At 41.6% G+C, this 288,358-nt stretch overlaps 8 protein-coding genes, 1 non-coding gene and 2 pseudogenes across 12 annotated transcripts; 4 read left to right on the top strand and 7 right to left on the bottom strand.

Annotated features, from left to right (window-relative positions):
• Positions 1 to 38,225: 38,225 nt before the first annotated feature.
• Positions 38,226 to 38,354, bottom strand: LOC131910178 (small nucleolar RNA SNORA11). The gene has a single exon (XR_009379037.1). It is a non-coding gene; the product is annotated as a small nucleolar RNA SNORA11 (small nucleolar RNA).
• A 19,711-nt stretch (positions 38,355 to 58,065) lies between these two features.
• Chrm5 (cholinergic receptor muscarinic 5) lies at positions 58,066 to 60,053 on the top strand. Its single transcript, XM_059259514.1, has one exon. The coding sequence runs from the start codon at positions 58,066 to 58,068 to the stop codon at positions 59,662 to 59,664; it is 1,599 nt and encodes a 532-aa protein (XP_059115497.1). The 3' UTR covers positions 59,665 to 60,053.
• Positions 60,054 to 73,020: 12,967 nt separating this feature from the next.
• On the bottom strand, positions 73,021 to 83,815 carry Emc7 (ER membrane protein complex subunit 7). Its single transcript, XM_059261094.1, has 5 exons — positions 83,496 to 83,815; positions 79,021 to 79,140; positions 75,735 to 75,873; positions 74,201 to 74,281; positions 73,021 to 73,484 (listed from the first exon to the last, which is right to left on the bottom strand). Exons 1-5 carry the CDS (start codon positions 83,726 to 83,728, stop codon positions 73,332 to 73,334), a joined length of 726 nt encoding a protein of 241 aa, XP_059117077.1. The 5' UTR covers positions 83,729 to 83,815; the 3' UTR covers positions 73,021 to 73,331.
• A 26,653-nt stretch (positions 83,816 to 110,468) lies between these two features.
• On the bottom strand, positions 110,469 to 146,382 carry Katnbl1 (katanin regulatory subunit B1 like 1). The gene is made up of 10 exons (XM_059261093.1): positions 146,241 to 146,382; positions 121,328 to 121,458; positions 120,801 to 120,841; positions 119,182 to 119,461; positions 117,832 to 117,950; positions 117,090 to 117,140; positions 116,911 to 117,000; positions 116,305 to 116,394; positions 115,040 to 115,133; positions 110,469 to 112,330 (listed from the first exon to the last, which is right to left on the bottom strand). Exons 2-10 carry the CDS (start codon positions 121,442 to 121,444, stop codon positions 112,298 to 112,300), a joined length of 915 nt encoding a protein of 304 aa, XP_059117076.1. The 5' UTR covers positions 121,445 to 121,458; positions 146,241 to 146,382; the 3' UTR covers positions 110,469 to 112,297.
• A 9,272-nt stretch (positions 146,383 to 155,654) lies between these two features.
• LOC131908471 (elongin-B-like) lies at positions 155,655 to 156,003 on the bottom strand (annotated as a pseudogene).
• A 1,949-nt stretch (positions 156,004 to 157,952) lies between these two features.
• Emc4 (ER membrane protein complex subunit 4) lies at positions 157,953 to 163,710 on the top strand. 3 transcript variants are annotated; one of them, XM_059261089.1, is made up of 5 exons: positions 157,960 to 158,175; positions 158,483 to 158,597; positions 162,166 to 162,319; positions 162,574 to 162,734; positions 163,325 to 163,474. In XM_059261089.1, exons 1-5 carry the CDS (start codon positions 158,090 to 158,092, stop codon positions 163,358 to 163,360), a joined length of 552 nt encoding a protein of 183 aa, XP_059117072.1. In that variant the 5' UTR covers positions 157,960 to 158,089; the 3' UTR covers positions 163,361 to 163,474. The 3 variants fall into 3 exon arrangements, with proteins under 3 accessions (XP_059117073.1, XP_059117074.1, XP_059117072.1); XM_059261090.1 differs by lacking the exon at positions 163,325 to 163,474 and having other exon boundaries at positions 157,953 to 158,175; positions 158,483 to 158,605; positions 162,236 to 162,319; positions 162,574 to 162,724; XM_059261091.1 differs by lacking the exon at positions 162,574 to 162,734 and having other exon boundaries at positions 157,955 to 158,175; positions 163,325 to 163,710.
• Slc12a6 (solute carrier family 12 member 6) lies at positions 163,572 to 254,800 on the bottom strand. Its single transcript, XM_059261092.1, has 26 exons — positions 253,508 to 254,800; positions 208,806 to 208,850; positions 195,429 to 195,523; positions 194,407 to 194,538; positions 193,236 to 193,382; positions 192,061 to 192,115; positions 191,481 to 191,611; positions 190,163 to 190,404; positions 187,484 to 187,698; positions 185,406 to 185,564; positions 185,155 to 185,253; positions 184,839 to 184,896; positions 180,665 to 180,839; positions 180,299 to 180,417; positions 178,096 to 178,194; positions 176,615 to 176,734; positions 175,633 to 175,737; positions 175,103 to 175,271; positions 172,530 to 172,725; positions 171,836 to 172,005; positions 170,652 to 170,783; positions 169,544 to 169,651; positions 169,282 to 169,466; positions 168,622 to 168,755; positions 166,096 to 166,341; positions 163,572 to 165,621 (listed from the first exon to the last, which is right to left on the bottom strand). Exons 1-25 carry the CDS (start codon positions 253,776 to 253,778, stop codon positions 166,250 to 166,252), a joined length of 3,453 nt encoding a protein of 1,150 aa, XP_059117075.1. The 5' UTR covers positions 253,779 to 254,800; the 3' UTR covers positions 163,572 to 165,621; positions 166,096 to 166,249.
• On the top strand, positions 200,746 to 201,925 carry LOC131909452 (nucleophosmin-like; annotated as a pseudogene).
• Positions 254,801 to 259,335: 4,535 nt separating the features above from the next.
• Positions 259,336 to 260,377, bottom strand: Nop10 (NOP10 ribonucleoprotein). The gene is made up of 2 exons (XM_059259512.1): positions 260,229 to 260,377; positions 259,336 to 259,975 (listed from the first exon to the last, which is right to left on the bottom strand). Exons 1-2 carry the CDS (start codon positions 260,280 to 260,282, stop codon positions 259,835 to 259,837), a joined length of 195 nt encoding a protein of 64 aa, XP_059115495.1. The 5' UTR covers positions 260,283 to 260,377; the 3' UTR covers positions 259,336 to 259,834.
• A 2,800-nt stretch (positions 260,378 to 263,177) lies between these two features.
• Positions 263,178 to 274,214, top strand: Nutm1 (NUT midline carcinoma family member 1). 2 transcript variants are annotated; one of them, XM_059261086.1, is made up of 7 exons: positions 263,178 to 263,321; positions 265,794 to 266,502; positions 268,416 to 268,544; positions 270,308 to 270,444; positions 270,870 to 271,144; positions 271,585 to 271,701; positions 272,042 to 274,214. In XM_059261086.1, exons 1-7 carry the CDS (start codon positions 263,303 to 263,305, stop codon positions 273,950 to 273,952), a joined length of 3,297 nt encoding a protein of 1,098 aa, XP_059117069.1. In that variant the 5' UTR covers positions 263,178 to 263,302; the 3' UTR covers positions 273,953 to 274,214. The 2 variants fall into 2 exon arrangements, with proteins under 2 accessions (XP_059117069.1, XP_059117070.1); XM_059261087.1 differs by lacking the exon at positions 268,416 to 268,544.
• Positions 274,215 to 275,110: 896 nt separating this feature from the next.
• Positions 275,111 to 282,546, bottom strand: Lpcat4 (lysophosphatidylcholine acyltransferase 4). Its single transcript, XM_059261085.1, has 14 exons — positions 282,251 to 282,546; positions 280,874 to 281,016; positions 280,366 to 280,586; positions 279,936 to 280,048; positions 279,745 to 279,805; positions 279,456 to 279,514; positions 279,267 to 279,301; positions 278,694 to 278,748; positions 278,494 to 278,576; positions 278,124 to 278,249; positions 277,767 to 277,899; positions 276,151 to 276,249; positions 275,644 to 275,800; positions 275,111 to 275,422 (listed from the first exon to the last, which is right to left on the bottom strand). The coding sequence occupies exons 1-14, from the start codon at positions 282,362 to 282,364 to the stop codon at positions 275,247 to 275,249; spliced, it is 1,575 nt and encodes a 524-aa protein (XP_059117068.1). The 5' UTR covers positions 282,365 to 282,546; the 3' UTR covers positions 275,111 to 275,246.
• Between the last annotated feature and the right edge of the window lie 5,812 nt (positions 282,547 to 288,358).

Genomic DNA, 288,358 nt, shown 5'->3' with positions numbered 1-288,358 from the left:
TAATTTTTTGAAACAATTTTTTTAATGTAGTATAGTGGTACATGCAGTGTTCTGCTTAATTCAATGGGTATTTCAGTAGGACTTCAGCAGGATTGTGTGTTGTGGTTCATTTTCTTTAAGAAGTGACTGAGTTTGAATAAAGATGTAACTCATCATGGACATTCTCCTCCTCTCCAGCTTGTTCCTGCTGGGAGAGAATGATCTTTGGTTTGTGACATCATGGTCTATGACTGGGGAATTGGCTGATATCAAATATGATTATACCCTTTCAGAGGGGCTAGATGCAGAAGAGCTGCAAGCATGCTCATTTCAAGTCACACCATTGAGACACCAGAAAGATCTGTGGCAAGAGCTGGATTAGGAAAGAAAAATGCTTTCACAGCACCTCTCACTTTCCAGCATCAACTACAAAGGATAAAAGTACCACTTTACGGCTTACCTCACTAATCATTTGAAACATCGTGGGGGATGAAAACATCATGTTACTTAATTTCACAGATGAGGAAAAAACAAGATAGAAGAAAATTCCATTAAGTAAGCAAGAGACATTAGTAGAGCAAGAAAAGGAGTGAGAAAAGAAAGGTCTCAGGTGCAAGACTGCCCCCAGTACAAAGGGGGACATCAATGCTCAAAACAACTTGAGAAAAGCTGTCAGTACACCTCAAATGGGAAAGACAGGGCCTCTCACTGAGAGAGTCCCAAGTATACATTCTCATGTGGAGCCCAGGGTAACTAGTGTGTGATATTCAAACTAGTGTGGTAGCCTGGGAGTGAGAAGGGCCCAGTTAACACCCTTCTAAGAAAACAAGACCTTGTTAAGAGAGAATCTCCTTCATTAGTAAAAATACTGTGTTCCATAACATCCTTCAACATGAATTTGCAAAGAAAATATAAAAAGAATTCAGGAATTATAAGTCAGAGCTCAACACAGGAAGTGAAGCCAGATGCCCCTCTTAACAACGCATGTACACATAGAAACCACATTCCCTCTTGTCATCAGCTTTGTCTGAACAGTTAGCTTCCAATGACAGTGGCAGACAGACAGTCTTCCACAAACACAGGTGTAGTTTCCCTTTAGACTAATAGCAATTGTCCCAGCTCAAAACCCTAGTCATCTGTGATGGCCTCCTAGGTATAGAACATACACAAATATTACATACAAAGCAAAACATCTCTACACATGATTACAAGCCAACCTCATTATTTATGGTAACCCCTTTTGCTTGAAATGACAGAATGTGACAAGACTGTAAAAGCACTTATCTGCTTCTATGTGCTGATAAATTGCACTGTATTATTGAACAGTTGGACAATCCTGACATCCTCTATGTTTCACATAACATAAAATATTAGGGGCTGGAGAGATGGCTCAGAGGTTAAGAGCACTGGCTGCTCTTCCAGAGGTCCTGAGTTCAATTCCCAGCAACCACGTGGTGACACAACCATCTATAATTCGATCTGGCGCCCTCTTCTGGCATGTAGGCAGAACACTGTATACATAATAAAACTTTTAAAAATATTAGTCAAATAGCTCAAGTATCCAGATCAATCAGAAAATGCTTTTATAGTTCTCATGTGCAATGTCATGTTGCTATTGTCATCAGAGCACACGATCCTTCCTACTTATCACCATAGAAACACAGTATCAAATACTGAGCTCTTTAAACAACCAAGCAAGAGACAATGTCCAGTTCAGTTACTCTAATAAAAACCTTGAACTTTCTGGAACAATAATCCAAAGAAGCTGGCTGGTGTACATTGGTTTGTATCAGGGCACTCCTCTAGTACTTAATCTCTTAGCTCTCACATACTGTTATAAGGATAGTCTTCTACGGGTGGTCATTTCTGGGGACTTGTAACACCTACAGAAAAGCCATTCATGGCTAGAAATTGCCTTAGCACTTTGATACTGCTTCTTCTCTAATACTTTGTCAGGTTACCACTGAAAATGTATGTTTGTCTTGTCTAGGAAACTCTGCATTACTTATGGGGGAGAGCCATAAGAATAATGATCATACCCATTGTCTATTTTCAAGTATGTTCAGAAACAGTTAATCAGTGGGTGTGCTCAATAAGTATGAAGATATATATTCTAGTAGTACATTCAAGAACAGTCTCAAATAAGCAGAAAAACAGGGGTCCTAAGTAAACTCCAGTTCCCTCACTGGAGGAGAGCAAGTAGTTTACTCGGTGTCATGGCCTTCTAGAGCACTTGTACTGAAATAAAAGCCAAGTAGAAACCATACCCATTAAGAAAACTATGGTATTAGCAAATGAGCAAATATAATATAGCATATTTATCACTTATATTTCTGCTCTACTTGAAATATGGAAATCACATTTTCCACACTATGTTGAGATCCAGGAAATCAATAGTCTCAAAGGATTTCAATTGGTTTTGCTGTTAAAAGGTGATTACAGGAAACTGTGGGCAAACATTTTGCAAAGAAACTGAAGAGATAGGGCCTGGGGAGAAGGCTCCAGAGTGCTGCTCTTTCAGAGGACCAGGGTTCCATACCCAGCACCCCCATGGTAGATTGCATCTCCAGATCCAGGGGATGCGATGCCCTCTCCTGGCCTCCTAGGTCACCAGGTACACATGTAGTGCACAGACACATGCAGACAAATACTCATACACAGAAAATAAATGAAAAAAATAAAACACAGAAACTGAAGAGATAGTGACATCAGCTATCGGATGGTGAGAGCAGAGAAAATTACACCCTCAAAATCTTACATTTATTTTCCTTTTCCCTTCAGCCGTTATACTGTGCTCAAATATCTCAGACAAATCTTCCTGAGTTTGTGAGTCAGCCTCACCAGAACCTCAGGATTTCCCATCAGTTAAATCTATGCCCAACAGTCGTGGTTTCTGTACGAGCAGGGGCAGTGGCAAAAGCCTGTGCTGTGATGGAAATGAAGGCAAGCATAGCTGGTATTGCTTTAGAACTCATCCTGGGTGCTACGGTCGAGTTAACTGCCATAAAGAAATGATTAGATGTATGGTCTTCACCACGTCTAGAGTTCGATGTTTGTGTGCACAGCTTAAGATCTGGAGTTTCGTCATCCCATATTTTAGCAGTTACAGTCCTTCAGGAAAGATCTTGGCTAAACTGTCACTAGGGCATGCACAGAAACCAGATCTTCTCTGAGACAGAAAGGCCTGGCGGTTCCCTGCTTTTGCCGTCCCTCCCATGCTCTTCCGGGACACTTCCTGAAGTCTACACATGGTCATTGTTCTGCCACCTACAGGATTCACAAAGGCACGCTCCATATTACACGGTTTTGAGTCCAAACAGATACTGCCAAGGACCAATCCACAATTCCTCGTGTGATTCATGTGAATCAATAGTATTTTCTAGCTAAGAGGATACAGGCTGCAAACCAGCATTGCCCAGCCATATAGAAGGCCACACGGTTATTGCATTGCCTCAACAATGATCAAGCAACCAAGACCTAGGATTCAAATAGATTTCAAGTTTATTTTAAACATCTATAATTTGGGTTGGGTGAAATATGCTGGAAGTAAATAAAATGAACAAGATCTCAGTAAATTATATCATGTGTAATCAGGAAGTCAAGCATAGAAACTAAACAGTGAAATTTTGCCATAAAATGTTTCAGAATGAAGTGTGAGAAACCAAAAGAATGGTTAGAAATACCAATAAGAAGGAACCTTTCAAATACTCCTTCCTTAACATTTTGCCAATCATTTTATCATCCTTAGCTGATTCCAGGCTATGGGCTCAGTAACTTAACTGACAATGAAAGCAAGAGAGAGCCTGAGTACTTAAACCTGAGCTTCAATGTAACTGAGTATCGTATTCACTTTAAAAGGGGGGAATAAGTAATTCCAGAATGTGGGAAGCAGAGTCAGCCAGAGCTACATAGTGAGTGAGTGCTTGCCTATGCACAGTACCCTGCATTTGGTCCCCAGTACCTGTCACTACCACATCAGCAAGGCATGGTGGCCCACACCTGTAACCCCAGCACTAGGGACATACAAATCGAAGGATATGAAGTTCAAGGTCACCCTCAGCTGTAAAGCAAGCTCTAGGCCCCTGAGCTATATGCAATACTGTCTCAAAAAAAAAAAAAGTAGAAATCTGGTCTCCTATGCAAAAGGAAATTTTGATTATTATATTTGACATATCAGTTATATGACAGTTTACTCATTTCTGCTCAGGAGCCTTCTCCAGGTCAACTCCGTTCACTGAGGAGTTGTCATAAGTGGTATCAAATGAATCCTATTTTAAAACTAGTTACCTGGCTGGGGAGACGGTTCAGTCAGTAAAGTGCTTGCAGCCAAAATTTAAGTCAATCCCTACATTCACATTAAAAAAAAAAAAAAAATGCCTGAAATGGTGGCGCACACTTGTAAGCCACTGAGGAGGCAGCAGAGGATGGTCCTTGGGGCTTACTGGCTAGACAACCTAGCTTAATCAGTGAGCTCCAGGCCATTAAGAGACCCTGTATCAAAATTAAGCAGACCATGCCCAAGTAACACCACCCAGGGCTGTCCTCTGGCCTCCACATGCAAGCACACAACGTGCACCTTAACATGTACATGAACACACTTTGGTTACAAAGTGACCAATTTTTCTCCACTTCCCAAAAGATGTGTTTTAATATATGTTCTTGAGATTCTGCCGTATTTTATTTCGAACTATTCCAAACCAGCCAATGCCTGTGCGGTTACTACACAGCTTTAACTGTCACGTTGCACTCCTCTGAGATCATATGCTTTTGTGGGACAGCCATAAATAGACAAGAGGAGAAAAGCTCCAGTGGCCAGCACACCTTCATTTTGTAAGGTCCTCTAAAACTACATTACAAATTCCTTATAATTTTATACTCATAAAGGTTTTTAAGAATCAGACTGACCTGTTACAGCTGTAAATGTACAACCATTTGCATTACCAACAAAGTTAAGTACCAGGAAAAAGTGAGAACTTCTTAAATAAACTTATCTTTTCTGTCTCAGATTGCCAACTGAACTTTTGAGGCAAATGTCCTAGACAGTGGAATCATGGGTTACTTTCTTTTGTATGCTCTCCCTGCCCACTTCTGAGCAAGGCTCTGGTGGCATCATCTACTATGGACAGGAATAAAATAATCAATGTTACAGGATCTCTTGAGAGGGAAAGCAACTCCCCACAGCCATTTCTTATACAAAAAGGAGATGCCTAAACTGACCCAAGTGATGAGAGAAAGTGATTGCTGAGTGCTCAGCCTTAGGGGACACCTATATCACCCCCTCCAAGGCTCAGGGGACATCAGGGAAGAGAGGGCAGGAGAATGTAATGAAGGAAGGGGTGGAATATGGAACACTGTCTTTCAGACATGCCATGGCTGTTTCATCTATAAACTCACAGCAGTTGTGATCACCTGCACAAATCCTGCAAAGCATGTACCCATCAACAAGCTGTCACAGAGAGGGGAGGTACTCAAGAGGCCTCACCCTTCCCTGAAAATTTAGGTGCTTGTGAGTGTAGCTTAGTGGGTAGAGAGCCAGTTTAGCATACCAGATGTCCTGGGCTTCATCTCCAGCACCACCCAACATGAGGTGCTAGAGGCAGACACATCTGGAATCCCAGACAATCCAGAGGTGGAAGCTGGAGGATAAGGACATGCAGCTCATACTAGATCTTAAGCAGCTAACAGCCCACCCTGCCTATATTAGACCCTTCTCAAAATAACAAAAGAAAGGTCAGAGACGTCTCTGAATATTTATAAGTAGTTAATGGTAGCTAGTGGGGAGGGGGCTCATGAGGCCACATTCTTCCCTGAGTTTCTATAGGTAGTGATTGCTGGGTGAGGGAAAAACATTTTCAACCCTAATTAAACCCATTAGGTCACACACACATGCACACATACACAAGAAAAAGGAAAAAAAGAAATGAAGGCAGGGAGGGAAGGAGAGAAGGAAGGAGGGAGGGAGATAAGGAAAAAGAAAAAGAAAACTGACGAAAGTATAAGGAAGAGTAATTAACAAAAGCAATCGGTGAGGGGGAGTCGACAGGAGAGGGAGGACACTGGGGTGGTGAATGTGATCAAAATACATTTAAATGGATGTATGAAATGCCAATGAAATCCATGATTATATAGAATTAATATATGTTCATAAAAATATGTTCGTGGTCACAACATAAACTGCTTATGACACGGTTAATACTCTGTACAGAAAAAATAACTGTAGGCTCAAGTGGGTTCTCAGGAGAATAAAGTGGAAAGTATCCATCTCTTCCCTCTTGACTACCATCTACCCTTCTTAGAAACAACTTGAACAAAGACCTCCACTGCTTCAATTCAAGGAAACACAAAAGGCTTGACTACTGCCATGAGACTAGGAGGCTCCAGCTCTGCTGAAAGGATCCTGAAAGGTGATTTTCATGAATTGCTACCACTGAAAGCCCATCTGATCAACACTTCAAAAATGTGAGGATAAAACAGCCTGAAACAAATCCTCTGCTGCTCACTACCTCCTCCCTTAGACACCACGCATCACAACCCATGCTAACGTGTGCGCATGCTCATTCTCTGTTAGAGGGCTAGGTCAACATGCTTAGCTTTCAAGCTGCTCATCCCAGCTCAGTGGCCACAAGGAGCAGAGCTGGCACCCTCTCTCTCCTTTGGGACACTTTGAAAGCAAGGGTGGTCCATGCTTACTTGTCTTCTCAAAGAAGCTGTATATCCATGTCTGGAAAACTGAGCTTTGAAAGTCTTTGACAATGTCTGCAAATAGAGAATCATATATTCTCTTACATACTTGTGTTTTCTGTGATGGAATCTTGATGCAACTTTGTCTTCTCTGTAACACATCCAAGTTCATATTAGAAAGGACGATTTCACAATTCACTATTCCTATTTAAAACTATAAAGAGGCCCAAGGCTGGCCATCATGAATAAGTAACATCCACGTACTAGCAGTATTTCCTGAGCTCGCTCGGAGCAGATTCCCCCGTACTGCACTAGGATACATCTAAAACATAAGCACAGGACTTGCAGTGGATTTAAAAAAAAAAAAAAAAAAAAACACACACACACACACACACAAAAGAAGTACATTTTTAAAGTAAAAAAATGATGAAACCTATACTGGACAAATTGGTCCCTAATTGGTCTGAGAAAAATGGAACTCTGGAAGAAAAAAAAAAAAAAAAAAACATAGCTGTTCATACCAGCAATACCAACATTTAAGAACCCAAGGCAAATGGATTACTTCAAGTTCAAGTCTAGCCAGGACTACATAGTGAATTCCTGGATATCCTGGGCTACAGAGTAAAACTGTCTCAAAACAAACAAACAAACAAAAACCTATGTAATTATATGTGTATATATGCTCATTGCGTTTTTATAGCTCACTGCAAAGGACAAAACACAAAGGACTCAATTCCTAAACCCCATTCCAAAAGAAAACATTAAAATTCAAATGGGTGTGTACTGCCATGATTTAGCTATAGTCTATGCAACTACAAAAAAGAAAAAGGAAGGAAGGAAGGAAGGAAGGAAGGAAGGAAGGAAGGAAGGAAGGAAGGAAAAAATCTTCGAGCATCTTACCTCCCACAGACACCTACATGGCCCTAGGTTAAACTGCAACCCCTATGCATTTCAGTTCTCCAATCTAAACACGTGAACATTTTGGCCAAAAGATGGCTGAGATTGTGCATGAGATAAGCACTCTGTGACTCTTTGAAGAATGAGGGAAAGAATGCCAGTGGTTCAAAGCACATGGACGTCACACAACACAGCAGTGTGACAACCTCAGCAATCTAAAGGGCACATGCAGGAAGGAACAGGTACTCAGTGGTCAAGAGAAAAACAACTATGTACTTGCACATCTTTCCTCTAGCAATTCCTTCTACCTACTTTAACAGAAGAGCAGATCAATACAAGAGGCCTGATTGCTATCAAAAGAATCCGTTCAGAACAACAGCTTCTCTAACCATGAATTCACCATGTAATGATGCTTCTTAACTGTCTATTCTCTAGCATTCAAAATGAAATTCAACTCACTTTTTCACTATGATCTCAAACTCCAAATGAAAACAAGTGTAAGAATGAAAATGGAGATTTAGACTTCCTAACTATATCAATGCTGCTTTTCAAAATGATACCACAGTAAACTAGTGTGGCTCACAGCAACCAGGGGAGCAAAGACGAGGTACACCACAATCAAACATGTTCAGCTAAAGATGCCTTTAAGCTAAGCAGCAGCAAATTCTTTAGAAGCTATAGTAGTTAGCTGACAGGCACACACACTCCCACACAGACTGGATTTCAGACTGTTCTGTTAACAGCATACCTTCCAAGATCATTCCATTGGGAATGACTTAACTTGACAATTCTGAGCTGACACAGCTTGCTAAAGTGGTTTCCTTATCCCTGTGCTTTCACCTACATAAGGATGTTCTGATGTGGCTCCACGCACCAACACTCCCAATGCATTAACTCTCAGGCAACAATCTCTGGCCACAGGCATTAGGAACACACACTGAATATTTAACATACATAGAAGAGTTCCTACGAGAGGTACCCTGAGAGTAAACAAAGAACAAACAAACATAGGAAACTTCATATGTCACAACAGGTAGTCAGAAACTATGGGCTAGATGGATGGATAGCTCAGCAGTTAAGAGCACCACTGCTCTTCCAGAGAACCCAGGTACAATTCCTAGCTCCCATGTAGAAGTTTACAACCATCTATAACTCTAGTTCCAAGGAATCTGAAGCCCTCTTCTGGCCTCCGTGGACAGTAGGCATACATGTAGTACACAGAAACACATGCAGACAAAACCACCATACACATAAAAGAAATAAATTTACATAAATAGAAATAAGAATAATTTTTAAAACCTAAATAAAAAAGGGAAATTGTTTTTAAGAAGAGGGCAGGCTCTGAAGACAAACTTGCCTCCCAATTTGGCCCACTTATCATTGCCCACAAAGCAGAAAATTACTTCCTGCTCTAAGAGGAGTACAGAAAAGTATGTGTCCCCAAATCCTATTTACACTATATGCAAAGAAAACATAAAGAAGATCAAGAAAATTACCAGCCATCTGGACTTCAAAATATAGGGGGAGAGCATAGTTCTCTCATAGCCAATATCATAGCTTACCTAAAAATGATTTCATGAGAACCTCCAGTTAAAAGGATTCCAACAACTTAGAATTCAGAAATGTTTTGAAATAAGTACCTTCTCATCTTAAAAAAGGAACCAGGCATGGTGGAGCACACCTTTAATCCCAGCACACAGGGGGCAGAGCAGGCGGATCTCTGTGACTTGAGACATCAGCTTCGTCTACAAAGCAAGTTCCAGGACAGCCAGAGCTACACAGAGAGGCTCTGTCTCAAAAAATATCAAGAGGAGGGGGAAGAAAAGAAAAGCCATCAAGTCGGAAGCTACTGTGGCCACCTGGAGTCACACTGAGCTTAGGTGCGGCTGTACAATCACCACTTTGTCAGACCTCAGCAGCAACTCCTCTTGATCATCTCTCAAAATTGCCAGGGGGGCATAATTGAATATGAAAGCTAAGAAATAGTGTGAAAAATAGTAAGAAAAGTGGTATCTTATCAATTTTCCTAAAAAAAAAAAAAAAAAAAATAGGAAGCAGATGAATTTGCTTGACTTTTAGCATGCATTACTTATAACACATAATTATCTTTTTGCTTGAGTTAATCATTCTCAGCAGTCAAGGAAAACTCATTTTGTGTTGGAGCTCCTGAGTGTCTCTGTCATAATAATCCAAGTCAAGGCTGAAATAAATCCACATTTCCCAGGTTTTTTGGTTTAAATGAAGCGAGTAACAATAATGTTTTCGGGCTGGTGAGATGGCTCGGTGTTTACATAAAGAACTTAATCTTTACAAAAATTTGCAATGAAACATGACAATATCAATAATGCTGCATAACAAATTAACTGCACAGAATTCCAAATCGCTACACTGTGGAGTTTTTCTCCATGGTGGGAATACTATGGACGTCAGGTCTGTGAGAACATCGGCACCTAGACTTCTGGGCCGGCTGCTGTTCAGAGAATTGTAGAGACTGGTTTAGGAAGCAAAGGCTCCCCAGTACAACTGATTCCCTGGGTATTTCTTGAGTTCCTATTACTGAACATTTCCTGGAAATTCAGAGTGCCCGGCCCTTTCTTTTCTCAAAAGGTTATTTAGTGTTTTCAAATGCTACTTACTATTGTAAGTTGATTTTGCATGCACCTGCCCCACATTTGCTCACTAGTTACTATGGGGTTTGTTTGTCTGTCTGTTAAGCATGAAAATGACAAAACTGGTAAAGCTTTACTATAGGTTTTCAATGAACCTTTAGTGTTTTCTCCCATAAAATCACGTCATCTGCAGAGACTACTTCACTCCATCCTTTCCCTTTGGGTTTCTCTCTTTCTTTCTCTTTTTTCTTTTTCCTTGCCTGATCACTCTGGTGTGGAACAGAAGGCCCATCCTTGTCTTATCTCTCATCTTATGAGGAAATCCTTAAACATTTCACTGTTGGATGTGGGTTTATCGTATACAGCCTTAATTTTTTTAGGGAGACATTCCTTCTACACTGAATTTGTTGAAAGTTCTCACAGTGAGAGGATTTTCTCAAATGTCTCTTCTGTATCTACAGGATGATCATGTTTGTCCATCCTATGAATATGATGAATCCCATTCGCTAAGTTACATGCCCCAGGGAAAAAATCTTACTTGATCATGGTGAATGATCTTTAACATAAATTCACTTTTCCCGACCTGACATCCTGCAAAATACCAATGCACATGATATAAAATAAATTTTAAAAAAATAAGTAAATATAAAAAAAGAAAAGCAGATAAGCAAATGAGAAATAGGAAAGCATTAAACACTACAAAATCTAAAAAATGGCAGGAATTAATATATACCTTTCTATACTAATTCTGAACATTTAACAATCTCAACTCCCTAATCAAAAAGCATAGACCAACATATGAGATTAAAAAATAGGATCCAATAAGTGAGACAGTTGATTAGCTTGATCTGTTTGGGAGGCATCCAGGCAGTGGAACTGAGTCCTGTACTCAGTGCATGAGCTGGCTGTTTGAAACCTGGGGCTTATACAGGGACTCTTGGCTCAGCCTGGGAGGAGGGGACTGGACCTGCCTGGACTGAATCTACCAGGTTGAACTCAATCCTCAGGGGAGTCTTTGCCCTGGAGGAGATGGGAATGGGGGGTGGGCTGGAGGGAAGGTGGGGGGGGGGGGAACAAGGGAATCCGTGGCTGATATGTAAAATTAAATTAAATTATAAAATTTAAAAAAAAAAAATAGGATCCATCTATCTATTGCCTCCGCACCTCAACCTCACAAACAAGCACAACTTTATAATAAAGGGAAAGCAAAAGGTACTGCGAGAAAATCAAACTAGGAAACCAAGAGGTGCTATTCACTATCTGACAAAATAGATCAATGCGAAGCCAGGCAGAAGAGTCTACAGGGTTTCCATTTGCTCAGAAAACTTTTTCTGTCCTTAGTTTTCAGTCTCTGTGAGTCTTCTAAGGTGCAGAGTCACGTATTTGGGTCTTGTCTATTTATCTAATTAACCACTCCTGAGGGGAATGGAACACTTACATTCAAAGTCATTGTTGATGGGTAAAGACTAACTGGTATGAGTTGTTGTTTGACTGTGTTGTAGCTAAAGCTTGGCCTCAACACACAGAGAGATAACAAAATCCACCATAGTTGGTTAACATTAAGGTTTAAAGAACCAGAAGAGCCTTATATACTTCATATGGAGTCTGCACTTGATAGATGTTGAAGAAATGGCATCATTTATCACCTCATTCGCTTAAAGTGTCTTATTATCACTAGGTCATATATTACCATATGCACATACCTCTCCTTATTGGCCATAATCCTAAAATTGCTAAGAACTCTTATGTTTGACGTTCTTGGTTTGAAGATGCTATAGAACTATTAAAGATTCAAAGAAGTCAGGAAAACAGAATTTATTTGCCTACACAGTGGAAAGGACCACAGTTGAACTCATGGCAATCAAATGTACTCTAAAAGAGTCCCAGTGACACTCATGGGTGAGATGCACACAGACACTCACGCAACTCCCAGCATTTTAGTTATGCACATTTGATTGGCTGTCTTTATGTCTTGAAATATATATGACATTATGGTTAAATCACCGCTCAACTTCTTTTGCTTAGCATGATAAACCTTCCACCACAGATTCTGTCCTTCTCATGCTAAACCTTTGAGGTTCCTTATGTCACACTCATAGTTGCAAAGCTTCAACATCAGTAAACTTCCCCACCCCACCCCTGCCCTGACCTTATATATAAAATGAGTTAATGACCTTATATATAAATGGCCATTGTTTCTGTATTCTGATTAGACAGCACCACACTGTATATTCTGACACACCTGTTTTAATGATCTGATGTCAGAAGTTAGACTCTACTTCTACCCTTCACAGTGTGTCTTCCTTACATGACAGCGTTTTTTAAATAATTCCACACGATCCTCACAAACTAGACTAGATTAAAATAAAGCTGTTTCTAACTCAGTTGTCTGTTGAAAGATGTGGCCATGAGTTCCCCTCTCAGTCTGTACAGAACTCCGATCACCTGACAACTCTCGGTCACATCCCTTCCATTCATCCTTCACAACCATCCTCCACTGCAGCTGTCTACTGAAAGACACGACTCCGTACTGGCAAGGTTATTAGCTGCCTTTCCCTAACCTTTGAATTCACTCATTTTGTACTCTTTAGAAAAGAGATTCTACACCAATCTTTACTAGAGACTTTGCCAAAAAACACACTTGCTTTTTTTTCTCTCTCTCCCAAGAAGAAGAGAACAAATCAACCCCAATTTCATTATGGCAAGACCATAGCATGTATTTCCTGCCATTATTCCACTAAACATAATGACTATTTGTGTGTATAACACACATATGTGTGCAAGTGTGTCTATACAAGTGTGTACATGTGCATGGAGGCAGAGGTCAACTTCAGGTGCTGATCCTCCTGTGTCGTGTATCTTGTTTCTTGGGACAGAGCTTCTCACTGTCATGGAGCTTACTAATAGGCTAAAATGGCTTGCCCCCAAGCCCTGCCATTCTCCTAGCTCCACTTTCCCGGTTCTGGGATTACAGATGTACACCAACACACAGCTTCTCATGTGGATGCTGGGGATCCAGACTCAGGTTCTCATGCTTGTGTCAAGCACTACTCCTACTGAGTCATTTCCTCAGCCCCCATGGTGGTCTTTTTAATGGGAATAAGAGCAGTGTGGTGTTTTGAATGAGATTGGCCCCTACAGACTCATATATTTACATGCTTAGTCCCCAGTTGATTTTTGCTGAGCTGTCAGGGAAGAACTAGGAGGTGTGGCCTTATCAAAGGAGGTGTGTCATTAGGGGTGGGCTTTGAGGTTTCAAAAGCTCATGCCAATATTTCTTCTCCCTCTCCTTCTTCCTCTCTCCCGCCTCCTACTTGCTGCATGAGGAGCATGATGTAAAGCTCTCAGCTACTTCTCCAGTACCATGCCTACCTGCATGCTACCATGTTTCCTGCCATAATGATAATAGACTAGCCCTCTGAAAGTGTAGACAGGCCCCAATTAAATGCTTTCCTTTTATAAGAGTTGCCTTGGCCATGGTGTCTCTTCACAGCAATAGACAAGCAGAAAGGAGGCAAGAGCAGTTGAAAAGAATGTCCTGCAGCTGTTAGCATATAACACCCAGATTTGATATTGCTAAGTAGACATTTGTCAACCTGAAGAGTATCTGTAATATAAGTCAAACCCAAAAAAGACTTGTTAATTTTCTCTTACTAGAAATAAGAATAATCTAAATTATCTAATTATCTAAATAAGCCAACACTCAACTGGAAAATGAAATTAAAGACTGCAGCCGGGCGGTGGTGGCGCACGCCTTTAATCCCAGCACTCAGGAGGCAGAGGCAGGCGGATCTCTGTGAGTTCAAGGCCAGCCTGGTCTCCAAAGCGAGTTCCAGGAAAGGCGCAAAGCTACACAGAGAAACCCTGTCTTGAAAAACCAAAAAAAAAAAGAAAGAAATTAAAGACTGCAGTCACAGCCAGGGATCCTGTGACATTGGCTCTGGGCACTGGGACAAGAAAAAAGCACAATTGCCAAAAATGGTGATAGTGTGGACAGTGGACAGAACAAAATTTACCAAGTATTATTTTGGTGACTTTAATTTACCAGGGCACAATCTACTTAAGGGAATAGATCAAAATGAGTAAAAGCTGAGTACCTCAGGATATAATGATAAAATACAGGAGTTTAGGGCTGGCAAGACAGTAAGTAAAGGTTCTTTACTGTCAAGCCTGAAGGCCTGAGTTTAATCCTGGGGCCCAGATGGTGTAAGGATAAAACCAACTCCAAGCTGTTCTCTGGCCTCCTCATGCTCATGGTATGTATATCCCATCAGCACACAAAGAAATAAACAGATGTCATAAAAACATTTTTGAAGCTGGTGACATGGTTCAGTGGTTAAGAGCACTGGCTGCTCTAGCAAAGGACCTGGGTTCAATTCCCAGCATCTACATGGATGCTCACAACCATCTAGAAGTCCAGTTCCAGGGCATCTAATACCCTCTTCTGACCTACGCAGGCACTTCATGCATGTGGTACACATGTACACATGCAGGCAAAACACCAATACATATAAAATAAAAATAAATAAATTTTAAGTCTATATTATCATATTAAGTCTTTAATATAGCAGCAGCAGTGTTGAGCAAACCAGACAATACTTTTGGAAATAAATGAAGATAAAACTAAAAAACAAGCCTCTCTGTTGAGTACAAACTATCAGACCATTAAGGACCACGAGGAATAAGATGCAAACAGATCCAACTGGTGCAACTTTGGTAACACAGGAAATACTAGAAGATAAGGTTGAGCACAAGGTATTCAGATTAGGTCGCTACTCACGGTGTTTCAGGTACTGAATCTGCTAACAATTTTATACAGGCCTTACTCCTAGCCCAGACCCTCTGATGTAAAGATACAAACCTCCTAATATTTTTCAAGGAAGATTACTTTCAAAAGGGGGAGGTGGGGAGGACTAAGAAAAGCAAAACAAAGCAAAAGATAAATAACTGTAAGCAAAGGCAGAAAGACCAGAAGTGCTAAGGAGCTGAACAGGAGTCTGTAGACTGGCCATTTGGTAAAACCACTGGGTGGCTTAAAATGACAAGCCATACCAAGACCCACAAAGATCCACACATACTTTCATGAAAGCATGGAGAAATTAAAAAGGACATACTTTAGCAGAAGAGCAAAAGAGACAATAATTTTATTTAATATAAAAAAAAATTCAAGGAGCACTAAATAAAACAGAAAAGACCCATAACAGTAACTTAAGAGGAGCAAAGAACTGATGTGGGAAATGCTGGGAGCAAAGGCCCTAAAGGAAGCATTAGAGAAACTCACAGACATCTACAGGATCCCTAAGCAAACAGGAGCCAAAAGGTCACAAACACAAAAGGAGAGAAACGGAAATAAGGCTCCCAGGCCGAGGCCTCTAAGCAGTTTCAGGGTAAGAAAAGGGAAGCTGATTGTGATGGAGCAAAGGATGCGGCTGGACCAGCAAACACTCAAAGAGCCTGCATCACAGCAACAGAAAACCAGACTCTGAAAACAAATTTAAGTCTTCAGCTGCTCTTACCTTTTTGAGATTTTAAAAGAAAAAATCAGATTTGACCCACTTCTATATTCCAGTGTAAGGAAGACTATTTTATCATTGAGCTACTTTTTTAGGTTAAATGTCTAGTTCTGTGTTTTGTTTTGAGATTATCCACATACCAACGGGAGGTTCCCTTACTAAGTTGCCTTTCCCAGATCAAACTATTTTAATACAAGCTATATACTATGTAAAAAGGTAAGGGTGGGGAAGATCAGTGTACTGAATCAATGAAACTGCTTCCCCCACCCCCACCCCCACCCCCACCCCCCACCCCCGCTAGATATAAAGAGTGGTTCAAGGTTTAGAAGCACAGGCTACCAGTGTGTTATCTTCTTTTCCCTTTCGGTCAAAATTGATGACGCAAGAACACATTCAAATACTATTAAAACTAAAGTCTGCCCCACAAAGTAACTTTTCACAGTTAAATTGAGGAAGATATGTAAGGGCTTTATATGAAAATACGCATATCAATAATGTTGATCCCAAAGATGGGGGAGGAGAAAAACTACTGACCCAAATCATCATGGCCAGATTAATGAAAGCAAGCTGTCTTAGTTAGGGTTTTACTGCTGTGAAGAGACACCATGACCACAGCAACTCTTAACATGGCAGCGTGCAGGCACATGGTGCTGCAGAAGGTCCACAGGCATCAGGAAAAGACAGTGACACCCTGGCCAGGCTTGACCTTCTGAGATCTCAAAGCCCACCCCCTAGTGGCACACTTTCTCTAACAAAGCCACACCTACTCCAATAAGGCCACACCCCTTAGTAGTATCACTCCCTATGGGCCTATAGGGACTATTTTCTTTCAAACCACCACAAAAGCAATTAATTAAAGCAAGCTTTTTTATTCATGTACATGGGCTGCCTCCCCCTAAGATGGGGTTTGAGAGGTCAGCATTGGATGTGAGGAAGACAAGGTTATTGCAGCTCAGGGGTAGGGGGATTTCCAAATGGGGCAGGCAAAACAGGTCGGATTATAGCAGCAGAACAAACAAGTTAGTCCTAACGACCTCTTAAAACAAAGACATGGCTGCAAGGTGAGCATAACAAGGGAGTCATCCTCATAACAAGGGAGTCATCGTCATAACAAGGTCATCATAGGTGGCCATCTAACCTTTTGAAACAAAGGTAGAGTTGCAAGATGGTTATAAACAACTTTTTGAAACAAAGACATGGTTGCCATTCCTGGAACAAGCAGTACAGAAAGAACCATTTGTAGTTAAGGTTACAGGTGGGGCAGAGTCCAATCCTTGAGAAACAGATTTAATCATAAACAAGAATGAACCTAGTTTGTCTTTACTATAAGATGGCTGTTAAGCCTAAGATGGAGGCAGACTGGTTCAATAACTCTATGACCAAACTTATCTAATCATGTCATTTTCATATTTTCACTAAAAATTAAACAAAGCTGTACACTTACACCTAATTTTTTTTCTTCCTCGTTTATCTTCAATTTTATCCTGGTCTTGTGCTCACAATGTGAACACTTTGGAACTCTAGTAATCAGTGGCATCTTGAGAAGACTAGACAGGCACACGGCATGAACTCAGTGACTGACTATTGGGGTGGGAGATAACAAGAAAGAAAAAACTGCTTCAAGACTTACTATTTACACCTGTTTATACCTGAGGATAAATGAGGGCAGGCTACCACTTCCAAACTTTGCTGTTGTTGTTTTTGGTTTTGTTGTTGTTGTTGTTTGTTTGCTTGTTTTGTTTTTTGAGACAGGATCTCTCTATGTAGTCCTGGCTGTCCTGGAACTCACCAGATAGATCTTCCTCAAACTCACAGAGATCCTCCTGCCTCTGCCTCCAGAGTGCTGGGATTAAAGGCATGCATCACCACAACTAGCCTCACTTTCAAACTTTATTTTAAATTTATTTATTTTATGTGTCTGAATGTTTTGCCTGCATCTTTGTGTGTGTACCACATGCATGACCGTTTCCTGCAGACACTAGAAGAGTGCACTGGATCACCTGGAACTGGAGTTACAGATGGTTGTGAACAACCATATGGGTTCTTGTACCATGAATCTTAAAAGGTCTTATTAATAAAAAACAAACCCAGAGCCAGGTATTGGGGTGAACACTGAAAGATCAGAGACAGAACAGGCCACAGCCACCTCACCTTGCCAGTTCCTCAGCTGGTCCTGTTTCCTCAGACTGGAAGTTTCTGAGTCCTCATCCAAATGGATCTCAGCTGAGCTGCTGATCAAAAGCCTAAAAGCTTAACCAGGCTAGTTCCTGATCCTCACACCTTATACACCTTCCTGCTTCCTGCCATCACTTCCTGAGATTAAAGGCATGAGTCACCATGCCTGGTTGTTTCCAGTGTGGCTTTGAACTCACAGAGATCCGGATGGATCCCTGCCTTCGGAATGCTAGGATTAAAGGGGTGTGTGCCACCATTCTGGCCTCTGTATCTAGTGGCTGTTCTGTTCTCTGACCCCAGATAAGTTCATTAGGGTGCACAATATTTTGGGGAACACAATATCACCACAGGTGCTGGGAACAGGATTCTTGTCCTCTGCAAGTGCTCTTAACCACTGAGCCATCTCTCCAGCCCCCAATTCTTAAAATATACCTGAGGATTATAAGAATATTATTTAGAAACAAAAGCTAGTAGCCTAGTTATCTGGTTCAGAGGCTTACAGAAAGAGCAGACAGCTGCAAAGTCCCAGTCCTACCAGAATGAGTATGACCTAGAACAAACTATATGCCTTCCCATGTCCTCCAGAAATAAAGATGTAGATGCTGCCAGCCATGGCTAGAGACTCAAGGCAGGCGGTGCATGTCTGTACAAGTTGATGAGTTCTACAAAGGAGTGTCTTTTATAGGGAGAGTTATAAAATTTAAAAATGGACAATACAACCAGGTGTGGTGGCGCAAGCCTTTAATCCCAGCACTCAAGAGGCAGAGGTAGGCAGACTTCTATGAGTTCAAGGCCAGCCTGATCTATAGAGTGAGTTCCAGGATAGCTAGAGCTATTACACAAAGAAACTCTGTCTTGAACTTCCCTCCCCAAAAAATAAGAGAATACATATGAACAATTTAACGAATAACTATTAATCCAAGGTAGCCATCATCCAAGCAAACAGAATACTACCAGTGTCACAGGAATTTCCAGGCCTACACACCTGATGTATACCCCTCCCTAACCATTACCCCTCTTCGCCCTCCTAAATAACACAGGTAACTTTTTCTTGCATTGGTTCCTTTAAGATATAGTCTCACTGTGTAGCCTAGTTAGGTGACCCTCCTACCTCAGCCTTCCAGGCACTGGATCACAAGTGAACACCAGCACGCCTGGGTCCCGTGTTTAAACAGAACTACACGGAGGTCTCCTACAGGTGCGCGATGTTTCTTTTGCTACACATAATGTCTGAGAGACTCGCTCATATCTCTGTGCACTCTACTAGTAGATACATGAGTTGCTTCCATTTGAGAGTCTCCTGAGCAGTTCATCTATGAACATTCATGCACATATACTAGAATTCTGTAGGGATTCATCAAGGGTAGAAGTGATGGATCCTTGAGGGCACTGGCAAACAGCAAACAACCCTTCAGAGTGAATCTACCAACATAAGCGAACATCAAATGGGTAAGACAGAAAGTTATTCCTAATTACCACTCCTCAAAAGTTAACTGTTATTCATGGAAATCCTACACAGAGATCATTCATAAGCATTCCTCCCTCAAAGCCTTTGAGCTTGCTGTCTTTGCCTGGAATACTCTTCTATATATATCCACAATGCTTCTTCCCTCCCCTTCCCCAAGACTTTAGCCAAATGTTATCTTCTCAGTAAGAACTCCTCTGGCCACCCTACAATACTGCAATAGCCCTTCCCCACTGATTCCTACCCCAAGCAATTGCCAAGATTTAATGAATTAATTTATATAAAAAAACAGTATGAAAAATCAGAATCACTCTAAGGAGCAGGGAATGTGTATCGGAGGATACTCTTCAAATTTTATGACCACAGAATGAAATCTAACTCAGCAGGAGACCAAGACATGCATGTCCTGCAACATGCATGAAAAGACAGGGCAGTTCTTCTCAGCATCGTGCTGCAGCAAACAGCCAATAAACCAGCAGCAGAGTGGAGCAGAAACGGAAGAACACAGCAAAGACATGTCAACAGCAATCTCCCAAGACAGAGATAATCAAACCTCAAAGAAATCAGTAAGCAAACTACGAAAAAATAACAGAGGATTCAACTATGTGCCTTGCTTTAAATTATGTAAATAAAATGCTAAAAGAAATAACCAAAATCATAAGCCAATGAACATGCCTGCTGGGCTAGACTAGAATTTTAATTGAATTCAAACATTTATGCAGTATCTCTTATTGCCAGATACTCTTCAAATAATTAACTCTAAAACTGATTGCATTAAACCCACATGTGGAATAGAAGTTAATTTAATTGCATTATTTCAGTTTTATCCTCCAAGATCCTTTAGCCAAATAGCTGATAAGAATTAACTAGCCAGCTACATTTTACCTCTGTTTCCTCCCTCCTCCCTTGAATAAAAGGTGTTCATATATTATAGTTGGCCAAAGTGCAGGTGACAAGAAGAAAGCACTCGGTTGACCAGTTGAATTACTCAGGGTTTGAGCTCTTGACTAGTCAGAGTGGAATGCATTTGCAAATCCTCATCTAAAGGGGCTGTGCTATGAGCAGCATCAGTTCACAGCACCAGAGTGAATCTTGTGCTTCTGGCTCACAATTTAACACCCTCACAATTTGTCCTACTCAGAATTATTATTCTTAGTCTAGCTCAGGCATTCAAAATTATAGGCACGGGCCAGCAAGAGAACTCAGCATGTAAGGGTGCTTGCTGCCAAGCCAGACAACTAAGTTCTGTCCCTAAGACCCACATGGTAGAATGAGAAAACCAGTTCCTGCAGGTTGTCCTCTGACCTCCACATGCATATCCTGGCACAGCCATCTACACACTGACACATACACTATGACATTTGTAACGCAATTTCAAAAGTAACGGATGTCTACGCAATCTTCCCAGCACCGAGCAGCAAGCACACAACTGGAACCCATACCTGCAGAGCTCAGGAGAACACTGAAGTCTGTCCCCCGCTGTGATTCTCCACTTTCATCATTGACTTCTTTTTCAGTATCTTGATATCGATCCCAGTTAGAGACAATCTTTCTTCTAGAAAAATGTCCTTGCTCATCATTTTCTTCTCCATGGGTCTCTGAATCACTATCATCTTCCACCTGCAATCATTAGAAACAAATCAATAGTCAGGCAGTGCAATCCTGACGCTGGGAGTCTTCACAGTAAAATAACAGGACATCGGTGTAACACTAAAAACTGAATTTGTAAACGAGGCTGGGACCCTAAGCAATATTTCCAAAGAACCTCACTGTACCAGAGCACTATCTCAGGGTAACTTTCTAATGAGTATGTAAGGAAATCGGTACATTCTGCCTGAACCTACCCCCACATATAGTGGCTGTACATCTACATAAAATCACCGAGGCTATAGGATTGTTAAGACTTTAGGACCAGAGCCTGGCAAGACGACTCAGGGGCTAATGGCACTTGAGGCACAAGCCTGATTGCCTGAGTTCCATCCCTGAAACCCACATAAAGATGAAAGGAGAGATTAACTCAATAAAGCTGTCCTCTGACCTCTGCATGTGTACTATGCACAACACATGGTGCACATCACACACACACACACACACACACACACACACACACACTAAATGATTTTAATACTTTAGAATGGAAATCAGCTCTCTCTGGAAATTTACAGATATTTGCAAACGTACCTCACAAATGTGTCTTAATGCGAACTGAACTCGGAGGCATTCTTGAGCATTTCTAGACTTGAGCATTAAAAGAAAGCATGCATTAAAAGAAAGCATGCAGAGAACAGTAGATTGTGAGAAATCCTACAGTATACTTAGAAATGGTGATTTAATTGTATTAAGAAATAGACTGCAGCCAGGCGGTGGTGGCGCACGCCTTTAATCCCAGCACTCGGGAGGCAGAGCCAGGCGGATCTCTGTGAGTTCGAGGCCAGCCTGGTCTCCAAAGCGAGTTCCAGGAAAGGCGCAAAGCTACACAGAGAAACCCTGTCTCGAAAAACCAAAAAAAAAAAAAAAAGAAATAGACTGCAAGCCATCGAGAAAGATCAGTGGGTAAAAGTTTTAACCACACAGCCTAGGGACCTGAGTTCGATCCCCAAAACCCACAGTGGAAGGAGAGAATCAACCCTGACTGCAACATATGTGCCCACATTCGCCAACACACACACACACACACACACACACACACACACACACACACACACACACACAAATAATAATAATAAATGTAATGGGTTTGGAGAGATTGCTCAGTGGTTAAGATTGCTCTTCTAGAGAAAGTAGGAAGTAGTCTTGAACGCATTGGCATAGGAGACCACTTCCTAAATAGAACACCAGTAGCACAGACACTGAGAGAAACAATCAATCAATGGGACCTCTTGAAACTGAGAAGCTTTTGTAGAGCAAAGGATACGGTCAACAAGGCAAAGCGACAGCCTACAGAATGGGAAAAGATCTTCACCAACCCCACATCTGACAGAGGACTAATATCCAGAATATATAAGGAACTCAAGAAATTAGACATCAAAATGCCCAACAGTCCAATTAAGAAATGGGCTATAGAACTAAACAGAGAATTCTCAACAGAGGAAACTCAAATGGCTCAAAGACATTTAAGGAATTGCTCAACATCCCTAATCATCAGGGAAATGCAAATCAAAACAACTCTGAGATACCACCTTACGCCTGTCAGAATGGCTAAGATCAAAAACACTGAAGACACCTTATGCTGGAGAGGATGTGGAGCTAGGGGAACTCTCCTCCACTGCTGGTGGGAATGCAAGCTTGTACAACCACTTTGGAAATCAATATGGCGCTTTCTTAGAAAATTGGGAATCCATCTCCCCCAAGATCCAGCTATACCACTCTTGGGCATATACCCAAGGAATGCTCAACCACACCACAAGAGCACTTGTTCAGCTATGTTCATATCAGCATTGTTTGTAATAGCCAGAACATGGAAACAACCTAGATGCCCTTCAACTGAAGAATGGATAAACAAAATGTGGTACATATACACAATGGAATACTACTCAGCAGAGAAAAACAATGACATCATGAGGTTTGCAGACAAATGGATGGATCTAGAAAAAATCATCCTGAGTGAGGTAACCCAGACTCAGAAAGACAAACATGGTATGTACTCACTCATAGCAGGATACCAGATGTAGAACAAGGATGACTGGACTGCTACTCACATCACCAGGGAGGCTACCTGGAAAACAGGACCCCAAGAAAGACACGGGGATCGCCCAATGACAGAGATATGGAATGAGATCTACATGAACAGCCTGGACATGAGTGGGGGTAGTGAAGGGCAAGGGTTGAGGGAAAGAGAGCTTGGGGGAGCGGGAGATCCCAGCTGGATCAACAACAGAGAGGGAGAACAAGGAATAGGAGACCATGGTAAATGAAGACCACATGAGAATAGGAAGAAGCAAAGTGCTAGAGAGGCCCACAGAAATCCACAAAGATACCCCCACAACAGACTGCTGGCAATGGTCTAGATACAGCCCGAACTGACCTACTCTGGTGATGGGATGGCCAAACACCCTAATTGTCGTGCTAGAAACCTCATCCAACTACTGAGGGATCTGGATGCAGAGATCCATGGCTAGGCCCCGGGTGGATCTCTGGGAGTCCAATTAGTGAGAATGAGGAGGGTTTATATGAGCGAGAATTGTTGAGACCAAGGTTGGATAAAGCACAGGGACAAATAGCCAAACAAATGGAAACACATGAACTATGAACCAATGGCTGAGGGGTCACCAACTGGATCAGGCCCTCTGAATGGGTGAGACAGTTGATTGGCTTGATCTGTTTGGGAGGCATCCAGGCAGTGGGACCGGGTCCTGTGCTCATTGCATGAGTCGGCTGTTTGAAACCTGGGGCCTATGCAGGATCGCTTGGCTCGGCCTGGGAGGAGGGGACTGGACCTACCTGGACTGAGTCTACCAGGTTGATCTCAGTCCGCGGGGAAGGCTTTGCCCTGGAGGAGATGGGAATGGGGGGCGGGCTGGTGGGAAGGGGAGGGGGGGCGGGAGGGGGGAGAACAAGGGAATCCATGGCTGATATGTAGAACTGAATTGTATTGCAAAATAAAAATAAATATATATATAAAAGATTGCTCTTCTAGACACTTGGTTTAACTCCCAACACCCACAAAGTAGCTCATAATCATCTGTATGTAATTCCAGTTCCAAGAGATCCAACACCCTCTTCTGGCCTCTGTAGGCACTGAATGCATATGGTGCCCAAAAATACATGCAGCCAATTTTTTGTAGGAAATAAAGAAACTGCAAAAGAAAAAATGGTGGCATAATAGAGAACAGATTAAACAAACTTAATGGACTGGGGTGGGTGTCAGTGGCAGAAGAACTGGTTGATGAGCTGGAGTGAGTATCAGTGTCAGAAGGTCTTGCTTGATGAGCTGAGTAGCTGTCAAGAGCAGAAGGTCCCAGGTTCCATCCCTAGCACATCACACACAGCCCAATGGATTCACAATGTAAGATTGGGAACTTATCTATTATTGTAATCTGAAAGACCTGCTCTCAAGGCTACATCCAGGGTCCAAGGAGAAAGCCATAGTGTAGCAAAACTTAACATAGGACTTTTTTTATCTGAGGGGTAAAGTCTCATATACATGATATGAAAGCATGTTCTTTATTCTTCTGTTATAGCTCTAATTCTCTCTACAGCTCTAATTCTTCCTAAATTCTGATTCCTTCTAGTTTCTAATTTCTTCCCATTCTCCTTTGTACTACAAAGCTATATACATATTTTTAGGAGGCTTTTTTCAATAGAGAGAAGCTACCTCTGAAGGTCATAGCACATTCCTTTAGTAAACAGTAAGGGGCAGAGCCATTTACCATGGCAACGCAAGGTTTCAAGGTTCCTGGTGTAAGACTGTGACCAGAGGCCAGGGGCACAGTGCCCAGTGAGACAAGCTGCTGAGGGATAGGTCTTTATCAGCCAGACTCAGCAAGTAAAGAATTAGCATGATTTTTTTAAATAATTTCTTTAACTTTATTTTATGTGCTGTATCAGTTCCCCTGGAACTGGAGTTAACACACAGTTGTGAGCTGCCAAGGGGGTGCTGGGAATTGAACTTGGATCCTCTGAAAGAACAACAACCAGTGCTCTTAACCACTGAGCCATCTCTCCAGCCCCTTGGCATGATTTTTTTAGGTTGCTTTGTATTAGTAACCTTGGCTAGACATCTGTGACTTTGTCCTTGTACATATCTGTAGAGCTTTTAACTTATGATCTGTTTACAGAAACATTCAGTCTAGTTTTAACTTGCTCTGAGGTAAAAGTGAGCTACTTGTGTGTAGTTTGTCTAGACTGGGGAGAAATTGTTGCTTCCTATGTTAGTTTGAGTTAAAGGAACAAAGTAGGCTTTTAAATGTCTTATAGTCCTCATGAGACAATAGATCTAGTTATGAAGCATATTCTAGTATATTTTCTATATATTAAAATTATACAGCTTAATGAGAAGTCATCTTTCTGACCATCTATAAATATATGTGCCCATAAGATTGAGATGCAATCTTAAGATTACATATGCATGTCACGTGAAATTAATGCAGGTATTGGGGAGATACCACAGCTGATTCTGTACATGTGAAATTACAGACAAGAGCAATAGTTTCCAGAGTTGGTGGTCCCACAAGCCTTGCCTGGACAGCATTCTCCTCCATCAGAAAATCATTCCTCTGGTGGGCTGACATCTGATTTATCATTTGCTATAAGCTGTATTTGAATCATGGCCCACAATAGCTCATGACAATCTATACTCTGATTCAAATAGTCTAACCAGGGGAAATAGTCATCATGAGAACAACTGAGAAATGTAAACAGTGACCAGACATTTGACCATATTAAGAATGAGCTAGTAATACTATTTACTGCTGATTCATAACAATGTTATGAATTTTTAGTGTTCTCATGCATTAGGTGCAAATATTCAACCATATGTGAAAAGATAAGGCATCTGGGAGCTGGTTCAAATAGCGTATGGAGAAGAATAGTGGCCAGAAATAAACTACTTACATGACCACTGCTGAGACAGGGTGGTGAGTAATGGAAATTCATTATACAGTTAGCCTATGTGTTGTTATAGATTTGAAATTTTCCACAATAAAGTAATATTTTTTAAGGTGAGATGCATATAGAAACTAAACACATAGTTCAAAGGAGAGTCCAAAAGATTATAATATCCTTATCAAGAAAGTAAAACTAGTGAAATATATTCAAGTCAACCATTTATATACAACAGTTAAATATTAATTAAAAAACTCCAACTAGGGTTGGGAATTTAGCTCAGTGGTAGAGTGCTTGCCTAGCAAGTGCAAGGCCCTGGGTTCGATCCTCAGCTCCAAAAGAAAATAAATAAATAAATAAATAAATAAATAAATAAATAAATAAATAAATAATAAATAATAAAACCTCCAACTAGGGGGCTAGAGAGATGGCTCAGTGGTTAAGAGCACCAGCTACTCTTCCAGAGGTCCTGAGTTCAATGTCCAGCAACCATATAGTGGCTTATAACCATCTATAATAGGATTTAATGCCCTCTTCTGGCATGCAAGTATATACACAGAGCACTCATACATAAAATATAAATAAATTTAAAACTTAAAAACTCCAATTAGCTAGGTGTGGTGGCACATATTGATAATTCCAACATCATCATGAATTAGAGGTAGCCTAGGCTACAGAGTAAGACCTATGGGTAGGTGATGGCTTCGCGGGAATACAGTCAGTTTTCTTTAAGGGTGTGGTTTCTGGTAGGCCCCCATGCTCCACTGGGTGGTCCCACTACCAGGAGTAAACGGGCAGCACAATTGGACTCAATGGATTACTGGAAAGTACTTTTTTAAAAACCAACACTTTACTAACACAGAAACAGGACATTTGCCTTATAGAAAATGATGAAGATAAAAACTAAGATACATTTTAAAACCCACATTTGGGTTATTGAGGTACCATACACAAGGCCCTCCATTCAAATCCCCAGTATTACCTGGAGAAGAAAACCTACTTCTCATCCCTGAGAGAGTTCCATAACACACATATTCCCAGTTCTTTCTTCCATTATACTTACTTTTGGCAACCATTTCATTAAGTAAGCATGTTCTACCTCTCCATTTCAATCGATTTCATTTTCTATAACACACACACTATCAGAAGGGTTGGTTCGGTTCTGTTTCTGAAAGAATCTCACTGTGTAGCCCCGGTTCTTCTCAGATTCGGATGCTTCGTGCTTCAGCCTCCTGAGTGTTGCTGAGGCCACAGGCAGGTGCCGCCACACCCAGGCCAGCCTCCTGAGTGTTGCTGGGGTCACAGGCAGGTGCCGCCACACCCAGGCCAGCCTCTCAAGTGCTGGGGTCACAGGCAGGTGCCGCCACACCCAGGCCAGCCTCCTGAGTGTTGCTGAGGTCACAGGCAGGTGCCACCACACCCAGGCCAGCCTCCTGAGTGCTGGGGTCACAGGCAGGTGCCGCCACACCCAGGCCACACAGAGTACGTCTAGCCCCACCCTCCAAAACAAATCCCTGTACTGCTTGTCTCTTCCAGTAAGCCTCCACTGCTTCCTGCTCACTACCCTACATCACTGGAAGCCAGCACAAGCTCTCTTTGTAGTGTGTCAGTTTACTGACGAGGCCATCGTCTGTCCGGATTCTTCTCTGTTTTTCTTAAATTACTTGTAAATTTGTTTTTAATTTCCAGTGTTACCTAAATGCTCAGTCAAATATGTCTTGTCTTGACAACAGTGCCCCACACACAATCCTTGGCCAGTGTTATACACAGTCAAATGTGTCTTGGCTACAATGTGCCATACACAGTCCCTGAACATGTTACATCACCTCGGCTGACAGACAAAGAGAAAGCCCAGCACAGCTAACAAGATGACTGCAGAAGGGCTGATGACAGGCCTAACCCACTCATGGTGTAGCTTTGTCCCCATTTCTATCTAGAACGTTGCTTTAGCGTCACTACGGTCCTCTGTAAATCTGCAGTTTCCCGTCAACCATTCACCCAACAAATTTCACGTTAACACTTCTCACCTAAATGAAACTGCAAAAGTTTCCTAAAAGGACGGACTAAATCAACCTTTCAACATCTCTTTCAGCCCTGAAATACCGTAAGCTTCACTGCAAAAGAAAATGGTCATTTATATTAAAATCTAGAAGTTACCAAATGTAACCTGAAGCCTGGAGGCTGCCATCTCTGTAAAATTCTGAAGATCCAAAGATGCTATGATTAAAGTTATTATTTAGTGGGTGAAATCTGCTACAGAAGTCAACTAATACCTGGGACTCATGAGAATTTGGGGGCTGGAACTAGAACCAAAGGTGTTAGCAGTCTTCCATATGGGAAAACCCAATATTCTCTTGTTGTCCCCCTGAGTGAAGCTCAGAGAAGCTTCTCCAGTTAGCCTGAAATCTCTAAGCAGCTAAAGCACATGGTAAACTGTGAGCCTGGGCAAGATAACGATGCTGATGTAAAACGCAACTGTGACTGGAAACACCTGAGAGAATGCTTCAGCAGGAAAACAAACACTGAAATGAAAGGCAGGAGACTGGAGAGAACCCAGAGTCCTGAAATTATCATCATTCAATCGTCACCGAGTGTTCGGAGCCGCTGGCCTCCTGCAGATAAACGACGCCCTGATCTCCAATTAGAAGTGTCACCACACTAGGATCTCATTGCTCCTACCCAAATGTAAGGGTCAGAGGAGCGAGCCCCCATCAGAGGAGAGCAGAAAGAAGAAATAAAGCATAGAAGACATTTGCTTCGTTATACAAACATGGACACAGCAAGTGGGAATACTCAAGTGTTGTTTTTATGTTGACATCATTTCAAAGCCACACTGGTAATTTTCACAGCAATACTTTATACCTGGAAGCCCATCCTTGGTGGCAGTGTTCATAAAGTAACAGAAACCCAATTAGGTTACTTATGATCAAAGTACTGCCGGGCTATTATCCGGCCCAGTGGTAACACAAACTACACAAAAAATCCATTTGGAACACACAGAGGGCCTCAGCTGAAATGAGAACTGTTTTACTTCTGATGGGCAAGAGTCAATTTGACTTGACCTTCTACAGAAAGAAGAGGAAGAAAATCCTTCAGTGGACAACTACTCAGGGTGGACAATCTAAAATTCTCCATCAGCTGGGTGTGGTGGCGCATGCTTTTAATCCTGGCAACTCAGGAACAAAAAAGACTAATCAATTTTCCACTAACAAGGAATGGCATGGTAACACTTTTATTCTCAGGACAGTAGATTCAGCAACTCTTTGTACACTAACACACAAACACCAACAGGAGACCGGGATTTAGCCAAGGTCTCCGCCACTTTAGAACAAAGCTCACACTCCCCGATGTCTGCTAACATAACCCTCTTTTCTATCTGAGATCTACCCTGAATTACCTTTAGGGTTCACATTTCCCATGACAGTCTCAAGACAATTCAGACCCCTAACATGCGTCCCCAAATTTCTCCAGCCATCACCCATTACCTAGTCCAGTGGCCACTTCTATTTTTTTTAAGATAATTGTTGCAGCAGCACCCCACTTCCTGAAATAAAAATCTGTTTGGAGAGTCTGGAGAGATTGCTCGGCAGTTAAGAGCACTTGCTGCTCTTCCAGAGGATCTGGGCTTGGTTCCTAGGACCCAGGTTTGGCCCCTAGTACTCCAAAGCACCTCACTACCACCAGTAAACTCCAGTTCCAAGGAATTCAAGCTCCTCCTGTGGCCTCTGTGAGAAGTTGCACATGTGTATCATGCATGCACTCCAGCATACACACATATTCATAAAACAATATATACTTAAAAAGAAAATCCACTTGGAGCCAAGCCAAACAGCTGTGGTGCATGTCTGTAACAGCAGTGCTTGAAAGGATGAGCTAGTCAGCCTTGGATACAGAGCAAGAAACCTTGCAAAAACAAACAGAAACAGCAGGGCTTAGTGGTAGGCTCCTGTAATGTATCTCAAAATTAAAAGGAAAAAGAGCTTAAAGTGTAGCTCAGTGACAGAGCATTTACCTAGCATGTGAGAGACCCAGATATAATACCAGAACCAGGAAAAAAGAAAGGGGGAGGGGGAGATGGGGGAGGGAGGGAGGGAGGAAAGGAGAAAATGGTATGGATTACCCAGGGTCTGGGGATTTCGCTACGTCCGGCATAGGGTATCTGAGGGGAAAAAATCTACGTACACTATGCTCTTATGTCTGTTAACTTTATTCCTCTAATACAAAACTTTATCTACTCAGCTACAGCTCCATCAGACATTCAGGACAAGAATAAACCTAGATACACCAAGCTCTTTATCCGTCTACTTTATTTCTCTGGGATAAAATCCTGTCTCCATAGCTTCAGTTCCTCTTTGTCCTCTCTCTTACTGTTCCCTCAAAGTCCTGCCAACAACAAAGCTCTTAGGCTTTCCACCTCATCTTTGTCTTCTGTTTCTTCCCCCTCCATCTCTACTGGCTTTCTACTCCACTAATAGCTCTCTACTCCTGGCTCAAGAGTTCTGCCTTACCATCTACATTACCTCTGTGTTCTTATCTTCTCCCTGGTCATGCCATTCTCTCTGTCTTTACAGAAAATGCCTGTCTTTCTTTCCCTGGCCACTCAGTTCTCTGCCTCCTCAGGGATGTTGTTCTACCTTCCACCTTGATATGTAAAAACCTCTTTTGTTCTCAGTCAATTGCTCTGGAGAGCCACTAGGCCTCCTCAAGCAAGAGGATGGTCTGAGCTTCATTAGCCCAAGAAACAAGGCTAAGTGTCTCCAGCCAGCTTATCTCCTAGGCTCAGGGAGGGTGTTAGTTACCTAGAAGTTCAGCAGGTCTGAGGAGCTGAACTGTTTGCCAATTGGTCTGGGACTATTTGGGTACGTAAGAATTTCATAGCAGAAGACAGATGAAATATTAAAGGCTGGATAACACCAAATATTCATAATAAATGGCTTGCCTTTTGACAGACCCTTGGCCGGTCAAAGTATAGCTTTAATACACAGCTGAATCTCTATAATATATTCCTGTGGCTCAAAATGGAAATGAAGTCTATTTGTCTCCAGAACTTCTATAACAAAGTCTCACAAACTAGGGGCTTAAAAGAGAATTGTTTACCCACAGTTCTGTGGAGTAGGCATCTGAAAGGCAGGTGCTGGCAGGACTCTGAGAGGTTCTGGGGGAGCAGTGACTCCATGCCCCTTTCCTTCCCTCTGCCACTTGCCTACAACCCCTGGCCTTCTTTGGATTACAGACATACCACTGTGGTCTCTTTCTCTACTTCATGGAGCTTTCTCTCTCTCTGTCTCTCTCTCTGTCTCTCTCTCTGTCTCTCTGTCTCTGTCTCTGTCTCTCTCTCTCTCTCCCCCCCACCCCCATTTTTTGTATTACCTCATTTCCTCTTGATACATGTATAAAAAACCTATTTTAAAACAAAGTCACACACTCACATAGCCACTAGCCATAAAAATCATGTAACACTAGTCAATGAGACAGTCTCCAACAGGCACCTATGTCCTGTTGTCAAGCATCTCCTTCCTGCTACTAGATTTTTTTGGCATGTGCAGTCTCTATAGCAGTGGTTCTCAACCTGTGGGTCATGACCCCTTTAACAAACCTCTATCTCCAAAAAATGTTTACATTATGATTCATAACAATAACAAAATTACAGTTATGAAGTAGCAATGAAAATAATTTTCTGGTTGAGGGCTGCCACAACATGAGGAAATGTACTAAAGGGTTGTAGTATTAGGAAGGTTGAGAACCATTGCTCTAGACTTACAAGTTCCACCTTTCCCTTTCACACACTTCAATCAAAAGTATCTCCATGGTATTTATGGCTGTGCTACAAAGTGTAACGTGAATCTTGTATAAAATATTTCTAACAGAGGTTTTTGATCCAGTCAACAAACTTCATGAAACCTGTGACCCTGTTTGCTAAACACTAGTGTCTTTGTGGGCTTGTATGGGTGTACATCGGGGATGAAGCATGTAATAAACATTTAGAATTCTTCCTCCAATAACTGTCAGTTCCCTTTTAAAACAGTATCAGTGTCTTGCAAAAGAAGGAAGGGTTTGTTCTTAAACTGGCGTGGCGTGGCGGTACGCACTTACACTCAGGAGACCAGAGCAAGAGAAGTGCTTGAGTCCAAGAGTTCAAGACCAACCTAGACAACATGGTAAAACTTACATCTCAATAATAATAATAATTAATAAAGTTTGGGTTCTTTTTTTCACATTCAGAATTCTAAACCACTGCTTTTCTAGTCTTCTCCTATCAAGGTATTGGCCTCCTTAACTAAATCCACCTCCTTCCCAAATCCACCACCCAATCCACCTGTTAACAATTCACCAGCAGCCTTAAAGGAGTGCACAAGTCTCTCCAGAGAGATGAAACAAAGCAAAGCAGCCCTGCCATATGCCAATCACCCATCCTGATCCAATAAAGCTGAGCAGCTCCCCCAAAGGAAGTGTCATTTCATCAGCTGCTCTGAAGGGTCTATCACTTAAGAGTCTTCCAAGATTGTCCCTGTTGCCATGTAGCCGTCAGTTCTGATAAGATGCCAATTACCAAGATAAATGGCTTCAGGAAGCCTAAATTTCTAAAACCTTTAAAAACCTGGTTCCCTGGCAACACTTGCAAAATAAGAATCATGATGTCTTCTCGCAGTTCTTGTCTGTGCTGATACATTTCAGTCAATGCATAAAACAGCTTCAGCTGAGTCTTTATAATCTCGACAGGGCCTCACTAGATAACTCAGACTGACCTCACACTCGAGATCCTCCCACCCCAGGCTTTCCAAGTGCTGGGATTATACACAAACACTGCCATGCAAGGTTTGGATTCTTGATTTTTTTTGTTTTTTGTTTGTTTGTTTTTAACAGAACTGGGTTGAGCCTAAGGCCTCTCTCTTGCTAGCTACATACTCTAACACTGAGCTGTACCTACCACCTTTGTTAGTGTTTCTTTTGAGGCAGGCAGGGTCTCACTAAGATGCCCACAAAAGCCTTGAACTTGTGATTCTCTGGCCTAAGCCCCCTGAGTAGTTAGGATTACCAGCCTGCATAACCAGGTTTAGCTGGATTAATTTTTTTCAATGCATCTGATTGGAGCTTTACTACTGGGTAATGTTGGGGGAGGGGGTTGTTTGAGACAGGTTGCTGTGTAGCCTAGGCTGGCCTCAAACTTAACAATTCTCCTGAGAGGTGGGATTATAAGTATATGCCACCACAACCAGCTTCCTTTTCCATTTTTTTGTTTTTTCGAGACAGGGTTTCTCTGTGTAGTTTTAGTGCCTGTCCTGGATCTCGCTCTGTAGACCAGGCTCCATTTTTAAGGGAGACTTTTCTACTGGTGGCTTTACAAGTTTCCTCCACAATATAAATCCAAGGAGGCAAAATGGAAATTAGGCTGAAAATATATTGTTTTTCAGTGGAGACCTACAGAGGCTTCCTAGTGAGAACTTACTCAGGGTACGAGCAGCTGAGCTTGCTTTACCCAGCAGGGATGCATAATGAATGATTTGACCACGGGGCGTGGTTACCAGGTGTTTGGAAGGGTCTGTACTTGGCTGTGCGGTATGTTTTGATCTAGCAAGGGGGAGGTCTTTTGCCCTGCCCCTTGGCATTGTTATAAAAAGACCTTTTGAAGAGACAGAAGGGGCTGGTGGATTTTGATCCAGGTCCTCCCGAAGCTATCTTTGTTTCTGTCTGTCTGTCTCCTCTCCGCTATCTTTCTATCTAAAAGTGTCTTACTCCTCTCTCCTCATAGGAACCCTCTAAAAGATGGGAACTGGCCTCTTACATTTCTATTAGAACAGCCATATTCCATTGAATTCTCTGGGCTTTAGAAATGAAATAAGGTTAGGGGGTGAGGCTTGTTCAAAGTCTTATAGGCAGAAGCAGAATGAAAATATCTTGAAATGCAAATCTCTCTTCACTGAGCAAAACATTAGTGTGAAAAAAATAATTTTCTCTACATGTGGTCACCCATGCCTATAATTCCAACACTCAAAACACTAAAGAGAAACACTTCAAGGTCAAGTTGGGCTGCACAGTAAGTTCAAGGCTAACCTGGGGCTATAGAATAAAACCATCTAAAATGAAAAAAAAAAAAAAAGAAAGGAAAATATCTTAGTGTCTAAAGGCCTTGTGAAAGTTCTCTCAACTACCGATGGAGAAGAGGGAGACTAACTGGCTGGACTCAGAAACTGAACAGTGCTGGAGACTGAACTCAAGGCCTGATGCACGCTTGCCAAGCTACATCCCCAAATCATACATCTTTCCAAACTTATTTTCATTCAATGATCTTATTTAATTTTAGTGAAGCGCTACACAGTAGACAGGATCTTACACCTAATCAATTATATAATACAGATAAAGTCTATTTGAAATCAATCATGTCCCCACTCCAAACTTACCAACCACACAAGTGAACAGATCCTGGACCCAAAAACTTACTCATTGAAACTCATCCTAAAAAAATCACTGAAACAGCCAAGACTCAAGTCCCAGAAAAATCATCAAAAAATACCCCACAACAAACTAAAACAGAAGTCAACTGCTGACAAACTATGGAAGGGAGAGAAGGAAGGAGGAGCGAGGTGAGCAGACAGACAGACGTAGGCTACAGCTCACTCTCCCTATTCTTGCTAAGGTTTAATTCCACCTTGTGCTAAGGTCCCCTCTCCTCACTCCACCTAAGGGCTCAGAGTGAGCTCCAGTTCTTGCTGCCCTTCCCTGACACCTGAGTGTCTTCATGACTGGTCCCACCACATCATTCAGACCCTTGATCAAATTATAATCATATTCTCCTTGTGGCAAGTCTTCAAGTGTAACTACTATATTGAATTTCACAAAACTCAAATACAGTATCTACATAACATTTTCTCCTCCTTTTGCTAAGGATTAACCTGCTGGCCTTGCACATGCCAGCTATTACTGAGCTCTGCTACACAACCCTGAAGCTGTCTTCTTAGACAAAGGTCAAACCCAATCTAACCAGCAAAGACTGTTTGACTTGCCAGTTCACACAAAAGTAAAACAGATCTGCCAGAATTCTCGTCTTCAAGGGTGGCGGTCACACATACACACTGACCAAATGAGGAAGAACAAGCCACTATAACGATCATGTAAAAAAAATCTCTGTGGAAGGGTTCTGGCTTCCCAGCAAGTGAAGCTCCTCTTGAATTTCTCCTCCTCTTCGTTCTCCTTTGGTGGCTGGTGTAGAAAATGCACGTCTGCTCTGCTTTGAGAGTGGGCTGCATTTGTTTCATGTTAAAATCATTTCTTCATGGCATTAATGAGAGGAGAAAAGCAAATGCTCACAGAACTCTCAGGAGTGGTTCCCAAAGCCCACAGAAACTGCTGTACAAGTTAGGCAGAGAGGTCAATCACAAGTCCTTTGTAAGCAGAAGGAAAGGCATGATTCTTCAAATCTCCTTTTGCTGCAGAGTGCATGGCATTTGGAAGATGCTTGCCCGACACACCCCTCTGATTGAACTGATCCTTAACTGCATGGCACCATGGCAACACATTAGAAAACCTCCTTCCCCTTCCTGTCCTTACTGGAGTCAAAATAAAAAATAAAATAAGAAAAGGCACTTTTCTGTGAATTTCAGGAGACCGTTTCTCCTACAACAGGACAGAGTCCTGCGGTCTACATCTCCCTTCTGCAGTTCTTTCCAAGTGTGACCTTTAGGAAGCTCTTCCAACATTAGGAAGGGAAATCTTTTAATTAAAAGAAAGGGCAGCAAAGACGCCCGAGGAAAGGAGGAAGCTTTCACCTTGCTTTAGAGAAAGGTGGATTTTCTCAAAGCTCCTGATCCAGCAGGACAAAATGCAAATCCCAGGATCAGTGTGGTGGGTAGGTGAGGTGGACCAAATGCCTGGAAGCTGAGCCACAGTACAGTACGCCTTGGTACCCGAGTGTGGGAGTTAGCGGTGCCAGCCAGCACTGTGTGGCCTTATTTTGAGCAGATTATTGACCTCTGCTTCACAGAAATCCAAAGTAACATTTAATTCCACATTCCCCAGATCCCCACTGAAAATATCCAAATACTCTTTGGGGGAAAAGTACAAATTAAATTCTAGTGTTGCTTTCTCTAACTGTGAGGCCACTGGACTTAAATTGTATCCCAAACTCTCAAGAGGAAGGCCCTTGTTTGCTAACTATTGCTACGATAAAGACCTGACCAAAAGCAACTAGAGGCGGCAAGGGCTTGCTTGGCTTACACATCGGGACCACAGCCCATCCCTGAAGGAAGCTAAAGCGGGCACTCAAGCAGAGCAGGAACCAGAGAAACCATGGAGGAACCCTACTGACGGACCTGCTTGCAGCTTGCTTTCTTATACAATCCAGGACCACCTGCCTAGAGTGGCACCACTCCCACGTCAATCATTAATTTTGGCAAAACAAAAACTAATGATTCTCCTGCATCAGCCTTCCAGAGTGCTAGGGTTACAGGCATGTCCCACCCACCACACCTGGATAAACTTGTTCTTAACATAAATATAGGATTGGAGAGATAGCTCAGGGTAAAGAGGGTTAAGAGCGTGCAATGCTTTTATAGAAGACCTGAGTTTGGCTCCTGGCACACAAATCAGGCAGCTCACATCTGCCTGTAACTCTAGCCCTAGGGGATCCGATACCCTCTTCTAGCCCCCATGAGCATTAGCACACACTTGGCATATACGCCTTTAATCCCAGCACTCGAGAGGCAGAGCCAGGTGGATCTCTGTGAGTTGGAGGCCAGCCTGGGCTACAGAGCGAGATCCAGGACAGGCACCAAAACTACACGGAGAAACCCTGTCTCGAAAAACAAACAAATAAAAAATTAAATAAAAATAATGATGAAATAAACGTGTTTTTAAGGGTATGATAGTTGGGTGAAATGGGAGTCACAGGCGGCAGTGGCACCTAAACGTCATTACACATGTAAGTTCTCTGTCCACCATCCAGAAAACAAGAGCGTACACCAAATAAAAATCAACATATCAGAAGATGCTAAAAACCCAAAAGAAATTAACAGCTCCCAAAGCTTGCTACTTCACGTGGTGTATTCTGTGGATATGTTCTGCTTTGATTCTGAGACCCAATATACATTAATAAGTAAAATTATACCAACATTCAGAAACATGGTAACACTCCAGGCCTGGAGTTTACCCTACAAGTCAGTTCCAAGAAAGATTTCCATCTGGAAATGCCACATTAAGGATAAAATACCCTGGTTACATGAAACATACAGTTATCATGGCCCAGGCATGCATGCTGTTGATCAGGCAGGGAAAACATCTCACATCTCCCAAAAGTAAAACACTCTACCATCAAGAGAGTTTCCTCCGCAAGGATGGATAAAGCAAATCTGATTTCTATACTCAACAGAGTTCTTTCAACCACAGAGGAGGAGAAAGTCACAGCACATGCAAGAAAATGGGCACAACTGGGGTTAATGAGAGCAAATCCAGCCAATCTCAGAAAAAAATCATGTTTTCTCTCATTTGTGGGTCCTAGATTTTACAGACATATAAAGTCATGTGTCTGTGAAACTGTGTGGAAGAAGGGAAACTGAGGAAGAAAGGGAACTAACCAGAGTGGGAAACAGGGAGAAGGGGTTGGGGGAAGCTCAGCATTTATGTACTTTTGGGAAAAAGTAACATAGACCATGAACAAATAATACACACAATGGAGACTCTTTTGAAATGGAAGTTTCTCTGTAAAAAAAAAAAAGGGGGGGGGGGAGGAGAAAACAACGAAGAGCATGATGAAGAGAGTGTATTATTTCTCAGACCTTCCCAGCGGGTTGGGGCAGCAAGGTTTCGGGAAGCGGTACACTGAGTAGTAAATACCCAGCCAATGAGGAGCTTTCCCTGCTGCTGCAAGCCGGGCATGTTGGCTCCGTGAATGTGCCACTTGCCCCACCTTCTGTTCACAGCTAAAACTGTGCTCTGACTCCAGTTCCACCCAGCGAGAGCAAGCAAGGCTCCAGGCGGGGGGGGGGGGGGGGGGGGGGGGGGGGGGGGGGGGGGGGGCGGGTACCTGGGACTGGCAGGAATGTCTTCCCCATGCGGAGGATAGGACCTAGGCCCTGTTCAGACCTAGGCACATGTTCTCACACCTAGCTACACCTCTTGCCCTGGGCCTCATGTTCTCTGTTCATTGTTTTGGAGCTGGAAAGGGGCTTCAGAGGTGGAGTTAACACAACTTGGTTTTGTTTTGTTTTTTTTTTTTTCCGAGACAGGGTTTCTCTGTGTTTTGGTGCCTGTCCTGGATCTCTCTCTGTAGACCAGGCTGGCCTGGAACTCAGAGAGATCTGCCTGGCTCTGCCTCCTGAGTGCTGGGATTAAAAACATGAGCCACCACCGCCTGGCTTATTTTGTTTTTTAATGTGTAGGGCATTTGCTCAGCGGAAAGCAATGCATTCTGTAACCCTCCTCACACAATGACCAGATTTCTATTGGGTGTGTTATAAACAGAGGAGCCATCCTTCAGGCACCCTGCTCTGAGCACACCCCAATTTACAGATTTACTTTCAACTCTGGTATTTGTTTCTTGGGGGGAGTGGTGTCCTGCTAGATCTGATGGCACATGCCTATAATTCCAGCACTTAAGGCAAGAGGACCAAGAGCTCAAGGCCATCTCAAGCTATAATATCATGTTCCAGGACAGCCTGGGCTGTAGAACAAGAGACCTCGCCTCATACAATCGAAGAGAAAAAAGAAAAAGAAAATCCTTTAAGGAGAACTTGTGTTGATGAAAGAAGTTACTTACTTCTAAGTAAGCCACACTCCAGAGCGTGGAAAGGACAGACTGAATCTAATCACACAAAGAACACAAGGTTAAATGAACAGACATTAAACCATAACAGCACAATTCCAGATGTCCAGGAATTCCAAACACACATACATGAAAGTCATACAGCACATTTTCAGTATTTACTAGCTGAACAGTTTTAATTGCGCCTGTCACAAATGATAATGATCCTATTCACATTGGAGAACATATAGGTATCTATACATAGTGACTTTCTCACAAAATACACATCAATTAACAGTCTCTCGGTATTAGTAACTCGATTTCATAAATACAAAAATAAGACTATTATAGAACTGATGATCTAAAACAATATATGAATTTGATGGAGAATCAGAAGTTCAAGGCCAGTCTGCCCTATGTGAGACCCTGTCTCAAAACAAAAAACAAAATAAAACAAAAATTATTACATAGAAAATGAAAGGCAGCTACTAAACAATTTTCTAGCATAAAATATATTGCCCCAAATAAAGTTATGAGTAAAATGTGGGGAGAAAATGAGTTTAAAAATATAAGGAACAGTTGAAACATCTCTTTATTGATGTGATTTTTAAATGTATGAAGCCAGTATCAAGTTGCTACAGTATTTAAGACCATTCAACCATAAAAACAGTGTGACTTATTTTAAATGCTTCTATGGCTGTTGTTGAGACAGGGACACATGTAGCCCACACTGGCCTCTAACTACTCTGTAAGTTCTGAAAGTCTGCCTCCCGTTCTGAGTTCTGTAAGGTGTACAACACCGTACCCAGGGTTTATGTGGTGCTGGGAACCAAACCCAGGGCTGTATGCACGCTAGCCAAACACTATCAACGGAGCTGCATCCTCAGCCCTTAAAATGCTTTCCTGCTCCATGTTTTAATTAACAAATGCACAGAATATGCTGGGAATTGCATATTTTAAAAGTATCTGAACCGTTTGATTTTAAAATATATTAGCTGTAAACTTATAGACACGGCATTATGCATGGTTTCTTCAGAGTAGGTAAAATGGTTTGAGGATGAATTATCTGTGTAGATTATGGAAATATGTGGGTGAAATAACAGCCAGTGGAAAAACAGCACACTGCTACCAAGAAGAGCTACAAAGGACACTTGATGCCTACGCAATGGCTCGCAGTGACAAGAAAGAATGCCAAGTACCTTTTCCTCACAATGTAGCCCAGATTGTCCTGGAAGTCACCATGTAAGCTGGCTCCAAAATGTAATCCTAAAGCAAATTTCTGTTCAGGCAGATTCAGCTTCTAGCTAAGCCGGCTTCAGTCTTTTGGGAAAGTGAAACGCACTCTTGGAAGCTGTTGTTAGAGTCTGAGTTTAATAAGTTTACAGGCACTACTGGCTGTCATGATGCCAGCAACCCCCTTCAGTCTCAGGGACAGAACAAGCCTTAGACACCTGCCAAGACCTGATGTGACACCAACCAGGTTCTAAGGCCTTTTACAACGTGTAAGAATCTCAGCAATGGCTAGTGTTTACTACTCAGGCCAGGGAGTAGTTACAAAGCAAAAAAAAAAAAAAAAGGTAAAATATAAACAAATCAATATGTCAATATGCCTTCAAAGTTCTACTTTCCTTAGTGCAGTAATTAACAGCTTTCTTGCTTTCTATTGGATATAACTAAAAAGTCACCAGACTAGAAACGGTAGCACAGATAAAGGCCAGCCTGGGCTACATAGTGAGATTTTTGCTTCACTCCTTTTTTTAGTGAATACAGACATATACATCTGCCATATAAATATGGATAAGGAACACATAGGTCTGCTAACATTCAAAGAACTAAATGCTTTACCAGTATCACTATACAGCCTTACAATTATATTTAAACATGAGGGGGGAGAGATGTGAAAACCTCACAACAGTTCGTTCTCTCTCTCTCTCTCTCTCTCTCTCTCTCTCTCTCTCTCTCTCTCTCTCGACGCCTCTCCCCCCCCCCGCCCCCCCCCAGCCCCGCGCATGTGGTGTACCTGTGTATTCAAGCCTTCAGGTATGCTCGAGAAAGTCAGAAGACATTGGGTATCTTCCTCCATTGCCTTCTGCCTTATTGACTTCAGACACTGTCTCACTGAACCTGAAGCTCAGCCAGGCGGGCAGCCAGCAAGCCCTAACAATCCTGCTGTCTCTGCCCTAACCACACAGTGCTGGGGTTACAGGTGCAAGCTGCAACGCCCAGCTTTTTACATGGTGTTGGGAATCTGAACTCAGATCCTCACACTTGTGCAGCAAGAGTTCTGACCACTGAGCCACCTCTTTTCAAACTGTACCAGAAGCTCAGGGAAGTAATAAAAAGAGCGAGCTCTGGAGTCAACAGACCCAGGTTGAATCCAGGCTCAGTGAGCTCTGGTTTAATTGTGACTTAGTAATTTAACCATGACTGTGAGTGACTTAGCTGTGCCTCAATGTGCAAGTCTCATAACTAAGTGTTCAATAAATGTTCACTACTTACTATTATCTGCAGGAAAAAGGGTGGGGGAATCCCAAGAAATGCTAACAGTCCTTAATTTCCCCCCTGTTAACAACTCATCAAAACAATAATCATGTCAGGTGGTGGTGGTGCACATCTTTGGTCCCAGCACTCAGGAGGCAGAGGCAGGTGGATCTCTGTGAGTTTGAGGCCAGCTTGGTTGATATAGTGAGTTCCAGGCCACCCAGGGTTACATAGTACAATCTTGTCTCCAAAAGTCTCAGCCATTGTAGAACACAAAAGAAGGGCATCCAAACAGAAAAAGAGGGAGTTAAGTAATCCCTACTCACAGATGACATTAATTATGTATATTTATATAATTTATATAAATACATATATATAAAACAATGCTAACAAAAACATTAAAACTGATAAATTCAGAAAGGTTACAGAATACAAAATTAACATACAAAATGTAGTTGCTTTTTTTTTTCACCAACAGTATTGGTGAAAGTGGGAAAAAAATCGAGAAACCAATACCAGCAAAAACTTTAAATAAAATACATATGACTAAATGTAGTCAAAGAAGTGACTGACATCTGCAATGATGATTATAAAACATCAATGAAAATAACTGAAGACACTAAATTACGAGATTTCACAGAGCCTTCCCGAGTTCATAGATGGAAAAACTACTACTGTTCAAATGCCCGTAATTGTTGTTGGGGTTTTTGCTCTTTTGTTGGGGGCCCGCCACCCAGCTCCCAAATAAATCACACTTGGAGGCTTATTCTTAATTATGAATGCCCAGCCTTAGCTTGGCTTAGCTTCCAGGCAGCTTTCCTTAAGTTAACCCATCTATCTTTTTGCCTCTGGGCTTTTCCTTTTCTATTCCTGTATACCTTTCTTTGTTTCTTACTCCGTGGCTTGCTGTGTAGCTGGGAGGCTGGGTGGCTGGCCCCCGGAGTCCTCCTTCCTTCTCTGGCTCCTTCCTTCCTCACAGATTTCTCCTTCCATATATTCTCTCTTCCTGCCAGCCCCGCCTATCCTTTCTCCTGCCTTGCTATTGGCCAGTTCTTTATTAGACCATCAGGTGTTTTAGACAGGCACAGTAACACAGCTTCACAGAGTTAAACAAATGCAACATAAACAAAAGTAACACACCTTAAAATAATTTTCTACTACACGTAATACCCAAAGTGATCTACAGATTTGGTGCGATGCCCCCGAGACACCCAGACATTCTGCACAGAAACAGAACAACCACTCGTAAAATTTGGATGAAACTGTAAAAGACCCTGAATATCTTGAGCAGAGGAACAAAAGTTAAGCATTACAATGTCAGACCTTAAAACACACTACAAAGGCAACAGGCTAAGCTGTGTGGTCCTGGTACAAAGACAGCTGGTGGTTGAAATGTGGTTAATAGCATGCACTCCATCCCAAGTTCAGTTCCACCACCAAAAAGGGAGTGAGGAGCCAATGAAACAGAACAGAAAACCCCAGCGATACATGTACATATCCATACCCAAGAGACATAAACTATATACAAAACCAACTCAAAGTAAATCAGAATTAAATATAAAACCTGAAACTGCGAAACTGTCAGGAAAGACATCTCAGAACATTGCTCTGGGCAAAGTTTTCTTTGGATATGACCTCAAAAGCCCAAACAACAGAAGCAACCTTGACAAATAGGATCACATCAAAAGAGCTATTGCACATCAAAGGAAACAACCAAGAGTATGAGAACAGCCTACAGGAGAGGAAATGTTTACAAACTGTTTACCCAGCAAAAGAGGACTGTGTAAATTATATAACGACTTCAAACTGTTCAATGCACAAAATCATGAGAACAAACTATTTGCCTAGGAGTATCTAGAAATTTTTCAATAAAAGCAAAAACAAAAAGCAACAACAAAAAAAAACTACTGTGAGAGATCACCTTCAATCCCACCCAGCACTCTGGAGGCAGAAGCAGGCAGATCTCTGAGTTCAAGGCCTGCATGGTCTACATAGTGAGTTCCAGGCCAGCCAAGTCTACATAGTGAGACCCTGTATGCAAAAAACAAACAAACAAACAAAAAAGCTGTTAAAATAAAACAGGGGCACTCCTGTGATGCCACCAACTGAGAACCAGATGCAGGCTGAGCTACATGGTAAGATTATGTCTCAACAAACAAACAAACAGTTAAATAAAGAAAGCCAGATGTGGTGAAGTGCCTGTGTAATCCCATACCTTAGAGTACAGGCAGAAGATCCTGAGTTGAGGCCAGCATGGGCTACAGAGTAAGATCCAGTCTAGAAGAGGAAGAAGAGGAGGAGAAGGAATTTGGAAAATAACAAGGACTAAGGAAGATGCAGAGACATGAACTCTCTTATGCTGTGGGAACATCAATTAGTACAGCATTACAGAAAGCGGTATGGATGTTCTAAAAAAAAAAAAAAAGCAGGTATTCCACAATCCTACTGCTAGGTACATATCCAATAGAACTGGAGTCACTATGCATAAGAAACATTGGCATTCTCATGTTTTTTTTTTTATTTACATGTTTGTGTGTGTGCATGTAAGCATACGCCATGTGTGCAGGTGCCCTCAGAGGCAGTTAGTTAAGAGCATTTGTCTGGAGGACACAACTGTCTTTAACTAGGGCTCCAAGGATCTGATGCCCTCTTCTGGTCTCTGCTAGCACTGCACTTATGTGCACAAAAACATACATATATAATTTTTTTAAAGGGGGGGAGGCTTTTTTCAAAAGGAGAGAATATATAGACACAAAGGATTATTCAGCCAGCCTTCAGAACATTAGAATGAAATGGTCACTAGAAGAAAAATGGATGGAACTAAAGGGTATTATGTCAAGTTAAATAAGCTGGGTGCACAAAGACAAATACTGTATTTTCTCATTTATATGTGGAAACTAAAAAGCTGATCTTAAAGAAATATGGAATAGTGGTTATGAGAGACTAGGAAAGGTGTGGGGAAGGAGGGATGAAGAAGATGGTTAATGAGTACAGGAGTACACTCGGATAGAAGGAATCACTTCTAAAGATCAAAAGCAAAGTATGATAACTATGGTTGAAAAAAATAATTATTAGACAACAGCTAGCCTGGAGGATTTTTAATATTGCCAACTGTCTTAGGGTTTCTATTGCTGTGATGAAACACCATTACCAAAGCAACTTGGGGAGGAAAGGGTTTATTCGGTTCACTACCAAAGGAAGTCAGGACAGGAACTCAAGCAGGGCAGGAACCCGGAGGCAGGAGCCAATACAGAGGCCATGGGGGGGGGGGGGGTGCTGCTTACTGGCTTGCTCAGCCTGCTTTCTTGTAGAATCCAGGACCACCAGCCTAGGGATGGAACCACTCACAATGGGCTGGGCCTTACCCCATCAATCACTAATTAAGAAAATGCCTAACAGCTGGATCTTTTAGAATCATTTTCACAATTGAAGTTCCCTCTTTTCAGATAACTCTAGCTTGTATGTCACGTTGACATAAGACTAGTCAGCACACCAACACAAAGAAGTAATATATTTCTAACATGATAGGTATATCAAATTCTTCTGATCTCATCATTACACACACTGTATCCATGTTTTGAAATGCTACTTGACACCCCATAAATGTATAGTTACTATGTGTCATTTAAATTTAAATATATATTTTGGGGCCAGTAAGATACCTCAATAGCTTGTTGTACAAGCCTAATGACCAGGGTTCTATCCTGGTAACCCATGGTGCAAAGAGAGAATAGACTCCAGAAGGTTGTCCTCTGACCTCCACACATGTGCACCCCTACACCACACACACACACACACACACACACACACACACACACACACTAATATATTTCTAAAATATAAATACTAAACAAAGTCTCGCATTTTATGAAGTTAATGACTGAATCAAGGATAGTGTCATGTTTTAGCTAGGTACTCAGTGAAGATGACTGGCCTGAGGATTTGGTTATCAAAGTTAGTAAGCTCAGGGCTCATACCACCCATCCTAAGAAGGAAGGGTTTCAGAGCCTCTTGGTTCCCAAATAAGTTACTTTGGAGTAGTGCATATCTAGAAGTTGTTTCCATTTGCAGTCTAGTCATCCAGAGGCAAAGCAAAGGATGTACACCGTGTGGGATCCCTGCACAGCCGGCCAAAACTCTATTGATTGTTTAGCTTTCAGAGCTCTGCAGTTAATCCTGATTTAAGGCACCAATGTGCCCACCATAAGATAATGAGAACAGAGAGGCCTCAGGAAGGTTGGTCAGTCTTTAGGTACCCCTAACAGTATTCTTAGCAAGACGAAACATGAATCTGAAGAGTGGAAGGGATCTTAGAGATCACCAATCCAAACCATAATCTTCCACACGTCCCTTCATCCAGATGTAGATGACCACAGAGACTGTCACCTAGGCAATGTTGGGATGGGATAAAGGAAACACTGGATAGAGGAACACCTCTCTGAGTAAATCTGTTTGGGTTCATGCACCCAGGGAGAAACCTCTCCCGGCCCGCGCCGCAGCGGGGAGGGGGGCTAATTTCAGTGACAGCGCGCGGTAGCCGGGACACCCTCAGACTCCGGGAACCCGGCGCCAGCAAAACCCGTCGGTCGCCCAGTCTTTGGACCGCCGGCAGCCGGGGGGGCCTGCGCGTGCACCGTCCACGCGCGCCCCCCGGCTCCGTCCCGCGCAGGCGCCGTGGCTCGCGCGCGCGTCCTGCACGCCGGCTGGCTGCCGCAGCCATCGGCACCCCTTACCCGCGTGCCAGCTCCGCCGCCTCGGCCTCCAGGCTCCCGGCGGCCGCCTCGCGGGGCGCCGCCTCCTCGGCCTCCGCGGAAGCCCCGGCCTCGACCCCGCCGGCCGCCTCCGTCCCCGCCGCCTCCTCTCGCCAGCGCCGCCGCGGCTCCGGCCCGCTCTCGGTCCCCTCCGGGCCGGTCCCGACCGCCCCGCCGCCCGCGGCCACCCCGAGCCCCGCGCTCAGCCTGCATGAGGCCGCCGGGCGAGATGAGCGCGCGAGCCGCCGCCCAGAGCGCAGGCCCCACCGGAAGCGGCCGAGCACGGGCCCCGGGGATCCCGGTGCGGGCCCGGCCGGGGCGGGGACCGCAGGAGTGGTCTGCAGCGAAAGGACGCTATAGAGTCACTTAGGGTGATCGCTCTTAATTCATACGAGTATTTTTGCATAACTCCAAGCCCGAGATGTACAGTGAGGTTTTTGGTTGGTTGGTTGGTTAACTTCCTAATTGAAAGAGGATATGTCATTTTAAAATCAGGATTTAGGAAGGAGGTATGGGTCTCGGGTGAGTCCCACGTGGCAGGTGTGGACAGCAGCTCAAGTGGAGAGAGAAGAGGATAGGAAAGTGGAAAGGTGCTTGAAAATCTTGAAAAAGAACTAGTAAACGTAATTGCTGTAACTCACATTTATTGAGTGCTTGATTCTCATAGGTACTCATGATACCTTCGTTTTGCAGTGAGGTAACAGCCCTAGAGAGGTTAACTCACCTAGCAGGACTTGGCTAGACAGGGTAGCAGGAAAGTTTTAGAAAGGCCTGAGAGAGCTGGGAATGTAGCTCAGTGGTACGTACAGCTACATCCGTCTTTGGCACGGGTGAAAAAAAAAAAAAAAACACAGACGCCAAGGTTAATTCTGTCTTAGGGAAGCTACATGAAATAATGAAAGCAAACTGGTGGTGGCACGTGTGCCTTTAATCCCAACACTCGGGAGTCAAGGCAGGTGGATCCCTGAGTTCAAGACCAGTCTGGTCTACAGAATGAGTTCCAGGACTACACAGAAACCCTGTCCCAAAAGATCAAAAAATAAAAAAAAATAGTGAAAGCAAAGGATGAAAATCAACCTGGTAAAAGAAGTGTCACCTTCATCCCCAGTCTTTCATGACCCTTCCTAATAGCCATATATTGTTTCTAATTGCGCACAGAACTATACACAGACAGAACTACATCCAGAATTTAAAAGAGATTGGCCCCACCCTAAAGTCCTGAACTCACAAAGATAATTATATAAACATGATTTCTGCTACAGTAAGCTGAATGCAGTAAGAGTTTCAAGACAAAAGCCAGAAGTAGGCTTTTCATGAGAAGTAGACACCCAGCTACAGCCTGCTGACTGAACAGGAGCTGGCCCTGCTAATAGGTGGGAGGGAGCGGGAGAACCTACGAAGATGAGGGAACCCCTGAAGGTTTGTCAACTTGAGAGATACACAGTCTTTAAAATGGCTGTCCCTTGCAGATCACTTAAAGCTCACCAGTCACCGTACACTGTAGATCCCTTCATCAGAACTCAGCAGGCCTACGATGTGAACTACTGCACTTGGGTGTGGAACCCAGATTGAAAACACAAAGGTTAGGATGGAGAAATAGCTCAGTTGGGAAAGTGCTGAGCTCAAATCCTCAGCACCAACATGAAAAGCCTGACTGTGTGCCCCGAGGTGAGGACAGGCAGATACCTGGTGCTCATTGGCCAGCCACACTAGCCAAATCTAGGAGCTCCAGGTTCTGTGGCTGTCCCTCTTAGTTTCTTGTTGCTGTCATAAACACCATGAGCAAAAGCAACTTGGGAAGGAAAGAGTTTCTTTCATCTTCCAATTTACAGTCCATCATTACAGGAAGCCACGGAAGGAACTCAAGGCAGGAGTTTGCAGTAGAAACCACGGAGAAATGCTGCTTTCTGATTCGTTTCCAGGCTCAATTTCAGAGGCTTTATACAAACTATTTTATTGGCCGGGTGGTGGTGACTTGCGCCTTTAATCCCAGCACTCAAGAGGCAGAAGGATCTCTGTGAGTTCAAGGCCAGCCTGGTCTACAGAGCGAGTTCCAGGACAGGCTCCAAAGCTACACAGAGAAACCCTGTCATGGGGAGAAAAAAAAAAAAGTTTTATGTGTATGAGTGTTTTGCCTGCATGTATTATGTGCACCACGTGAGTCCCTGGTACCCACAGTCACTCACCAGAAGACTGCTTTGGAGTCCCTGGAACTGTAGTCATGTGAGTCATTGAGTCACCAGGTGGGTGCTGATAACCAGACGTTGGTCGGCTGCAAGAGCAACCACTGAGCCATCTCTCCAGCCCCTCAGGTACATTCTATTTCCTATGCAGCCCAGCCCCACATGCCTGAGAATTGTACTGCTCACAGTGGGCTGGGCTTGGCCTCCCACATCCACCAGCAATCTAGAAAATGCCCCCACAGACAGGCCCTAAGGCCAGTCTGATGAAGGCCATTCTTGAGTTCAGGGTCCCTTGCCATGGTGTGATAACAACCAAGATTAGCCATCACAGTGAGAGACCCTGTCTGAAAACCATGAACAAAATGATCTTCTATAATTGCTTAATACCTAAGCATTCTGGATAAATATCTGAGACAAAAGAACAAAATGAGTTCAGGTCAAGTGTCTTTGTAACATACATATAAGATTTCCTATATATGCAAATAAGTTTGTAATCATTTCTTTACAATATTTTTTTCAAAATGTTCTTTCAAAAAACAAAAAGGTGGAGCATGATGAGTGATTGAGGAAGACCCCCCAAAATAAACTGCTGGCCTCCATACTTACCCCCACATAAACATTCACACTCAAACATACATAGACTGCACCACACACACAACAGAAAACACAAACATTAAATAATTTTATGGTCATACAGCTAGTAATTAATGGCGTGGTTCAAACCCAGGGTTGTCTGGCTTCAAAGTCTGCATATGCTCTTGAGAAATCAGTCTGTAAAAGAGACTGAAGTTCCAGTCAGAGACATTAAATCACTGGAAAGTTCAGGCCATACTTGTCAGGGTGTGAATAGAGATGAGAGCCAAGAAGACAGCTGGGAAATGGGAAATTTAGAATCTTACATCCAAATGTAAATGGGGAAGTCAGGATCTGAGAAGTAGTGGTGATGCCCACATTTATTGCTTGAATGGACAGTTAGTTAACTGTGCCATTAATAAAGAGAGAATCAAGAGTTGGGGAGAAGGATGCATCATGGTAGGCCCACCCAAATCACAGCATTTTAACATATATAAAAAACTTCACCCTCATTACCCTCTCATGTACCCTAGTAATAATAGTATTTTTAACATTTAATTCTGTATTTTTGTTATCTCTTTGCCATAACAGTTAACATTTTGTGAGTTAGTGTAAAGGTATAAATAACACTATTATTTCTGACATGATGCGTTTTCTTTTTTAAAAAAATCATTTCTATGTTTTCCTTTTATTTATGTGTAGCTGACATTTTCCTGAGTCCCAGCCTGCCAGTGGTCAGGACAAATCTCTCTCACCTGCCAGTCCCACAGCCGCTTGGACCCAAGTAAACACACAGAGGCTTATATTATTTACAAACTGTATGGCCATTTGCTCAAGCTTATTACTGACTAGCTCTTACACTTAAATTAACCCATAATTCTTATTTATGTTTAGCCACATGGCTTTTCCCAGTTCTGCCTTCACATCTTGCTTCTCATGGTGGCAGCTGGCAGCATCTCCTGACTCAAGTCTTCCACTTCCCAGAATTCTCCTCTCTGCTTGTCCCGCCTATACTTCCTGCCTGGCTACTGGCCAATCAGCATTTTATTTATCAACCAATCTGAGCAACACATTCACAGCATACAAAACATATCCACAGCATTTATGCACACTATATTTTTATCCTTTCTATTTAGTAAGATAGATGATAGATAGATAGATAGATAGATAGATAGATAGATAGATAGATAATGGATAGATAGATAAATAGATAGATAATAGATAGTAGATGGATGGAGAGAGAGAATAGATAGATAGATAGATAGATAGATAGATAATGGATAGATAGATAATAGATAGTAGATGGATGGAGAGAGAGAAAGAGAATAGATAGATAGATAGATAGATAGATAGATAGATAGATAGATAGATAGATAGATGGATAGATAGGATAGAGATTGAGATAGATACTTTGTATCTACTTGTGAAATTTAGAATGCCAGTGGCACTCAGGATTAATGTATTCTTCCCTATTCTGAGCTCTCAAATTCAGCAGTCCCATCGCTCCAAAAACACCAAGCACAGAACGATAACAATAGGAAGGAAAGTCATATTCTTTTCTCTACACACCATAAAGGAACCACCAAGACTTAGACAGATATAAAAGCCATTTTTAAGAACACATTGAACAGGCTAGACTCCATTCTCTGGGTGACCAGATCAATAAAGATTTGGTACAATATCTCTTTAAAATTCTGTGTTCAATGAGAAAGCTTGTAGCTTGAAATAAGGCATTGTCTTAATTAGGGTGTCTATTGCTGTGAAGAGACACCATGGCCATGGCAACTCTTTTTTTTTTTTTTTTTTTTTTTTTTTTTTTTTTTTTTTTTTTTTTGGTTTTTCGAGACAGGGTTTCTCTGTGTAGCTTTGCGCCTTTTTCCTGGAACTCACTTGGTAGCCCAGGCTGGCCTCGAACTCACAGAGATCCGCCTGGCTCTGCCTCCCGAGTGCTGGGATTAAAGGCGTGCGCCACCACCGCCCGGCTAATGGCAACTCTTAATAAGGAAAACACTTAATTGGGGCTGGCTTACAGTTTCAGAGGTTTAGTCCATATCATCCTGGTGGGACATGGCGGCAAACACAGTGCTGGAGAAGGAGCTGAGAGTTCTACATTTTGATCAGCAGGCAGCAGAGGAGTCTGTGTGCCACACACCGAGAGTAGCTTAAGCATAGGAGACCTCAAAACCCGCCCCCACAGTGACCCACCTCCTCCAATAAGGGCACACCTACTCCAACAAAGCCACACCTTCTAATAGCACCACTCCCTATGGGGGCCATTTTCTTTCAAACTACTGCAAGCATTATGCAGATTTTTACTCACTAGAAATTGGCAAATTTCTTCAAAGCAAGGCTTATACACAGGGGGAGTGAGCAATCTGAGTTCTTTTGGCCTACTATAGCAAAATACCATGAACTGGGGAGCTCACAAACAAATCTGTTCCTCACGGTTCTGAAGCTGTCAAGTCCAAGAACAGGGTATGGGCCAATTTCTGTCTGATGAGGGTCCATGCGTCTGCCCACAACACTTCTTGTCTCCTCTCGTAGCGGAGGACAGTAATTTGTTGTGTGTTTTCCTCCCTCTCTCTCACTCTCGCTCTCTCTAAAATTCTGGTTTTATACTCTGATTTGTTGTTGTTGTTGTTATTGTTACTGTTTTCATTTTTCATCAATGAGAGCTGATGTCAGTAAATTACAAATAAGCAAATACTTTTGATTCCTGCCTCCAGCTAACAAAAACACATAGTGTAGCATTTTTATTAGATAAGACTTGATTTTTACATTTCAACAAGCATGCCATAGAACACCTGAACAAAACATCCTAACAAAAACCATTACTAGAGGAAGTATAATAAGTACCTTTTATTTACATAAATGCTTCAGTAAGAAATGGAGAATTCCTTGCTTTTACTTATTTTTTTAAATATACATGAAATGCCTTCATAATATTCACAGCCTTTAATCAAGTAAATATACTTCTAGGAATTTCCCTTAAGAAAATGAGCAAGAATGTATATAAAGGTTTATCTTAAAATAGTCACTGTGGCCTTACATTTTTTAACTCAAAGTACTCTAAATATGCATTTTCCCCTTTTATTGAAAACAGATTTTTTTTTTCTTATATACTATATCCTCCCTCTATTCCACCCAGTTCCTCCCACCACCCCTCCCATCTGGATCTACCCCCTTCCTGTCTCATTAGAAAACAGGCATCTAAGGGATAATAATATCAGATAGAACAAAAATTAACACATCAAGATAGGAACAAAACAGACAAACAGAAAGAAAGGAGTCTAAGAAAAGGCACAAGAAATGGACACAGTGACCCACTCATTTGCACACCCAGGGATACCATAAAAACACTAATCTGGAAGCCATAATGCAAAGGACTTAATGGGTAAAAAAGAAGAGAAAAAAAAATTAAAAATAAATATAAATAAAATAAAAATAAAAGTAAGATAATAATTTTTAAAAACATGACATTATCAGACAAAGAACCTCCAAAGATGCCATTGAGTCCATTTTCTGTTGGCCATCTACGGCTGGGCATGGGGCCTGCACTTAAGACTAATTTGTTTCCCTTGGAAGAAACTAAACTTTCATTTGCAAGTGCCATCAATTGGAGATAGCTTCTGGGTTAGGAATGGGGGTATGTGTCCACTTCTCCTTTCAGCTCTCGGACCCCATCTGGTGCAGACTCGTGCATGCCCTCTGCATGCTGCCTCAGTCTCTGGGAGTTCATATGTCATCAATCCTGTTGATTTAGAGGTCTTGATTCCTTAGTGTCTTCATCCCCTCTGGCTCTTACACTCTTCCCGGACCTCTTCTGCCCCGAGGGGAGGAATTTGATGGCAACATTCCATTTATGGCTTAGTGTTTAAGGTCTCTCACTCCCAGCATATTGTCTGGCTGTGGGTCTCTAAATGGGATACAGATTTAAACAGAGAATTCTCAAAAGAAGAAACTCAAATGGCTGAGAAACACTTAAAGAAAGCTTAACATCCTTAGCCATTAGGGAAATGCAAATCAAAAGTACTTTGAGATTTCATCCTGCATCCATCAGAATGACTAAGATCAGTAAAACAAATGACAGCTCATGCTGGCAAAGAGTAAGGGAAACATGCATCTATTGCTGGTGGGACTTGAAAATCATACAGCCACGATGGGAATCAGAGTGGTTCCTTGGGAAGATAAGAATCAATCTACTTCAAAATCCAGCTATATAACTCTTGGACATATACCCAAACAATGCTTCATCCCAACAGAGACACTTGCTCAACCATGTTCATTGCTGCCCTTTTTTTTTTTATTTTGTTTTGTTTTTCAAGACAGGGTTTCTCTGTGTAGGCTTGAGTGCTCTGTAACTTACTCTATAATTCAGGCTGGCCTCAAACTCACAGAGATCTGCCTGCTTCTGCCTCCAGGGAGTGCTGGAATTAAAGATGTGCACAACCACTGCCTGAACATTGTCCTATGTATAATAGCCAGAAACTGGAAACAACCTACATGTCCCTCAACAGATGAATGGATAAATAAAATGTGTTACATTTACACAATGGAATATTACTAAGCCGTTAAAAAATGAAATCACAAAATTCACAGAAATGGACAGAAATAGAAAAAAACCCATCCTGAGTGAGGTAAGGTATACCACAGAGGGTAGGTATAAAGTAAGGGATTGGAGCTGGGGAGGACAGATAGATCTACCTAGGAAAGGGAAGTAGAATAGATAGCTATGGATGGATTGGTGTGGGAGGGGCTAGAATGGGAGGATCAAGTAGGGAGGAGGAGAGGAGGAGGGGTGAGGAGGATGAGGAAGGAATGTGAAAAGAGACAGCTAAAATTCCGGGCCATTTGAATGGTAGTATGGAAAACTAATTCAGTAGAAACTTCCTAAACTATATACATATATGAAAGCAATCTGAATGGATTTGCCAAATAATGGGGCAGACAGAACCCCAGCCAGACATCTTTTATTACTAAATGAAGCTTCCAGTATCTGGAATGGGTTGTACCTAATTGAATTGTTGGACAAAGGGGTTCCATGAAAACCCCCCAAACAACCTAAACTATTGCCAAGACAATAGGTTGCTCTCCACAAACTGATGACAAGGTCCTATTGCTGAGGACAACACCTACACAACTCATTGAACACGGAGGAGTCGAGCTGGTGTGTACATAGAGACCTCACCCCTGCACGCCAGTGTCTTTGGTACAAGCAGGTACTCTGCATGCTACCAAAGGAAAAATGTAGACACCAACCCAGCCACAACCTTTGATCTACAATGTGTCCTGCCTGCAAGATATGCTAGTGCAATGGTGGCACAAGGCCTCTGGGAGTAACCAACCAACATCTGATTTGACTGAAGGCCTATTCCACAAGATGGAACCTGTAACTGACACTATTTTGATGACCGAGAACCAGAGACTACTATGGTAAAAACCAAATACTACAGTTCTGTTAAAATAACATAGAAATAAAATGACTCCTAATACCATTCTGTTGTACCATAGATCAATACTTTGTTCAGCCATCATTAGAGAAGCTGCCTGCTCACAGCCTTTACTTTAAAGAGTTATCTGTCATTTTTTTTTTCTTTTAGTTTTTCGAGACAAGGTTTCTCTGTGTAGCTTTGTGCCTTTCCTGGAACTCACTTGGTAGCCCAGGCTGGTCTCGAACTCACAGAGATCCACTTGGCTCTGCCTCCCGAGTGCTGGGATTAAAGGCGTGCACCGCCACCACCCGGCTGTCAAATTTGTATACACAACTCAACCACATTTCTTTATTGGAAACATCAGTATTCCCACGTCACAGAGGATTGCTACAAGTTCTAAGCCAACCTAGTCTTCATAATGAGTTCCAGGACAACCAGGATCAGAGTGAGACCTTAAGGTTTTTTTCTTTAAGTGTGTACGGGCATTTGGCCTTCGTGCATTGCCTGAAGGGGCCAGAAGAGGGCAACAGCTCCCCTGGAACCGGAGTTACAGGTGGTTTTCAGCCACCATGTGGGTACTGGGAATCCAATCCAGATCCACACACCCCTCTGGCTCTTAGACTCTTTCTACCCCTCCCAGTCCTATTTTTATAAAAGGAAATCAATTAATTATGTAGTCATTTTTTTCCAAGCTGAGGACCAAACCCAGGGCCTTGTGCTTGCTAGGCAAGCCCTCTACCACTGAGCTAAATCCCCAACCTGTAGTCATTTTCAAAAGGTGGAGTAGTAACATAGTGTCACTTGTTGAGATGCAAACTCCTAAGCCTCCCGGCAGCCAGAAGTGTAAGAGTGAGGCCCAGTGGTCTGTGAAAGTAAGCTTGCTGGTGACTGTGAGGCGTATTCGTGTCAGAAAATCACTGTCATCAGGTCATATTGGAGCTTTCATTTAAACCTCACAGGAAGGCTTCATAAGTCCTGCCCAAGACCACGGAGCTTACAGCTTCTCTACACTTGGAAAAGAAAATACTATTATAGTTCTTTCTTTCTTTCTTCCTTCCTTTCTTTAATTTAAATGGAGCTCCCTATATAGACCAGGCTAGCCTTGACCTTACCGAGAGCCTCCTGCCTCTGCATCCCAAGTGCTGGGATTAAAGTATTGTGTATGATGATAAATATAAAGGAAGGCAAAGTGGGTACCTTTCGGCAGGCCCTGCCAAGGTATGACACTAAGCAAGCACTCCACGTGCACAGACTTAGTGCAAGAGGTTTACTGGGCGGCAGGGGGCAGCTGTGTTGAAGTTGGGACATGAGAGAGGCAGCCTTCCCTCGGGATACTCTTGCGGGGCCTCTGCTCTAGTCCTAAGGGATTTGACTCCCTCTTCCGGCCTTCAATTGGCATTGCATACAGGCATGAATGTGGTCCACAGACAAGCATGCAGACATAGTCAGTAGCACAGTTTCCTCCCACTTTTCTCCTCCTTGTCCCTCTTTCGCGTGTTTCACAATGCCTTCCGACCACCACAGCCCCGAACAGCTTGCCAAGATGCATTTTTATCTCCTTGGAACTAAACCCAGGCTCATGTGTCAGTCCTAATCTTACCAGATTTATCAGCTTTGCCTGACGCAGTGTGTCACTGCCTCCTTAAGACATTTTCTTCCTGTTGCCTACAGAAAAAGATGCTTTCGTTAGGACCGCAAAGATAAATACATAACCCATGCTTTTACGTCCATTGGGAAGAGTTCGCTAACTGCCAAGGAATTCTTCTGGGCTTTCAGATTTTCCCATAAACCTAATTGCAGCAGTACTTCCAAGGCTTTTTAATGACATGGCACACATAGAAAAATGATATATTCCCCAAAGTCTGTGAATACTACACAAGACAGAAGGGAAGGGAATCCCCACTCCCACCCCAGGACTGGCAGACAAGCTTCACACAGGAATCCAGTGGCTCAGGTTTGATCCTCAAGCATACACTGTCTCACCAGCTTTCCTGCCCTACAGCAACAGGGTGATCATTTAATATCCTCGGGAATAGACCTTTCTGTCCCAAGAATTTGGCCCAAAGAAGGCTCAGCTTTCTTCCTGGATGCTCTTGAAAGCTGAACAAGATTAAGTCTCTCAATACATGCATTCTTTGATGCTCCAAGGCATCTAGCATACTGGCAAACAGTATTTTTAAAGCGTTGGTTAAAAGCCTGCTGCAGATAATATTATCACTTCAGAGACAACAAGAAGCAGTCTCTTTTGTTTCCTCCTGATTTTTAAAAATTAATTAATTAATTATTTTTCCCAGCCCGTCACAGTTTCTCCTCCCTCCTTCCTCTCCTTCCAGGCCCCCTCTCCATCCCTTCCCACCCTCCTCCACTCTGAGAAGCCATGTCTTAATTGAAATGAGCTTTTGAATTGAAACAGTACTTCTTCTCTATGAATCAAAAGAAGTTAGGCCGGGCAGTGGTGGCACACGCCTTTAGTCCCAGCACTTGGGAGGCAGAGCCAGGCGGATCTCTGTGAGTTCAAGGTTAGCCTGGTCTACAGAGCGAGCTCCAGGACAGGCACCAAAACTACACAGAGAAACCCTGTCTCAACAACAACAACAAAGTTAGATGTGTGTTACTTTAAAAGAGCCATCTTTTTAAAAAAGACATGTCAAAACTTTGTTTCTTCACACATTCCTTCAATAGTTCTCCTTGACTTTTTTTTTTTTTAAATTTTTATTTTGCAATACAATTAAGTTCTCCCCCCTCCCGCCCCCCTCACCTTCCCCCCAGCCCGCCCCCCATTCCAATCTCCTCCAGGGCAAAGCCTTCCCCACAGACTGAGATCAACCTGGTGGACTCAGTCCAGGTAGGTCCAGTCCCCTCCTCCCAGGCCGAGCCAAGCGACCCTGCATAGGCCCCAGGTTTCAAACAGCCGACTCATGCAATGAGCATGTGAGCAGGTGTGTTTTAAGCCTGCCGCCTCTGGGCTCTACCTCCAATGTTCATTTCAGGTTTCTATCCTCTGCATTGAAGCCTATCAAACCCACACCCCACCTCTACCCTATCCCCCCCAATCCCACCCCCAGCCCCACCCTTCATCCCTCCCCTACCATCCCTCACTCCCACCCTCCACCCTCCCCCTCCCAGCCTTTTAAGCAGTTCTATCCTTTTCTTTCTCTTCTCTCTTCTCAACCCCGCTTTAAAAAAATGGCCACAAGAGGGCAGCAGTTTCACACACATGCATGATACTCAGGCAGTGAGGCTCACTAAAACGCAAATAGCAATACGCTAAAAAAATAAGAGGACACAAAGTTGGGTGGGTAGGGAAGAGGAATAGATAGATCCAGAAGGGGTTGTGGGAGGGAGTGAATATGATCAAAACACATCATATGAAATTCTCAAAGAACTAATACATTTTTAAAAGAATGTACCATGCCCTGATAAAACTGTTACTGAAGGTCTAGAGATTTCTGTGGAAGAAGAATAATTTCAGTAGGAGGAGAGGAGTGAGAGAGGGCATTGGGGCATGAAGATGACCAAACATTTTTTACATGTATAAAAATGTCAGAAAATTTTTCATTGAAAGATATTAATTGAAAATTTTTATAACTAAAACCCAATACTTGTTCATTAGGCAGAAGAATTTTACAATGATAAAAACATATACATCTATTACTATATTGTTATCCATTGCAATGATGTGTACACACACACACACACACACACACACACACACACACACACACATACATATATAGTTGTCCAAAATTTATTTTGCCTTTTACCTTATACTTAACTATTTCAACACTATCAATAGTAACAATAGTTTGATAATATATTAAGTCATTTTCTAAGAAAAAAAAAGGTTCAACAATCCAGCATCTTGCTCTGCATATAATTCATATTCTGTTAGCAATGATGAACCCCTAATGGAAAGGGAAATCATGCAGAAGTGTGAGGAGTGGGGCTGACCTGTTGATGTCTCTTCCAGGTACTGGCCGAGAAGAGGGGAGGCAGGACAGAGCAGCTCCAAACCTCTGACTAAATCCCAATGCAACTCCTTGAACCAGGATGGAGGGGGAATCTTACCACAATGAAAGCACAGTCAACGACACCCCAGTAGATCACCAGGCTTTGGAACGCCATGGGCTGTGGGAAGTCATCACTATTGCAGCTGTGACAGCTGTGGCCAGCCTGATGACCATCGTGGGCAATGTCTTGGTCATGATCTCCTTCAAAGTCAACAGTCAGCTCAAGACAGTTAACAACTATTACCTGCTCAGCTTGGCCTGTGCAGACCTCATCATTGGAATCTTCTCCATGAACCTCTACACGACCTACATCCTCATGGGACGCTGGGTTCTCGGGAGTCTGGCTTGTGACCTTTGGCTTGCGTTAGACTATGTCGCCAGCAACGCTTCGGTCATGAACCTTCTGGTGATTAGCTTTGACCGTTACTTTTCCATCACAAGACCACTGACATACCGGGCCAAGCGTACCCCAAAGAGGGCTGGCATCATGATTGGCTTGGCCTGGCTGATCTCCTTCATCCTCTGGGCACCAGCAATTCTTTGCTGGCAGTACTTGGTTGGGAAGCGGACAGTACCACCTGATGAGTGCCAGATCCAATTCCTCTCCGAGCCCACCATTACTTTCGGCACGGCCATCGCCGCCTTCTACATCCCTGTCTCTGTCATGACCATACTCTACTGCCGGATCTACCGGGAAACAGAGAAGCGAACCAAGGACCTGGCTGACCTCCAGGGTTCTGATTCTGTGGCAGAAGCCAAGAAGAGAAAGCCGGATCACAGGACCCTGCTCAGATCTTTCTTTGGCTGCCCGAGACCCAGCCTGGCCCAGAGGGAAAGGAATCAGGCCTGCTGGTCATCTTCCCGCAGAAGAACCTCAACAACAGGAAAGCCAGATCAGGCCACTGGCCTAAGTGTTGACTGGGACAAGACTGAACAAGTCACTACCTGTAGCAGCTACCCCTCCTCAGAGGATGAGGCCAAGCCCGCCACTGACCCTGTCTTTCAAGTGGTCTACAAGAATCAGGCTAAGGAAAGCCCGAGGAAGGAATTCAGCACTGAAGAGACAAAGGAAACTTTTGTGACCTCTCAGACTGCAAACAATGACTATGACACTCCCAAATTCTTCTTGTCTCCGGCTGCTGCTCACAGACTCAAGAGTCAGAAGTGTGTTGCCTATAAGTTCCAATTGGTGGTAAAAGCTGACGGGACCCAGGAGACTAACAACGGCTGTCGCAAGGTGAAAATCATGCCCTGTACCTTCCCGGTATCCAAGGACCCTTCAACAAGAGGCCTGGATCCCAACCTCAGCCATCAAATGACCAAACGAAAGAGGATGGTCCTAGTCAAAGAGAGAAAAGCAGCCCAGACCTTGAGTGCCATTCTCCTGGCCTTCATCATCACGTGGACCCCTTATAACATCATGGTCCTGGTTTCCACCTTCTGTGACAAGTGTGTCCCTGTCACCTTGTGGCACTTGGGTTACTGGCTGTGCTATGTCAACAGCACCATCAACCCCATCTGCTACGCTCTCTGCAACAGAACCTTCAGGAAGACCTTTAAGATGCTGCTCCTCTGCCGGTGGAAAAAGAAAAAGGCGGAAGAGAAATTGTATTGGCAAGGGAACAGCAAGCTACCCTGAAAAGTCAGTAACTTCCCTGGAAAGAATAATGGCCACAGTCCGGTTTGCTTGTTTTGAAGAACATCATCTGCCATTCCGAGTCCCCAAAGACTTGTCCAGGCTCAAGGTCTGTTGTCAAAATGAAGAGTCACACACATGGCCACTGCTGCCATGTGAAGTGAGTCTTGGCTATTACCAAGGCCACCTAATGCCACTAGCGTTTGCTGGTGAAGCAGAAAGACAGACTCAGGGTCCTTCTCTGGAAATGCACTTGAGTCATCTCGGACAATGACTTTGGGAACTGATCTGTGAAGAATAGTCGGGACCAGACTGGAAATCTTCCCCTGGGGCATTCTGTCATAGAGCATTGTGCAATATGTATGTGTCTATATGAAACTGTCGTAGACCAGTGAAAAATCAAGGAGAATGTAAGCCCCTGTCACCTCTGGATAAGAGTGGTATTCAAATGGCTTCTAAAAATATCACCCTTTGTAATTTAATCAGCAGTTATTTATGCAGCTATCATGTGCTTGGTACTGTGGCGTGTTTTTCTGTTCATATGCCGAATGATGTTCTTACTCTCCCTTTCCTAACTATGACCACTCCCATGCCCAGTGAAACCATGGTGATTCCCACAGACCATCAGTCTCTCAGAACCCCGAGTCAAGAAAAGTGCTGACGTTAGCACACTTGCATGCTTGGTTTCCTAGAGGGCTTCTGTTCTGCTACTCATGATGATCGAGTTTCCAGACAGTTATTTTCGTGTTTTACCAATGAGGTAACTCTTTCTCTAAACAAATATTGTGTATCATTTTTGGTGCCCCATTTGGAGTCATTTATGAAATATGCTGTGTTCCCAGCAGAAACTGATTGTATAACAGCCCTATCCAGTAAGTGTTCTCTCCAGGATATTGAACGTTGGGTCTTTTATGTTGTTTTCAGGAGAATTGCTTTCTAATCTCCTCTCAGGACAAATCAGACACAAAACGTGGAAAACAAATATGGTTCCCACCATGCTTTCAGTTTTCCTTAAGAGTCTTTGAAGTTCCCGATCTCCCTCATCCAGACCCAGACACGTGCAGATCACTGTCCTGTGTAGGGAAAGAAGTGCTGCTTGGACAAAAGGAGGAGAATATTCTTCCTTCCTTCCTTCCTTCCTTCTTTCCTTCCTCCCTTCCTCCCTCCCTTCTTTCCTTTCTTCTTTCCTTCCTCTCTCTTTTCCTTCCTTTCTTCTTTCCTTCCTTCCTTCCTTCCTTCCTTCCTCCCTCCTTCCCTCCCCCCCCTCTCTCTCCTCTCTCTCTCTTTCTTTCTTTCCTTCTTTCTTATAGGTCTTTCACATTTGAAAGAAATTACTTCCTTGCTCTGTCTATCCCAATGAACCCAGAAGTGAGAAGCTCAGAAATGCTCAGTTGAGGGTAGAGTGCAGCTGGTTATGCCCTTAAACATGAACACTTTGGCTAGGAGGAGTCCAGTGATACATGCACGAAGCACTAGATTCCTCCCTCAGCACCAAAGCAAACATTGTTTAAATGTAAGTTTCATCTTAAAAATAAAGAGTGAAAGCTGGGCAGCGTTGGCGCATGCCTTTAATCCCAGCATTCGGGAGGCAGAGGCAGGCAGATCTCTGTGAGTTTGAGGCCAGCCTAGTCTACAGAGTGAGATCCAGAAAAACCAAAACCAAAAACCAAAAACGAAAAACCAACCAAACAAAAACAAAACAAAACAAAACAAAAAACTAAATGTAAGGTATAGTGACATAAAAACAAAAAAGTATGCATATGTACACTGGAATTATTTAAAAGCAGAGTTTAACTGAACTATTTAACTGAAGTATTTTTTGTTTTGTTTTGTTTTGTTTTGTTTTTCTGAGACAGGGTTTCTCTGTGTAGTTTTGGTGCCTATCCTGGATCTCACTTTGTAGACCAGGCTGGCCTCGAACTCACAGAGATTCTAACTGAAGTATTTTTATATAAACAAACTGGAAGTGGAGTGATGCTCAGTAGAGAGTGCTTGCCCAGCATGCTCCAAGCCCTGGGTTTGAGCTTTAGAACCAGGAGGGGGAAAAACTGAACCTAAGATGCTTCTTCGATGATTCTAAAAATAAATACATGCACAAGAAATTAAAGGTGTGAAATAAGTTAAATTAATAAAAGATCCACAATAAAAGCTGTGCAGTGCTACATGGAGAGCTGGCAGGTGGAAAGTCCTGTCAGGAACTTTCTAGTCGAATTTGCTATCATTTGACGCTGTGTTAAAGAAATTCTCTACACTTCAGCTGGCTGTGGTAAAACATACCTGTAATCCCAGCACGTGGGCAGTGGAGGCAGCTTTGTCTATAGTAAGATCCTATTTCTTTTTTTTTTTTTTTTTTTTTTTTTTTTTTTGGTTTTTCGAGACAGGGTTTCTCTGTGTAGCTTTGCGCCTTTCCTGGAACTCACTTGGTAGTCCAGGCTGGCCTCGAACTCACAGAGATCCGCCTGGCTCTGCCTCCCGAGTGCTGGGATTAAAGGCGTGCGCCACCACCGCCCGGCAAGATCCTATTTCAAAAAGAAAAAAAAAATCTGGATTTCATTTCACTCAGTAGAAGCCAGCTCTCTTTTAACCTCATTTTCTAAGAGGATGGAAAGAAGAAGAAGAAGAAGAAGAGGAGGAGGAGGAGGAGGAGGAGGAGGAGGAGGAGGAGGAGGAGGAGGAAGGGGAGGAGGAGGAGGGGGAGAAGGAGGAGGAGGAGGAGGAGGAGGAGGAGGAGGAGGAGGAGGAATTGGCCTGGTTTCCTGGGAATTAGATGTGTACCTGAGTTCTCCCTCCAACACTGGAAGAACAGAGTTACATGCCAAGGAGCCTTTGGGATGGGGGACTCTTGGACAGGACAAGGCTAATCCACCCAGGCCTCTATTCTAGCCCTGCAGAGACCTGATGTTGAGATGGAGCACGTTTGGTGTGCCATAGTTGTGGAGCCTTTGTGAAGGGCAAGTTGACACCTGCCAAGAATTTAGTAGAAAATACTAATTGGCTCAAATCTCTGAGACAGAAGTTCCCAGGCCTACGTGATACCAGGAGGGTGTGACTTTATTAAAAAACCTGCTCTACCACCTCTAGACGTACTTGGTTCTTTTCCTTTAAGGCCTTGGCTGCTGGCAGAATTGGAAATCTTTCTATGAAAATGGCATTTTAATCCTCTATTGGGTATTCATCACTCACAATAGAGGGATACCCCCGTTAAAGCAAAGGGACCCAGAACTGAAGTGGAGAGAATATTGCTCCCTGGTCACACAGAATTAGCCTTTTTAATTTATCTTTTGTGAAACTGATCCTTATTGACTTTGAAAAGTAGCCGGGTTTACAGGGCTACTCATGCCCATTAACATAGACAAAGCATACCCCCAAACCGTTAGAGGAAACCAAAGTGTCCTAGAGTCAGGACCTTGAGTGGGGCCTTCAGAGTGCAAAGATTCTGTTGTAAGCTGCAGGTACTGGCTAAGTGTGTGGAGCATGAGCTGACCTGATCCTAGTCTCCTGAGTTCTGTCTGTGAGAAACTACGTTCAGCTTTAACTGGTTATCTATAGGATGATATATGTTGCTAATAATGGGATTTGTTTCTCTTTTGGGCTGTGAATTTGGTGACACGTCCCGGTTTTCCGTTCATGTTGTCAACCTTCCTCCTTTACTCTTCTGGTGAGTGTCCTCTGAGGATGACGCTGCTGGTTCTTTGTGACTGTGAAATCTGTACCTAAACCCCTGGGTGGGGGCTTACAGCTGTCTACTATAAATATCTGAATCACAGCAAAGCATATTGTACTCATGTTGTTCTGGACATTAAAGAAACTTAACCACACAGTGATTCCATGAAAAGTGTTAAAACTGGAGAATGTTCTCTGGTTAGCATGACGGACCCAATCTGTATCAGGGTCTTCCTCAGCTCTGCATGGCCTTCCCTTTTAAGATAGGGTACACAATATGGAATACACGTCCCTGTTGCTACTTTCTGTGATTTGCCGTTCCAGCTACCAATGATCAAATTAAGATTAAACAACGATGATAAAAAGTCTGTGGCTAAAATGCTTCCTTTCTCCTGTAGGACAAGGGTGAGGGACAGACCTGGAAGCCCAGCTCTTCTCAGACAGAGGCCCTGTGCCAAAGAGAACAAACAGCCTCACTTCCTCCCCTCTCATTTCATTACCATTTTGTGATTGTAATGTTCATCTCCTCCGTCTCATCTCATCAGTAAAGTTCAAGATTACGCAAGCTCTTCACTAATTTAAGGAAGTCTAGACAGGGAGTAGATAAACGTGTTGGAAAGGAGCCAGAAGCACATTTTAAAAAGAACACATTCTTTTGAATTTTGAACTTATCTAAAAGCTGAAGAAATACTACCAACAACTCTTTACCCTTCATCTATTATATTTATAATTCTGTTTTATAAACCCATTACCGTTTTGCCCTGTTAGCGGGCACCCTCTCAGTGTGCTGTGTGTGCTGGCACGCGGATTTTTTTTTTTCTCAGCTGTGGTAGAGCAGGCTGTCTCCATGTGTCTATTCACCTTGGAATGTCTCAGCGTGTGCTTCTCAAGAACAAGGTTACTTTATGTAACCTCTGCACAAATAACAGAAATCAAGAAAATTGACATTGCTACAACGTTGCCCTCTGGTCTCCAGACTACTCAAGTTTCACGATGTGTACAAATGCTGTCCGTTATATGCACTTCTTTTCCAGTTCGGGATCTAATCTAGGACCAAACAGAGCACTCTGCCATAGCCTGCCACGGCCCGTTTAGAACCCTTTAATCCGGAGGAGGGTCTCAGCTTTTCTTCGTCTTTCATTGTGTGTGCATTTTCAGGCCTTCTGCAGGCTAAGCAAGCACTCTTCTGTTATCTGCAGCTTCAGTCCATGATGGTCTTGCACATTCTTTCCCCTTCCGTTGAGACAGAGTCTGGCTGTTTTGGTACTCAGGATTCTCGTCTTAGCTTCCTGAGGGCTGGGACTTTAGACATTAGCCGCTCCCCATCCCAATTGGATTTCTTTTTTTTTTTTTTTTTTTTTTTTTGGTTTTTCGAGACAGGGTTTCTCTGTGTAGCTTTGCGCCTTTCCTGGAACTCACTTGGTAGTCCAGGCTGGCCTCGAACTCACAGAGATCCGCCTGGCTCTGCCTCCCGAGTGCTGGGATTAAAGGCGTGCGCCACCACCGCCCGGCTGGATTTCTTTTTAATAAGTAAAATATTAATGTTTGTAAAAGTCAAAACTACAAACAGGTTTACTCGGAGAAGTGTCCCTCTGTCCTCTATTTCTTTTATCCCATTCCATTATTGTTTAGATAATAATCTCTGGTTTTCCCCCTTTGTTTTGTTAACAAAACAAACAACAAAGGCCAGGAGATGGCTCAACAGATACAGTTGCTTGCCTCCAAACCTGAGTTTGATCCCTGGGACCCATGTGGAAGAAGGAGAGAACCAGTTTCTGCAAACTGTCCTCTGATGGCACACAAACAAAGTAGATAAGTGTAAAAAGCTTTTAAAAATTCTTATAGCCATTTTTCAGTGTTTGCATTCATTTTTAAAAATCCTGCATATTTTGATGTTTTAAGAAAATATCGCCGGGCGATGGTGGTGCATGCCTTTAATCCCAGCACTCAGGAGGCAGAGTCAGAAGGATCTCTGTGAGTTCAAGGCCAACCTGATCTACAAAGCGAGTTCCAGGAAAGGCACAAAGCTACACAGAGAAACCCTGTCTCGAAAAACCAAAAAAAAAAAAAAAAAAAAAAGAGAGAGAGAGAGAGAGAAAAAAAAAGAAAAAATCTACCACTTTTCTCTTTCTGTGAAAAATAAAGTTCTAACTTTTCCATAGTGATTACTTCCCAAATACCCATCCCTAGGGCCCTCAGTTTACAAGAGCTGTGTGGACATGAGTGTCTCTATGAAGCAATTCTTTGTTGGGTACTAGGTTCTAGAGTTCTCCATAAAGCTAAACATACGGGTTCTAGAGAAGAAGACACATATGTCCCCTCCTGTAGCAGCTATTATTACTGAAAGTTATGAAGACATCCATTAGAACAAGTTGAGTTACATGTGTCGTGTCCCGTCCCATCCCCCCCCACCCCCAACCCAGGGCCTTGTACTTGCTAGGCAAGCACTCAACCACTGAGCTAAATCCCAAAAACCATGAGTTACGTCTTTTTATATTTTGTTTTTTGGGTGTTTTGTTGGTGTTGTTGTTTGTTTTTGTTTTTTCAAAACAGGGTTTCTCTGTGTATCTCTACCCGCCCTGGAACTCGCTCTGTAGACCAGGCTGACCTCGAATTCACAGATCCACCTGCCTCTGCCTCCTGAGTGCTGAGATTAAAGGCATGTGCCACCACCGCCTGGTGATTAGTTAGGGTTTTTTATTGCTGTGAAGAGACACCATGATCATGGCAACTCTTATAAATAAAAACATTTAATTGCCGGGCGGTGGTGGCGCACGCCTTTAATCCCAGCACTCGGGAGGCAGAGCCAGGCGGATCTCTGTGAGTTCGAGGCCAGCCTGGGCTACCAAGTGAGTTCCAGGAAAGGCGCAAAGCTACACAGAGAAACCCTGTCTCAAAAAACCAAAAAAAAAAAAAAACATTTAATTGAGGTGGCTTACAGTTTCAGAGGTTCAGTCCATTATCATCAGGATGGGGAGCATGTCAGCATGCAGGCAGATGTGGCACTGGAGCTGAGAGTCCTACATCTTGACTCGGAGGCAACAGGAAGTCGACTGACTGTCACACTGAGTGAAGCTTGAGAAAAGAGATCTCAAAGCCCGCCCCCACAGTAACACACTTCTTCCAACAAGACTGCACCTACTCCAATAAGGCCACACCTCCTAATAGTGCCACTCCCTTTGGGGGGCATTTTCTTTCAAACCACCACAAGTTACTATAGAGACAGTAATTGAGCCAGGCGGTGGTGGTGGTGGTGGTGGTGGTGGTGGTGGTGGTGGTGGTGGCGGCGGCGGCGGCGGCGCACGTGTTTAATCCCAGCAATCAGGAGGCAGAGACAGGTGGATCTCTGTGAGTTCGAGGCCAGCCTGGGCTACAGAGTGAGTTCCAGGAAAGGCGCAAAGCAACACAGAGAAACCCTGTCTCGAAAAACAAAAACAAAACAAAAAAACAAAAAGAAACAGTAATTGATAACAGACAAAAGATCAACTGATATGTTCATGTTAAACTCAGAGAGGCCACAGTCATTATTATTCTCCAAGCCACTGCACTCACCTCACTTTGTAATTCATGAGTTAATGTGTGGGGGGTAGGAATACAACCTTAAATTCATCAGTGCTCAAAAATTAGGCAAAGAAAGACAAAGCAAAATGAACCTGGATTTTGCTCTTTGTGTCCAACAATCATCTATACTTATTTAATATCAGTATGCTTCATGGCAATCTATCTGCCAAAAAATCCCAATGCCTTTTTTATATGGATCCTAAACAAGTCTCAAACTACTAGATACCCACAAGGATGTTCTTATGTTCCTTCTAAGAACAGCTGTCCCAAGAGCGTCATTTTCCCAGTCCTTGACTGTGCTTTTAGGAGCATGATCATCTTGTATAAATGCATCTGCACTGACATCCTAATAGAAGGAAAAGGCATCTTTACCTCTAACACAGAATGATGCAAATACATTCACTTATTCCAAATATCACAAGATGGGGATTGGTACTTATATTTAGCAGTCCTCATGTATCCAAAGATGGACAAAGTTACCTTTGGTCAAAATCCACAAAGCTATTGATGATGATATACTAACAATAGGCCAGATTCCCATCTCAGCAGTTCAGTAGATTGCTGTAGAAAACACCACATGCTGAAAGACAGCAGCGGGAAAGACAGATCAGACTTCCTCTGGTATTTTGAGTACAACTCTCCTCCCTGGAAACCCAGTCTTCTGTGGATGGACAGTCCTCATATGGGACCTTTGACACCCAGGAGATAGGGCCTATTGGGGAGACTAAGAGAAGATGAATTCTTTACCTAAAGCAAACAAACAAAAAACGATACTACATGGCTGGAGAGATGTCTTAGCCATTAAGAGCACTAGCTACTCTTACAGTGGATCCAGGTTCAATTCCTAGCACCTACCAGGTGGCTTACAACTATCTGTAAATACAGTTCCAGGAGATCTAGTGCTCTCTTCTGGCCTCTTCTAGGCACACAAGCGGTGCACAAACGTACATGCAGGCAAAACACCCATGGGAAAAAAAAAAAAAAACAACAACAAACAAAAACAACCTAGAGGACCAGGCAAGGTGCGCTTGGTGAAGTTCTGAGAACCTGAATTTAGATCCCCAGCATCCGCTTAAAAGGCAGTGTGCACTTATAACCCCAGAACTGGGGAGAGGAAAACAAGCGCATTCCCAGGACTCGTTGGCCAGCCAGTCTAGCCAAACTGGCAAGCTCCAAATTCGGTGAGAACCCCTATCTCAAAAAACAAGGTGAGAGCGATTGAGAAAGAAGGTCTGTGTCAATCTCTGGCCTGAACATGCACATACACACACATACATGAACACACATACACAAAATTATATTCAGTTTTGTTTTATATTCACTATACTTTATAAGACAATGGTTAATATAGCAATACGTACTGTCTTAGAAAACCAACAAATGAAAAATTACCAGGAATTCTGCCAGCTGGAGATGGCTGCGAAATATCTTAGCATCTACCCTTGAAATCTCATTGTGTACAAAGACATACCTTAAAATTATTATCATATTTTAACTGTATAAAGCAATGTTTATTGTGATATTTTTATAGAAGCATATAATATACTTTAATCGTACCCACTCCAGTAGCCTCTCTTGTCCCCCTCCTTTTGGTGCCTTTTCACCTGTCAAATAGTCCTTTTACCTTCACTATCTTTTTTTATTTTAATATTAGATTCTGTACATGAGAGAAGACACGAGCGTTTTGTTTTTCTGAGTCTGCTGTATTTTTGCTTAACATGATAATCCCTAGTTTGATCCATTCTCCTGCCTGCCACATGGTTTTGTTCGTCTTCATGGCTGATTAAACGCCATTGTGACTAGCTAGCACATTTTCTTTATCCATCCATCCACTGATAGACACATCGACTGCTTCTAACACTTGGCTACATGAACAGTGCTGCAATACACCTGGGGGTGCAGGTATCTCTAGTGTGTGCGCTTTGACCCCTTCCGTTATGTGCATAGAAGGGGCTGACTCATACGCTGGCTTTATTTGTTGTCTCTTGAGGAACATCCACACTGACTTGCACAGTGCCTGAATTAATTTACACTCCCATTAGCAGTGTAAAAAGTTTGGTTTCCCCTGCACCCGCACCAGCATCTACAAACATGTTTCATTTGAACTCACAGTGCTAGTAAGTACCATTTGGCCGTCCTTGAACAGAAAGCATCTGGCCACTTAGACTCTTCAAAGAAGAAATCATAAGGCTTCAAGTGACACAGAAAGCTCCCACTCCTAACTAAATATAGATCAGAAAGAGGCTGCACCTGTCAGTTTCTAGCTCTGTCATATGCAATAGTACAGCTTAGAGGATAAGAAGAACACTGTCCTGGAGAATTCAAATTTCTCTCACCATGCTTTTAGATCCAAGAGTCCTCATCCAGGCAACCTGATTATCCTATGTTCAACAAATAATTATCAATCTATGCAATGAGCTTTGGAGTGCAGATGGGAATGGATACTGTTGCCCACCCTCCAGGGATGCAGACAAACAGAAAGATGAATGGAACAAGCAGTAGTACAAAGAAAATCATCACTCCAGTGGCGGCTGGGTGCTCTGCTCCTCCCCAAATACAAATATTTCCCTTCTCTAAGCCTCTTTTCTGCTGTTCTTGTTTTTGTTTTTGTTTTTTTTTGGGTTTTTTGAGACAGGGTTTCTCTGTGTAGCTTTGCGCCTTTCCTGGAACTCACTTGGTAGCCCAGGCTGGCCTCGAACTCACAGAGATCCACCTGGCTCTGCCTCCCGAGTGCTGGGATTAAAGGCGTGCGCCACCACCGCCCGGCTTTTCTGCTGTTCTTAGGCACAGAAAGAAAACAATCAACAGAGTCCGGGCCTGTAGGCAAAGGCTGGAAGAAAGGGTGAGCGAGAGTGACGAGATGCATGTGGACTGCAATATTCTCCAAGTTCTCATCCACAGCCTGACAAATACAACAAAGAACTAGCTCAGAGTAGCCTCGAACTCTCTGTGTAGCTGAGGGTGACTTTGAACATCTGATCCTCCTGCCCCCTCCCCCACTGGTTGAATTACTTATGCTCATCACCACACTCATTTTTATGTGGTGCCAAGGATTGAACCCAGACAGTGTTTTGTGCTTGCCACACAAGCACTCTACCAACTGAGCTCCTTCCCCAGCCCGAGAGCAGTCTTTTCTTTCCCCACATTTGGTTCCTAGTTCACATGCTACATGTCAAGACGTGTTGAAAGACTGCTATTTTTTAAATATACCTGGTCTGTTTATTTGATAACCAGATTCTGTTGGGAGCTCAAAGGCCCTTCTGCTCACAGATAGCACTAAGGAAACCAGGAATGTTAAATACATAAGGTTGCTTTTTCAAGGGAAAAGATGTATAATCTGTTTTCTGCCCAGAAGGCTGGGAATGGAGGTGGCTAATAGCGTAGGTAACCCCTGTGCTGTCTATAGGTCCAGGCTAGATCTGGCTCCCCTAAGCAGGGCCTGATGTAGCTAATAGTCTAGATGACCTTTGCCTTATCTGTATGGAAAGGGGGTCCTCCAAGCTCCCACAACTAGGACCAGACATGGCTAATTTGTGCTATCTGTGTGACTGATAACACATCAGATCCTCTCCTACGTCTTGAAGAGAACACATGTAGCCTATCTCTAGACTCAATCTTCGTGGACAAAGTGACATGTACTTTGACACGAGTTTCGGTGTAATTATGGCTTCTGGTGTACATAGGGTTGTTATGCTAAGAAACTTTTAAGTCGTATTGTACTTAAATGTCTAAAATAAACTGCCTGGTGTCAGACTCTAGAAGTTTGTACCAACACCGGCTACTGAGTTGTGTTGAACCAGATTTCTTTCTTGTCTCACGAGGAGTGACACTTTGCTGGCCCTGGTGTCTGCAGAGACACCACACAACTCCTCGCAGAAGTCAGGTAGCATTACAGAGATGAAGAGCTGCCTGCAGAATTCAGCCAACAGACCCTCCAAAGCAAATGCATAGTCACATATGCCTTTATAGGCATAAACGTTGAAGCAATGAGAACAGAAAAGCATGTCAAGGCGGGAGCAGCTGTGCCAGGGTAGTAGGGCTAACCATCTACCCAGAACAAGGAACTTCTAGGAGGCCTTGCACACGGGCAGCTATGTTCTTTCCCACCAGTTCCAAAGAGCATGCAGATAAAGAAAAGCTGTCTCTATGCTACTGGCCCCTGCTGGACCTCATCAAAGATTCGAAGCTGGTCCTATAGCTATACCACCCCGAAAGCTCCTGACTTCTTTTGATCTCGGAAGCTACACAGGGTCTGGCCTGGTTAGCTTTGAGTCTGAGCCAGAGGTGGGCGAGGAGTAAGACAAGCAGGAAGGGGAGGCCTATGTTCTTCCAATTAACATTATCTTGCAGGTTTTTTTTTTTTCTTTTTGGGCACTGAAGCCTGAGACTATGGCCTGGCACATGCTAGAGATGTGCTCTACCACTGAGCTTCAGTCACTGTTTCAAACACAGGTTGGCCTGACTTCAGTCTGTGTTCAGTTCCACTTCTTCCTCAAGCATGCCAGAGCTTGATATACATGCTGACTCACTCACTCTCCCTCCCTCCAGTATTGGGGCTTGAATCCAGGACCTCTCACATGCTAGTCAAGCATTCTACCACTGAACTACATCCCTAGCTTTTTTAAATGTTTCAAGACAGGCTCTCATTAAGATGTCCAATCCAGCCTTGCCCTCACTGTGATCCTCAGTGTAGCCTAGGAAGGCCTTGAACTTGTGATCAGCCTCCTTAGTAGCTGGATTACTGACCCACACTACCAGGTCCAACCCAGGGTACTCCTTTATGATTTTGCTACAAAGACAAGGTACCCTCCAGAAGACAAAGTAATTTCAGGCTTGCCGTGCATCCAGGCAGCAATCTTTATAGTTAGCAGCCCCAGTTCTGGGAGTACTTTCTTTTAGCTATCCTTGTTCAGTTCCTCCATAAGTCACCCCACTCCCTACTACACACACACACACCCCTCAACTCAGGAGTTAGCCACTCTCATCCCTTCTCAGCTTCAATCTACTTAATCGCTATAGTCTTTCAACCTTACCTGGCATGGCACTTTTTCCTAAACTGTACTCTAGCTACCAAGGCAGGTCCCCACTTAATTAGGACTTAGCCTCTTCCTTAAGCATTCATAATGGCACATGTTTGGAATCCCAGCATTTGGAAGCCTGAGGCAGGATTATCACATATTTGAGGCAAGCCTGGGCTATATAATGAGTTCCAGGTTAGACTGGGGTTCAAAATAGGACTTGGTCTCAAAAACAAAAAAGCAAAAGAGTTTGGAACCAACCCTTTTGTGTGTTTTCTGATGAATGTTAAGAAAACAATACAGATTCCTTTATCCCAAGAGAGAAGGGAAGCACTCTACTTGTCCAATACTGTGGCTTAAGAGCTTCTTTTTAATTAAAATAACCCATAAGGAAAAGTTGTAAAAACTTTTGTGACTTACTGAAGTCAATTTAGATCTCCAAACTAAAACACTGTGCTGTTGTCCTGCTTTAACACTCTAAAAAGAACTCTAAGACTGTAAAGAAGAGCAATTCCCTATGACACTGAGGTTGGTTTTCCATCCTTGGGCCGGGAGGCGTTGCTTCTGGCTTGGCTGCTTTCCCCTGGCCACTCTTTGTTAGGATCTGTCTCCCTCTGAGATAGGTGCTGGGATATTATCCATCTCTGTATTCTACTACAGACCACAGCACACAGCTGATAGATAACTTACTATGAAATGAACACAGGGATGAAACTAGAACTTAGTGGTAGGCTCTATACTGACCCACATGTCCACACTCTAAATAATAAAATGATAACTGCATCAGAAACATGCATGCTATTTCACAATCAGGGAATGTTCACTGTGAGTGCAGGTTTCGGGATTTTTACTTTTGAAAAAGTCTTACTCTGTAGCCCAGGCTGGCCTCAATCTCAAGGCCACCCTCCTGTATCAGCCATTTCAGTGCTAGGATTCCAAGTGTGAGCCACCACACCTGTCTTAGGGTGGAAATTTTGAAACCTATGGCCCCATACATAAAAAACACAGTGTATGTGCTCTTAAAGGACCAAGCACTTCTTTTTAAAAGCAGAGCTCAGATAAGGAAAGGATAAAACTGCCCAGAAAAAGGAAAGTAGTAAAGAATGACAGAAGATAATTTTATCTCTGGATTAAGACTTCTTTAATATACATAATGTATAGTACTTCATATAATTTATTAATGTCATTTTCTATAGGACACTGTAATTAATTCAGTGACATTAACATTGACCTCATACAGACAAAGGATGAGAGCTGGGTTTTCTTGTGTACCAAGTACAAAACATGTGTTAAGAAATCAACGTAGACAACAGTTGTACGAGATCAACTTTCCGATGACTCAGTTTACAGTAGTCGCTTCACACGGTTCCCATCAAGACTTGGATGCACTGGGGTAGCCAAGCTTGTGCGATGGCGGCTGTGGCCTAACTACCTCCTTTTGCCAGCCCCACTTTTGCCTGTTTTACTGCTGCCGCTACTGGATTTGCCAGAGGATTTTGAAGAGAAGAGTCTTGTCATGAACTCTGAGACGTCAGGCAATTCATGGTTGGAATTCAACATGTTCATTGACTGCTCCATCTCCTGCAGGAAGAGAAAGCACCAGGTATGAGAGGCATCCCCTCTGGCTCTACCTGAATCACTTGTATGTGTGAACACATAAATGAGTGTGTACTCTCAAGAGAGTGTTACTAAGCAAAAGTAGATTAAAGGATCAGAATATCTGGATTAGGCATATCAAGGTTATTATGCATTTCAACTGTGTAACAAGCAAGGCACACAAAAAGACTGAGATCAGCACAAAGCTTTAACTCTATGAAAAGACACTTGCATTCTCTAACCGAGTTTATCTTATCCAATGGAAAGAGCTAGCGGAACACAGGGAAACAAATACTGCATTATACAAACTCTTAGAAGAACGTGCCATGGGAACTAGGACAAGGTGACAATACTCGAGCTACACAGCTGCAGTGAACAAGCACCAGAACATGCCCAGATGACAGCATGGGAAGCTGAGGCAGAAGGACTGACAGTTCAAGGCCAGCCTGGGTAACTTACTGAGAGTCTACCTCAAACTAGATTTAAAAACAGGCACTAGGAATGCTGCTCTGTGTCAGTGGTAGAGCACTTGGAGAATGCACAAGGCCATGGGTTTACTCTCCAGTGCCTGTGGGAGTGCACGAGTGTGTAAGAGCACACACACCCCACACGAGTATACATATACACAATTAATTTCAAAGTGCTATTTAAAAAAAAAACATAGCATGACTCAAAAGACCATAGCTGGGCAGGCAGCTTACCCGTCTCATGTCAGGATCACTTGTGTTGACCACTTTAGGCAGAAGCACAAATATCAATAATGGAAGAACCATCATCATAACCTGCAGAATATTTAAAATAAAATCAGAAACCTTTTCTTCCACTTTAGCTTGTGAAACAAGACCTGTTTAATAACCAGTGACAAGATCCAAGTGAGTATATAGAATAGAATGTATCAGAATTGCCTCCAGAGTACTGAGCAGCTTGGGTGGTGGGGTGCTATGTGACTGCTACGGGGCATCTGAGACTGAAGGAGTCTTGCTCAAGTATGCCTGGGCTTTACCGACACCAAACTTCTACATGCCTCCTCCTATCTTGTAAAGACTTTAGGTTTAACACAAATAATTTCCAAGTGGAACTGTCTGCTCCTCTTTCTCTCCCAGTGCAAGCTGTCACTGGTGATTCCAATGGCCAGAGGGGCTGCTCCTTACAGACAACTGTGCTGCTTCCTGAGTGCTGTGTTACCGCTCTTATTAACTACATCCCCTAGAGCCTGCAGCATAGTGGAAGCCAACTATTTGAGCACATTCATTCTGAAGATGGCCTAGAGTCCTCCAGCACTTGACACACTTCTGTGCAGCTTCGGAAATGAGAACACCAGAGATGAAAATGGTACGGTCTCATGCTGATGTTTCTCTTCTCAGCTGCTCTCCTGCCCTTTTATCTCTGGGAATAAACCCCTGGTACTAATTTACCCTTCACTAGATGTATAGCCCCCAAACAGTACTGTTTATGATCTAAACAGTTATCACTAAGGAATCGAATCCAAATTTAGCGAATCTTAAGATAATACAAAGATTTTACAAAGGTCAATTTGTTTCTGAAGAATTTTTTTAGTATTTCACTATTAAGATCACACCATGAATTGTAGACTATTGTTTCAGGATTAATACCAACTACTTAAAATACTCCAAGATAACTTCTCTGTCTATTACACATTTTAAAAAGGAGAAAGCAAGCCCTACTAGAGGGGCTGGCGATATAGTTTGGTAGAGTGCTTGCTTAGCATTCAGGAGGCCCTGGCTTTGATTCCCCAGCACTACATACAATAACTAGGGATGGTAGTGTACCCTGTAATACTAGTACTTGAGAAGTAGGGGCAGGAGAATCTGAAGTTCATTGTCATCCTCAGCTACATAGCAAACTCAAGGCCAGCCTGGGATCCCTAAGACCCTGTCTCAAACAAGAATAATAAAACATTACATGTGCCATCAACATGGGCTGGTTAATAAATGAGCGCACACTTATCAATGGGCAGATAAGTAGAATGGACAGGTTAACTCTATATGCAACTTAGTAATACTCTCATTCTATCCGATATCTCATGAAATCGGGCATCATCCTCACATTTATTTCAGTTGCACATTTATTATAAAATACACAGCACAATTCTCCTATTCCTTTCACTATCTGTTTCCAACACTACTTTCCCAATCTCACCCTTCCCTCTCACAGGAGCTTAACGTTTCAACTGCTAGAAGTAAACCAGGGATTAGTACAATGCTCTACACATACCATTGGGTTCATCAGAAAGTCTGTCCAGCCCCATGATTCCCTCTTAATGAAGTAAGAAGGTGGACCTGAAGATTTCATTTGGAGAGGATAGGGTAATCTGACCACTTCTGATGTTTTGATGTAATTCACATATCTTGCTCTAAGGAAACAGGAGAAAATGAATTCTATGAAAAACATGACATTTGTCTAGCATGTGCAAGGTCCTAGGTTGGATCCCAAGCTACTGCAAAAGAAAGCATACACATAAACAAAGCAAAACAAACAAAAAACAAAGTTAAGAATTGCTTATGTTAGCAATGCCTTATGCTTACCTTCAGCTTTTCCAAAGCACTTTAGCATCTAAACTTTTTTTTTAAAAAAAATCTTTTTAAAATTACTTATTTATTTCTATGTTATAGGTGTTTTTGACTTCCTATATGTATATGCAGTGTCCAAGCATGCTAGAAGAATGCTTAGATAACCTAGAACTGGAGTTAGAGATGGTTGTGAGCTGCCATGTGGGTGCTGGGAATTGAAGTCAGGTCCTCTGCAAGAGCAGCCAGGGTTCTTAACTGCTTAGCCATCTCTCCAGCTCCACATCTAAACTTTAGATCTTGAAAGTCCCATCAAAGTCTCTGTCTAAAGCACTCATCAAAGGACACAGGAACTAGATTTGGGGCCTTCTAGCTCTATCACTTCCTACATTTGCAGGTCCATGTAACTCCTTACCTTCTTTTCATATCAAAAGTTATTTTAAATCTGGGTGTGGTATCAAATCTTTGTAATCCTAGGACTGGAAAGCAGAAGCAGAAGGATCAGGAGTTCAAGGCCAAATTCAGCTACATAGGGAGCTGGAAGCTTGCCTGGGCTTCTGGGTTTCATGAGACTTTGTCTCAAAAGAAAAAAAGAACCCCCCCCTCTCTGGGCAGTGGTGGCACATGCCTTTAATCCCAGCATTCGGGAGGCAGAGCCAGGTGGATCTCTGTGAGTTGGAGGCCAGCCTGGTCTACAGAGTGAGTTCCAGGAAAGGCTCCAAAGCTACACAGAAAAACTCTGTCTCGAAAAAACAAAACAAAACAAAAAGAACCCCACCTCAAAGTTCTTTTAGAATCTTTCCCATTTTAAAGTCCATTCATTACATGTAGTAATGAATTTACTTATTTATTTGTTTGTTGGTTGATTGGTTTTTCGAGACAGAGAGTTTCTGTGTGTGTCCCTGGCTGTCCTGGAACTCACTCTGTAGACCAGGCTGGCTTTGAACTCAGATATCTACCTGCCTCTGCCTCCCATGCTGGGATTAAAGGTGTGTGCCACCAGGTTGGGTGAATTTATTTTACTATAGACATGCAAAAGTATTGGCTTACATATTTTTGATGGTCTAAGACATACACTACTGGACACATTCAATTTTTAAGGCTATTTTACAGGGAAAATATATGATTCAAGAAAGTCATAGAAAACACATTGATAATATCTCATTTTTACCAGAGATGTATTAAAAGAAAAATCAAAATTCTCAGCTGGGAGTGGTGACACATGCCTTCAATCCCAGCACTCTTGACTCCAGTGGAACCAGAAGCAGCTGGATCTACATGAGCTTGAGGACAGCTGGTCTACACAGTAAGTTCCATGCCAGTCAGGGCTACATTGTAAGATACTGCCCTAAAATTAAAATAAAAATCCTTACCTATAAATCATTCATGCATAATCTACTTTACTTTTGAAATTTTCTATTCTCTAATTGTTCGCTTTTTAAATTTCAAATTATGCATTTGTTTTGTTTATTTATTTCAGTGATGGTGTTGGTACTAGGCTCAAACCCAGGACCTTGAGTATGGAGGCAAGTACTCTATCACTGAGCTATATCCCCAGTGCTTATTTATTTTTGTATTGCTATCATAGTTCGTTTCTTTTTTGTTTGTTTTTGTTTGTTTGTTTTTTGAGACAGGGTTTCTCTGTGCAACAGCTCTGACTGTCCTGAAACTTGCTTTGTAGACCAGGCTGGACTCGAACTCACAGAGATCCACCTGCCTCTACCTCCTGAGCTGCAATCAAAGGCATGCACCACCACTGCCCGGCTATTGTTCATCAGATTATCTCTTCAGTTGCTTTACACATCCATTTCCATCTCAATGCCTGTATTTACTGTAATAGTCCTATCTTATTTTTTTTTTCAAATATCTATTATCTACATTGATATACCATTTATCTTAACAGGAATATTCTATTTCTTTTTTTTAATACTATAAAGACTAACATTTTAATTAAAACAAAGTTATAAATTTGTGTGTAGTAACTTTTACAATTAGAACAGATATCAAGTCTTTCTTTTCTTTAATCACTTTAAATACACTTTTAAACTATTTAGCCCATATCTAGTATCTATACAATCTTAACTTCCTAGAGGTCTGTTTCATGGGCTGGCTCAATATACACTGTTTCCTTGGGTGTTTTGTAAGAAAAGTAGACTTTATTTACTCTGAATTTAAACACATAACAGGGCATCACCTTCCAGAAGTTAAGCATTTATATGTATTTCTGTTATACTAACCAAGGATCACCTTCGATCTTCAGCTTGGAAGGTCCTAAATTTGTGAGACATAATAAATTTATACCCCAGGTTACACACTTCTTATTTATTTAGTGTGTGTCTGAATGTATTTGGGCACAAAGGTGCCACAGTGTACTTGTGGAGGTTAGAGGACAACTTGCAGGGGCTGGTTCTCTCCTTCCATCATGTGGGTCCCAGAGATCAAACTCTGGTCATCAGGCTTCCTGGCACGTACTTTTACCCACTGTGCCACCTCACGGGCCCTTCTTTCCATTTTATCAAGATTTTCACTTTCATATACACACCACAACTACATCTGACAATTCCTTTACTGAAATTTGTAGTGTATAAAGGAGAAGCTATAGAAACTTCTAGAACAACTTTGTAGTAAATAGAGGGATTTATCAAAATATTTCAATGAAAAGTCAGGAGTAGTATTTCAAATTCAAAAAAAAATAATTGTCAATTTTAAAAGTCAAATTTCAATTATAATTTCCACAGTACTTCTCCCCTACAGTAAATAATCTTACCTTTACTCTATACAATTATAGAAGAGGTTTATCATATTAGGAGCACTCATCCAGAGGCAAAAAAATTCAACTTCATTGTCTCAATGCTCCAACAAAGGTAAATTAAACATTATAAGAAGTAACTGTGGTTTAAATAAGAAACTCTCAATCTTCACTGTAAATTCCAAAAGTAATGCATAACAACAAGTAGACTAGACTTTAATAAAAAGAAATCATGTATCTTCACCTCATTTTTCCTTTTGAAGTGATATCGACTCGGACAGGATCAAACTTGTAAGCTGGAGAAATAACTTCCACCACATATGAGCCAGAGGGAATATCATGAACCACAAAGCTCCCATCTGTCCTGGAAAAAGGAAAATCATACTTAGTTACTTCTCACCAGTACCTTAGTTTTTCCCTGTTTGAAAGCACTAGTTTATTTCCCAAACAGTTCTCAAAAAATATCAGAAGAAAACCAGATTCCAGTACCCAGGAGGCCTAAGCAGGAGGATCACCACGGGTTCAAGGCCAGCCTGAGCTATATAGTATAGTAAGTTTCAAGATAGCCTGAACTATAGTGGGAAATCCTGTCATAAACAAACAAAGACATGAACAATTAGAAGCAGCTAACCAAAACAGAAAATGCGGGTATAAGGACTTATTCCTCTAATCATAAAACTCAGGAGACTGAAGCGGGAGGATCACTGCCAGTTTGAAGCCAGCCTCAACTACCTAATGAATTCATGGCCAGCTTGGGCTACATAGTTTCTGCCCCTCTTCCCAAATAAACTAAAAAATGTCAAAAGTTGGTCTTACATTTTATGTTGCAGAATTTTAACAGTTCTGAAAATAGATGAGCCTAAGCCAGAGTAACAGAGCTTCCTGCTGCAGATACAGATGACAGTGACAAAGAGCAGCTCCTACTGTGAGGTCCTGTCTTCACTGAAGAAAAATTATCAATGTATATTATTACAATAGAAGGGTCCCAATTTTATTAAATTCCTTCAATACATTCTTATTAGTTAAAAAAGTGTTCTATTCTAGTTTTAATTTGTATTTTGTTGACCTTCTTTTCCATACAAACATATTTCAATAACAATTGTTCCATTTATTATACACAGACCCATTTACTTTAGTTACTTTTGGCTGGTTATATAGAAACCTACAATTTAGTAGTTAAAGCCATCCATCTTTTCTTTCTATATTTCCTCTAATTCTACTAGGTTAAAAAAAAATCATCCAACCAAAAGCTGGTAATTTCTTCTTGCAAGTCAAAATTAACCTGTCTAGAAATGAAAAACTGCTATTTCAAGGAAAAAAGACATAAAAAAATACGATGAAAAGTGTTTCTTGTCATTGAAAGCATATACTAAGGTAAAGCAGAACTGAAATATAAGCATTAAAATGCCTTATTCTTCAGCTGGACGCCTGTTTATGCCCCAGGACCCAATCTCAAATGTACCTTGAGAGGTTTTTTGGTGGTTCTAGCAGCTTCAGGAGGGATGCATGTGGTTAGGAGACATTTGTCTAGCCAAATCAACCCTGATAATCAATGAGATGACAGATGTCACAGCCATATCCCCCTCACATGCCCCAGACCCACTCTCTACCTTTCTCTTCATGTCTACGGGAAGGGAAGAAAATTACTTTAGTATATTTCCCACAGCTTTATCACTGACAGGCTGTCTCTAACTGGCTCTGCTCAGGACCATGGCTACATACAAGCCGCCTCACCCCATGCACACTTCCAGGTCTCCAGGAGCCTTTCCCCTCCTCCTCCCTCCAGCTCAGAGGTGGCAACAGTTTCCTTGTTTTGCTTTCACATATTACTGGATAAGCAGTGTTGAGGCTGTAAGCTCCAGGTGCTGCACTCTGACTGTTCCTCTATACCTTGACGGTTACACTGTTTGAGTCCTTAGATTAAACTTGTGTAAACGATTCTAATTTCAGTGCATATTCTGCTCTTTTGGTTTTGGAGACAAAGTCTTGCTATACAACTCAGGATGGCCTCAGATTCACGATGCTACTGCCCCACCCTCTCAAGAGCTACACCTAAGTGTGTGCATCACATCCAGTCATCTGCTTCTTGATGGACTCTGACAAAATCAATTTCAAAACATTTTTTTCTGAGCAACAGGAAAAAAAGAAAGTGATGACTATTTGACACAAACAGTATCAGAATCACCCAAAGAAAAAGCAAAGCTAGGCATGATAGCAGACACCTGGAATCAGGTAGTGAACCCGGGAGGACATGAGTGTTAAGGTAGTATGAACCACAGTGAAACTACACATTCAAAACAATCAAAATTAAGTAGTATACAACCTTGTGATATCAAAACAAAACAAAACCAAAAAACTGACAACTCCCTAATTGTCCAAAGCTAGAAGACTGGATAAGTGAGTTGTGGTTTATATACACATTATGACATTATATATATATATATATATATATATATATATATATATATATATATATATATATAAAAGGCTTGTGTATTCTTCAACCCAAGTCCTCTCATCTTCATTAGCAAAGTCCCAAGCCACCTCCCCACAAGACAAAAATATAGTTAAACTTGTACGCTGGCTGTTCAAAACAGCTATAAGACAAATTACTTATCCTACTTACAACAAGACTATTACCATAAAAGTCACACAAATTCTCAATCAACCCTTCTATATGAATATAAGAACATAAAATAGAAGCCAGGTGGTGGTGGTACACTCCTTTAATCCCAGCACTTGGGAGGCAGAGGCATTTGGATCTCTGAGTTTGAGGCCAGCCTGGTCTACAGAGTAAATTTTAAGGCAGCCAGGGCTACACTGAGAAATCATGTCTCAAAAAACTGAAAGAAAAAAAAATCAAAGTAGTATAAAAATTTTTCATAAGTCTTAAATGAGAATTACAGTCTCATGTGCTTTACTCTTAAAGACAATTCATATAAAACACTAAGGGTTGCTATCTTTCAGTTGCAACATTTTAAAAGAAAACATCTTGTTTCTATTTTCCTCAAACATTTATTTATTTATACTTGGGAGTGACCCAGTGCCACCACAAAACTGTATCACTAGCTTTTTTTTTTGGAGACAGTGTCTCAACTAAGTTGCTCATAATGTCCTTTAACTTATAATCCTTCTGCTTCTACTTCATGAGTAGCTGAGATAATAGGCATGTGTCACCATGCAAGAATAATATATAACAATATATAATATATTAATTTTAAAAATAATTTTAAAGTAAAAATAAGTAGTTTTCAAAAGTGCTATATACTGCAGAAGTTAAATTCTCAATTAAGCCTTATCTTCCAAACCTTAATGGGATTTTATTATTACTATTATTATTTTTGGGTTTTTTTTTTTTTTTTCTGAGACAGGGTTTCTTTATGTAGCCTTGGCTGTCCTGGAATGCACAGAGATACGCCTGCCTGTGCCTCCCGAATGCTGGGATTAAAGGTGTGCACCATCACCACCCGGAGGGATTTCATTATTAACACATCATTAATTAGGATAAACTCTTTTTTTTTTTTTTTTTTTGGTTTTTCGAGACAGGGTTTCTCTGTGTAGCTTTGCGCCTTTCCTGGAACTCACTTGGTAGCCCAGGCTGGCCTCGAACTCACAGAGATCCGCCTGGCTCTGCCTCCCGAGTGCTGGGATTAAAGGCGTGCGCCACCACCGCCTGGCAGGATAAACTCTTAAACAATACTCCAGTTCCAGATAACATTAAAATATTGGTTGTCAGTTTGTTGTTATTTATTAATCTGAGGTTGAATTTCCCATGAGGGAACCTCAACAATCTGCAGAAATCTTCAATTCAAACTTAAATGTCCGCACTTAAGACGTATGGTTTTCAGATATCACGAGTTGGTTTACAAAACCAGCAAAAAAAATATTTTCTTTCAATCATAGTTTCAACTCCAAATACTGATGGCAAAATTTAAAACATCATATTCATGCTTAAAAGGGTGAAAACAGATTGCTGACAAACCAAAGCACTAATACAATCACCCCACCTTCCAATATAAACAACAATTCTGTTTCTCCTAGGAACAAGATCAGACATGTGTAAGGAATCTTGAGAAACCCTAGTCTAACATAAAGGACGACTGCGATATCACAAATCCCTCGACGAATTCAAGTGTAAAAAGAACAATACTCACAATCTTGGGCCAAAGGGCGGGGGAGGGATTAAAAAAAGCTCTTTGATTAGGGACTTTTGGGCCTATTAATTTTAGAAGCAGGAACATCAGCCTTCCAGTCTGTGTCACCACTGGGAGTCCTTTGGGCTTTGACAATTCCCACTTGTTTAGCATCTTTCTACACAACACCAAGCTACCAGAAGACTGACATGTAGAACGCAACTAGGTTCCAGAGAAACCAGGCAAGACGCAAAGGGGCAAAATATCCAACAAACAAACGAGGGTCCACCAGTCCCCTGGGTCCAAGTGTCATCCGCCGCACAGGGGACAAAATGGACCCACACCGGGGGACAACATGGGAATACAAATAAATGACCCCAATCTTTCGGGCCTGGGACCACTGTCCTCCAGCCTGGCTGCTGAAGTATCTGACTGCCTCTCTAACGTCTCCCAGCAAAGACCGTTAGTGGCGCCGGCGCCTTCAGTTTGTGACAGCTACACTGTCGGTCCTGACACTGTGCTGTCCTAGCTGGGTACCCTTCCAGCGTCCACCCAACCGCTCTCCTGCTGCCCTCAGGATGCTCACTTAAGGAAGCCGACGTGCTCTTCTCCGTCGACCAGCACTCGGGCCGCGGAGATCCAGTCCTGAGGTTTCACCCCGGGAACAACCGCACGTCCCTCGATCTTGAAGCGATCTCCCAGGCCGACCCCACCACCTCCCGGGCCCTCGGCAGCAGCCCCAGGCACCTCCGAGCCGTGGGCATCTCCTGATAGTAACAGCAGCAGGATGGAAAAGCAGCCCCACCGCGCACCCGCCATGACAGCAGCGCTGAGGAGTCAGGCCCACGGCCCGGAAGCCCTCCCCAGCCGTACGGCCTCTGCGGCGGCCGCCGCCGGCGCTGAACGATGTCGTCATCACCGCGAGCCGGATCCAGCCCCGAGCTGTGCACGCCCCCGGAGAGAAGAAGTTAGGACAGCTCACCAATCAGAAGGGACGCAGAGCGACGCTGGGCACGCTCAGGTGCTCCGACTCCCGAGGAGCATCTGCAGGGCCCCAGGTTGTAAAGGTGGAGGAGTGTACGTTGTAGTGGCACCTGAAGATGCATGACACCTCACGGGAGTAAAGGAGGATGAGACTGAGAGGGACGAAGATCTCAAGTGTTGAGTCCTGGGTCTGTCGCTAACATGTCAGACGTCTGCTGTCATTTTCTTGAAGTTCTTTCTAGCTCCAAATATTCTTTCTACCACAGATCTCTGTAAAGGGTTATTTAGGGCAAGGTGTGCTTTTTCCCTGTGCACTCAGCTGCCACAGAACAGTTACAGAAATTGAAACACGTGCAAAAGCTGTAAGCTCCCGAGGGAGAGTGGAAATGCAGAAATTTGGGCTGAAAAGAAAAAAAAAATACTTGTTATATACAAAGGAATTGGTGGTCTACGTTTAAGAAGTACGTGGAGAATGTTTATTTTCATTCTATTTTAAATTCTGCTTTTTTTTTTTTTTTTAACATACACAGGTTGACGAACGAGAAAGTGAGGCACTCACTAAAATCGGTCTGTGATGTTCCTAATACGCATACAGGGCAAATGGCAAGACCATCAGAAACAATGTTTCCCTAAGTCCTTGTGGTATCTAGCGACCTTCTTTTTTCCAGTCCTTAATGTTTATTTAACGTGAGTGCCCAGTACTGCTTTGTTTCTCATTGTCTCCTGAGTGAATTGCTAACATTCTTTTCACTGTTGATGCTTACCTCCCCTTAAACACCCCAGTCATTGAGCAGAACCCTAAATACTGTAAAAATCCATCCATAGTCTCTTTTACTAATTCACTCAGTTTCTTTGGTATGGAGTTTTTCCTAGTTTTGCTTGCCTACATGCATGTTCCTAAGGTCTCTATCTGTTGAACATTATCAAATAGTGCAATATTCAAAAGTTTCAAGTATGCAGAATAGATTCCTGTCTACTTCTGTCTCTCTGTTGTTATTTCCATAACTATTTGACCAGAGATAATCTACAAGCAAATACATAGGTTAAAAATGCACATAGGGAGATGGGTTAGCAGTTAAAAGCACTTGCTACTCTTGCAGAAAACCTAGGTTCAGTTTCCAGAACCCACACCATGGCTTTGTAACTTCAGTTCCAGGTGATCTGATGCCCTCAACTTCCACAGGCACTGGCTTGGACCACATAGCAACCACTGCTGCTTGATGAAGTTCCAGCATTTCACCATTGCAGACCACACTTCTACAGCACCTTTTTACTTTCATATTTAATGATTCTCAATATCAGTGCCTTTCCTTTGGGGTAATTTGTGCAGGCTTTGCTAAAGGATAAAAATGTGTACGATGGTAGCCTCTCTAAACAAAATAATTCTTTGGAAAAAAAATCTCCGCCACTTTGGAACCAGGAATTCCATTGTGCCCTCCTAATTACACCAAGAACAAGAAAGTTAGAGATTTTACCAGATATACCTGGCCCCCAGGATGAAAAGCCTTCAATTCAGATCCAGAGCCTAAGGCCATTAAGGGCAAGAGTTCAGTTAATAAATATAGAGAAACCAGAATGGCAGTATAATGGGAAAAGAGTAAGACATCAGGACCTTCCCTTTTGGGAACGTTATGAGGGGAACAGGCCCATATAGTAAGACTAAGAAATGGTAGTATAGAGTCTGAAGTCCCCAGAAGAGGAGAAGACCCTATGCTAGATGTACTTTGCTTGCCTAGACAGATTAGCTCTCCTGCTTTACATCCTGGAAGGCTGACTCTTCAAGGATTGCAAAAACTCTGTTCTCTTTTCTTCTGTCTTCCAGTTGGTTTAGCCAAAGGCATGTATCAGACCTGCTCTTTCAATTTCCTTTAACAGTGCCACAGAAAATTTAATGATGGTGTAATTGACAATCACTCCTTCCCAGCTTTCCACGTATTTCCTGCCAAAATCCCAAACCACGGAGATCAGGTAGGCCTGCTTACCATGGTTATTAGTGCTGATGTAAAAGTGAGAGGTGATCAGTTCATCACCCAGGCCTCCTCCCTTCCCGTCTTCCCTTCTCTCCCTTGTTCCTTTTCTACCAGGGGCCCTCAGCCTCTTCTTGTCATAGCCACCAGGGGGAGAACAGGAATAGGGAAAAAACAAAACTTGACATCCAAGATTTAGTAATTTTTTAGGAATGTTGGATTACACCATCAGAAGTTATTTCTGATTTATAGGCGTTCTGTTTTGTAAAAGCATTCTTTGTGTTTCTGATACTTTAGCACATTTTATAGTTAAAAGATTTTAACTGAAGAAACTGAAATACCTAACATATATATATGTTTCAGATTTTCAGAATAAATTTCAGAATTTACATGAAACTCTTAAAGTTTGATTCAGCCCCTCTCCAAAACCACTTACCCTCCCTTGCTTGAGTTTTCCTGATCTCTTAGTGACATATTTGGGGATGGGATGGCGGCCATCCCCCTTTGTTTCACTGTTCTGCTTGTTAGTATCTCTGTGTTGTCATTGTGATTTGCAAGCCACTTTCACACACTGGCTCTCTACATAGAAGAGATGTCAGGTTGTAAGGGAAGTCAGCGCTTTCTCTTTTAATAGAGCAACCACTAGAATTCCTAAGAAACTTCAGCTATGCTAATCCCCAAGCACTCTGCTTTTGTTTGGGGATGGTTTTTGCCTTCTTGGGTGTTCAAATCTCATTTACTTCGAATAGTTAAGCTAATCTCTTTCACTCAAATAGACTGTAGTCAATTCTCTTAGTATTTTTAATGTCTGTTGCCCAGTAGGACTCCAGGGTTAACTCTCAAAAGCTATCTCTAAAGTCCTCTCCAATGAAACCAGTCATCTGTCTTTCATGCAGGGAAGTCAGCACACCTCCCTGTCGTGCAGAAATAAATTGGAAAGAAAATGTTTCACTTTATTCATTTGACTTGCAGTTCTTATCCCTTCCATCAAATTCTGTGAAAAATAAAACAAATTGAAGAAGTATGAAGTACAGTAAATAACTTACAAATAAGATGAGGAACCCATCATGTTGGGGAATTATACGATATTCTAAGTCTCCTGGCATGTTCTAGACTTTAGAATGTAAATATAGGTACTGTGAGTAAGAGTGGCTGAGAGGCCAAGGTCTTAGGTGGAGGGGGTTATGGCACACTATCTTGTGCTTTAAGCTCTTACCGTTTGAGTGGACACAGCTTTTCATTGGCTTGGGCTGCAGTGTAGGGATGTTCATGACACCGTAGGATTAGCTCAGAGAGCAACCACAGAACTTGCCAAGAACAGCACAGTAGTGGGACTTGAGCTTCATACAGGAAGCCTGAGCCTTTGGTCAGTGCCTAGGGTCTGTCTTTCACATGCCAGCCCTTATAAAGCACTGGGCCTCTGTTTATATCTGTGTAAGTTAATCGTTGTATTCCATCATGCCCCCTTTTTTTTTTACATTCAAGATATTAATTACACTCATGGTATTCATTAACTATACTCATGACATTAATTACATTTGTGGTATTCATTGATTAAATTCACAGTATTCATTCAGTAACTATATTTATGATATTCATTAATTACATTAATTGTATTGATTTATTACATTCATGATATTATGTCCTGATACTACTGTCCGTTTGTGGGGTTTGTTCCATCACACAAAACAGAAATTTTGTACTTAGGAAATTGTTGCTCTGTATTCTTTTCTTCTCCATCTTGAGATAACATCTAATCTTTCTGTCTCTATGAATTTGTGTATTCTATATATTTCATGTGATACAATTCTATAGTATTTGTCCTTTTTCCATCATGTCTTAATTTGAGTCTGACCTTTATAAAAATTGTTGTGAAATACACATCCAATTTATTGTCACAACCATTTGAAGTTCACATTTAGTAGTCTTAAGTGTATACACAGGGTTGAACAAGACTCCATCCAGACCCTTTTATCTTAGAAAACTGTAAGTACATCCATTAAAAAAAACAAAAAACACAAAATCTTCATCTTCCTGTCTTGCCTACCCTTTGACAGCCACTACCATTCTGTTTCTGTGAATTAGATGGCTCATGTAAGTGGACTCACAGTAGGTGTCTTTTCATGAGTAGCTTATCTCACTTAGCACAACATCCTCAAGTTTCATTCATGTTGGAGGACATGTCAGTTTTCTTTCTTTTAACACTGGGTAATGCTCCATTGAATGTGTATGATATGTTTTATCCATCCCTTCCACTGCCATTAGTCATTTTGGTTGCTTCCACTTTTGCTACTGTGGGTATTATTGTTATGAAGAGGGGCATACACACATCTGTGAGTTCTTGTTTCCACTTCCTTTGGGTCATACAGCAATTTTCTCTTCAGTTTTGGTGGAGGTATTGTGCTGTTTTCTGGGAGAACAGCACCATTTAACTTTCCCACCAACAGAGTAGTGTTCTAAGTGTTAGGCCTTGTTATTTTATGTTTTCCTCTTATTTCTTTGGGTTGGTGTGTGTGTGTGTGTGTGTGTGTGTGTGTGTGTGTGTGTGTTGATTTGAATAGCAGCCATGGAAGTGGGTGTGAAGAGCTAGCTCCCTGTGGCCTTGATCTGTATTTTCTCTATGCCCATTCATAGATTTTTCAGGCTATTTGCTTGTTTTTGTTGTATTTCTTTTGAACTTGTTGGCTTTTTTGTGTATCTTCTTTGAAGAAATGTCTCTTCAACCCCTTTTCTTGCCTTTTTTTAACCTGCATCTTTCTCTTTTAAAATCTTTTTTTTTTTTTTTTTTTTTTTTTGGTTTTTCGAGACAGGGTTTCTCTGTGTAGCTTTGCGCCTTTCCTGGAACTCACTCGGTAGCCCAGGCTAGCCTCAAACTCACAAAGATCCACCTGGCTCTACCTCCCAAGTGCTGGGATTAAAGGCATGGGCCACCACCGCCCAGCCTCTTTTAAAATCTTAACTGAGAAAGATATAAAATTTGTACATATCAGTAAGGTACCATGAAATGTTTATACATGCATATATTACATGTTTAAATAAGATTAATCATATTTATCTCCTCAAACATTTGTGATTTCTTTGTAGTGAAGAATTTCCAAAGGCTTTTTCTAGGTGTCCCTGAGCTCCTTGTTCCTGTCTAGGCATAAATTAGTGCCCATTCATAAACTTTCCCCTTCCCTCCTTCTCTTCTTTTTTCTTTGTGTGTGCATGACAGAGAGAGGCAGAGACAAGAGTCTCGAATTGTAGTGTAGCCCAGGCTAGCCTAATTCTCATTATGTAGCTCAAGCTGACATTGAACTTCGAGCAATCCTGTTTCAGCCTCTTGAGTATCAGGATAATATATGTGAGCCACCATAGCTGGTTCTCCTCTCTGCTCTTACCAGCCTCCTCTCGTCACCACCATTCTACTCTCAACTTCTGTGAGCTCAGCTGTTTCAGATTTCACATGAGCAAGATCCTGTGATTCTCATCTGACTTGTTTCACTTAACATAATGATTTCCAGTTCTATTCATGGAATTGCAAATGGCATAGTGTCGTTCTCTTTATAGCTATACAGTATTACATTGTGTGTGTATACCACACGTTATCCATTCATCAATTGATGAATACTTCAGCTGTTTCTAGTTCTTCATGACTGTGAATGTGTCTTTGACATACTGATTTAATTTCCTTTGGGCAAATACCCTGTAGTGGTATTGCTGTGTCATATCATAGTTGTATTTTTAATTTCTTTTAAAGAACCCCCATACTGTTTTCCATACTGGCTTTACTATTTTTTCACCAACAGTGGATAGTGGTTCCCTTTTGCTATATTCTTGATTGACAACACTGTAAATATTCCATCATCACTCTAAGGCCTTCTTTGATCTTTTTGGAAAGATTCTGCATTTATTTATTTGTGTGTGTGCACACACATCACACCCAGAGTACATGTATGAAGGTCAGAGTACAACTTGCAGGAGTTGGTTCTCTTCTAACATCTGAGGTCCAGCGATTGAACTCAGGTCATCAAGCTTAGCAGCAAGCTCCTTTACCCACTAAGACATTTTGTCAGGCCCTCTCTGGTCTTCTTGATAATACTGACTAGGATGAGATGATACTTCAAATGGTTTTGATTTGCATTTTCCTGATAATTAGTGATGTTCCATATTTTTCATACATATGTTAGCTATTTGTATGTCTTTTTAAAAATGCCCATGTAGAGTTACTGCCCATTTTTTAAAATGCTAGTATTTTATTTTTAAATATAATTTAAATTTAAATACAATTACATCATTTCCTTTTCTTTCTTCCAGCCTCTCCTATGTTCCCTTCCTTCAACCCCTACTTTGTCCCCTCATTCTCAAATGGTAGCTTCTTTCTCTTTGATTATTATTGTTACATGTGTGCCCACCCACACACATGTGTGTGCCTGAATACATACACAAATATATGCATACAACCTGCAGAGACTGTTTGTTGTTTGTGTGTAAATGATTTCAAGGCTATTATGGCAGGAAGCCTAGAAGCAGGTAGGTAGGTACACACTTCTTCCAACAAGGCCACACCTCCTAAACCTTCCCAAAGCAGAACCACCAACTAGGGAATAAGCGTTCAAGTATGTGAGCCTTTGAGAACCATTCCTAGGGAAACCACCACAAAGGCCATTAAAATTTTCTCTCCATGACTTCTACTACCTAGAGTTTATCACAGACTACCCTAAGATTTGGAGGCTCCGTTTCCTTAACCAAAAAACCCCAAACATTGTAGTTCATGCATTAGTATAAAGACACATAATACAGGCAGATTCATCATTTTATATTTCATTTTATTTACTTACTTGATAAGAAGAATGACATTCTGTGGCCTTTTAAGTGTGTCATAAGCCTAGGCATGTACTTACTATGCTTAACAATCAGTTGGCTGTGGTTTATTGAGGACTAACTCAGAATTCCACCAGTGGACTGGCAGCCATACAATGCCTGGCAGGTTGTTAAGCTCCCACAATTAATGAGCAGAAGCAGATAGTTAGAATTCTTCCAGTGCTCAGACAGGGTGCTGTCTAAACACAGCACCAGCAGTGTGCAGTGATTTGCTCATCATTTTTAATAATTGTTTTCCTGCTTTCAAATTATAAAATACTGTTGGTATATTTTATCTGCAGTTACCATGGGATTAAACATAGAAAGCTTAATGATATGATTAGATATATATTTATCCATATTACAATTATCATATTTTAAGACAGATACTACTGAAGTTCAAATGTCAACCATTCAGCCCCTTATTAATAAAGCATATACATTTAAAGCATTTCTATATGGATAGATAGATAGATAGATAGATAGATAGATAGATAGATAGATATATTCCTCCATGGGCTTAAATTTTGGTTGTCAGAGAATGAATATCATAGTTCACAGTCTTTTATAAAGTAAACACAGATGACTCATATATTTCTTTGCTGCACTTTTTTGAAATCTGAAGAGTTAATTTGAATGTTAAAGATGTCATTACTGCTGGTAGGAGACTAATTAGAACCAGGGGTGAAGGAGGTGTGGGAAAATACCTTGATAGACTGCTTATGAGAGGAGAGAGAGAGAGAGAGAGAGAGAGAGAGAGAGAGAGAGAGAGAGAGAGATTGAGATTACGTTGTGCCTTTGGAAGAGAATATCCATGACTAAGAAAAAATTTGGAAGCCTCAGAGGAAATAGAGTTGAATGTTGACCCCTCATTCAACCCCAGGAAAAAGTACATATCAGAAGGGACTATTTCCTACATTATAACCAAACTTGACCATAACTTACAATGGATGCCAGTTACCTTTTATGCCAGGATATAATACTGTTTTTTTTCTGTGATTAGTATATTATATATTGCCCTGGCTGGTCTACCTGAATGATCACACTAATAACAAATGTTGAAATGTGACATTTAGATGATAAATGCAAAAGTATCTATGTCAAGAAAGACTTACCAAGAAAATGTCTCTATTTGATATTAACCCAATTTGTTTGGGTAGTTGTTGCCTTCATTTTAATCTAATTGGATCCAGATCTTTGAAAGTTCACATTGGTAGAAGTTGGCTCAACACTAGCTCCTGATGTCTTAGGCATCATCCTGGGCCACTGGTCAAGTTCTAGTCTACGAGACGGATGTTTACAGGGAAGTTCTTAGGTAGCAGGGGCACACATATTTAAGTGGAACCTGTCATATGGCATGTTTTTCATTTAGAAGAGAACTATTTACCACTCCATTGGGCTGAGGTTCTGAATAACTCACAGAGAAAGCAAAACCGCTTCTTTAATTTAAATATGGTTACTAAACTCAACGTATCAAGCTAATGATGTTAATACAGTTAAGCATTTAACAAAATTATAGTTCAACAAAATTATGATCACATTCCTTTTTCTGCCATTCTGCCCTGCCATATTTAAATGCTCCACAATAAATCTTTGTGTGGGATTATAAAAGCTTATAAATAAAATATAAGAATCCTTAATTTAATGGTACAGAAACTTTATTTCATCTGCCATGGAATAAGCACAAATTGCATCAGATAGTGAGGCATCCTGTCAGCTTGCAGAAACTGCAACTAAAGAGTCACTCAAAGGTTGTGGTTGATTTGAGTGAGAAGTTTGGATGAGTTTGGGAAAAGGACTAATACATGGAAGACCAGAGATTCATTTCTACAAGGATGAACTTTCTTTTTAAAATTACATGTAGTGTGTGTGTGTGTGTGTGTGTGTGTGTGTGTGTGTGTGCATGCACATACTTGCACCACACTTTATGTGGTGCAACTTGCAGGAGTTGCTTCTTTATTTCTGTCATGGTTCTGGGATCCAGACTGGGGTTGTCAGGTTTGATGACAAGTGCTGTTATTCCGTTAAGCCATCTCGTTGGCCCAAAGAGGAATTTTGTAAGTTAAATAGAAGAAATTGTACACAAAGAATGAATGGCTATCTAACAGGAAGAGAATATTTAGCCACTTGGTAAAGAGGCTATAAAAATTTCAAGTAGCATGCAGCTGGACATTCTGACTTTAATCTTGGGACTTTGTGATTCTTTATTTGGAATATTAACAGCTGTTGTTTCACCTGCTCCAGATTTATTAATAGTGGTTACTGGAAAAGCAACCATCATTTTTTCACATGCCAAGTGAAAAGGATGAAAAGCAAATGTGAGCTATTGTTAATACACAAATTCCAACAGAAAAATGAAAATTAGATGACAATACATTCCATTACAGTAAGTCATGCCACAGATTTGCCAACTGACAGTTGTAGTGCAGGCAATATGATGATTCAGAATTATGAGTTATAATGAAGCCATTCCCAAGCTTCCTGTGAAGTGCCAAGTAAATATGCATCCCTCAGAATTATCATTCCTAAAAGGAAGCCTTCCCATGCACAGAGAGATGGTAGTGGTTTTCAGACTTGTGTGAGCATCAGAGCCACCTGTGAGGTCATTCAGCATCAGCTGCCTCCCATCCACAGGAGACTCAGTCTGGCTGGGGCCTGTTGTGTTCACTTCCCTATTTATAAGATCCTCCCACCGGTGATTCTGATGGGCTTCAAGTTTGAGAGCTGGTGATCTCTCTTAGAAGAACAGTATTTGCATTACATAAGTAATATAGTAAAAATATTCATAGAAAACTACATATACATGTTGAACTTTAGTTTTATTTTTGGACATTTGTTTTCTGTATGTAGGCGTTTTGCTTGCTTGCATGTCTGGGCATCACCTTTGTGTCGAGTACCCACAGAGAACAGAAAAGGGTGTTGTATGCCCTGAAAATATCGTTACAGATGACTGTGAGCCTCCACGTGAGTGCTGGGAATGGAATGTGGATCCTTGGGAAGAACAGCCACAGCTCTTAACCACTGAGACATCTCTCCAAGCCCCAAGCTTTATTTTTAGACACAATGTTTCCTTTGCGTTATCGGTCAGTAGCAAAGTTTCAATGGCAGAACTGTAGAAGTAGAAATGGTGTTCATTATGAAGGTAATAACAAATTTCTGTCCAACTGTGACTCAATTTAAAACAATGTACTGGTTTAGAGCGTGTGCGCGCGCGCGCGCACACACACACACACACACACACACACACACACACACACACACACACACACACACGGGCTTTGGGGTCAAATGGACGCGATGAGAAATTGCAGCTGGGTTGATTACTAACAATGGCATCTTGACGAAGGGGCTTGGCTTTGCTAACCCTCAGTTTCCTCATTTGCAAAGGGAATTGGACTGCTTATTTATGCCACAGGGGTCACTGTGATCATTAAATGAGATGCTGTAAAGGAGGCAGCAGGCAGAAAATAATGGAAGTACTGTTACCATTGTGGTGACCAGTCACGAGCAATGGTTTCAGTGTGACACAAGATTACAAATAGGATTGATTTAATGAGCTTTAATGTGACCATATATTTATCCCAGGGATAAGTGGAACATCCAAGTTCTCCATTATGCACACTACTAATAGATTTCTCATCTATTGCATCCAGGAAATAATCTGTTCATTTGTTTATTCCATTCAGAAATGAACTCTCTTCTCATCACAGAGTTCATTTTGAAGAAAAAATAATTGCAGGGTCATCCTCCTCTATTATACAGTAAAGTCAAGCATCGCTGGGCTACATGAGTTCCTGTCTCAAATTTTTAAAAATTCCTTCAGTGGTTAGATATCTCGGTCATAATTGAGAAGACATAGTAGTCATAAGAGAGCCTAAAGTTTAGTAGACCAAATTTCACCCTCTAGACCAGATTGTTGGGGATGGAGAGATTGCCTAGTGGTTAAAAGCATGTGACACACAGCCATGAGAACCTAAGCTTGGGTCCCAGGATTCATATAATAAGCTGGGCGTGGTCTTATGAGGGTCTGTCACCCCAACATTATTGGGATCAGACAAGAGGATGCCTAGCTCCCCTCCCCCCCAAAAAGCTGTAGAAATAGGCAGAGAATGAGAGCTATAACCTACCTTTGGTCTCTGTGTGTGCACACAGGAGACCCCCTCCTCCATACACACACATACACAGGGAGAGAGACAGAGACAGAGAGAGAGATTTCTAAAATACTGAGGAACCCCAGAGATGGCTCAACAATAAAAACTGCACAGGCCTGACAACCTGAGTCCAACTGTTGGAATTCACTTAAAAACTGGATGCAGTGGCACCCAGGTGTAATCCCCACATGCCTACTGAGAAATGGGAGGTAGAGACAGGAGAATCAGGCAGAAGCTTACAGCTCAGCTAGCACAGTAACAGAAACAAGAGAGATACTGCCTCAAAACAAAATGGAAGGAGAGAGCCAACTCTCCAAAAGTTGTCCTCTGACCTCCATCCATCCACCCCCACCAATGTGCACACACACACACATACGTTTTTTATTTTATTTTCGGAGCTGAGGACTGAACCCAAGGCCTTGCGCTTGCTAAGTAAGCACTCTACCACTGAGCTAAATCCCCAACCCCCAAGTGAAGCACAACACATACTTTAAATAAGCAATTTCATGGTGGTGAAGGGCATGTCCTAATATCAGACAGAAAGAGCAATAGCAGTCATCAGTAACCAGCCTCAGTCAGTTCTTTATAGCTAGAACCCAACACTTTAAATAAAAAGAATTTTTTAGGAAATCTTTAGAAATGATCTCCAATAGAGAAATTTACTGTTTCTATCCCAGATTTACTCAACTGTCTCAAAGGTCTCAAAAGAACAACTTTCTCTTTCACACTTCATGATTTCTAGTAGATAAGTAAGAGTGGGGTGAGCTGAGGACAGAAAAGTTCTGAAGAGTAAAGTCTCTGAAAGAGGTGGACAGTGCAGAAGACAGAGTTATCCAGATCCCTACTCCTGTCCTTCTGGACTCTGGTCACTCAATTGGTGGGGATCCTGATGAGCTACTGCAGGTTCCCTGGATGCTATTGTAATTATCGACACACATGTATCAAATGATGGACTATAAAAGGTATGCTGGGTACCAATAGTAACCAATTATCTAACATTGATTCTGCAACAAAATATGAAGTCTTATAATTAATGACCTGTGTATAATTAGTGAATCCTAGTAACAGTAAAGGACTTGCAGATTCCTCATTGATGGTGTGCACAGTCTTGTTAAAGGAGCTCTTCTCTTGACAGAAAAATGGGTGCTAGTTGGTAGCAGCAGCTAAAAAGTATATGTGGCTGATAAGAACAGGCACTTGGTTCTTATGTAAACATTTTTAGTAAAAACACCCAGTAGCTCTTTGTCCTGCAGTCCAATTATTCAACAATTTTGTATTTTTTTTTTTTTTAGAGTTCTGAGGATACTAGTCAAGTGTTCCATCTCTACATTGCACACCAATTCCTTTTTATTTGTCTTATTTCTATTTCAAGATAGGGTTTCACTGTGTAATTCAGGTTGTCCTTTAACTTGCAATCAAATTGCCTTAGCCTTGTGAGAAGCTGGGATCACAAGTGTGTGCTACCACATCCAGCTTGAGCATTTCTTCAGTTTGCACAGGCCTAAGAGCTGGAGATAATTAAGTGGCTACTTGTCTTAGTTCTTTTCTATTACCGTGAAAACACCATAACCAGGGCAACTTTAGAGAAGAGTTTATTTAGGGCTTACAGTTTCAGATGATGAGTCCATGACCATCATGGTGGGGAGCATGGCAGGCATGGCATTGGAGCAGCAGCTACAAGCAGGAGGCAAAGAAAGCTAACTGGGAAAAGCCTACCCCTACTGATACACATCCTGATCCTTTCCAAACAGTTCCAACTGGGGCCCAAGTATTCAAATATATGAGCCTACGGAGCTATTCTTAATCAAACCATGACACTACTCACAATTCAAATCTAGCTGCTTACACTGTACCATGGTCAAGGGAGTACACAGAAGTGTTCTACACAAAAATTGTGAGAGAAAAATGAAGTAAGATCTGAAGCTCAAAGAGAGTATTTGGGGAGGAGGTAGGGTGAAAGACAACAGAGGAGGGAACAATGTTCTCAACAGTGAACTTGAAAGCTAGGAATGAAGTTGCATAGTGGGTCACGGGGATTGCCTGAAGAGGGCTCTGGTACTGTGGGGGTGGGGAGGTGGTGTGCACGTGTGTGCGCGATGTTGAGGAGTCTGGAGAGAAAATACAAACCATGACAGTAAGGGTAAGTACTTTAAACTTTATCCTGAAGCCTGAGGTGATATAAATGTCCCCCTCATTGGAAGGATCCTTTCAGCTGGTCACAAAGGATGAGTAAGAAGGCACTCCTGCTCAAAGACAGCTTGTGAAATGGGATCATAAGATTTCATCATCACGGGCTGGAGAGATGGCTCAGGGGTTAAGAGCACTGACTGCTCTTCCAGAGGTCCCAAGTTCAATTCCCAGCAACCACATGGTGGCTCACAACCATCTGTAATGAGATCTGGTGCCCTCTTCTGGCCTGCAGGGATACATGCAGGCAGAACACTGTATATGTAATAAATAAATCTTAAAAAAAAAAAAAAAAAAAAAAAGATTTCATCATCACAATAGTTATTTTCTCAACTTACTAAAGCCTTATTAAAGCACCAAGAAGCTCTAGTTATGTCACCAGCACCAGTGAGCAGAGGTCATAAACTCTGAACAGATCCAGGGCCAAGTGAAGTGAGTCCGACTCCGGTTTCTACCATAGGGAATGATTCGGTCATTCCTTTCTCTGTAGGGTCTAACTACAAATTATGAGGCACACAGTGGTTTTGTTAACATCAATAAGGAAATTGGAAGCTTATAGTTACTCGTCTGGATGAATTTTATATTTAATATGTTAATGGATAGTGCCATGCAGAAACCATGTTTTCACCCACCCTTCAGACTGAAGCAATCAACCCTAACCTGCTGTACCTACCCAAAAGACACCTTAGAAACCACAGATACACGGCCACATCTTCCATTCACTTGCTTTTAAGGCATTGAAATAGTAATAAATTCTAATCAAATAAACAGAAAGGATTTGTCAAGTTGGTGTCATTGCAGGGTTGCAAAGTTGGTTCAACATACACAAATGAGAAAGTGTAACTGGGCACAGAACGACTTAAGGACAGAAGCCACACGATCATCTAAACGTATGTAGAAAAAGTTAAATGTCACTACATAATAAAGCCCTGAGTGGGGAAACTAGGACTAGAAGGAACACACCTCATGTAATAAAGGCTACAGGTGACAGACCTACAGCAAACATAATTCTAAATAGGGAAGAAGTGAGAGCATTTCCCTAAAATATGGAATGAGTCAAGAGTGCCCACTTTTTTTCATATTCAATTTCATGCCCAAAGTGTTAGTTAGAACAATAAGACAAATTAAAAGAATATAAACAGGAAAGGAAATCAATTTATCCCTACTTTCAGAGGACATAATCTTGTTGCTTAAAAGGCTTCAAAGATTCTACTAGAAAACCTAAAACTAAGAAACACTTTCAATAAAGTAAGCAGGATACAAAATCAACACAAAATCAGCAATTTTGAGGTACTCCAACAACAATTTTCTGAGGGAGAAAATTCCATTCATGAATACTCCAAAAAATTTAAATGCTGGCCTGGGGAGATGGCTCCGTCAGTAAGGCACTTGACACACAGCATGATGGACTGAGTTTAGATGTCACAAACCCACGTTAAAGCTGTACATGGTGGCACATGCCTCTAATACCAGTACTAAAGGTAGAGATAGGTGGATAGTCTAGCTCAGTCAGCAAGCTCCATGTTTGGTAGAAATCCCAAAAATTAAGGTGAGGAGCAGTAGAGGAAGACATCCACCATACATCTCTATACACTAAACATGGTCATAGGAAATGAATGGCAACAATGTTTAGTGACAAAATGTTTGACAATGCCATGATGAAACCTATTTCTTTTTTTTTTTTTTTTGGTTTTTCGAGACAGGGTTTCTCTGTGTAGCTTTGCGCCTTTTCCTGGAACTCACTTGGTAGCCCAGGCTGGCCTCGAACTCACAGAGATCCACCTGGCTCTGCCTCCCGAGTGCTGGGATTAAAGGCGTGCGCCACCACCGCCCGGCGAAACCTATTTCTTTACTCTAATAGTAAAAAGAATGAAAAGACGAGGCCCGAAATATCCAGAGATAATAAAACCAAGAGGTTTGGAAAGGACTTACCTTCACAGGCTAGGCTTCTTCTTCTTGACTATGCCACGATGAAAGGAAGCAGCCTCCTATGACTCTAGAAACGTGCCCAACAACAGACTTCCTAGGAAAATTAGTTTTATGCTCTTTTAAAGATATTGAGAAGGGGGTTGTAGGCCTCCAAATTTAAATAATTATAGTTAGGAAGAAAGCCAGAATTATCTCTTTACACTCAAATTAGGAGTCTCATTTTCAATGTGTGATTCTTACTACAAAATGCCATATTTACAAATAAAGGAAGGGATTTTTGTATTACTTTTCTTACAAACTTCCTGCTTAAGCTGGGCAGTGGTCGTTTGTGCCTTTAATCCCAGCACTTGGGAGGCAGAGGTAGGAGATCTCTGAGTTCGAGGATAGTCTAATCTACAGAGCAAGTTCTAGGACAGCCAGGGCTACACAGAGAAACCCTGTCTTGAAAACAAAACAATACAAAAAAAAAAACCCAAACAAATAAAAAACAATTTAACTAAAAAGCAGAAAATTTAGGAAGTACCTTCTTCATTATCACAGGATTTATAAAATGTTTAAACAATATAGGATTTATACATGTGACATATTATGTAACACACACACACACACACACACACACACACACACACACACGCCTGCCTGATGACAATACTGGGAACCAAACTTAAGTCCTCCTGAAGAGCAGAAAGTGTTAACATCTGATCTATCCCTCTAGGCCCGTGGGTGTTTTCTGAGACAATGTCTTGCTATATAGTTCAGTTTGCCTTGAACTTACTATGCAGACAACATTGGCCTTGAATGCACAGCTTTCTTCCTCCTGCCTCAGTTCTCAAGTACTGGGATTACAAGTGTGTGCCACTATGCCTGCTAAACCTTTAGATGAAAAAGAAAATCTCCTCTATTAAGGAGAAATCAGAGAGAAAACCCTCAATAACTTACTAAATTTGTCAAAACAAAATTTAAATAATACTTCTAATTTTCCTACTTTACCTAAAAGGATAGTACTATGGACATAAATCTATTTGGAGCTGTAGTAGCAAAGATAAATGGCTGAAACCATGAACACAGCATGTGCAAACATCTAAGATATATTTAGATTGCTATCAGAACACTGGGAACATCACAAAAGCTGGTCAAAATTTTCATGTAAGATTTAATGTTTGTACAGAAACATGCATTAGACACATATCCTGAGCAGCACATTCTTTGAAAAAAAATCATAAAATGTACATACTTAAGGGGTAATAGGAATGCCTATTTTATTAAATATGTACTCAAAGGCTATCTTCTTTACTCAGCTGCTGTCACTATTTTGGATAAGCACTACCATGAAACGGTGATGATCACGGCTGTGACGCGGACTGGCTGCCTGCTTCCTACTTCCTAGCTGTGGAGCAGCAGGCAGATGAGTTCCCTCCCTGTGCTTTCATTTCTTCCCACAAACAGCCACAGTGCCAATGGCACTGGTGCCAAGGGAGGAAGAGCTGACACTGAGTGGTGAGCTTTTGCAATCTACAAGAACCTCTTTTTTCTGCTGGGCCCTGAATTTCATCTAAGGCTTTCTTTTTAAAAGAAAACGTGAGGCATCTGTGTTCTTCAGTTGTGTCTTTGATATGCAGTAGTATATGTACATTATCAAGAAGCCAGAGAATTAGAAAAATGTTTATTAATGTAAATATAATCACTGTTAACTGTTGGGAGAAAAATAAAGAGAAAATAGTTACAATGAGTCTGACTTAAGCACATTGCTAGAATGTTGGAAGGGCTCATGTACAAACACAGCTCTGCTGTGCTTCACACGACTAGTTCTCCAAGTGCTGAACCAATCGATCACAAACTGCAAGCGACTCGGCAAAATCTGCTAGAAGACAATGGATTCGCTGAATACTAGTCCAAATAAAGGGATTTGATGTTCCTCTGAACACAGAAATTCAAAGCAAATAATCAACTAATACTATATATGTATGGCAACCTTCAAGATCTTGAGTATACAAAAAGGTCAAATCAGGACAAGGGGAAGGCGCTTAAGCATATTACAGATTAAGGATTTACTTCAGCTTCTGGTCTTCAGGAATGCAAAACTTTCAGTGTGAAAGTTTCATGTAAGATTTAATGTTTGTACAGAAACATGCAGTGTGACATAAAATGTTGACTAAATATGTCAAGGCACATTAGGCAAAGGTTTATCAGGATCACTTTTCCACTGTGGTATTTAAGAAGTTGTTCAGTGTTCTGAGGATTTAGTATCATGGATTAGAGCTGGCAATTATTTGGGGATACTGAAATGAAGTTAGATTCATATCTCATAACCTATGTAAATAAAACCCACTTCACCTGATAAATCTTTCTGTACCTCAATTTGGAGTATTTAAATCTCAGGTCTCCAGGTCCTAGACCAGTGTCTCCTCTAGTCATCACCTGTGACTCTGTTTGTACTATGGAACACTTCCTCCTGAGTCCTTAAAAGGAAAACTCAGCGTTTAGAGTATGAGATCAGTATGTGAAACCCCGCATTAAACCACCAGCACATAAAACCAAGCAAACAACAAACCCAACCCTCAACTGCCTAACTGCATAAGCAACTCTAGAGCTGAAAGTTCCTGAATTTCCTATGAGCTAGTTCAGGGAATTTATTTCTTCTCAGCTAACCACACCCCTACAAAGGGAGTGCTTTTGGCATATGGCTCATGTTAGAAATGCATTCTGCAGTCACTGTGCAACCTCTGTACAGTGCCAATGTCATTAATAATATTTTTAGTTTAAAAAGTCACGAAGATGGGGAAGGTATATTTGAAGACTGGTTTTATGTAATTAATACAAGCCCCTGCCCCCCATAAATGATGACATCAAAAACAAAGACGTTGGCTAGAGAGATGGCTCTGGTTAAAATCATGTACTGTGCTTGCAGAGGACCTGAGTTCAGTTCCCAGCACCCATGTTTGGTAGCTCACTAGCCTGTAACTTCAGCTCCAGGTGCTCTAATACCCTCCTCTGGCCTCCACAGGCATATGTACTCATGTGCACATTTTACAGACACACTCATACACGTATTTGCTGTGGGATGTTCTGTATGGCAAATGTGTTGCTCTGATTGGTTGGTAAATAAATCACTGATTGGCCAGTAGTCAGGCAGGAGGAAGTATAGGCGGGACAAGGAGGAGAAAAAAGCTGGGAAATGGAAGGCTGAGTCAGAGACACTGCCAGCCGCCATGATGACAAACAGCATGTAAAGATGTCGGTAAGCCAGGAGCCACGTGGCAAGGTATAAATTTATAGAAATGGATTAATTTAAGATATAACAACAGTTAGCAAGAAGCCTGCCATGGCCATACAGTTTGTAAGCAATATAAGTCTCTGTGTTGGGTCTGAGCGGCTGTGGGACTAGCAGGTGAGAGAGATTTGTCCTGACTGTGGGCCAGGCAGGAAAACTCTAGCTACACATAATAAAAAATAAACTTTTAAAAACAGCTCTATAGTGTTTTTGCCATTTATAAATATAAATGTCGCCCCCCCCCCAACAAAGGGCCAAAAACAGCAATTAGGAAATGTTACTTCCACAATTTAGGAAAGAAAAAGTGGGAGAAAAATAAATCAATACTTAGAATTTACCAAGTAGTCATTTACTTAGGATTCAAGGTGTGTAGTCTAGCAGGCTTATTACTACGTATATTAAACAGGACAATGACTTTATATATAATGTGGAACAAAATTTAAAAGGAGGAACCACAAAGGAGAAGAAACAACTTTAAAAATTTTTTTAGCAGTTTCTCTCCTGAAATGGCTAAATAAATCTTTATTCAGTATAATTAATAATGGCATACCAAAGAACATCAGCACTAGTAAGTTTTGAAATCCTTAGCTCAAACAAGAAAAGATAATCTGGGAATGATGTACTAAAAATGTGGATGAAGTTCTCACCAGGAAACCTTCCCAGGAACTCCCACTCTACAAATATGCTGATTATAAAAGGCTCAAGGTACCTACTGATACAAAGGCAAACAACTTCCCTCTCCTGGTCTGAAGAAAAAGCTGAGCTGGGTGTGGTGGCCCATGACTCTAATCATCTAATCATGACCCAGCATCCCAGCTGCTGGGACAAGAAGCTCGAAAATTTGAGCCTGGGCTACATATGAAACCCTGCCTACAAAACCCCAAACAAAGAAAAACAAGAAGATAAAGAGGGACACACATGGACTGCCCTGGGAAGGGGAAAGGGTTAAGATTTCCTGGGTAAACTGAGATGGGGGGGGGGGGGGATAGAGTGGAGGGGATGGGAGGTGGGAACATGGGGGAGAGATGGGGAATGAGAGCAATGAAAGAGACATCTTGATAGAGTGTACCATGAAGGGGATGGGAAGAAAGCTGCAGCTAGAGAAAACCCCAAGAACTCACAAGATTTTCCCCAGCTAAGACTCATAGCAATGGTAGAGAGGGTGCTTGACCTAGCCTTCCCCTGCACTCAGATTGGTGTCTACCCTAATTGTCATCATAGAACCTACATCCAGTAACTGAAGGAAGCAGATGCAGAGACCCACAGCCAAGCACTTGGCCGAGATCCTGGAGTTCAGTTGACAAGAGGGAGAAGGGGTTGTAAGAGCAGGGGGATGGAAAAAAAAACACAGAAATACAGAAATAGCTGCCCCAAGCTATTGGAAGCTCATGGACAGCTGGGGAGCCTGCATGAGACCGAACTAGGCCCTCTCAATGTGGGTGAAAGTTGTGTGGCTTGATGTGTTTGTGGGTCCCCGGCAATGGGACTAGGACTTACCCAGGTACACGAACTGGCCTTTTAGAGCCCATTCCCTATGGTGCAATGCCTTACTCAGCCTTGATGCAGGGGGGAGGGGCTAGGTCCCTCCCCAACATGGTATAATAGCCTGTGTTGACTACCCAAGGGAGGCCTTACCCTCTATGAGGAGGGGATGGGAGTGGGATGGGAGTAGGTGGGGGGGGTGAGGAGCGGGAGAAGGGGAGGCTGGGGGAACAGGGGTTGGTACGTAAAAGAAAAGATCTTTTAAATAAAAAATTATATAAAAAAAATAAAAAGAAGAAAAACCAAACCAAACCCTGGTTGTAATGCAGTATACTACTTTTACATTTGAGTATGAAACTGCTTAGTTTTGGAATTTCCAAGAGTGAAGGTTAACATGTAAGACTTCCAAAGTATGACTTTAGAACCATGGTGCACTCACAACTTTTTGAGGTAGAGAACAATTTACCCTTTGTGCTCTATGTCAAAACACAGCAAGGAATTTGCAGCTTATGGACAGCCTCACCTTCATCCAACTGGTACCTGACAACCTGGCAGTTCAATGCTTGTGCTGAATACCCACAGGCAATGGCACATGCAGAATGTTAACATACCCTTGCAACATGTTAGCTTGAATGAGGGTGCAAAACTATCTTAATTCTCCAATAAAAGTCTGGGGAAACCTGAAGTATGCCTTTAGAGAACAGAATCAGAATGAATGAAAAAGAGGTTTGTATTAGTTCAACTGGAAAAAAAAATCTAGAGTCTATTTGGATTCTGAGACTCTATTCTTGTACTGAACTTACTGTGTGATAAACCAAGCATTTCACTGCTATCGTTGGCATATGGATATTCATAAGCTTAGTTCTAAAGCTCTCAGATCACTGCTAATAAACATTACTGCAATGGTCTGAGGAAGTTTTCTCTTACCCTGCAGTCAGCTGTGGCTTTTATTCTCAGAAGGTGGCACAGGAGATTGTTTTAAGAGATAGTAAGTATCAACTAGAAACTTAAGCCACACATGATATGACAAATGGGAGTACCAGCTGCTGCAGAAGCTCATGGAAACTGTATATTTTATAAATACCCTTTAATTAAAGTATTTGATTTCAAAGATATATCACAGTTTGTCAGATCACACTAGACAACAGCTGCATTAGCTTTTAAAGAAAGGCACCATGCTGCAAGTCAAACATGAAATCTGTAATTCCCATATCAACCTATATTTTCAAAGAATTATTGAGTTCTATTACCTCCCTAGCTCTACCTCCCTATTGCTAAGATTAGAGGCAAGCACCACCACAGACAGCAGCTATTACATGGGAGTTGGTGATCAGAACTCAGGTCTTCAAGCTTGCATAGCAAGCAATTTAATGAGCCATTATCCCAACCTCTTATGTATTATTAAAAGCCTAACAAATTAGTTTGTTTCAATTGCTGTATGTGTATGTAGTTACTTTTAACAAGAAAATTTTATCTTTAAAAAGCTCTTCATAAATGAAAAACTGAAAATATAAACTATTTTAAAAGTATAAGATACTAATACATTTCTGCCTGTGTTTTGCTATTTGTTGGCTTATGTGTTAAGTCAGAAACCCTGAATCTAGAAGCCAGAGAGATTGTTCAGTGGGCAAAGGTACTTGCTGTCTGATACTGTAAGCCTTCCAACTTGAGTTTGATCTCAGGAGCCCATGGGAAAGTAGAAGAAAAACAACTCCACAGAGTTGTTCTCTGACTGCCACATACATGCCATGACATTCATGCCTACACACATCACATACACAAAGTGAATTAAAAAAAATAAGTCTTTACTAAAAATAATAATAAAAAAAATCACAAATCTATTGGATCTTTCTGTTGCTTACTGAAGCAGGGTCTCCGAAACTCCAGCTGGCTTTGAACTTGAGCTTCTCAAAAACCAGTATTAGATAGATGCATGCCAATATTGTGCTAAAAACTTGAATCTGTACTAGGTTAAGATGACCAGTAACTTTATGAATAATATGCAGAATTATATTGCTAATTCTTTAAAACATTTAAATGCATCTTTAAAAAAACAAGCTAATATAAAAGGTGATTTCAGAGTTGACAAAGGCTCAAAAATTCTACCTATGTAATAGTATACAAACCTTAATAAGCCAACGACAACAGTGCTAAGTCAACAGTACATCTGTCTACTAGAAAATCCCACTCCTTTGCTCCCCATGAGAATACAATAACCTTATTGGCTGGCTGTAGTAACTATGTATGCACAGGGTAACTTTAAGATTTTTGTTGTTGCTGCTATTCTCAACAGGCTCTCAATGTTTATTGTTTGTGGCCTGAACTTGCTATGAATACAAGGCTGGGTTTAAACTTCTCACTCTCCTGCTTCGGTTTCCTGAATGTGGGGATTTCAGGCATGAGCCACTGTGCCTTGTTACCTTAGTTCTTATTAACTGATCTTAGTCCTGATTATTAACTTTTATCTATTTCTAGACAAAAGTCAGTTATCCCCCAAGACAGAGTACAACGATTACTGTTAAACTAAGACCATAGACTACGTTATTGTTCATTGGTAGAGTATTTGCTAGCATGCAAAAGGCCCTGAATTTGATTCCTAATACCACCAAAAGAACAATATTTAGGCAGAAATGAAAACTGTCCTATTAGAAGCACTTTATTAAACTCTTGGTAGAAAATATTTTGAGAGTACTGATATCAGGAATTGATCTTTTGGATCTTCAGAGTCAACTCTTAATTCTACACTGACTGAATAGTTATAGATTGTTTCATACTTAAAGAGAATGGGCTACTGCTTAGAAAACTGTTTCCTGGCTTGAGAAAACGTATCAGGGTGAAAACTGAAATTCTAGATGGCTTAAACAAACGTTAACTGGGGGTGATCTCACACCTCTGTGACTGTAGCACTCAGGAGGCTGAGGCAGGAGAATCTAGACTTTAAGAGGAGTCTAGACTATACAAGACACTATCTTAAAAATAAAAGTAGTGGCATGACAAATCACATTTGTTCCCATTGATTTAGTTATTTAGTGTATGCATGCATGTATGTGCCAAGGTCCACATATGTGGATCAGAGGACAGCTTCTGACAGTTGGTTCTCTTTTTCCACTATTTGGGTTCCAGGGATGGAGCTCGAGTCAACAGGCTTGGCAGCCAAGTGCCTTTAACTACTAAACCATCTCACTAGGCCTGTATGGTTTCTCATTATAAGACAACTTTCTGACATGAAAAAAAAAGCTGACAAGCAATGGTCAAAACAGCAGAATCACATACTAAGACTGCTTTCAAGGTAATTCTTTAGCTGGACATAGTGACACAAATTTATAATCCCTGGATCTAGGAGGCTAAAGCAGGATTATCAAAGCCCGTCTGGGCTACATAGTAAGAGACTGTCTTAAAACAAATAAACCAAACCAAACAGCAAAAACCCCAAACAAACCCAATTTTTTTGCCTCTTTTAAAGAAGTTAATAGTAATTGCTCAGAATATAAACAGTTCTGATAAACAACCACCATGTTTATCAGCATGGTGGCAGGGCATACCTATAATGCCAAGGACTTGGGAGACAGAGGCAGAACTAATTTCCTGCTTGCACACTACACAGTGAATTCCAGGCTTGCAACACACAGTGGAACCTTTCACCCCAAATCCCTGCAAATAAGGAAAAAAGGCTTTCCAGTTACCTTCATTCTTCTTCAGTAATGAAAGCAGGAAACCACATATCAAATGTCAGTAGGTAGAGTATAAATTAACTTGGATTAAAAATAGAAATTCAGCTGGACGTGGTGGCACATGCCTTTAATCCCAGCACTTTCGAGGCAAAGGCAGATAAATTTCCAAGTTTGAGGCCAGCCTTATCTACACTGTAAGTTCTAGGATAGCCAGAGCTACACAGAAAAACCCTGTCTCAAAAAATCAAAGCCAAGCGCGCGCACACACACACACACACACACACACACACACACACACACAGAGAGAGAGAGAGACAAAGAAGAGACAAAAAGACAGGGGAGTGCATGAATGTACCCATACATACAGGAATGCATATATGTACACATAGAAGAAGAAAATCTGTAAGAACAGGACCAAGTGGTTCACCATGGGGTAGATTAATACATGTTTAATTTTGGGGGGACTATTTTCAGAAATCAGTATGTATCTTTTGTGACTTTAAAAATGAATTTAAAATCACTCTAATGATGCTCAATTATTTTTAGATGAAAGTGGAAAACCCAGGGAACACTCTTCAATTCTGAGAATTTACATATTTCATACATTATATGAAAATACCCATTGCATTTTCTAAGCAGTCTTCATTTGTACAGCTTTTACGTGGGATACAGTGACCATACAGCAGAGAAAACAAATGTAACAGCCTTTGTGCTATGTGCTATATGCTTCCAGCTCTGGTGGTTCAGCATATTCTGGGACTAGTGTCTCTTTCTTATCTGGAAAAAAAACATCAACTCTTCCAAGAGCTTTGGTATAAATAAAAAATTCACCCAATTCTTGAATAAAACCACAATATTTTAAAGTTTAAGGATCAGAACTGGGTGGTAGTGGCACAAGCCTTTAGTTCCAGCACTCAGGATGCAGAGGTAGGCAGATCTCTATGAGTCTGAGGCCAGCCTGGTCTGGTCTACAGAGCAAGTTCCAGGAGAGCCAGAGCTATACAGAGAGACCCTGTCTAGGGAGAAAAGAAAAGAAACCACAAGTACTTGAGCAAGTCTATCTGGGGGCTGAATCCTTATCTGGACCTTGGAAGTTCTCATCTGAAAACAGTCCAGAGAATAAAAAATTCTGCAATATCAAAGCAATATTTGATGACAGATTTTGAAAAAAAAAATCTGTCAGTGGCTGTGGTGTTACTTTTACTGGAACTACAGGTAAACAGCAGCTATATCATTTTGTCTTGTGCTAATTACTGTCTTCAAGGGAGAACATGATTTAATGTTCCATGAATGGTTGTACATACTTTTTACTAAAGTTTGGTTTTTAGAAGATATCGTTAGCTTAATGCCTTGACTCAGGGAAAATTATGAAGACAGTATTTTAATATACTGACTTTTAAACTATTTCAAATTCAGTACTGGAAAATGTACCCAGTATACTGGATACACAATGTACAACATTCTTTTCTATTGCTCTAGTGTTGTTAGTGACTCAATACAGATATAAATTAGAAATATAATATTTAGGGATAATTTTTGTTTGTTTGCTTTCTTTTTGAGACAGAAGTCTCACTCTGTGAGACTCTGTGGCCCTTGCTGGCCTGAACTTGCTATGTAGATCAGGCTGGCTTCAAACCCTCAGAAGTCACTTGCCTCTGACTTCCAGTGATGGGAGTATAGGCCTGTGCCACCATGGCAGACTTAGGAATGAACTTTTTTACTGTATACTACAGTCGCAAAATAAAAGGGGGAAGAGGAGACTATTGGAAAGAATTTTTACAATTTTATAGCTAGAAAAATTAAAGAACAACACATATCAGCAAACACCTATCAATACATGATACTACTTCCATCTGAAAGAATCCAGAAAGTAACTCTGTGCTAGAAGTCATAATAAGTTCACTACAGATGAGTCAGATTTGTGGTTCTTACTCTTTTCGTCTTTCTATGGACAAAGGCCTACTGATAGACCATTTCATTAAGTAGGAAGATAACCAGGAGTACCTAATGAAATATTAGCTTAAATAATACTTTTTCAAACTCCTTCACTAATGTAAGTAACCAGAAACTTAAATATGATTTCTATTATTAGTATTCTATAGCCAAGAATCCTTTCAATTAATTATAGCTAATGTTAATCATATCAATTTCAGAGAACTACCGACTTAATGACTAGAAATACAGCAAGGGAGGCAGACAACCATGATGAGGGTTCTGACATGGCATGTATCGAGCATGTTTAGAGTCATTAGCATTTAACTCCTTAGTAGACCTTAGAATTAGTTCTAGTATTGTAACTCCTCAGATACATCCAAATTCCCACATTTCAGGATTTATACATAAAACTGATGCCAATTATTTAAATTGCTGCCAAAAATTATTTTAAAAAGCTATCTGCTAATACTTGCTTCCCAATTTTAAGCCTTATTCTGACCATGACATATTACAAAAATCAATTTATCTGTAGTGGGTGCAAATTATTTGATATTGATCCTCTATCACCTCAATAATCTAGCTGTAATATTTGCAAGGTAAGGCTTCTCCTTTTTTTTTTTCCTCTCCAGGTTTATTTATTTACTATATATACAGTGTTCTGCCAGCATACATGCCTGCATGCCAGAGGAGGGCACCAGATTTCATTAGAGATGGTTGTGAGCCACTATGTGGTTGCTGGGAATTGAACTCAGACCTCTGGAAGAGCAGCCAGTGCTGCTAACTGCTGAGCCATCTCTCCAGCCCATAAGGCTGCTTCTTACATTGTTCCAAGCATACAAAATAGAGCATGCCATTTTACTCCATGTCAGCAAACACATTTAGGCATAAGCATTCTGTTAAAGCAATAGCACTGTTTCTTATTCAATTTTTATTGATACTTCATTTAATTGAACTTCGATTTTTTTTCAAAGACACTGGTTAGTCAATAATCTCATCCACATTATTTGATACTGTGCAACTAAAAATTATAAGGTATATTAGATCTTATTTTGAATATGTTCCACTCAAAACTGGAAATCTATACTATTATACAAATCAATCATTCTATTTCTCTTTGAGAAGTAAACTATGCACACCACATTCTTTGTGATCACATACTGAATTTATTAGATGGATACCGAAGGGAAAGTGCAATCTGAAGCCATGGAATGACTTCGTGCATGTGAAAAGTTAATGAACTTAAAAGGATCAGAGACTCAAATCCTTAGTCTCATTAGTATCACACTCCACCCATGTTAACCTGTCCAAACGGTTCCATAAGACCATGAAAACTAAAGAACTAAGAAAGAAAGGCTGTATTTCCCATCTTCAGGTTTCAGAGATGATGCAGGTTTATGAAATTCTCACATCCTGAAAAATGATTTCTTACATACCTCACCTCTTAACCACAAATTACAGTCATCTGGAATGACTCTAATCTGAGGACATGATAATCAATTACTACAACCAATGTTCATTCTGTGGAGTACATAGCTATCTGGAATGATAGCTATACAAAAACAGAATTCGGTGAAAAGTAACACTTTAAATATTTTCATAGCAAGAAAAGATGCTGGGGAGGCTTATTAGTAGTCACCGTTTATGTGTTAAAATGTTAAAGACGTACATTGGAATATGAAGAGAAAGTTGATTTATCTTTTCTGGAAGTTTGCAAGCCTTATTCAAGAAAGATGATGGATGGACCAGGAGAATTCAACTGCAATTCTAAGACGGGTACAATCGGAACTGTTAAGGTATTCCAGAATTGAGTACACTAATGCTAAAAGTGATTATAAAAAAAAACAGAACAAAACAAAAAATGCTCGCATACAGTTTGGTGGGATTTCATACTAACCATTAGAGGAGGTAGTGATACAATGTGTTGGAACTTAAAGTACAATGTCAGCATAAACTGTAAACAATTCTGAAATATGTATGTAACCTTTCAGAACACATGTAGTGAAAAAGAATTAGATTTCATATAAAATTAGAATTGAAAAAAGCAAAAAAATAGAAATATTTAGTAAATTTACTCAAATGAAGTTTAAATGTTACAGAAATGAAAAATATTAGAAATCCATATACAATAAAAAGTGAATATAAATTAGCCAACTCCAAGAACATTTTCAGTTAAACATTCAAATACATATTCACCTTTTTCTTTATATAAGGATAACACATACATACAAACATAACATGAAGATTCTGGCAAAAAAAAAAAATCAGAGATGCTAAAAATTTCTCAAGTTTAAAAAATGGTGTAGAATATATTTCAACAACAACATTCTACATGAATGTAAACCCCTGATTTAATTCCATGATTTTATCATGCCAGAGCATGGTTGCTTTTAATTTTTAAAAAGAGATATTGGTATTATAACACATTGGCTTATCAATAATTAAGGCATTTGTACACGGTATCAGCGTGGACAAAAAAATTTAATATTACTTACTATGATGTTTTAAACTTTCGAAGTCTTTTCAACAGAAGAAAATAGCTGCACACATTTAAGTGTTTCTTCATAAAACACAATAAAATTAATGATTGGTCTTTATAGTTCCTGGTAAGAAGTCCTGTCTTGCTTTCATATACTATAAATGATATTCTTATGCAGGATTGAGATAAGACCCAGCAGTTCTTAGGCAACACTACCAAACGGCCATAGAGATCTGTGTGCAGCAAAGGCGAACAGTCTTCATAGTGCACTTTCACCTCATTGAAGTTGAAGCTGCTCCTTCCGGATATTTCCACTTCAATGTGAAGTAGATTGTTAGGATTTCATTAGTGGTTTTATTATGTGGCTTTTTAAAAGAAAAAAATTGGTTTTATTTCTTCCACAGTTCACAGTTCTCAGGAGAGACCTACTTCTGAAAATCATATAATCCAGCACTGTTTGAATAGCCAAATACTCTTTAGAAGATGAAATCTCTCAATGCAACTGTAATAAATAAGCATCTACGTCCTTAAAGGATAAAACAGAAACATCCCATTAGTTAATAAAGCAAATACAAACATACACAACCTCTTTCTTTTCTGCTTTGTTTCTTAATTTGCCCTAGTTCCCTTTGTAACCTTTAAAAAGAAGGAAGAAATCTTATTCAAAAATTTTATCTGCATTTGTTTATTGCAGGGCCTGGAACATAGTACATATTCAATAATGTTGATTAAATACTAAGTGAATGTTTTTGATTCCTGTGCTCAAACAACTCCACTTTGTAGTTAACATTTGCAGGAATTCTGTAAGTGCTGTATAAATCAAAGCCTGAAGCATAGTTTCATTTTTAAAAACGAATTGTTTTTATGTGTATGAGTGTTTGCATGCTTGTATGTATGTGCACCACATGTACACATAGTACCAGAAGAAGCCAGAAGAGGACATGGAATCCCTTGGACCTGAAGTTACAGAAAGCTTTGAGCTGCAAAGTACATGGGTACTAGAAAGAGAACCCATGTTCTCTGTAAAAACAACACATGCTCCTAACCACTGAGCCAGTCACCTCTCCATATCCACTCCCCTACCCTACAGTCATCTGCTCGGATTTTTAACCTGAAAAAAAAAAAAAAAAAAAAAAAAAAACATAGTGGAACAGTCAAGGACTACCGTGGGAGAGGAAGCCACTGTCTTCAGTGATGCCTGAGAGGACAGCTCAGAAACGAAACCAAAAGCAAGGTAAAAAGATAGAAAAGTGGAATGGGGACTTAGGAGAGTAGGGTGACTGGAGGTTGTGGGAGGATATGATCAGTACCAGACTGTATTATACACATGTATGAAACTGTCAAAGAAAACATTAATTTTTAAAATGACATATTGGGGGCTGATACTGTAATAAAGACTTTATTATAGACCTTACACTGAAATTAATTGACAATTTTCAGTATTATCATAGTATCTTAAGGCCATGTTTATAAGAAAACTTTTCCTTTTTAATAAAAAGAGAATTTAAGATAGCCAGGCTTGGCAGATTCCTCTGGTCCCAGCACGTAAAGAGCTGCAGCAAGAAGATGGTAATCTCAACACCAGTGTGGGCTTCACAGTGAGTTAAGGACAGCCCTACCTACACAGACCTTGTCTCAATAACCATAACTTAAAAAAAAAAAAAAAGCAAAACTCTAAGAAAACATGCTTCTCAGCTCTACTAAGGTCTTCATAGTTATGTGTTATGTATACTTTAAAAACACGAAACAAAAGGTGGGCAGTGGTGGTACATGTCTTTAATCCCAGCACTCGGGAGGCAGAGCCAGGTAGATCTCTGTGAGTTTGAGGCCAGCCTGGTCTACAGAGCGAAATCCAGGAAAGGCGCAAAGCTACACAGAGTAACCCTGTCTCGAAAAACCAAATAAATAAATAAATAAATAAATAAATAAATAAATAAATAAATAAATAAATAAATAAAAACAACCCCCCCCCACACACACACAAAACAATAAACAACTTCAACTTCAGGGAAACAGAGTTCTGTTTATAAGACTTTCATCATTAAAGATTCTGAACGATATTAAGAGAAGATGAGCCGGGCGGTGGTGGCGCACGCCTTTAATCCCAGCACTCGGGAGGCAGAGGCAGGCGGATCTCTGTGAGTTCGAGGCTAGCCTGGGATACCAAGTGAGTTCCAGGAAAGGCGCAAAGCTACACAGAGAAACCCTGTCTCGAAAAACCAAAAAAAAAAAAAACAAAACAAAACAAGAGAAGATGAATTTGAACAAAGCATGATTATACACTAAACATTAAAGAAAATCACATTAAGTCAATAATCAGAGTAAAAGTAGTGAATTAAAAAGGAATTCTTAGCCAGGTATGGTGGCACAAGCCTTTAATCCCAGAACTTGGGAGGCAGAGGCAGGAGGATCTCTGAGTTTGTGGTCATTCTGGTCTACAGAGTGAGTTCCAGGACAGTCATGGCTACACAGAGAAACTCTGTCTCAAAAAACAAACAAGCCGGGCGGTGGTGGTGCACACTTTTAATCCCAGTACTCAGGAGGCAGAGCCAGGCGGATCTCTGTGAGTTCAAGGCCAGCCTGGGCTACAGACTTAGTTCCAGGACAGGTTCCAAAGCTACACAGAGAAACTCTGTCTCGAAAAAAACCCAAAAAACAAAACAAAACAACCAACCAAACAAAAGGATTCTTGCCAGGCATGGTAATACACACTTTAGTCATAGCATTTGGAAGGCAGAGGCAGGCAGGCTTATGTGACTTTGAGGCCATCCTGGTCTACATAGCAAGTTTCAGGCCAGCCAGGGCTACATAGTGAAACCCTGTCTCAACAAAAACAAAGACAGACAGACAGGTGAGGCAGAGAGGGATAAAAGGGATTAGGGAATCTTTTGAGTACCATCATATATAGGTACACATTTAATGCCTGATGTCATTTGTTCCTTTTTATATAGGTATCCAAGGAACATTTCATGAGCCAATGATAAAAAGATTTCCTTAATCCATACAATGCTTTTATTTCCTGGTAAATAACTACTCATGATAGCAAATACCCAGCAGTAGGCAGAAATCTTTTTTACCACTAATTCTTTCTGCAATTATAACTATCAATGTCTTCTTGGAGTTTAAATATTAAAATTTAAACTAGCAATGTACCTTTTTCCTGTAAGAGACAAGCATATCAATATAGATAACTATTAAATTCATGTCTAACTTTTAAATTACAAATATAGATTACCTTAGCTATATTACCAGTATATCCTGGAACCAAAGTAAGATGGTTTTCCTGTTCCCATAATCCATTCAACTGCTGCTTTAAAATCTTAATATTTCTGAGAGGAAAAAAAAGAAAGAAAACTGAGAAAGCAAATACTAAGATATGGACTTTTTTTTTTTTTTTTTTTTTTTTTTTTTTTGGTTTTTTCGAGACAGGGTTTCTCTGTGTAGCTTTGCGCCTTTCCTGGAACTCACTTGGTAGCCCCAGGCTGGCCTCGAACTCACAGAGATCCGCCTGCCTCTGCCTCCCGAGTGCTGGGATTAAAGGCGTGCGCCACCACCGCCCGGCGGACTTGTTTTTAATTTATATCAGTAAAAAAAAATACACTAAAGTCAAGCAACTTCTTAAAGTAGTACTAGCCAGGCACAGAAATTCAAGGATATTTAGTTACAAAAGTAGATGAGACAACAAACAGGTATTTGTAGCATGTGAATATCTTGAGTATGACACAGAAAATTCTGAGTTTACAAAGATTATAGAGTTAAGAGGCCATTAGGGAAGAGAAAGTATGTTTTCAAGACTGTCTGGCTTTTTGGTTCTTTGTTCCTCCTCCTATTTTTTTTTATTTTTATTTTTATTTTATTTTACTATGCAGCCTAGGCTAGCCTCAAACCTGTGGTCTTCCAGCCTTAGCCTTCCCAGTGTTGGAATTATAGGTGTGTTCCACCATGCCTGGCTTAGAGTCCAGCTCATCTGTGTAGAATCCTATTTTCAAGCTAAGGCAATATTCAAATCATGATGACTGTAACGTTTTTGTTTTTGTTTTCATAGAGATCAGCAGGATACTTCCATTTCCTACTGCACCAAGGGCAACTCCTTCCTTTTCTCTTTCTGTACAGTGCATATGAAGGTTAAACCACTGCTGTGGTTTTCATTCTTGAGGGAAGGGCTGAGATAAGTGTGCTGTCTTACACTCTGCACTGAGGAAGTTGGGGCTGAAGACTGCTGAGTTTGAAGATAAGTCTTGGCTACACAATGAGACTGTCACAAAATAAAACAAACAACAATATAAAATAAAAGGTAGGGTTCTGGCAGAAGAGATACAGGGAGTTAAGGGGCTCTGTGTGGTTCTTCATAAATAAAAAGCACCCCAGTTTAAGATTTCTCTGAAAATGTTGAGAATAAAATTACACAATGATGATCATGGGATAAACTCACTACTTTGTTTAGTTAAGACACTTTTCCATAGAAATTTCAGCATGAATTATCTTTAAAGCTATACATACCCATCACTTGTAATTTCTGATTTAGATGAGAGTTCTGACCACCACCTTTTTATTACTGCTTGAAGCCAGTTTAAGCCAACTATTACATATCTGAAATGAAATATTTTGACAGAATTTGTTTCCATATAACAAGCCTTTAGAAAAGATGATACTCCCCCACCTAAAAGCCCCCATATATACACCTATCTCTCCCTTAAGAAAAAGGTATTTCACTACTTTTATGATCTTCTTTATAAAACCATAGTTTACACAGCTATTCTTAGATGCTTTTTGTCACTATCCTTTATTGTTTACATTTCTTTCCTTATCATACTAGAAACTCCTTGGAAATAGAAACAATAAGGCTGGAGAGAGGGCTCAGTGGACAAAGGCACCTGACACCAAACCTGACAGTCCAGTTAATCTCTGGAATTAAATGGTGGAAGAGAGAACCAACTCCTACAAGTTGTTCTGACCCCCTCTGTCACAATAAATAAAATGTAGCTCAGATTTTTTTAAATTAAAAAACCAAGTATCATATACATCCCATGCAGCCCAGTCTCCTACCATGTACTCACAAACATAGAATGTTCAAAGAGAAAAAGGGAGATTTAGATTAGTACTTACTCTTCAAATTTGCTTTGAAGTAGAGATTTTACTAGAGGCAGTAAGTCTACACAGCAGCCAAGTGAAATATATTGCTTTTCTTCCTGTAAACTAAAGGAAATTCTAAGTTACAAAATATGAACTAATTACAATGTTTTTCTTTAAAGCTTACTTTTTTTCTGAAAAAATACTGTTTTTACCTATTGGTTAGAACAGGAAGGCAATCTACCACAACTCCAAGGTCTTCTATCCTGTGAGTACAAGACAGATACCAATGCTTAGAGAGCCAAGGTCCTTACTTGCATTCATATTACAATTTCCATCCTCCTTTGGAGGCATTCAATACTTACTAAAAAACAACTTCAGTATTTATCTTGAGTCAAGTACTGAGACATAAAGGGGAAAACAGAGACAGGGCTTGCTTTCCAAGGCCTGAGTGGCTGTAGAAGGTGACAGTTATTCAAAGAGAGACAAACAAGGAAAATACACAGAGCAGGGTGCTAACAGTAAAGCTACAGAGGAAGAGAAAACAGAAAGAGATGGAAAGAGATGAATGACATCTTTTTAAAGTAAGTACTCAATGAGGCATCAATTAGGTATCAGTAAAGGAGTATTTGAGAGACTTAAATAAAATGAGGTCATGCTTAAAATTCCCAAAGGGTTTCTTTTTTTCAAATGCTAAGTTTCCCACATTTAGTTTTATAGATAAGAAAAGAATGATAATCAGAAAAAGTAACAGCTTTGTTCTATCTGATAAAACAGTTTTCTGTATCCTCATTACACTTAAATTGGTGATGAATGTAATTTAAACAATACTTATTCTCTGGATGCTAAATACAATAGTTTAAATTTTTAACCAATAAGAGCTTTTTTAAAAGAGTCACTTTTCATATCTCATTAAAAACTATTCATGTTAAATAAAGATCAAAAAGTCACACTCACCTCACTAAATAAGCTACAAGTTCACTTATACTTCTCTTTCTCCAGAAAGTCAAAGCTACATTCAATCTCAAATTCCTGCTGAACAGAACTTGGGCCATTGTCTCATGGTCCTGAGAAACCTGAAAGGCAATCATCTAATGTGTTAAAACCACACTGAAACATGACACAGACTTTTTTCTTTTTCTTTTTTAATGAAAACAGTCTGGTAGACACAGCTTTAAATTATACAAAGGCAACGCCTTATACTGGCCCTCAGAAAGGAATACTACAGTTTGCAGTTGAATACAACGAATGAATGATGTGAACAAATTTAGGACCGTTTCTCTCCTCCCCCTTGCTACCAATTTTCAAAACTCCCAGTAATTTATAAAGTAAGTTATTTCTAGCGGACCCAATTTTATGCATGTGAATACAGGAAAAGGTAAGCATATAGGCTAGTAATCATCAAATGAGCAGCACGAGGGAAGAAGGGGTGTGAACCTGAGTTCTGTCCTGTTAGAAATGTTACAAATGCACCATCTAAATGTATTTTTAAATAAGGTAACACATGGTATGAAAACTTTAGCTCAAAATTATTTAAAACAAAAGTGAATATTCTACTGGCGAAAGTGTCTGACATCATTCTCCAGAAACAGAGCTACTAAATTGGAATGTGTCTTCCAAATTATGCTTTAGACAATGACAAATAGGTACATCCAAAAGTTAAAAATAACATTTTTAAAAACTTTTCTTTTTGCCTACACATAAACATATGAATCTATGAACATTTTCAATGCTAAAATACATATTGACTTCATTTATCAAAAATCAATAGCATATTTTTAGTCTTTACATATCACCATTTAGGAATATCTCTGGTTTTTCTATTTAAACTGTTTCTGTGAATGTCATGATGTGTGTAAATATATGCATTTGTATAATTACTTTCCTTAAGAGTTAAGTTTACAGTTACAGGAGGAGGTAGTAGCAGGTGTGTGGACACAGGTCTCCACTAGGCAGTTCTAAGAACCCAGCATATGCTCTGGATAGCAGACTTCAGGGATCTGCCTTTTAAGGCAAAACGTCCTTCCCCCTTTCTTTAAGTTTCTCCTTGCCAACCTGTCATTTTGGGTATTTATGGTAGCCTGTCAGGCATTTCATCCTATTTTAGAAGTTAATTTAGAGACGGGGGAGGGGTGGGGTGTTAATCTATACAACTGTCTTAGGGAATTATCATCATGCAAATATGTATTTAATGGCTGACTATCTGCTAAGAGAATAACACAAGGGGGAAAAAAACCAAGAAACCAAAACCAAACCAAAGTAACCCAGGAGTACAATATGAATAAAGTTAAGCTAAAAATGACTTACCTCAGAAAAGAAACCACTATATTTTGACGATGGGCTTTCTGTCTGTGAAGACCCAGAATCACTGGCATTAACTACAAATGTTCGACTATCATGGCGCAAATTTTCGGGCAGATGGCCTGCACAAGCCAGTTCATTTTCTTTATTTGCCATGTCACAGCCCCCACTTTTAGGGGACTGCTTAGTTCTGTAACAAGGATTTGGAAAGGGATGACGAACTAACTTTTTGTGATAGAGCACCTTGCGCAGTTTATCTGGGCTTTTCACAGCTTGTCCAACTGTTCTGTAAAAAGAATTTATTTTCTTAAGTGAAATGAAGAAAAGTTTTTAAATGAAGGTTTAATTGGCTACATTTTGCAACTGTAACCCACTAAAATTAGAAGATAATAATTTAAAAAGTCAATACTTATTTTGAAGAGGAAAATAAAAGTTACAAATTATCTGGAAGGCAATGAACAGAATGTGGCAAGTTGTATGACATGAAAACAAAAAAGGATAATAGCTGCTGTTTTTACAATAAAATATTAAAGGCCATTATGGGAACAGGAAACGAGGAACACTTTTGAGACAGCTAAGGTTTTTCTAAACAACTAAAACTTATTTTCTAATAAGTGAAAAAGTATTTACATTTGAATATTTTAAATTTATTTGTTTTAAGCTGAAGCATACTGAATTTTGTGCATGAAAAGAACACAAAAGAGAAAATCTCATAGAGTACAACAGTTTCCAGATCCTTTGGGACTATTTATTATTTTGTCTTTTTTGCTTCCTTACCATGACAGACTGCCTCAACACAGACCCAAAGGCAACAAGTCCTAAACTGAAGTTCTGAAGCCAGGAGCCAAAAGCAATTGTTTCCCTGAAACAGGGTCTTTTCCTATGTGGCTCAGGCAAAGTGTGCATTCCTAATTCTGCTGCCTCAGCCTCCCAAGTGCTAGGAATCTAAGCATGCAGGACCACAATGGCCCCAAAATGTTTCTTCCCTATAAAAAGTCACAGTACTGGGAAGCTAACTAACAAACATACTATCATAGAATATTTTATCAAAAGAAATATGGTTTTCAGAACAAACAGAAAAATTATGAAAATAGCTGTTTCACAATTTTATCAATTTTTGAGTCCCAGATTAACAGAAGACGACTGTATTTTCATTTCTTGTCTCTATTTGGTCTCTTGTTATTTAATTTTATGCTATTTCTGAACAACTTATACTGTACACTTGTGAAAGAGTAGAAATGGACAAGGTGAACAAGGGCTTCAAAAACTCTCTGTAAGGGTCTCAGGGATTCCCGGGTCCTCAGATCACACCTTGGATACATGTAGTTTAGAAAGCTGCCATCTTGGGAACTCTGGGAATGCAGGCCGTTTTTACTACTTTCTGGCTATATGATCCTGAGCAAATCACTTATTCCCTCTGACTATTAGTATTCTCTTCACTGTATAGGAATAATGGCATCTACATAAGGAACAGATAATACTGATGAAGTAGTACACAGCCTGGCACAGAGAACTGTTTGACAACAAGTTAACTACAATTATAATAAAAAGAATACTTATTTGTTTTATGTCTTCATCTCTAACCACTTCCAATATTTTCCAACAAACTTTAAAGAAGCTCTTACCTACTTATGTAAGCAGCCAACTGTTTTGGAGATTTCTTAACCTGAAAAATCAAAGTAAATAGTGGTATCATGTTCTTTAGTAGAGTTATGAAAACTTTATGACTGATGTCAACAATGCAGCTTAAAATTCAACAGGATATTTTTTCAGGTCAGTGTTTTCTCTGTCCTAATACCATGGTTTCAACCACTAGGTACACTACTGTATTTTGGTATGTTTGGGAAAGCAACATATCTACCTGTCCCTTTTCACAATATTTGTAATATACTGAACTTAAAGGGTGCTTAATAAATCAGTTCAAGTTTAATGTGGTTTAAAGCAAATTATTTCAGTGTTAATTAACCTTTCAATGAACAAAAGGCATCTCTCAGTTCCTTGTCAACTAAAACATTTATACTACAGCTTATAAAAATAACTTACCTGCCAAAATTGCCTTATAACTTTAGGAATATAGTAATAGTTATGCTTCATTAATTCTACTTAATCTAAGAGATTAAACAGATCTGATAGTTTAAAGTGTCTTACTTACCTCCTTCATGTTCTTACTAGTGAAATTAGAGATCCTCTTTCTAGGAAGATCAATGGGATGATCTTCAATACTATTAGAGAAGTTTCGTTTTTTAACATGGTGGGTGTCAGATGCCATAATCTCTTAAGTGCCTAAGAAAATAAAAATAATAAATAGAAAATTTAAAAAAAATTTGAAGAATCTGATCTTTTATAGCATGTACATACACATACATCAACAGCTCTGTGCTGTGCAAATGAGGCTCAACAGTAAAAAAGGACATACTTGTGTGTGTGTGTGTGTGTGTGTGTGTGTACATCAAATCTACAATATACAGAGATTATGGTTTTCCTGAGAAGCAATCCAGGCTGACCTGAAACTCAATGTTCCAACTTTGTCATTGCTTCCTAAATTCTACAAATGCAAGTATGAGCCTTGTTTTAAATATTTCTGAAACCTGAAACATAGAAGCACAACATACAGTATCCCAGGAAATTTAAGGGTCTCTACCTTCTCATGGTTTAGTCTGGAGGCTGTCTTGCTGTAGAGTGCGAAACAAGGCAAGACAAAACCACAGAAGCTAGACTATAAAAGGGTCTCTAAATATAAACCTCATTTTTAAAAAAAGCACAAAGAAGGCCCTCAGTTAGAGACAATGGACTAAACATTTGCAACTACTTCTGTCCTTCTGAAACTTCATTAAAATGAGAAGTAGAGTTTTTAAAGGCATAATATTATCATTATGGAAAAAAAGAAGAGATAAGAGCAACAATTTAGAAACCACAAAGCCAAAGTGGTAACTGACTTAGAAGGTTTTTTTCAGTGTAACACACACACACACACACACACACACACACACACCTCTGTATTTCATAAAACACACACAACGAAATTCTAAATCAGCAAAGAAATGTGAAAAACAGAATCAAAGTTCAGAAACTGGCACTATCAAGGACATCAAGAAGGTCAGGATAAAGGAAATCCAGAAAACAAGTACACTGACTGAGTATCATCAATGCACTGTTAGATCAATAAACCCCCTTCCCCAGCCCAGTCAAAGATCAAAGTGGTTTTTATTGTTTGCTTGCTTCCTTTTGACAAAATGCCTGATTTGTACCCCAGGCTGGCTTTATATTCCAGATTCTCCTACCTGGGCATCCTGATGGATGAAGTTAGTATGTGCCAGGACTACAATTTTATTCTATGAAAAATGTAAACCCAAGTTCTTAGAATAATATCAGGCACAAACACAGTTGAAAGAACATATTCTAAAAATCAAGAAACAAATAAGAGTTTACATGCTAACTTTTGAATCCCTTTACCTTCTTTCTTCCACTTGGCTTATGAAGGCTTGCAATCAAGCTCATATACTCCAACAAGAGTATAAAAGATGGTTCTTTGGAACACTGACCAGCCCCACAGTAAATCATACATACACATAAACCTATGGATACATACACATACACACATCCCTTAAAAATATGGATATAATGGTAGTAAAAGTTGCCAAAGAAGTTTCTGTATCTAGTTCACACACACACACACACGAGTCTTAATCATCTAAGAGTGGTGGCTTATGCCTGGAATCATACATTTGCGGGTAGAGACAGAAGGATCTCCATAGGTATAATGACAATCAGAGGTGTATAAAGTGAGACCCAGTTTCAAAAAACAAAGCAATTAAAATATTGTTAGAAATTTTAAAATAGGATATATTAAGACTGAAACAAACATGCAAACAAACAATAAGAAAAAACATCAAATAGATGTAGAGATGGCTCAGCAATTTAGAGCACTGGCTGCTCTTCCAGATGACCTGGATTCAATTTCCAGCACCCACATGGTAGCTCACATGGTCTGCAATTCCAGTTACAGGGGATCTGACATTCTCTTCCTGCCTCAGTGGGCACTGAATGCATGTGGTGCACAGACATACATGCAAGCAAAACACCCACCCATATTTTAAAAAAATTAAAAAACAAACCAAAAACCTCAACAAAAACTGAAATGAGAATTTTCAGGGCATCTTCCAGAACATACAGGCAAATGATAAAAAGAATAAGAAGATGGGCTTAGAGGGAACCAACATCCAAACAAAAAGAAGTACAAGAAGAATAAAGAGAGACCAATTAGAAATCATTGAGGAAATTTAAGAAAACTATACAAAACTGAAGGTCACAAATTTCTAGATGAAAACAGCTCCACCTGAGTCACCATAATGAAAGAAAACAGACCTAGAAGGTACATCTCCAAATTTCAGAGAATTAAACAAACAAACAAAAAAAAAAAAACCAAAAATCTAGAGAAGGAAGCATGATTCAGTGATTTAAGAACGTTGCTTAAGAAAAAGTGGCCCGGCATGGTAGCATACACTTTTAATCCCAAGACCTGGAAAGCAGAGGCAGGAGATTTCTGTGAGTTAAGAGGCCAGCTTGGTCTACACAGCAAGTTCCAGGCCAGCCAGCACTATAGAAAGATCCTATTATAAAACAAAACAAAACAAAAGTCTCAAATTCAGGCAACTTACAGCTTCCTATTTAGTCAAATATGAGGATAGCAATCACTCAAAGTTCAAAAAAAACTCCTTTCCAGTAGCAAGAATAACAAGACAAATGGATTCTAACATGGAGTCTAACATTTTAACAGTGTAGATTTTTCTGATCTACACTGGAACAGGCTATAAAGCTTAGAAGAAATGTATCCACAGAAATGAAATAGGTTCAAAATAAAAGCTGGGCCAGGCGTGGTGGTGCATCATAGCACTTTAGTCATAGCACTCAGGAAACAGAGGCAGGTGGATCTCTTAAGTTTGAGACCAGCCTCGTCTACAGAGTGAGTTTAAGACAGCCAAGGCGACACAGAGAAACACTGCTTGAAAAAACCATAAATAAATAAATGAAATAAATACTGGATACCCATTAAAGGAAAGGGGGGAGGATAGAAAGGGAGAGGGGAGAGAATACTATCTAAGAGCCAGAAGGAAATGGCATACTTTAAAGTGCTCCCTGCCAACCTAGACTTCTATAATCAGAAACAATATTCATCATGAATGAAGGGGGAACACTGATATTCTCATATGAAAGAAAATTAAGATAATTCATTCCAGCCTACAAGAATGGCAAAGGGGCTGGAGGAGTAGCTAGTGGTTAAAAGCACACACTGCTCTTGCAGAGGACCTGAGCTTGGTTCCCCGCATCCATGTCACGTGGCTCAGAGCCACCTCTAATTCTGGTTCCAGGGGATTTGATGTTGACACCCTCAGGCATCTTTACTCATGTGCACAAACACATACACTCACATAATTTTAAAAGATTTTTAAAAAATTAAGTGGGCATTTGTTCTCGAGTTTTCAAAATTATTTTTGGTAGCTGAAGCATTTTATAACACTATATGAACACTGTTCAAAATATACATAAAGGGAGAGTATTTATGGTAACTCTAAGTGGTAGAAGGTAAAGGGAAATTAAGAGGTAAGGTTTCTACATAACTTCATTCAAACTGATAAACTGCCAACATCAGTAAATGGCTGTGTGTGTGATACCAACATCAATAAAAGGCTATATTAAGAATTATACTTAAAAAACTGTAGATAAACTAGAGTAACAATATTTAAGTAACTAATAGAAAAGCAAGATAAAGAAAAGAAAAAAGAACAAAAACCAAAAATGACTGACCTAAGCCTAATACACAGCAATTGACCTTATACTTATTTAAAATTTATTATTATTATTATTATTATTATTATTATTATTATTATTATTAGTGCGTGTGCATGTAAGCCACAGTGTACCTGTGGAAGTCTGAGGACAATTGTTTCTCTCCTTCTCCCATGACATGAGTTCTAAGGATTAAACTCAGGTTCTGAGGCTTGTGCAGTAAGTACTTGACCTAGCCAGCAGTCTGGATGGCTCTTACGTTATTTAAATGGTGTATACACACTAGTTAAAACAGAAATTGGCAGAGCAGATTAAGAAACATGACCTACCTATATGCTGTCTATTTTATATTGTCTAGTTTTTGTTTTTTTAGACAGGATTCCACTACATAACCCTGGCTGGCTTCAAACTCAGAGATCCACTTGCCTCTGCCTCCCAAGTACTGGGATTAAAGATATATGCCACCTTGACCAGTTATATATATGGTGCTGAGTATCATACATGTTAGTCAAACACTTTCCCAAATGAGCTACATCCCAACCACTCACGTAGCATTTTTAAAATGAAAGACACTAATCATTAGGAAAACAAAATCAAAACCACATGAGGTACTATTTCACACCCACTAGATGGCTACGCAATGAAGACAAAAATAAGTGCTGAGAAAGGTGTGGAGAACCTAGGACCTCCAGGTATCACTGTGTAGAGTAACACAACACTGTCTCCCTCCCTTTGTCAGTACTGGGGATGAACATATAGGATGACATGTACGCAAGGCAAGTGCTCTCCCAGTGAGCTAAAACCCCAGCCCCTGCAAGTTTCTTAATGTTAAATACAAATTTACCGCAAGAATCAGCAATTCCACACTTTCTTATTTACTGAAGGGGAAGGAAAACGTTTACAAAAAATTTGTATGCAAATAATGAGCATAGTTGGAAGACAAACATTTAGAATGTTTATCAACTGGTTAGCAAATAAAATGTGGCATATCTATACAGAACACTACTCATCAGCAAAAACGAGTTAAGTACTCATAAATCTGTGTATGCATGAGCAGTACAGTAAGTAAAAGAGGCCATGAAAGGCACATCATGTGACAGAATTCCATTTATATGAAATGTTCATAAAAGTAAACTGTATAGACAGAAAACAGATTGTTGGCTGCTTCAGCTGGAGTAGGAATGGAAGTAACTGCACAAGGGCACAAAGATTTTCCCAGTGACAGAAATGCTCTAAAGATCTATTGGGACTGGAGAATGTTCCATTCTGTACTTAACAATCAGTAAATCACACATTTAAAGCAGGTGAGTGTCATGGTGTATACTTTGCATCACAATAAAGCTTTATAAAGGGAACTACCAAAATTGTAAGGCAAAGACTTTTAAAGGCTTTGTAAGCTACACATTCTGTTTTACCCATGTCTCATACATTTAATAGCATCTTTCCTGGGCCATAATACAGAATTGTACTTCTCCCCTAAAGGCACTTAACAATGCTACTGAAACTAATTTCAAGTTCTCTATGTGTTTTTGAAGTTCTATTGGATAAGACACAAAAAGAGAAGAATCTGAAATAATACAAAGAGTATTTCTGTTTAACGAGCAAAGAACAAACAAAATAAGTAAGGGCCCTAAAAGAACAAAAGCAAAGAGTAAGAGATCGAGAAAGGAACAATATTCTAACATTACTTACAACTTTTAAACGTCAGAAGAAGCATACATTTTCTTACAATAACACAATGCTTACAATCAGTAGCTTGTTCGAGAAAAACAACTGCATAATAAATAATAGGCTCATGGGATGATTTCTCTCTACATAGTAGCTATCTCCTACCAGAAAGATAAAAGGGATCTATTCATATACTCTACTACAGTTCCTGCGTAATCAAGCAATTAAACAGCTCAAAGTGTTCAGATACTCTCTGTCTCCTCACAACAAGGAAAACTCATTATACAGGAATGAAACATGTCTAGACAGTTCAAGACCAAGTTAGCTTTCTCTTTACATTAATGTACTACACTCTATTGGCTATCCATATTTTATTTAACTTTGTAATTCCACTTGGCAATTTCTCTACAAAAACAAAACATGGCTGCTGAGAAAAGACATTCTTCTCCTTACTATAAGAATTCCTTCTATATGTGGTTATCTTCTAAGAGTCATGAGGATGAAAACATGGTTTGTAGCCATGATCTCTTTCCTTCTACCTTTCCTCCTCCCTTTCTCCCTCCTGGATGAATTTTAGTTGGAACTTAAAAAAATAATCACCACCTTATAATAATAAAATACATAAATAAGAAATAAATTCAGCAGTGCAATACCTTAACCACTTGGTCACTTGGTCATATAATCCCAGTACTCAGGAGGCAGAAGGGTCCATCCTTTGCTACACAGAGAGACCCTCTCTCACAAAAACCAGACAAAACCAAATCACTTCCAGAGAATGTCCTGAAAAGTGGACTTTTAAAATTGGCATTTTAAAGCACAAGGTATTGGAGGGTATACATCAGTGATAATGTGCTTGCCAAGCATGCACAGGCCCCTGGGTTTGACTCTCTAGACCCATAACACTTAATAATTAAAGAAAAACCCAAGCCTATTAAAACGGGATAGAAAACAATGTACTGTATAATCCTGGTGTGATGGTTAATCTTAGCTGTCAGGTTGACTATATCTGTAATCAATTAAAACCCAAATAGCTGGACATGCCTGTTGAGGGATTTTCTTGATTGCATCAATGAGTGGAGATCCACCCTAAATCTGGGTCATACTTTCAGGTGGCAGCCTATATAAAATGACATAGAGAAAGAAAAGAAGCTTTTGCCTGGTTGCCTTCATTCTAACTGGCAAGTTCCTCTATCCTGTACCTGAGACATCCTTTCGCTGGTATTAGAACCTATTTCTCAGGTATTCCAAGAGAGACTGAAGACTGGCAGCCTCTAGGACTCCAGCACCAGACTGGGACTGCTGAGAAATCCAGTCTCGGGGACTGAACAGCACCTGGATCCCTTGCCTTTCCTTCTGGAGACATCCATAGTTGGATTACTTAGACTACAGCCTGTAAGCCACTCTAATAAATCCTTTATTGTATTCATTCTATCAGTGCTGTTCCTTCAGAGAACCCTGACTAGATACCTGTTCTTTAAAGATTCTATTAATCCCCCCCAAAGGACACAAGAACAGAAAAGGCAAATAAGATCACATCAAATTAAAAAGCTTCTGCACAAAAGAAGCATTCATCAGAGAGAAAACCTAAGAATGGGAGAAAATATTTGCAAATTATATAATCTGACAGGGAGCTAATATTCTGCAAAACTCTGAAAAACTGAAACAGCAAAAGAAAGAAAAGAAAAATCAAGCAGCTCGATTAAAAATGGGTAATAAACTTTATTACAGTTTGGATCTGGAATGTCCCTGAAAGTCTCCTGATTTTGAGGAGGTAAGGCCTAGTGTGGAGTCTGGGGGAAGTAGGTCACTGGCAGCATACTTCTTATCTTTTAGCTCCTAGTCCCTCCCCTGTCTTCTTTCTTCTTGGCCACAGTGAAATAAGCAGCTTTGCTCTACAAAGCTCTACAGACCGTAATTTCCTGTCTTGTCCACAGGACCATAGCAATAGGGGGGCCAAATGAACTACAACCTCTGAAACTGTGAGCAAAAATAAATCTTTGCTCTTTTCAAGTAGTTTTCTCAGATACTGTCACATCAGTGGTAAGCTAACATAACCCAAACAGACATTTCTCAAAGATAAATAGTCCATGGGAGTATAAAAAACTGTTACTAATCATCAGGGAAATGCAAATCAAATCACACTGAATTATTATCCTATTCCATTAGGAATGCCTATTATCAGAAGTACAGAGAACAAGTGCTGGCAAGGACATACAGAACAGGGGACCCCTTGGGCTGGTGAGATGGCTAAGTTGACCTCTGACCTATGCATGCACACCATGGCACACATGTACTGTATCCACATCCCTTCTCAAATCATACAAACACACATTAAAAAGTTTACAAACAAAAAGAGATTCCTATACACCAATGATGTGTATTAGTATAGCCATTATAGAAAACAGTATAGAAATTCTTAAAAAAAAAAGAAAAGAAAGAAAGAAGCTATCAGATGATTCTGCAATTCCACTATTGAATATTTATCCAAAAGAAATAATTCAGTTTGCCGTAGATAACTGTACTTCTGTGTTTACTATAATACTATTCACAATAGGCAGGAAAAAGAAATAGTCTGTTTACTAGTGAATGAATGGATAAAGAAAATGTGGTAAATGTAAACAACAGAATACTACAGAGGATAAAATCCTACAATTTGTGATCCTGTCTGGAAATGGAGATTGTGGTAAATGAAATAAACCAGGAACAAAAAGACAAGTAACTCATAATCTCCTATGTGGACTCTAACACCGCTGATCATGCAGAAGTTGAGAACAGAAGGAAGACCTAGGTTGGTCAACAGGCTGCTCTAAGTTATAGGTAGATATGAGTAAGGAGTTCTGGGACGTTAAAGCACAGCCGAGTGACTGCAGGTAACAATTATGTACTGTGTATCTCAAAAGTCCAGCAGGAGGAATTTAGAATATTGTCACAACAAGGGAATGGTTAAGTGTTGGAGGAGATAAATATGTGTAGCCCCATTTCAACAACACAAAATGTATACATGCATCAAAATACCACATGTACCCTATGGATTTTTATGTTACAAATCTGTTTAGAAGTACACTTAATTAAAAACCTAAAAAAGAAACTACCAAACTTTAGTTGGGGATAGGGACATAGCTCAGTGGCAGAGTGCTTGCCTAGCATGCTTGAGGTCCTAGTTCAATCCCAAGCGCTATAAAACAACAAAACAAAACTTCAATTAAAGTTAGTGCTGAAGGGATTGTGGTCATTTTCTCAATCACATCCAGGTTTTTCTATTTTCTAAAAATATAAATATTTTTATTTAAAGAGATCAGTCTTTTTAACTTTTCCAAAATTAGGACAACCTAATCTAATTGTCTTCCTTCTGCCCACTTGCTTCAGCCTTTTCCTTTGATTCTTCCCTTTGAACTGATTCCTCCCTGTCTGCTTTCAAACATGCTCCAGTTTCCCCTATCAACTCCTATACTCTTTCTGTTTTCCTTTCCTGCCAAATTTCTACAATGAGTGCTTTTTAGCTTCCAACTGGTCTTTAACCCTTTACAATTTTACCTTATTCTGTCCACTCATGTGAAAAAGTCTACCAATGTGATTGCCTGTCACTTAAAACTATGTGGGAGCCAGGCATGGTGACAGTCTGTACTGCAGCACTCTGGAAGCTAAAGCAAGAGGCTGTAAATTCAAAGCCAGTCTGGACTACAGAATGAGACTTTGGCTCAAAAGGCAAGAAACTTAAAAAGAAATGAAAGACAGAAAAGGAAAAAGAAAAACAAATAACCTTTCCGTACCCCACTAAAGAAAACAAAAACCCCTTCCAGGAACCTTTTAGCACTTGATGCTCACGGAGAGCACCCTGGCCAATGGTAAACGCTGGTAAGCCTTCTTCACCACTGGTCAGCTGTTACTTCATCATTTCATGGTCCGTCTCCATTTTGACACAACTATCCTGACTTTCCTTGTTCACTTCCCTTCTCTGGTTACTTCTCCTTTAACAATTCTTTTCTCTTTACATGAACATTGAGGGGAATGTTTTCACAGCTTCAGTTACTCCTCTAGATCTGGGTTCTCTTCTAACTTGTTCTGTACTTGGCTTCCATATCCACTACTTGTTTCTAATCGACATGATTAAAACAAATCTCTTCAATTGTCAGTCCAATAATGGCACTTCCTAACTACCATATTTGAATTAATAACACCCAAAATTCTCTCAGACTTATTATTATCAGGGGCTATTTTTATTCCTCTTTCCTTCCTTCCAACAAGTCACTAAGTAGACTTGAACCTTCCATCAAAAAAGCCTCATAGCATGGGGCTGGAGAGATGGCTCAGAGGTTAAGAGCACTGACTGCTCTTCCAGAGGTCCTGAGTTCAATTCCCAGCAACCACATGGTGGTTTACAACCATCTGTAATGAGATCTAGCGCCCTCTTCTGGCCTGCAGTCATACATGCTGTATACAAAATAAATAAATAAACCTTAAAAAAAAAGAAAAAGAAACATTTGATTAAAAAAAAAGCCCCATAGCTTCGAATCTAAATTACTGTAAGAATTATCAGGTCTTTTTTTCTGTTATGGGTCTTCCACTGATCCCTATAAATCATCCTGCATAATAACAACTGCCTATAGTGTTCATGGAACAACACTAATACAGAATTTCCCAAGTTATGTTTAAATTACATAAATCTTAAGGATGCCTTACTCTGTTCAAGTTAGTCTGGCTATAGTGCATGTTAAACTATTTATTGGAAGTCTATACCTAAAAAGGTTCTGAGACTTCAATTATGTTATCTAATTCTGTGAGAGCCCTTTTTGGCTATCATAGTTTTGGGGAGTGATTGATATATGTATACTAAACTACGTAAGCACTGAACACTCTTGTTATCGAGTACCATAATGTTGTGGGGTACTTTGTTGTGAAGGGTGAGAAGCCAGGAATAGTGCTTCATACCTATAATCCTAGACTTAAGAGGCAGAATCAGGAAGATCAGGAGTTCACTGCCATTTTCAACTATAGAGCAAGTTTAAGATTAGCCTAGAGTACATGAGATTATTCCCCCTTAAAAAAGAGAAATAAAAATGAGTAGTCCCAGCTACTTTTTAATGAGGGAGGAGTAGAATTGGGAATGTCAAATAACAGTAATTGTATAAATAATCTTATAATAAATCTGCAGTATTTCAGGCTCTGATCTTCTCCCTATGCACACACATACATAAACATATACATCTGTACTTTTATTACAGCTGAGAAATGAATTTGCCCTGAAATCAACAACAAAAATGCAAACAATGAGGGCTAGATTCTAGGCATCCTCTTTCTACTGTCTATAATCTTAACCAATACACTATACTGCCTCCAAATTAACAGGAATGAATATATACATAGATGATGCATATACTTTGGAATAAACAGATCTTCTAGCTAATGATTTCTGGTTGACTTTCTAGTCTAAATTCATTTTCTCAAATGTAAAATAGAAATATTATTGTGAAGATTAGAATGAGATTATAAACATTACTGCTATTAACACTCAGCATTTACATAAAACATAAATATGTATTAGTGCTTTGGAAAGCAAACTGAACAACAGAAAGCATATGAAATATAACTACATCTTGTGCCAAGTTTAGATTGATTAAATAATTTACCATCCAAACCAAGACACTACTGAAAGTGAGAAGAGGTATTATGAAAAATTATGCTAGGACAACAGGCATAAACTAAGTCTGTCCTACGCAATCAGGATATATGAGTATTTGTCCTCAGTTCTAATGTTTACTGTCCTACATCTATTTTTTCAATAATTTCTTTCTATAAAAATTATCAACTACTCATTACAAAAAATGAATAAACTATAGACACATTATAACATGAATAAACTTCAACTATATTATGCTAAGTGAAGGAAGCTAAAATTAAAAGGCTATTTTCATGACATTCTAAATAGCAAAAGTATAAATGTGGAAGGAAACATCAATAGTCCCCAGAGACTGTAGGCAGGGAAAAGTTTACTTCAAAAAAATAAGGAAATTTTTGAGGAAAAGAGATGTTATATGCTTTAATATAGTAATAATTGTACCATTATATGCAAGTGACAACTCATAAAAATAGTATCTCAACAGCCCACTTTTAAGGAAATTGGGAATAAGATGGGTGTGTAGTTTAGTGGTAGAAAATGGATAAGGACTTGGATTCAATCCCCAGCACAAGGGGAAAGTAGGGGAGAGAACCTATGTCTTTTCACTAGCATTCTTAGACACCACGCACTTGCTTGACAGAAATGAGGAACTATGGGCTCATACCCATTCTCTTCCCTTTAGAAACTAGTCTATTCTGGAGTCCTGAAAGTTTCAGAACCATTCCTTAAAATACCTAGATTATACATTTGTACTGAATGGAAATTACCAAAGCCAGACCAACTGGTTCTAGTACTCAAATGTGTGGGTTGGATCTGACTCTGCAGACCAAGCTGAAGATATTCTCAGTGCCCTTTTTATGCAATAGCATGTGGGAGTTTTAAAAGCTGAATCAGCAGAGGCCTCTGGGCTCCTTCCATGCTCTCTCGACTCTCTGGGAACCTTACTGCTCACTGTATAGTAGTATGTGCCACAGCTTACTGAGTAAAAACTAAACTCTTTTCAAACTTAAAGACCAGTGTAGCTTAAAGATCAGGTACAGCCGGGCAGTGGTGGCGCACACCTTTAATCCCAGCACTCAGGAGGCAGAGCCAGGCGGATCTCTGTGAGTTTGAGGCCAGCCTGGTCTACAGAGTGAGATCCAGGACCAAAACAACACAGAGAAACCCTGTCTCGATCCCCCCCCCCCCCAAAAAAAAGATCAGGTACAAAAGAAACAGGCTGAATTTCCCACCTTCCCTCTTGAACTATCTACTATCTATGTAACTCTGAAAATAGCTGTTTTAGTTTCTTCATTAATAAAAGTAAAGATGTTTATTTATGTAATTTGCCTTGACTTATTCCAAAAGAACGAAAAAAACCTACAAATAACAAAATAGGACCTTTAAGAGAGGATAAAATTGGAATAAAGAGAAACAAGAATAAATAATCATCAAGCTGCAGAAGCTTAATCTTAAGAGAAAATTTTTTCTTTGAGACAGAGCTCACTATATAGCCATTGACCTGGAACTCGGTATATAGTTAAGGCTGGCATATGCATCCTGAGGACAAAATTCAGGTCACTGGGCTTGGTAGCAAGTGCCTCTACCCACTGACAGAGCTCTTCAGTCCAAATTTACTTTAAAATTATTATTATTGTTCTCGGTGGTGGTGTTGGTAATGGTGTTGGTGGTAGTGGTGTGTGTGTGTGTGTGTGTGTGTGTGTGTGTGCCTGCTAGGAACAGGACTTCTAAAAGGCAAATGTATCTAGAGGGCTGTGGTACAAGGCCACTTTTGCTGGCTATAAGAGAGATCTCTGGCACAAAGAGAGCACAGAGCTCTTCTTAAAGAGTTGAAAATGTTTATGCCTGAGATAGAGTAAGTTCTCCTTAGGCAAAAGATATACTTTTACATATAAAGCAAAAAACAACACAACGTCTTCTGGAGGCAAACTGAAATAAACCAGAGTAATCTGGGGAAAGTAACTTGGGTCCATGGAAACTGTGGCATGGTTCATGCCAAATTCCAAAGCAATCTTCCTGCAAAGGCCACTGGACACAGAATTTGTGTGTGATGGTGTACCCTTCCCAGATTTAAACTAATGAAAAGTAAATAAACAAAATTAGAAAACATAGCATATTCCACATTTAATTCACTCCCTACTGTATATCAAAATATAGACAAGTAATATATGCCTTATTTCTGAGAAGAATGATAAGAAAGCCAATAGAAATTAATTATAGTAACGAAAAAGTCATGGTCAGTATTGGTTATTAGAAGCCAGAAGCAGTGTATCTCACGGAGCACTCAAGTATTTGGAACATATCCCGGGTCACCTTAGACCTGAGTCCTGATGACAAATGGGAAATTTTTTTAATGAAATAAAAGGGGGCTGGAGAGATGATAGTTCCGTGGTTAAGAGCATGTACTGTTTGTTCTTCCAGAGGATCCAAGTTCAATTCCCAACACCCACAACAGGTGGCTCACCATCACCTGTGCTCCAACCCTAGCGGCATCCGATACCCCTGCCCTCTGTCCTCAGGTACACATATCTACACAGACACTACATATAATTCAAAATAATAAAAATTAAATTTGAAAATGAGATAAAAGAGAGATCTCTAGGACAACCACAGTAAAAGTCTTATGCATTCAAATATAAGAATCTAGGGCTTATTTTCAAGTCTTCTAAAAAAAAATCTGATCAATTTGAGCATAAACAGAAAGCCAAAAGAGAGAAAGTGATAGTGATCATTACTGGAAATAGATTAAGCTGACAACATCCATCCCAGTGATCAACTACAGCATCACAGAAGAGAAAGCTGGAGATATGCTTCCTGGGATACAACAGGAAATGTTTTACAACACTACTACTAATAGATATTTTTGCAATGCAATCTAATGACCACTTTCTACCAGTGATCAGTTTAAAAGAAATAATAATAGTACAGGAGGATTTTTTTATTGCCACCAGGTATTATTTGTTACTTTTCTCAGTGTTCTGACAAAAAGCAAACTTAAGGAAGGTTTACTAGGGCTCACAGTTCAAAAGTGTAGTTCACCATGTTGTAGAAATCATGGCGGCAATAGCTTGAGAAGCTGAGCACACTGCATCTAAAGGTAGAAAGCAGGAAGGGAGGAAGTCTGCTGCTCAACTCTCCTTCTGATTCAGTACCAGATCAAAGAATGGTGCCACCCACATTGACGGTGAATCTTTCTACCTCAGTTAACATAATCTAGATAATCCCTCAACAGCATGCCCAGAGACTTGTCTCCTAAGAGATCCTAGATCTTTTCAAGTTGGTAATTAATAACCATTATAAAGAGCAACTACAAAAATCTGAAAATGGAAGTATCTGGAGACAGGACTTACTTTCTTGAATAGATACTTTGCAAGGAAAAGTTTTACTTCTTTAATTTTCTAATTAATACCTAATTTAATAATGAAGTGTTTAAGCCATTTGCTTTCAAAAAGACTATGCAACACGTTTGTCCTGGTTAAGGTTTCTGTTGCAGTGATAAACACCATGACAAAAAGCAACTTGGGAAGGAAAGGGCTTATTTCCTCTTCCACTTTACAGTCCATCATTAAGGGAAGCCAAGGCAGGAACTTGAAGCAGAAACCACAGAATATTGCTTACTGGCTCCCTCCCAAGCTCACACTCAGCCACCTTTCTTATACAGCTCAGGCCTAACTGCCTAAGAATAGCACTGCCTACAGGCCAATCTAAAGGAGACAATTCCTCAACTGAGGCTCCGCTTCCCAGATGACTAGGTCTGTGTTAACTAAATTAGCCAAATAACATGCCAATAATTTTCAAAGAAACAATACATATTTGTTCATACTGGGAACTGAACCTAAGGCCTTGCATACACCAGGCAATTAAGTGTTCCATCACCGAGCTATGGTCCCAGCTTTTTTCTTCTTTCTTTTTTTTTTTTTAACTTTCCTTTTGAGACAGCCCTCAAATCTGCACTCCTCTGCCATAGCCTCCAGAGGAGCTGTGATTACAGGCCTTTGTGCCTAACTGTCTTGTTTTATAAACAGCAACTCCTATTTTAAACAATTACATTTACTAAATTCATAACAAAATAAACTTGGCAAATACACAAGGATTGACAGCCGTCCCTACAAAGACTTCTAAAGCAGGCTCCTGTCAGTAAAAGTGGAAACTGACTACTATCTGCATCCTTAATAAGATATGTGTGCTAAGGCCCTGCACATGCTAGGCAAATGCTCGACCACTAAGCTATATCCCTTTAAAACATGATTCTGTATTGTTCTTTCAATCTTTAAAAACTGACACATTATGAATATAAAATTTTAGTTTTATCCAAGATTAAGTAAGAGAGCGGGCTCAAAGTGCTTGCTGCCAAAGCTGACTACTTGAGTAGGAAGCTCAAGTGAACTACAGGTGCATCATGGCATGCACACATGGGCACACACACACTAAATGCAAAAACAATTAGTGACGTTATAATTTTCTTGTTATTAAGCTACAAAGAAAAGGCCATATGATGAAAAGGGGAAATACAGATACAGAGCACTTCAGGCAAGTGTAATCTCAGCAAAGGGAGGTCTGGGGTAGCAGGAACTTGTCTCAAAAAATGAAACAAAGAAAACAAAAAGCCCCAAAGTCAGAGTTACTGAGTTTGAATTCTATTATAGCTTTTTGTTTGTTTTGTTTTTTGAGACAGAATTTCTCTGTATAGCCCTGGCTGTCTGGGAACTTGAATTGTAGATCAGGCTGCAGGCTGGCCTGGAACTCACAAAGAGCCACCTGCCTCTGCACGCCCCGCCCTGCCCCTCACAGTGCTGGGATTAAAGACATTCACTACCACACCCAGCACTATAGTCATTTATTAGGCGTGTGATCCTACTTGCTATTTTCACAGGAGAGACTAAAGAAACCATCCATTGGTATGTGGAGTGTGTAGAAAATTTCTTAATAAAGAAAAATGGAAAAAAAAAAAAAAAGAAACCATCCATTTGGTCACGGTGTTTCTCGTAAGAAAAAAATCATGTGAAAGAATACAACGTAATTATGAAGAGCTGGGTGAAGTGACATGCCTTTGATTCCAGCACTTGGGAGGCAGAGGCAAGTGCAACTCTGTGAGTTCAAGGCCAGCCTGGTCTACATAGTGAATTCCAGGACAGCCAGAGCTACATAGTGAGACCCCTGTCTTGTGAAAACAAAACCAATTAAAAAAAGAAAACTTGCCGGGTATTGGTGGCCCACGGCTTTAATCCCAGCACTCGAGAGGCAGAGGCAGGTGGACCTCTGTGAGTTCAAGGCCAGCCTGGTCTACAGAGCTAGTCCAGGACAGGCTCCAAAAATACAGAGAAACCCTGTCTCGAAAAACCAAAAAAAAAAAAAAAAATGGGGTTGGGGGATTTAGCTCAGTGGTAAAGCGCTCGCCTAGCAAGCGCAAGGCCCTGGGTCCTTAGCTCTGGAAAATGAAAAAAAAAAAAAGACCATCGCCCCCCCCCAAAAAAAAGAAAGCTCTGAAGCCATTCTAGGAAGAACTTTTGGTGTCATATATAGTGTCCCCCTACCTCCTCACAGCAACTAGTAGTTTCTTACCTCATTGCTGGTCATAGCTTCAAACTTCCCAACCTTTCTGGTTATGAAATTCTATCATCCCAAGGTTTATAGCATGAAGAACAGACAAACGAGCAAGTATAATGCAGTATGTTAAGTGTGATGGCCATTCTTGGTTGTCAACTTGACTATACTTGGAATGAACTACAATCCAGAAATAGAGGGCACACTTGTGATCTGGATCTTGAGACAGGAAGGCACACCTTTCGTCTGGCTACATCTTCTGCTAGAAGTCTAGATAAGGACAATGGAAGGAGGAAGAGATTGTGCATTCTTCTTTCACCCGCTTGCCCTAGCCTTGTCAACACGTCCACTCCTTCACTGGCACTGGAGCCTGCTTCTTCATGATTCTGGCATACAGCATCTACAGAAGACCAGCTGAGCCCCAGCCTCATGGGACCGAGCAACTACTAGATTCTTGGACTTTCCATTTTTGGACTGCAGACTGTAAGTCACTCCAATAAATTCCCATATATATGGGGGGGGGAGAGAGAGGTGGGGGTATTGATTGATTGATTCTATAAGTTGTATGACCCTAGAGAACCCTAATACAGATTTTTGGTACCAGAAGTGGGGTATTGTTGTAACAGACCTGACCATGTTTTTGGAAGGACTTTGGAACTTTGGGCTAAAAGCGCCATTGAGTGTTAAGAGCACTGAGGAATATTCTGTGGAAGCTTGGAAAATAAGAATGTTGAGAGTAGTACAGAGGCCTGGCCTGTGAAGTTTCTGAGGGAAGTTTAAAGACACTATCAGGGCCATTTGTTATTCTGAATTAAGATTCTGTTCCAGTTAGCTGAGGCTGAAGAATCAGCTGTTGTTAACAAGATACCAGAACTACTAAAGCTAAACTTTGCTTTGCTGGAATACTTGATGCTGGTTAGCTGGAGCTAAGAAATTAGTGGTGACTAAGAAAAGACCAGCATCACTGAGGTGAAATCTTCTGGAAAGTATTTCCTGAGAGCACAAAGAAGCTGTCTTCCAGAGGTGGTCAAAGTTGTACCTCGTGCTGGCAGCCAGACCTGGTAATGTGTAAGAGTTACCAGGTGGTTCTGGTTTTGAGGGCATGAAGAGCAGCTGAGGCTTGGCACTGTGAGAGGCCATTGGTGAAGGTGCAACCTCAGTGGCAGTTGAAGGCCAGGACTAAAGGGGTCATGCAAAGAAGTTGAGGCTTGGCACCATGAAGAGAGCCTATGAAAAACTACCGGTGCAAGTGAGCCGAGGTGCAGCAGAAGAGCCCAGTGTTTTGGAGGTGCCAGTCCCATGGGATGACCACCAAGAACAGCAGCAGCAGTGGAGTGGAGCCAGTGGAGTCCAGAAGACAGGCTATGTGTGCTGCAGAGGGCGGAGCCTGAGAAGTGACCCCAGCCCTTTGGAGGAGTCCAGAGGGTCATTAGTGAGTCCCAGAATGTTGGACACTGAGTTATTTATACTGTTGGAGTTTGGTTTTTCTTGCTTCAGATTGTGACAGTGCCCTGATTCTTCCCTCTTGAAGAAAGTATTTAATTTAATTTTGATCAGCCAGAGATGAAAGACTTGAACTTGGTGCACGCCTTTAATCCCAGCACTTGGGAGGCAGAGGCAGGTGTATCTCAGTGAGTTTGAGCCCAGCCTAGTCTACAAAGCAAGTTCCAGCCAGGAATGTTACACAGAGAAACCCTGTCTCGAAAAACAAACAAACAAAAAGAGTGAAATTTTAATGTGTTTGAATTTGTAAAGACTGTGGCACTTCTAAAGTTATTTGTAAGATCTTGGGGGTGAATAAGAAATGAAGGGTTGTGGCTTAATAGTGATGTGTTTGTGTGTCAAGTTGACAAGGGGTCAGTTGTGCTGGCTAGTTTTGTGTGTCAACTTGACATAACCTAGAGTCACCAAAGAGGAAGGAGCCTCAATTCAGGAAATGCTTCCAGGAGATCCAGCTGTAAGGTATTTTCTCAATTAGTGATCAATTGGAGAAGGCCTTGCCCAGGGTGGTTGGAGCCATCCCTGGGTTGGTGGTCCTGGGTTCTATAAGAAGATGGGCTGAATAAGCCATGGGAAGCAAGCCAGTAAGTAAGCAGCTCCCCTTCATGGCCTCTGCATCAGCTCCTGTCTCCAGGGTCTGAGTTCCTGTCCTGACTTCCTTCAGTGATGAACAGCAATGCTGAAGTATAAGCCAACTAAACCCTTTCCTCCCCAACTTGCTTTTTGGTCATGGTGTTTCCTCACAGCAGTAGAAACCCTAACTAAGATATTAAGTTTGGTGATATTACTGAAGATCTATCCAAAAGCTTGGCAAGAAAATTGCCCTTTTGTGTTTTGTTTGTGTGTTCTTGGGTTATTTTTTTTTGTGGGGTTGGGGTGTGTGTGTGTGTGTGTGTGTGTGTGTGTGTGTGTGTGTGTTTTCCCCTTTGAGATAGTGTATCTCTATGTAGCCCTGGTTGTTCTGAACTTGCTATGTAGACTAGGCTGGCCTGGAATTGACAGAAATCTGCTTCTGCCTCCTGGGTGCTGGGATTAAAGGTATGAGCCATCACCCCACTGAGAAAACTGCTCTTTACATTAAGTTATGCAATAGAAAATGGGTTTGGAGAGATGGCTCAGTGGTTAAGAGCACTAGCTGCATTCTTAGAAGACCTGGGTTCAATTCCCAACTCACACATGGCAGCTCACAACCATCTGTAACTCCAGTCCCAAGGGATTGAAAGCCCTCTTCTGTGCCATCTCTGTGGTCACCAGGCACACAGGTGGGTGCACAGACAAAATACCCATACACATCAAATAAATACCATTAATTTACTTTTAAAAAAGAAACAGAAAATAGGTTTAAAGCAAGTTATTTACAAGCTCATCTTTTAAAAACGTTTTGAATTAAAACACAATTATACCATTTTCCCCTTCCTTTTGTTTCCTCCAACCCTTTCCATGTCAGTCCCTCTCAAATTCCTGCTTCTTTTTGTGATTGTTTTACACATATGCATTCACACACCTAAGTATATAAACACTATCTGCTTAGTCTGATTAGTGTTATATATGTGTATGTATATGATTTCAAGGCTAACTACTTTGTACCAGACAATCAATTAGGAGGCTCATCCCAGGGAAAGACTATACTCTCTAACTCTCAGTATTCCCTGGTTACTTACAGATCATCTTACAGTTAACATAGCTTCTACCCAACAGGATTTGCACTGTGATTCTCAGTGAGTATTTTTAATCACTGTGTAAAGTTTACTTTCATAATTATTAAAGTATCAAAACAGAGCAGACATATGCATCCCAGTTCAGAGTGGCAAAACTTATCCCAAGAACAAAAAAATCCCTGTGGTTTAATACTAAGTCAAATTCAAAAGGACTGCACCATTCTCTAAATTTGGGATTTATTCTTGGGATTTAGAATTCTCTAAATTGAGAATATTTAGTCACAAGTCAGTAGGAGATGGGCTGCTCACAAGGATAGTACACTCATAAAATGAAAAAGACAGTGATCTGTCAGGAAAGAACACTAATAAAATTCAAGGACATTTAGAATTGTCAAGTTATAAGGATCAATTATGACAAACACTAAACTGTGCCATGTAAAATCAGTTTTTCTTTCAGATAAATGATAAGTTGGTGTATCATCCTTTGGGGTTTGTTTGTTTGTTTTGGGAACAGGGTCTCAGGGAGCCCAGAATGGTCACCAAATTGCTATGTAGCCGAAGAGGACCTTGTCCTGTCTCCGCCTCCCAAGTGTGGGGGTTTCAGGTATTACCACGCCTGGGCTTTGACTTGTCTTGAAGTTAGATATGGTCATGTGGCTCTGATTAATGAAGCCCTTAATAAGGCTTTTCCCCCCCTTTTTTTCTAAAGACAGTCTCATACCATACCTCACACTAGCCTGTAACTCACTATGTAGACCTAGGCTAGCCTTGAACTCACTCAATCCTACTTCAGCCTAGCAAGTGCTGGGATTACAGAAGTCAACTTATCATCACACCCTACTTTAAATAAATGACCAGTTTGTGATTTTTACCAGTTTCACCTTTATCATGACAGCCTGCCATAGGTCAGAATATCGGAACTCTGCAGATACATTCCTGAGCAAGGCCAACACAGAACAAAGCCCCCAGACAAATGTGCATCCTGAATCAAGGCAAAACAAAGCGCTGTTGTTTAACCTGAGACCTGGGGACTGTTTGCTACTGCAAAATAATTTAGTCCTTCCATACTGATAAGCCATACAAGTAAGCCATACAAGTAATGTTGTGAGTACAGAATGATTTAGTCCATCCCATTAAATATGATATAAATTGATGCTCCCAAAGAGACATAATTTCTTTCTAAGTATTACTTTAAGTTTCCAAACAGGTCTGTCAATAAGATTAAAAGTTATTTATATGTAGTATCAGTAAACTAATAACTCACTCAATGAATGTCACCCCATAAAGGTTGAGAAATAGTCTGCCAACCTCTCTTTATCTCAAAACATACTTTCTAGGTAAGAATCACTCCATGTTCCATGTCAGCCATCAGGTAATTATTAGGCCTAGTGTAGGGAATCACATAAAAGATATATACATTTTTTTTCCTTTTTTCTTTTTTAAAGAGACAGGGTGTCAGTGTGCAGCCCTGGCTGTTCTGAAACTCACTACATAGACCAGGTTGGCCTCAAACTCAGAGAGATCCATCTACCTCGGCCTCCTGAGTGCTGGGGTTAAAGGAGAACTATTCTTGAACTACTTCTTACTTGAGAACCAGGATGTCCGAAACAAAAAGGCCAGGGATTTTTCAGCTACTATCCCGTGAATCCTCCATTGATAAAATGCCAAATTTTGGTCAATACGTAAGATCTATTTTTACTACAATAGTATATTCTGTTGATGATGGTAAGTAGTGTAGGGAATAGGCAGGGTACAGGTTTCTCTAGTAATGAACAAAATTATATTTCAGGATTAAGCAGCACAGACAGGGAAGTACTTTCATAGTTCAGAAAGGCAGACCCAGAAGTGTGGATGCTTCACTACCACTGCATAACATTTCTACATTGTAGGGCTGTATTCTGGTTGGTCTGTACTCTGAATTCTTTCCAGGTACTTGGAACATGTGGAACATTCTTGCAAGCTTGTTTTCCTCAACTATCACCCATTCTTTCATTTCTTCATTCACTTAACAGCAAGTATCAAATGCACGTGCTGAATTAATGACCACTGGAGGCCTAGGGAAATACATGTGCTGAGTTAATGACCACTGTAGCCCCAGGGAAAGCCCTAATCCTATGGGGGGAAGGGGTGGCACTTTTACAGATAACCTCAGAAGAAATCCTTCTAATCAATTCACACTAAGATGTGAAAAACTGTTTCTTTCCCTCCTCTCCAAAAGTGTCCCCTTGAAAAGTTCAGAGATTTTACAGATTCACCACTTCTCAAACTGGAAAGACCTTGGAGATAATTTCAGTTTACAGATGAGATTAAATGACCTGAATCCCAGGAACACTGAATTGCTAACAGGAGAGCCTGGTTAGAGCTGTGACTTCAAGTAAGAATGCCTACTAATGAAGCTGCAAACGGAGTCTCAAGAGTAGTGACAGAAGAATCATATGCAGGTCATGGGTATCTGGGAAACTAGCTCAAGGCAAACGAATTTCAGGTAATGAATAACACATAAAGAAAGGAGGAGTCACAGGGGAAGGAGTCAGTCACACAAGACCTTTCAGAACAGCCTTTACTCCATCTCTACACTCAATGACTCAAAAGCAAGTTCAATAGATTTAACAAAAACATTTCCAAAGAATATACTTAGAAAGAACAAGAAACAGTAAGTACAGCATTTGAACCTGCTAAGGAAAAGTCAAATTAGATCCTATCCAATTACCACAGTACACTCCTGGTTTAAGGTATGCCTTTAAAGTCTGCTTTTCTGAAGATGTGGGTGAGAGACCCTCTCTCAAAAAACAAGGTGGACAGCTTCTTAGGAACTTCCAAGGCTGACCTCTGCCCTACAGACATACCTGGGATGCTGAAGCACAAAGATTACCACGGTTACTGGCCAGTCTACACCACAAAAAATGAAGCCTTGTTAAAAAACAGAAACAAGAAAGAAAGCAAGTAGTTTTTTTAATAGTTTTATAGACTGGGAAATCCAAGATTCAAAGGCCACATCTAGTAAGGGCTTTCTTCCTACAATAACATGGAAGATGGGGGGGGGGGGGCAGGGAGGGGAGGGCCAGTAAATGAGGAAGTGGAAAAAAATAAAAGAGGATAGTGTAAGTTGGAACTGGGATTACAGACTTGTGACCCCCTCACCTACCCTTCGGGGGCTTTTTTAAAAATGTGGACTCCAGGATCAAACTCAGATTTATCAGGCTTGCATCCTAGGGTAACTGTTTCTTACGAGGAGCTGTGTGATTGTAACATGTTTATATGTACTCCAGCCTGTGGTCAGTAGATTGATAGTATCACCCCCTCCTCAAGAGTTTCACATCCCCAAATGTCCTATAGAGGGGAAAATACACTCCTCTGAGACCCAAAGACATAAAAGTTCACAGACTCCCAAATCCTTGTGCGCCCGAGAGCTCTGTGTATGTCTACGTATGTGTGTATCAGACCTCTCTGACATGTCTCATTTACAACATTCCCCAGTCTTGCTTCATATAATATTAACCAACATGAACTTTCAAAAGACCAGGCCTACTGTTCCCAATAGAAGTAATTTTTTTTTTCTGGATTCCTAGTCTTTGAACAATTTCCTCGAAAACATACCCTACCCCTCCTTCTATTAAATGTCTTATAAAAGCCTTTCAATTGTTGGCTCTCCAGCAGCTTTACTCAGTTCAGGCTATCATTCAGATAACTACTGCACCAAGGAAGGAAGAGTATCACATATGGTTTTTGTTACTAATTCCACACCAAATTAACTTCGTATTTGTTGCCTGCACATTTCTTGCATATAGCTGACTAGATTCAGTACTGTGCTGGGCAGCGAGGCAATCAAAACCTTGGTAAGCGATGACTGAAGTTTAAAGGTTTTGGTATTAATAAGCGTGAACTGCTGACTACTCATGAAGTGGTTTGCTTTGGGGCTGCATTTCTTCTCACGGAGTTATTAAGTACATTCATTTCAAATACAAAATAGTGTACCATAATTTTAAAGGAACATATGTTTCTAGCTGTTCTCCACAATCTCTAAAAAGAGACCCTACAAATTTTATGAATTCTATTCATCTTAGAAACACCTAATTTGGGGGGAGGGGCCCGGGCACAAAACTTAAGTGTGGTCAATATGAGCAGAGAATGTCATTGGTGTGTGGGGCTGATTCCTGTGTACACAAAGGTATACTCACATAAATATCTCCGAAACTGAAGTAAATAAAAAGAAAACACTTTGTGCAGTAGTAAGAGCTAGACAGAGGAGGCAGCGGTGTGGCCTCCGTGGGTTCCGAGTGTATCAGTGTACCCTTGCACATATTACTTGACTTCCCTGAGCCTGTTTCCTTGTGGAAATGACCATAATAACACTACCTATTCCAAAGCAACGCTCTTAAAACAATTCAGCACATAGAAAACAAAATAAATATCACTCGTCGTAGTTTATTACAAGGCCAGCTACTGGCCAAGTAAAAGCCTCCGTGCATGAACTTCTGACTCCAAGAAGCTGATTGAACAGAAGAAAAATTCTGAATGATGTCACCCAAGTTGCAGGTATTAAGGAGGACTAGTGTCTCAGAATACTTTAAAGTACGAAATTGGCGACAATTACAGAACTAATTTCTCTTCCAACTACTCTTTCTCCAAAATCTGCAAAGAAACTGATACAGATATGTTTTCAAGGAACTTTATAAGCCACTAGAAAACAACTCAACTCTTTGTTATCTCCATACGTAAGCCCAGTTAAGCGCCTAGGTACAATTACAGAGTAACTTTTCAGAAAGTACAACGGGGTTTTAAACGTTGCAGTCAACAATTCTTAGGCAGCTATGTCAAAATTTCTGTCCTGAGACACAAAAGCCGATCTGTCTGGGAACCAAAAAAAATCCCTCCGAAAATAAGGAAATGCCTCAGCCGGGCCTAGGCAGCTCTCGCGAAAACCTGTCTTCCTCGCACAGCAACGCTCTCACGCGTCCCGTCCTTCCTTCCTTCCTTCCCCGTCGGGTGCAGATGTCGACTCCACCCGAAGAGAAAGAAATGACAGCCAGTTTGGTCCACGCCTCTCCCGCCAGGACCCCTGAGGCCTGCAGCCCCAACCTCCCTGCCGTGGCCCGCCCGGGGGAGGGGGGGGACTCCGCGGGAGACCGGCGGCCCCACCCGCCTGCGCCCCGCCCCGCCCCCGGCCGCCCTCCCCGGGAAAGGCCGCCGCCGCGGGGCCTGCAGGTGGGCCCGGCCAGCCGCTCGAGAAGCCTGCGCACGAGCAGCAGCAGCAGCAGCGGAGGGCCCAACCCGGGCCGGCCGGCACTTACCGGCGCCTCATGGTATCGCAGCGCCTCAGCCCAGCCACTGTGCTGACGAACCGCGCCGGGACAGCTCGGAGCGTCCCCGGGATCCCGAGCCGGGCCCCACTCCCAGCCATTCAAACGCCGCCGCGCGCGGCCCGCCGGGATAGCTACCCCGTGGGCGTCCCGCGGGCCCCGCCCAGCGCAGGCTCCGCCCCCCTCGGAGGCCTGCGGGAGGGGGGGACGGGGCGCGTGGCAGCGGCGCCCCCTCGCGGCCGCAGGTGCTCGCGGACGCTTGGCTATGGCGGAGCAAATGCTGCTGCTAGAACGGAGGCATCTAGGAGGGAGAGCCAAGACCCTGCGGGCTAGGGATCATCGAGGAAAGGAACCGCACCCGGGGCAGACAGTCTGCTGTTAAAACACGGTTCAAGGAAAGATGAACATTCATTGTCATTTAAACGACCAGGATACGGAGGTTAAAAGCGTAGACTCTGAAACTGTGCGACCTTGGACAAATCACATAAACTGTGTATGTGTGTATGTGCCTTTGATTTCCTCATCTGTAAAATGGGCGTGATAACCGTGTATCTGCCTCTTCATGTTGTTGTGGATAGCAAATGGGTTTATGCATACAAAAATATTCGGAGAGTACCTGGCTCCTGGTAAGCTCTTCATAATCCCTGACTATCTTGTTTTGTTTCCTATTACCTTGAAGTATGTGCCAAACTTCGAGAATCTCCTCTTTTAACATTCTTTATAAACTTTATTATTTAAAAAGTACCTTGCAACACCCAGCCTCCAAAACTCACTGACTACTGCAAGAAACCTAAGACAAGAAATGCACATGATAAAGGTCCTCCCTCTCCTCAGGAAGCAGGTTCAGTTTCGTTGAGGTGGGAACACTTGACTATGAGATTAGGATTGGTTTTATCCCTGACATCGTTTTAATGGCCGAGGACAATTCTCTTGATCAGAGTCTATTCAGGGCAAGCCACTGGTCAGGGTTAAGCAAACTGACACAGTAAGTCTGTGGCCGTCTTCCCCTGTGCAGAAGCCAAGCAAGTAGGGCATTTGATGGAAGCCTTCCTCACAATCAGACTACATCCCGTGGCTTTTTTAGACACTCCTTTAAGAACTCTTAGGGATTAAAGCAAGGGTTGCTTAAATTAGGTTCAACAACATATTTAAAGACTTCCTATGTGCCTAGCAGACGTGTCTCCAGGTGCTGGAGAAAACAGGAAGTGTCTCTCAATGACTTGGAAAGTCAGAGAGTGATAGTCCCAATACACCACACTGCATGAAGTCATGAAAGGTATATTCTAAACGCTGTGGGCATTCAGAGCACTAATTGGAGCTGAGGGGCCGTTAGGTGATTACAGTGTAATGCATTATCCTTCTGCAGTAACAGGGCCCTTATTTAATCCAAAAAAATAAGCAACAATGAAAATTTGAAGCAACCAGTTATAGCAATGGGAAAATATTTTTAGAATACTTTGTGTGAGCCATGTCTTTGAGAGTTTCTCAGATGATGCCAAGCACAAGCAAGCACATGCCTCCATGTGTGGCCACACCTGTTAGCTCCAGCTGGCTGAGTGAGTGAAAAGGAACTGGGGCAAGACAGACTACTTCCCAAGCCTGGCTTCCATGAGGTAGGTGGTGTTGTTTTAAAATAAAAACTTAACACACATGAAGTCACTTTCTCTCAAGGTATTTCTTCATCATCATAAACATGAATTTCTTGATGGCCCACTCTGCAATAAAGATCATTGCTGGGCCCGCAGCAGAGAAGAATAAAGAGAGTAAGACATGCTGCTCACCTCAAGAGAGGCTGAAGGGTATGGTAGCAAACAGCAGAGACCCAAAACTGCTTCAGGAACAGGAAAATCTCATCAAAAATAAGGAGTCCGCGTGCCTAAAGACCAGAAAAGAACTCCAGTGTTCTCATTTGTGGAACTTGATAAAATATAGAGTCTCAAAAAGGTTCTTTTTCTAGACCCAGAATCTAAAATTTACATCAGTGATGAGCTGCCCAGGCTTCCCAGCTCTTGTATTTTAGCATAAAGATTAAAGAAAGCTGTGTAGGTATTGAAACTTTTGAAATACACACAAATCGTACCACTTTGATATTGAAAGCACCAATACTTTTCCTATCAATAAAGTTGAATTTTTTCTTGATACTCAATAAAGCTTAATTTTTTTTTAAATTAAAGAAGTATGGCATGGGCCTGGGGAAATAGCTCAGTTGGTGTATAGTGCTTGCCTTGCAAGCACAAGATCTGAGTGCAATTCTCAGAATCCATATTTTAAAAGCTAGGTGTGATGTCACATGATTATAATCCCCGTGATGAGGAGGTGGAGACAGGTGGATGAAAACCTGGGGCTCCCTGGCTAACTGGTAGACTGCTCAAAAAGGGGAGGGAAATTGTAAAAAGCAGTGGTACTTGCCTTTAAATCCCTATACTCAGGGAGTGGGGGGCATGGAAAGAGGCAGGCAGATCTCTGAATTCTAGACTTGCCTGGTCTACAGAGTGAGTTCCAGGACAGCCAGGGCTGTTACACAGAGAAACCCTGTCTCAAAAAACAAAAACAAAACAAACAAACAAAAAACAAAGGTGGGGGTGGAGCAGCAAGACGGCTGAGTGGATAAAGGCACTTGCTGACCTGGGTCTGAGATCCAGAACTAATGGAACCTGCATAAAGGTGGTGGAGAGAACCAACTCCTGCAAGTTGTCCTTTGACCTCCCCCAACCCAGTTTTGGCATATCACACACACACACATACACACACACAGAGGCATTTGTGCACCATACTAAAAATAAATAAATAAATAAAAACATTGCCAGGAGCAGGAAGAGGAGGATCAGCAGTTTGAGGCTAGCCTGGGCTACACATTTTTCTCTCCCTCTTGGTCACTATCCAGAAAACCATCTCCAAACACAAACCAACAAAAACACATACCCTAAAAAAAAAAAAAAAAATATACCCTGAAAAATTCATTGCCAACACACTGTCCCCCCCAAGCCCCCTGAAAAATGACTAGGTGTGGTGCCACCCAACTTTAATCCCAGGATTTAGGAGGCAGAGGCAGGCAGGTATCTGTAAGTTTAAGGCTGTCATGGTCTATACAATGAGTTCTAGAGCAGCCAAGGCTACGCAGTAAGAACCTATTTTAAAACAAAGAAACAAACAAAATCTAGACAATGAGGCCTTAGGAATGACATCCAAGGTTGTCCTCTGATCTCTGTATGCACACACATGCATGCATAGCCACACACACTTGTACCAGCAATCCCATGAACATAAGAATAGCCTTTCGTATTTTCCATATCCCAACATGAATACCTATGCACAAAAGGTGGCCAATTCCAGACCTTTCCAGTGGGCAGTCTACAAGGAATTCTACCCTTTCCTCTTTTCCTTGTGAGCAAACAGGCAGCTGAGTTAGTCTTCCTGCCTCATTCCCTGCAATGGCGTAGGACCACTCAGTGGCAATGTGTAGAGAAGCCCATATCCATAGACACCCATAGAGTAAAGAACTCTATGCAAAGGCCTACATATGCTTCTTAGTGCAATTAGGAGTGGGGTGGTGAAGGAGGGTTTGAGCTGGGCCTGACAAGCTGGACAGGATTCTGACAGGTCTGCTGTTCAAGATAGAGAACAGGAAGTGTGCAGTAAGTGTAAGGACCACTGTCTACCCTATTGGAGTAGGGTGAACAGAGCTTTGGAGAGTGGCAGGAATGAAGACTGAAACCTACACAGGAGCCCAGAATGTTGTAAGCACCTGGGTTTATCACGGTGGTTAGAGGCACTTGAGGATTCCACAGAAACTGCTAAGCAGGGCAGTGACAGTTACTTCATTCTTCTGAGGCCTGTTCCATCACCAGGGTGCAGAATGGCCGGGGGAAGGGCAAGGAGGGCTGGTGGCAAGAACCATAGTTATGAAGATGTGGATTGGAGGCTTAGGGAACTGTAGCATTGACTGCCTTCAATATTGTGTTCATCCTCTTGGAGTGACGCTAAGAGACAGGGTTTGAAGAGACCTGCCCACAGCAACAGATCATCTATTCCATAAGCAACATCCACTGCTCTGCTTCAGGCACCTCTGGAAAATTCCAGCCAGTTGGCAAAGTCAGTCTCCATCTTCCTGTGCAGGCCGTGGAAGGAAGTAGCCACAATGTCAGACAAGGCAGCTCCTGGTTTGCTGGACTGGTGATGGTCTCAAACACCACAATGCCGACACCCTGCTTTGTGCTAGTAATTACGATCTTGGTTGTTTCCGGCGGACAGAAGAGGGAAGTATTAAAGGGTTTGGGGATTCTACTGTGAGGACAACTGGTTTCTGATGCATCTGCAAACTCTCTTACAGCCGGGAAATGTACCAACATTTTAGAGAAGACGTTTCAACCTATCGAATTCTAAGTGTGTGATTCTCTTACAGAACTGTACTAACAGGTACCCAAGGATGTTCACAGCAACGTGTGTGTGTGTGTGTGTGTGTGTGTGTGTGTGTGTGTGTGTGTGTGTAATAGTGAAAGATGGAAACGGTCTCAATGTCCACCAGTTTGAGACTAAGTTCAAATGCATCCGAGTCACATAGGCTTTGCATCCTTGGAAAACAATCAGCTAGATTTGCATGACAGACACGCAAGACAGATTAAATAAAAAAGAGTAAGTTAATAGAGTTTAGTGTGTTCCTATTGATTTAATGAGTAAATCAAATATTCCATCCATAAATGTGTGTGTTTTTATATTCATTTATTTATTTGTGTATGTAAGTCAGTTTTCTTTTTCCATCATGTGGGTCCCAGAGATCAAGCTCAGGTTGTTGGGCTTGGTGGCAAGTGACTTTATCCACTAAGTCATCTCTCCAGCTCCCCGATATAGGTTTAAGGAATGACTATCTTTTTTTTTTTTTTTTTTTTTTTTTTTTTTTGGTTTTTCGAGACAGGGTTTCTCTGTGTAGCTTTGCGCCTTTCCTGGAACTTGCTTTGGAGACCAGGCTGTCCTTGAACTCACAAAGATCCGCCTGCCTCTGACTTCCGAGTGCTGGGATTAAAGGCGTGCACCACCACCGCCCGGCCTAGGAATGACTATCTTTTGAAGCATTAAAAGTTACTGAATTCTGCTCCCCACTTGCATTAGTTGCTTGGGCTGACCTAGTAAAGTATCAGTGGGTTCGATGTCAGAAACTTACATTCTCACTGTTCTGGAAGCTGGGAAGCTCAAGATCAGTGTGTGAGCTAGTTCAGTCCAGAGGTTAGGGTTCTCTTCGTGGTCTGCAGATGGCTGCTTCCTCGCTGAAGTCTCACATGGGAGGGAGGGGGAAGAGAGCCAGTTTTGGTCTCTTCTCTCTTCTTACAGGGTTACTAATGCTATCATGAGGGCTCCACCTTTATGACTTCATCCAAACCTAAATGCTTCTCAAAGCCCTATCTCAAAAAAATAATCACACTAGGGATTAGAATTTCAACATAAGAGATCTGTGAGAGACCCAGACATTAATTAGTCCATCACAGTCCTCCAAAAATCTAAGGTTGCAAATAATGCTTTATATTTGAACTGATTGCTGTTTTAAAAATTAGCACAAAGGAAATTTTTTTTCTAAAGGACTTGGATTGGTCATTCAGATTTAGGGACAGTTTAGCCCACTTTGAAGAGGCTGAAATTACTCACTGGAATGAATGGATGGATCCAGAGTAACCAAACTTGGAGAGACCTGTTAGGCCATCATGTTATATCATTATGACTCATGCTACGGTTGTCATTCCTATCCTTTAATGCGTTCTGTGGGAATGGAAACCCTCCCAGCTTCCTGAGCAAGTGCTGGAGGAAAGCATACCATAATGGGGACTTGTTAAAATGTGGATTGCACAACAACACTCTTGAAATGAAGAAAAGGTAATTGCCAAGAAGAATGGTATGACTAAATCAACATTACTTCAGAACACCACACTACCAGTTCCTTTCACCCTGGCAGGAGCATCTTATGACACTGCAGTCATGAACCAGAAATGGAAAATCCTGAAAATTAGAATCCATATGGTTATTACGTGGCCACCCAACAATAATTAGTAAGGCATGGTCCCCCTCCCCCCAATGTGATTTGAAAACACAGACAGACAAAATGGAGAGTGAAAGTTTCCCTTTAAGACCCTGTTACTAACACAGAAAAAAAACCTGTGTCATGAAAGGTGGTCTTTGAGAGTTGATGACAGCAGAGCCAAAAGGATTTGCCCATGCAACCCATTTTATTGACACAGCAAAGAGGTTCAGGGTCTATTAGAGCACGCCGGGCTAACTGGTAGGACAAGAAAGGCTAGTCAAATGGAAGTATTATGGAGATACTGTCAGATGCTATGACAGAAAGCTCAGGACATGTGTATAAAAGATTCCTCTCTCTCTAGGGTTATCCATTCTTGCAAAGCTGTCTGAATAAAAAGTTTCCTCATTCAGATTTTAATCCAAATGAAACCAGTTGGAGAATGGCATGAAAGAGATTTTTCTGACATCTGGGAGGAGGCAAAGGATGAAATGCAGAAACCAATGCAAAAGAGGCTTGAGGGGTTTAGCTCGGGAGTAGAGCAGCCACCTGGCATGTTTGATCCCCAACCCTGCAAGATAAATCCAACTGATACAAACGTGCAGGTGCCGCTTAGTATACTAGTCAAACAACAATAACTTGTGAGCTACCAAACTGAGGCTTGTCTGTTTTCTAAAATTAAAATAATGTTTGCTCAAAAATACGAAGTAAGGGAAATTGAGTGTTTATTTTACAGTTTCAGTATTCTGAATTTTCTGACGAGTTTTCCAATTCACTTCTGGCCCAGTCAGAAGTACACAAAGAGGCTCTCAAAGACTGAACATTTTTGCTTGAACTCATTTGTAAAAACTAAAACTTTTTGGTTTTTCGAGACAGGGTTTCTCTGTGTAGCTTTGCGCCTTTCCTGTAACTCACTTGGTAGCCCAGGCTGGCCTTGAACTCACAGAGATCCACCTGGCTCTGCCTCCCGAGTGCTGGGATTAAAGGTGTGCACCACCACCGCCGGCTTAAAACTTTTTTATTTTAGGGCGAAAAAATGTTTTTGTTCAGTGATTGTTTTAGGTCCTACTGTACAACAACTATCAAAAGACCCACAAGAAATACTGATGCCCAGGGCTTACTCAGAGTGAGTGAATCAGAATCTTGGGAAGCAGTGCCCAGGCACTAGTAACGTTTTAAGGCTTCAAAGGCACTTTATTGTTTTCTTCAGTGTGCCATACTTTATGAACTCATGTTTCTTTTACTCAGCACCACCGATGAGTTGGTTTTGAAACAATTAATGGATTAGGAGAGCAGAGGGCATGGTTACTGACCTTGCCCTTTAGGACGGCTCTGCCTACAGGGGGCAGGTTCCCCTGCGTTCCAGTCTGTGTTGCTGTGTATGCCTGTGTATGCCTGTGTATGCCTGTGTATGCCTGTGTATGCCTGTGTATGCCCACCGAGCAACACAGAAACTGCTTCCAGCTGCTAAAACAGCATTGCTATATTTGTCTTCCTTGTCACCGCTTTTCCAATGCTTTGAACTTGAAAAGCGCTCAGTGTGTTTTCGCCAAGGGCAACATTGTGGGGCCGAAGATGGACCTGTGGCGACTGCAGCTGCCGCTTTGGTGCAAGCTCACCTTAGCCACCCTTGGAAAGAGCCCCGAAAAACAAAATTAGTATTTTTCAGTGCTCCCCACATGATTCTCATGTGCCTCCAGAGCAGCCAGCCATTAGACTTCCAGGTTTAGAAATGCTACAATTAATGCCAAAAGGACTTTCAGCACAATTCAGAGACCCAGGAAAAGCGTGGGAAACCAACAAAATGATGTGAGATCTTATTTCTTTGAGTGTCTATCAGTTGAGCCCTTTCCCCGCTAGGAGTGTATACGGATGGAAAGTATAGTAGGCAAAATGGTTTTTGTTTTTGATTATTTATTTTATTGGTGCTTTGCTTACATGTATGTCAGTGTGAGGGTGTCAGCTCCCCTGGAACTGGAGTTACAGTTGTGAGCTGCCATGTGGGTGCTGGGAATCAAACCCAGGTCCTCTGGAAGAGCAGCCAGTACTCTTAACCAATGAGCCATCTCTCCAGCCCAGTTTTTGTTTTTGAAAGCATCTATGTAGTCCAGGCTGGCCTGGAACTCCTCTGGCCTCCACTTCCAGAGTGCTGGGATTGAAGGCAGGTTCCACAACCAGCACAAAATATTATTTGTTGACAGCAAGTATATATAACCCAATCTAGAACTACAAGACACTCTCATCTAAGTTTATTTTATAGATGAAGAAATTAAGAGGAAGAGGGTCCCTAACCGAACAACCAGGCAGTTCATGCCCATTCTGGTTTAGAATCCAGGTTTCCTGGGCTTATGGACAAACATACTAGAGCAAGGGAGACGGCTCAGGGGTTAAAGAACCCACACTGCTCTGATAGAGGACCTGGGCTTGATTCCCAGCACTCACGTCTGGGAGCTAACAACCACTTGTAACTCCAGCTCCCGGAGACCAGACACCTTCTGGCCTTCTCAGACTCCTGTACTTATTTGCACATATACCCACACAGAGACACACATGAACATGCATAATTTTTAAATTCCTAACAAAACAAAACAAAACCCTCACACATTAGTTTCCTTTCAAACCACATTCAAACCCCCATTTTGCGCGCGCGCGCGCGCACACACACACACACACTCAATCTTTAATGATATTCTGATAATCTTTTAAAAAGAATTCTAGCCGGGCGGTGGTGTCGCACACCTTTAATACCAGCACTGGGGAGGCAGAGCCAGGCGGATTTCTGTGAGCTCGAGGCCAGCCTGGTCTACAGAGTGAGATTCAGGAAAGGCACCAAAGCTACACAGAGAAACCCTGTCTCGAAACAAAACAAAACAAAACAAACAACAACAACAAAAACGCCCACAAAATCTAAACAAACAAACAAAAGACAATGACAAGGAAAAGAACAAGTAAAGCTTACGGAGATGCCCTTCATTTTTCTCATGAAGCATTCTTACATGCATAGAGCAGTCATCCCTACAATATTCCATGGAACAGATTCTGTTGGTTGCTAAAATGAGTTGAGAGAGAGAAAGAAAGAAAGAAAGAAAGAAAGAAAGAAAGAAAGAAAGAAAGAAAGAAAGGAAGGAAGGAAGGAAGGAAAGAAAAAGAAAGAAAGAGAAAGAAAGAAGAAAGAAAGAAAGGAGAAAGGCCCTGCATCTTGGCGCATGTCTTTAATCTTGGGGAAGAGAGGTAGGCTAATCTCTGTGAATCTGAGGCCAGCCAGGGATACATAGTGAGACCCTGTATCAAATTTTTTTTTTTTAAAAAACTGTAGGTAAGGAAAGAAAACTAAGAGCAATTATTTAGTAGCCATTTTTATTTTGACAGTTAAATTTTTACTGGGAGAATGGGTCTGTAGATTGGGCATGGGGCCCTTACGGTAGTTTATTCATTGGCACTGTCTCCAGAATCCTGTGGCTTCCTCACCTCTGGAAGCTCTGGCAGGCTGGAGAAGGGCTCAATGAACAGGGCTTGGAGGGCATCACCTGCTGGAAAGACCAGGCACACTCTGGCTGTGCTGTCTGGCCTAGAGTTATTCCACCGTCGAGGAACTGATCATTTTTGAACAGCCGCTGCTCTTCCGGCGGCGGCGGCGGCTGTTTGAGGATGCCCTGGATGATGTGTTTCAGCTTGAACACCGATGCTCAACTCCTTGGCATCTATGGAGACCGTGATCTTGTGGCGCTTGGTCGTGAGAAACACATCCATTTCTGTGGCCGCTGTGTGGTCCGACAAGCCAGTGCAGCTACGCTCTGCTTTGTAACCACTTTTCAATGGTTTTTATTACACTATATGAACAGTACTGAAAATACCATAGAGAGCATAATGTAATACACATTTATTTCCCAAATCTGATCTTGACCCTTCATCTCATTCCAATGGCTTCATCTTTTCTGAAACATGTTTTAGCAAATTACACAATGAAGATTCCTGCAGTAAAGTAATAAATTTCCTGGCTTACTCCTTGTGGACAAAGTAACTGTGATTTATAGTTTAAACTTTCTGATAGCAAGAAAGGGAATGTATTAAATAGAAATATGTGATTTCGCCCACCAACTTAATTTTTTTTAAAGATTTATTTATTATGTATACAGCATGTGTGACTGCAGGCCAGAAGAGGGCACCAGATCTCATTATGGATGGCTGTGAGCCACCATGTGGTTGCTGGGAATTGAACTCAGGACCTCTGGAAGAGCAGTCAGTGCTCTTAACCTCTGAGCCATCTCTCCAGCCCCCAACTTAATATTTTTAAAAAATGCTCATTCAAAATTAACACGAGTACCCTGAAAATTAGGCAACATTACCTGAGAACTATTACTTAAGACAATATTAATATTTATGATGGACAGCCTATTTTATATTTTGTTTTACATTAGTATAATTATAGCCTATTTCTACCATGGCATATTTACTTACAATTTAGTTTACTCACTATTCAGTGCTGTTGTACTTATTATCAATAGTTTTGCTTTTCATGGCTTCAGTTATCTGCAAGTAATTACACTAGTTTCAACTATGTTCCACAAATGTTAAACGGAAAAGTTCTAGATACACGTTTTAAGTTGCACTGTTTTGAATAGCATGATACAATCTCATGCCCTGCACCACTGTCCTACCCTCGATGTGATTCATCACGTTCTCTTCTATGCACACAGAGCTGCAAAATTGGACAACAGAGAGGAGGTAGAAATCTTCAATGTGTGCAGATCACCAAACTCTTAGGTGGTCTCACCAAACTCTTAAGTGGTCAAGGAGGCCTTTTCAGCCTTATCCTCAGCCACACTGTCACTACACTCCCTCGAAACTCCAGCCATAACAAATAACTTGGGAATAACATAAGTAAAAGTAAATAAAATAAACAGCAAACTACCGTTTTTTGAACTTAAAAGTGGGCATTTAAAATAATTCTTGATCTAGCAGCTCCACTCTAGTACAATAACTTAAGGGAGCAGAAGTACCAAATGATTTTCACACTAACACTGAATAAAAAGGTGAGAAGGTGGAAACAATTTTTAATAAAAGGCCAAATTACAACACAGACAAGCAATTGAATATAGACTTCATTTTCTAGGAGTAATAATGAATACTTAATGATAAAAAAATTAAGCGTAGGTTACAGGTCCTATTTAGTCTCACAATAGATCTTCAAAGTAGGCGATCATTCCATTTTTTGCATGAGGCAGGTGGAACCATGGATTTAACACAGTCGAAGTGACACAATTAGTAAGTAGTGAAAAGACTTAAAAGGAGACCAGTTAAATCCTGAGCCCACGTAGCTTTCCACCCATAGTGTCTACGTCGTTGGCTTAGTTTACGAAGTAAGAGGAAAAACAAACAAAAACCCCTAAATATATAGCTCCTGCAACACGTGGACACGTAGTAGCCAGAGGCTGAATAAAACTCGCTCAAGGTCACCAGTTCCGAGCAACCCCGGGATTAAAACAGGACTTCAATTTCGTACTCTCCTTGTCTTCAATTCCTGTCATTTCGGACTTGACTCCGGCTCGGTGGCGCGCACCCAAGAGACCCGAGCACAAGAACTCTATCCGCAGAGGGGTCTCAAGAAGTTGGACTTCCGACGGCCTCGCTCTTCGGCTTTCCTAAACCCAGGGGCTCGTTCTTCCGGACACTCGAGCGCGAGTTTCCGGGGAGCGCGTGACGTACATATCATGCACCGGAAGTGCGCCGTGGCGAAAGGGAGCAAATCGGAGTACCTGCGATCGGCACCTCTGGTTTCTTCGAGAGGCACGCAGCGGCGGGTCGGTCAACGGAGCTTTAGCCAGCCGCTGCTGTCATGACGACCCAGGGCGGCCTGGTGGCCAACCGAGGCCGGCGGTTCAAGTGGGCCATTGAGCTGAGCGGGCCGGGAGGAGGCAGCAGGTGAGTCGTTTGAGTGAAGCTTCGTGTCCGAGCCTTACCCTAGAATGGCCCGAAATCCAGCGGCCCCGGGCCACAAGTTTCCGACACGGGTGGGTGGCACACAAACTTCTCCTGAGGAGGTTTTGTGCTGTGGAAGTTGTTTTTCCCTAAGGATCTTTTAGACTTTCCAATAGGCTGGAATCTGACGAACGCGCGAGAGGATCTAATTTGGGTAGCTACACCTGAGGATCTTTATTCTTGTGATTTATAGAGCTGGAAACGCGGGCTTGGAAAGTAGCAGTCTTAGTCTCTTGGTTTGGTTCTTTAGGGGCCGAAGTGACCGGGGCAGTGGACAGGGAGACTCACTCTATCCAGTCGGTTACTTGGACAAGCAAGTGCCTGATACCAGCGTGCAAGAGACAGACCGGATCCTGGTGGAGAAGGTACAGAGGTATTAGATGTTACTGTAGCATTTGGGCCAGCCCTGTCTTACCTTACTCTCCGGAGTAGTGGTAAAGATAGCCATTGCCTGAGTGTTCGGGAGCTAAACTGCTTTAGATTCGTATTACAGTGTCTTACATATAAGAACCAAAAGTGGTTAATTGAAAAAAAAAAATAGTTTATGAAATGGGTTGAAAAATGGCATTGGTGGCAACACCTTTCCCTTGAAGCCATATTTTCCTGCTCTAGTTCCCTGACATACTTTCAGTCTGTTAGGATATTGTATTACTTGGAAAAAAAAAATTAACTTTATGTGCATTGGTGTGAAGGTGTCAGATCCCCTGGAACTGGAGTTACAGACAGTTGTAAGCTGCCATGTGGGTGCTGGGAATTGAATCCTGGTCCGCTGAGCCCTCTCTCCAGCCCTTTGTTACTTTTACCTTTAAAAACAAAATCCCAATCCCGCTATCATTTCTTACTGCCTTCACCTGTTACATCATCCCATCTCTAACCACCATCCTGCATCTAGATTTTTGTAGTAAACTAAATCATTTATCATCTGTCCCTCTGTTCCTCTACTTATAATAAAACATAGTTTCTCAACCTCAGCACTGTTATCTATTGGGGACTAAGTACTTTTTTGTTGTGGGGAATTGTACTGGGTACTGTAAGATATTCAGTACTCCTGATCTCTACACATTAGGCACCATTATTTCTTTCCACAATTGTGTGAACTAAAGATGTTTCCAGCATTACCAAATGTTTTCCAGAAGGCAAATTGCCCTTGCTTAGGAACCTCTAATCTAAAAGGGTACAATTTGATGAGCTTTGTAAATGAAACCACCACCATTTTGAAAGAGAAGCTATATTCAAGTCTCCCCTTCTCAAAATCCCAATATCCCTTTCTGTATAGAGTTCTAACTGGTCTTGCTCCTTCTACTTTGTTTCCCCTGTAGTCTCCAAGCACAGCCATCAAAATGATCCCTTTAGAACATGCCAAATCCCTCCTACTCAAAATCAGTCTGTAATTCCATGTTCATTCAGCATAAAACCAAACCAGAATCTTTTTAGTATTATACGTCGTAACTCTGCATGCACCCGTCTCACTCCTTGTAGCATCTTTGGCCTTACTGCCTATCATTTTTGCATTTATTCACTCTAGTCATCATGGTTTCCTTGTTGCTCTTTAAGGATGCCAGACAAGTTCCCATTCTCTGCTGTTTGTGTTTGTTCTCTATTTTTTGAATGCTTTTCCTCTGGATTCCTTTATAAATTGCTTACTCTTTTCCTTTAGGGTCTCTCTACTGTTACATAGTTATTAAGTCTTTCCCTGTGCACTCTGTATCCTTTCTTTTATGTGTTATAAATATATCTCATGGTAATTATGTTGTTATTTAGCATCTGTCTTATTACTCTTGTAAAGCATATTAGCAGGAATTTTACAGTAGAAGTGTGTCCCGAGTGTTTAGAGTGGTACTTGATATTTTCTTTCCTTTTTATATTTCTCTCACAGCCTTAATATTGCTGAACACATGATTTTTATTCCAAGGAATGCATATATTCAGTTTTTACAATATGAAAATGATAGAGCCATTAATAATTTTTTTATAAGTATTATCTTATTACATTACAGTAAATTATTAAATGACATGATTTTTAAAAGGCAGATCATAAAATACTTTTATAACAATTCTGCATTCTATGAATGGTCTATAGGAAATTTGTTGGTGAACTTATTTAGGCCATTCCACGTAGTTAAAAGGAGATTTATTTAATGGCGTAACTTACAAATTAAGGGATAGGTAGGTCGCGGGGTCTGGGGAAGGTGTATCACAGTCCAGCGGTGTTCTCTGGAGCTCTGCTTTGTCCACCTCAACCATCCAGGGTCCTGGAACCAAGGGAATGTTCGCCGATCCAGATCTCGGGTCCCCAGGCGCCTCCCTTGGCCCCGCCTTGTAGGCGTGACAGTTGCCGAAGTCTCAATGGGGGTTGGAACTTCCAGAACAAAGCTGGAATGGCTACTCACTACAGAAATTATTTACAAATAAGGCTTTTTTAATGTGAATAAACAAAATAGTTGTTATATTTATATAGATTGATTTACTTTGCTAATACTATTAGGATTAAATTTATTTTCTTTAAGATTCATTTTATGCATATTGGTGTTTTGCCTGTATGTGTATACCTGGTACTTTCAGAAGTCAGAAGAATTAGATCCTCTACTGCAGTTGTGGATGGTTGTGAGCCACCATGTGGGTGCTAGGAACCAAACATCGGTTCCACTACAGAAGCAAGTACTTTTTTTGGGGGGGGGCGGTTTCGAGACAGGGTTTTTCTGTGTAGTTTTGGTGCCTGTCCTGGATCTCGCTCTGTAGATAAGGCTGGCCTTGAACTCAGAGATCCTTGTCTCTGCCTCCCAAGTGCTAGGATTAAAGGTGTGTGCCACTGTCACCTAGTGCAACGAGTACTTTTAAACACTGAACTATCTCTCCAATGCCTTTGTCAGGATTTTTGCATTTAGATTAGTTCACAAGTAAGATTTATTTATTCACACACATACTCCCAGTTCTCATAATGGTCTTTTAAGGTTTGGGTATTTATGTGATTTGAGTTTTTTTTAAAGAATTTTTAGTTTTGTTTCCTTCCAAAAGAGTTTAAGACTTAGTTTTATTTTTAGCTTTAAATGGTTAGAATTTGCCAAGGGAAGCCATCTTGGCTTAATTATAGGGTCAGCTTTATTAACTGCCATGGAACTATATTTGTTCCTTTTTTTATGCCATTTGTGTTAAGTCACATTTCTAGGAATTTATCCATTTCCTAAAATTTCAAATAGTCAAAGTAGTTTATAATGTGGCCAGTTTAATATGTGCAGGATCTATAGAGCTGTCCCGCTTTCCTTCTGGACATGAGTTGTCTTCTCTCCTTTCTAAGTCATCAGATTTACCAGAATTGAATATATAATTTTTGCAAAAAGACAAGTGTAGCTTTGATGATTTTATCTTATTAATGAATTTTTCTTTTTTCTTTTCTTCAAATCCTTTAGTTTGTTCTTTGTTTAACTTTCATGAACTAGATGCTGAGTCTTCTCGCACATTCTTAATTATGAATTTCTAGCTGGGTGTGGTGATGCATATCTACAATCCTATCAGTTGGGAGGATATGAGAAAAATCTCAAGTTGGAGGTCAACCTGGACATAGCAAGATGTGGTCTCAAGGAACAAAAAGATTATATATAAACTTCTCAAAACTTGATGGCCAGTGGTGGTACATGCCTTTAATCTCAGCACTTGAGAGGCAGGCAGATTGCTGAATTCAAGGCTAGCATGGTCTACAGAGGGAGTTCCAAGACACCAGGGCTACACAGAGAAACCATTCTGAAAAACAAACTAAAAAGACCCTCTGGAAAGTTTGTATGGGAAAAGCATAGAGAAGGAGAGGGACTTGTAGCACCCTGAAGTGGTGGTGAGCTGAAAAGTCAGCTCAGTCAAGCGGAGAATTGAAACTTGTGTTCATCTGACTTAAGCATCAGTTATACGGTGATCAGAGGTTTCAACTGTGTGTTTGTTTTAGCGCTGCTGGGACATCGCCCTGGGTCCCCTCAAACAGATTCCTATGAACCTCTTCATCATGTACATGGCAGGCAATACCATCTCCATCTTCCCTACTATGATGGTGTGTATGATGGCTTGGCGACCCATTCAAGCACTTATGGCCATTTCAGCCAGTAAGTATTCATAAAAATAGCACCTTCCCTGGGTGCTAAAGATTGAAGGCAAACTTTTGTATATTTTTGGCTAGAGGGTGTGCAGGGTGGTGGTGGTAGTAGTGGTGGCATGAAAAGAAAATGGTGTGTAGTTTTCTGTTTACTTGGAGTGATACTATTTACAATCTTCTTTCAGGTTTGTATGTATAAATTCGTGGTTGCTTTCATGCCTATTGGGAGAAAAAAGGTTTTGACAATGTCTGTTATCCCAACAGCTTTCAAGATGCTAGAGAGTTCAAGTCAGAAGTTTCTTCAAGGTTTGGTCTATCTCATTGGGAACTTGATGGGTTTGGCATTGGCTGTTTACAAGTGCCAATCCATGGGACTGTTGCCTACTCATGCATCAGATTGGCTAGCCTTTATTGAGCCCCCTGAGGTAAGGTTAATGTTAAATTTCAGGCAGATGGGGTGTATGGTGAATAACTAGTTCATTTGATGGGTAGGGAGTTAGAGTTGGTGTTGAGAGTTCATTTATTTTTCTTTTTTAAAGCTTTATTTTTACATTTTTATTGCATGCCTCTGTCTGTGTTGTGGAGGTTACAGAACAACTTGCAGGAGTTGGTTTTCTCCTTCTATTTTATGGGTTTTTGGAATTGAATTCAGATTACCAGGCTTGGCAGCAAGTGCCCTAACTCTGAGGCCTCTAGCTGGCCCAAGAGTTCACATCTTATGTATACAATTTCCTGTCTGCATGTATTCCTGCGGGCCAGGAGAGGGTGCCAGATCTCATTACAGATGGTTGTGAGCCCCCATGTGGTTGCTGGGAATTGAACTCAGGACCTGTGGCAGAGCAGCTAGTGCTCTTAACCGCTGAGCCATCTCTCCAGCCCAAGAGTTCACATCTTAAGTAATAAAAAAGCATTAGAAGTTTAGAAGTTACAAAGTATGTAGAAGTATGGCAGAGCTTGTGATTAGGTAACTGAGTAAGTTATGCATCATTCACCTCTTTGCTGTTTCTTTTTTTAGAGAATGGAGTTCAGTGGTGGAGGATTACTTTTGTGAACCCGAGAAAGCAGCACCTGGTGTCTATGTATATAGGCCTTGTTTGCATGGGCCTCATTTGCACTCTAAGCTCACAGCTCCTAAGTATGATCACTTAAAATAATCACGCATGTTGAGAAGTACCAGAAGGTCTGCAGTTTTTTTCTGTGATGAGAGATTCTACAAGGACAATGTGCAGCATGTTACGGCAGAAAAGAAACTGTAGCACAACTTCTGACTGAAAATAATGTAGAAAACTTTATTTATGTTCCCAGCACAGAGCAAAACAAAACCAGACTCTATGTAAACAAAAGAATAGCAGCTGCTGAGTAGCAGCATCTTCTTTCAATAAATTAAACAGTCGAGAACAATGCTTTAAAAGTTTCTCAAGTTCCCCTTAAATCTGTTAATATTTCACTTCTATATCGCATAAGCAGAGACAAAAATTCTATATCAGACATTTTCTGCAAGATGTGAGAAACTAATGCTGGATTCAAATTATACATGATGAAAAATAAACCAGAAAAAAAAGAGCATGTAAATATACTTACAGTGTAACTTATTTTAATATCCACAATAAGTTTTTTTTTAACATTTAGGGGGAATGAGGATTGGAGGGATCCTTGGGGCCACAAGAATAGGAGGCAACAGAAGATGAAGAGCAGTGACTTTTCCTCTGCCATGAGGAAGCTGGCACCTGTCAAGCAGGCCTGCAGTTCAAACTCCAGCTTTTAAGACAGCTATGAAAGGCTGAGGGCCAGTTGGGGGAGAGTGAATGTTACAGCCTGCCCTGCTAAACTCACAGATAAGACACAAAAGCTGGGTCTTATAAGAAGGCAGGAGAAGATCTTTCTCTTCCCTCTAGAAACATTTGGCCCCTTCCCCTAAGGTGCATTTTCTCTCAAGTTTTCAGTATTGCTTTATTTGCAGTGATTAAAAGAGATAAAGACACTTCGCAGACAGACAACATAAGCAACACATAGACATGAAATGCTCTAGACAGAGATGAGTATAAATCTGGCCTAATAACCATTTTTCCATGTAACAGTGATTTCTATGTTTTAGGGACTGAAGTAATAGCTATATTAATAGCTACTAATTCTCTTACCCTTTAAAAGATTCTTACATAGCTCTAACCACAAACAGCCTTTCTTAACGTTAACTTTATTCTCTGCCCATATTTGTTTAATATGGGAAAAGGTGGTATCATGGTCAGGGGTAGATGTGTCAGGCAGTTCCTGGGCAGGCTGGCTTTTACAGAATGGGTGTTTAACACCTTGGAGCCTAGGGGACTAACTCAACTATGCAATGGAGTGTTGGAAAGGGAACTGTAAACAGTTTCTTCTACCCGATGCAGGGAGGAGCAGGAAAAGATTCTGGATCCTCTCTGCTACCTTGAGTGGGCCTGGGGGATGAAGAACAAATCCTATGACTCAGCTTCTTAAACCATGTTTGAGGGTTTTCTTCTGTCTCTGGGGTTGAATTCCAGGTGTTCCATGTCCTACAGGGTATGTAGCACAGCACAATTTACCATAAATAAATGGGAATTTAAAAGCAGCCATGTATGTAAGCAAGAAGACAGTTTCTTAACTATCTTGTAAAGAATATGAAATTTTCACATACTTGGAATTACTGCTCAGCCACAAAAACTTCCTATGCTGGTAAGCTAGGTTTTCATGACCAATAAATTAGAAAAAGAAGCTGACCTTACACAAGTATTTCCTTGGCACATTTAAAGCTTTTTGAAAACAAAACTTGACAGCAGATCATTGGCTCAGGGAAGCACTCGGTTCAGAGCCAAGTTTCTGGAGTCAGAAGAATAACATTGACGGGGAAAGCTCAGCTCTGGGCATGGAGGCGAGTACCTCAAGTCTTCACTATGGCTTTGGTGAAGAGGCCACAGATTGATTTCTTGTGAAAGAAAAGCTGCTAACGTCAGGCCAATGCAAACCTGTCTGCCACTTAGACAGATGATTTTGGCACCGTGTGAAGGGTATGGCTCTCACATGCCCAGTTCCACTACTGAAGCCCTCTAAAGCCGGGAGCCCTCAAGAGGTGGCAGTACACTGTCCTAGTGTCTCTTTCTTACAATTTTTGTTTGTTTGTTTAAAGCAGTGCCTACTAAGGATGGAAGAAGAGACCCTCCTGGTTAAGCTGCATAACAACCTACATTTCTCAGATAATACCTTGTGAGCTTTGTGCTGCAGAGCTAACCACAGACTCTGTTTCTGCACATTTTAATAGTCCTCTCTGGAATCCCATTAGCCCAGCCATTTGAGAACCTGAAAAACATTTCACCTTTCAAAAAACATTTTCCATGGTAACACTGTCTACATTACAACCACAGAATGGGTTTTTAAAGAAAGACCGTTGAAATATAGTGGCACAGTACAGACAATAAAACTTAGTATCTGGGGGATCAGACTTTTGAATAAGTAGAGGCTGCAGCTATTTTCAGGTTTTTGTATATTAGTATACTATCTCCACAATGGTAACATTTACTTGGCCGCTCATTTTTTACTAAGGTGAGGCTGACTGGCTGTTACCTCTCTCGTGCCATCATTGAACCGTGCTTCTGAGATTCATATATTAACTTGTTTTTCATTTTTAGTTAAATTTCTAGCACACGTTTTACTAACTACCTTCAGCAGTGACAAAGGTTCCCTTTGGCTTAGCTTGTTAATTTTGACTTGCCTTCTCCTGCCATAGAAATAGCTTTTAGGACTTGACCATTCTGATGTTGAGGGAATATTTACTTCTGCTGGGATGGCAGATCGTGTTGCAGCCAAGAGCATAGTTGGGGCTCAGCTCCGCAAGAATCGAGTGGGAGTGGTAGGAAAGAGCTGTCCTCTCTGTGGACGATGAGTCTTTTAGGGAAGGTAAGACCAAGCAGAATCTTCCACAAGCTGATTATGAGTAAATGGTGATTACTTCACTGCCACCACCCCGGACAAGGAGGACTCGCTCTAATCCCTCGGTGAGTACTTCTAGGAATTCCATGTCTTCAGAAGTTGTCAAGGAAACAGGCAGATGAATAGTACACTTTATGACCTGGCATCAGTAATCTAAGTTTGTTTGATCACTGGACTGCAAACTCAGCACACTTCTCTTAATAATTATATACTTAGAATAGGAAAACCCTGACCTTTGGATTCAACATCCATCTATCCACCCACCCACCCACCCACCCACCCACCCACCCATTCATTTCAGCAGTGCTATGCATTAAAACTAGGGCCTTGTGCATGCGAGGCAAACACCCCGTGTGCAACTGTTTCACCTGCTCTGATTTTAATTTTTTGAAATTCAGAAATGGTCTCCCTAAGTTGCCCAGGCTGGTCTTGATTCTCTCTGGCACCCAGACAGACCTTCCTCACTTTTTCTAAGTAGCTGAGATCCCAGGCTTGCACCACCAAACCCAGAACTGGATTCAGTTTTAAACCTATGGAATAATCCTTGGATCTAGACTCTTTGCATATTTAATATAAGATATTCTCGTTTGTTTCCTCCCTCCTTACCTCCAAGTCCTGGGAACTGAACCAAGAGTCTCATGTATGTTAAGCAAATATTCTACCACTGAGTGATAGCCCCAGCCCTTACTTGTTATTTTCTAAATGTGATTTAAAACTGGGTAAACAGTGAGATGGCTCAGCTATTGAAAGAATTTGTACAAGCCTGACAATCTGAGTTCAATTCTTTGGAATGAGTCAGGAGAACACACACATAAATACACACACAAATACTCTTGAGAGAAACTCTCACTGTGTAACACTAGCTGGCCTGAAACGCAGTACCTAGACTTAAACTGGCCTTGAACTCATTGTGATCTGCCTGCCTCTGCCTCCTGAATGCTGGGATAAAGGTTGAGTCACATTGCCTGGCATAAATAAAAAGTTTTAAGTGACTAGAGAGATGTCTCAGTGGTTAAGAGCACTTGATGCTCTTGCAGAGGACCCAGGTTATGAGTTCCCAGCATGCATGTAGTGGCTCATGACCATCTGTAATTCAGGTCCAGGAAATCCAACACCCTTTTCAGACTTCCATGAGCACACATGCAAGGAAAAAGTGTGGGAGTCTACAGAGGATTTTAGTGAGATCGGAGCTTGCTTTACACAGCAGGGCTGCATTAGGAGATGCCTGGACCACATATGTACACCAGGTGTTGGGGACAGTCTACACTTGGCTGTTTGGGGGGGGGTGTCTTTTGCCTTATCCCTTGGCATTCCTTTAAAAAGCCCTTTAGTAGAGACAGAAGGGGGTGGTGGATTAGGATCCAGGCCCTCCCGAGCTATCTTATGTTTTCTTACAGTTTTGGTTGTGATCCTAGCCTTTAACAGCTGAGCCATCTCTCCAGTCCTATCCTATTTTTTCTAACTGTCTCTCTGTCTATACTTCTATCTACAAATTTCTCACTTCTCCTTCCTCAAGAGTACCCTGGGGGAAAAAGAGGGAGCAGATCTCCCTCACAACAGACCCATGAAAAAAGGGCTTCAACTGTGTGTGTTTGTGTGTGTGGGTGGGGGGGCGGTAGGTAAAGACACTTGCTGTGCAAGCCTGATGACCTGTGTTTGATTGACTCTCAAAGGTTGCTCTCTGACCTTTACATGCTGTGGTGTATTATATACAATTAAATGTACCTGTGTATGCATATACAATTAAAAATGAAAACTAGAACTGATAATATTCTATTCTTTTGACAAAAATGCCAAAAAATAAAAGGGCTAAAAAAATACCTCAAAAGATCTCTAGAGAGAACCTACAGAATTTCTAAGTGAAGCTGCAAGAGTCAGATTTTCATGCCTTTTTTTTTTTTTCATTAATAAGCCATCCCCCTTTTCCTCAATGGTGCTTCTAAGAATGGGTCAGTCTGTGTCACTGCAGGGCTGGAGGGTTCCCATAAACAACCCTGGGTAAAGAAGAATCCTTATGCCTTTTTCTCATTTCTGTTATGAAGTCCCATCTCAAGTGCTTCTCCCCTAACTCCATCCAAAAGATGGCTCTGCAGAGGATCCTGAAAGGAGAATGGATGTGGGTTCTGTTCTAGATTTATCGCTGAAAACTAGGAATCATGGTATACATGGGATTCAGAGAACATAGTAACTCCCTGCCCCAGCTTCCTGAGAGGAAATCAATTAGTTTCACAACTTTAGAAGCATCCCTTCCTATGGCATTAAGCTCAGGGAAAGTGGAGAACAGACTGACTTTAGCCACTGACTGTCTAATAACAGGCTAAGAAGATTTTTTTTTTTCCCCTATTGGCAGCTTCATTCTTGGAAGGATACAGTTTTCATCACCTTCAGGGTTTCGGGGTGGTCCTGGCATATTCAACAAGACCAGTTTTGCTTCATGGGACTTGTTAACTATGACTTCATTAAGCTTCACTGCTGTATGCATCCGTCTCACATTGGAGTGGTCCCTGAGTGGGGAAGAAATAAGATAGTTAAGTCAAAGAGAAAACCAGTTATAAGTACTCTTTGTTTTGATGCCTAGAGCCTTTTCACTTGACTATGGACAATGTAATAATTTCTTTGCTGTATTAACATCTCTAGTTTTCTTACTCTTTAAAAATTTTTTTTTTAAAGATTTCATTGTGTGTATGTGTACGCAGTTTTTTGGGAGTGGTTTTCCTTCCACCAACTTTTGGGACCTAAGGCTTGGCAACAAGCTATTATCTCAATGGCCTGGTTTTCTCATTCTGTTTGTTTATTTTATAGTAATAGACAAATAATATAGAAACAATGTGGAGGATGGTTAGCTTGTATCCCATGTTTAATTGGGAATTAATCTTCACAGGCAAACAATAAATAGCTTAAATCAGCTATTTAGCCTAAATCAGCTTGATGAACACCCCATCCTACGTGACTGTGTTCAGGTACAGTCACATCTGTACCACTGTCTAGGATACTGTATTATAGGGTAAGCTTGTGAGTGGAAACACTTACGGACGCATATTAAGTAGGTCCTGGAATCCTTCCATTGACTTGACCTTCTGCCCCCGGGATGCCAAGTATTTATCCTTGGTCCAAGTCATGTGTACCTTCTCCTGGTACGTTTCTGTCTCTTCATCCTCATCAGACCCGATGCTAGTTAAGCGTAGCATTGAGTTTCGATCTTTCACCAGCTGTGCCTGGGGAAGGTCAAACAGTTACTCTTCCTGTTCTTTCCTCATGCTTTAACTGACTGGGAAGGACAGCAAGCTCTCACCTCTCTGTCGCGCTCTGTCTTGGAGAGGCGCATGTGCCGCAGCATCTGGGACCTCTGCTCCATCATCAGGGTGCGCTCGTACGTATAGGCAGATATGTCACTGTCATGCTGTCACGGACACACACAAAGTAGGCACACAGACGTGTTAACTACACATTTTTATTTTCACACGCTGACCAATTCAGAAAAACTGTCACCATATCAACCTTTCACTCCTATTCTGTTCAGTCTTGAGATATAAGGACACATGGTTTGGGGGATGTAGATTAAATACAGAGTCACTACGTATTTTCTATAATTTAATCATATTTGTTTCCTTGAAACAAAACACTGTAGTTTGTATTTTCCACATAAAACTAGTGTGATTTTTTTATAATTTATTTATTTTTATGTGCATTGGCATTTTGCCTGCATGTACGTCTGTATGACGGTGTCAGATTTTGGAGTTATAGACAGTTGTTAGCTGCCATGTGGGTGCTGGGAATTGAACCCGAGTCCTCTGGAAGAGCAGTTGGTGCTCTTAATCACTGAGCCATCTCTCCAGCCCACTAGTGTGATTTTTTTTAACATGAATTAAATAAACATATTAAGCATCTAAGAATTTGGTGTGTGTGTATATATATATATATATATGCACATGTGCATATATATGTATACATATGTATGAGCTGTGTAATAAACAAATAACAAAGCAAATAAAAAGCAACCCCAGGGGCAGGAAGATGATTCAGTGAGTAACGGCATTTGCTGCCAAGTCTGATGCCTCAAATTTGGGTCCAGAGACTCACATGATAGAAGGAAAGAACTGACTCCTGTAAGTTGTCCTCTGACTTATGCATACATGCATGCACGCATGCACGCACGCATGCACGCGCACACACATGCAATGTAATAAAAATTTAGATAGTTTTATAAAGAAAGCAAAAAAAAATATCAATCTCAAACATTTACGCATCCTACTTACTTAGGTCAATAAATTAGGGTTTTGTTAGGCTTAGGGGGTTAAACCACACATTTATAACTAAGTAATATCCCAGACTAGATTCTAGGAAGAGAGCTGGGGTTGAGGGAGTGGTGTTCTCTTCTATTTCAAACTCCACTTCCTCACCATCTCCACCACTTCCACTTCTGCCTCAATGCGCAGATGGTACAGGAAGGTGGCCAGGTCCTTCTTCATCTGGATACTGTTGTCTTCGAGCTGGGCCACTGTGAAGATCCTTATGCTGCATTTTCTCCATACCTGATGGAATACCACGTGTACATGGAAAATTAGGTGCAAGAAGGGAAAAAGTGATTTCCTAAAACGAGACATTTGTGCCTAGAATGACCTTAGTGTAGTGTCAAGTATTTTGTTCCCTGCCTCCTGCTTGATTCATTTTTGTAGTAGTGTAAAAGATTGACTAAGCAACACATTAAGTACATCTAAGTTAACACACTAGCTCAGGCTGGCCTTGAACTCTGATCTTCCTACCTTGGCCTCCTGAGTGGTGGGGCTTACCAGCATGTTTCACCATTCCTGGCTCTAAGTTCTTAATTCTGCTACAAGAAAAAACTTGCTCATGTCATATTGTGAAATTGGTCTTTGTCCCTGACTCCTGGCATATAACTTGTAAAATCCTTGGAAAGACAGAGGGACTGAGGATCGAGCTGACCACCACTGGTGAATGGTTTAAGTCAGCATGGGTAGGACAAATAGTGCTTGTAGTCGCCATCCTCAGGATGCAGGAAGACAGTATGTAAGACTGACTATCAATCTGGGGGATAGAATGCTACCTCCAGATAATGAAGTTAGAAGTGATTTAGAGGACACCCAAGTTGCTGCCTATGGGGGAGGGTAAAACACATCTACATAACCTCATCAGCATACACTGGGTGCTTATTCAGACAGCATAACAATGATACCATACAAACTTATCAGAGAATGAGCTCATATATGCACAACATACACATATTTATCCCTGAGACTAATGCATTCCCCCCCCTTTTTTTTTTTTTTTTTTTGGCTCTGAACACTCATACGGAATTTTTGTAAACTTGTTGGATTTCACTTAAGGTGGATTGGTATAACATACAAAAAAAAAACCAAAAAACAAAACAAAACAAAAAAACAACCTAAACCCACTCTACTTCTCATAAGGCTGAAGCTAGGAAGGTGAGATGATGGGACAGCCAAGGATAAGCCCCATCTCTTCAGATTTTAAGTCCCACCACTACACAGTTAAATAATAACAGTACATCTAGCGAACCAGGACAGCACGAGGGAACGCTTTTAAAGAGAGTGGTCCAGAATACCTTGTGCTGTTTCAGGAGAAAGGGTAACAGCATGAGCATGCCCCCATCATGAACAATCCACCACACATCAATGTTGCCCTCAGAAAATTGCTCCACATTGCTGGGAAAGAAGGAGACGTTTTTAGCCACCAGCAGGGCTAGATGGGCAGCAGTTGTCACTCGAACTGTGCCTGTGGAGAGAAGAGAAGACTGGGATCCACGAACAAGAACTGCTGGACTTTCCTTGCTTCCTACCATTTTAGGAAAGGAAGGTAAAGCTCACTGACATTTCTTTGAACAGTATGTCCTACTGACATAATACATCACACTTTTCTAAGGGACAGAGGTCACTGGGGGAAGTCTTGAGAGCTAGTAACTGAACGGAGAAACATGGTAGGAAACTAAGGATACTACGTATTTAAAGTATGAATTTGGGAGAGTCTCATGAAAGACAATCCTTCTAGTTCCTGTGAGGACATCAAAATGAAAAATGACAAATGAAAATAACAATAGATGAGACCTGACCTAGACAAATAATTTGTGAACATAAATGTAAAGGCAGAGAGGGCAGGTAACACAGGTAATTATGAGTTTTTAGGTGGCTTTCTAATAGCGTGCTTCAACACAGCAGTCTCTACTTTGGGATAGAGTCAGGATGACAGATTTAATTTGCTCCCCCTCTGGCCCTCAGGTCAGGAGAGGGAACATTTTGTACCAATGAAAGTCTTCCAAGCTCGAGCATCTTCACTCTGACGCCAACCATTGGGCCAGCCCATCACCACGGTGTTGTGCTTCATGCCCCCAAGGCCACAGGACTGGATGAGGTGGGAAATACCCTCTTTCAGCTTGGCAGCCACCACCAGCTGGCAGAATCCTTTTACCTTTTCTGCATCCATTAGGTGCTTAATGGTCTGAAAAAGATACAAAACTTCAACTGCATTAGCCTGGACCTTTGAACTCATCATTCCTTTTTGTTACTGTATTCCCATCTTTCTCCAAATTCTATGTAACTATCTCCACAGAGAGGTCCACAAAGGTAGATGTGCTTCCTTGAAGTGTCATCTTTGTTTGTTCTGACTTTAGATGTGCTCACGGCCTACATTCATCTCGGTAGCAGGCTGTCCACATGTAACTTCTCCTCCCTTTCCTCTGTTCTGCTCGCTTCCTTTTCAGGTGAAGCACTGAACACAGGGCTGTCCAAACAGTCAACACTGGATGTGGTTTCTTTCTTTTTTTTTTTTTCAAAGATTTATTTATTTATTTATTTATTATGTATACAATTTCCTGTCTGCATGTATTCCTGCAGGCCAGGAGAGGGCACCAGATCTCATTATAGGTGGTTGTGAGCCACCATGTGGTTGCTGAGAATTGAACTCAGGACCTCTGGCAGAGCAGCCAGTGCTCTTAACCTCTGAATCATCTCTCCAGCTCCTGGATGTGGTTTCTTGATCGGCAAGGCAAGTTCATGACTGTCAGCGCCATACTCTTGTTAACCCTAGGCATGCCGACTTATCTTTCATGAAACCTAATCTGATGAGCCCTGAAGTTTCACTTCAAAATTTTTTCAGGTAAAGTTTCCCTTTTTCCCTTCTCTTGTTCTTATATTCATTCTGACATTGGAATGGTGACTGAGGACACCTGCATTTATTAGTACTGCATCTAGTCAAGCTAACTCAGAGGTGGTATCACATGCCTATTTACTCTTACCCTACTCCTTTGTTGGAAGGGGAATGGGAATAATGACGTACAAAATGGATATGATTTGTGTCTCAAAGACACAAATTAAGTCAGTGGTTATCTAGGGTAAGGATCTTCATTTGCAACCATATGCTTTTAAAAAAATTTTTTTTTTGTCATTTGGGTTAATGTTTCCCAGAATTTCTAGTTTGAAAAAAAGTATTAATTTTAAAAATTAATTATGGCCAGGCGGTCATGGCACACACCTTTAATCCTAGCACTTGGAAGGCAGAGACAGGTGGTTCTCTGGGAGTTTGAGGCTAACCTGGTCTACAGAGTGAGTTCCAGGACAGCCAGGACTACACAAAGAAACCCTATCTCGAAAAACAAAAGAAAAATTAATTCTGTGTGTGTGTGTGTGTGTGTGTGTGTGTGTGTGTGCACATGCACGCGCGGTAATGCAGGTACCAGTGGACACAGAAGAGGGAGTTGGACTCCCTGTAACTAGAGTTATAGATGATTATCAGCTGCCCAACATGGAACTAAACTGGGAACTAAACTCAAGTTCTCTGCAAGAGCAATATGTACGCCCAACTTCGATTTCTACTCTTTAAGAGTTTCAAAGTATTTCAATGAAATCCAGTAAACACTTTGAAACACAGCTGACGTTTCTCCAAACATCAGGATTAGTCCTTTTACTGACAGGAGCAGAGCACAGGCTTCTTTCTGAACACAGAAGAACCTGTTCAGCAAAGCTAATCAGGAGTAGCAAACGAAGTTTTCTTGACACCATACAAAAGATGGTAAAGAGAAAAGTCACCTCCGCCACCGCTGTCATCAGATTCAGGAACCTTCTCCACAACTGAACATAAACGTTCACATGATTTCTCGTACTTTCAGATCAGGGTTTGGAATCTAACCGGAAATGATGTTTATTGATAATCTCACGGGTAATGCTTTAATGGGAAGAGTAGACATCTACTCTGGCTCCTTCTGTTTGGGGGATCATAACTGTTCAAAAGCCAGCACCAAGCTGGAGGCCTAGTTCACACAGGGAAAGGTATAACTCAGAAATCTGAGGGCTTCTTGCTTATCTGAACTTAGCTTATAGCTTTGTGACATAAAGTTGAAAAATCTTTAAAAAATATTATTGAACCTTATGTTCAACAAACACACAAATATATTCTTTTAAACTGATTTTTTTTTACATCTATTATACCATTCAAATGCTTTAATGTCCTCCATGATTTCCTCAGCAATCTCTTACATACAGAACAGCTTTTTTTTTTTTTTTTTTTTTAATGAGACAGGGTCCTGGCTGTCCTGGTGCTCATTGCAAAGACCAGGCTGGCCTTGAACTTACAGAAATCCACCTGCTTCTGCATCCCCAAGTGCTGGAATTAAAAGGCATGCACCACCATAGCAGGCTCAGAAACATTTTAAATAAATAGAAAAAAAAGGATTTTCCAGCCTTTATTATATGCTAACACAAAAAGGTCTACCACTTGGGGAGAGAACCACCGCTCTTTCCTGAGAGTAGTGTTGTCTTCTTGTAGGCCACTAGAGCACACAATGCTTGGGAAATGTGGGTCGGCGGACTGTGCTCCTTACCTGCTCTGCAGCCAGAGCTTCACCATAGTTCTCCAGGAAGTTCCCCACGATGACAGAGCCCACAATAGTGAGCCCCTTTCCTGCCTTGAGCTGGGAGGCAAAGGTGAGGAGGCGAGGATGCTTGACGTGTAAGTCTTCATCCAGCTTCAGCAGGACGAGCAACTGAGGCCTGTGTAGAGGAGAGGGAGCAGACACTTAGACATGGGAAACAGACGGCAACTTCATCCTTTATTCCAGAGGTCTTTACAAAACATTTAACTTCACAGAAGGATGGAATCAGAGGAATGGTAAAGGAGGGTTCTGAGTTATTTCAAATGTTCTCAGTATTGTCTGAAATTGACCAGTCTTCAAAGAATAACAACAACAAACAATAAATACATAACAATAAGTAAGGCAACAAGGTTTTGGGATAGTTCAAAACTTGATACCAGTTCCTTGAGTCACATGATTTCTTTTTCTGGTGATCAAGAAAGCACAGCTGTGTGTGGTAGTGATGTGCAAACACCACTAAGCTCTGCTGACTGCTTTACCTCCAGTTTTTAGTGTGAGGAGGTCCTTCCTCTAGGCGGAGCAAAGCAAAGCGAGCTGCACTGAGGGACAGCCCACGGATACCATCGCCCCATTCTTTCTCAGCCCTGGGAGAAAAGGGAGAAAAGAGGAGCAGTCAATTTATACCACAGTGAGAGGAAGTTAAAAAAAAAAAAAAAACAAAAAAAAAAACAAAAAAAAAACAACAAAAAACCTCAGGTTTTTCTGAATCTAATAGTAAAATGTGTACAAGGTAGAAGATTAAAACTCATGGTTGTAGTTTATCTACCGTCCCTTACTAGTATGAGGAACTCACTGTGAGACTGACCACCCTAAATTACAGATGGTCCACAAAACAGGCTGGCAGGGTTACTCACTTAACCCCCTGTGTATCTATTCAAAAGCAACTATGTGGAATATCAATTCAGATTAAGAAATTAATTGTGATTGTGATTTTGAAAATAATGGAAAGTACAAAGTAATCTTTGGAATCAGAATATAATTTATTTCCACTTTTTGGAAGCTGAGTTTTTGGTTGTTTTGACATTATTCAGGATTAATTGCATTTCAGACTATCCCTTGCTTGAAAAGTTTAGTTAAGCTGTTTACTTTGTGTTGTATTTTTAAACGTTTATTTATGTGTATGCATCTTTGTGTAGATATGCTCATGCATGTTCAAGTGTCTCTGGAGGCCAAAACAGGTGTCGGATCCTCTGAGGCTGGAGTTGCAGGTGGTTATGAACTGCCTGATGGGTTCTTGGAATCAAACTACTAACCACTGAGCCATCATCTCTCCAGCCCTGCATTTTTTTTTTTCTTTTTGGTGAGACAGAATCTTGATATGTAGCCCAGGTTGGCTTTGAATTTTCAATCTTCCTGCCTCAGCTTCCAGAGTACTGTGACTACAGGCGAGTGCCACCATGCATGGCCAAATCAGACATTCTTCACCTTTTCAGCAGTGATCCAGGTAAAATTCAGACTTACCCTTGGTACTCAATGTACTTGTAGATCATGCCAGCTATTACCATGGCTACAATGGCATAATACCAGGAAGAAATGAACATCAGAGCTAGACAGATACTCATTCCCATGAAAGAGAGGGCCCTAGAAAATGAAAAACAAAAATATAAATCAACAAGTGTCTTTCTAAGCAGCAAGGAAAGCCACCAGTTCTAGGAGATGCGTCCTGGACTATGGTGGGGCTTGGAAATTTTCCAGTCAATTATAGACAAAACTTATGTTAAATATAATGAAAATAATTATTAGAAAAAAACCATCATATGCCTTGGAAGCTGTGGCAATGGCTCTTTCTTTTTCTCTTCTTCTTTCTGGTGCTATGATGGCTCAAACCTACTGCCTTGCACATGTAGGCAGGGCCATCTACCACTGAGCCTTTACACCCAGCCCATATAGAGTGAACCCTGTGCCTTCTGTAACAGAGGGTGCTTCTTGCTGCTGGACAATCATAAATATAAAGAGGAGTGCTAATGTTATCACCCACAAAGACAAAAAACACTTATTAGGAAAAGCAGGGATTGAACACAGTCAAGAATCTGAAATGGGATGTTAAATTATTCTTATGTAAATATTCCTAATATTTTTATGGCATTTAATTCCCCATAAGTGCAGAGTCCACTGTTGAGAAGCTGTCGTTAGCTTTTTATAGCACATAAGAGAAATGGTAGGAAATGACTGTTTTGAGCAAATAAATTATGTAGACAATGTATTACTGAAGACAATGTATTACTGAAGCCTTTTGTGTGCAGAATCACCTTTCTAGCTCTGTGATGAATGTTAAAGTATTGTTAATTTGGGGATTAAGCTATAACACCAAAAATGTTCACCACAACTTTTAACCAATGTTACAGCTCCAAGGAGGATGGGAGGTGTTAAAACCAGTTGAGATATACATTATCAGAACCTACAAGACTTTACTGCGGTACCACAGCTTTTCATTGAGAGCTTTACTGTGTACCAGCATTGCACTTTAGATGCATTACTCCCTGTTATGAATTAGTAAAATGAGATCCCATGAGGTTATATGCTTTCATGCAGATTACAGGGCTAGAAAATATCAAGGTAAATAAAGGACTTGGGTTACCTAACTTCACAGCTCACATTCTTAATTACTAAATGAAATTCTGATAACTGTGAGAACGAAAATTGATGAGAATATAAAGGTAGAGATAAGGAGGGATGAAATCCAGTGCTCAGCTAAGAAAGAACAGAAAAGTAGCTATGCAAAGGGAAGGTTTGAACCTTAAAGACGAAGCACTTCATGGTTCTGTGGATGTTGTAAGTTATTATAAAGTGATATATACAGTTATGAAAGAATAGGAAAGAAGAAATTCAAGCGACAACTGAACATTGAAATAGTATGGAATGGCTGGCCCATAAAAAAATTGTAGTGAGAATCCAGAATACCCTAGGTTTCTAGAAAGATGAGGAACAAGATGGAAACTCACCAGTGATAGTAGCGGAATCGGGGCCTCCAGTTTGGGGTTCGGAGTAATGTTTGCAAGGCACATGCCAAATTCACAAAGAGGTAACACATGAGAAAAAACCTTGGGGGATAAAAACAGTAAGAGGAATTATTATAAAATCATTCTGTGAGGCTACTTTAAATAATTGGAGGCTTCTGTGCTACTAAATCCTATTTATAGACCACCAACCATTTATCAAACAGGAAGTAAACAAACTTAAAAACTGTTCCTTGCAAACCTGTTCATTTTTCTGTTTTCTCTCTTTTGGCCGATGGCTAAAAATCTTCTTTTTAATTTTTTTTTTTTTAAATTGTGTATGGGTGTTTTTCCTCTATCCATGTCTGTGTATGATGTGTGTGCTTCTAGCATGTGGAGGCCAGAAGAGGGTGCTGGACCCTTGGGACTGGAATACATTAAATGGTGAGCAGTCACGTAGGTGCTAGGAATTGAACCCAGGTCCTTTGAAAGAGCAGTCAGTGCTCTTAATCACTAAAGCATCTCTCTGGCCTGGCACAACCATTCTTTACCAAGATGTTCAGGGACTAATTCATATTTCTGCTTCCTTATTAATTCTCCTCCAAATTTAACTATCAAGTTCTATGGTTCTGCCTATTTCAAACTCTCCGAAACTCTTCGTCTTCTTTTTTAGACTTTCACTTCTTTTTCCCCCGCCACTTCCATCTCAATACTGTCCTCTTCTAGTCCTCCCCAACACACATACCACCTTTTATTTTATTTTTTTGAGACAGAGTCTCTTTTAATGAAACCTTGGCTGTCCTGGAACTCATTGATTAGATATATAGACTAGACTGGCCTCAAACTCACAAAGATCTTTCTGTCTCTGCTTCCTGAGCTGGAATTCAGAGGTGTGCACCACCATCCTAAGTAAAGATTCATTTATCTTTATGTGTATGGTGTTTTGCAGCACACACACAGTGCTTAGTGACTGCAGAGGCCAGAAGGGGGCACTGAATCCCTGTAACTGCAGGCTAAGAAACACCCTCCTTGTCACTTCTCCAGGAACCCTCTCCATTCAGGTGCCCTGTTTCGTGGCCCCAGAGCTTCCCTTTACCATCCACCATTCATTGCAATATGTGGGGGAATTCTTGGCTTCCTTATCTACCAACCGTTCCTTGAGACCACATGCCTAATACATCTTTTTGTTTGTTTGTTTGTTTTTTTTTTGAGACAGGGTTTCTCTGTGTAGCTTTGTGCCTTTCCTGGATCTCGCTCTGTAGACCAGGCTGGCCTCGAACTCAGAGATCCGCCTGCCTTTGCCTCCCGAGTGCTGGGATTAAAGGCGTGCGCCACCACCGCCCGGCTGCCTTATACACTTATATTCCCAGCTTGTTACAGTGTCAGGTGGACAGCAAGTCGTCAGTATGTCATAGGTAAATGAATATATGGCAACAGTGAAATCAATTGCTAATGATTCATAAAATAAAGGCAGGGGCTGGAGGATGAACTTCATAGAGAGATGCATTTCATAGAGAGCATGCCTGGTGCATACAAGGCCCTGGGTTCAAATGCCAGTACTTAAAAAAAAAATAGAAGAAACAGGAGGAAAAGGAGATGGACACAAGTAACTTTACAAGTCATACAGGTGAACCCCTCCTCCTCCCATAACATCAGTCATTTATGAAAGTTAGCCTGACATAAAACTTCTCAGAAGTATTCTCTCTCTCTTTTCGAGACAGGGTTTCACGGTATCGCCCTGGTTGTCCTGGATCTCACTCTATAGGCCAGGCTGGCCTTGAACTCACAGAGATTTGCCTGCCTCTGCCTCCCAAATGCTGGGATTAAAGGCATGTGCCACCACTGCCCATCTAGTATTCTTTTAAGGATTTATTTTAAGAGTGTGTGTGTGTGTGTGTGTGTGTGTGTGTGTGTGTGTTCATGAGTGCTCACAGAGGTGAGAGGTGTCAGGTCCCCTGGAGCTATACTTATAAGGGGTTGTGAACCACTTGACATGGGTGCTGGGAACTGAACTTAGTTCCTCTGGAAGACCCAGTATATGCTGTTAACCACTTAGCCATTTCTCCAGCCCCATCTCAGGAATAATTTTAAAGGGAAGTGAAGTCTGTATTTGGTCAAGACTGTTATTATCACTACTTTTATATGACTAATGGAAATCATGTTATATATCATTAAGCAACCATAGTTGAAAAGAGTAAGTTGATCTTACATGGAAAGAATTGGGGCCACGAGATCCAAGGAGGCAATGAGAATTCCTAGCTCCGCTATGGCAGCAGTTAGAAGTAAGGCCCAGGTAGGTTCCCCATTGGCTTTGCTGTGACCAAAAACCTGTACACATGAGGAAAAACATCAGACCCAGGGCACTGACACAATGTTCCAGTTTCAGACATCTGAAAATAAGAACAACTTTACAGCAATCATATATAAACACACACAAAGGATTTTGAGGGCCTTCTACTAAAACTCTACATGTCTCAACATTTATGATCTGATCTCCCAATTCTTAAGCTGAAAAAGATAACATTTTTCATAAGACCTGGAAAAAAGGAAGAGAGCACAACAAAGTGTCACTCACCCTAAGGAATGGTATTATGTTATCCTTGGCAATAGCCTGAAGCAGCCTGGGTGCACCCGTAAGGCTCTGAAGTCCAGCCCCACATGTTGAAAAGAAGGAGCCAATAACAATCACCCATGGGGATGGCCAAGATAAGGTGCCTACAACCAAATTACCTTTTACAGCGTCCCCAAATCTACGAAAGAAATAAACAGTGGAGAAATTTCATCTGAAAACAGCTTTAGATTGAAAACTTAAGATGACAATCACTAGTGAATTTTTCTGGCTTGTAATTTTTACAGATGCAAACTGAGGTAAACATGAATACTAAAAAATATAAAGGTACATAGTTTTCATAAAAAGGACACTAGCAGCAGGCAAATGGCACATACCTGTAACCTCAGCTCTCAGGAGGCTGGGGCAGGAGGATTATGAGTTTGGGGCCAGTTAAGGCTACATTTTGAGTTCAAGACCAGCTCAGGATGCACAGTAAGATCCCGTCTCAAAAAGAAGTTACTGGGCTGAGGGTACAGCTGTTACAACACATCATTTGCTTAGCATATTTCTGAGGCCCTGGATTCAACCCCTAACAGCACTGTGGAGGGGGAAAAAAATTAATAATCTGTATTAAGAAAAAAAAAACAAAACAGTACAGTACAGTTAGAGAACAAGCCAAGCTACACTTACTGATTTCTCTTTCTAACTGGCAATGAATCTGCTTTAGGGTAGAAACTGGAAAAGTGTAGAAAAACACAGAAACTGGAAAAGTGCAGAAAAACGCAGAAAAAAAAGGCAGGGAGGAAGTCCATAATAGTTTAAAAATACTCATTAATTTTTATTTTGTCTGCATGCATGTTTGTGTACCATGTATGTGCCTGATGTCTGCAGAGGCCAGAAGAGGATGTCACAACTCATGGAACTGGAGTTACAGACAGCTGTGAGCAGCCATGTAGGTGCTAGGAACTGAACATGGGTCCTCTGTAAAAGCAGCCAGTGCTCTTAACTACTGAGCCATCTCTCCAGCCTCAAGAGGTCCATAGTCTTAACTTGTTAGTTAGCATTACACATACTTTGTATGTTTCCATTTATTTATAACATTTTTACATTACCCACTATTCTACTATTGATATTATTATATGAAATACTGTAATTAATATCTTTATGAACATATATACATTAACACACAAGATATTTTTCCTTGAGGCAGATTTCTAAGAGCAAGCAACTGCAAAAATTAATATATTAAAACATTTTAAGATCACTGACGTGTCTTATTTATAGAAAACTAATACGGAATCTGAGGAGATGTCTCAGGGTAAGAGCACTTGCTGTGCAATGATGAAGACCTGCGTTCCAGTTCCCAGAACCCATCTAAAAAGCTGGTACAGATGTGCATAGGTAAAACAGCATAGTATTAAAACTCATAACAGTAAGGGCTTGAGGGAAATAAAGTTTAGTGTTTGGGAATAGGAATAAGAAATTTATATATGCTGTTAATATTCTGAGACACATACATACATTTTGTGTTTGATTTCTCAGAATTGCAAAGTTTTTGTGTACTTCATTTACTTTCATAGTTTTATGGCTTACAACTGCATTAATACATAATTTAGGCATTCTACTTCTAATGGATATTTGGATTCCTTTTGATTTCAGTCATTTAACAACATTGTCACTATGATTCTTAATGCATATGCATAAACATTTCTGCTGAATATATCCAGAAGTGAAACTGCCAAGGCATATTGACACGGGCAACATTAGGAGACAGTGCCCGGCCAGTTTTCAAACTAGAACTGACTAATTTCATATATGTATAAATTCACCACTGTTCCCTTCCAATAAAACAGTTCAGTGATACACTATGCCTTGTACCCATACACGCATGTACACACACACACACACACACACACACACACACACACACACACACGTACACTTTGGTACCTATTTTCTTCAACAGTATTTATAATACCTTGTGCTAGGATTCCTGCCTATAGGAATTCTAGAGCACAATCAAGGGAACGTAATATAAAAATAAGTAGCTGCAATACAGTGTGGTAAGTGCAGCACCACAATGTGTTCAAATACAGTCGATAGACAAGAGGAGGAGTGACTCTACTTTTGGGGTTAAAAAAGGAAAACTACAGGAGAGTTTAGTCTTAAGGAGGATGCAGTGAGTCTTCCCAGGAGGAATAACCAACCGAAGCAAAGGAAACAACATAGACAAAGGTATAGAGACAGAGCATTGTGGTGGCAGTATGAAGAAGGGGGATTAGTATGTGATTATAAAGAGGAAAAAAAAAACAAAACTGAAGCCCAGTACAGAGTGATGGGATCACTGAACAGTGGAAAGTAAATAGAATTCACAGGCCTTAGAAAAGACTTAGAGGATGGATAAAAACAAAGGAAAATACCTAGGTTAAGACAGTACCTAGATTCCTGTGACAGGAAGTGCAGTGAGGATATTAACCAAGATACGGAAAATGTAAGTATGGTGGTTTGAATGTATTTGGCCCTCATAAGCTCATAGGGAGTGGCACTATTAGGAAGTATGGCCTTGTTGGAGGAAGGGTGGTCTTGTTGGAGATGCTGGATGACACACATCTTTAATCCAGACCTTGAGGCTGGAGGGCACACCTTTAATCTGGGCCACACCTTCTGTTGGAAGTATGCCACTCAAGCTTCCCTCAGTGTGACAGTCAGTGGACTTCCTGTTGCCTCTGGGTCAAGATGTAGGACTCTCAGCTCCAGCACCACGTCTGCCTGCATGCCACCATGCTCCCCACCATGACGCACTGAACCACTGAACTGTAAGCAAGCCCCCTCAATTAAATGCTTTCTTTATAAGAGTTGTCGTGATCATGGTGTCTCCTCACAGCAATAGCAAACCCTAACTAAGACAGTAAGAATTAGCAAGTTTCAGGGACAGATCTGTCCACAAATATCTCACAAAACATATCTGAGAGAAAAGAAATGGTAAATGCTAAGTAGTCTTCATGAAGGAAATCACTGTCCCACTCCACTTAGAATGCCAAGTGTGAGTGGACAGATGCCTCTCTCTTGCCGAGGATGCTGGAGATGCTACGTAGTTATACTTGTCCTGTTCTACTTTCGTACAGTATTCTAGCAATTCTTCATGTACAGGAAAGTACTTAGTATTTAGACAACTTCATAGCTTTTTTTTGGGGGAAAAGCTGTATGTAGACGAATTTCTAAATGGTCTTATTAAATGAAAAACACGGAGCCAAACATAGGGGTGAAAGCCTTAGATCAGGGAAACAGGGAAAGCCACCAGCCAACCTTACCTCACCAACTCTGCAGCGTCTAAATGCGAGCTACTTCCTGTCTTACCCACTCCTTTATTGCCTTGCTGTTCTGCCCTCTCATTGGTTATCTTAGCCCAGCTACCTCACTTCCTTGTCACTGTCTGTCTGTACAGACCTCCAGGTCTCTACGGTTGGTACTAGGATTAAAGGTGTGTGTCACCACACTTGGCTCTGTTCCCTAGTGTGGCCTTGAACACACAGAGACCCTGCTTGATAAGTGATTGGATTAAGAGCATGTGCTGCCTTTTTGTTTACTTAAAATGGCTTGCCTTTTCCCCCTGATTTCCAGGCGAGCTTTATTAAAACACAAATAAAACATCACCACAGCTATATTAGTTATGTCTTATATAGTTTGGTCCTTATTATTTACTAATTATTTACTGCCTGAGGCAGGAGAGCTGCTTAATCCCATAAATTTGAGGTAAGCTTGAGGAACATTACAGAAGAAAAAAAAATCACAAAATATTTTACCTTATCATAGGCTAAATTATGCACATATTATTTTAATCTCTTTTTTAAAACATTTTTTTGTATTGCTGGGATCAAACCTACAGTATTGTATGTGCCACACAAGCTCAGTGATACATATTCCTGTCTGTCTGTTTGATACACACACACACACACACACACATTCCTCTTTGACTGTGTCTCTCATATATAGATATAGATATATGACTTTCATATATATATGACACAAATGTATATTTGTGTGTGTGTATGTATATACACATATATTTTAGCTCAATACATTCACTTTCTATTTTACTAGTTATGATTGACACCTTGGCCTGGTTTGAGATTCTGTGTTGACACTATACTGAGTGACTAAATGTCACGGAAGATGGACACATGGTTGTTATACTTACTTGTCTCTGAGAACAACTCCTTCAATGCATGCACCAAAAAGGACAACATTGCTTAAGTCTGATAAGCTGAGAGTCAAGGAAACTGTTGTTATCCTTTACCTTTTATACAGTAACTACACTCAGGATGATTCTTTTACCATATAGTGAGTTGCTAAATTCACTAATCCTATAAAATCCTTTTTTAACGGTGCTTATGAAGCAGGGCAACTCTCTGGCAAGTGAGGCAGTAGTAAGAGATGGCATTATTATTATTAGATAAAAATACTGATCATCTTAGCTCTACTGCATGATCCCATCACCATGACGCAGAGGATACACACGAAGGATGTGGTCAGGATGGCAAGGACGGTTCCAATGGGAATGGACTTCTGAGCATCTTTCAGATCTCCGGATCTGTTTGACCCAGCCATGATACCTAGTAAGGGGAAACACCAAGTTAACGTCTTGGCTTTCTGGGCACTTTGATGTTCATACTGACACTGAAGACTAGGGGCAAACTTAGATCTCCTGAGAAAATGTGCTCACTGTGGCTGATGGCTTCTAAAACCTAAGAGCCCACCCTCTTACCTGTAACAGAAGGAAAGAAGATCCCCACCAGAAGAGTGAAGGAGGTGGTGATGTCAGCAAGGACATATTCATGGTTTAAGCTGCCCAAGACATCGGATGACTTGGCTGATGGCTTTTCAATGATCTCCCCCTTTGGTAAATAATTACTCCAAAGATTTTCTGCAAAGGGGTTGGGGGTGGGGTGGGTAGGAAGAAAGAGGATACAAGGATATAAGCAATATAGAAGTAATGTAAGTACATGATTTCTTACCCAAATAACATTCAGTCAGAGACCCCTATAATTATTGTTATAATTACTGTACTGGAGACTGACTTAAGACTCTTTAAATGCCAGGCAAGTACTGTGCCTACCTCCACTTCAGCCCCTTATGATAGTTTTTAAAGCCATTGTTTCTTCAACATGAACACACGTAAGTATTCCAGAATAAAACCAATGCTATTTCTCATTTGTTCTAATATAATTTTATAAAATGATTTCACATAATAAATGTAGTTAACTTTCCTAATATAAATTAGTAACAGTTAAACAGACTAAAATTAAATGTCCCCAAATGCCTATTTTTAAATTAGTTATCAAATATAAAATCTACTTTTTAAAAAATTAATGCAGTTTTTAACCTCTTAGCATGAACTTGCTTAATGGGCAAGGAAATCTGTGGACAAAATATTTAAGATGGATGTCATTTAAGCAAAGAATTTCAGAAATTTAGTTGAGCAAGGAAAACACGTATGACTGGTGACATTAAAACAGTTCTATTTTAGCTATCACTGCAAGAAGATCACTGGCAATTTTTCAAGACTACATTGAGTCAGACACGAAGGCAAATCCTTGTAGTCCCAGCTTGTCATGAGCCTGAAGCAGAAGGATTGCTTAAGCTCAGGAGTTTGATGTTAGCTTGAAGAACATTGCAAAATAAAAATATTCACCAAATGTTTTATCCTACCCTAGGCTAAAAAGTCTTTTGCCCGCCTCTGTCCTTAAAAGAAGGCAAATTTTAACAGATGCACTCTGCAAGGGAGCTCTAAAAACAGATAATTTCATGAGAGAAAAACAGAAACATGCTGGGTATGGTGGTGCATGCCTATAATCCTCCCAGTACTCAGGAGGCTGAGGCACAAGGATTCTGTGTTTAAAAGTTATTCATGAATACATGGAGGCCCGTGCCATGTCCAATAGAAGAGTCTTAGCTGCCTACATGCAGCTCAATGGTGGAGCATGTGGTCCTTGTCAGACATAATCCTTGGGTTCAAGCCTAACCTCTGCAATCATAATCATCACTATTTAGGTCTAGGTCATTGGCCCTAGTGGGGAAGCTACTGCCTATGTTTGCTAAGTGGACATGCTGTGCTTGTTCAACTGCCTTCTAAACAACTATATGTATGCTTATATGTTAGTGCTGCCATCAGCTTTGGTCAGGGAAATTTCTTTTTACAGTAGGCAGTGGTAACTGTGGAGCTTCATTAACGACTGGTCAAAGTGATAAGAATAACTGAATGTTTAGTCATAAAATTATCTGTATCCCCCTCTTCAAGGCTCAGGGAATATCGTGGGAAAGGGGGCTGGAAGAACAAAAAATCCGTGGAAGAGAGGGAGTGATAAAAGAGTGCTGACTTCTGACGTGGTCCTTGCATGCTTCAACTCACAGCAGCTCTGATTCCTTGCACAAGATCTTCACAAGGTTGGCTCTATCTATATCCTGTCATATAAGGAGGAGGGCACTGGCAAGACCCCACCCATCCCTGAGGCGTTATACCCAGCTCATGGTTGATGTGGGAGGGAGAGACGTTTTCTTCAGTCCTGAAGCCACTGTAAGAGGCCCATGCTACAATAAACAACATGTCACCCACGAACCTATGAGCAATCCTAAACAAATGAGAGAATGGGGGGCATGTGTCGATATGATCAAAAGACCTAATATACGTGTATAAAATACGATAATAAACTTGTTATACATAATTCATATATTATAATAAAAAAGGGACAAAAAAAGCATCTAAGATGGGAAAGCCTATTTCCCCCACTGTCCTAAGGAAGAAATAACACAAAACAAAATGAGTCTAATTAAACTCTAACTTACCAGTAATGATACCACTAGCCAGCCCAGGAATGCCTTGGATGGAGGTGACATTGTTGTGAACAAAGTACTCGTCACAGGTGGCATTAAAAAACTGACTTGAGTTACAGAAGAATCCCCATAGCTTTGATGGCACTGTCATGTTGTTAACATCCTTGGTCTTAGAGCAAACGTCAAGGTGTCTTGATGAAAGAGTGCGGTTGCCCAGCATGCAGACCCTAAAGCAAAGCAAACAGGGAAGAGAAAGATCTAAGTTTTAAAGAGGAAAAGCAGATTAGTAAAGGGAAAAAAAGATCTCATTTCTCAGAGATTCTACTGCCACGGGTAGGAAAGGACGAGTGATACTGACCAGCACTGTGAATCACGTGACTTGCCTTTTCTGCCAGTATAATCCTCACAGGTCTCACAATATTTTTAACATTTATCTTATGTGGTGGAGGTACTGAGGTTTACAGAGATTCAATAATCTGACCAAAATCAAGGTCACACAAATGGCAGGTGGTATTCAAACACAAGGACTGTACAAAGAAACTACGCTGAATTATCTTCCAAATATATTTGGCGATTCATCCACTTTCAGGACAAAAAGGATCCTGGATGGGTTCAGTAGTGTTCATGTGCTTGCTGTGGAAGCATGAGGTCCTGAGTTCAGATCTCCAGACACAGGCAGAAAGCCTGGTGTGGTCCTGCATGCCTGCAATCTCAGCACTGGGGATGAGGCAGTTAAGGAGGACAGACAGAAAGGCTGGGATTCGCTGGCCTGCCAGTCTAGATAAACAATGCACACAATGGTGAGCTTCAAGTTTACCTAGGGAGTCTCAGGGAATAAGACAGAGAGCCACAGAGGACTGACACCGGATACTTCTGGTTTCCACACAAGCACACAGGCGAACACCCAGCCACCAGCAGCAGCAACAACAAAACCTCAGAGCATTTCTGCTCTTATTTTAAAAATATCCCAATGCTCACATTTTCGTTTGTTTTCTTTCTAGGCAGAGGGAAGGGGGGGAAGATGGAGGGAAAGAAAGAAGGTCGGAAATGAAAGGAGATGGGGCTTTACATTCCTAAGAGCCTTTGGCACCACCTGTTTTGCTGAGTCTTCTGTTGTAAACTAGATTTAACAAGCACATCCCTCTATGGCCCAAGAGAAAACCGTTTTTGACCTTAAGCCTAGACCCAGTGGTAAAGAGGAAATTTAAGGATAATACAAATATTAGCTGCTGATTTATTTTTTCTTCTACCCAGAGACATAAACAAGGAGAGAGTAATAGAGCCATAGTAAAATACTTCTGAGGTTGAACAAAACAAGGCTCAGAATCTGCAGTGTGTTCATACATACATAATGAACCGCATTCGATTACTTGGCTTCAACAACTCTTAACAATCCCTAGTTTTGTTTCACGGTCCTTCTACAGTTTTTTTGTTTTAAACATATTATGCAGGAATTTTTAAAAACAAAGTAACATGCACTGTGATTTTTTTCCAACCAAACAGAAGTGGAGAAGCCCCAAAGGGAACCTGAAGCAAAATGGAATTTCCTGAGTTGAGATAGAGCTAAAATGTTGCATCTAAAACTTTTATAACTCTGAAAAGGAACTTTAATTATTTTATGGCCCCTAAGTAAGCAAAATGAAAGTTTATGATGGAATCTATTACTGGCATCACAAAGAAGCAATACTAAAGAGCAGTCAGGAAATCAAAGTTCATGTCCTTGCCCCACCATTAGTTGACTTTGGAGAAAGTTATTCATCTTCACTGAGTTTTTTTTCAATCATGAAAAAACGTTTGATTTTTCTGTAACCTGTTTAAATCAGCCTAGTACCAAGAAATTTGATCCCCAGCTGAACCATAGGACTTCAAAAGCAACTTCTGTAACAAGGTTACAAATAACTGAGTACCAACCAGCCTTGGTGTCACAAGTCAAAGGGAAAACAGGTGAGTCTGTGAGTGAAGGCTCTGCACAAAATCCATCAATTCACTACTGCACCGTTTACGCATGGAATGTCCTCCACATACACATGCTATGACATTCATTTCCCTTATTTTATACTAATAACTCTTAGCACTTATGGTACCAAGAATAAAGAAAATAATTAAACAAATTAGGCAATTCTTTTCAAAAAAGACTTATTTAATGTGTGGGTGTTTCTGTCTACATGGATGTCTGTGCACTAGTTGTGTGCCTGAAGCCTGAGGAAGCCTCGAGAGTGTACCAGATCCCCTGGAACTAGAGTTACAGACAGTTGTGAGCCATTATGTGGGTGCTAGGAATTGAACCCAGGTCCTCTGGAAGATCATCCAGTGGTCTTAGCTACAGAGTCCTCTCTCCAGGCTGCTACTCTAGAATTCTTTTGAATTGGTTTTTATTTTAAAAAGCAACTAGACATCTAAATGCCTTATAAAGGTTGCTGGTAATGACTATTGACTACAAAGTCCTTCATAGATGGTTCACATATACACAAGGGAGCACCTAAACAGGTATACCTTAATGATGGCTACAGTTGCTAGGTCTACACTTCAGAAGTGAGGAAGGGAGTCAACAGGACAGTTTATCAGGAAGTTTCCTGCTGGGAAACTGGGCCAATAGGAAATCACTCCATGAAATTCTGATGGAAATGTTCACATCACCAGATCCCGTCACTGACTCCCCAACGATGACCAGGTGAAGAGATAGGCACGTACGGGAAGTGTGGTGGAGCAAAGGAAGACTTGATGGCACCAGCGTAGATAGCCAAAATGGACACAATTACACAGGCCAGGAAAAGTGAGGCAAACTTATTCACATAGCGTACGCCGATGAATACCACCAAGACCATGAGGACCAAGAAGGCCGTGCCATAGACACGCATGTTATTTAGCATGGCTGCTGATTCCTTGAGTGCATCATCACTGCGAAAGATGGCAGCTCGGGGGACAATATATACCTGTTACAAAGAAAAAAAAAAAAAAAGAAGCAGAGAGGAAATGATGTCATTTAAAAACAATCAATAGAGGGGCTGTAACAGTTTATGTTACTTTTACTTTTATGAAGGAAAGGAAAGCTGGAACAAAAAAATGATTAAAACATTGTTTATCCTTTCTTCTTTCATTCATTTGTTTTTAGAAAGGGTCTCATTTTATAGCCCTAGTTGGCCTGGAACTCAAAGAGATCTACCTGCCTTTGTTTCTCAAGTACTGGGATTAAAGGTATGTACCACACTGGGCTGCAAAATAACCAAATTTTTATTTGGCTCTAGAATGTCCATAGAAATGTTACGTCATGAATTATTTTTGTTTTCTAATTGCTAATTTGAACATCTACGTTTCCAAATGGGAAAAAGAAAAAATGATTTTATTGAAAGGCTACAGAAAATATTTATAAAATGAGTAGAGAAATAAAAACTCTATCATTGGGATAAAGTTATCAAAAAGAGGTTGGGGATACAGCTCAGTCAGTGACCGGCTTTGCTGCACATGAATTCGTAGTTGAGTTTGATTCCCCCGGACTATGTAAAAAGCTAGGCATGGTGGCATGTGCTTGTGATCTTAGCACTGGGAAGGTGAAGACATGAGGCCCCCCAGGGCTGCCTGGCCAGCTAGTCAGAGGTGGAAAGCCCCCGGTCCCAGTGAAAGACTCCATCTCAGAAAACAAACTGGATGGCCCCTGAAGAATGACAGGTGAGGAACCAGGTTCATCTCTGGCCTCTACACACATATATGCAATACACTAGAACACCTATGTGTATGATATAAACCAATGAGCTTTGTTTTACTTTTCTACATTGGCATAAGTCTTTTCTACCTCGATATGAACTCCCTGGTTAAGGTGACAGAGCTGGGGACAATCAGATAGAGGGAAAAGGACCGGCAGGCGAAGGACACCTCAACCTTTCTGGTAAGAACACAGTCACAGCAACCATCACCTGACTGGCTGCCACACCTGATCTCAGAAACTTTAATATCTAAGAAAACAAACCCACAGAACTTCTAGATTACAGATCACAATTAATTCATTACTTACCAGGAAAATTTCAATGGCACCAAGAATATACATGGCGGCTGCAAATGTAGTGCCAAGGTAAAAGCAGAGGCCAACAGCCCCACCAAACTCTGGGCCCAGGGCCCGGGAAATCATGAAGTATGAGCCCCCAGCTGCAAGACAAAAATAGATACGAACAATAAAATGAGGGTATCACTAAGAGGACTGTAAACAAGTCACAAATAGAATTCAAAAATATGCACAAAAGATGTCTGAGAAACTCTGTAACAAAGTAGATTTGCTAATGGGAATGATGTACCCAATTATCAGGAAAAATTAGAATATTTCCTACAGGAATAGGATAGTCTATATTTTATAAGTGAAGAATGTGGCTGAAATTAAAGCACTGTTGTCTAAAAATAATAAGATTTCAAAGATAACATCCTTAAGCCAACAGCATTTGTCTTTGTCTCTTTCACTTTTAGAGGCAACACTGATACCGTACACTGTGAACAACAGAATAAACACATGAAGTTTCTTTGGAGCTTATACCTCCAGCTTCACAGCATAGAAACAGTGAGTAATCGCTAACAATCCTGCGATTCAGGCTTGGACTACTGACCTGGCACCACTCCATTAGTGGCAATGGCACTCATGGAGATGGCAGTCAACATCGTCTGTAGAGAGAGAAACAAGAATTTTATTACTGGGTAGAGCTGACATTTCTGTACTACTTTCCTGTGTGTGGACTTCAGAGCATTTACAAACATTTAACTCTACCCACTCTTACGAAGAGTTGCTGTGTAACATAACTGAATAGTTAGGGAGAAACACTGGAAAGCTGGCTAGACTCTACAGACTTGCTACAATGCCAAAAACAATATGCAGTAAGAAAGAGAACCACTGGAACAAATTTAAAACATCATCTAGTAACAAAGTACATAAAGGTCTTCAACAAGGGCACAGCTGGAGCAGGCACAGTGACTAGCTAGTAGGCTGCTGTGGTACAAGTAGAGATAAAATCTACAGTGTGATAGTGGGGATAAGAAGGAGAGGCTGCATATGAAGTATCTCAGAGAGAACAGACTGGCTGTGGTGAACGGCAACCAAGGAGTCAAATACGGCCTTGAAGTTTCAAGCTTGAGAAACCGAGAGTGGGGAAGCCATTGCCATTAAGTTATTAATGACACAGGCTAGGTCTGCTTAACCTGCATGGTTAGTGTGCAGCTGAGCATGATGCATATGGAGGACCATAATGGTTACCAAAACAAAGGGGACAGGAGATTGATGGACAGGGGTGGGATATATAAAAATGAGCACTTTAAATTAAAGGAGAATCAGAATGGGCTGAGTGTAAGTGAGAGAAGAGCCAGAAAAACCTGAGTAATTTCTGGGGAAAACATAGGAAAGGAGACTTCAAAGTGAACCAAACCACATCCAGATTCACCTCACCCTTCCCAGGCACTGTCAATTTTTTTCAGTACATTTTACAATAGTGTATACATTTTCTATTACAACATCAGTGTTTTCAAGCCCAAATTACCCAGATTTTGAATTATTTGAACACCCCCATTTTGTTATTTCCAAAAATCTAGGACACCATTTACTACATAGGAAGAAATGGATAATGGGTGCTGAACAAAAGTCCTTTAGATTTTAAGATCAACACTCTCTCTCCTTTTGGGAGTGGGTCTTCACATATCTTCTGCTCTTGATCCCCAGGAGGTCAAGTGCATATGTACTCTCAGCAGTGAAATGCCCTAGGTCAGCTCCAGGGGCCAGTGCAGGAGGACTTACACAGCAGCAGCAGATGAGGACAATTGCAAAGGCCTGAAGGACTCCAGCTGTGCCCACCACCCAGGTGAGACGCAGAAAGAGGATCACTCCAAAAATATTTTGTAGACATGGGAGGTAGACACCCATGAAAGTACCCATTTGGGGGCTCTGGAAATAAAAATGTAAGACAAAAGGAAAAATTATGTAGTTAGCCATAAAAGATGTTTAGATTTACCACATTAATCTCAAAGCATAGGTAGGAAGGTTAAATAGTATCTTCACAGGTCTCTTAGTAAAGTCCATCACTATGCTTCCATTATCTGTAATACATGTGTAATTTAGTTAAGTTTCGACATTTTTATTATTCCTAAGCAATGGACCAATCAACAATCTAAAAATGTCTATTATTCAAGGTTGTTAAAATTTTATTCTCATTTAAAAACAAACAACTTATAGAAATTCTGAAGAATTAGGTACAAATTCTTCACATACTTGGTAAATGAAAGAGATGGGGAAAGTAAAAACTTGAGGGCCATTTGGCCCCTTTGCAAAGAGCTAAACTAACTGTGTGTATTGGCATAATTTTATTGTAAGAAAAACAGTAGCAGTAAAAAGTCTAACAACTACTGGGTATCATTATCACGGTGGATGCCTATGATTCTAGCACCTGGGTCGCTGAGGCAGGAGGACTCTGAGTCCAAGGCTAGCCTGTGTTATATTTGATACACCATCTCAAAAACAAAAACAAAAACAAACAAAAAAAACCCCTTTGTACCCAGGCAGATGGCATCAGAGGCTGGGTACTCCTCCCCACTGACGTGCTAACCCTTCTCCTGCTAACATGGCTAGCTTCCTCCCTGGGATGGTTTCATATCACCATGTTAGACAGCTTTCTCCATCTGATCCTCCAGGGTATCAGACTCTTCCAGCAGGCTCTCATTAGTCTCCCTCCTTTTAACCCTGCACAAGTTTTGGGTCAAGCTTTACTTGACACTGAAGATGCTTTAACAGAACTTGGCAAGCTTAGGGACTGGCTTCCCATGTGAAGCTAGGATACTGCACATTCTGTCAGGGCCACGAGGCCAATGCTCAGAATGGTACTGGGTATATCAAGCATTTACTACACAGTTTCTTAACACAGACTGATGCCCTGGGCATGCCTTCATCTCTGTCCTGTGTTCTGAGGCCTCACCTTGGTAGGCTTCTTCTTCCCTTCAGTGATGTTCTCCGCCTCTTCATGCTCCTTTGCTCCCTGTGTCAGGTTAGTATAGTTGGCCATGCGGTTGAGGAGAGAAGACACCTTTGGTCTGGTGTCCATTTCTTCCTATAAAATCACAAATAATTTATGAAGGATACTGCAATTCAGCAACAAAATAAACTTTCTACCAGGAAACAGAAAAATAAATGAGAAAATATTTCACAGGTAAATACTTTAAGAAAATTCTTCAGTGAGACAGCTTGTTCCTGACATTTGGAAGATTACAGAGCTGAGAGCACAGCTCAGTGAGAGTGGCTGCCTACATGCCTGAGGTCCTGGGGCCAATCCCCAGCACTGAGACGGTAAAAAAGACTACACTTAATTAGGGCAGCAAGTTAAGGTAGGATACAAAGTACTGGGTTTCATTAAGGATTTTTTCATACACATGTGTAATTATACTTTTGTTCGAATCTGTTCCCCTCCTCCTCTGCCTTCCCACATTTCTTCTGACCCTCTTATAGGCCAGGTCCCTCCTATCCTCATTAGCCTCCTCTGCTTTCACATTATAGGCATTCTATTACCTGTCTCCACTTCTCTGCTCCCTTAACATCTCTTCCTCCATTCTCACAGTCCGCCAGAATTCTGCTTTCTCTTATACACACACACACACACACACACACACACACACACACACTTAAATACACATATGGGAGAGAAAGTATGTACTACTTAATATTCGTCTTAGTTTGTCTTAATTTGCTTAACATAAAGATTTTTATTTCTAAACATTTTCCCGCAAATGTGATGATTTCGTATTTCCTATGGTTGATGAGAATTCCATTATGTGGGCTGGAGGGGTGGCTCAGTGGATCAGAGCGCTTGCTACTTTCCCAGAGGCCCAAGTTCAGTTCCTAGCACCCACACTGGGATGCTCACAACCACCTGTAGCTCCATCACCAGGGAAATATGATCCCTCTTCTACTCTCCCACAGACACATAGATAATTAAAATATTACCTCAAAGAGTGCCAGATTTTTATCAAAATACTCATCTCCTTCTTCATAGTTGGAATTGTTGAGATAAGCATTTCGAGCTTTTTTATGTCCGTCATCTGAAAAAGAAAGGCAAACATTGGCATTTTATTGGTTCTGAGACACCAGCAGCAATAACTATGCTGTCTCTGTGGTAACAGAGACTATTTCAGATTCAGGTTCAGCCTGAGTGGTAGACCTCAATTAGCACTGCTTGGAGAACATGGTGTTTTTCTAGCAGGAGCAAAAGCAAATTGGGGAACCAAGGAAATCAACACAAACAATTCCTTTTCTTAATACAGAGATCTCTTGAGACAATAGAGGGCCTACCCTTAAGCTTATCCACAAATAAATAAACAAAACACACACAGTATTTCTTTCCCAGTGTGTTATACTACTCTAGATGTGGACTATTTTACAAATGATTGCTGCTGATAATAGAAGAAAAAGCTATTTCCAGGGCCTTCTGACAATAAAAATGAATTGTGTGTGTGTGTGCATGATGTGTGTGCATGGTGTGTGTGTGTGTGTACATGGTGTGTGTGTGCATGATGTGTGTGCATGATGTGTGTGCATGATGTGTGTGTGTGCATGACGTGTGTGCATGATGTGTGTGCATGGGGTGTGTGTGTGTGTGTGTGTGTGTGTGCGCGCGCGCGCGCGCGCATGTGGAGGTCAGAGGACAACTTTGTAGATTTGTTTCTCTCCTTCTACCTTTACAAGGGTTCATGGGATAAAACTCAGGTTGTCAGGCTTGCATGCCAAGGGCCTACTGAGCTATCACATTGACCTCATTTCTGATGTTACCAATTACATCAGGTGATTTAATCTATGATGATGATTACTTGTTAAAATTCTTTGAGAAGGCTGGGCGGTGGTGGCGCATGCCTTTAATCCCAGCACTCGGGAGGCAGAGCCAGGCGGATCTCTGTGAGTTCAAGGCCAGCCTGGGTTACCAAGTGAGTTCCAGGAAAAGGCGCAAAGCTACACAGAGAAACCCTGTCTCGAAAAACCAAAAAAAAAAAAAAAAAAAAAAAAAAAAAATCTTTGAGAATTACAAACAATGTATTTTGAATATATTCAAGACCCCAATCCCCTTACTATCACCTCAACCCTCTCATTGCTTCCAACCCAACTGAGACTGCTTCTGTTTTTTGACCTTCTTTCCCTGTCAGGTCCAGTCTGTGTTGCTCAGCTAGTTTTGCGATTGAGGTCTGCTCTGGTATGTGATCACACTATCAAGGTCATCATCATTAAATCTCCCTTTCCCAGCAATCACTAAATGCTAATAATTACATATCCACCTTCATTCCCACTGTGCAGGAATTCTGTCTGGCTAGAGCTTATATAAGTCCCTTGCACACGGTCACAATCATTGTGAGTTCATATACGCTTCTGTCTGGAAAACACTGTCTCCTATAAATTATCTACCACCTTTGGCTCTTACAGTCTTTCTGCCCCCTCCTCCACAAACATCCCTGAGCCTTGAGATAATATATGAATGTCCAAATTGAGGCTAAGCACTCTACAGTCTTTTGTTTTCTATACACTGAGCAGCTGGAGGTCAGTAGTAGTTTTTGAAAGAGTCTCTCTATGAGGCCCAGACTGGTTTCAAACTCTTGAATATCTTTCCTCAGCCCCAAAGCACTAAATTATAGGTGTGTACCTTTATGGCTAGCATCCAATATATTTTTGTATGAGCCCTTTCATATTATTTTTATGTTGAAAGAGGTACTTGGCTGGAATCTGATGAACTAGCTGTAAACAAGGAAGAAACAGAGCTCCCAAGACAGCAAAGTTTGTGTTAAATGAATACTTCCTACTCTTTAGCTTTTTAAGTTGTGCGCAAGTTACATGATTGCACAGTCTGGCAGGAGAGAAGAGAAAAAAAATGTGTAAATACGATTTAAAACTAAGGTTCCCATTACTAAAAAAATATACTCGTGTAAAAATGAAGAACATTAAAATAATATCCATTACTTTAAATATGGAAGATGAGCCTGGCAGAAGATAGCAAGCTACTGAGATGAGCTGGTCATCTAGAAGGACATGAGACTGACTTGAAGGAGTTCCTGATGGTCGTGACAGGAAAAGTGATTGACACATGAGATATTCAAAATTATATTTTTAAAAAGTCAATTATGCAAAGTGAAAAACAACAGAAGAATCAACTTTGCTGTCTGTTTTGTGCTAACTATATTTGAGGATAATATACAGCTAAAGACTACTTTTTTATAGACACAGTGTAGCTAATCTATGATACATGGAACAGTACATAGGAAACCCTTGCCAATTTGCAAACATTAGGGGAAATAACAGATCTAGGCAATCATCATCAATGGCTGTGAAAACCATCTTGATAAAGGGCTGAGGCATAACCTTCTAGTGGGCAAATGAAGAAGACCATGAGCCTGTTGACTAACAAATCATTCAAAGCAAGACACTGCTCATCCTATGTATTCTTAGCAAAAGAAAGGAAACTCAACCTAATTAAGCCTCTCAGGATCACAGACAATACAAAGGAGGAAAACTGTAGGCATACACAAAGACACAATCACTAAAGTCAGAATGTAGGATAATCTCATTTCTTCAGCAAATCACAGGCTAAATGAGTGAACTTTTACTGATTAAAGCTTAAGATGTGACTGAAATCTAAGATATGATCTTTGTTAGACTCCTCAAACAAATGTGAAACGACTTTTTTTTTCCAGTTTTTCGAGACAGGGTTTCTCTGTGAAGCTTTCGAGCCTGTCCTGGAACTCACTCTGTAGACTAGTTCAGCCTCAATCTCAGAGAGATCCACCCACCTCTGCCTCCCAAGTGCTCGGATTAAAGACATGTATCACCATGGCATGGCTGTGAAGAGACATTTCTAGAACAGAGAAATGTCAGGCTGGAGAGATGGCTCAGCTGTTCTTCCAGAGGACCTGAGTTAAATTCCCAGCACCCACAGAGCAGCTCACAACCATCTGTAACTACAATGCCAGGGGATCCAATACCCTTTTCTGGCCCATGGGTACCAGGTACACATGTAGTGCACAGGCACATATATAGACAAAGCACTCATATACATAAAATATTCTTTAAAATTTAAAAACAGGGAAATTTAAATATATGCTAATTTAGAATTTTGCATTTATTATTCTCAGGCTTCTGTGGGACCAGAAAGCACCCCGGGACTAGGGCACTGGCTCCACTGGGATCTGAGAGCACTGTGCAACTAGCCTCCAGCCCCAGCGGTCTCAGAGGATGGTGAGGGGCCTGAGCTTCAACTCTAGTGTACTCAGGGTCCCCTGAAAAACTGGGGCTTTGGCTTCCTCAGTGGTCTTTAAGATTACTATGGGTGTGGGGTTTTGAATCCTGCGGTTCCAGTGGTTACTGCAGGACCCTGGAGTCTAGACTGCTGTGCTCCCCCAGAGGTTACTTAAAGTCTACTGCTTTAGCCACAGGCCACAATTAGCACCCAGACTTCAGTTCAGTGGGTCTGACATTTGCTATTCTGGCCCCCAGTGGATCCACAGGATCCAGGCAATGACTGGGGTTCTAACCCCATCTGGCTGCCTTGGTTCTTCGTGGGCCACTCCACCCTTGGTCTTGTTGGTACACAGCTACAGTGGGATTACCTCAGTGACTACACTTGACAACACTAAATTTCTGCAGTCCACATAGCTAAGTTTCAAGCAGTTAATCCTCTAGGAAGAATCACAGAAAACAAAACAGAATATACTCCAATGGGGAAGTCAAAACCGAAAGTCAAACATACTCTAGGAGATGCATAAAATACAACAAAGAAACACAAAGACTATGACATAGCCACCTTCCATGACCCATCCCAACCAACCACTCCCTTATGAAGGAATCCAAAACCACAGAGATAATGTCTAAGAATTCACAGTGCTGTGGAATAATCCTTTTATACACTGTAAGATTTGTCACTTGAATTGGTTTAATAAAAAGCTGACTGGCAGGTAGCCAGGCAGGAAGTATAGACAGGACAACCAAACTAAGGATGCTGGGATGAAGAAGGGAGGAATCAGGGAGATGGCAGCATATGCAGAGGAAACAGGATGTGTAGAGAATGAGATAACAAGCCATGAGCCAAGTGGCAGATGGTAGATAAGAAATATGGGATATATGGGCTAATTTAAAGTGTAAGAGTTAGCTAGTAACAAGCCTGAGCTATCAGCCGAGCATTTATAATTAATATTAAGCTTCTGAGTGGTTATTTGGGAGTGGCTGCCGGCATAGGAAAACTCTGCCTACATTCACAGTCTTACTTTTTAAAAGAATTAGTGATTATATAGAAGATTCAAACAAACAGATGGACAAATTAAGGAGATCTATCCCAGATTTCAATAAGAGAGTCTCAAAAGTGAATGAAACAGTAAATCAGAGGTGAAAGTCCAAATATAGAGGAAAAATTCAGCAAGGAGACTGAAACATTAAAAAACAAAACAAAACACTTGTGGTAAATAAGATGGTCAATCAAGTAAAATCCACAATATGCCATCACAGACAGACAAGAACAAGTAGAAGAGCAGGTTTCAGAGATGGAAGACAAAGACAATACAATCATGCATATATCTTCTAGAGGTGGTAGGTGCATGAAAATGTAATTGATAGTGAAAATATAAAACTCTCAAGTGAACCTTGGAGTCACAAAAACTACTCTAACAGCATGGAAGTTTATTGAGATGTATAGGGTTTAGGACCAGACAAGTATTTTGATGGGTATGTTAATATAGCTACATGATGATTTTGTGTATTTATTACAATAACTTTTTTTTTTTTCTGAGACAAGGTTTCACTATGTAGCTCTGGCTGTCCTAGAACTCACAATGTAGACCAAGCTGGCCTCAAACTCTCGGATCCACCTGCCTCTGCCTCCTGAGTGCTAGTATTAAAGGTGTATACTACACTTCTGGCCCAATAAAGTCATCTTTAAAATTGCATTAATTTACTTTTGTTGGTGTACATTTGGTCACATGTGCCACCTACCACGTATGTGAAGCTCAAAGACAACTTGTGGGAGTTGGTTCTCTCCTTCTAACCATGTAAGGCCCTGGGATTGAACTCTGGTCATCAGGCTTGGCAGCAAGCACTTATATCCACTGAGCCCTTGCTACCCAATGTTAGTTTTTTAATGGTAAAAATGAAAAAACAAACAAACAAATAGAAAATGTAGAATATGAAAGTTTCTTTAAAATATTCTAGGAAACTGCCCTGGCGTGATTCCGTCCTGCGTGTCTGTTCTGAGGAGCAGTAGGCAGTTTCCTCCGTCCGACTTCTCTCACACCGAAGTGCGCGCCTCCACCTCATGGAAGACTCGATGGACATGGACATGAGCCCTCTCAGGTCTCAGAATTACCTTTTCGGTTGTGAACTAAAAGCTGACAAGGATTATCACTTTAAGGTGGATAATGATGAGAATGAGCACCAGTTATCACTAAGAACGGTTAGTTTAGGGGCAGGGGCAAAAGACGAATTACACATCGTAGAGGCAGAAGCAATGAACTATGAAGGCAGTCCAATTAAAGTAACACTGGCAACTTTGAAAATGTCTGTACAACCAACAGTTTCTCTTGGGGGCTTTGAAATTACACCACCTGTGGTCTTAAGGTTGAAGTGTGCTTCAGGGCCTGTGCACATTAGTGGATAGCACCTAGTAGCTGTAGAGGAAGATGCAGAGTCAGAAGATGAAGATGAGGAGCATGTAAAACTCTTAAGTATGTCTGGAAAACGATCTGCTCCTGGGGGTGGTAACAAGGTTCTGCAGAAAAAAGTAAAACTTGACCAAGATGATGAGGATGATGAAGATGATGATGATGATGATTTTGATGATGAGGAAGCTGAAGAAAAAGTTCCAGTGAAGAAATCTGTACGAGATACCCCAGCCAAAAATGCACAAAAATCAAACCAAAATGGAAAAGACTTAAAACCATCAACACCAAGATCAAAGGGTCAAGAGTCTTTCAAAAAACAGGAAAAAACTCCTAAAACACCAAAAGGACCTAGTTCTGTAGAAGACATTAAGGCAAAAATGCAAGCAAGTATAGAAAAAGGTGGTTCTCTTCCCAAAGTAGAAGCCAAGTTCATTAATTATGTGAAGAATTGCTTCCGGATGACTGACCAGGAGGCTATTCAAGATCTCTGGCAGTGGAGAAAGTCTCTTTAAGAAAATGGTTTAAACAGTTTGAAATAATTCCGTCTTACTTAATTTCTGTAACAGTTGATATATCCAGCTGTCCTTTTTATAATGCAAAGTGAGAACTTTCCCTATTGTGTTTGATAAATGTTGTCCAGGTTCCATTGCCAAGAATGTGTTGTCTAAAATGCCTGTTTAGTTTTCAAGGATGGAACTCCACCCTTTACTTGGTTTTAAGTATGTATGGAATGTTATGATAGGACATAGTAATAGTGGTGGTCAGATGTGGAAATGGTAGGGAGACAAATATACATGTGAAATAAACTCAGTATTTTAATGAAGTAAAAAAAATAAAATAAAATAAAATATTCTAGGAAACTATCAAAGGATAAATTAAAGATATTCTTTTTTTTTTATATCTAGTATTAGGACATCCTGTTCAACTCTGCTGCTGCTGCTGCTCTGTTTGGACACCTCATTCTTGAGTTCCAGGTGAATCACTTTATTTATCAGTCAAATCTGGTTCTGGCTGCTTTTGCACAGGCTTCTACTGTTTGACTTCTTAATTGATTTGGAAAACAAAACAATTTCCATGGAGACTTTGCATCATAGGAAGACAATGATACTTGTAAGACCTAGTTATCCTGATCTATCCTGACTTGGGACAATCATGAAAAGTAGAGGCTTTCCACAGAAGGAACATAGCTCTTGCCAGATTTGCTTCTAGAGAAAAACATGAAACTAGAAGTAATTCTACCAAAAGGCATGGATGACTTCTCAGCTAGACTATGGTGGTTGGCAACCAGTCACAGTATGACTTTTTCTGTAGTCTGGGTTACAAAGGAATGCCAAAGACAATGGAATTTCTAGATTTTCCAAATAAAAATCTTTCTTGGCATGAACTCAGAACCAAACACATATCCCAGGACTCTTGAAGAGTATACAGAATCCTGGCACTGGAGAGATATCTCGGCAGTTAGCAGCACTTAATGAGGATGAGTTGGGCTCCCAGTACCCTCGCTGAAAAGCTCACTGTTGTCTGTAACTCCAGTTCCAGGGGACTGGACAGCCTCTCCTGACCTCCATGGGCACTAGGCGGTACACATGAACTCACAAGAAGATTACTTTGTAAGATATCCACTGGGTCTGGAAGACTGGCCGTGGCAGTGACCCGATTTCATCACCCCATCACTGTTGCGTGTTTCTTTTCTCTCCCTTTACTGCCCAAACAACACGGATACTATGAGGAAGCTGCTGTGTTTCAAGGCGCAATTAAAAAGAATACTGTCAGAACCAGTTTCTTCCCAAAATATTGTTTCTGCTTTTTGTGACACATCTATGTTCTTATATAACTTGCTTTTGTTGTTCCTTTTTGTGTGTGCTACAGACTGAACCCAGGGCTTTGAGCACACCATCACTAAGCTATGCTCTTTTTCTTTTCTTTGTAAACAGAAAAAGTGTATAGCTAATAGCTTGATGTTGAAAAATTTTTATTGTTTGCTTCTATTATTTCTACAATGTTGCTCTTGTCAGTTACCACTTACACTGTATTTTGAAACCAAGGTAAGCTGCAAAAATTGTCCTTTAGCCTCCTGACCTTGTCAAGTGGTCTTTGCTGGCTCAATCTAGACAGAGATGAAACAGTAAAAATACTTAAATTCCTCTGGCACACATCTATGTTTGAACCATATCAACAAGAACGGGAAAAAAATTGCCAGGTGGTGGTGGTGCACACCTTTAATCCCAGCACTCAGAAGGTAGAGGCAGGAAGATTTCCAAGTTCGAAGCCAGCTTGTTCTACAGAGCGAGTTCCAGGACAGCCAGAGATACACAGAGAAACCCTATCTCAAAAAACGAAACAAAACAAACAAACAAACAGAAGGATAATTTGTCTCAATGCTGTAAAAAAAATCACTGTTTTTAAGTGAATGAGAGGTTGGGAAAATGTGAGGTTTTTAAGAAGTATGTTGGAAATGGAAGCATGTTAAGTATTCTGAGAAATATGGTGGATGTATGTCATAACTCGTGAGAAAGAAAAAGCTGAAGATAGATTGGGGTTTTTTTCTATCTTTTTCTGAAAGAGATTCGAAAGAGTTCACAGGTTGGTATGTTTGCTTATTTTCAGTGATGAGAACTGAACCTGGGTACTCATACATGCTTGGTAAGCAAGCCACACTGAGCTATACTGCAGCCCTGTAAGTTATGCTTTTGATCTATATTGTTTGAATCATCAGTCAGACAGAGGCACATTACAACTGACTGCTGTATTTCTTCAGCTACAGTTTCCTTTCTCTTCAAAAAATCTTGTCGTATGTCCTGGAGTTTCTGAGAGACTGGATTTCGATGATGACATTGATGTGATGCTGTGTGACATTTTGTTTACTGTAATTTGTATGAACTGGTTGACAACTGAATCTAGATGCTTAATCACACCACATTTGTTATTTTTAGGGAGAGAAAAAAACTGCTACATAATTGTACTGGGATACTTTACTGTATTTGGTTAGCTTTCTTTTTGAGATATTAATAACCATTGATGATTAATGCCTGGATCCATTAACTTATGAGGGGTAAAATGTGGTGACAATTTCAATCTCTTAGTTTTCATTAGTTCAAGACCTTCACACCAGAGACATTTTAATCTACTTGGCTCTCAAGTGGTACAGTTAAATATAAAACAGATTATCTATTAGTTTATTCTTCCCCTTCATTGAGCAATTAATGCATAGGCTCACAAGAACATTCCAGTTATGAACAATTAGTTTTTAGTATGTTAATATTGGTTATGTTTCCTATCAAATGCTTCATCTACCTATACTAAAATGATTATATAGTTCTTTAATACTAATACAGTAAATACTTAAGTTTTATATTTATTTTTGAGGCAGGGGTCAGGCTAGCCTCAAGCTCATGTTCCTCATGCCTCATCTTCCTAAGTACTGAGATGACAGGTGTGAACCACCAGTGACAAGGGTATAAATTCATTTTTGATATAAAGCCTGTCATGTATTTTTAGCAACTCGATAATGGTATTTGTTTAATTTGAGGCATTGGGGATTGAACCCAGGGCCTTAAGTGTGGTAGGTAAATACTCTAACATGGGTCCAAACCCCAGCCCATGGAGATAATCTTTAAAAATGCTATGTGCAAGAAGACCTGCACAAGATCAATCTGGCCAACATTCCAGCATGGAAGAGGGAGGAGCTTGCAAGCTCCACCTCTTGCTGAAGGGTGGCTGACAGAGATGCTTCTGGGAGAGGGGAGGACCCTGTTAAGGGTGTGGCCTTGGTGTCAGTCACACTCCACTGGGCTGACAGAGACGCTTCTGGGTGGGAGGAGGACCCGTTAAGGGTGTGGCCTTGGTGTCAATCACACTCCACTGGACTGACAGTGATGCTTCTGGGAGGGGGGAGGACCCTGCTAAGGGTGTGGCCCCTGGTGTCAATCACACTCCACTGGCTCCACATCCATGAGTATACAGGCAGCACATACTGCATGATAAAATATTGTTGTAATAATAAAAGTGTAAAAATAAAAAACACAGGAACTTTAGAACAAGTGGGGAATGGGGACAGATCTGGGAGGAGTCCAGGAGAGTAGTGGTGTGAATATAATCAAAACACTTTGCATTTATGCATGAAATTCTCAAAAAAGTAATAAAAATATTATATTTAAATTGAAAATAAAAATACTACATGATTCAGATTACAAATACTTCGTTTGGGCTGGACAACGCTTTTCTCATATTGCCACTGTTAAGTTTTGGTGTCAAGGTTAAGAAAGACTCAAACTGATTTCACAGTGTTTATTTGGTTTTCTATGCTATGAGATTGTACAAGACTGGAATGTTTTTATCCTTGCATGTTTAATAAAATTTGTAAACCTGCCATGACTCACTGATGTTTGCCTCTTTGCTTTCTAAAATGTTTGAACTTGAAAATTATACACACACACACACAGGGAAAAGTTCATAGATTGTTAAGTACAAACTTTGATTCATTATCACAAGAGCAGCTTCACCTCCCATACATTACCTCAGCTTGACCCTGAGTTTTGCAAGAGAGCTTATGAGTCAGTGGGAACAGTAAATACATTAAAATAACTGCAGCCTGTTGGCAGGAGCAGTACTTAGCAGGTCTGGAAGATGCTGTTTTCAATCTCATTTGGCAGGAAAAGTCTGAAAGATGTTATTATAAACCGTATTCAGCAAGCAAGACAATTGAGCCAGTGTTCACCACAGGAGCTTCTTAGAAACACTGGGGTTGGGATGGAGGCGTTGAGAGTTTTTGGTTTTTGAGGTGCTGGAGTTGAACCCAGGGGATAGTGTTTGCCAAGTTAGCATTGAATCACTAAATTACGTCCCCAGTCCTGAAAGGTGGGGCAACTGTACAAAAAAAATTATAAAATACAGTCTTTCTCTGCTTCAGTGCAGTTGATTTGTGAATGGTGTAAATTTTTACCGTCCATTTCACTTGTGAAGGCCTCTGTACCTCCACTGCATCTATGTTCCTGTTCAGATAATAAACTAGTTTCAGAGTTCTGAGCTTATCTTGGCAATTTCACAATTCAGGGGAGAAAAAAAATTGAGACAAGGTCTCATGTAGCCCAGGCTAGCCTTGTAATCTTGATCTTCTTGCCTGTTTCTCACATGTTAGGATTACATGAATATGCTAACATGATAGATACATATAGACAGACAGACAGATACATAGTTGAGAGAATGAGAAAGAGAGAGAGAGAGAGAGAGAGAGAGAGAGAGAGAGAGAGAGCGCGAGCGCGCAAGCGCACAGTTTCTTCAATACTATGGAACTTTTCTGGAAGCAAACAAGCCATATCAAGTTCTTTCCCTACTGTGGACTTTCTGATAACACATTTTCCACAGCTGCTATTGTATATTCTAACAGCTAAAAGCTTAGCAGTGTGCAAAACCAGATGCGCACACCACCATACAACATAACTCTTTGCATACAATAAAGTCCTAATTCTCACCATAATTAAAGAAGTAGAACACAAACTAGAAATGACACTCTACCTATTAGAATGTAAAAAATATAGACTAATAAAATCAATTTGGGCCAGAGAGCTGGCTCATCAGGTAAAGATACTTGCGGCCAAGGCTGACAACCTGAGTTCAATGCCCACAACACACATAGTGGTAGGAGAGCACAGATGCCTGAAAGTTGTTTTCTGACCTCCACAAACTTGCTATGGCAAGCACATCACTTCCCTATAAAGTAAGTAAGTAAATAAATATAACTTTAAAAATAACGTAAGTTTTTATAACCGAGAGCCAAACGTTCCTCCATACCTAGGTCAGTGGGAGAGTTTATGGTGATCCATCTCATTGAAAATGTACAAACCATGAGAGGAAACTACAAATGTGCTGATAGTCTTGACTGCAGAGATGCAACTACAAGACGCTTATTGCAGAATAATTTGTTTAAAAAACTGTATGTGTGTGGATGTTTTGCTTGCACACGTCTATCCATGTGACCCATGCACACAGTGCTTACACCATGCTAAATAAAGAGGGCATTGAATTCCCTGGAACTGGACTTACAAACAGTTGTGAGCTGCCATGTGGGTCCTGGGAATTGAACCCAGGTGCTCTGGAAGAGCAGTCGGTGATCTTAACCAGCTGAGCCATCTCTCCATGCCCTTCAACATAATTTCTTTAATAGCATTCTAGAAATAACCTCGAATGTTCATGAAGAGGGGGAACTGGCTGAGTAAAACTGCAGTGAACAGCGCAATCGCACTGTATTCTAAACAGAGGAATGAGTAGAGCTTGACACACTGATAGGAACTACCCAGACAAAACATTAACTGACAAAATGCCATTTGAATAATATAAGGCCACTGACATAAAAAGGAAACAGTCATCATATGTAATATGAACATGTATAAATAAACTGAGTACTTGGGGAAGCAGAGCTGAGGTGTGGGGAGGACAGACCCTTGAACGACTGGCTACCTTTAACTGATTTTCTGTACTGCTTGGATTCCCCATTGCAGGGTTTCTAGAAAGGAGTCCAAGTATATGTTTTGAAAATCTCCAAGTCCTGAGAGCTTATCAAATTCTTGTCAAATTACAGTTTTCCTATACTAACCAAGACTTAGAGGAAACAATTCACTTCTATAACTTGTTTCATAGGTAAGAAACTGGAATATCAATTTTATAGGTTATTAAAGTCAGTGTTGTCTGTGAAGGCTTTCAGTAATTACGTTTTGTCATAGCTTACTTATTGTGTGTGTGTGTGTGTGTGTGTGTGTGTGTGTGTGGTGATGGTGTGTGAGTACACACATGCCACCATGTGCTGTGAAGGTCAGAGGACAACCTGAAAGAGTAAGGTCTTTCCTTCTTCTATGTGGGTCCCAGGACTCAGAACCAGTACCTGGTGAGCACCTCACAACTGAGTGACTTCCAGCAATTAAAATGTGGTTCAACACCAACACAAACAACAGAGACGTCTATCTATAAAGTTCACGATATTACATAATATTATAATCTTTTTACTACTGTATGTGTTCACAAAGGGTGCGGAGGTTAGAGGACACTTTGTGGGGTTGATGCGCTCTTCCCTTCCCCTGTACCTAAGTCCTGAGGACCAAACTCAGGCCACCAGGCTTGCACAGCAAGCACCTTTTCTTTCTTCCTTCCTTCCTTCCTTTCTTAAATTTATTTTTTCTATTATCAGCTTGATACAGTATAAGTTCTTATCCTAATAGTTAAAGGTGTCATTGAGGCTTACCCAGTAATTGAGTAAAACCAAAACTTACTCTAAGTCACAGTCATCCTAGGGTCCCCCCTGCTATGTAGCCTCCCTGGTTCTGTGGGTTGCAGTCTGATTGTTCTTTGCAAGCACCTTGACTTGATGACCCACGTGGACACGATGTGTGGGGGGAAACCTGCCACAGCACATGTGTGGAGACTACCGTCTGCTTTTCAATTCAATTCTAGAAAAAGAAGCTCTAGGATTATTTTAACTTCAGACTATGTAAAATTACTTTTTAAAATGTAATTAATTTAGTTTTAGTAATTAATTACAAAGGCAGCTTCCTATCCTTTACCAAGTTACAAATCAACAGAGAAAGACTTGAGGGGTGAAAAGTAAAGTGAAAGAACCCCAAACATCAATACGAGTGGGGAGTAAGTAGTATCTGTTAGTAAATCAGGCGAGGTGACTGGAGAGCCACTTCCCAGAGCAATACTATACCTAACAGCTGGCTGTGCTCCCCTGTGATGGAGTTCTGACTCGGGTCTGAAAAACAAACAATTGAAAAGGATAGAAAAAATGAATGACCAAAACAAACAATTATTTAAAACTCAAGCAACAAAAGTCAAACAAGGTAATAAGCAAAAACTTAAAAAAAAAATTAACAAAAGGGGGGAAAAACCAGAAAACTCAACTAGAATGAACTATTGTAAAATAATTATCACATTCTTCAATACATTAAACATGAAACAACAATTCCACATCTACCCCCTAAAACACTTGAAAATGGGGACTCAGATACATATATAATCATGTTTCCAGTGGCATTAATCACAAGAGTCAAAGGCAAAAACAGTCCAAGTTGTTCTCCAGTATATGAATGAGTAACTGAAATGTGGTACCCATATAGGATGTGGTATTATTTGGCTATAAAAAGAATGAAATTCTGACCCATCCTCTGTAAAACACAGATAAAACTAATGTGGGGGAAAGGCAGACACAAAGGATACATATTATATGATTATATTTATATGACCTATTGATCACAAGCAAATTTATAGATACAAAAATCCCACTGGCCAGTGGGATTAGCTGAATGAAGTATGGATATTATTGCTAAATGATCAAAAGTGCTGTTTAGGGGTGATATGAAATTCAAAAATTTAGAAGTAAGGGCAGGGAAGCACTGTAGGTAAGAGCTGCCAGGAAATACACACTTAAAAATTGACTGAAAGGGTAAACTTTGTGTTGCAAATATATTACCACAATAAAAAAGTAACTAAAAATCATCACTCAGATTTGATCAGGCAACAGTACTTCATAAAGTAGAAGTATAACCTGTCAGTACCTGTGACAGTCACATTTTCTGCCGCAACTCAAAGGCAAGACATGACCAGAGTGTTTATTACTACCAGAATACTCCAATGTGAATTAAAGATAAAGTGACTAAGCTAGCTTTGATAAAAACCTATTTCATCAATAATCTGAAAGTGGTGACAACAAGCCAAATTCCTAATGCAAGCGAGATTGACAGGCACTGCTTAACCATCAACCACTGCTTATTTTAAGGGCTTGAAAAGCATTAAGGGCTAAATATGGAAACAGCCCTAAGCTCCACTTTTCACATAGACTAAGTCTCCTGAGATGCTGAGAACTGCATTTGGCTTTCTTCTTGCAAGCATCTGAAGAATAAAAATAAATTTGGACCATGTTCTGTGAATAATGAGAAAAATTACTTCTTTAATTTTACTAATTTCTAATTGAAGTTTTTTATTTTCTCCAATTATTGTGTTAGCAATAAGCTATATAAAAATAGCAGTGTTTTTTGCCAATGATAAGTAGCACATTTTAAAAATATCATGTTATTAATAGTTTTACACAAAATTCAAGTAATATTCTCCAAGCTTCATAAATATGCCATATATAATTAAATATAACACTTTCCCCACCCCCCATTTTTCGAAACAGGGTTTCTCGGTGAAACAGTCCTGGCTAACCTGGAACTCACTCTGTAGACCAGGCTGGCCTTCAACTCACAGAGATCCGCCTGCCTCTGCCTCCCGAGTGCTGGGATTAAAGGCGTGCGCCACCACCGCCCGGCTTTAAATATAACACTTTAAAGTAAAGATCCCAGAGGTAGGGACATAGCTAGTGGTACTGGATTGGACCTCCAGTACTTCAGTAATAATAAAAAACACCTCCAAGACAGAAGAGTAAATAAGAATTCTTAACAAATTCTGGCTTCTCATCTACACTACAGTATCCCCATACACTGTCATCAAGAAAGACATAAAGTAAACACCTTATTTCCACAATTAAAGTTTTAAACGCTAAGTGGTCATTTATATTTAGTTACATTTTCAGAGAATTTTCTTCCTTAATTTGATTTTAGAAAAGAGGAACATCAAACTCAATGACATCAGGGTCAACACATTAGCAAGTCAATCTCTAGCTTTTTAAAAATGGATCTTCTCATCTAAATAAAAGACCCGTTCAAATTCAAGCCAGACAGAATTTCAGCACTGAGAAGGGGAGGTGGGCACAAAGTCCCACCACTAACCAGAAAGCTACCTGCAACTGAAACATGCTAAGAGAGGAAAAAAATCAATTTTCTCCAATGAAGTGACACTCTGTAGATCAAACAAGCTTCTGGGCAGGCCTCATGCTCAGCAACAGCTGACCAACACCAATCAGACTCTCATGTTTTGTTTTGTGTGTGTGACACAAATGCATACTTTTTTTAGTTTTACATTTTTTGTCTTTTGGGATTTTGTTTTCTTTTTTGTTTTTGAGAGAGAAAGGGATAGAAAGGGTGGGAGAAAGTACATGAATAGGTAGGGAGGATCTGGGAGGACTTGGGAGAGAGAAAAGAATATGATAAAACATATTATATGAAAAAAGGAAAAAATATTTAAAAAAAGAAATCTAAAAGAAGATAAAGGATTTAATCTGTCATGCACCTTTGATAGCAAAGAGAAAAATGTCCAGGGGCAGTGCTCATTTGTAGAGATTTTTTTTCCTGAGGAGCCTTACTACTTTACCATTGCCCAGGCAGTAATTACTTTCTAATTTTCTGTCAAGAATTTCTTCACTACCTCAGTCATAGCTGAGAACAGAAATATCATGGTTGGCTCCACACCACGGCAATAAAGTCAGTCATATAATTTTTATTTTTTGGTAACCTAGTGCATATGAAACCTGTGTTTATAATACACTATAGTATCTATGAAGTGTGCAGTCACATTACATTCTTCCTTAAACAATATACATACATACCTTCATTATAAAATACTCTATTGCTAAAGGATTCTAATGATCATCTGAGCCTTTTGTGAGCTATAATCTCCTCACGGGTGGAAGATCTTGCCTCAGGATTGATGGCTGCCTTTATCAGGGTGCTACATACTTAAGGCTGGATGGGAGGTGATGGCTACTTTTTTTTTTATTTCAGATTTTGTATTGTTTTACATAACAAAAGCAATGAATGTTTAAAAGAAATAAAAGGTACCTGGGTCAGGTGACATGTGCTTGTAATCCCAACACTTAGCAGACGAAGGCAGAAAAATTATGAGTTCAAGGTAAGGCAAAAAGGAATATAATATGAAAAATAATCAATGTTCCATAAAATATACCCTGTAAGCACTCTCTAATTGAGCGTTCTATCTCTATGCATGTTTGCTTTTGTTGTTGTTTTTTTGAAACAGGTCTCACTATGTAGTCCTCCACAGTGAAACTCCCAATCCTTTCTGAAGCTGAGGAAGGATGCCCCGTCTTCTAACTTTACATTGACCCAAGACCCACACATTATTTGTTCTTCCAGTTTTGGGATGGGTGTTTTTCTTTCTGCCACTTAGGGTAGCTAGGAATGGGGGAAATGTAACAAACTACATTATTTGAAACCAAATACAAGAGAAATTTCCTGAGATTTCATTTATTTTCTTTAGTAACTCTAGCCTTGGAAAACAGCAGATCCTATGGGGAGCCTTTCTTTATGGTGGTAAACTATTTTCTGTCTGTAACTGAGATATATTTCTAGAGAGGAAAGGACAACTCGCTGTTATCTCCTTAGGGTTAGAAGCACTGCAAGAAGTACAATTGAAGCTGCCAGAGTCTGTAATGGTTTAAAGCATGGTAGCTTAGCCTCGCTTTTCTATTCTTGCTTCCGATGACAAATGTTGTCCTTATTTTCCAAACGTTGTGTATAACTTCACTTCTCCCTGGAAGTCAGCTGTGTGGGGAGAAGGAATGACCTAGCACAGAAAAGTAACCTGGAGTTTCTGAAATGAGATCGAAAGCACATTTGTCAATGACAAGTGTGTTGATCTTGGGAAGGTCATATACTCTGTCTATGCATTCAAGTTTCCTTCTCATTTAGCCAAACAATTACTTATGCAGAACACTAGAAACAAATCAAAGCAGAGGTGATGTGTCTAAGCAGGAAGTGAAAGCGTCTCCACATTAAGCAGAGTTGTCTACTCATCACAGAAGGCCTGCAGACAGTGGCTTCATGTTGCCCTTTTGAAAGTGGATTTCTAAAAGTAAGACACAATGAAATCTGTGATGATTGATTCTTCACACAAAAAAGTCTCTGGAGCATGTGATGCTTTTTGACAGCATTTCTGGTGTTTTGTTTTGGGGAAACAAGGTCTTACTTGGTAGTCAACAGAGGTCTCAAACTCAGAATACTTCATTTTCAGCCTCCAAAGTGCTGCTATTATAGGCATGCTACTACAGCTGATGATTATTTGATAATCATCAATCATACCCCAATATGAATCCTACCTGTTAAAATAATGACAGATCTGGTAGGAAATGCCCACTGGTATAATAGTGGCATGACCATCCCAACTGCTTTCTGACTAGTTCTAAGGCTGCTCCCCAAGATGAAACCTACACCTGGTACCATTATTGGACCAAGAACCTGTGTCTAGACAGGCCATAGGCCATAGAAGCTACTATTATTATTCTGTTAAATGGACATAGTAATAAACCAACGCCTAATGACTTAAGATTACACCCATAGATCAATGATTTTCTCAACCCTCAACTGAGAAGCTTCTATCTGCAGTAGATGATGACTAACAGGGCAAAGTGTATACAATAAGATACATAAATAAAATAATAAAAATAAAATCTTAAAAAAAGTAAGGCCTGTATAAAAAGAAAGCAGGCATGACAATCTAGAAAATGACCGCTTGGAACAGAGGAATGGCTGCAGAAAGACCTTATGAGATGAGATGGGAACAAGCTTGGTACATTTGGGAACTTGTAATGTGCTAAATTGTAGTGAGCAGCACAGTGTTAAAAGAGGTCAAAAAATTTGGAGGCAATCACACCCACCCAAGTTCATAAAGACCATGAAAACGTCACTTTTATTCCAAACGTGGTCTGGAGTAACTGGAAAGTTTTAAGTAGCCACACAACAAGTCTGGTTAACTGATTTAAAAAGGCCAAATGATGGTTGAATTGTAAAGGGAGTAAGAACAGAAACCGAGGGCTGGAGGGATGTCTCAGCTCTTAAGAGTGCTTGCTGCTCTTACAAAGGACCTGGGTTAAGATCTTAGCACTCATAATGGTAGGCTCACAACTGCCTATTACTCTCATTCTGGTTCCAAGGGAACTGACACTGACACTGTCTTCTGGAAAGAGAGAGAGAGAGACAGAGACAGAGACAGAGACAGAGACAGAGAGACAGACAGACAAAGAGAGAAAGAGAAAGAAACCAAGAACACACAAACGAACACCACAGAGGGAGGGAGTACTTAGAACAAAGGTGTGAGCTGTCCTGTTCAATGAACAAGTAAACAAGGTTAATCCACAGCATAAACAGGGAGTGACAGCATGGTATAAGAGACTAGTGCAGGGAGGGAAGAAAGAGCATGGACCACAGGAGGCCTTCTAGGACACAATCAGGACTTCTGGGTTACTCTGAGGATGACAGGAAGCCACTGGAAGGCTTTATGTCTCCACAGGATCACTACAGCTGTTATCAAGAACAGACTGCACCATAAATAAGGAGGCAAAGGAGGTAGAGTTAGAAGGCTATGATGATCCAAGAAAAGAAGATGTCACCTTGACTGAGGTCAGAAAGTACTGAGGATAATGAGTAGTGGTCAGAGTTGAGTGTGAGGACCACAGAAGACTAGGAAAAAGCAAGTGACCTAGCTCAAGGTCACTTCCCAGGGAAGCTAGGTAAAGGAGTCTATGCAATGACAGGTCAGTGGCATGGATCTCTTGGTTAGTGTGAGCTAATAAATACAGCAGCTAGTAAAAACATTAAGAATTCACTTAATGAGAAGCAATTCAAATGTCCACTGTTGAATGAATAAACAAAATGTAGTATATATGTACAGTTAAATATTTGGCCTTGAAAAGGAAGGTAATTTGGACACAAACTTGTTGGGGGATATTGGATCACACTGTGAACCCCGAGTTTGCATTTGTGTTAGTTAAATAAAATTAACCTTGGGTCAGGAGGCTGAATGAGCAAACTAGTTGACAGACAGTAATCATAGAGCCTCAGAGGGCATCCAGGAGAGATAGAGAGACACAGGAAGGAGTAGGGTGGGGTTTGGAGTGGCACAGCCTTTTTTGGTTTGGCAAAGCGGATGCACGGGTCTTCTGTGGACGCCAGCAAGGAGAGAGGGTTAGCTAGTTTCTACTCAGCCTCTCTGAGCTTGTAGGTTTTCACCCTAGCCTTTGAATCTTGAGTCTTATTCATAATTAGAATGATAAGAGATTTAGTTAAATCTCCTTTAACAGGAGCAGAATTCTCTCCAGGCTGTGGCCTGAGTGGCCAGGCTGCTGCTAGAGAAACAGGCTGGTAACTCAAAGTTTCAATCGCTGGCTGCAGCCACTGTGTCCAAATTAACACAAACTACAGGATGGATGAAGTTATTTCTTTCAGTCCCATGGACACAAAAGGCAAGTGTCTTATGAAGATTTGAAGCAGTCACTCAGAAACAGGAATGATGGTTCCTCAGCTCTGTAGGGAGGAAAGTGACTCACACAATGCAAACATTCTGAAGCTCTTTTGTAGAGCAATGCAAATACACTTCATACAATTGAATTGTACATGTAAAAACTGAGCTGAGCATGGTAGACTATATGCCTATAATCCTAGAATCTGAGGAAGGAGAATCTCAAGACTGAAGAAGCTTGGGCTACTCATGATGAGAGTCTGTATCAGAAAGACAAAAATTAATAAATGTAAAATTGGAGTAAGATTTATGTTACACTTTGTCACAATTCAAAAAACAATAGATGACTGTTATGATTTTTGTTTGGGGAGTGTTTTTTGGTGATAGTAGAGATTGGTGGGGCAGGATTGAGACAGACACTCACTATGAAACCCAGACTTGCTTCACAATTTCCTGCATCAGCCTCCTGAGTGGTGGGATCACCTTATAGTAAAGCGATAAATCCACAGGAGTCTGTTTAAGAAGTATTAGGGAAATTTATTAAGGTAAATTGAGAAAATACACTCATGAATACAGAACAGAGTAGACAGCTGAAGTCATCCTGTGATCTGATGGGGAATGAATCCACCTCGCAGGCAGGAGCAGGGAGAAGGAGCATGTGACCCTTCTCCCTTTCCTTTTTATTTATTTATTTATTTATTTTTAATTAAGAGATTTTCTATTCATTTTATATGCCAACCACAGATTCCCGTGTCCTCCCTCCTCCAATCCCCCCAGCTTTCGCCCCCAACCCACCCTCCATTCCCATCTCCTCCAAGGCAAGGTCTCCCATGGGGAGTCAGCAGAGCCTGGCACATTCAGCTGAGGCAAGTCCAAGCCCCTCCTCCCTGCACCAAGGCTACTCCCTTTCCTTTTAAGAGGTACCATGGAAGGAAGCACTGCCTCCTTCCAGCCCTACAGCTCAAGGTCATGGGCGGAGCAAATACCACTACATTTCCCCTTTTTGTCTAAATAAGAAGGTTCTAAACTTAATGTAAACTATATACAATAAGAATAATTATCAAGTGTTGTCCAGGAAAAACAAAGGGTAATAACATAAACAAAAATGGAACTACAACCAACAAGAACAACATCAAACAAGAAAGACATGCTAAATGTCCAGAAATGTCCAGAACATAGGTAAATGGCAAATCACCAAGATTACTCCAATAGCTGTCCACCTTGAAGATTCTAAACTCTAGTACTAATATGTTCTAGCTAAGATACGAGAAAATTGTAACCGTAACTACATTATAGTTTTGGTAAACAGACTGTGGTTTTCATTTACAGCATTCAAAAGTCTAAAATAAGGGCTCAGTTTTGTTATTTTTAATATTTTCTGTGTTCATTAGTTTTTCAGCAGCTCGGTCTCCCAAGTCACAAGATAGTATGAGCTCACTACACACTTTAGAGAAGATGACGTATCATGTAGCTTAAATATAAAACCACCTAATGCAGCTACAAACATTACTAATGCAATTCCAGTATTTCCGGAAAAAAGCTGAAGGACCAAATTTGAAAACTGTCCAATGTAAGACCTTGATTAACTTGGAGAATTCTAACATATGGTTTTAAGGACAGCAGTTAGGTAAAATGGAAACTGTTAAAATATAAGACTTCCATCCACTGCTATCAGGACTGATATTTAAATTCAAAAGCTAGTGAAAGCAGAGACTGTAAAAAAATATGTACAGGGCTGGTGAGATGACCCCGTGGGTGAAGATACTCGCTGCCAAGCTTGAAGACCTAAGTTCCATTCCTGGGACCCACATAAAAGTGGTTGTCCTCTGACCTCCCCCATTACAGCATGTGCTTGTAAATGAACAGTTTAACCATTATTTTATAAGTACAAACATGTTTTTTGATTCATCAATCATTTGATAGAAGCTATACAACTTTGCTGATTGAATTTACTCTCATTTTCTTCTTACCCGAATCATAAATACTAGGCAGGCATATGCCTATCATTTCTAATTTTCATTAATGGCACCAATGAAACAATATTTGTATCCTTCTAAAACTTTGTCATATTTCCCCACTCTTTCTGAGATCTCTCATTTATTGGTAATTTAAATAAATTTTGCTGACTTGCCTAAGTAATTCATGTTAGTTTTCAGAGAGATGCTCTACTATCTCTTTAGGTACCATATCAATTTGTGCAATGTTTAATCAGCCTATTCACTTGTGATATAAATATATTTGTCATGGCAGTTTTCAAATCAAATACAACAAACTTTTGTACAAAAATAATAGCAACAGTCATCCATAGCAATTATTACACTCTCTCTCTCTCTCTCTCTCTCTCTATATATATATATATATATATATATATATATATATATATATATAGTAGCACATATGCAATATATATGACAAACATCCAAACCCCTTATCTGTTTTATTTCATTTACAGCATTTCCATCCCATGATGTGGCTGCTGTTAGTATCACCTCATTTTATAGGAGAAACAAAGGGAATTCCCAGAATGGTGGTGAAGGGAGAGCCCTCTGTCACAGTTGGCACATACAAGGCAGAATGGAAATGAGAGCACAGGACTGGGAGGTAAAAACACAGGCAAGATTCTAACTCTACCATGCACTGTTCAGGTAACCTGGGAAAATGACTAAATAGTTCTTAGCCTTAACTTTCTATTTATGCAATGAGACTAAAAATTTCTATTTATGCAATAAAATAATGCAGAGAAAATTATGAGGATTGGATAGAGACGGAAGATACTCATTAAACAATTAGTATTAGAGAATTGAGCATGTTGGTCATTATATTACATGGCTTCAATTTCAGCAACTCGGCAGAGTGGGATAAGAGGATTGTCTTGAGAGCGAGAGAGCAAGAGAGAGGGGGGGAATATTTATGAATAGAGAAGAAAAAAGCTGGGCATAGTGGCATGTGCTTTTAATCCCAACACTTGGAGGCAGAGGTAGCTCTGAGAGTTGGAGGCCACCCTGGTCTATATAGCAAGTTCTAGACCACCAAGGGCTACATATTACGACCCTGTCTCTCACACACATGGCATACAAAAGGCAATTCCTAATATAAGAAGCTCATAAACTAGTTGAAGAATCAAATTCAACATAAGAAACTGAAAACAGTGGTAGTATTTTATATTTAATAATACCCTACACTTGAAAAAAATGTTTCCATATATTTTCTTTGGTTCTCATGATAATCCTGTCGTATCAGCAGGAAATGTATGAAGAAGTTAAAGCTAAGCTGGGCTCCATGGTCTGGCTAACACATACAGAATGTAAACTTCAAAAACTAGTTTGACAACAAACAACAAGAAAGAAACCAAAGAAACAATACTATTCACAATAGCCTTTAAAAAATATCTTGGAATAAATCTAACCAAGGAAGTAAAAGATCTGTATGATGAAAACAGTGAAGACACTGAAAAAAGAAACTGAAGAAGATACCGGAAGATGGAAAGACCATACTCATGGATCGGCAGGCAGGATTGCGATTATGAAAACGGCCATCCTTTCAAAAGCAATCTACAGATTCAATGCAATTCCCATCAAAAATTCCAATATAATTCTTTACAGAAATTGAAAAAAGCATTCTTAAATTTCACATAGACATAAAAAAAGATGCAGAATAGCCAAAACAACAACAAACTGCTGGAGGTATCACCATCCCAGATTTCAAGTTGTATTACAGAGCTATAGAAAAACAGCACGATAGTGGTATAACAGCCATTTTGATCAATGGAATAGAATTGAGGACCCACGTATAAACCCACATCCCTACAGCTTCCTAATTTTTTACAAAGTTGTCAACAGTACACATTGGAGAGAGAAAAGCATCTTTAACAAATGGTGTTGCCCAAACTGGTTTGCTACATGTAGAATGAAACTCCTTATCACTTACCCTGCACAAAACTCAATTCCAAATGGATCAAGGACCTCAAACAATTCCTGATACCCTGAATCTGATAGACAAAAAAGCAGGAAATATGTTTGGACTGATTGATGCAGGAAAGGACTTTCCGAATAAGATCTCAATATTGAAACCATTAAGACCAACAATTAGCCGGGCGGTGGTGGCTCACGCCTTTAATCCCAGCACTCGGGAGGCAGAGCCAGGCGGCTCTCTGTGAGTTCGAGGCCAGCCTGGGCTACCAAGTGAGTTCCAGGAAAGGCGCAAAGCTACACAGAGAAACCCTGTCTCGAAAAACCAAAAAAAAAAAAAAAAAAAAAAAAAAAAGACCAACAATTAATAAATGGGACTTCATGAAGCTAAAATGTTTCTGTACAGCAAAGAACACCATCATTTGAGTGAAGAGGAAGTCTATAGGATAGTAAAAAGTCTTTAACAGCTATATACAGAACAGAGTTACTATCTAGAATATATTTCAAAAACTCAAAAATTAAAACAAACAACACAGTTAGAAATGGGGCGTGGTACTAAACAGAAAGTTCACAAAAGATAAAATATAAGTGGCTAAAAAAGTTTTAAATTAAAAAAAATGATGATGACAAATGCTGGTGTGGATGTGAGGAAAAGGGAACTTATTCACCATTGAGGAGAGTGAAAACTAGTGAAGGAACTATGAAAATCAGTGTGGAGGTTCCTCAAAAAAACTGAAAATATATCTACCACACAATCCAGGCATACCACTCTTGGGCACATATCCAAAGGACTCTCTCTATCCTATGGCAGAGACACTTGCTCACTCACAATCATTACTGCTCTATTCACAATCGTCAGGAAATGGAAACAGTCTAGACCAACTAATGGATAATGAAAATGTGATATACTTATATAGAAGAATACTTATAGCTATTAACAAAAATAAAATTATGAAATTCACAGGTAATTAGCTGGATCTGGAAGCAATCATTTTGAATGAAGTACCCTAGGCACAGAAAGACAAATACCATGTTTTCTCTCAGTGGATATTAACTTTGAATCTTCAGATATGTGTGTTTCATTTGGAAATATCCAGGAAAGCCAGGAAATTGCTAACACACACACACACACACACACACAGGGGGGGAGGGAGAGGGAGAGGGAGAGGGAGAGAGGGGGAGAGAGAGAGAGAGAGAGAGAGAGAGAGAGAGAGAGAGAGAGAGAGAGAGAGAGAGAGGAGGGATAAAGTGTTATAAGGGAATTATGGAACAAAAGGGGATAAATTAAGGGAGGGCACAGAAGGAAGAAACTGGGAGGGAGAAATACCACCAAAGGTTTTTCAAAAGAGTCATATTGAAACCTACTACTGTAGAAGTTTCCTAAATATATCTAGATACTTACATAAAAAGAGTTAACCATAAAATGGGACAATATTCCTACTACATACCAGAGGCTAACAAGTAAAAAGCCCTGTCTCAGGAATGGGTTGTTTCTTTTCGAGTTGCTGGTCAATGAGATCCCACAGATCCTCAAATACAACAGGCGACTGCCCATGTTCTTGGTTATCCTCCAGAGTTTGGTGACAAGATACTATTGCCAAAGGCATGACTATATGAGTCACAAAACACGGAGAGATCAAGCTGGTACTGACTTGGAAGCTTCATCACTACTAGCTAGTTTTCACAGTCCTGGGAAGTGCCATACATGCTACCAGAAGAGAAAAATAATCATCATTCATACCCAGTGTGGAGGCCCACAAAGGTTTCCTAGTAAGATCTGAGCTTGCTTTACCCAGAAGAGCTGCATTAGAGGATTGCTTGACCATGTCCATGGTTACCAGGCGATTGGAAAGGGTCTGCACTTGGCTGTGCTGTGGGGAGGTCTTTTGCTCCACCCCTTGGCATTCTTATAAATAACTCTTTAGAAGAGACAGAAGGGGCTGGTGGATAAGGATCCAGGCCCTCCTGAGGCTATCCTGTGTTTCTGTTTCTCTCCCCTCTATCCTTTTACCTAATCTCTTAACCCTCACTCCTCAAGAGTACCCTAGGGTAAAATGTGGGAGCCAGTCTCCAACAACCCAGATACGAATCATGCCAGTTACACCTAGGACTGGCCTGGGAAGAAATGCCCACCGGCATGAATGTCATGAGAGGAACTAACCACTTTCTGACTAGATCTAAGGCTGCTCCACAAAAGGAAGCCCACACCTAACACCATTATTGGACCAAGATCCAATAGACAGACCATAGACCATAGAAGCTACTACTGTTATTCTGCTAAATGGACACAGTATTAAACCAACTTAAGATTATACCCATAGATCAATGCATTTCTCAACCCTCATCTCAGAAGCTTCTATTTGTAGTAGATGGTGACTAATAGAGAGATCCACAATTGGCCAAGGTGCAGAGAATAAAGATTGTATAATGTTCAGCCCTAAAAGGAACATACATACTGCGTCCTCTTCTCCAAAAGCTCAGGGATAATTTTGGAGTTGGGAAGAATGTAAGAACCAAAGGCTGTAGATGACTACAAGAAAACAGTGTCTTCTGGACACAGCAGGACAGCTGGACTCATGAACTCACAATGTTAGGACAGAATGCACATGATCTGTACAAACCCAAACCAGCATGGAGAGAGGAGCTGGGGGCAATCACTAGCTGTTGGGAGAGGAAGGGTCAGTTTTCTCTAATAGTGTAGCTCCTGGTTAGTTGATCACACTCTAGTTGAAGGCCACATTCCAAGAACACTGGGGCAGCACAAACTGGCTTTGATAGGAAAGAAAAAAGATGGTTGGGAAGGGAAGAGGAATTGGATCTGGGAAGAGATGAAAGAGGCTGGGTAAATCAAAACATGTATGAAATTCTCAAACTAACAAAGATATTTTCAAACAGCAAGTTTGAAATAATAGCAATAATAATAATTTGCCCCTGGATTATGACTTTCCTATTATATTATGCTGGTTATAAATTTTGGTATAAAAACAAATTAATGAAGGTAACTTCATTACTAAGAGATGAAATAACTAAGGGTAAAGAACGTTACATGAAGCTTTGATGAAGGAATATTACAAATCATAAAAGAAGCTGCCTAATGTGTAGGAGAAAGTACACCGTGCCCACAGAGGACCATGTGGTGCCTACTCTAACATGTTCAGACACACTTTGTACCCAGGTAAGAGGGCCTCATGCCCCATCCAAAGAGCATGGCAGAACACGGGAAGAGGAAGCTCACCTAGTCACAGAATCCAACGCAGAGCCAGATGAAGTGACAGAGTTAGGAAGACACAGAACAACGGCAGAGGGGAATGCTTCTGTGTAGTCACCAAGCTATTCATCTGTGCTAATACTTCCCATTACTAACACAAAGGTTCATAAATATTTATTAATTTAAATACAAAGAAACATTTCAAATATTTAACATTATTTATTAAATTCATTTTTGTATTGGATATCCTGATAATTTTTAACTGTGATTTTTAGGCTTCAGGATGTGATTCTACCTTCTTGCCCCCAACTTGCCATTATTAGATCAATAAACTTAGAGTTGAAACATTTATCAAATATAATTTTAATGTGTTGGAATATCTTTAAATATCTCTTTAGAACTTGCTAGTCTTTTCTTAGAGCCTATGGTTAGTAACAGTATCTAACTAGATTAATTATACTTGTGCTGTATCTATTTTTAATTTATACTGTATTCATGGCACACAATCTGATATTTCACTTTGTGACAAATCTTCTTTGTTAAAAGAAGTCACGAAAGCTGTGACTCAGTCTAAGTAAAAACAATAAATAAAATGTGAAGATGATTCATAAAGTTGGAATGATTATAAACGTAGTCCCTAAATGATTGAATGTAGGGAAATTTTCTTACTATCATCATATCAAATCTGTGAGGAAGAATTATTACCATGTTCCTAACAACAGCATCTCTGTTGGGTGGTGGTGGCACATGCCAGAAACAAGCAAACAACAACAAACCCAGCATCTCTAAGGCGTTCTCCAGGACAGCAGTAAGAGTTATTATTCTGAGATTAGGTTTTACTGTGTTGTCCAGGCTGGTATTGAACTCTTGAACACAACTGATAGTCCCACCTCAGCCTGCCTAGTGGCTTAGATTACCTGGCACACAGGTACTACTAACTCAACCCGAGCTGGGAACAGAGGTGTCTTAGTTAGGGTTTCTGTTACCGTGATAAACACCATAACCAAAAGCAAAGTGGGGAGAAAAGGGTTTGTTTCATTTACAGCAGGGACTCAAGGCAGAAACCTGGAAATAGGAGCGGTTTCTGACGCAACCACGGAGGAGGAGGGGCACCAATTACTGGCTTGCTTCTCATGGCTTGCTCCACTAGCTTTCTTACACACTCCAGGACCACCTGCCTAGAGTTGGCACCACCCACAAAGGCTGGGCCCTCGCATATCAATCACTAATTAAGAAAATAACCTAGAGGCTTGCCTACACGCCAATCTGAAGAGGCCTTTTTCTTATTAAGAGTCCCCCTTCCCAGATATGTTTAGGTTTGTGTCAAGGTGACAAAAACAACCAGGACAAGTGGCATACCTGTAATTTCACCTACCTGGAAGACGAGGTAGGAAGATTATGAATTTGAGGCCAGTATGGGCTGCAAAATGAGACTCTTTTGGTACGGTTTTGTTGTCAGAAGATTTTCATCTACATGGCTTTAAAAAGGTGACTTTAGAAGAATAAGCATGCACATAGTATCTACAAAGCTATATGCTTATTAAGGAGAGGAGAAGGCAGCGGGTAGTGGCATCTGCCTTTAATCCCAACACTTGAAGAGGCAGAGGCAAGCAGATCTCTGTGACTTCAAGGTCAGTCTGGTCTGCATACTGAGTTTCAGGAAAGCCAGTGCCACACTGAGAAACTCTGTCTCAAAAAGCCAAAAAGGGGTGTGTGTGTGTGTGTGTGTGTGTGTGTGTGTGTGTGTGTGTGTGTGAAAGTGGGGATGGGGGAAGAAGGTAAGGTATTATATTGGCTGTTTTTTCACTTGTGTGGCCAAATACTTGACAAGCACTGTAAGGGAGGAAGGTCTGTTTTGCTAGTTTCAGCTTTAGCCCATCCTGGTAGGACAGGTATGATGGAGTTCATGGAAGCAGAAAGATGTGGCTGGGGCACTTTGTAACTTGTTGGACCAGAAAACGGAGAAATTGTTCCAGAAGTGGGGGTAGGCTATAACCCTTAAAGGATTCCCACCCCCAGTGACCACCTGTACTATCCATGCATCCCAATCAGGGGGACCACAATCTTTCAAAACAGCACCACCAGCTTGATCAGGACCAAGTATTCAAATATGCAGGCCGGTGTGTGTCATTTCACATTCAAATCATAATTCTGTCTCATGGCCATCTCAGAAGACAAAATGCTCTAAGTCCTAGTTCCAAAGTCCCCATACTACTAACAGTTCCAATAATGTTCAAAAGTCCGAAGTCTCTTCTGAGGGTCTGAGGATCTTCATGCCCAACATTCACGTCATATGGTAACATCATTTGGGCACCAACCAAGAGCCTGGAGTAGCATCGCCTCGTTAGCCCTTCATTTGCAAACCATGTGGGCTTTCTTGTGCTAGCTCCACTCTATTCATGCAGTTTTTCCTGGCATATGTTCCATGGCCCTGACATATCCAACACCCTATGGTTTCCATGGCAGCTTACTTCATACATTGACCATTCAGGGTCTTCCTGTAGGGACTCTAGTTATACCACATATTGCCTGGCCTCATCAACATTTTTCAGGAACTCCAGTGAAAGTGTCTATGACCTATGCCTACAAAACCAGCACCACATTGATGGCACAAGGTTTGGCTGCCTGTTGTGGTTGTAGATGGGTCCCCTTCAGCACAGAGATCCTGGGAAAACATGTCCTTCTGTGGTTCTGGTAGGAAAGAAACCCCAGGTGCAATGCAGCCTCTCTTCAGACACTTTCCCCACTCCTCTCAAATCAAAGTTTTTCAAATAGGTTTGCACTTTTACTCCTGAGCCCAAAGCCTCTGATAGACAGGGTCTTGTCCCTAAGGCCCCTTTCCTGTAACTGCACTAATCTCCTGAACACTTATAGCTTGTTTGTTTGCACCTACCTTCTCTATGGCTGTTAATATGTTCACTTTTTTCCTTCCAGAACTACAATTTTTCACATCTTCTTGTCCTACTTTTTATTTTCAATTACCACTGTAGTTTTCCACAAGCAGCCAGTAGCAATCACGCCCCAGCCTCAATGCTATTCAGTCTTGAAATTCCCTCCACCAAATTAATTAGCCCATGACTTCTAAATTCAGGCTCACTCAAATTTTCAGGACACACATGACAAAACATAGCCAGATTCTTTGCTAGGATACAGCATCAGTGGCCTCTTGTTGTGGGATATTTATACATTGTCTGAAGATGTATTGCTATGATTGGTGTAATAAAAAGCTGAACAGCCAATAGCTTAGGAAGGAGGTATAGGCAGGACTTCCCAGGCAGAGAGAGAACTCTAGGAAGACGAAAGGCAGAGTCGCCAGCCAGCCAGAGAGGAAACAGGAGGTGCAAGACAGAAGAGAGGTAACGCCACGTGACAGAGAGTAGATTCATATACATGGGTTCATTTAAGTTGTAAGAGCTAGTTGAGACAAGCCTAAGCTAAAGGCCAAGCTTTCACAATCAATAATAAGTTTCTGTGTCGTTATTTGTGAGCTGTCGGTCCTGATGAGAAGGTACTGCTACAACCTCTATCCCAATTTCCCATAAAATCAGTCCTTGTTCCCGTCTGAAACCTCATGAACATCAGCTTTACTGGCCACATTTCTCTCCCCATTTTGCTCTTCTGACCCCTGACCACAATCATCCCCAGTAAACTCTGCTTACAGTATTCACAGGCTTTTCTATTCCACAGCTCCACACTCTTCTACATGCTTCTGCTACACGGTTCTAAGAAAATGACAAACTACATGGTCGGGTTTAGCAAGGCAACAACTCCACTTTCCAGCACCAATTTTCTGTAGTGACTTTTGCATCACTGTGACCAAACACTGAAGACAAAGGTTGATTTTGTCTATTCATAGTTTCAGTTTTGGTTCATCATGACAGGGAAGGCCTGGTCAATTCATGGTGGTGGCATGGACCAGGAAACAGGGCTCAAGCTAGAAGCAGGACTGAGCTACCACCTTCAAAGGCTTGTTCCCAGTGACCCAACTCTATCAACCTAATTCCCACCCCACAGGTTCCATAGCCTCCTAAAATAATGCCACCAACTAGGAGCCACATGTTCGAACACCTGATCCTGTAGGGGGCATTTCACATTTAAACTCTAACAGGAGTTACAGGCATTAAAGACAATACTGTGAACATTTTTGATATTTTAAGAGTATCGATTCGATGCCACAGACAAAAGACAATTAAGACAAAAATTCCTGCACCCACTTTTGCTTTTTTGAGACTGCCAGCACTTGTCATCCTCCAGCAAATGAACTTAAGCTCTTAGGAAGTGGCAAAGAAAAAAAGCAAACTATCTAGGGAAACCAGGCAACCAGCAAGAGAAAAACTATTTAGAATTGACAGTTGATTGGACCAGCTAAATAGAGATGCTGCAGCAGTCTCTTGAACCTAAAAATAATGAGAACACAGTGGTGCACGCCTTTAGTTGTACCAGTTGATTGCTGGGCCAGTGAGAACTGATGCCTGGTAATGTAAGCTCTGTCAAAACTCCCACAGAGCGGAGATCATAAGTCCTAGAGAGGAACTGCATATCTGTCTATCAGTTATCATAAGCAACTGCAAATTGAGGCACAGTGTTAGGTATGTTTGAGTGCTAACAGATAAACGGAATAATCAAGGCCAGGGATGACCAGATATGGGCATCCAGAAGAAATGGATACCAATCAGGCCTGAAGATAATAGAGTTCAATGTGGTTGGGTGTAATTTTTTTATGGTATGCAGAGAATGAAAACAGAAGTTCAGATAAAAAGCAAAATAGAGCCAGGGGATAGCGAGTGGCACATGCCTTTAATCCCAGCATTCAGGAGGCAGAGACAGGTGGATCTCTGTGAGTTCAAGGCCAGCCTGGTCTACAAAGCCAGTTCCAGGACAGCCAGGGCTTCACAGAGAAACACTGTCTTAGAATTCTCCCCCCCCCCCGCCCCCGCCACGTCCCCCAAAAGCAAACCAGAGTAAAAGCAAGGAGGTAGGAGAAAGATGATGAGGACATTGTAGACTCTTGCTCTAGAGCTGACATTTCTAACACTAACATTAGAATCTGCTTCCACAAAAGGTTCTGCTGCAGCGGGAAGAACACAGGAAGAGAAATGAACGGACATACTGGATTAAAATAGTCCATGTTTTTATGTATTTATGTGCCATATTCAATTTCCACCACGTCTGTGTTATACCTATATGAGAACTTTCCTTTAAGCAGGATTATTTTTCTACATTTTATTGAAATAAAAATACCTAGTATAATTTCAGTAGTACATGTAGGTGTTTCTTGTTTTTTTCTTCCTTTTTTTAAACAGGTCTCACACTCTGTAGCTCAGGCTGGCCTTAAACTTTTAATGATCCTGTAGACCAGCCAATCACACCTAAAAGTCAGTTACTTTACATTGTCCTATCCTCCCACTAACCCTTAGTCTCTACATCTCCATCTCACTGGTGTGTGTCTTCCTACAAATGTGAGCAGTAGAGAGATACTCTGGAACAGTCAGATTAAGCCAAGTTTCCTGCTTGCTCAGCTTTCTCAATTTTTGGCATTATTTAGAAGAATACAGTATATCTGGAAATAATCCATATCAAATAAAAGAGCAATGTAACTATGCAAATGTTGAAGAAGGAATAAACTTTCATTAATTTTGAGGAATTCATGATTACAAAAGAAATAGACCTTAGAAATAGTAACTAAGAGAATACAGCAGCCTTGTAGAAAAGAATTAAATAGTGTTTGGTTATTATGACATATATATATATATATATATATATATATATATATATATATATATATATATACACATACACACACACACACACACATCTCCATACATATATATAAACACACACACACACACGGGAATGGAGGGAGGCGGCCTAGAGAGGTTTGAAGAGAGGAACGGGAAGGGGGAAATGATCTAATTGTATTTTAATTAATGTATATTAAATAAAAAATTTACAAAGTGTGTTTAGCTGGGGAGTAAGAGACAGTGCAGTGTAACGGAGGAAGGTTTTGCCGCTGTACAGACCCAAGCCTGAGTTCCGCACCTATCACTTATGTAGCCCTGATTTCTTGGCACCTCACTTTCCTACTCTGACGTGGCTCGGTAGCTGCCTGCACTGGTTGTTGTGGGAATTAAGTAAGTCAGTATTGTTAAGTACCTAGTTTAACACTGGCTCAGCCACCCACCTGGCTTAGCAACGGCAGCTGCTATTAAAATTTCTTCCTCTTTCAACCCATCAAATCCAAGGAATACTAGTTTCTTTAGAGTTACCAGCAGATAATCTCCTTTCTCTGTATGTCCAAATTTGGACTGAAATTTGAAAATCTTTCAAATTTGAAATTTCATAGTGAATTTAGACATACGTCAAAAGTTTTAAAAAGTGGTATAATACACTAAAATTGTACGTAATATATTCTTTACTCCAAATTAAATATTGAGTTTAGAACATAAAAGTAATAAGCAACATTTAAAATCAAATGAGTATATGGGGGGGGTTAATTTTGGAGACAGGGTTTCACTATGTAGGTTCTTATCTCAGCCTCCCAAGTACTGTGATTACAGGCATGCACTACCACACCCACTTGTATGTGTATTTTTATAGAGGTTTTATCTTTATAGAGTTTAATCTGTTTCAATCTGGTATGTGTCTTGTGGGGCCAAGGTAGCAAACAGTACATGAAGGCTGGGATACTAAGTAAGACAATCTGGAAGTGAGGAATCCTAACAAACCAGTGGTTAAATAGTGTAGAAATAGAGAAGGAAAATGTTCAAGACTGAGAATGTAACATGTCAAAACCACACAGTATTTCAGAGATGTAGAGAGCTTTCAGGAAACACTCCTTTTCTTGTGTTCTGTGTATGTGTGGTACGTGCATGTGTGTGGACATGCTTGTAGAGGCCTAAGATCACAGGGTTGCTGAGCCAAACCTAGAGCTCACCAAAGCAGCTAGCCCTGCTAGCCAGCAAGCTCCGGGCTGGAATGACAGGCAGGCCACCCTGCCCAGCAAGCACGAGAACCCTACTTCTTCCACTGGCAGAGCAAGCACTTCAACCACCGAGCCACCCCAAACTTGGATTCTTGTTCTCGGGTACAACAAGAATCATGACAAAATAACTGAGGAGATATCTGAGGGACATATAAAGTCCTTCCTACAATTCTGGAATACTATAGTATAAGAAGCAGAAAAACATGTCCCACCCAGCCAGTTCCAAAGTAACTTTTTTTTTTTTTTTTGGTTTCTCGAGACAGGACTTCTCTGTGTAGTTTTGGTGCCTGTCCTGGATCTCGCTCTGTAGAACCAGGCTGGCCTCGAACTCACAGACATCCGCCTGGCTCTGCCTCCTGAGTGCTAGAATTAAAAGTGTGCGCCACCGCCGCCCGCCAAAATAACTTTTAGCTCAGATTTTAAAACATGCAGATCTATGTTTCTGTTCTCAGGATTGGTTAAAGTCCCGTGCAAATAGTTAAAAGGAGGAAGAAAAATAAAGTTTAAAAAAAATTTCTTTGAGACAGGGTCTTATGCGGCCCAGGCTGGTCTGGAACTTGCTATGTAGACAAAGCTGGCCTTGAACTCACAGAGATCCCTCTGCTTCTGTCTCCTCCTCTGGAGTGCTGGATTAAAGACACGCATTGAGACAGAGGTCTTGCTATGTCACCCAGGCTGGGTATACAGGTGTATGGCAGTATATCTCACTGTAAATCTTCACTCCAGAAAATCATCTACATAGACAAGACTCTGTAGTTGTCTAGTTCAACCTATTTTAATTTTAATCAATAGGAAGTAGATAAAAGCCATATTTTAAAGGACATTTCATGAGTCACAAGTACAACTAATATTTAGCTAACAGTTACAGCTTGTGAGTGCCTAAGATTTAATTCTCACTTAACAGAACTCTCACAGCATGCTCTTCTACCACGTGTGTTCCTATTGCATTCCATGTCTGGAGTTGCTGTTTGGTAATAAGAAAGAGGGTGTTTTCTCTACTGTAATAGGTCCATTTCTGCAACTTTCCTTAGGTTCTATTTGCATCCTACTGAACTCCAATCTGCTATCTGTGTCTAGTGAGGTACACTTAGCAGTCCACATTTGCCTAATCCACAGCTGCCATAAGCTGATTTGAGGAGCAAGGAGATTTAGAGCAATTATTTAATGAAAATATTTGTATGATTCCAATATTTAAATCAGGAAATGAATGTAGCATACATATCTGATTAAGAAAATGAAATAAAGAATTAATGTCTGTAATATTCCTATAAAGTATTTTTTTTTATTTATTTGAGACACAGCCTCATTGTATAGCATAGTCTGGTCTCAAACTCATCATCCTCCTGCCTGAGCCTGGATTACAGGCTTGTGTCACTATACCTATGGAAAAAAATACATGTTTAATAATCCTGTCAAACTCTGTGAGCCATGCATATTAGGACTTAGCAAAATGATGCAATGGGGAGCTCCAGTAACTGGAAACCACCTCCAGTGCAGATGTGTGCTAGTGGCAAGTACTGTCACTAGCCTGCAGGGGTGTCCCCTGGAGGGAGGCGATGAAATGGAAAGCACTCTGAACCAGCCTCCATCTACCTTCCTCTCTATCTTCCTCTCTCGCCTCTTCTTTGTTTCTCACAAGTGCTTAACTCACCCTCAAACCTTCAAACTGTTCCTATGGTTTGTGATCTTCTCTAGACCTCCCCTTAAGAATCTGTTGGGTCCCCTTCTCAGATCCCTATCTAGGATGCCCTCCAGGCATCCTTATTCTTCCAGCATCAGCTATCCAAACCTGTTTCTTTTGCTCAGTGAACCACTAATCACACTGTAAGAAACAGGGATTCTTATTTGTAGTGCCATGTCACACAAGTATCTACGGGTTATCTATCCCACACAGTCCTCACAGCCACCCTGTAAAGTAGGTATTGTTATTTCCTTGGTTTTACCAATGAGGAGAGAAACTAAACAACTGACGAAAGTCACTCAGGTACTAATTATTACAAATTATCACTATTACTAATTAGTAGTAATTAGTAGGTCTAGGATTCATAGCCAGGTCCCTGACTCTAAAGCCCCTTTACTGCCTTTGGTGGGGAACTTAAAATTTACATCTTTTGAACATTAAAAGAAAAGTGCAACACTACCTGGCCTGAAGTTGGGTGAACAGAAAAGGCAGAGAGCATGTCTAGTCAGCAAACTACTTGCTGAGCTGCTTAGGACCCTGGGAACCAAAGGATCTGACAAAGTCCTGCCCTGGTGTTGCTTATCTTGGTCTGGTAGGGGACAGACAGCAGCACAGCTGTGGCAGTGCTACTTCCATAAGCATGCTGCTGCCGAGAAGAGAGTTCAGGGAAGAGAGGAAGAAATGGCAGAAATCAGGTTCTGAGTTCCTTCTGAAACTCAAGCAGGGCCTACTGCACTGACCTTCTAGTACCTCAGGCAGCAAGAACTACACTTATTTCATTTATTAACAGTTTTATGAAAATGTCCTTCTGTAACCTAACAGCATGTACAATATATTCACACTAAAGATAATAAAATATATTTAAAATTACTTTACTTAAAAATTAATTTGGAATAGCTCTATTTTATCTCAAATCATTTTATAGTTCAAATAAATATATTAATTATGCATTTTTAAAAATGATCATCTAAGTTTGGTTTATATGACAATACATATTTTTCTTGCTACACAGAGGGGAAAAACGAAGGGCAGGTGGGAAGGGGACTGACAGGAGTGGCCAGGGTTTGAAGTACTAAACAAAACAACAAACTAGCTAGTATCTTTATTAGTACATAGTCATTGCACAAAATGGTAGGTTTCACTGAGTTTTCTTCCTTTTTTTTAACTTGGGAGAGCAAGAGGCTAAATTTCAAGCCAATGTGAAAGGTTGGGAGAGAAATCAACTTTCAATAACAAAAATAAAATTTCCCTCCTTTTATTCTAACGTAACCCTATAGTAAAGACAATGTAGATAATACATTCCCAGTAGTTGTGCACTTGTCAAACATTACTTTATTCAAGTGGATAATTTCTGAGATATTATAGAAAACATCAAACTAAAGAGTTTTATTAAATTCAAGTTAGCTTATTTCTGTTGCTTCTTCCTTTTCAAAGCAATTTTATGGAAGACAATATGTTAAGCCTAATAATGTCACATTATTAATAAAGCTGGGTTCTATCAAAATTTTAATGGCTTTCTAGGTGGCTGTGAATACTGAATGACTTTATTACTGTTTTAAATCCTCCTCCCAAAAAACAAAATTCTCCAAATAATGAGACCAGTTAAGGTGAAATAATCAACTAAAGGTAGAGAAAAGACTTAGGACAAAGAGTGAGAGATGCGATGATGCACTTGCATTTTGTGGGATTGTTGAAGACTGCAGGCAAAGGCTACAGGAACTGCAAAGAACAGCACACGAGAAAGGGCAGCTTCAACTACACCCAAGCCTGAGAGACAGACACCAGCTCTTCTGAGCGGAAGCCATAGACAATCAGGTTCAAGTTCCAGGGAGCTTAAACTTGCTCTGTGCTATACAGCAAAACGAAAACAACCTAGTGGGAGAAGAATTCACATAGAACATCTTCCTTACTGTCTCCTGATAAATTCTCTCACTAGAAGGATGAAAATAAATGGAATCCCTAACGCCTGAGATATTACCCACAGCTGCTTGTTACAAGGAAGAACAACCGAGGAATTGTGAGTTTTCATTAAGCTTTGCTCACCTACAGAGACGTTGCTGGCGATTTACAAGTTTTGGGGTTTTTGTTTGTTTGTTTGTTTGTTTGTTTGTTTTTAAAAAGAAGATTCAAAGTGTAACTATATTTAATACCACAGCATTAACTAAGACTTTAATTGCATGTTTAAAAATCCCAAACCACAATTCCCCGGTAAAGTATAACTGTCACCATTCAGAGGCCACAACAGAGATAAGCACATTCATCAAATAATTTTATTAAACCCTATGGTATGCTAATCATCACAATGAACATCTACTGTACTTTTTCTTTCATTAAAGAGTTATTAGAACATTTGTTACTGATTTACTGTGTACCTGGTAAATTGAGGCAAAATTCCGAATAACCACAAGTTCACAAGTAAAAAGTCCACAGAACAAAACTACTGAACCATGCTCCCTTTGTATATATTACATAAACTGCTAAGATTAAAAGGCCTCTTATCCGTCTGGTTCGAAGTCTTCTCTACATAGAATCTAAGCCGTCTGAGCGAAAACTGAATTCTAAATTCTGCATAAATGACTGACTGTGTCTTTCTTTTTGTTTGAAAAACTCTTTTCATACATTGCCACCGACTCAATTTCACCTGTTGGTAATGGACACAGAAAACTCTTTGTGGGGGAAAAACAAACCACTTGGTGGAAAAAAAAGAGACAAGTTATCAGATATCCAGGGAGTAAAACAACTGAAAAACACTTTCTCTCCATCCGCACCCGTGAGCAACAGTTCTAAGACTGATGGCCAAGTTACCACTTCCCTCACAGAAACTAGTCTGTGGGTCCCCAAAGCTACAAGCGCGGGACTCACCTGGCTCTTGGGGATCCTGAATCCGGGCTTTTACTTCTGCTGAGCTGGACTCGGGGGAGACGGAGCCTGCTGCCCCCTCCTCTGGGTCCTCCACCTTGGTCACGGTGAAGTGCGGCATTGTTCTAACCGACCCTTGCAGTCTCTGCTCTTTCAACGTTTAAATTTCCTTCCCGTGTTTCCCTGCCTCCCTCCACACTCAGATCACAGCCTAGGGAGACAGTGGCTGGGAATCGGGAAGTACTAAGCCCACGTGATCACAGCCCCAAGGGAGTGGGGCGCTCGAAGACACGCCTTCCGCCCTGTTTATCATTCTCTTAAAAGGCTTAGGCACTCCACCCCTTGCTTATTGTTATTAACCTGTAGAACCCCAAGTGTCTGGGCTGTTTCTCCGGGCGACAGAAAGCTGAAGACCGTGCGCAGTTCCTCAAGTGCCGTCCACCCTGTGTCTCCCACTTGTTCCCTTTACTTAATTTATTGCCACCTCTCTGGACTTCATCATCTCAACCTCTGCCCTGTTACTTCACATGAGAAAGATTAGGGAATAGTTTCTTTCACAAACTATCCTCTTTAATGCAGACTGGCACTATGTCAACTCAGAAACAAAAGGCAGGCTGTTGGGTTTCCGTTGTTGCTTAAGTTCAAAGCATATGGGAAAAACCTAAGTCAGTGAAAGGCTTTTCTCCTCCTTCAGGTGAAAAAAAAATCTATTTAGCCAATATTTAATGACACATATTTTATAAACAATGCTGTTTTAGATACCCAGGTGCATGCAGTGACATTCAAGAAGAGAAACTAATTTTGCTAAAAGCACAAATTTGTTTCATTCAAAGACCACCACCTAAACAGGACCAACCCAACAGTCAGACCTACTTTGTACTCTGCATTGCACTAGAAACTTTACATCACAGTCTTATTAATTCTCTGCAGAAACAGTTAGCTACAAAAGATGCCTAAAGCCATGGTGCTTGTAAAAGGTGAAGACAAACTTTAAAATGCCCAAAGCCCTGTGGTAGGCAACACAGACTATATTTAAAAGAAAATTCACACGTACTTAACCAGATTTTACTCCATGTGTTCCTAATTGTCCTGTTTTGCATGCTTGGCTGCACACTGTAACCTTTTAAAATACTGATGCTTAGGTTCCATCTCAGATATTCCTATTTAACTGCTTTGGAATAGAGCCTGGACCATAAGACTTTTAAAAGTCCCTTCACAATGTTCTAATGAGCAACCAAAATTTAAATAGAAGATTGCTATAGAGGTTAAGTTTATAACCTATGAAGTCTATGTATGTCTCTTTTTAAAAATAGTTTCCTCTGTCCCCACCCCCCACCCCTGGGGTGTTTGTGTGTGTGTGTGTGTGTGTGTGTGTGTGTGTGTGTATGTGTGTGTGTGTGTGTCTTTTGAGATAGGGCCTCACTATGTATCCCAGACTACCCATGAACTCACAGAGATCCTCTTGCCTGTCTCTCCAATACTGGGAATCAAGGTATGCACCTCACCTGACTTATTTATATCTATTTCTATCATTGAAATAATTGTCAGGTGTTTTGTCTATATTTATAACTCAGCTACTCCACTGATTCATTTGAAGGAACTTAAAAGCACCATTAAACTGTCAAAGATTTCACTATTACATTCAGAGTTCAATGTTCACTAATACTTTCAGCACTAGTACACTTTCCAGTTGGACCCTACTTTTCACATTCAACTTATGAAGAGCTGAACTGTGGCTACCTTTTTATAGTCGATGAACAGAAACAATGTTTACAAATATGTGTATAGCTTCTGTGTATAAGACTAGATCCGAGGGCTGGAGAGATGGCTTAGCAGTTAAGAGCATTCTGCTTTTGTAGAGGACGCCTTTGAATCCCAGCATCTATATAACGTAGCTCACAACTGCCTGTAACTCTAGCTCTAGGGAATTTGATGCCTCTGGTCTCAAATACATACACCTGAGCACATGCGTATGCAAACAGGAGACACACACTCAAAAACAAATCTTAAAAAAAAAAAGACTAGATCTAAATGTTATCCTCTCACTCTCCTCCTAAGGAAAACAAACAAACAAACAAACAAAAAACCCACCAAAACTAAACAAGTAGGAATGTGACAAATTCCTGTTAATCTATGATAGGAGTAATTTATTTACCAACTCAGTGCTTTGTGCCACAGTGGTCAGTAATTTTACAGTTCTCTTCTAGGATGAACTGTAGAAAAAATTGCAGGCCATAGAAAACTGAAGGCAAAGTAATGCTTAATACATGAATGATGTGAACAGAGAGTAGTTACATAAAGAAGGTGGGATGTCACAGATACCTAAAATGCAATATATCATCACAGGAAATACTGTTATAGTTCCAATGAGACTGCTAAAAATCAGTAAGGCCAAATGTGGCAAGAATGAGGAATGAAAAGATTTTCATACATTGTTGTTTAGGCTCTTTTTAGGATAACTATGGAAAGAGCCTGGTACTCAGACTCATCACTCAGGAACTCCACTCTCAAGCATTTAATCCTAATAACCAACGTGGGCTCCCACAAAATGTTCATATTCCTAACATCCCCAAAGTGGCGATACCTCAGACATACATACAAGAGGAAATCTACAAAGTCAAAGTATATTTACTATTCAAGAACTTAAAAATGAACAACTGATAAATACAACATAAATGAATCTCAAAACCAGGCTAAAATGCTTTAACCCAAACTATACATAGGTGAATGCAGTGTTGTAAGATTTTAAAACAGACAAACTAGTCTATGGTACAAAAAATCAGATGAAATCAGCCTAGGTGTTTGCAAGAGATGAATGGATAAAGAAAATATGGGTTTCAGAAAAATGGGTGCAACCAGAAATCATCACATTAAGCAAAACAAACTGTACTCAGAATGACAAACATTATACTTTAGCTGGTGTGTAGGATCTAGACCTAAGGAGGAAGAGGCCAGGTACCGGTAGCAGGAGAAGAAAGCAGAGCAATGAGAGGAGAATGGGATCAAAGTGCATAATATATGTGAATGAAAATGTTCGAATACAGACTACTGCTGTGTATGATGGATTCATGCTAACAGCTTTTCTAATTAGTGCAATGGGTGCCTCTAGAAGGGTGGAGTGGAGATTACCTGGGTTCCCACGTGGAAAACTTCCTGGAATGGTGATAGTAGTGATCTTGTGAAAGATTAGGTATGTACATTTGTCAAATTCAGCCAATTTACTTAGAATGCATAATTCTTACTTAGAATTCACTATATAAGTTTACTTCAGGCCGGGTGGCGGCGGCGGCAGCAGCGCACGCCTTTAATCCCAGCACTTGGGAGGCAGAGGTAGGCGGACCTCTGTGAGTTCGAGGACAGCCTGGTCTCCAAAGTGAATTCCAGGAAAAGGTGCAAAGCTACACAGAGAAACCCTGTCTCGAAAAAACCAAAAAAAAAAAAAAAAAAAAAGAAGTTTACTTCAAAAGAAAAAAGAGCCTTGAGCAAATTCTAAGCTCTAATAATATGAACTGATACCTCAATTTACCTTGAAATACAAGGCCTTGGATGTAAAGTACACAAAGATTTCTTTCTTTTTCTTTCTTGTTCTTTTTTTTTCTTTTTCTTTTTTTTTTTTTTTTTTTTTAATTTTGTTTTGTTTTTGGAGACAGGTTTCTCCATGTAGTTTGGGTGCCTGTCCTGGATCTCACTCTGTAGATCAGGATGGCCTCGAACTCACAGAGATCCGCACAGCTCTGCCTCCTGAATGCTGGGATTAAAGGCGTGCGCCACCGCCGACTGGCTACATGAAGATTTCTTAAATTCAAAGATAAAAAGACAAGACTTATGATTAAAACAAACAATTGATAGATGGTGGCAGCGCAAGCCTTTGATTCTCCAATTTGGGAGGCAGAGGCAGACAGATCTCTGTGAGTTCCAGACCAGCCTGATCTACAGATCCAGTTCCAGGACAGCCAGGACTAACAGAGAAACCTTATCTTGAAAAAAAAAATTGACTAAGATAAACAAATAGCCATTTGTTACAAGGAAATATTTGTAAAAGTGCTCAGTGTCAAGGATCCTTGGGGAGATACAGATGAAAATGAAAAAGACTTGGAAAAAGTGAAGAGTAGATATAAGTATCTTGAGAGAAGTTCTGGAAGCTTTTTATAAATCTAAAACATACTTTTATCATATGACCCAGCACATTCTCTTGGTATTTTTAACCAAGGGTACTAAAAATATATATTTACAAAAAAAAAAAATCAAGCCAGCTTTATTCACAATAGCCCCAAATAGGAAACAGCCCAAGTATCAGTCAATAGGATAAATGCGTTACTTGATTCAGACAGTGGACTGTTACTAAACAATGAACAGGAATAAACTAGTAAATTCAACACCATAGCATTAGGTGTAATGCAGTATAGATAACACAAATGATACACATATTAATGTGGTGAGAAGTAAAACATTTTGATTCCTACAACTTTAAAATGCTTAAAAAATAGGTTAGTGAAGAAGAAAGGTGTGGTGTGCATTGCACAAGTTTTCCGTACATTTGAAATTTTTCATAGTGAAATGTTAGGAAATACAATAGCGGATCAACTTCAGCTTTAGTCAGTGTGGGGGTCAAGTCCACTTCACACACGGGCTGGAGAGCTGCATAAATGCTCTGTTTGTGCTTTGGTTTAGTGCTGAGAGAGCTGTTGTGCAGGCTTGGAATATTTACATTATCACATTTTAAAAATGTGTGGCATTTCAAAATAAAAAAATACTGAGGCTAGGCCAGGAGCTTTATGAAAAGCAGCATTTTTAATGCATCATTCCCATGGTGTTTTCTATATTAGGCCCAAAATGTACAAATTCCCTTTACTAATTAGTTATAGTAAAATGGTTTATTTGTAACTATATCTTTAAATTGTCAGGATAGTCATTCTTCAGAAGAATGAGATTTGGGGTAATTATTTTGAAATTATAACTTACCATGCCACCCCATGCAATTATGTATTTTTAGACTGAACTCACAATTCATGATAACCAATGTTTTGTCTGATTCAAACATTTATTAAGCAAAATAAAGACAAGTTAGGCTTAGTGAAAAGACTGGAACATCGGTAAGTCAGTAGAAAACTATTTTCACAAGGATTAAGTTGTAACACATTTTAATTATTCTATCCAATGGCAAAAATACTCAAATTTTGGGCAAATCATGTGTATTTTTATCTTGGTTCTTGGAAACTAACAGTTGTATTATATATGAATGTTGGGGAATATTATTTCAAGGTGTGTTACTTTTGTTTATGTTGTATTTGTTTAATTCTGTGAAGCTGTGTTACTTTGCCTGTGTAAAACACCTGATGTTCTAGTAAAGAGCTGAACGGCCAATGTCAAAGCAGGAGAAAGGATAGGCGAGGCTAGCAGGCTGAGAGAATAATATAGAAGGAGAAAACTGGGAGGAGAAAGCTAGGAGCCAGGGAAGGAGGTGGATTCCAGGGGCCAGCCACCCAGCTATACAGCAAGCCACAAAGTAAGAGTAAGATTTACAGAAGTAAGAGAACAGGAAAAGCCCAGACAGAGGCAAAAGGTAGACAGGATAATTTAAGAAAAACTGGTTAGAAAACAAGCCAAGCTAAGGTCGGGCATTCATAAGTAAGAATATGTCTCCGTGTGTGGTGGTATTGTGTTCCCAAAAATATTGTGCACCCTCATAAACTTATCTGGGGTCAGAGAACAGAACAGCCATGAGATACAAAGGTAGAAAATGGTGGCACTCACACCTTTAAACCTATCCTTCTGGAGGCATGGATCTCTGTGAGTTCAAGGCCACACTGGAAATAACCAGGCATGGTGACTCACGCCTTTAATCCCAGGAAGTGGTGGCAGAAAGCAGGAAGGTATATAGGGCGTGAGGACCGGGAACTAGAGCAGGTTAAGCTTTTAGGCTTCTGAGCAACAGTTGAGCTGAGATTCATTCTGGATGATGACTGAGAGGCTTCCAGTCTGAGGAAACAGGATCAGCTGAGGAATTAGCAAGACCTTCTAAGATTCATGTTACATCCGTGTGTATTTATTTGGGAGCTGCGTGGCAGGCCCCCAAAAAGAGCAAAAACAAAACAACATATGAATAACCTAAAGCCATATGATCTTTATTTTTTAATTTTTATTTATTTATTTTTGTTTTTTTGAGACAGGGTCTCACTATATAGCTCTGGCTGTTCTGGACTATGTAGACCAGGGTGGCCTCATTCATGGAGATCTGCCTGCCTCTGCCTCCTAAATCTTGGGATTCAAGGCATGTGCCACCATGCCAGGCCTAGAGTCATATGATCTTATTGCTGAAACAGGTGTTTTTTGTTTTGTTTTGTTTTGTTTTGGTCCTTATTTTGAGCCCAAGCTGGCCTGGAAATTGTGATCCTTGGCCTCCTGGGTACAGAAATAAAAGCAACCATTCCCATCTTGAAATAGTTTTAAGTTTCTTCTAATAAGCACTTATTTGAAAGTTGGGCCCATGATGTAAGAAAACTAATAGTGAGCAGTAAGCAAAACCCCTGGATTTAACAGCCCTATTTATTTACTGTGACAAATGCCATTCTGTGCACTTTTGAGAACAACCTGCAGATATGTTAGATATTTCATAATATATATAAATTTAAATAGAACTCACTTTTAAAATATGAAATTAAATTTGGGACACAAGGGCTGGAGAGATGGCTCAGCTGTTAAGAGTACTGGCTGCTCTGCTTCCAAGCCCCAACATGGAAGCTCACTACCATTAGTAATTCCAGTCTGAGGGAATCCATTGCATTCTTCAGCCTCCCTGGGCATCAGGCACACACACAGGACACAAACATCCATATAGGAAAAACACCCATACACATAAAATAAAAATAATAAAAACATTTTTAAAACTGAATACACAGAACAGACTAGATTTCATGAGCCCACACTGGCAAGTCTTTATCTATATACATCTGTTCACAGAATTCTCTCATTAACTTATACACATACAACCACACACTACACAGGACAAGGATTTATGAAAGTACCATGCTTACTGGGAATGCTGAGCTAAGAACAAAGAATTCTGGCCTTGAAACAGATCAAACCATCTGAACCTCTCCTAAACTGCAGTTCTAAGACACCATTCAAAGTACTTTCCCCTCTTAAGACTAAATGCCTGAGGGGAACCTTTAAATTATGCCCAGTTGATGGCTGCACACCTACAGTATTACTTCATCCCAAAGGGCATTTTAATAAAATGGCCAACAAAGCAGAAAATCCTTGTAGGCAGTTCCAACATATGATTGTTTTGAAAATATTCGAGGCCAGCCTGGTCTACTGAGCGAGATCCAGGAAAGGCGCAAAGCTACGCAGTGAAACCCTGTCTTGAAAAAACAAAAACAAAAAACAAACAACAACAACAAAAAAAAATCTATGGTAGGCTTTTCGTTTTTTGTTTTTTGAGACAGGTCTTACTGTGTAGTTCCAGATAGTCTAAAACTCACTAAATAGGCCAGGCTGGCCTGGACTCACAGAGATCCATCTGCTGCTGCCTCCCGAGTGCTAGAATTAAAGACCTGCACAACCACACCTGGCCTTATTGTAGCTATTCTTACTGAACCATTACAACTATTAGCCAGTGACCAAATAAATTAAAATTTTTCACTATTGATTAAGGTAAATTTATTAAACACCCTGAGCATAAATTATAAATTGGCTGGTTTATCCTCAGTTGTAAACTGTGCTCTATTTTATAATCTGTACAACCATAATATACAATATTCATCCTCCTGTAGAGATGAGGTGAGGAGAAAATATGGAATATACTTCAGTTTTAGAAGGCACTGTTTCAGAAATGGAAGTAACATGTTTTGATGATAGTCTCCCCTCTTGCCCCCTTTTGCTCCTCTCACTCCCACTGAACTCTTTCTTTCCAGTGAGTCCCCCCTTCTCGTTTCATGTATTTTTAAAATGGCCCACTGAGGTTAATTAGTGTTGCTTGCATAAGCATGGCATGGGTTATTCAGCAGGAGCACAGGCAACCTACCAGTGGCTACACCACTGAAGAAAAGTGACACCTCACCCACTTCTCCAGCAGCTATTCGCTACCAATAACTCCTCAGTTAGGCATGTGGCCTACTGAGTCCCTCCTTCTATCATATATTTAAAATAGCAGAATTGAAGAACTTATAAAGAAGTGTAAAACTTCCCCCAAATTGTAACTTCTTACATCATAGAGAAGAATATGTTGCATATGTTAGAACATAGATCTGTGTGTGTGTGTGTGTGTGTGTGTGTGTGTGTGTGTGTGTGTGTAAGCCAGAAAAGGAAATCAAGTGTCTTCTTCTACGTCTGTCTTATTCTCCTGAAACAAGGTCTCTCACTAAACTTGAAGTTCATTGTTTCTGGAGAAGCAGGCTAGCCAGTGAGCCCCAGATCTACCTGCTGCCATCTCCCAATGCTGGGGCTACAGACACATGCAGCCATGCTGGGCCTTTATGTGGGTGCTGGGATTTGAACCCTGATCCTCATGCTTATACAGCAAGCACTCTCATCCACTAAGTAATCTTCCCAACCCTAAAGCAGTGATTCTTAAGCAAAAACACAGTTGCATGAAAGACAAGCCTATTCCCTACTTCTATCCAGAAACAATGGTAGAGAAACACCACTCAACTTTCCCATGGAGTATGGCATTATTTGGAGGGGCAGGCACACATATGAAAGATGATTAACCACTATTTTAGAATAGTGTTTTGAAAATTATTTCTGGTGAAGGCTATCTTTTTTCTATTCACTGAGACAGGGTCTCCAATAGCCCAGGCCGGCCTCAAGCTCACTATATAGTGGATGGAGACGGGCCTTAAAGGCCCGATCTTCCTGCCTCCACCTTCCCAGGAATGTGTCACCATGCCAAACAGAATTTGTTACATTTCCAATTCATTACAAGAAATAACAAAGTGAGTTAATAAAAAAATGAAGATACACCAAATACAATTGCCAAGTTTTTTTAAATTATGAAATTCAACAGCTGTAAGATTGCTCTATCAATCTACTGTGCAGGCTTCTAAAATTCCAATTTCTTACCTTACTTCCTCAGACAGGCGATGAACAGCTCATGACCCAGCAACGTCTGCATACTGCACTCTGAATGGCTACTTTACAGAATGCTGTAAACATCTCACAGAAGATAATGAACAGTTCACTACTTAAATTTAGAGTTACTGCTTTTGCTGGAGCCTGTTAAGTATACTCTCATTCTCCAGTAAAAGACGAATCTACACTTTCCCTATTTATCATATTCAGCAAACCCTTTTATCTATTTGCTACTGAGAGACTGAATAATAGTTTAAAATATCAAAATGATGGGCTGGAAAGATGGGTCAGTGGTTAAGAGCACTTTGCAACTTCGCAAGAGTTGGTCTTGCAGAGGAATTCAATTCAATTCCAGCATCCACATGGTGGTTCACAACTATCTGTGACTCCAGCCCCAGGGGATCTGTTGCCCTCTTCTGACCTCTGAAGGCTCCAGGGACACACATAGTGCACATACATACATGTATTCTAAACACCCATACACAAAATTAAATAAGTAAATCTAAAATTTTTTAAGCTAAATGATAAAAAATTCTAAGTTTTATCTCACTTAGCATATATGTAGAGAAAGGGTGAATGAATTACTTTGTGAAGACTAGGTATCATCTTGGCAAGTACTTACTATTTAAACTATGAAAACAGATTTTTATGAAATGTTAGTAGTGGTTAACATTTAATAAATTTTAGCACTGGAAGTCTAAAAGATAATAGAAGACATTACTTCATGGTGGATTCTACCATGTCTGTCTCAGACGAAGAACCATGCATTTATTCTGTATTACCGGAATGCCACCACATACCAGAAACAGGAAAGAAACAGTGCAAGACACTGTCCCCTGCCCCGCAGGAGCTTGAAGTCTTGTTAGCTAAATAACTATAACATACACAAGAAAAGAAAGACCCAGGAAAGTGTAACAGTCCACCACTCTGCCGCTGCTTCAGGAGCCCAAAGCTCCTGAGCTCACAGAGAGTTCACTGGACGCAGCGGCTAGCTAACTGCAGAGCAGCTTCAGTCCTTTTTGGCAGCAGTGTCCAAACAGTCAACGAAGTCGGACTGAACGGCTCTGGGAATTCCAGGCTCGGCTCTTGAAAGTCATCTCTTTAATCCTTGTAACTTTCTGTACAGGGCTGTTGTCCCCTTGATCTAATGTCATTATAGCCCAGGTATAAGTGGATCCAAGACTCACCAACCAAAGAGGTAGCACTGGAAGCTAAGCATACAGAAAGCTCAGTTTCTCACTGCAGGTTTGATACTTTATCTATGCCACTTTGTTTTTCTAATATTATACAGTTGGTAGGTTAAAAATGTGTTTCTACTGATTATGAAGTCTATAGAACGAAAACATGACACTAAACAACATATTGTCAAAACTGTAAACATAAGAACAATAAAAACACAATCCCAATAAGATGTCCTTGTTAACAAAATAATCAATCAACCAACCACTGTTGTTTGATGGTGTCAGCTGTTGACCCCAGGGCCTTCCACATGCTATGTTAGTAGTCTATCACTGAGCAGCTTCCCGAGTTCAGGACCATCCTTGTTAATTTACTTCCTACTTCAAAGAACAAATGCTTTTATGAATCACTGCTTTCTTAACTGTCCCCAACCCCAAAAAGTCCACTTACAAAGAGATTTACTGAGCCAGGCATAGTGGTATTGAATGCCTGTAATCCAGGAACTCTGGGGGTTGAAGGAGGAGGCTCCCACACTCAAGGCCAGCGTGGGCTAAACAGCAAGACTGCCTCAAAAACCAAAACAAAACAAAAATTTAAAAATAATAATAAAATGTAAGAAAAAATTCACTAAGGCTTGGAATGAAATATGAACATGCATGAACTTTACTGATGAACCAATGTAAAGTGTCCATTAGCTCAGCAGTACTACATGGTGCTGAACATGAGCACTATCATTTGTGTATGTAATAATGAAATATACATTTCTAGGCCAAATTACCTTCAAGAAACGTGGACTCTAGCAATCCAAAGAACATGTAATTGTATTGCCTTCCACTTGTAGTTTTCCCTTGAATGTCAGGCAAAATAATGTCCTAGAGAATAAAAACTGTATTTCTTTAATACCTCTATTATATCACTATATAACTACTATTTAATAAACATTCTGGCAGGGCCAGCCTATGTAAAAATGAAAACACTACTGCTAGAATCACACAGATCTCCTAGAAGATCACTGCTTCTTAATGATCTGCATGACCTTGCTCAGGCTACTTATCTGATACCTCAGTTTTTCTCCTAAACAAGAAAAAGTTAATCTTAGCAGGAAAAAACAAAAACAAAAAAAATCTTGGTAAAAAAATATCAAAACTTCTTTTTTAAAGGAAAGAATTAACCTTATCTAATACAGAAGAAAATTAATCCTAGCTCCTATTTGCGTTTAGTGTATTCAATGGAATACAGCATACTGCTAAACTAGAAAAAAAAGTCAGTCTTTTACATGCATCTTAGGATGTTAACTGGCCACTTGTGAAAATAAGTATTATTTATTATATGTTTAAATAAGATAATAAATACAAATAATCTCAAAGCAAAATAAATTTTATCTGGATTCAGTTTCTCGTAACTCCTTAAGGTAAAAACACACATGTGTATGCACAAGTATTTACTTAGAGGTGTTTTTCTTTAACTAGCAATATGAAAAATGAATAGCTTTTCATCAGTGAAAGCAAACCTAACTAGTAAGATGTAAGAAATTCAAATGCCTTTAGCCAAAATCTTAAATCCACCAAATGATTATAAGAGCAACAGATAAATGCTATCACTTGGCTTTAGCTATGGACTTCTCAAGGTCACGAGAAACATAACAAGGATTATCAAATGCAGCAATAAAAACACAAACCAAAAGCTGCCACTGATTATTTAGGTGAAGAAAATAGAGGCTGGACTGGAGATCTTTAACAGAAAGGACTAAAATAAGGAGTAAAAAGTAAAACTAAGAAAGAACTCAGTGAGGTGGTAAGGAAGGTTAAAGGCATGCGTCTCCAAGTCTGACTACCCGGGTTCAATCCCCAGGACCTACATGGTACAAGAAGAGAATCACCTCCCCAAGGTTGTCCTCAACCTCCACACATGCCCCAAGGTGCACACTTGTATACCCCACCCACAAAAATAAAACAAATACTAAAAGAAAAACTAAATTAAATGTAAACAAAACAAATATCTGCCACTGCCCAATAATTTAATACAGCTTTTTTCTTCTAGTTTTGTGTTTTGAAGGATTTATTTTTGACTGTTTGTATCTATGTGTGGATGGGAGTGTGTGTGCATGTGAATACCAGTGCCTCTGGAGGCCCAAGTCATCAGACCCTCTGAAGCCAGAGCTACAGGCTCTTCTCAGATGCCGGACCTGAGGGCTGAGGCTCAACTCGGGTCTTCTGCAAGAACAGTGTATGCTTTTAACTGCTGAGCTGGCACTCCAACCCTAAAACCTGCAAAATTGAATTTAATCTTCTCAGTTACTCTATGAAAAATTTCAACATTTTAAATTTTGCATAGTTCTCAGATTTACTATTGCATATTTGGGGTGTGTGTGTGTGTGTGTGTGTGTGCAGGCAAATTTGTATGCATATGATGGTGGAAATCAGAGGATAACTTTTTAGGAATTGATTTTCTCCTTCCATCATGTAGATCCTGGTACTAAACTCAGGTTATCAGGTTTGGTGGCAGGCATTTTTACCCACGGAACCACCTTGCCAGCCATGAGATTAATTTATTCTGACTTGATTATGAAATCTTGTTAAATAAGTTTCACTACTGACTTAACAACAGCTTAAAAGTTGGACTCACAGCTGGACACTAGTGATAAACTCCTTTAGTTCCAGCACTCAGGAGGCAGAGACAGGCAGATATCTGTGAGTTCAAGGACAGAGCAAGTTCCAGGACAGCCAAGACGGTTACACAGAGAAACTCTGTCTTGAAAAACAAAACAAAAAAAACTAAAAATCAGAACGACAGCTCAGAGGGTAAAGGGCCTGCTGGCGAACGGGGAACTGAATGTGATTCCCAGCACCCATGTAACAAGCTGAGGGTGATAGAGCATGCCTGCCATCCCAGAACTGGGGAAGCAGAGGCAAGCTGATGCTGAGGCACACTGGCTAGCCAGCCTAGCCTAACTGGTGAGCCCTAAATCCCAGTGAGAGGCCCTACCTATCTCAAAAGCAAGATGGATGGCTCCAGAGAAATGATACCCAAAATTGGCTTCTGGTCTCCACTTATACAAGTGCTTATGTACACACACACACACACACACACACACACACACAGCACTTCAAAAATAAAATACGTACTTGGTAGTAGAGATAGGATGTTAATGAATTTGAGACCAACTGAAACTACAGAGTTGCCCAGACCAACCTTTGCTATGTACAAATATCCTATCTCAACAACAACAACAAAATTTAAATGCATGGCTGCAGATATGCTTAGTAACAGAGCATGGTATGTATGCCATGCAGCTTGCAGGATACCAGGCCCTGGGTTCAGGCCCTAATTACACACAGGTTCACATGTGTGGGCATATACATACACACAGACACTCATGGGGCAGCAGTAATAAAATGTTCTGAAAACAAGAAATGTTAAAATATGACAAGTGTATACTTTAGAAGTAAGCAAAATACTTCTTATTAACCAACCATTGAACCATTCAGGCAAAGTGTTACATGTATGTGCCTGCATATGTTATATATTATGTGGGTTTGTGTTTATGCCTTCATATGTAATTAAAGATTACAATACACTAAAGCACTAATTTGAGAGTATTAATAGAAATACTTTGTTTTCCTATTCATCTATAAAATTTATTAAAACACTATTTTGTTTAACATTTAATAAAAATGGATTTTGGAATTCCAGCAATGAGCACTTCAAATTTTCATATCTACTGTAAAGAGATATGTACTGCCAAAAACCTAAAATGCACGTAATTTGATTTATTCTCAGTTAACAAGCCTATTAGTTGTAGAATGTGCCTAAGGGCATTGGGCCAAAAGAGGCAAGGGTAGTGAGGACTGAATGCCAGCTTGCTCTTCCCAGTGAAGCCATAAGCTTACAGCCATAATGGTTCAGGTGGTGGTACCTTGTTAGAATCTGTGCCAAGTCCTTGGTAGTCCAGAAATGTTTACTGGTCACGAGGAGCAAAAGAGAAAACAGCCATGATCCAAAAGCATACAGGGTAATATTGTCCTGACAGGTCATTGTAGGCTGTCTTAAGTAACAGCATTGGAATGTCCTGATAGGTCATTACAGGTTGCCTTAAATAGCACTCCCCTTATACTAATAGTTTTAAAACAGAAAGCATGTTTTTTGTAAGGCTCCAGACCTCCAGGAGGATCTTCCATCCCTTGTGCTTTTCCATTAGTAAAAGTTGACATCAGGATATACTGTATGAGAAAACAATCTATTTTCAGTAAAAGGACAAAAGTTGTGAGAGTCTGAAGCCAATAAACAGGCCACCAAGAGGAAAAGCATGTGGGCTTTTAGTGGGGACATGGAAGAGAACACTACAGCTGGGAGATCAGAAGTCGACACAATCACTGTACCAATCGATGGTACTTAATCCATAGCTACCATATTCTAGGACTGCCTCTAGTATAGAAAACACTCCCTACTAAACCAGCTCTTAAAATTTCAAACCTTAGCCAGGTGGTGGGGGCGCACACCTTTAATCCCAGGATGCGGGAGGCAGAGGCAGGCAGATCTCTGTGAGTCTGAGGCTAGCCTGGGCTACAGAGTGGGGCCAAAGCTACGTAGAGAAACCCTGTCTCAAAAAACCAATATATATATATATATTTATATATTTTTTTTCAAACCTTTTTGGGGACAATGGGGGAAAGTGATCCTGGGTCAGGCCAAAGGCCTGTGAGTGCTAAGCAAACTCTCTACCACTAAGCTGGATTTCCTTACCTTGCTTTTTCTGACAAGGACCTATGTTGCCTAGGCTGATCTCGAACTTGTGATCTTCCTGCCTCTGCCTCCTGAGTGCACAACTCAACCTTTTATAGTTTTCATTTATAGGATAAAAGCTGAGAAAATAGAAAATGGCTCTTCAGGTACTTATTACAACAATAAATTGTAAACATTTTCCAAGCTTTTCTTTCCTTCGTGTGTGTGTGTGTGTGTGTGTGTGTGTGTGTGTGTGTGTGTCTGTGTGTCTGTGTGTGTGTGTCAGGGTGGAGAGTGGGAATTAAGAGAGCCAGAGGGAGAAAGCTAGAGCATATCATCTTACCTGTAAATACTCCAACATTTTAATATTGTGTATTTCAAATTCCCTCAGTTACTGTGACTTTCATTTGTTTTTGAGGCAGCGTCTCACTACGTTGTCCAGGCTGGTGGCCTATTTGCAGACACAACTGATTCTTCTAGCTCACTGTCCTGAGTACTGGGATTACTGACGCACAGTATCATTCTCAGTCCCCGTTATCTCAAAAGTGTCTTTTTATAGTTGTTCTGGTCACTGTAGGAGTCAATCCAAACCTACACACTGCATTGATTGATGTGGTTCTTTTAAATCTATAAAAGCTTCCCTCTTTATCACTCTTCTACCCTTTGCCATCTATGTTTTGAAGGAGCTAGTTATTAAGTAAAATTTCTCATATTCTGGATTTGGCTAATGGCTTTTGTGGCTCAGAGTAGTATTAGCATATTATCAAGTTTTTCTTTTCTTTTTTGGGGGCGGGTGTTTCGAGACAAGGTTTCTCTGTGTAGCTTTGGTGCCTGTCCTGGATCTCACTCTGTAGACCAGGCTGGCCTCGAACTCAGAGATCCTCCTGGCTCTGCCTCCTGAATGCTGGGATTAAAGGCATGCGCCACTGCCACTCAACCATATTATCAAGTTTTAAAATAAGCTGTACCAAATTTAACTGCATCTTCAGTTGATTCATCAATACCCACTTCCGTGAGCTGTCCTGTGAATTCTACTAGCTTTAGGGATGGACAAAGGTACCTAAGAAGGTATGCCATAAGCAAGGAGGCAGTAGAACACTATAAAGTTTAATGTTAATATTGGGTGTGAAGAGCAGGAGGAAAACAGTTGTAACCTAAAATCAAAATATTTTGGAAGGCCAGGGAGACGGATCGGTCACAAAGTGCTTGCCAAGCACGCAAGAGAACTGGAGCTCAGATTCCCCAGTACTCACATGAAAAGTTGGGTGCAACCTTATGTGTCTATGATATCAACACTGTGGATCCTAGGGGCTTGCTGGCCAGCCCCTCAGTCTGGCTAAACAGGCGAGCTCCAGGTTCAGTGAGAGTCCCTGTTTTAAAAAGTAAAGTGTAGAGGACAACACTCAATGTTACCTTTGACCTCTACACATCCATGTCCACACTTGTACATACGTATATACATAAACCCATACAAACATTTTGGATATGTGACACCAAAATGTCTTTTTTTAAAAAATCTATCAGAGAATGCTATCAAGCCAGCTAAAAGGGTACCAAATCAATATTTTAATAAGCTATCCATTTTACTTCCTTACATAATGTCACATAAGGAGTCAAAGTAAAACATGGAGGTAGTCAATAAGCATTAATAGTATATCTAAGAAGAGCATATATACAGTGAAATTCATTTGTTTTGGCTTTGGAGGAAACACTGAAGATGTTTATTTGAAAAGTTTTTTTTTTTTTTTTTTTTTTTTTTGGTTTTTCGAGACAGGGTTTCTCTGTGTAGCTTTGCGCCTTTCCTGGAACTCGCTTTGGAGACCAGGCTGGCCTCGAACTCACAGAGATCCGCCTGGCTCTGCCTCCCGAGTGCTGGGATTAAAGGCGTGCGCCACCACCGCCCGGCCCGAAAAGTATTTTTAAGTGCTTGGTGAAGCCAGGAATAGTGGTGCACCCTTTTAATACCAGCACTTAGGAGGCAGAGGCAGACTACTCTGTGAGTTCAAGGCCAGCTTTGTGTACATATCAAGCGCTAGGTCAGCTAAGACTACATAATGAGACCTTGTTGAAAAACAAACAAACAAACAAACAAAAAGGTGCTTGGCATTTTAAAACTACAGTCCTATGAAAAGCAAAACACACTACTTCCCAAGTTTCCTACTCCGCTTTAGCCCTCACATTAGGGACTGGATGAGACCTATTCATACCATATCACAGAACTGAGAGAGCAACTGGGTGGTGATTCCAATCACTTACAATGTAGTGATTCCAAGCATAGATAAATATTCTGGACTGTCCTTTAACATTTAAGAAAAAGCTAGATGTGCCTTAACCACTTGGTGCACTTTGGTTCACCTTTCAAATGCCAGCTCAGATATGAAAGTGTTTTCCATGTATGTGGTATTAATCATTCTTCCTCTCTGAGCTGTGGTCAACACTGGCATCATAACTGAACCAGCTGAAAGAGGTTTTTGTTTTTTAATATTAACATAAATAAACCAGAATCTATAGAAATGGAACTAGGACGGAAATGTTGAAAACAATTCTCTAGCTCAGTGGTTCTCAACCTTCCTAATGCCTCAACCCTTTAATACAGTTCCTTATGTTGTGGTGACCCCAACCATAAAATTATTTTCACTGATATTTCACAACCCTATAAATGTAAATATCTGTGTTTTCTGTTGGTCTTAGCCAACCCCTGTAAAAAGACTGACAATCCCCCAGGGGTCATGACCCATAGGTTGAGAACCACCGCTCTAGATACTACACATCAGATGAAGGTTCTCTGCTTCAATAGTGGCAACTCCTTCATCTCCTTTTATCACTTTATCTTTTTAGCTTCTGTTGAATTTGTGTCTTTGGATATGTCTGGAAGTTCAACTCACTATTGAGTACAAAATAGATCTGACATCACACATTATACACTAGGTGCAAAAACTGTCCTTGGGAACTTTACAGCCTGATTGGATTGTGGAAGAGAGTATGTAAACAACAAAGTAAAGTGATACATATACTGCAGTCATGGTCTAGAGTAGGGATATAGGGACAAAAGACCTGATTTCATTGACTAGAACACAGGACTGAAGCAGAAGAGGTATCAGAACTCCTTGAAGGGACTTATCTAGACTATAGTTTTGAACTGACATTTTAACAATTTAAATGTGGTGTGATGGATTAAAGACTAAAACTATAATTTGGAAGTAATTTGGTACAGGCTGGGGATGTAGCTCAGTTGAGAGAGTACAAGAGAGGCCTTGAGTTTCATCTACCGCATCACATAAAACTGGGTGTGGTTGACAAGGCCTTTAATCTCTGCACCTGGGAGGTGGAGGTGGAGGATCAGGAGTTCAGGCGCATCCTGGACCACACAGACTGTTTAAGGCCAGGATGAGCTACATGAGATCCTGTCACAAAAACAAATAAATATATAAGCAAAAAATCAAATAAAAATTTGGCATAGGAGGAAATTACAATGTTTTATTCCATATTTTAACTTTAACATAGTGTGTATAATCCAGTGTAAGATTTAGCAAGCGGTGGAAAGCAGTTAGACCAGGAATTGACATATAATACTGCCATAAAAAAATGACTAAGGATTAGTGAATTCTAGAACTATAAACTTTACCAAGTATATCTTGTCTCAAGACATTTAAAAACAAACAAAATTGAGGAACTAAAACTGGCTTCCGGAACACTGAAGGTCAGGAGGAACAGTATTTCCTGAAGCCGGAAATGGCAAGTCACTCTTGCTTTCACAAGTCAGTGGCCAAGGCCATGTTTTCAAACTTGAGTAGAATGTTTAGGAGTCTCTAGGATGCTAAAGGGAATTTTTTTTTTTCATCTAGAAGATTACACTCATCAGAATGTGGCATAAAACTAAGACACAGTTCTCCAACTTTTTTTCTTGAGTTTGAAAAAGATACCTTATCTCTCTTTGCATCCCCCTTTCCCTCCAAATCAAATGAAAACTTCTAACATAAGCCAGTCTGCGAAGTTCAAGGTCAACTCAGGGAAGCAGTCAATATGAGCAGAAGTGGCTCCTGGATGTCCTGACTACGAAACCCAATAAAATACACAAAATAGTTTGTCTAAAGTTCAGCAGTGAAGTGATGTGGGAATCGGGCATTAGCTGCCTCTTTGCAAGTTCCATTCAACAGAGTAGCATCTCCTTGAGTGAACTTAGCTACTTTAAACATTCTATAAAAACATGAATTTAAAAAAAATCATTTTATGGCACACAGCAGTCTCTGGAAGAAGCCACTAAGACATTAGCAGTAACTACTCCTTGCAACCTGCCTTAAAAACCGACTGTAAGAGTCAAAGCCTCAAAGCTGTATAGAGAAAGCACATACCCAGGCCCATTAAATTTTACAGTTTAGGATTCTCTGTGTTGCAAGCTATTTAATTCTTTGTTATTTGTCTTTAACCAAAAACAGTCACTTTAGTTATAAGATAACAAAAAATAAGGAAATCAAAATATGCCTTTCCTTGCCTTCTTGCCATCAGATACCTTCCCAAACGCCAAATGTCTACTGCAGTGACCTACTCTGGTCACTAGCATCACAGAAAAGGGGGCCGTAATTCCTGGTGATCATTATAAAATGGAAAAGGTAGTTATCCTGCGTGAACAACCCAGGGGTTGAAAGACCCGGTCCTCCAGGTTTCTACTTACCTTCGGTAACATCCTGGGGGTTAGAAGTCCGGTCACTGGAAGGATCTAGGGCAACAGTTGCCAGAGAAGTAGTGGCCCCAGACAGTTCACTCATAGGCTCACTACGGCTTGTTTCTGGCACACTTTCTCGGGAGCTAAATCTTACTCGCGAACTAGATCGAGAGCTGAGGTCTGGGCTGGTGTCTGACAAACCGGGAATGTCATCAATCTTTGTTGGTGTCACCATGAACCGAACTGAAGACATCTTGGTGGTGACTTCTGGAGGATGCATTTTCCCCCCTTTTTAACAATGAAAAAGGAAACGCTCACAAAAACTCTTCCTCCTACACTAGCTACTTTTGATTGCAAAAATAGAATACTTAAAAAAAAAAAACCCTCAATTACCTTGATTTACATCCCACAAAGGCCCAATTAAGAATCCTTCTACTTAGAATTCCAGCCAACTGTTTTATAAAGTGCACCAGCAGTTAACTGAAAAATAATTTTTGAAAAACAAAATGAGAACAAATCGATGCTAATCTTGCGTGACTTGGTTCCTTCAGAATCCTAGGCTATCTCCCCTGGTCCAGGGCTGAGGGCTCCATGCCATGATCTCACAGCAGCTGGTGATGCCTCCCTCTGCTCAACCCCCAGATCCTGATGAGGTAGTTAGTCCTTCCTCTGCTGAGTGTCCCACGGTTCTGAGGAAAGAGCATGCAGGCCCACCCTTATCAGACGAATATATAGCGTGGATCAGATTGCGAAAAGGTGTGCACTGGCCACCTGTTGTGTATCAGGTGAATACCCCACAGGTCTGGCTGGGAGGAGGTGTGTGCTGAGCCACCCGATGTTTTTGAGGTCGACAATCCACTTGGGTCTGGTGGGAGAGATGCACATGCATAACGGGAAAAATACCCCCACACTACAGGATGGAGAGAAAAAAAGAGGACAGCGACGAGAGGATGCCGGGGCAGAGTGGATTCCTGCCTCCCGGAGATCTCGTCCTGGCAGAGGAGCTGCAGGCGGCGGCTAGCGGATCAGGGCAGCTCCGACAGCAGCTCCGGGTCGTGGCAGGTCGTCGCGAGTCCCTGGAGCCCACGACCGCTCGCCGTGTTTGCGCCGCGTGTGACAGGACGCGTTTTTCCCCCGGGCCCGGCGCGGGTGGCCTCTCGCCGGCTTTCCTTGGGTCTCAGCCGAGAAGACGGCCACGCAGGTTGGTCCCCGGCTAGGAAGGAGGAGGTCGCAGGTGCGGGATCCCGCGCCAGCTGATGCGGGTGCGCGCGCAGCTGTTGTTTACTAGCCGCTAACTGTTTCGGAGCGGCGGCGCGCACGAGGCCCCCTCCCCGGCAGACGCCCGAGGCCGTTACGTGACCTCGCCGCCCCCTGCCCCGGGCGCGGCGGGCTCTGCCCGCGCCGCCGCAGCCCTCCCCTTCCCGCCCCGCTCGTTCCTCATTCGAGGTTAACCGTCCGGAGAAGTCTGGGGAGCAGCTGGAGGGCGGCGCCGTCCTGAGGGCACCAGCAGCCCCGCCCGGAGTCTGCAGAGCAGAGACAGCTCGCAGCGCGCCTGCGCCGGCCGGCCGGCGGCTCTCACGTGGAGCACGACGGGAATTGCAGTCCACCCCCGGGCCTGACTGTGTGTGGCGGGATGCCTTTTCTCTCTCCTGTCACCTGTGCTGCATGGATTCTGGATGCAGCTCAGAGGCAGTCAACGCTCATTTACCCCGGGACCGCAAGGGTCATCTTTACTCAGAATATCTCAGAAACCTTAACTTTCTGGCACCCAAACCTCCCGTTACCACATCTATTTACCTTAGATGGGACCCTCAGTGTAAAATTTCACGTCTTTTCTGAAAAACCTGTATCTTCATCTTCAGTTTAGGCTACTTTCCTACTTCTTGTTCCCGTCCCTTTGAAAATCGCAAGCCAGGCCTAAACTTCCATTAAAGAGAACTCTATAGACAGGGAGAAGACATTGAGGTATCTGCTCCACTCCATGTCTAGTGTTTGACCTACTTTACTGTCTGTCACTAGACATGTTTAATGTTTAATAAATTTCAATTCAACAGTCTTCCTGTAATGTTAATCAAAATGCAGAAAAACTAGCTGGAGCTCTTAGGTGCAAATAGTTAAATCAGCATATTTAAAAATGGATCAGGGTTTAGAGAGACCACTCAGCAGTTAAGAGCATTTACTGCTCTTGCAGAAGACCCCGGTTCGGTTCCCAGTTCTCACATGATGTGTCTCATAACTGCCTATAACTCAGGGATCCGACCTCTGAAGACAAGGCATGGAAGTGGTGTACTTACACACATATAAAAAAAAGGTTTATATTAAAAAAAATTAAAGTCATGGATCAAAACTGTCTTAATTCTTGGGTCTGGAAATTCCCCTTGATCAAATGACAATTCCCAGTCTAGTTAAAGACCTGGGGAAAAAATGAAATTCCCATTAAAATGTAAAACTGTATTAGCTCTGTGATAGAGAATTTGGCATAATCCAAAGCCCTAGATTCTATCCTCATCAATGGAGTTGGAGGCAGAATTAAAAATCTTTAATGTTTTTTTAAAAAGCACACTTATTTTTTGGGGGGCATGCACATATATGAGTCCTTCCACATATGGGTCCCAGGGATTGAACCCAGATCTGCATGAGTGGCAGTGATACACCTTTGTTGGCCAAAGGTTTTTCTGATCTTTGGAGACAAAGTAAGACTTGGGTTCAGGTAGCACAGGCTGTCCTCATACTCTGTGTAGCAGAGAATGACTTCCAATTTCTGACTTGCCTTCTCCTCCCAAGTGCTGAATTATCACCAAACCTGATCTCTTCTGTGTGGCTTTGTGATTGTTAGAAAAGCACTCTACCTAGTGTGTTATGTACATCCTCAGCCCCCTGCTGGTTTTCTGATACAAGGATTAGCTACATAGCCCAAACTGGTGTGGAACTCACAGGAATCCTCTTACCTCATTCTCTCTATGCTAGGATTACAGGCCTGAGCCACCATGCCCAACTTGGATTCTTAAATAGCCTATGGCTCTTGATTCAAACTTACAACTGTACTTAAGAAAGGGAAGGAAAGAAGGAAGGAAGGAAGGAAGGAAGGAAGGAAGGAAGGAAGGAAGGAAGGGAGGAAGGGAGGGAGGAAAGAAAAAAACCTTCCAGGGTTGGTAGAGTGCTCGCCTAGCATACAATTCCTGGGTTCAATCCCTACCATAAACCAGGAGTGGTAATACACATCTGTTATCCCAGAACTCAAAATGTAGTGGTGGGGGCTGGAGACAGGGGTGCTCTTCCAGAGGACCCGAGTTCCAGCAGCCACATAAAGGCTACCACTGTCTAACTCTAGTCCCAGGGGATCTGACACCCTCTTCTGGCCTGGGTGGGTACTAGCACACATATGCACGCACACATACACACACACACACACACACACACACACACACACACACACACTTTAAACAGCAAATTTAGATAACTTTTGGGTCTAGAGATGGCTCAGCAGTTTGGAGCACTTGATGCTATTGCTGAGGACCCAGGTTTGGGTCCTAGCACCTACATGGTGGCTCATCATCCATAACTGCAGTTCTAGAGATCCAGCTCCCTCTTCTGTCCTCTGAAGGTACCAGGCATGCATGTGGTGCACATTCATACATGGAGGCAAACACCACAGTGGGAAGATCAAAAGCTGTAAGTCATCCTCAACTACAGAGCAATTTTGAGACTCACTCAGAATAAAAAAACTGTCACAAGCCAATGAAATAAATGCCAAACAAGACAGAAAATTCCAGTTCATTTTTGCAGTTTGCAGAGTTTTTAACATATCTTTATCCTTAGTAGGATATAGTTCATTCTTTAAAATCTCTCACAAACAACACTAAAAACTGTGTTCATGAATGGCCTAAGAAATAAAATACTTGAGAGGAAAAAAACCAACAAATTATATATATATATATATATATATGATTTTAGCAGACCTATAACTTACATGGAAGTTATCTGTCTTCTGTTAAAAGATATGTCAAATGATTTATTTTTCTTTCAAAACCAACAGTCAAGAGTAATCCTGGGCCGGGCGGTGGTGGCGCACGCCTTTAATCCCAGCACTCGGGAGGCAGAGCCAGGCGGATCTCTGTGAGTTCGAGGCCAGCCTGGGCTACCAAGTGAGTTCCAGGAAAGGCACAAGCTACACAGAGAAACCCTGTCTCAAAAAAAAAAACCAAAACCAAAAAACAAAACAAAAAAAGAGTAATCGTGAACTTTCCTACCTATATGATTATACAGCAAGAATGCAAAACACAGTCTCCATAAAGAAAGTTTAAAATTAGTGGCACTACGGCTGGAGAGACTGCTCAGCAGAGGACCCAGGTTCCGTTCTCAGCACCCAGGTGGTCACTGACAACCATCCCTAACTCCAGTTTTAGGGGATCCAATGCCCTCTGTCTCTGTGGACACCAGAAACAAATATGGCACACATACATACATGCAAGCAAAACACACATACACATAAAATAAAAATAAATACTTCTTTAAAAAAAAATTAGTGGCAGTAAGCATAAATACATTCAGATCCAATGTCACAATCCAGGATTGAGAAACTGATAGCCGGTTAACTTGTCAAGGGAAGGAAGAGACCAACTAGCATTTCTTTTTTTTTTTTTTTTTTTTTTTTTTTTTTTTTTTTTTTTTTGGTTTTTCGAGACAGGGTTTCTCTGTGTAGCTTTGCGCCTTTCCTGGAACTCACTTGGTAGCCCAGGCTGGCCTCGAACTCACAGAGATCCACCTGGCTCTGCCTCCCGAGTGCTGGGATTAAAGGCGTGCGCCACCACCGCCCGGCACAACTAGCATTTCTTGAATGCCTGAATACAATTATTTTACTTCATCATCGTTCTAATATGAAATAATTTAATTAAAAATCACAGGCTGGGCGGCGGTGGTGCACGCCTTGGGAGGCAGAGGAAGGAGGATCTCTGAGTTCAAGGTCAGACTGATCTACACAGTGAGTTCCAGGACAGCCAAGACTGCTTCACAGAGAAACCTTGTCTCAAAAAACAAAACAACAAAATCACTTAGGTTAGCCAAGCATGGCAGCACATCTTTGATCCCAGCACTAGGGAGGCAGGGACAGGCGGATGGAGGCCAGCCTGGTCTATAGGGCGAGTTCCAGGAAAGCCAAGCTACACAAAGAAATGCTGTCTTGAAAAAACAAAAATCAAAACAAACAAACAAAATCACTTAGGTTGCTGGGCGTGGTGGCACACACCTTTAATCCCAGCACTTGGGAGACAGAAGCAGGTGGATCTGAGTTCAAGGCTATGAATGGGCAGTGGTGATGCACACTTTTGCTCTCAGCACTTGGGAGGCAGAGGCAGGCAGAGGCCAGCCTGATCTACAGAGTTAGTTCCAGGACAGCCAGAGCTACACAGAGAAACTGTCTCCAAAAAATAAATAAATAAATAAATAAAAATCAGTTTCCATGGCAGTGGCTAAAGTCCTTAAACTTCTATTTCATACACACACACACACACACCACTAGATTGGAAAACAATAATCCTTTCTTGAATCTCTCATCTCTCTTCAAAATTAAGATCTGTGGGGCATTACATGGCTGCCGGCGACTACAGATGCAGGGGTATTATATGTATGCTAACTAGAGAGGAAAAAGTGTGGGTGTATTTCCAGGTCAGTAAGTTTGGTCAATGACATTCCCACTTACGACAGCTGAACCAACACTGTATAATTAAGAAGCTTCGCCTTCGCACCCTTAAAAATGAGAAAAACAGAGGACTAAACAAGTTAAGTGCCTTTACTCCTTACAGAAAGAGGGGAAACAGAACCAGTTTCCTAACTTCCAATTCAGTCTTTTATGCCTTTATTACTCTTTGAGGAATTCAGAATGTTATTTAAAGGGGCCACAATTTACTTCAGGGACAAGAGTTATCTTTTCAGTGAAACCCGACCTTTGTGGGAGTCTCTCAACCTTTCTTCCCCAGTACCCTAACTATCACTCAGGGCGCAGTGCTCCTGCTACAGCGAAGACTTATCGTTTTTTCTCAAGTGGCCTTGTACTAACAACGGCACTACCATCCCCCCACCTTTTCCTTAAACCACACTCAAAAATGAACTTTCAAGTCATTGTCTCTTTAATAACCTGGCAGTAATTCAAAGCATAAAAAAAAAAAAAAAAAAAAGTTAAGATTGTCCCTTTTACGGGTGATGCCCACCACGACAGACGCAATCATGTAGTGAGATAGGATTCCAAACAGCATGGGAAGGCTTCACTGCTCACGGACTGACGCATTTGGTTACTGATAATCGGCCTGGGGTCGGGCAGCACAAGAAATTAACGAACCCTCAGAGAACTGGGCGCGGTTGCTGGGTCATAAGCACCTTGAAGCGTTTCTTGATGGTGATTCGGTGTCTTGAGTATTTGTCGTCAGGGGAGAACCGAGCAGGATGGGCAGAGCAAGTCTGTTGTCCCGTAGGGTCAAATTTCTGCTCAAGGAAAAAAAGGAAATGATCTCAATATATGAGTGGTGTGATAGCAAGGCGACAACAAGAAAAGGGGAAACCTGAAGCCAGGAGACGCGATGGTCAGAACAAGAAGCCGTGCACTACCCCAGTCTACCACGTTTCGGCCCCCGACACGGCTCCAAGCACCAGGCTGCGCAGGACGGTGGCCGGTTCCAACAGCTCCTCCCACCTAAATTTCTCGTTCTTCCGATTTACAGCTGTTTCCTCCTCTTACCTTCAACGTATAGACGCGATCTCCCTGTTCGTTGAGGTAATACTGGAGAAACATGACTGCACCTCAGCGACAAGAAGCCGACCTCTCTACAGCCAGCCGCGTTTACCCTCAGTGCACCACCTCAATCGTGCTAGCCAACATCCTTCCTGTCTGGCCGGAAGTTTCTATAAGGCATGCCGGGAAATGTAGTCCATCTCTCCAGTCATATCCAGATGACCAGAAGGGGGCATAGTAGAGCAGGACTTGGCCTTGGGCTCCAGCTTGCTACAACCTTGCAGAGAGTTGTTAAGATGGATGGAATTGCCCACTGTGTGCCAGGCACTGCCAGACATTAGGAGGTAGGGATGGGTGTGGGTTAAATATTGATGCATCCAGTCTCATCTTTAATCTCAAATTGCACACTCATTTCAGAGACACTAGTTTTGTAGTTCCTGGAGAAATAAGGGCTCCGGGATTCTCACCCTCCTATAATCCTAGGGAAGAAGTAAGATACTTTTCTGACCCCCACTTTTACATCCGGTTTCCTGCCCCATTTCAAAGTATTGGCGGTAAAGAGTGCATGATGGGTATTCGATATTATGCAAAGCGAAAAGAACGTAAAGCGTTTCTTATGAAACTGGTGAATTTTGTTTTAGAGGTCGAACCAAGATTCAAACTCAGGACTTGACCACAAATTCAGCTCTTTCTTATATGGTGAGTAGCGAATAATAGCAAAATAAGGTACCCTTCTTAGAATAGTCCCAGTTTTTAAAAGAATGAAAAGTCTTATAAGAGTCTAGTTTTAAAAAAAAAAATTAGAATCAGGATACTGCAAAATGATCATTGCAGCACTATTTATAGTGGCAAAATATTGTAACATATTAAATTTATAGGCAGAAAAACCTTAAAGGTTTTTTTTTTTTTTTTTTTTTTTTTAAGTAACGGATGTAGTTGGTTTGCTTGCCGTTGCATAAGATACATTCAAAAAGCCCGGGAGTTTAACACGTGCTTGTAACCCCAGAAGTCCGGAGGCTGAGGCGGAAGGATCTCCAGAAACTACGGGGTTCAAGGCCGGCCTGGGCAGTATTCCGAGCAGTGAGAATTTCGAGCAGTGAGACCCTGCTTTAAACCGAGAAAGAAAAAAACCAAACGGTGTGTGTGTGTGTGTGTGAGTGTGAGTGAGTGTGTGTGTGTGCGCGCGCGCGCGCACACGCGTGTGCGTGTGTCTGTGTCTGTGTATCTGTTTGTCTGTCTGTATGGGTACGCGCGCACGAGATTTTGCCAGGGGCGGGAATGTACTGGAAACAGTTAAAATTGACATCTTCTGGCATGGAGGACTTGGTTACGGGGAAATGAATGGGAAGAGTACTTGCTGTTGTGTATTTTATTTTGCATAGCCTGGATTTTTTGTTTTGTGTTTTTTGTTGTTGTCGACAGTTTCACACACACACACACACACACACACACACACACACACGCATGCACACACACACACACACACACACACACTGAATTTTAGTCATTTTCACCTTCCCATACCCCTTTCTTATCCCCCTTTCTCTCCCCCTCCAAACTTTTCTTAGTCTGACTTTTCAGCCATGCTAATATATGAATTTAATATAATTAAGTTAATAACTTTAAAAGGTAATTTAATGAAAAAACTTTATGGTAATTTTAAGGCAGGGATTGTGGCTCAGGACTCTAATTTATGCACTCAAGAGGCTAAGGCAAGACGGTCTTAGGGTTGAACCCAGGCTACATAGCCAGACTGTCTCAAAAAAATGAAAAAGGGACTGGAGAGATGGCGCAGTGGTTAAGAATGCTTGATGCTCTTGTAGAGTACCCAGGTTCGGTTCTCAGCACCCACATGATAACTCACAACTGGCTGGAACTCCAGTTCCAGAGGCTCTCACTCTCTCTTCTGGCTTCTGGGGGTACCAGGCACACACCCAGCTGCACGGTCACACATTCAGACAAATATTGATACACATAAAATAAAACTATAAACCCTTTAAAAACTATTAAAGATTGTGTCTTTTCAAAAAAGGTAGAGGTCTTTAATCCAAGTACTCAGGAGGTAGAGGCAGGGAGATCTCTGCTGAGTTCTTAGTTAGCTAGGGCTACATAGCTATCCCATCTCGGGGGAAAAAAATTATATATATACATTATATATAATATATAAATATATATAATATATAATATATAAATGTATACATTATATATAATATATAAATATATATTATATATAATATATAAATTATATATTATATACAAAAATTATATATACATTATATAATTATATGTATAATTATATGTATATATATGAAGGTTTTTCAGCAAATGGAAAAGGCCGTGGCTTCCATAAATTGCAGAGCTGTTGGGACTCGACTGTTTGGCAATTCTTTCTTCAGATAGTTAGTCCTACTTGTAGTCTAAGCTTTCCTAAAACTCTAACCTTTCGGAGTGCTAGGATTACGAGTGTTGTGGCAGCTTTTCCAGAAGGCGGTGTTCACACCACAGCAGTGAACACCCTGGGTCATCCGAGACACTTCAATTTCAAACATTTCGTTTTCTTGATCCTCAACTATACCAACCGTGCGCTCCGAATTTGGCTTAGAAAATAGAGTCATCACTGTAACAAGCCAAAGGTCTACCGCTAATCTGTTCTTAATAGCAAGCCAGTTACAGAACTGGAGGAAGCGAAGGGAACAGGATTAGGTATATTGTTGAAGAATAAGGAACCAAAAGCAAAAACTACAGTAGAATGTTGGGAATCTGAGAAACAGTGTGCAAACTGTCCTATAAAAAGACACCCAGCAATCGTGCTATCAAATTAATTTTAGGGGGATTTTCTAGTTTCTGCTTATTTACTAGAACCCATAGTGTGATACCTCCCCATTCTCACCACACAATACCCTCTCCCCTCCCCCACTACAGAATGCCTGAGTCCAAGATTCTAATTCTGTTTTGACCCAGTCTTTACCCTACCTTCCTTGGATATCATCTGTTAGAGCTAGGTTACTGCCAGGATCCTGGACCCAACGCTTTCATTCAGGAGGCTTCAGACAGCTGCTGTTGGTGTACCTAAACGTTAGATGATGGCGTCAGACAGAAGTAAGACAGGGTGGTGGAGACTGTAGGGTATCTGCCACCTGCTCACATCCCTGGGGTGTCAGATTTGTCACTTTACCTAGGAACAAATTATTTGGGCTACCCTAAAGGGGTGTGAGACAGTTGACTCCACACAGGCATTAGGGAGCCTGGGGAAGTAGATTTTTACCTTTAGGAATTGGGGAGGGCCTCCTTGGAAATGAACCAAAGTACCTCAGACGTAACACACTGAATATAGGGAATGGATGGCAATTACCAATTTGATTCCCAGGAAGAGGAACCACTCTAACATGCTTGGAGTGGAAGCGGAGGTTTACGTACAATATGAGTAGCCTAGTCATGGTTTCAGGGAAGACTCAAGATCTGTCTTCTGGCAACTAGTGCCTGCTCTAGGACTTCGCCATGAGAAGGCAGGGCTGAGCCTTATTTGATCTCTTGAGAGAAAGTAGACTGAAGGATGGAGAGGTGGGATTGGGCCCGGGCAACAGCCTTATTTGGAAAGCTAACACTCTTCAGTAGTGTTAGTCACTTAAAAGCTAGAGATTTTATAAAACTGCTTGTGCCCCAGACCTGACGGCTCCTACTAGCCACAGAGGTGGCTTCTTTCAGTTCAGGCAGCAGGCTTCCTTCCTTCCTTCCTTCCTTCCTTCCTTCCTTCCTTCCTTCCTTCCTTTCTTCCTTCCTTTCTTTCTTTCCTTTCATAGTAATTTATTAGGCAAATATGTGGAAGTTGAGAAGTCTAAGATCAAGGTTCCATTTAATTAGCGTTCTGGGGAGGGTACTTTTCCTGCCCCATAGACAATTTCTGTGCACATGCGTGCGTTCATGCATTTCTCTCTCTGCATGTGTAAAATGTTTGCTTATTGAAATTGAATCCAAGGCCTTGCAAATGCTGGACAAGCGTTCTATGAGCCAAATCTGGAACCCTCACTTCACTTTCTAATTTGAGCTAAGGACTCACGAAGTTGCTCAGGCTGCCCTTGAACTTCCTCTGTAACCCCGGCTGCCCTTGAACTTGTGACCTTCCTGCCTCATCCTCCAGAGTGGCTATATTTACAAACCTGTACATATTTTTAAGTATGTTTTTTTTTTTTTGTTAGGGACAGTCTTTCTTGACTTTCAGGATGGAGGTGATGGGTCATCTTAGCCACAGTGAGATGCTCAGTTTTCTTACTTATTGTGGAGCTAAGACCTTAGCAACATTTCACTGTGTGTGGAACTTGGTGGTTATAACCTGGCCCTCTGTTGTGTGGTTCAGATGAGTGTGAACATTAGTTTGTTCCTATTTCATGTCTCTTTTGTGGTCAGGAATCTGAGTAGTGCTGTTGTGTCAGTCAGTGAGATAGTTTTTTTTTTTTTAAAGAGGGAGAAGAATAGCATGAAACTAGGCCGGTCGGGTTCTGTTTTTATCATTAAAAGTCACGTGGATATCCCTGTGGATGTCATGTGGATGAAGGCCATGTTCAATGCAGTACACATTTGTGTGCTCATCCCCTGCCTGACCAGTCTCCACATAGCTTGTCCCCAGCAGGAACTGTGTTCTTGGATTTCCTTCTTCCTTAGCTCCAGCTCAATGCTTTATTCTTCATGAGCCCTAAACTTCTAACATTAAGAAGCAGGACCACAGATACTCTGTACTGCCAAACTTCAACTTGCCCAGTGGTTCCTGAAGGCACTGGAAATCCCCCTCCCTCCATGCTTTCCCCTCACCATTTCCTGGTCTTTCTAATCCTTTCCAGCTATTCCTGGCTGTTGCATAATGACGTTTCTGGGAAGCAAGAGTCGAGGCTATCATACCCTGTTGTGGGGACTGTGCTTTCTGGATGTTGACAGGAGCCGCAGAGCAGCTGGGAGCAGGTGGTTTCTGTCTCGTGGGAGTAGGTAGGGTTAGCACATGCCCACGTATGTTGGTGGCACTATTTTTGGAGAAATGAGTTTCATGCGTCCTAGAGTCATTGTACCTTCATAAACTGCGTCTTCTGTTGTTTGAGATGTGGAGATTGTTAGGAGCAAGAGGAATAGAAAAAGGAGGAGAGGATAGGGTGAACCAGTGCTGGTGAAACAGCCTCCTTCCCAAGGACCCCACTAATGCTTTTCAGGAGTCTGGAACTTTCCCTGCACTCAGCCTGCTTGCAGACTTTTTCCTGCAGAACAGGAGTCAGGTCCTGTTTCACTTCTTCTTGATGTGACTCTGGAGCTGCCAGGGGAGGTCTGCAGGAGCGTTTTGAGGAAACCTCTTAGAGGCAGAGACAGCTTGAGCTTGTGCTTGGAAGATGCAGGTCTGTGTGTCTCATGGAAAGGGAACAATGTCTCTACCCCAGTAACTTAGGGGTAAAGCACTACTTGGGAGACATTTACAAATACACCCGTCCATGTCCCCTCCTTCATCGCTCTGACCCCACAGGGACTAAAAGGCAATCATGTGGCCTAACTTCTGGTCTCCTTCCTACTCCCTTCTCTTCTTTGTCTCAACAGCCTCTCCATTACCAGGACCTGATATGGCCATGAAACCTGGTGCTGGCCTGCCCCCTTTCACTGCGCTACCCTTTGTCCCACCTACTCCTGTCCCACCAGACCAGCCCCTCTGGGAGCCATCACCACAGCCCCCCATACCTCCTGCATTCCCTGCAGGCAATCCTCTGCTCCTTTCTGCTTTTCCCAGCCCATTGTTGGTGACAGGAGAAGGAGGCTCTGGCCCCAGTGTGGCTGGAACTGGCCAGGTCATTGTCAAAGTCAAGACAGAAGTGGGGCCAGCTGAGCCCTCTCAAACTCAGAACCGTATAGTTACCCAGACAGCCCTAAACTGGATTACCTCAGGTGCTCCCTGTGGGGGCCAGGAGGGGCCTCCTCCTCGGTATGTGACAGCCTCTAATGTGAAGACCATTCTGCCTGCTGCGGCTGTTGGAGTGAGCCAGGAGGCCCTTGCAGGGCTTCCTCTGCAGGCTCTACCACCACCCGCTGCCCAACTGGCTCCCATTGTGCCCCTGGAAAAGTCTTGGCCAGGAACACAAGCCTCAGCCATGGAAGGAGGTCCAGTGGCTGCCCGGAAGCCCTCTCAAGGTGACCTTGCCTATGCTTCCAAGGGTGTTTATGAGAACTATCGTCGCTGGCAACGCTACAAAGTCTTGGCCCGGACTCACCTATCCCAGAGTCCTGATGCAGAAGCTCTTTCCTGCTTTCTTATGTAAGTGGGGGTGGGTATCCAAGATTGATGTTCCTAGGGCTTTTAGAGGGGACTGTGGGATAGACATAGGGGTTTCTGTTACTCCAGAATTCTTGAAGGCAGTTGTGAGAGTGAGAAAGACACTGTTAAGAGAATTAAAAAAACAGTGCTACATTCGTTCTGGCTTGTAAGAAACGTTCAGGTACCTTTCAAAGAATACCTACAACTCTGTGAAGTCAGACAAGCATTCTGCGGTAGTCTTCATTGACAGATGAGAAGACGGAGAGACTTCCTGTCATAAAGCAGGAAGCAGAGAGTGTCATGTAGGTCCCTGACACCAAATGTCAGGGCCCTCCCTGCCCTCTGACACTGATGAGCTGGGATGAGGAGGGCTGAGCCCTGACTCATTCCTGTGGGTTGGGGAAGACGGCACTGGGCCAGGCCAAGACCTTAGGGTGTGTGAACCCTCTCTTACTCAGGAGTCAGGGTGACAGAGGGAGCGGATGGAGTAGAGCTGGTTCCACACACACTGGGTTTGTGATCCCGAGCAGGACATTTAACACCTTTGCCCTCAGTTTCCTCATCAGAAAAGGGGTAATTGTCCCTATCTCCAAGGGCTAATGAGATTAAAGGTGCTTGGCAAAGTGCCTGGCATAAAAAATGAACCATTGAAATGATAACTCTTTTATTATTCCTATAAAAAGGCAATCTTAATGAGGAAGGGAGCCCACAAAAGACAAAAATATCCCTCCTTTTGAGTGTATGTATATTTAGCCAAGAAGCCTGGAGTTACAGGCTGTCTTTTTTGTTTATACATCAGCCATTAGTCATCTGGGAGATTTTTCTCTACTTCCCAAGCAGATTGGGTATCTCTCAGCTGTGGACCATTGAGTAAACACTCTGTTTTGCCAGACTTTGGAAACAAAACAAAATGCAAGCTCCCTTCCCATGGAAGAACTCCTTCATCCAGACTTTGGAGCAAGTGATCAAAAGACCACTCCCAAAGTCCTCAATACACACCACTTTATTTGAGTTCTTGGTTTCTTGAGATAGCTCTGAGTTCTCTCTTGGGACCTGGTGGACAATTTCTAAATCTAGAACCAGCATGGGTTCTCGAGGTTGGTTTGGGACCCGTCCCCTTTGGTTTCTGGCCAACTCCTGCTCCCCGTGTTTCATTGTGGTGGGTAGGATCTTGTGCCAGACATGTCCAGCCCCTAAAGAGCCGCAGTTGATTAGGTGCCCAGTCCTAGGATCCCGCGGCCCTTACAAGCCACCGTTACAGCAAGCTTTCCCGGTGGTTCTGATACTCAATAGTGTTTAAGGACTTGAAGAGAAGCCAGAAAGCTAAAATGAAGTCCTGACTTCAGTCTGCACTCTTGATTTCCTCTGGAGTGTTCCAGAAGTGATGGTCCAATAGTCTATCTGAAGATCTATGAGGATGTTCTGGAGACAAAGAAAAAAAAAAAAACAACAAAAAACCTCAATCCCCAAACCCAAACTCCCAAACTACTATACACGCTTTAATTAGAGGCTCATGTTAGGCTAGTGAAATAAGTCTTTGACAATTCAAGAGGCTCTGGACAGGGTTAAATCCACTTTACAGTTAATAGTGTTTCCCTCTTCGTTAGGGCTAGCACCGTGAGAGTTAAAGGTGGGTGTTGATTTCAGAAGGTTGGGAGGAGAATCGTTTGATTTTGTGTGATTTGCACATCTCGGTGGGAAGGGCAGCAAGAATGGCAGACAACTGGAGGGGAGGTTGTGGAATCATTCAAAGGGAATGCTTTTGAATGCTGGACGGCTCATTCAAAGGGAACATGGCAGGGCCTGAGGGGCATGCTAGAGTTGATGAAGGAAGTGGGGTATGTACTGAGGCGGGCATCAGAACAGGGGCAGGGCACACTCTTACAACGTGTCTGACCTAATGGGGGTTTTAGCCCAGTGCTTCGTTCCTTGGCCCGACTGAAGCCTACTATGACCCTGGAGGAGGGACTTCCGAGGGCTCTGCAGGAGTGGGAGCGTACCAGCAACTTTGACCGGATGATCTTTTATGAGATGGCAGAGAAGTGAGTTTGATGAACCCTCATTCACCCTGCAGGGCGGGGGAGTGGCGGCATGGTAGGGGCAGCAGAGACAGGCAGGTGTATGTATGTGTGTGAGGGCTGGGTTGTCAGGAGGGTCAGCAAGGTGGCCCAGCAGGTAAAGGTGCCCACCACCAAGCCTGACAACCTGAGTTGGATCCTCAGGACCCACATGGAGGAAGGAGAAAAGTGTCTCTCAAAAGCTGTCCTCTGAGGCTCACACGTGCATTCTACACACAGACAGACAGACAGACACAAACACAAATGGAATAAATTTCAAAATGAACAAATAAAAGAGTCACAGGAGGAGGGCTGTAGATTAGATGAGGGTCTCCTGAATCCTTGCTGTTTCTTCCACCTGGGCTCTGGGGTTATTCTATGCTGTCTGCTCTTGAAAGCTCCCTGCCTCTGGGTCTTGGATCAATATAGGGCTTTCATACTGAAGGTGTTAGGAAAGGATTGGTTGAGCCCAGTGCCCCCAAAATTCCCATGCTGCACTCGGGAGGCAGAGCCAGGCGGATCTCTGTGAGTTCGAGGCCAGCCTGGGATACCAAGTGAGTTCCAGGAAAGGCTCAAAGCTACACAGAGAAACCCTGTCTAGAAAAACCAAAAAAAAAAAAAAAAAAAAAAAAAAAAAAATTTCCATGCTGAAGGAACCTCACCAGATGGCAGGTAGCTATTGATGCAGAACTTCAGAATCATTTTTCCTTTGGTTTTTCTGTTTGTTTTTAGAAAAATAGCACAGAGGCTGGGCACCCTAATCGCAGCACTCGGGAGGCAGAGCCAGGAGGATCTCTGTGAGTTCAAGGCCAGCCTAGTCTACAGAGTGAGATTCAGGACAGGCACCAAAGCTACACAGAGAAACCCTGTCTCAAAACAAAACAAAACAAAACAAAACAAAACAAAACAAAACACAGAAAACTCTGTCTCACCCATCCCAAGGAAAGACTAATTCTGTAAGAGGTTGGCCAGAATCAGGGTACTGGACACCCAGAGTGGTCTCCTGACTCTTTATTCCCCATTTCTACAGAACAGTCTTGGCTAAAAAATAACTTTGGCTGGCTGTGATGTGTGAGTCAGCACACATGACCCCAGGTCAGAGGTGAGAGCATTGTGCGAGCCCAGGAGTTCAAGGCCAGCCTGGGCAATCATAGTGAGAACTTCTGTCACAACAACAATGGGGGAAGAAATTATTTCTTCCAAGTGTACCTTTTACTTCTTTCCTGAACCGGAACATTTGACTTCCTAGATTTACCCCTCAGGGCCGGTTCCAGCTTTTGCTCTCTGGTGGGCTCTGCTTCTGGAATTCTGCCATCATTTTCAGTTGTAGAAAGGGGCAGGTGAGGCCATAAAGAGCAACCCTTTAGAGTGTACCTCGAGGCAGTTGCACAGACCGGACTGAATTCACGAGCTTATATTAAGTAGTGCTTAATCCAGGGTACTGGATGAGATAGATATGACACAGAGGAGGAGGAGGAGGAGGATACCACTTTGTCCTGGAGAATTATCCAAGCTCTATACGGCCAGTTTCCTTAATCAAGCTTCTCAAGTGACAGTTAAGGTGAAGAGACAATATGATGTTATTCCCCAGAATTGTCATTAGGCTACCTGTGAGCCGCTTCCCCGGGCTGACCCGACTTCAACTGTGTTTAGTCAAAATGAGGGTGATTGTGGATGCTGCCTGGTGTCTGGGTTGTGGATGGGCTAGATCTCCTCAGCACAGCCCATGCCTTCCTTACCCTCTGCAGGTTCATGGAGTTTGAGGCGGAGGAAGAGATGCAGATCCAGAACGCACAGCTGATGAATGGCTCCCCGGGTCTGTCCCCTGTGACCCCTTTGAAACTTGATCCAGGGCCCCTGGTCCCTGAGGCTTGCCAGCAGCCAGGTAAGGCCACCCACAAACCAGATGACAGTGCTCTTGCTTCTGTGACATTCTGTCCTGGAAGTGACATTTTATGAGCCAAACACAATGCCCCATAGGAAGCTGGGGTCTTAGTTCTCTTGGTCTTGAATTAGCTATTGATCTTGGCCAAGGGAACTAACTACTCTCTCATTTAGGTTGTGCATGAGCCCTATACTTCATCAGCCTAAGAAATGGGGGTTGGATCAGGCAGTTTCTTGGAATGTCAAGGTGTATGGAAAGATTTCTAACAATGGTGTTCTCTCTCATACCTTCCAGCTTTTACATTTTCTTCCCCAAAGCTTGATCCTCTTCTGGAAACATTTCTTGTACCTAGGTTTCTTCCCTTACAAGCATTGCTGGGAAGTCGATACCATAGCTTCTTTCCCTCTCCCCATCTCTTCCCTCAGTGTACATTCCCAAGAAGGCGGCCTCTAAGACACGGGCTCCCCGCCGGCGGCAGCGCAAACCCCAGCGGCCTCCGGTTCCTGAGGCACCCAAGGAGATCCCACCAGAAGCTGTGCAAGAATATATAGACATCATGGAAGGGCTTCTGGGGAGCCACTTGGACACTGGGAAGGCAGAGGAGGAAGAAGAGCAGCTGGAGGATGCAGGGATGTATCCAGATACAAGTCTGCTGAGCTACATTGACGAACTGTGCTCCCAGGAGGTCTTTGTCTCCAAGGTGAGCTGAGTCTACATGGCTAATTCCTCCTCCTCTGAGACAGTTTCTCTGTGTGTAGCCCTGGCTGTCCTGGAACTCTGGAACTCCCTCTGCAGAAGACCAGGCTGGACCTGAAGTCACAAAAGTCCACCTGCCTTTAATGCTGGGATTAAAAGTGTGTGCTACCACACATGCCCAGCTACATGGCTAATTTCTAATAGATATTTGTTGGTTGGACACTATGGGGCACCAGCCATCTGGGATTCTGCATATGGCAGGAGGCTCCACTCTACAATTTGGAAATGGGTATACATGTGTGCACACACAGGTAGCTGGTGATAGTCACGGTCTATAACGAACTCCAAGTGGGGGCATAGGCCTCATCACTTTGTCTCTGGAGCACCTGGGCTTCCAGGTCACTTCATACCAAGATTCACACCACTCTTCTTTCTGTTCCCCAGGTGGAGGCGGTCATTCACCCTCAATTTCTGGCCGATCTGCTGTCCCAGGAGGAGCAGAGAGATCCTTTGGCTTTAATTGAGGAACTAGAGCAAGAAGAAGGATTTACTCTTGCCCAGGTAAACTTGGGAGGCATAGAACACTAGGAAAAGGAGGCCGCCTGATTATGTATAACCCTTTGATATCCTGATTCCGTTATAGAGGATTTAGGGCTGGGCTCTGGGTCTAGAACAAGGGAGGGAGGGAGGGGATTGTGCGATGAAGTGTATGGAAGAGGAAAGGCACACAGCAGAGGAATAAAGCCCCAAAGGAGAAAAAGCTGCAGTACCTACCTTTGATACCATCACTTAAGCATTTGCTTTTCTTCCCCACATTGTCTACCTGCCATCTCCTTTCACCCACTTCGCCAACTCTTCTCCTAACCATGTACAGAACTGGCATTTGTCCATTCCCTTACAGCTGGTCCAGAAACGACTCTTGGCTTTGGAGGAGGAAGATGCACAGGCACCTCCAAGTTGCAGCGGAGCTCAGTCAGACTCAAGCCTTTCAGTTTCTGATGAAGATGAAGATGGGGGTCGGAGGCCTCGGCCCTCACCTGGGCTTCAGGGGGCTGCGGGCACTGTTCACATTGGAAAATCTGCTTCTCCAGGCAAGCAGGCAAGAGAAGTGTATGGTGGGCAGGAACAAGCCCTAGGTGGTCCAAGGGGGATTCACAAGGATGGAAACACTCTGCCATCCTCTAGCAGCTGGGACCTGCAGCTGGAACTCACAGCTTCACAGGGCATGCAAGTACCCTTGGGCGTGGAGAGAAAAGGGTCTGGGAAGGTTATCAAACAGCTATCTGCCCATCATGATGGCCACCTGGGAGGTACTGGGCCCTTTGGGCACTACCCACTGGCAGATAGGAATTTGGAATCTTTACCTTTTTGCTGGCAAGAAGGTCCCCAGCCCATGAGAGCCTCCAATTTGGATGTTGGACTTACAGAGCCAGTTTCTCTGCAAGGACTTGGGCTAGAAAAGCAGGCCTTGGGGCTGCAGATAGGACAACAGATTCAGGGAGTCGGGGTGCTCACTCAAGGGAGAGACCCTTCAGCAGTATCTCAGGAAGGCTCTTCAAGAGCCATGTGGGGAGATGACAGAGGTCCTGCCATGGTTCAGAGTTATGATCAGAACCATTCCCCTGGAGCCCCTGGCAACCTGGACAGAGTTTCTCTCAGCCCTGGATTGTGGCTGAGCGGTGACATGGACGCTGTACGCTTAGAGTTACCCTTACAAATCGAGAGGGTCATAGACAGCACCCAAGATGAGGCATGTATCAGAGAGGACCAGGCACTGAATTCCAGAAACAGTGTTTCTCCAAGTCCTAGGAAAACCACAGTGCTGGAGGATGTAGGGAACATTGTGGTTCCCTGTAGCTTGTCAGGATCTCTGATGGCCAGTGGCCCAGCTTTGAGGTCCAAAGAAAATCAAGAGCTGAACCCTCAGACAGTACAGGATCCCAGTGACCTGTGGGCTAAAGGTCACTCCCCTCTGTTGGAAACACTTGACACCTCCACACTAGGGTCTTCCACATGCCAAGGCAATCTCCTTATTCTTGGGACCCAGGATACCTCCTCTTTCCCCCAGGCTAGCCGCGAGGCAGAGAGCAGAGGTAATCTACTTTTTCCTCTGTTGGAAAACATAGAACATGTTGACATACTAGATGTTAGAAATGACAGTGCCTCCCAACCAGGGGTCAGCAAGGATTCCTGCTCATCAAATTTTAATTCTTATAACCTTCAAGGAGAGGGCAGGGAAGATACTGTTATCTCCAAACCTACTGACCCTGTTCCTTTACAAGGCAATCAAGAGTCTTATACACTCGAGACCACCAAATCAGCATCTTGCCAGGGTCTGGGAAGTACTTCCCCTAGACAGGGAACTAGGGATGCTTTAGTTTTGAGAGAAATATCTATTAGAGAAACACATAACTCAGCAGATAGGGCCAAAGGGAGTGAGAAAGAGGAGGAAGAAGATGAAGAACTCTCTAACTTTGCCTACCTTTTGGCTTCAAAACTTAGCCTTTCTTCAGGAGGGCTTTCCCTTAGTACTTGTCATGCCTCTGGAGGTCAGGGAATCCAGAAAACATCCCACCCCTCTGCTGAAGTAGATGACCTTGGCCAACCTTCACCCCCTCCCCATACATCTGGGAAGCAAGCCCTAGTTGGGATTCCAGCTACTGCTGTGGAGAGACCCCAGCCAGGAGCTCAGCCTGGCAGTTCTGGGCAGAAACCCCTTGCTTTGGGAATAGTGCAGCTCCCACAGCCTCGTAAAAGGCGGCGTGACACTTTCGTCACGAGCAAAAGGAAGAAACGACGTCGTAACCAGTAGGAAGCGAAGGGCCATCCTGTTCGACCTAGCGGCACCCAAAGGTGGGGGCCCCAGAGTATCTTTTACTGCTGCTGCTGCTCCCTAGTGGAGAAGCAGCCCCAGCCCAATGTTGTTTTTTGTTCGTGTGCAAGAAGCTGGAGAGCCTGGGGCAGAAGACCAGTCTGGCTAGGTTGCAGGGGCCCCCTTCAGTGGAAAGTAAAGGGAAAGGGAACCAACTTCAGGAAGTTATATGGAAAAATAAAGATTTGTTTTTGGTTGGAAATTGCTCTCTATGTGCTCTTCTGTGTGAACATCTTGGCTGCTACATAGAACAAAGTCTTAACACTAAAGGTAGAGTGTGCGGATGCCCTGCAGTGTCTCTAAGATTAATCACCTTCTTGACTAGGTATCTTCCCAAGCCAGAACCTGGCGTCGGCAGGTCTTGTATGCATAACCTGTTATTGTTGGCTTCCTTTTAACATATAGGTGGGGAAAGATGCTTTTTTGTATGTGTCAGGTCTCCGATCTGATTTCCTAAATGTAATTAATTTTACATATTTGTGTCAAGATACAGCACCTTGGGTGTGGGGTGTGGAGACCCCTTTTCCCTTTAAGGGGCCAGACATGAAGGATTTATACATCCTCAGCTCATGCTGCTGCAGAAGCACCATGGGGTTGGTGTGACCTGGAGAAGACTACTTTACTGACACAGGTCCCCAAGTATGGGCGACGGAATAAACTCTCAGTGGGACTGTTAAATATGGAATGGCAGTAAGCTATATTTTCATCTCATTAATGAGGACAGAGCATGAGGGAATGGGATGAAAAAGATGTTCATGAAGAAGTCTATTAAAATGTGCACATTTAGTAGGTGGGAACAGGAGGGGAAAGACACAAACTTAATGTAAGATTTCCATGAAGGAAATACCCCAGTCCATTTGTGAGTGAGAATTCAGGTGTGGCCAAGATCAATGTTTAGAGTTTAGAAACCCCAGTGGAAATCTGGCAACCAACCATTCATCTCTTTCCTTCACAACTAATGATTCCACCCATGGGACCGAGCTTCATTTTTTTTTAATAGATATATATTTATATTTATATATAAAATAGTCTTTTACAAAAAAAACCCCACCAAACAAAAAATTAAAATAAACTTAAAAAACAAACAATGATAACCAAAAAAAAAAAAAAAAAAAAAAAAAAAAAAAAAATCCAACAGGAGCAGAGATGGGGTTGAGGCATAGGGTAGGCCTCTGGCGCTGTCCTGAGAGCAGGGCTGGATTCGAGCTGAGGAAGGAGTGGGAGGCTGAGGTGCTCAGTCATCCTTCTGCTTGGGGGCTTGCACAGTCCCGTTGGCCAGGGCAGTGGGGCTGCTTGGGGATGAGGCATTTGGTATCTGGGAGGTGCTTCGAGGCTTGTGTGGGGGGCGAAGGTAGGTACTGAAAAGCTTTCCATACAGAGGGTCGTGGAGGGAGAAGTTCTGGAACTGATCTGGACAGGGAGAATGGGAAACAGAAAAGTAAAATCACCCAAGCGTGTGAAGGGGACACCTCCTCCTTCTCTTTGCTTAGAACCGGGTACCCCCAGTTCCTCTAATCTGTTGGCCTTCTCACATCCCTTTTCCTCACTTGCCCATTTCCCACCCGCCTTGCCTCTCAGAGGTTCTGATGGGACCCCAGTGCCTGTGCAGGGTAGAGAAGGCAGTGACTTACGGAGGGAGAGGCCTTGGCTGCATCCAGGCTGGCACAGCTCGGCATGCAAAGTCGTGGCAGCAGGGCGGGGTGAACCCAGCAGCAGGTGCAGGATGGTGCTGAAGCCATCTTTGTACAGCAGGCGGCCAGGTCCTTCGGCCTGCTCTTCAGCAAAGAGCTTGGGGCAGAAAGAGATGCTTGTAAAGTTCTCTCCTCCAGACATTGCCTCATGCTGCCCGGAAAGCCTGCCTGATGGGCTCCTCTTCTTCCAAGAGTTCTGCATATAAGCCCTCGTGGACCTCTAGTGCCCTTTCTTTCAGGGTAACTATAAAATGTCTAGCTTCTGCCTTCTGCCCAGCTAGGCCTCAGTAGGAGATACTGCAGATAGGCAGTTTTAGGTAGTGTGGCACTCCCGGGCACTGACCATGCATTATCTAAGAGCTGAGAACAGCGTAATATACCACCCTCCTGGGATGGAACTGTGGGGTAAATGGTATCAGCAGTTGTCCCACAATCCCTCAAAGATACCTCAAAGGCCAGGCGAATCAGCTCCTCCAAGCTCCTGCCCCCATCCAGGGCTGCTAGTGCAAGGGCCACATTTCGGAAGTCCACCAAACCCTTGGCATCCTGGAGGGTGAAAAAGCAGAGCGACGTGGGGACCACACACTTCCTCCTGCCCTCTGGACTCTGGTTTCTCTTAACCAGGCTTAGAAATGAGGGTTGTGGCCACTCTGCTCAGAACTGAGCACCACACTCCTCAGGACTCCTGAAGTTCTCAGGCTGTAAGCTTCCTTAGGGATCCCTTACCGCACAAAGTCATCTAGTAACAAAGCCCTCCCACAGACATCTAGGAATGGCAGGGAATCCCCCAGAAATTCTAAAGTTACCACCCATTCTGATAGACCACAGGAGAGCAATCCTGGTTTCCAAGCCAGACAAACTGGTTTTCCTCTGACTCAGCCTATGTGGGAGAACTGGTCCAACACATTGAAAGGGGGCCCCTGGCCTAATTTTTTTTAAACCAAAAATTCAAACAGAATAGATGCTATGCCAGGTCTATGGGGGACATGTTGGCTGAGATGGGGACAGTCTTCTCCGATCTAAGAAATCTACACATGCTCATACTTAAAATTTTTAATATTTTTATTTTTATAATCGAGACAATGTCTGACAATGTCTAACTATAGAACCTAGACTGGTCTTACGTATGATCCTTTGGCCTCTGTCTTCTGAGTGTTGAGGATGTTGAGACTCATAGTCTGTGTCTATGCCCTTTCAGAGGTTTTGGGTATAGCTAAAGTATAAGGCCACCTGCCTAGCAGAAAAACCTGAGTCTAGTCTTAGCACTTAAAAAGAAAACACAAATTAGAATTGTAATTTGAAAAGATACTTGATTATATTTCTGGAAATAACAGTTTGCCAAAATTCTTGAGTTAGTTCAGGAATCCTCTAGGAAGGCTACAGGATATTGGAAAAGAACCTGCTTCTGTACTGCAGCAATTATAGGTCTCAAATTCTCAACTGTCTAACCTAATTAGTTTCTTCTCCACCTTCTCCTTCCACCTAACTTTTTTTTTTTTTGGTTTTTCAAGATTCTCTGTGTAGTTTTGGTGCCTATCCTAGAGCTTGCTCTGTAGGCCAGGTTGGCCTCGAACTCAGAGATCTGCCTGGCTCTGCCTCCCAAGTGCTGGGATTATAGGCGTGCGCCACTGCTACCTGGCCACCTAACTCTTCATGGCCCTTCTGTGAAGGTCTTCACCTAGTGTCCTACATGGTCATGATTCCCCATCTCTGCCAATCTCTAAAGTGGCTCCAGGTTCTAGACTTCCCTGATGGAGTCTGTCATTTGTTCTTCCTTCTATGACTACAACACTGTTCCCTCTATGTACTGGATACTCCAGGGGGCGGAAAAAGGTCCCAGTACATCTTGTAGCTGGCCATTTACGAGGGTTATTAGACTATGCAGAACAGACTTGCAATCGAGCCAGCAAACTAGAATTACAATTTGACAGGATATTTGGTTGTATTTCTGGAAACACAGTTTGCCAAAACCGACATGTTCACAAGAACTTCATCTCTAAATCCCGAGCTTGTTGGCTTGGAGGACAAGTCATCCATTCTGCCCTGGGTTCTAGCTCCATTACCTCCTGAAAGTAGCTGAAGGCACCAGCCACTGTCTGAGGATCTGAGAGCTGTAGCTGCTGGGCAAATGCCTCTTGGCTGATCATTCGACTCCGGCCTGGCTCTGCCCCTGTGTCCACGCAGCCAGGGGACAGCCTACGATGGAAGTGACAGCAGCGAGCTGACTCGGTTTCTTTCTGGATCCGCCATGCACAACCTTGCCCCCAGCACTAGGCTCCCAGCGTGGGCTCAGCGGCTGTCCTCCCACACCCTCTGTACCGAGGATCAAATCCAGCACGGCACTTCCTCCTTCATTTTCCCTTTGGAACTTTCTCTATCTGGGGCACACTGCTCATACCCTCATCTTCAAGGGAACTTACCCGGCCTTCTGTAGCACCTTTCCCAGTTCCCAGAGCCGTGGCTCCAATGCTACCTTCAGCTGGCCCACCACAATCACAGGTAAGCTCCCTACAAACTCACATTCGGTGGCTGGAATGCCCAGGGCCCTGCAGGACAAAGAAAGAGGGAAGGCAGTGCAAGGAACTGCTGAGGTTTCAGTACACCCTGTCTGACGGAAATGGTCAGTCTCCATCTTTTCTCCCCTTCGCCTCAGCTGTCTGTCGCACGGACCTTCCCCACTATCCCTTATCTTGGCCTCAAAACCTCCTGCCCCTTCTGTGGTTCCTCTGCTCTGCATAACTGCTCCAGGAAATACTTTGTGGAATACCAGGAAATACTTGTAATACTCACTGTGCCATGACTCTCTGCACATTGTTGGCATAAAGGGTGGGGTCCTTACTCTCCGCAGGGCTGGGCTGGTAGACTGGCAGGAACTGAAACACAGACACAGTTCTCATCAGGACCTGGAAACAAGGCACGGGCACTACTGCTCCATTCCCCACTCCCCACTAAGGGGGCAGGGGGGGGGGCGGGGGGGGCGGCGGTCATACCTCTACGTCCACGATGCTGCAGGGCTGAGAGGCTGTGAGCCAGAGGACTTTGAGTCTAAGGGAAGAGAGATGGGTGTTTACCACTCTTTAACTGTGATGAGCAAGGCAGTGGGATATTCTCTCAGTGATATGAAAAGTGGAACCCCTCCCTAGCTCCGGTTAACTGGGAGACCGTGAGGAGGGCCAGAAGGGTGATGGGGAGAGAGAGAGAAAAGCTGCAGGAACACACCAGGGGGAAAGCTGCAGGCAAGGGGGAGTCTGGGTACCAAGGAGAAGGGAAGAGGCATGTCTAGTGATGTGGGTTCTCCAGAAAAGACCACTGAGTGAGGACCCCCTCCCCCCCAAGAACCCCACAAACAAGAAACAAACTCAGGACAGTAAATAAGAAGGAACTGTCATCACAGCAGGAGTGAGTGGGGGGGGGGGAGAGGCTAGAAGTACTGCCTAGTTATAAAGGGAGGTCGGACGGCAATCTCCTCTGGAGCTCTCTCAGTCCTACAAGGTCGGGCCATTCATCTCTTCTAGAGATTGGACCGGCCCCCACACCCTTACCCCCACAACACTAGAACTCACACGCCAGGGCCCCTCCATGCCCAGCTGGTGGTGTCCTGTGGGAAAAGCAGAGGGAGGGGCAGGTTACTTTTCTTTCTGACTGCACGCTTTGCCCCCAGGTGCGTACTGTAACACGCCACCACCAACAGTTTTCACTGGGTTCCCTTTAGGAAGGACTCATGCTCCCACCCTTCTCTCACCGAGACTCACCAGACTGTTGGGGTACCGGATGAGGACAGGCTGTACAGGCACCCCCGCGATGAAGGCTCCTGAATCCCATTTCCACCCCCCCCCCCAGGCAGAAGTTAGTACACGGATGTAGCTACATGGCATGAGGGTCTGGGACAAACGACATGTGTCTTTGCTTTACTGATACTTTTCTCTGTGTCTCACCTTGTCGGCGTTAGGTAAGAGGCTTCCCGTCGCCACCACCCCTTCCCCTCTCCTCTCCTCCTCAGTTACTCCTCCCCACCTTATCGCCCACTATCATTTTACTCACCTGCTTTGAACTTCAGCAAAGCCTTCTTGTTAGAACAGGTGCCTTCAGGAAAAAACAGTACCTGGGTGGGGAAAAAAAAAAACAAAAACCCAAAACCAAAAGCAAAACCCCAAAGCGCAGAGTGAGGTGGGAAGCAAAGAGCAACCACTCGGCACACAAGACAAAGAGAGGGTCATGAGACCCTTACCCACCTGAGGCCACTTGCCTCCTGAGGTGGCCCGTCTCCGCACCTCCTCAACCACTCTCCGGCGAGAGGCTGGGTCATGACGGGATACCAGGATGGCTTGATTGAATCGAAGAAGGGCTGGGTCGGGAAGGTTACAAGGAGTCACTTGGTTGTGACCCTGAGGCACTGACATCTGGCAGCCTCTATTTCCTCAACAGTATACGGTATTTCAACAATCCATTTATTGTTACAAGCTATTTATTGTAGGCTGTCTTTCTAGTACCTCGCCTCTGGCCCCAGCCTTGAAGTCTGAGATCAGCTGATAAACGGTGCTGATCTGCATTTCATCTGCCAATCGTCAATACCCCTCCTAACTTTCCTCTCTAGTGTTTCCATGTCTTGACTTTTGGGGTCCAGAGTTGCCATCCTCCCCTATACCTCTTGAATTCTCTCACCTCCAATGACAGGCACAGAAAGATTCTCAGCTCGAGACACCACCTTGGGCAGGTCACAGGGTAGCAGAACAATTGGGTCAAAGAAAGTTGAGTGGGGAGCAGCAACCAGGACAGGGGCTTCCAGGCGAGAGGCCCTCTGTCCCCGAACACGGATCCGGAGGAAGCCAAGCAGGAAAAAGAGCAGCCGGCTCAGACCAAGAACCCCGTTGTGGCATACAGTCCTGTCAGGGTTAAGGCTGGGGATCAGTGGAGGAGGGAGTTCCGGTCCTTAGTCAACTCTGTCCCCCATCCAGGCAACTGGGACAGTAGGAAACACCTCTTCCCCTCTTAAAACATGTTGGCCATAGAGTTGAAGTATTTGGGACATGACACTGAGAGGTGAGGTTCTAAGGACCAGATCTGGGGTTGGTTGATAGCTCATGTAACGGACTCAGGGCTCCCCTTTGGGGGTGAGCACAGCACAGAACAGGGGTGAGAAGTAGGGTCTTGGGAGTTGGATCTCACTTACTTCCTCCACCCAGTAATTGGTTCCTGAAGCTGCTCTTCAGTGAGACCTGCTACTTGGAGCCATGCAAAGGGCCAGAGGAGAAAGAGGACGATAAAGGCTAGAAGCACTCGGATTGGGGCCAGCAGTACCCCCAGGAGGCAGAACTGCAGAAGGGCAGGAGAAAATATCCCTTAGGGCCGGGAAAGGCTCATTCCACAGCATCCATCTCCTACAAGGACTGATCCAGGGGCAAAGAGCAGGTAATAGGGTAGAGGCACAGGGATCCAAGTGGGATGAAGAAGACACTAGTGAGGCCAGGAGGGTAAAAGATTAATACCACTAGGTGCCGTAAAGTCTTGCTCTCAGTTGACTCCCACCCCACCTACAAAGGTTAATGTCATAAAATGCATCTAGTACTTGGAATGGTTGTTAAGAGGATTTAATGAGAGAATGCAGTGAAGGTGTCCAGCACTGTGTTTGATGTAGGTTAGAGACAGGTCCTCTTTCCCAACATCCCATTCCATAAATAGCTCCTATGCCAAACAAACCCGGTGCGGGGCTCTTTCCACACTTTGGGCCCAAGGAGAAGACGGTTGGAAACAGAGATCCACTTTTCAAGCCTCAGGTCAATCAATCCCTAGTACTGCAGAACAGCAATCCTTAGGTAATGCTCAGCCCTATTCCGCAAGGTAAGGGTTGCCAAGAGCCAGGGTGACTCCAGAGGCTTCCCCTTAGGATGGAGCAGGTAAATAAACCTAGCCCCCCGGGGGGCCGGCCTCGGGGGAGGTGATCACAACAGAAACCTTGGACACTTCCTTCCCACATCACCTCCTGCCTACCCTAGGGTGGTGCGTCCCTCTACTTCCTGTAGCCACCCCCCCTCCCAGCCTCCCTGCCCCCACCAGTAGGTGCTGCAGTGAGGGTGTGTGTGGGGAGGTGGTGGTAGCGGAAAGAGGAGGTGCTGGAAGGGCACAAGGACGCAGTCTCCGGGTCCAAACCGTTTAAGTCGAAGCCGGGAGAATCGCTGAGCACGCCCCTGCCCCCACCCCGGGCTTTCCGTAGCCTCCAGCTCCATCCTAGCCCGTCAACCTCCGAAGGGATGTAATCCGCATTCCCCAGTGTCCTCCATCTCTCCTATCCTTGGGTCCCCTTCAATCCTTCCTCTTCACCCACTCGTTTCTTCCACACTTCTGAGCCTGTCTATCGCCTAAGCTCGACTCCTCACCAGGGCTCCTCGCCCACCTCCGGCCGCCCCCACGTGCGCACCCCCGGACTCCCTCTCCAAAAGCTTCTCCGCTGCCTCCTCTCCCATCCCCGTACCCATCTCAGCCTCGGCTCCTCAACACCCGGTCTCCCCATCCCAACCAGTCCCCCGCACGCCCCCTGCCCACACCTTACCTTAACCCTCTGGAGGCCGGAGAGGTGTAACTCATGCACGAACGGGTTTGGGGGCGCTGAGGGCCCGGAGGTGGGATCGAGGGGGGCCCAGGCCCCAGGACTTCCTTGGCTCATGATGGGAGAAGGTGGAGCGAGGGCCGCGGCCCCCCCGCCCCCGGCCCGGGCCCCGCTCCCGGTCCCGGTCCGGCTCTGCAGAGCAGCTCGGCTCGTGCGGCGGCGGCAGCGGCGGCGCTCTGGTCCCAGCCCCGCCTGGTGCCGGCCGAGGGGCGGGGAGCCGCGGCGCCGCCCGGGCCGCTCGCGTTGTCAGGGCGCCGGCCGCGGGGCGGGGCTTGCGGCGCCCGGGCGTCCCCGCTCACCCGCGTTCTCGGCGGGCCCTCGTGCCATTCGGAGCGCGGCGCCCCGAAGGACCTGGCTGTCCCTTTCCGGGGGTCACGGGCTGGAAGAGCGGCGACGACGTGGGCGCGCAGCCGAGCGCCCCGGCCACCTTCCGGACGCCGCGGCCACCCTGAGAGCGCGGGCGGCGTGGAGCCCTGGTCGGGGCAGGGTGCCGAAGCCCGCGGCTGCGGAAGGAGGCTGGGCCCCCTCTCCCCGCTGCTCCCGCGTCCCACTTTCCCCGTCTCCCCGGCGGACCACCTCTTTGCCTTCCCGGCCGGCGCGCCACCATAGTGGAGCTCGCGCCCTCTGGCGGCCGTACTGCGCGTCGCGGCTCTCGGCGTCCGCGCGTGCCGGGCCGCGCTGCGTGGGCCACCGTCCCCCGCGCGCCTGCATCCCTCGAGGCTCGGCGGATGCACGTCCCCCGCGTCCCGCAAAGCCCGGCTGGAGACTGTTCACTATCTCAGCTTCTGTATTGGTCTCCCTCTGGAATATGGAAGGCACCTAAATGCCTTGTCCCCTGCAGACTCCTAAAGCCTCCCCAAACACACTGTACAGCGGCTTAACTGATGGATTACCAGAGAACTGAGTGGACTCTGAAACCCATAGCTGAAAACATTATCAAAAATGTAGTGCACGGGGAGAAGGAGTTAAGGGCTTTGCCTGTGAAAGTAATCCGGGTTTAGTTCACCTTGTCTCCCGTTTGCCTACTGAAAGGTAAAAACTGAATGGTGGTTGAAGCAAGAAAATCAAGGAGGGAAACTTCAGAATTAAGGATGTTTGCCCCCAACGCCTCCTTGAGTTGTGAGTTCACTCCGGGATATATTCTGAGGCCAGGATAGGGTGATGAGGGCTCACAAGTTCCGTTGATAACAAAGAAAAATAAAACCTGGGATTCCCAGCACAAACCCACAGATAATTCCTGAACCTCAATAAAAACTGAGTAGGAGATACTAGTTTCCTACATTCTCACCAGAAAAGAGAGAGCACAACTTTACTGATTTCCCTTGCCTTGGTTTCAGAGTGCCAGAGTTCGTGCGCGTGTGTGCATGAGTGTGCGTGTGTGCGTGTGCGTGGTCATAGGACAACTTGCAGCAATTTTCTCTATTTCCACTTTTTGGGTCTCAGGAATCAAACTCAGGTTATGGGACTAGGCAGCAGCGGCAAGCAGCTTTACCGGATGAGTCATCTTACAGACCTCCTTTGGGACTTTTAAGAAATAAGGCTCAGGGGATAGGAGAGAGAGAAAGGACTTTGAAAGGGCTACTAGGTACGAGCCAGAAGTCACTCCTGTCTAGAATCTACCTCAGTCCCCCATAACTTTCTCTCACACCACTGACTGTATCCACAAGGAAAGGAACAGCTGGCAGTGTCCGGGAAATAAAATCCTACTTAGGATTTGCTTCTGCCATATCTGAAAGTTAGTGTGTGTCTCCCCTCCTTCTCCTAAATATGCTGAAGTCCTAGTCCCCAGGTGGTGGTTACTTGGAGGTTAGACCTTTGGGAAATGTGTCTCCTTGTTGTGGTAAAACACCGGACAGAAGCCGTTTAAGAAAGGAAGGAGTACTGTGATTCACAGTGAGGGTTACCATCCATCACAGGGAAGGCAAGGAGCCGGAGGGTGGGGTGGCTGGTCACATTGCACCTGCAGGTTCAATGAGGCAGAGACACAAATGCTAATGCTCAGCTCATTTTGAATCCCTTTTAATCCATGGACCCCAGCCTATGGAATGCTGCCACCTACATTCTGGGTGTGTCTTAGTGAACCTTTCTTCAGTTAAACCTTTCTGGAAACACCCTTAGAGACACGCCCAGAGCTGTGTCTCTATGATGATTTTAAATCCCCTCAAATTGACTGAGAGGCCTAACCATCACCAGGCAAGACCCTTGTGATCACAACAGTACCCTTGAAAGGAGAGGAAGAGAGAGTGACAGGACCAAGCAGACACCATAACAGGCTGTCAGTCTTCTCTCAGAGACCAGGTCTCAATTTCAGTTTCCTGAGACTTGAGCAAGTAGTTTCTGGGAGGGCAGTGAACAAAACACATAGTCCTTGCAGTAGCTCCCTTTCTGCACTTACTCTGCCTGCCTGCCCAAGGTTCAGCCAGTTGTTTACTGTCTGGGACCCCTCATCAACTTAGAGCTACATGCATGGGTCAAGGTCAGAGCCTGGGCCACTGAGTCAGCCCCCACAGTCAGTACGTGCAAGGCCAGCCAGCCTCCGTGGCAGCTCAAGGACAGAGCCTGGGACTTGTCCAGGCTTGCCCACAAATGATAACTGTGACCCCCTCAACCAGTAAATTCAAAGGTTACATACCCTCACCCAATCATATGATGCCAAGGCTTGTACCACCCTGTTTGCAGTTTTTCCCTTTAAAAACCCCTCACCCTGAGAGCTCAGGGCAGTCCTCCTCTGCCTGCTGTGTCGAGTGTTGGACACAGACCAAGCCCCGGGCTTGGTTGTTATCAAACAACCTTTGTGTTTTGCATCAGATATCGGCTCTGTGGTGGCCTTGCTCGGGGGTCTGGAGATGTGGCCACAACAAGAGATTGTGCCTGCAGAAATCCCCTGGGCAGAAAAGGTTATATGAGACACAGCCAGATCCCCCCCTAGTCTACAAGCCAAGAAGCTGACCCGGCCTGCACATCAAGTCTGTGGGCACCTTTATCTTGGAATTCCCAGGCTCTGGAACTGTAAGAGTTGCTTGCTGTTTAAGACACCTAATCTATTACACTCTGTTGCAGTAGTCTATGAAGACTAAGACTTTTTTTTTTTTTTTTTTTTGAGACAGAGAGAGGGAGGGAGGAGGGAGGGAGAAAGGGAGGGAGGGAGAGAGAGAGAGAGAGAGAGAGAGAGAGAGAGAGAGAGAGAGAGAGAGAGAGAGAGAGAATATGTCTGTGTGTAGTCCACACTGGTCTTGAACTTGAGATCCTATTGTGTCAGTTCCCAAGTCCTGGGATTTCAGCTGTGTGTCATCATCACATCTGGTCTCAAACAGTTTTTTAAAGTTAATCTTCAAGAAGATGCTATTGCTTTCTTTTATGGAGTATTAAAAGAAGGCAGGTTTTGTTTTTTTTTTTTATAACACATGTGTTCCAAAATAGTTTGACTCTTTTTATAATCTCATATGTTAGTTTAAGATGCTTCATAAATACATAAACAACATTTGATTTTTATGCCCTTATTTCTTGTTATTGTTGTATTTTTTTTTGAGACAGGATTTCTCTGTGTAGTGTTGGTACCTGTCCTGGAACTCACTCTGTAGACCAGGCTGGCCTCAAACTCACAGAGATCCGCCTGCCTCTGCCTCCCTAGTGCTGGGATTAAAGGCGTATGCCACCACAGGTTCAAACCCTTTTTCTTTTTTTAAAAAAAATTTATTTTTATTTTATGTACAATGGTGTTTTGCCTGCATGTGGGTGTCAAGTCCCCTGGAACTGGAGTTACAGACAGTTGTGAGCTGTCATATGGGTGCTGGGAATTTAACCCAGGTCCTCTGGAAGAGCAGCCAGTGCTCTTAACCACTGAGGCATCTCTCCAGCCCCTCAAACCCTTTTTCTTAAAGTATGATTTTTAGTTAGCTTATAAAGTAGTAGGTTTCTATATGACTCCTTTCGTACATCTTAGTTTTAGTCCTTCCCTTCCCTGCATATTTCCGCCTACCTCTTGTCCGCATTCCTATCTAATCTTACTGAAAGTTCAGTGAGAAGGGAAGAAAGACAAACAAGAGAATGGGAGTTTCACGACAGCTCAGGCCTTTATTTTGGGGGATCCCTCCCTGAAGAGTGGGAGTCTGTAAGAATCAAAGCCTGCTGTCAACTTACAAGCTGTCCCACAGTTGGCCATTGCTAGAAGTAACCAGTTAGTCAGTGAAAGAGTACTAGATAGTTGATATATATCTATCCTGACTGGTTATTACTTGGAGTCCATGCATTGGGGCAATAAAGAATCTAGATAAACAAGTTAGTTTACTGCTAGAAACCGAATTGTTGTAGTTACTGGAATTGACACAGTCCAGGCAAATTGGAAGAGTTTACAAAATGGTGTGGCCCTTGCCAATGCTCTCCATGCCTTGTAGTTCTGCCCCTCTGCTTTCAAACCGTATGTGTTTTACTGTTCTCCCTTCAGCCTCTTTTCTCATGGCTTATTTCTTGCTTTCTAGTATCTATAGATGTTTTTTAATGTTAATATGGTGACCTCTTCATTACCTTTCATGAAACACCTTAATAATCAATGACTGGAGATTTATTAGTTTTTACTTCAAGTAGCTATTACAACATTAAAAATCTGAATGAAGAAAGTACTTTTTTATACAGAGATAAAAGCTGAAATACCTGTCTGTGTCTATCTATCTTCCTACTAATGATTTTTTTTAATCTTTAGTATTATGTGTGATATTTCAAAATGAAAGAACCCATTAAACAGAAACAGAAGGTTTGGGGTTTTAGCTCAGTGTTAGAACACTTGGCTGGCATGTTGGGAGGAGGAAGGGAAAGATGAGGAAGCAAACAGCATTATTTAACATGGCGTTTTAGCAGTGGTTTCTATTTCTGTGATAAAACACCATGACCAAAAGAAACTTGGGGAGGAAAGGATGTATTTCAACTTATGGTTTCACATCACATTCCATCACTGAGAGAAGTCAGGGCAGGAACTCAAGCTGGGCATGAACTCGGTGGCAGGAACTGAAGCAGAAGCCACAGAGGACTACTGCTTACAGGCTTACTTCTCATGGCTTGCTTAGCCTGTTTTTTTTTATAGCACACAGGACTACCAGCCCAGGGTGTTACTGCCCACAGTGATCTGGACTGTCCCACAATAACCATCAATCAAGAAAATGCACCACAGATTTGCTGGTGGCAGCATTTTCTCGATTGAATTTTCCTCTTCCCAAATGACTCAAGCTTGTGTCAAGTTGACATGAAACCATAGTCCACATGGACTAATGTAATGAAATTTTGAATAGAGGAGAGAGCTTGGGCTCAATTGTTAAGACAAGTAGGAAGAGTGGACATTTGTAACCAAGAAGTTGTGTAGAGGACAGTGGATAGGGCATTACAGAGAGGAAACATCAGGCTGAGGAGTTCTAGCTAAAAAAAAAAAAAAAAAAAAACCTCATTGTGCTAGATAGTTTATGTCAGTTTGACACAAGCTAAAGTCATCTGAGAGGAGATTACTTCAGTTAGGAAAATGTATTCATAAGATCAGGCTACAAGCAAGCCTGTAGGGCAGTGGTTCTCAACCTTCCTAGTGCTGCAACCCTTTAATACAGTTCCTCATGTTGTGCTGACCCCCAACCATAAAATTATTTTTGTTGCTACTTCACAACTGTAATTGTGCTACTGTTATGAATCCTAATGTAAATATCTGTGCTTTACGATGATCTTAGGTGACTCCCGCAAAAGGGTCGTTTGATGCCCAAAGGGGTTGCAACCCCCGTGTTGAGAACTGATACTGTAGGGTATTTTCTTAATTAGTCACTTGTGGTGGAGGGCACAGGGCATTGTGGGTGATACTCTCCTTGGACTGGTGGTCCTGGAGTCTATAAATAAGCAGGCTGAGCAAGCCATGAGGAACAAGCCAGTAAGCAGCACCCTTCCATGGCTTCTGTGTCAGCTCCTCCTCCAGGTTCCTGCCCTGTTTGAGTTCCTGCCCTGACTTCCTTCCGTGATGAACTGTGATGTGGAAGTGGAAGCCAAATAAACCCTTTCCTCCCCAAGTTATTTTTGTTTCAT

Source organism: Peromyscus eremicus, chromosome 4 (genome assembly GCF_949786415.1).
Source record: "Peromyscus eremicus chromosome 4, PerEre_H2_v1, whole genome shotgun sequence".
In the NCBI taxonomy this organism is placed as follows: domain Eukaryota; kingdom Metazoa; phylum Chordata; class Mammalia; order Rodentia; family Cricetidae; genus Peromyscus; species Peromyscus eremicus.
The sequence above is the reverse complement of the archived record's forward strand: the minus strand, read 5'-3'. Positions and strand labels throughout refer to the sequence as shown.

Excerpts from the sequence above, each read along its gene's own strand:
- Chrm5 (XM_059259514.1), top strand. The coding sequence starts at position 58,066 with ATGGAGGGGGAATCTTACCACAATGAAAGCACAGTCAACGACACCCCA.
- Emc7 (XM_059261094.1), bottom strand. The coding sequence starts at position 83,728 with ATGGCGGGTGCGCGGTGGGGCTGCTTTTCCATCCTGCTGCTGTTACTA. Across the intron at positions 79,141-83,495 it reads GAGCACGTCGGCTTCCTTAA|GACAGATGGGAGCTTTGTGG; the intron begins GTGAGCATCCTG and ends TCCTTTTTCCAG. Across the intron at positions 75,874-79,020 it reads ACTTCAAAAGGAAAAATGAG|AGCAAGATATGTGAATTACA; the intron begins GTGAAGATACAT and ends CTGTTTCCTTAG.
- Katnbl1 (XM_059261093.1), bottom strand. The coding sequence starts at position 121,444 with ATGGCATCTGACACCCACCATGTTAAAAAACGAAACTTCTCTAATAGT. Across the intron at positions 117,141-117,831 it reads CTTGTAGCTTATTTAGTGAG|GATAGAAGACCTTGGAGTTG; the intron begins GTGAGTGTGACT and ends TTGTACTCACAG. Across the intron at positions 116,395-116,910 it reads CTTCAAAGCAAATTTGAAGA|ATATGTAATAGTTGGCTTAA; the intron begins GTAAGTACTAAT and ends ATTTCATTTCAG.
- Emc4 (XM_059261089.1), top strand. The coding sequence starts at position 158,090 with ATGACGACCCAGGGCGGCCTGGTGGCCAACCGAGGCCGGCGGTTCAAG. Across the intron at positions 158,176-158,482 it reads GGGCCGGGAGGAGGCAGCAG|GGGCCGAAGTGACCGGGGCA; the intron begins GTGAGTCGTTTG and ends TTGGTTCTTTAG. Across the intron at positions 162,320-162,573 it reads ACTTATGGCCATTTCAGCCA|CTTTCAAGATGCTAGAGAGT; the intron begins GTAAGTATTCAT and ends TTATCCCAACAG.
- Slc12a6 (XM_059261092.1), bottom strand. The coding sequence starts at position 253,778 with ATGCATCCTCCAGAAGTCACCACCAAGATGTCTTCAGTTCGGTTCATG. Across the intron at positions 190,405-191,480 it reads GTGCCATTGAAATTTTCCTG|GTATATATTGTCCCCCGAGC; the intron begins GTAAGTAATGAA and ends TCTTTGTAACAG. Across the intron at positions 168,756-169,281 it reads GACCTACTTAATATGCGTCC|GGACCACTCCAATGTGAGAC; the intron begins GTAAGTGTTTCC and ends TTCCCCACTCAG.
- Nop10 (XM_059259512.1), bottom strand. The coding sequence starts at position 260,282 with ATGTTTCTCCAGTATTACCTCAACGAACAGGGAGATCGCGTCTATACG. Across the intron at positions 259,976-260,228 it reads ATCGCGTCTATACGTTGAAG|AAATTTGACCCTACGGGACA; the intron begins GTAAGAGGAGGA and ends TTCCTTGAGCAG.
- Nutm1 (XM_059261086.1), top strand. Across the intron at positions 270,445-270,869 it reads TGAGGCTTGCCAGCAGCCAG|TGTACATTCCCAAGAAGGCG; the intron begins GTAAGGCCACCC and ends CTCTTCCCTCAG. Across the intron at positions 271,145-271,584 it reads AGGAGGTCTTTGTCTCCAAG|GTGGAGGCGGTCATTCACCC; the intron begins GTGAGCTGAGTC and ends TCTGTTCCCCAG.
- Lpcat4 (XM_059261085.1), bottom strand. The coding sequence starts at position 282,364 with ATGAGCCAAGGAAGTCCTGGGGCCTGGGCCCCCCTCGATCCCACCTCC. Across the intron at positions 280,587-280,873 it reads CCAATTACTGGGTGGAGGAA|GACTGTATGCCACAACGGGG; the intron begins GTAAGTGAGATC and ends TAACCCTGACAG. Across the intron at positions 277,900-278,123 it reads AAGGTGCTACAGAAGGCCGG|GCTGTCCCCTGGCTGCGTGG; the intron begins GTAAGTTCCCTT and ends CTTCCATCGTAG.